The 210,223-nt window shown below is 40.1% G+C and overlaps 7 protein-coding genes and 1 long non-coding RNA gene across 16 annotated transcripts; 7 read left to right on the forward strand and 1 right to left on the reverse strand.

Moving 5' to 3' along the window:
- Positions 1-3,334: 3,334 nt before the first annotated feature.
- Positions 3,335-21,551, forward strand: ippk (inositol 1,3,4,5,6-pentakisphosphate 2-kinase). The gene is made up of 14 exons (XM_074638628.1): positions 3,335-3,599; positions 7,694-7,753; positions 9,306-9,401; positions 10,327-10,393; positions 10,547-10,665; positions 10,929-11,018; positions 11,676-11,734; positions 11,967-12,039; positions 12,433-12,585; positions 13,474-13,594; positions 14,515-14,650; positions 14,763-14,865; positions 15,760-15,848; positions 16,342-21,551. The coding sequence occupies exons 1-14, from the start codon at positions 3,519-3,521 to the stop codon at positions 16,592-16,594; spliced, it is 1,500 nt and encodes a 499-aa protein (XP_074494729.1). The 5' UTR covers positions 3,335-3,518; the 3' UTR covers positions 16,595-21,551.
- On the reverse strand, positions 21,444-127,066 carry cenpp (centromere protein P). Of its 2 annotated transcripts, none has more exons than XM_074638645.1 (9): positions 126,939-127,066; positions 125,008-125,166; positions 124,635-124,789; positions 124,281-124,369; positions 118,977-119,065; positions 111,447-111,543; positions 22,801-22,880; positions 22,614-22,705; positions 21,444-21,811 (listed from the first exon to the last, which is right to left on the reverse strand). In XM_074638645.1, exons 2-9 carry the CDS (start codon positions 125,160-125,162, stop codon positions 21,648-21,650), a joined length of 921 nt encoding a protein of 306 aa, XP_074494746.1. In that variant the 5' UTR covers positions 125,163-125,166; positions 126,939-127,066; the 3' UTR covers positions 21,444-21,647. The 2 variants fall into 2 exon arrangements, with proteins under 2 accessions (XP_074494746.1, XP_074494738.1); XM_074638637.1 differs by lacking the exon at positions 126,939-127,066 and adding an exon at positions 126,466-126,614.
- ecm2 (extracellular matrix protein 2, female organ and adipocyte specific) lies at positions 27,116-49,497 on the forward strand. Of its 3 annotated transcripts, none has more exons than XM_074638602.1 (12): positions 27,117-27,405; positions 31,183-31,317; positions 31,506-31,667; positions 35,540-35,728; positions 38,434-39,204; positions 40,155-40,270; positions 40,758-40,893; positions 42,240-42,397; positions 43,705-43,844; positions 44,106-44,218; positions 44,930-45,143; positions 47,583-49,497. In XM_074638602.1, the coding sequence occupies exons 2-12, from the start codon at positions 31,185-31,187 to the stop codon at positions 47,749-47,751; spliced, it is 2,301 nt and encodes a 766-aa protein (XP_074494703.1). In that variant the 5' UTR covers positions 27,117-27,405; positions 31,183-31,184; the 3' UTR covers positions 47,752-49,497. The 3 variants fall into 3 exon arrangements, with proteins under 3 accessions (XP_074494713.1, XP_074494703.1, XP_074494692.1); XM_074638591.1 differs by having other exon boundaries at positions 27,123-27,405; positions 38,395-39,204; XM_074638612.1 differs by lacking the exon at positions 35,540-35,728 and having other exon boundaries at positions 27,116-27,405; positions 38,395-39,204.
- Positions 55,850-68,700, forward strand: aspn (asporin (LRR class 1)). Its single transcript, XM_074638453.1, has 8 exons — positions 55,850-56,359; positions 60,067-60,330; positions 62,486-62,598; positions 64,580-64,793; positions 65,112-65,222; positions 65,471-65,564; positions 65,925-66,063; positions 67,220-68,700. The coding sequence occupies exons 2-8, from the start codon at positions 60,111-60,113 to the stop codon at positions 67,415-67,417; spliced, it is 1,089 nt and encodes a 362-aa protein (XP_074494554.1). The 5' UTR covers positions 55,850-56,359; positions 60,067-60,110; the 3' UTR covers positions 67,418-68,700.
- Positions 98,499-108,524, forward strand: ogna (osteoglycin, paralog a). 3 transcript variants are annotated; one of them, XR_012594311.1, is made up of 7 exons: positions 98,499-98,790; positions 101,913-101,976; positions 102,721-102,885; positions 104,957-105,159; positions 105,616-105,708; positions 105,970-107,854; positions 108,032-108,524. XR_012594311.1 is itself a non-coding variant. In XM_074638657.1 (6 exons), exons 1-6 carry the CDS (start codon positions 98,635-98,637, stop codon positions 106,138-106,140), a joined length of 852 nt encoding a protein of 283 aa, XP_074494758.1. In that variant the 5' UTR covers positions 98,499-98,634; the 3' UTR covers positions 106,141-108,524. The 3 variants fall into 3 exon arrangements, 1 of the variants encoding a protein (XP_074494758.1); XR_012594312.1 differs by having other exon boundaries at positions 108,041-108,524; XM_074638657.1 differs by having other exon boundaries at positions 105,970-108,524.
- nol8 (nucleolar protein 8) lies at positions 126,567-141,676 on the forward strand. 4 transcript variants are annotated; one of them, XM_074638562.1, is made up of 19 exons: positions 126,567-126,686; positions 126,993-127,098; positions 128,639-128,786; positions 129,129-129,191; positions 129,501-129,579; positions 130,342-130,498; positions 130,821-131,119; positions 132,127-132,398; positions 133,017-134,347; positions 135,498-135,686; positions 135,852-135,977; positions 136,126-136,219; positions 136,759-136,903; positions 137,015-137,098; positions 137,785-138,089; positions 138,163-138,304; positions 138,868-138,929; positions 140,406-140,488; positions 140,871-141,676. In XM_074638562.1, exons 3-19 carry the CDS (start codon positions 128,666-128,668, stop codon positions 140,928-140,930), a joined length of 3,612 nt encoding a protein of 1,203 aa, XP_074494663.1. In that variant the 5' UTR covers positions 126,567-126,686; positions 126,993-127,098; positions 128,639-128,665; the 3' UTR covers positions 140,931-141,676. The 4 variants fall into 4 exon arrangements, with proteins under 4 accessions (XP_074494663.1, XP_074494672.1, XP_074494654.1 ...); XM_074638571.1 differs by having other exon boundaries at positions 126,632-126,686; positions 127,014-127,098; XM_074638553.1 differs by lacking the exon at positions 126,567-126,686 and having other exon boundaries at positions 126,948-127,098.
- A 4,141-nt stretch (positions 141,677-145,817) lies between these two features.
- Positions 145,818-152,304, forward strand: gpr37l1a (G protein-coupled receptor 37 like 1a). The gene is made up of 2 exons (XM_074638707.1): positions 145,818-146,539; positions 151,135-152,304. Exons 1-2 carry the CDS (start codon positions 145,958-145,960, stop codon positions 152,158-152,160), a joined length of 1,608 nt encoding a protein of 535 aa, XP_074494808.1. The 5' UTR covers positions 145,818-145,957; the 3' UTR covers positions 152,161-152,304.
- A 43,863-nt stretch (positions 152,305-196,167) lies between these two features.
- Positions 196,168-197,152, forward strand: LOC141777339 (uncharacterized). Its single transcript, XR_012595889.1, has 3 exons — positions 196,168-196,261; positions 196,850-196,955; positions 197,026-197,152. It is a non-coding gene; the product is annotated as an uncharacterized LOC141777339 (long non-coding RNA).
- Positions 197,153-210,223: the final 13,071 nt, after the last annotated feature.

The following is a 210,223-nucleotide window of genomic DNA, read 5'->3' on the forward strand; positions in this document are numbered from 1 at the left end:
GGACAACGATAATTACATTTTATAAACATATTATGATGGTAGTATATTTACAGTTAAAACAGTCCAATAACACAAGTCTCCACTGCTGTGACTGAAATGACCACCAACTGCAATCAATATATAAGTTGCTGGATTACCAGGTGAAACTGGCATTGTATATAGAATTACTGCCTTCTTGTAATATGACTTTTTTACTCTAATAATATTACAATGTTCTTCTCATAAAATTACTTTTTTTTCTCACAAAATTAAAACTTTGTTCTTGTAATTCTGACTTCCTCATAAAATTCTGATTATTTTCTTGTAATGACTTTTTGTTCTCATAAATAACTTAATCTTATCTTTTTGTGAGATAGAACATTTTCTTGTAATATGACTTTGTCCTCATAAAACTACAACTTTATTAGCATGTTATGACTTGTAAGATTATGATTTTTTTTTGTTATGATATATTCTTTAAATTATTACCTTGTCATTACTTTTTTGTTTTAACTAATAATATTACAACTTTCTTCTGATAAAATGACTTTTTCACAAAATTATAACTTTGTTCTTGTTACTTTTTCTCATAATATGATTATTTTCTTGTGACTTTTTGTTCTCATAAAACTGACTTAAACTATTTTTTGTGAGATAAGACATTTTCTTGTAATATGACTGTCCTCATAAAACTACAACTTTATATGCATATGACTTGTAAAATTATGATTTTCTTTTTGTTATGACAAATTCTTTAAATTATTACCTTGTAATATTATTACTTTTTTTTTTACTCTAATAAGATTACAACTTTCGTCTCGTAAAATGACCATTTTTATCACAAAATTACAACTTTGTTGTTACTTTTTCTCATAAAATTAAGATTATTTTCTTGTTATGACTTTTTTCTCATAAAACTGACTAAAAATTATATGACTTTTGTGAGATAGAATATTTTCTTGTAATATGACTTTGTCCTCATAAAAGGACACGCATGTTATGACTTGTAAGATTATGATATTCTTTTTGTTATAATATATTCTTTAAATTATTACCTTCTTTTTGATTTTAACTCTAATAATATTACAACTTTTTTCTGATAAAATTACTTTTTTTCTCACAAAATTACAACTTTGTTCTTGTTACTTTTTTTCTCACAAAATTACAACTTTGTTCTTGTTACTTTTTCTCATAAAATTATGATTATTTCCCTGTCGTGACTTTTTGTTCTCATAAAACTGACAAACATTTTTTGCGAGATAAGACATTTTCTTGTAATATGACACAGCCCTCATAAAACTACAACTTTATATGCATATTATGACTTGTAAAATTATGATTTTCTTTTTGTTATGACATATTCTTCAAATTATTTATCACAAAATTACAACTTTCTTATTGTTACTTTTCTCGTTAAATTAAGATTATTTTCTTGTAATGACTTTTTTCTCATAAAACTGACTTAAACTTATATGGCTTTTGTGAAATAGAATATCTTCTTGCAATATGACTGTCCTCATAAAACTACAACTTTATATGCATATGACTTGTAAAATTATGATTTTCTTTTTATGACATATTCTTTAAATTATTACCTTGTAATATTATTACTTTTTTTTTTTTACTCTAACAAGATTACAACTTTCGTCTTGTAAAATGACCGTTTTTATCACAAAATTACAACTTTGTTATTGTTACTTTTTCTCGTTAAATTTCTTGTTATGACTTTTTTTCTCATAAAACTGACTTAAACTTATATGACTTTTGTGAGATAGAATATTTTCTTGAAATATGACATTGTCCTCATAAAACTACAACTTTATTCTCATATTATATTATTATATCTCGCCCTTTTCTCATTTAAATAAAGCATTAGTCATTAATCACATGATTTTTTGTACGTTTCCACTTCTGGATCCTCTGATGTCATTTGACACGCTGTCAGAAACACAGAAGTTCCACCTGTCCTTCCCTGTTGATTACCTGCTCCGACCAATCACAGCAGAGTGGGCGGGACATCAGTGGATAACGGCAACAGGGAGTGGTCCATCAACCTGTCAATCAAACGGCCGATCACGCTTAACAGAGTCAACCAGAATATTACCGGAAATTGATTGAAAATAAAAGCTCTGCTGAAGAAATACTAAGTTTACATGATGCCATACATTTAAAAATATTCAGTGGCGTCATACAAGATGCATGTGGTGATTGAGCTATTCTTAACTTGGTGCTCATCTGTCTTTCTTCTCACATTGAGGAAAAAAAGAAATCGGAGATTTCGAGAATAAAGTCATAGGTTTACGAGAAAAAAAGTCGTAGTATTACGAGAATAAAGTCATAAGTTTTACGTGTTATTTTAGAGGGGAAATATAGCAGCGTGCCACCTGTGTGAAAATGAGGAATGTGGAGGATCTTGTGAAGTTACACTTTAGTAAAGGTTTCACAAATAAGGAAACACTTAATCTTTTGGTACATCAGCACCACATTATCATCAGTATCAGGACCTTGACAAGATTGTGCAAGAAACTGCATTTATTCCAAAGAAATAAACCGAGACAAACAGCTGCTACCCGTCCAGAAGCAGGCTCAGGCTGCTATGTCCTCTCGCCGTTTTTATTGGTTGCTTATAATATGTTTTCCTAATATTATGACTTCTTTCTCGTAAAGTTATGACTTTATTCTCGTAATATTACGACTTTTTTTCTCCTAAATTTATGACTTATTCTCGTAATATTACGACTTTTTTTCTCCTAAATTTACGACTTTCTTACTCGTAAAGTTACGACTTTATTCTCGTAATATTACGACTTTTTTCTCGTAAAGTTATGACTTTATTCTCGTAATATTACGACTTTTTTCCCCCTAAAATTATGACTTTATTCTCGTAACATTACAACTTTTTTTCTAGTAAAATTCCGACTTTCTTTCTCGTAAAGTTACGACTTTATTCTCGTAATATTACGACTTTTTTCTCGTAAAGTTATGACTTTATTCTCGTAACAATACGACTTTTTTTCTCGTAAAATTACGATTTTTTTCTCGTAAAGTTATGAATTTATTCTCGTAATAAAAAATGTTTTCCCTCAATGTGGCCCTAATACTCCGTCGTAGATTACAACTTTCTTCTGGTAAAATTATTTTTTCCCCCCCTAAAAAAAGGTTTTCTCATAATATGATTTTTTTTCGCTGTTACATTAAGTCTTTAATCTAAACACATTATGAATTTTTTTTTACCCTCAAAATATTTCAACTTTATTCTCTAATGTCGTATTTTTCTTCCTTCTCAGGAACCATCACTGTCCACATGATGTGACTCTTATTGTGAAGTCTGAACCGGAAGTAGTGTGTTGCTAGGCAGCTTGCTGAGCCGGCCAGCAGCAGCAGTCAGAAGTCAGCCTCTCTCTCTCTCCGGTGGTGCTCTCTGAATTCCTGCTAGCAGCCAGCACAACCAGTCCACTAGTGCTCGTATGTTGCCGTGCCGTCGTCTGTTACTCTCTGGCCTCTCTAGCTCAGTTTAGTCGTCGTCGGTGGTCGGTGTGATGGAAGTGGACAAAATGGACGAGAACGAGTGGAAGTATCACGGAGAAGGAAACAAGAGCCTGGTGGTCTCTCACGTCCAGGTGAGCAAGGCTAACCATGGAGCTAACATGAAGCTAACACCAGAGTCCGGCCACAGCACAAGAAGGAGTTGTATAAATGTAGCTTTAAAGAGTACAACACTCCACCAACTCACACTTTTATAACCTTAAACATGCTTCAGTTTGGTGGAAACTTTATAATAATGATGTTGAAGTTTGTCAGGAAATGTCAGCTGTTTTATTCAGCTACCATTAGCCTGTGTTTGTTAGCTTAGCCGGCTTAGCTACTAGCCTAGAGTTCTACCAGTAAAATAAGACTGTTACCATGACAACACCGCTTAAAACCAGCAGTAGTCATTAGAGATAACATGTGTATGTATGTCTGTAACGTGTTGGACTGGCTGGGTCATGAACTGAAAGGTTAAGTTTGCTAAAGTTAGAAAAAGGAGTTGTGTAAATGTAGCTTTAAAGAGGACAAACCAACACCCTGATTCACACTTTTATAACCTTAAACATGCCTCATCTTTGGGGTAAACTTTATAATAATCATGTGTAACTTCTGTATATGACTGAAGGGTGAAATGTCAGCTACCATTAGCTTGTGTTTGTTAGCTTAGCCAACAACTAGCCAAGAGTTCAACCAGTAAAATAACATCGTTACCATGACAACAAGGCTTAAAACTACTATTAGTTATTAGAAAAGACATGTGTATTTATGTCTATAAAGTGAGGGACTGACTGGGGGATTGTGTGGGTCATTAAATGAAAGGTTAAGTTTGCTAAAGTTAGCTGTTAGCAGCTTCCCAGGCTTCTCCTCCAGATGCTGTTTGAAGCAGCTCTTTGCTGTCTAACGGGACCTGCCTGGTAGCTGATACTCTGAGGCACACTGATAAGACCTTTAAAGTTCACTTCTATGCAGGTTGATCAGATGCTGGACTGACCCGGGTTAGGGTGCTGCTGGATCCACAGTCATCATGTCCCTGATAACTGTGGGAAAGTGTCTCATTCACATGGGAGCGGTCTTGTCATGTTGTTATTGAGCAACCGGTGACATGTTAGGAGGCTGTGACATCACACAGTGTTGTAATCTGTAATCTCAGGAACTGTCAAACTTTCTTTGGGGGTTTGATTATTTAACATTTACTTAATTATTGATTATTTACTTAAAGCTGAAGTAGGCGAGATTGGAGCAAATATGATTTAAAAAAAAGAAGTTATTTTTATAAAACTACATACTGCTATATCCTGACAGTAGTGCATAAAACAGGTAACCTGAAAAAAAAAAATGATGTGCCTCTGTGTCCTCCGGTGCCCCCAACGGCATCTGCAAGATTTCACAGACCGGAGGAAAACAAGCAGTAAGAGCTGATCTGAGGTCTGCTGTTCAAGAGAGCAGGCTGTCAATCACTCGCAAACTCCGATCAAACGGTCAAACTAGGCAGCGCTGATCAAATATGAATCAATATTCTGTTACGTTAATGCCTATTTCTTGCCTCAAATGTTTTCAGAATCATCTTGTAGTGTGCTGTTTAGCTGTAAAATTAGAAAGTTTGCGATGCCGCCGCAGTTGTTAAATCTGGTAAAGGAACGCAAAGTTCCGGTCACATGACCGGAGCACAGCCAATAGTAACGCTCTCTCTCTGAAATGACCTGTGATTGGTCAAAGTCTTCCGTCATGGGCTAGATTTTTTAAAGCCTGAAAACAGAGCCATGAGGAGGTGCAGAAGTCTAGTTATCTCTCAGAACACTTGAATTTCAATATGCTTAAAGGTTATTATGGAATTTTTGCCCGATGATGCCAAAAATATTCTGCCTACTGCCACTTTAATATACATTTTCCTCTAGGGCTGAGCAATAATTCAATGTGGTTATTTACTGACTTTAAATGGAATAATCGTATTGTGTGATCACTTAACAAGATTCCGTGAAATTTACTGACTTTTAGTCCCGATACCAGATACTTTGATACCTTTAACAAATATTAACATATTGTTCTAGAAACCCCTTTTTTTCACTGAACAAATGAAGTGTTAAATGTTGTCTTAACACAAGCAGCCGTACAAGAACTTTGTCCAAATAAAATATTCTAAAACTGCGAAAATGATTTAAATCAGGAAAGATTTATTTTATCTGAAACTTAATTTCTTGATATTTGACGCAACAGATACATTGCAGTTAGTATCAAAACGTTTTGAGCCCTAGATACAAGTTAAGAGTTTTGTCAGATGTTCTGCCACACAGTTCATTATGATAAATATTTTGTGCGATTTTTCAGGTATTTGTCATATAACGTATATTGATATTCAAGTAAATATTCATATCAATAATACTACTACCCTAAACAGCATTAAAGCTGAAAGCTAAAGTTTTAGTGTTGGCATATTCTCAGATGTTCTCTTTGCTATTTACAATTTCTGTTTTTGCTAAAGATGTTGCTTGAAACAATTACATTTGAGGTTTGCACCCTAAGATAGATTACATACTTGACATATCAAATATTCATCAGTCTTCCTCATTCATTTGTAACCACAATGGACTAATACAACAAGAGATGACAACATAAGCTAACTAACCTTACTGGTATGTATCGTCATTATTGCGCCAAGCCTAATTCTTGCTTTGACTCACTGCCCTTCAACAGGTGTGATTATGTAACAGAGGGGAGTGTAGAACTAGCTGTGACAGAGGAATGATGGACGGACTACAAAAGGACTTGCATTTTCAAATAACCAGATTGCCATCTATGCAAGTCAGTGTACACAACTCATTTAAACTAGAAACCTGGTTTCTGAAATTTGAGTATGGGACAAGAAACCTGGTTTCCCCAGCTAGACTTGATCTGGAGGATGCTGATTTCTTGTCCTTGTGTACACATAATTGGGTTTGTAATACACTTTTTATGCCTTTGCGCTGGCGACACTCATGACTGGAGGCATTATGTTTTCGGGTTGTCCATCCGTTCGTACGTATGTACTTACGTACGTACGTATGTACTTACGTACGTACGTATGTACGTCTGTCCGGTACATTGTGAACGCGATATCTCTGGAACACCCAGAGGGAATTTCTTCAAATTTGGCATAAACATCCACTTGGACTCGAGGATGACCTGATTTGATTTTGGTTGTCAAAGGTCAAGGTCATTTTGACCTCACAAATCTCATTGGCCATAACTCAAGAATTCATATGCTAATTATGACAATTTCACACAAATGTCTAACTAGATAAAATGACGAAGTGATGACATATTGAACAAACATGGATGTAAACTGTAACTTGACTGGTTGGTGAAGGCATACAACCGCGAGGCAATAATTCTGTTTTTGTTTTATTTAATATGTAAGCAGGTGTAAGACCGACACCTATGACAGGGACAGTATAACTGTGACAGCATAGTGGCAGGATACAAAGACAGATAATTAAATGTATAGATACTGTACATCCTCTCATTCAAAATAGTTTAATTCAAAGTCTGACTAAAAATGAAACTAAGTTGACTAGAAGACTAAATTAAGTTGTTTTCCAGAATTGAACATTTGACTATATGTAAAATTTAGATAAATTCAAGCTGTAAGGAAAAACTCACTGCAGCATCCGTCCCACAAAAACGTGTGTCACCAATACAGATAAAATAATTGAGGCATTGGGAAATTTGATTACTGACCTACTGGGTAAATGTGGATTTTACAGTAACCAGGTTACTACACTGCAGTTTCCTGCATAACCTAATTTCTCTGAGCATTGTGGTTTCCTTTGCGCATGTAGATACTCACTGCTAAAGTATCCTGATATCTGTTCTGTCATCGTATTCCAAGATATATGGATGTTCTTGACTTAAACACACCCAAATGCTTACAGATGTAGTCACTGTTGTGTGTTATAACAGTTAATAATACAGTGTATTGTGAAAGTTCTTTGGACAATCAGAGACACTTATCCCAACTCACAGAGTGCTTACTGTTCCTGTTGCACGGTGGAAAAACTATATCAGTATTTTAACCCACCTCAGGAATGTCTTGGAGATGCTCTTTCCTGGGTTGACCCTGCTCAGTAGTTAGGGTGTGACTCCAGGTTTGTCCCGTGTTTAAATGAGGCTCCACTGATCCTAACTGAGCTTCTCATCTCTTCTTCTGCAGCTTTCCAGAGTTCTGCGCCTGCCCAAGTATCCAGCCGAGGACTCGGAAAACCCACCACAGGTAAATACGAGTCTGTGTGTGTCTCAGGTGTTTTCTGAAGCTAAAGCCTGGGCCAAACGACTGCACAGTAAAAACATCTTGAAGCAGATCACATGGAAATATTTTACTGAATGTGTGCTTGATGATTACATTTTATGTTTTGCAATGTGAACTTCTATTCTCTCTGATACTTTAGAGTTAACCCAATTTTAACCCCAAAGTGGTCACCCCCACTAATTTTACTATTGGGCCTAATTTACACCAGATTGTCTTTCATTTGATGTTCAGTTTGAGGTCCATCATAAACTGTAATAAGCATGTTTTAATATTATTGGAGTGGTATTTCAGATGTTGTGGTGGCTGAACCACAGACATAAGCGCTTACCTCCAGCTCTCACTTCAAAACAGACCAAACTGTCCTCATCTGCAGCTCCATTCTTCTTTTTCCTACAAAGTAAATACAACTTTGAATTAAACCTTATTGGAATTGTCAATGGACAAAATCAATCAGGGCTCAGTGTGAGCTCCCATTTCACGAGTGGTCGATTAATTGAAATGTGTAGTGTGAGTTAACACAATGTACAAGATTAATAAAATCATACAGCTTTAGGCTGGTGGACCAGAGATTCTCTGTTACAGCTGAGTAAACACTAGCTTCAAATACATTAATAGGAAAAACACAAACAAAAATGAACAAGTATATAAAAAAACTAGAAGTGCACTTGGAGAGCGCAGACCTCCGCCGTGGCAGGTTTCATGTACGCCGTAGCTGTGTGATGTAAGAGTTCATGTTGATGATGCATGAAGAAATGTCCGTAATCCTAATAATGTCTGATTGATCCGTGACTGAGAGGAAGAAATAGATGTTGGATTAAATTCAAGGTGCGGTTCATACCTGTTAGCATGCTTCCTATTAGGGTTGTAAGAAAATATTGAGTATTGCGATATTATGTTTTGTGATGTGTCAGTGTATGTGCCCTCTCTAAGTAGTGCTATGATGTTGGATGTTGCAGGGACTGAGATAAATGCAAATGCAGATCCCGCTGTTCTGCTTGCATAAAAAAGTAACTTTTTTAACTCCGATTTTATGCATATGGTGGTGTGTTCTTAAAAAGATGTGCCTTGCTTACAGTATTGCAATATATTGAATTGTAACCCCTGTATCATGATGCGTATCGTATCACCAGGTTCTTGCCAAAACACAGCAGCCCTAGTTACAGTAGAAACTTAAGTTAGTGTAATGGCTTAGCGCTGCAGTACAGGGCTCCATTTAGTCACTGCGTTGTTTATAGTCAGTGGAGCAGCATCAGATCTCACATCCTGGTCAGATTAAAGGCTGGAAGGCATAGTCCCTGATCCAAATGTAAACCAAAGTGGAGCCCCGCCCAACCCCAAAATTCAAATTTACTCTGAGCTGCTCATCAGCTGCCATCACTCTGAAGCCTTATTTACTTTTAACACATGGCCTCAGAGGACAAATAACCCAAATAACTGTGTCAACTTTAGTCAAATCTGTCAAGTATCAGAATAATTTGCTGTTTTACCTGTCTTGTCTTGTGTGTTTATTCTCCAGACGGTGGAGCAGGCCTTCAGGCAGATCCAGAACATTGTTGACTTCAGCTCCAACGTGATGAGCAGCCTGCTGGGTGAGAAGTTCATCCACAGCGGGGTAAGACACTGTTGTGTTCACACAGTTTGCTGTCATCCAGTGTATACATATATTTTTTTTACATCTTATCTTTGATCACTTTTGTCTTTGTTTTATCTTACAAAACATTAAAAACATGCACCGCAGATTTATCATCGCCCTCCTATAACATTGTCAGACTCATGATGGACTAAAAGGGTTTAAATCGATGCAGCAGAACCAGAGTCAAAAAACATAAACATAAACTGCAACACACAACAGCAGTATGAGACACACCAGTGTCATGTTGATGTGTGTCATCATCAGTTGACACAAGTCATCAGGACACACCACTGTCTTTTCCCCCCCCCGTGTCAACCCAGAAAAGCACCAGCTCATTCACTCTAGTTGATCCGAGGATTACATCTTCTGTCTGAAACAAATCCTTTCCATTTGAATGATAAAAAAAAAACAGGTACAAAACCAGCGTAAGAATTGTAATACATTTTTGGTGGACTAATTTTACTGTCAAAACTCTGGGGGTGTTTGTAAAAAATAGTAACGGTGAATAAATTAGTATTTTAAGCTTAATGTGAATCCCTACTGGAATATATGCTCCCATCAGATCTGGACCAGCTAAACCAGACAGCTTTCTAGCAGCTGAAATTCACAAAAACAATGAGTTACAGTGTTGGAGTCTGGAGGGTTTAGCACATGAACAACACTCCCCGGGTCACATGGTGTCTATATTTAGATGCAATTATTAGATGGAAGTTAGATTCAACAGCTCAATTTATTAGTCTGTCAAAATTTAGAGCACTATTAAAAAATTCACTATCAAAGCCGGCGTTGTACATTATCACCCCCATAATGAAGTGATGATTGATATACATACAGTATAGACAGAGTTATGGACATGTTTTGTTCACAAACTTGACTTAAGTGCGTGTTTTCATTTTGTCTACAGGAAGTGGTCAAACTGCCGTTAGAGTTTGTGCGACAGCTGTCAATCAAAGTTCAACATCAAAGACCAGGTAAAACTGTTGTAATCATTTCTGTGGGAAATATCTGATACTGAAATCTGTTAAAGGAGCAGTTTGACATTTTGGGAAAGCTGCTTATTCACTCTTTTGCATAGAGGTAGATGAGTACTGAACATGTTCTGTCTGTCTGTCTGTGTGTGTCAGCCTGGCGCTGTGATAAGGTGATGGACATCTACAGCGGCTGTGCTCTCTGTCTGCCCAACCTGACATCTCCAGCCCTCCACCAGCCAACACACACTCCTCCACTCTGCATTGAGATCAAGGTATGCACACACATAGTCATGGGTTTCTTTTTAAGGCATAAATTGAGTTTTGAGCCTGGTTTTAATTTCAACTTCATCTCGGTAATAAAACTGGAGATCTAGTTTAAGATGATGTTCTTCCTCCTGAGAAGCAGTCGCAGTTTCAGAAATCTTTTCCTGTGAATCACTCTCACCCAGAGTTAAAACAACAAATCACATGAGTGTGACTGAGTGAGAGCATGTGTTTTACTCAGCTGCTGTTTTTGTGTGTGTTTTGTTTTTAGCCTAAATGTGGGTTCTTGCCGTCCTCCAAACATGTCAGCAAAGATATCAAGACCAAAGTGTGCCGCTTCTGCATGCACCAACACTACAAGGTAACTACAACACCTACAACGACAGTACAACTACACCAAAAACGACGGTAAAATTACACCAAAAGCGACAGCACAACTACAACCAAAACAACGGTACAACTACACCAACAATTATAGTACAACTACACCAAAAACAACGGTACAACCTGACCAAAACCGACGGTACAATTACACCAGAAACAACGGTACAACTTCACCAAAAACGACGGTACAATTACACCAAAAACGATGGTCCAACCACGCCAGCGACAGTCCAACCACACGAACGGCAGTTCATATCATCAGCTGTCCTTCAGTAACTTGATGGCAGACCAAAACTAAACTTGTCTGTTGTCGGGTTTGTGTTCTCTGCAGCCAGTGAGTGTTTCTGTAGTTCCAACACACTCATACGTTTTCTCTCTTGTCATATTCTCCAGTTCAACTTTTCATTCATATCATATCAATAACTTAAGTTTATAAAGGTAATAGTTTTGAATCAGGATCATTCAGTATTTGGATCAAGTAATTCATGAAAAGTAAGGGGTGTCAGATTTAGTAGCTCCATCTGCTATTTTAATGTGTCAGCACAAACTCTTTTTGTTGTTTCTATTACTTCTGTCTCTCTTTCTTCCTTCATCACATTGCATTATCTCTCTCTCTCTCTCTCTCTCTCTCCAGGTGGCCAATGGGAAGTGGAAGAGACCCAGTCTGTACTGTCCTCTAGACTTGTTCTCGGGGTGAGTTTACTGCAGCTACTGCTGTTACCTTCAACACTACTGCATTCACTATGCGTGGAACTCATACGATCAGGTATACTGTAGTAATGTATATTACAACAATAGTGTATATATTAAGGTCAGTTCTGCAACTAATCCTACCACCACACTGCAGATACAGCTCCTAATATGAAGCTGCTTCACTGTTCTGCAGCTGAACTTGACGTTCTCTGGTTTCTCTCATGTTGTTCAGGAACAGACAGAGAATGCACTTTGCCATCAGACACCTGATAGAAGAACCTCAGAACAACTTCAAAATCTTCAAGGTGAGACACAACCACTCCTGTCTGTCTCTCTCTCTCCTGCACTGTACAATGTGGAACTGTTCAATCACAACGCCCAACTCCATCAGCAACACAACTACTGGTTTACAGAATAGAAAAAAAATGTGATGGGATTAACAGAATGATTTGAGCAGGAAGTGTAAACTGAAGGCGCTCCACTGCTCTCACATGTTACGATGGTGCAGATGTGATTTTTATGACACGTGGAAAAACTATAAAGAGTATTTATGACTGACTGGCTTTGTCTTGGGTCAGATTCTCCATCTGAAGTTCTGCATTTTGAGCCCAGACTCTCTAAACTGGATCTCAGCTTGAGATCAAGTTTCTGCAAATGTAACTAATCAATGTGTGTGTGTGTGTGTGTGTGTGTGCCAGGGTGGTCAGTGTATCTACAGCAGTAAGGAGGGCAGTGACGACTCAATGGACCTGAGCTCTCTGATGCATCATCTCAGACCGTACTTCCTGCATGGAAACAACCGCATCAACTGTCACATGACCAGCAAAGCTGTCCTGAACGACTTCATCCAGGTAAAGCCGACACATAAATATACGGTGGTTCATGCACAAGTGTCCTTTTAATTGAAAGTAAAATTATATTGGTGTTATACAGCTGAGCAATAAACAAAAAAATTACCAACATCAGGAATCCCCAATGGACCAAATTCTCCTCACGTCTCGGTGTCAGAGCAAAACAGAAAAACCTGAAGTATTTTCCAGATGTGAAACTGCTTAGTCAGTTGGAGATGTGAGAAGAGAAGTGTTACACAGTGTTAGTTGCATTATTATTAACTGGTCTCTTATTTAAAAAACACTGGATTAAAGTTAGGTATTGACATGCTGTGTTGACAAATGTTAGTGTACTTTCTCGTAACTTTTTCATGTTAAAAGTAGGGCTGTCAATCAAATGATTATACATGATTAATTGCAAATTAATCCCACATTTTTTATCTGTTCAAAACGTACCTTAACGGAAGATTTGTCAAGTATTTAATACTCTTATCAACATGGGAGTGGGCAAATATGCTGCTTTATGCAAATGTGTGTATATATTTATTACTGGAAATCAATTAACACAAAACTAAAACTGAGCCCGATACAACCTAAAAGTCGCAAGTTGCGTTAAAGCATTAAAGAAATTGGTGGCATTAAAACTAATTTGCGTTAACGCCTTATTAGCACGTTAACTTTGACAAAAATTTGTTCAAAAACATTTTCACTGCGGTCAAAAAAATCTTTGCTCTCCAGATTTGTTGAGAGTGATGACATCACAAAATATGATGACAGACATTCGAAAAGCTCGATAGAAGCTTTGAATGTAAAAAATGACATTCAGTAAAGCCCTACCGGCTGTGTAGAGGACATTAACCAGGTTTCATTGAATAGATCTGCCTTCAGACACACACTATCCCTCTGTAGGTCCTGGTGAACGCCCTGCTGGGTGGTGGAGGAGGAGATGGAGGGTCGCTGACGGACACACGAGGAGAAGGACGGAGCTTCTGTGAAGCGAGTCTGTTCAACAAGGAGAGGATTCGCCACGGTAAGAACCTGCCTGTCAATCAGTCTGTTTTTAGTGATTCCACTGAACTGGTCTTTTAATAGTGGTTTGAGCTCCACTCAGTTACAGCTGAAAGGATCTGGAAGCTAAAGTTGTTCAATTTACTAAACAAACAATATGAAGACTGTAAACCAAAATCAAGCACTAGTTATTTAAAACCGAATTTTCTCGTTCCAGCTTCTACAGTGTGATTATTTGCTGGTTTTCTTTGTTTTGTAAATTGAATATTTTTCGATTTTGGACAGTTGGTTTGACAAAACAAGACATTTTTAACTATTTTGTTTAAAGGCAAAACGATTAATTGAGAAAATAATCTCACTTTTCCTGCTTACTTTTCTCTCTCTTGACCTCTATACACACACACACACACACACACACACACACACACACACACATATCGACGTGTGCAAATAAACAAAACACCTCACTTTGACTTAAACCCAACTTTTCACGTAATTTACAAATCACAACTTTCATGATTTAGTCTAGTCTGTAGCGCTGTGACGCTGCTGGTTTTGCTGGTGTGAATTGTAACTGTGAACCAGTCTAACGGATCTGTGTGCAGCCTGTCTCTGTCATTCCTCTCTTACAAAGGTTCTTCTTGTGCAGCAGCCTCCCTCAGAAATGTTTGTGGTTTGAAAGAAGCACTTACGTCTTTTCAACACAAACATTTTGCTCGTAACATCTGAATCTGATTATGTAAATATGTGCAACTGAAAACCTGACACATCTTTTTCTGCATGTTTTTTAATGCTGAGCTAGACATTAAATACTGATTTAAACATTTAAAGTAAACGTTTTATAAACCAGATTTCTGATCTGAAATGGTTTGATGAGAACAGAAAAGATGACCTCTCTCTCTCTCTCTCTCTCTCTCTCTCTCTCTCTCTCTCTGTTTACAGGCTCTCAGGGTTTACCCAGCGACAGTGTTTTGTTCAGGATTCTTCAGACTCAGATGTTGGACTCGCTGGACATTGAAGGACTTCACCCTCTGTACCGCCGAGTGGAGCAACACCTGCAGGACTTCCCCAAGGAGAGGTAATACACGGTTAACAGGTATCAGAAGAAAACTGTAGTAACGGTGTTCATTTAGATAAATGTCACTTATGAAGGATCACTGTCTGGTCTCATCACTTATTGTCTGTGTCAGAACTCGTCTTCAGATGGACGGGCCGTACAACGAGGCCTTCCTGGAGAAGCTGCAGAAATGTCCGACTGAGGACGACGGCTCCGTGGAGTACGCCGTCGCCAAGGTGAGACTGAGAGCTGGAACCTGATGTAAGGTTCTCTGTGTGATGGTCCACGTTTTCGCCAATGTCAGCTGACAGTCGGTTGACAGCAACCCTGTAAAAAACATCCAGCTCAGTAGCGATAGTGCAGTTCCACATAACAGACTGAGGGAAAATACTGATTTGTCAAGAAGGAAAGTGAGACATTTCAAACTGATGGCCATAACAGTTGAGGTCATGCAGTGACAGTGGAAGCAATGTTACGTCTCATTAACAACAGCCGCTAATTCATCGTTTTTGTTGTTGTAAATCAGTTACTGAATGGGGCTGTTTTCCACCCTCTAAACACTCACAAGCCTAAGGGGCTGTACACATGCCGTGTCTTTTGCACGCTCAAATCCATTGTCAATGTAGACGCGCGTCATGCACGCGTCTTTGTCAACAAAGAACCAATTACAACTGGCAGATATCTTTTCTTTCTTCCATAAATATCAGTCCACGGTAAATATATGGAGGAGAAGTTAATCATTTTAGTGCAGTTTTACATCTGTCCCACGGACTATTTTACTTGCTTCACCCTTTCCGACCGAGGACGTCACAACATCTGGTTGAAAGGTCAGCCAAGTTGACACAGAGAAATTGAGTGTAAAGCTACTTTGAGGGATTTACAGTGCTGGAAATGCATTTATCTTTGTTTTGATTTTGTTTACTTTAGTCAGCGAGGCTTACTGCTAAATTACCGCTTCATAATCGTCATTGCAGCGTGCAGGTTTTGGTTGGTTAGTAACTGCGACAGTAGCACCTTGGAAAAACTGATGAAAGCGGTAGGGCTGGTGTTTTCCATGCATTTTCAGACGCGGCATGTGAACAGCCCCTCCAGATAGTTGCATGTCTAACTGCTGTGTGTTTTGACTTCAGGTCCATCAGTACCGCGTCGCCATGACAGCCAAGGACTGCTCCATCATGGTCGCCCTGGTGCCCAGCAGTGAAGAAGAGGATGATGAAGGGTAAGAGCTCTGAAAGGAGTGTTGATCACTTAGAAGAGTGTCATTAACTGACAAGTGAACCTTCAGTCTGCATGCAACTCAGTGAGACTTTAGGGGTACATTCTGTATTTTTCAACCTGGACCCATGTTTTTATGTCTCAGTGACTAATGGGGACAACAACGTTTGAGGCTGGTCCAGTATTGAGAGAGAACACTACAGCTGCCAGCCACTAAACAGGCTTTAATGTAATCGCTTGGGGCAACTGCTCACTGTCCGTTTACGTCCACTAAAAGTTGTTGTTTTTGCCACTGACAGGCTCAGATTGTTATTATAAGTGTCTGACAACATTATGGAAAAGACCCTACGGAGAAATAATGTTTTTCTTTACCTATTGATAGAATGGGAAACTGTTTTTGTGAATCAGTGTGTAGCAGCTGATGAAGTCCACCAGGTGGAACCAGACATCAGCTCAGCATATTTAAACTGACTCACTTCTTCTCTCTCCTCCTCCAGGCTCTCCAGTCAGAGGCGGCTCAGGGACTTCCTCTCCTCCAGACCTCCTGCTTTCTCGTACAAGGTCTCCATCTTGGATCTGGACCCGAAGCCGTTCGACAGCATCCCCTGCCAGCTGCGCCTGGACCAGAGGATCGTCTCCTGCTACCTGAGGACTGGCGGTGCCTTACCAAAGGGCTCTCTGCCGCATCACTCCGGCATCTTCACAGCTGCAGAGAGAGAGGACTGCACGCTGCACTTCCACCCCGTGTGACCTCCCCCAATAAGAGCCGGACGACCCTTAAGACGAAGACTACGGACGCCACGCTGATGCTTCAAACGGAGACGCCATGTTGATGGAGAGGTCTAGAATCACTACAGACCAGAGCTGTTAATCCGAGGCTTTACTGAAGTACTTTCTCTTCATCAGCTCATGTTAACGGTTAACAGCTCAGCAAATTCAAAATCTCCAGGAAGTCACCACTAACTCACCAGACCTTTCAGTGACTTCCAGATATTTCTGTTACTGATTCTAGAGATTTTCTTCGACTTCTCGCTCCCGTCAGGAGATGAATCCCAACATCACTGCTCTGTTCATATTTATTAGAAAACTTACAGGGAGCTTTGTTCTTTTCCTTTTTGTGACAAGAGTTTGGATTGACCTCCTGACGGGACTTTTATCATGGCAACAACATGAATGTTCTCGTTCTCCATAGCAACGCTGCTGACAGCGAAGCTCTGAGAAGAAGAAAGAGGATAATGCAGGTGGAGAGAAAAGCAGATCGTACGTATGATGTCATTTCCTGAATGTAGGCGGGGCCTCTGGTAGAGTGAGGCGGAGCCAATATGTATGTCCAGGTTGAACTGTAGCATCACTATGGTAACAGAAGCACTGGTTACCATAGCTACAGCCACAGAGGAGGGGCTGATGTGATCACCTGAGGGTCTGTGTGAGTCTCAGAAACTGGATGGAGATGATTCAGTTCTCTGCTGGACTCTACGGAGGTTTTCAGTCCAACTCGTCATCACACTGATCAACTCATACCTATTTCATTAATGAGATGACATGCGGCAGTGTTTGGATGTATCGAAAACCTCCATGAACCGCAACTGTGAGATCCAAAATGAAAGCGAGCGATGCTTCACCTCCGGGTGTCTTGTTTGTTTTGACCCTTGTTCATTTGTTAACACGTTCTCTCGTCAGGCTTTTGTGCCGAGATGTTGAAGGTCAATTGTTTGTGACTTTATTTTTCTTTATCAGGGAGGAGAGTTGAGGGTCGTTAAAGGGTCACTTCACCCAAATAATAATAATAATAAAAAGAAGCTTTTCCTCTTCCCCAAGTCAAATCTATCAAGTTTAGGTTTTATTTGTCCAGGTTTTGAGATTTCTGTGAGATTTCTGTTCAAGTTTTTTTATTCTCACAGCACTGAAAAATGACATTTTATGATTGATTAATTCTAATTAAACTATTAATTCGGAAGAAAATAGTTCCAATAAAAAACTAAAACACTGTTTCTGAAAATAATAATTAATTTGTGCCAACATAAACTAAAGGCAAGGCAGAAATCTCAAAACATGGACAAATAAAAAACAAACAGATTTCACTAGAGGGAAGAGAGAAATCTCACTCAGTGGCCGCTTTATTAGGTACACCTGTACAATATAATGCAATCCAGTACAACAGCCCTGTTGTAAATTCTACCTTTATGAAGCTTTAATTGGTAATTTTCTGGTGTCAGAGAGGTTATATTATACTGACAGGTGTTTCTAATGTTTCGTCCGCCCCACTTGCATACATGAGGGGATCAGAACTAAATATAATACAGTCCAGTACACCAACACCACCTATCAACACCTGACTATTATGAGACTTGTAAGGGTGGCATTAGTGACAGAGCTGTTGTATTAGCTCATGCAGTTGTAGTCTTCTTAGTACTGAGTGTATATATTCTAGTAATTTGGGTAAAGTGACCCTTTAAGGTCCAGCTGGGACCGCTGACTAAGCAGCTCTCGTTGGGTTCTTCAAGCTAAGACGCTTGTGTCCAGCTGCCTTTGTTCGTTCTGACATAAAACCTCCTTTTGTGTTAGAAAGAAAGCACATTATTTTAACTCTTATTGTTGTCACAGCCTGTTTTGTTGGAAGAAAAGCAGCATTTTAGTAATTGTCTAACACTCCTGTGTTTACTAACCTGGTGATGGGTGGCTTTGTAAAGGTACGGTTACATTACACTTTGGTGCTGCCAATATTTGCTCTGTCTCTTTTTCACAACTGAAGCCCAAACCACAAATTCAGCCACGAGTTGGGTCGTGTCTAGAAGGTAACCCACAATTTGGGAAACACTTGGCGAGGTGGTTGCGGTTAGGCGTTGACCTCGGAACAGTTAAGGTCGAGTCCCGTGAGAGTTTTCGCAATTTGCGGGTTACCTTTTTAGACACGACCCACGTGTTTGCTGTTTTGGTGCGAGCGCACAGGTCAGAGTTCACCTTTGACCTGGGATTTCACACAGTGGGCCGATAAGAACCACTGTGTCATCACACGACCAGACTTCACTGAACAGAAGACTAATGTGACCGTACATTCGCAGAGCAGGAAGCAGAGGATTTTAAAGCGAAGAGGTCAGCGTGTCCGGTCTACTGTAGATCAATCTGACCCAGCAGAGCAAAGGCTGCTGGATAACAGACAGCAGTCCTCTTCAGACAGGCCGAGCTTCATGCTGTTGCTCTGCTGGGTTTTTGTGCCATAAGTGGCTTGTTGTGTTTTTGTCCATGTGCCTAAATGTTCTGGTAGGACTGGAGGATGGCGGGTGGTGGTGGTGTGTGTGTTGAGAAAACTCTCTTTGTTACAGGCTGCGTTCACAGCTGAGCTCTGAGACACATCGTCTCTGTTCAGACTGACATCAGTTCAGTTTATGAGCTGCTTTGGACGCAGCCGTGAACTCTCAGTACCTCAAACTCCTGACGACCCGAACCGAAGCTCAACGGGGTCGTCTGATGTTTTCAAAACGATGCGTTCAGGAGCGCTGGCAGGTTTCTGAGGACGGGATGGTGATGTCACCAGGAGTTGAGACTAATATGCCGACTTCAGCTCAGCAGATGAGTGTTGACTTTAACTCGAGTCCAGATGTTGCTTGTGTTCGGATTATCTTGGGTCTTTTTGTCCAAACCTGTGATTTCCTCTCCTGGTGATCTCATCGTCCTCTCAAACCAGCAACGCTCACGGAGGCTTCAGATAAACTGGTAACACTTGACTTCAGTTCCTGTTTACAGTGTCCGCTCTCCAACCTCCACAACCTCCACCAGCCAATCAAACGTCTGAAAGGAATCACACTACAAGACTGAAACTTCAGACGACACAAAATCCTTCACACTCCACTCTGATCTCCCATCGTCGGGTAGCCGATGAACGTCTGCTGCCTTGCTCATCAGCAGCAAGTCAGTGTGACGTGAGCCAATCACATGTCCACCCAGTCATCAGCAGGGTGACGTGGTCCGTAGTTCTGTTAAATCCAAACTCTAAAAAGGTTTAAAGCAAGACAGACTTCAGTCCTCTAACACTTGTTACTCTGGACGGTTTGACCTTTAACCAATCACGTCACCCGCTTTCTGGCTGACGCCTTCGTTGCCTGGGAGACGGAGGAGTTAAAAGGATGGAGAGTGGACAGCAGTGAACTGAACCAACCACTGATCGTTCTAACTGTTGAACTGAAGACGCAACAGGCAGCATGATGGGAAAGCAGAGGCTCATGGGAGTTAAGAGGGAGGAGGGTGGGAAAATATCTGCGTTGTCTCAGAGCGAGACACTCGAAGATTTGATGTCACTATGACTTTGATTCTATTAATTTTGAAACTTCTGAAGAGTATAACAGATATATAAACTTTACGCCAAAGCATCCGATCGCTGCAACTACGTTTGAACGGATTATTTTCATAGTTTCACAAGAAAAAAGTAGCCTCAGTTTGTGTCATTCTAGGATTTAGGACGGCTGTATGACTGCAGCATTAGTTTAAAATATGATGCATTAACAATATAATACTATCACCATTAAATTAGCGTTCAGTTACCTTAAACAAATTATTTATTTGGATATGTCTGAGCTTTGAGAAAAATCTTATTTTCTAAGTTTGTAAACTGTAATCACAATAACCCATCCATAAACTCTGTCATTTTGAGCAGATTGTTGTATCCAGCACCTGCAAAGAATAACCTACACACAAATAGCTTGTTTCCAATTGTACTTTTATTCTACATGGACATGACAATGTTTAAACCACAAACGTTCCTCCTTAGATTGAAATTCTGTCATGCCAGTGTAGAACAAAAAGAAGAAATGGGAGCGAGATCGCACTGTGCAGGCATGTCTTCGTCTTTCTATCGTGGTAACTTAACTATCACTTAACAACACAGCAGTTCTGAAATTTTTTTCCAGAATAATCAAAGCCTTTTCTGTCGATCTGGATAAAAAAATATTCTGTTTCTTGCACGACGAAAAAATGATTTTTGTTATTGTTCTCCAAAGTTGCAATTTTATCTCCTAATCCAGACAAAGACACAAGAAAAACCATCCACTTACTTTGCTTGTTGTGGAGCTGGGGAGAACTGTATTACACATTCTTCATCAGTAGATTGAGTTTGTTAGTTGTCACATTTTAAAGTCAACATGGATGAGAAGTCCTCGAGGAGTAAATTCAGGCCTGTGTGATTATGGTCAAAAGCTCCAGCAAGAATCTTTATTGTGCAGAAGACACAATATTTGATCATCCAGATAAACGAGGAACCTTCAAGGATTCCTGAAATCTCTTCAAAGTTATTTAAGTGTTAAAATGTGTTGTTGGGTTCAGATTCTCAGATTTAATTTAATTTAATAATACTAACGGACACAAACTGGGGCTAAAAACCAGAGCTGATAAACAAACTTAGTCCTCACTGTGAGATGAAGCTCCAACAGGTGAGCTGCAGTCTGATTGGTCGTTGGTTGCCTCTGCCTCCGCCTGCTGCCTGAGCGTCGGCCTGCAGAAACATCACATCACTGTGATACCTACAGACTTCTAATAACTGCGTGTGTGTAAATAGCTGAGAGAAGAAAACTATTTGAAAATACAAAGGCGACACTGCTGTCTGGCATTTTGTATTTAAATTATTTATTTTTGTAGATTTTGACCAATGAGCTCTGCTGTTACAACCGTCACAGTCGTGCTCTTTCTATTGAATAAAGATTTCTAAGAGACTAAACCAACGCTGTATGTTTTACTTTATTTGTACATCATTTCAGACATGTTAAAAAGGTTCATGCTGGTTTTACAGTAGAAGAATGTTTTTTTTCATGTTTTATGTCGTTGTGCTCGGAGATGAAGATGTGAGTTCTGTGTCCTGTGAAAGGCTGACCGCCATGATGACCGACTCCAAGGCGGCTTCAGGTCCCAGAATCCTCAGCAGGCTCTGAAAGGCCTCAGCAGCGCCGCCTACAGCCGCAGAGGGAAACAACTGCAGCGCTGCAGAGACACAGAGGAACAAAAAACCCTCAACATCATCTCACCTGAGTGTTGCAGAGTGTTCCTGTGATGATGTCAGAAAAACTCAACCTTTTTATTTAACAATTAATCATTAAATTTTTTCAAGGAAATTCCTATTTTCTCTACAATTAGTACCAAACTACATAGTTCCACCAGGAAACAGTTTAGTTTGTACGGATGTACCAATTATTAGAAAATTGCAGACCTGTTAAATAAAGCATGTTGTTTTCAGTAGAAACATCAACATTTGACCTGCTGGTTTCTTTGTCCTGATCAATAATGTATCTGTTACAGGCTGAGGAAAGGCTGGTAGTCAGTATATTGGTGGAGCTTGTTTAAGCAGCCTGCAGACAGAACTCAGGGCTGAAAAAAATATCCTTCACATTTTTTTGGGGAGTATAATATTTTCCTCTAAAGACATAACTGAACATCAGTAAAAGATAAAGCATTAAAAGAAAATACAGTTTTTTTAAATACACAAATCCGATATTATCTTATCAATGATCCGGTCTCTATCAAATTAAATGTGATTTTAAGTAAAATTAATGCATTAATAATACAACAATTCCATCAGAATGTGTTTTTTTGCCAGATTACTATTGTTTTAGTTGAAGAACCTCTGACTTCACTGTGTGTCTCACTTCTAAAAAACAATCCTACATCACAGTAAATAGCCTGTGTGTCAGTCAGTATGGTTAGTGTTACTTAGCTTCCTGTCTGCAGATAGCTGAGAGAGTTCAGGTAAACTGCAGGAGTCTGACAGACGGAACGGACATCTCACCTCTCTCAGGGATCTTTGTCAGCAGCTGGATCTTGGGAGTGACTCTGTCGTCTCTGGAGACATCCACTGACCAATGAACGAACAAGACGCAGCTGTAAACAAAAACACGAGCAGTGAGAGGTCAGCAGAGAGGGGACAGCTCAGGGCTCTGTGTGTTACTGTGCTCCATCAGGATGAGCGCATTTACCCAGAAAGCTCAGGGTGATTCAGGGTCATGACCTCTGACCTGCTGCCTGCAGGAAGAGAGACGACAGATGGATACTTCTCCTGCAGAGAGATAAACACACAGAGAGAGAAAGAGGGACTGTTACAGCAACCGATAACCCTTTCAATGTCCATATAAACTTTCCCTTTTAGCGGTTTGATAAATACAGGTCTTGATCTACTAAAGGCTCCGTTCTCCTCAAAGACATTATAGAAATAACATTGTCTGAGGTTGGATAAAATCTACAAACTATTCCTATATAAAACAAACTGATGTTTTTTCAAACATGTGAATCAGATTCTTTAACGTCTCTGATCTGTATTAACCTGCTCTGCATGTCTGTCACACTCATGGTCTCAGTTCGATGAGAATTAAAGTTTTTTTCTTTCTTTGTTTCTGCCAACTAAACATCCCTTGTTTTAGAGCGTGCATGTGCAACAATATGTTCCCATATATCTGCAGGGAAATTAAACTACTGTTAAAACAAGCAGCTGTCGTCTCATTTAATTTAGTTTCTCTGACATATTCAATGTTGTCTTGAAGTATTTTTACACTTATAAGCAATTACAATGCAAATAATTTACACAAAATATTACCGCAGTAACGAGATAAAGAAATACCTTTAATATTCTTTAAACAAATAAAGACAAAATGAAAAAGAAATAATGAAAAATTGAGTGAATTACTGTGCCACTACTGGTTATTTCAGCATACATGAGTTGAAAGTTACTTGTCTTCTTAAAGAATCAGTTCAGTTCAGCTGTTACATGACAAACTTGAGTACAAAATTATCAGTTAATTTACCCATTTTTAAAATAAGATTTCTGACATTTATTTAAAAACAAATTGTTTGTAATTTCCCTTCAGTTCTGGCCACATTACCAGGTAAGCACTAGTTATTTCCTGGCCTGCAGAAACCTGGTGAAATGCTGCCGCTGTCCACCATTTTCAAAGTTGTCTCAGTCGGCCTGCGGGCGGCGCTACAACATCTGTTTAGTAACCTGAACTCTGGGCCTCATTCATCACACACAATACACAAGTTTGTACACGGAGACACAACATTAAACTGCACTAAGGAGTCGAGAGGAAACAGGAGCGAATACTTGGAGAGTGAGGTCACGTTGTTGTTTCATCGACTTTACAGATGAAATGACGAGAAATGAAAGCTGCTTCAGTTCTACTGAAAACATCTCGTCTTTGTTTTTCATGGAGAAACAGAAGCGAACATTTGTGAACTTTACGACTCATGAAAACATTTTGAAGGAAATGATTGATCTGAGTTCAGAGATGTCGAGTTCAATGACTTTACAAATGAGATTGTGGTGATTCTGAAGTGAAATCTGATCTGATAATAAATCTGATTTACTCTTTAGCCTCAACTCTCTCTCTCTCTCTCACAGCTGTTTTCAGTATACTTTCCAGTCATTAGGGGTGTGTCCAACAGGTGAGGGGTGTGTCCAGGTGACTCAGCTGAGAGGCATTTGCAGCTGTGTGTGTGTGTTGTCTGTAATCAGATGTTTCTACTCCCTGAACCAGCCCAGACCAGAACCAGGTCTTTATTGTCCTCTACTCTGAGCGGGTTGTCAGTTTGTTCCTCTCATGTTGCTCATCAGTATGTAATCTTGATCCAGCTTGATTCATTTTTGCAGACTTTCTATGCATTCGTTTTTGTCTTTATATAGCACATTTTAAACTGTCCTTATCCCACATGCATGGCATCTCTTTTTTCAGCACAAACACTGTGCTTAAACTGATTTCTCATTTTGTCAAATTTACAAAAGCATATAAGCTGCTAAGAACCCAAAATACAAGAAAAATGACACAGGCACCTATAAAAATGTACAAATCTTCAGTCAATATCACTCAAACTATTATTATAGTATGCTACTTCTACACACAAAAACAGAGGCAAACTATAAACTATAAATACAATATATATAAACTATAATACAGTCTGTTTACAAATAAAGTGATTTTTTTTCTCTTTTGCACTGAAAGTTCATGTTTGCCTGTAAATCACTGAAAATATGAATAATTCACAGTTTTAAAAATGTTTTAACTTCACTGTTGGCTGGTTTTCTCAGCTTGTCTCTACAGGATATACAGTATAAATAAAGTTATGTAACTGTAAATAAAATATGAATGGATTCCAGGACTCGGACTCAAGAGGGTTAAACTCATTTTAGCCATTCACATACTGAAGGAACTAGACACAATGTGACCAGCAAGCTTATCAAAAATATTTATTTTAAAGGAACAGTGTGTAACCATTAAGGGGATCTATTAGCAGAAATGGAATATAATATTAATAAGTATGTTTTCTTTAGTGTATAATCACCTGAAAATAAGAATGGTTGTGTTTTCGTTATCTTAGAATGAGCCGTTTATGTCTACATAGGGAGCAGGTCGTCTTCACGGAGCCGGCCGCTATGTTTCTACAGTAGCCCAGAAGGGACAAACCAAACGCTGGCTCTAGAGAGAGCCATGTGTCGGCCACAGTAGCTCTCCTACACGCTTGACACACGGGAGAGGCTTCAGTTGGTTGCAATCTGCAATCTCACCGCTAGATGTCGCCAAATCCTACATACTGCACCTTTAATGTTATGAGTATTAGTATTGCAGTTGCAAACTACTCCGACGGTTCTTTCTGGATGCCTGTTATACTTCTACAGTAAGAAAAGGAAAAGGACTGATGTCTGTGAGGTAACAGTGTTAATGCAGCTCTCCACAAACGCAGACAAGCTTAGACAGAATCAACAGTAACATCGCATCACTCAGTTTGATGAACTTGCAGGGTCTTGCTCTACTTGCAACTATTTTGATAATTCATTCATTGTTCCAGTCATTTTTCAAGCAAACGTAGTGAAACAATGGCAATCATTTGCTGCTTTTCTTTGTCATAAATTATTGTTAACAGAATGTTTGGGATCTTGGAGTGTTGGTTGGATAAATCAGGACATTTAAAAGACCTCACTTTGGGCTCTGGGAAGTTTTGATAAGTATTTTATCACATTTTTTTTTACATTTCCTGAGTTAAATGATGAATTGATCAACCTAAAATAATGGGCAGACTAATTGATAATGAAAATGATCTTTAGTTGCAGCCCTGGGTTTATCCTGATGTGTGCCACAGTGAGTTGACACGTGTTGTATTTGTTGCTCTTTATAATTTATTACCATCACTGACAGGTGCTGTGTTGATTTACACGTCTAATAAAAAGGGAAGGATTGCATTATGAATTTTTTGGTCAAAAGGTAGCACTATATAGTGCATATATTTTACACTTTCAGACACTCAAAACAATGATGGAAAGTAAATATAGAGTAGTGCACAAGGTGGAAAACAGAGTCGCTTCTGACACAACATTTTTCAAACAGGGATCATTCATTTCACCTTCATTTAAGGGGTTTCTGAGATTTAAAACCTTTTTAGAATGAGTTAAGCTGATGACTTTATTCTTGAAGTTAAAGGTATAATATGTAACCGTTATCGGTTGCTGATTGTAAACAAACTCCATTCAAAGTTGGCCACTCTTCGTCAGCTCAACGAGCGAGGGAGGGAGGGAGGGAGGGCAGCGATGGTAAATGGAGCTATAGACTGACTGAAGAGAGAGTCTTGTATATTATACCTTTAAACTTGAAATATTAGCAAGTTCCAACTCCAAATGTACTGTCATCCATGAAAAATATTGTGTTCATCTCTAGGACCAAGGTGATATAAAAACCAGCTGCCCACAGTCACACTTTCTGGAAATCATTTCTGAAATATTTGTACTTGTTCATTTGTTCAGACATCACAGACACGTTACTGTTGTGGTGATGTAATGTTAAAACATGCTTTTATGTCACAGTCAAGTGAACTACCTTTTTTGTATCTGGATAATAATATTATGTAGATTTTCCTCTTCTCATCACATTCACTCGTATTATAATCCAGCAGATTTTTACTGTCATTTAGTTTAGTGGGGTTTTAGTTCCTTTAGGACTTTTCCTCTATCTGTGTTCTGTGGTTTTATTCAGACGTGTTGCTGAGCAGAGAGTTTTTCCCATGAAGTCTATCTAGTCGACATTGAAGTGGGATGTTTGGTCTTGCGTGACCTCTGAACTCTGTCCTACTTCACCTCTTCTTCATCTCCTCCTGAGACTTTCCTGTTATTTGCACCTCAGAAGTGAACCAGTCCTCACGCTTCATACTCATCCTCCTGTTTTTGTCCTTTTCACTGTGCAACAAGTGAATATTTAACTTCAGTCGGTCCGCTTTTCTGTCATTCTCCGATATCCTGCAGCATGTTGGCAGTGTCCTCCCTCAGACAGGAAGACAGATGTCAGACCTGTCTCACTCTCTCGCTCTCACTCTCTCTCTCTTTTTGTCCTAGCTGCAGTACAAATCCTGGCTTTCCCTCACAGCTCTATTAGCCTGCTCTGCTCCACACAACTGATCCACGGTCAGAGACAGAGAAACAAACACACACACACTTACAGTCTCATCACACAGCGACACACACACACACACACCTCTCCTGGAGCTCCTGCAGAACCAGAGGAGGAGGAAAGAGGGTGGAAGAATTTGGCGCCATCAAACTGCTGGTAAAGTAGAGTTAATGTCTGTCTGTCTGTCTCCTCAGCTCCTCCCCTCTCCGTCTGTCTTTCTGTCTGTCTTGCGATGGTTTGTAAACAGTTGTTTCAGTTGCTGTAGTTAATCTTCTTCACAGGTCCAAAAGAAAAAACAAAACAAAGAGCTTGTACCCGTTACTTAGAGGATTCGTAACAAAACCTGATAAGGACTCGTCCATTAAACTGCAGCACAGACCTGAACCACAACGGATCTGAAGGAACCACATTCTTTAACTTTTAGGATACATGAACATGACTGTGCTCTTTCTGGTTTTGCTCACTGATGATGTTCTGTAGTTTTTAAAAACATCAACAATGAGCTAAGAGGACATTTGGAGATTTGGGGCGTGCTATAACTAAATGTGGTCGACCATTTTTACTCAGGTTTTACCTTATTTTTTATGGACCTCCGAATTGTTGTGCTTTTGTTACCTTAGATTGAGCTGTTTATATCTACACGGGGAGCGGGTCCTCTCCGTGGAGTCCGCAATGTTGCACTGCCATGTTTCTACAGTAGCCCAGAATGGACAAACCAAACTCTTGACTGTTAACTTTTCCTGCTTGGGCCGGAGTTACTCGCGGTGGCCGTCACTCTCTCTCTCTTGCTTCACCACTCACTACACTGTACGCACTGCTCCAAATGACCTACGTTACTCTAACAACAACTGGCTCTAGATAGGTCCACTCACGTTTTTGCGTCAGCCACCGTAGTTCATCTACACACTCAAGGTATACAAGGTAGAAGTTTCAGTTGGTTGCAATCTGCAACCTCACCGCTAGATACCGCCAGATCCTACACACTGCTCCTTTAAGTGATGATGAAAGGAACTGTCCCTTGTTTGCTTTGAACCAGCTCACAGTGAAGGTGAGGCTGCTGTCAACCTCAAATGTAATTTATTGAGTTTTGGAGCTTTTATTACTGAAAAGTAAAAACAAACACACGTCTAAAGGAAGTCGGTGGTGCTCAGGAGTAATTTTAACTATTTCCCAAGCCCAGTTAATAAGTGAAATTCTGAGGGAAGCAAACAGAACAAAACTACAGCTTAAGCAATGCCTGGGTTTCATTAAACTTCACACAAACAGCCTGCAGGTTATTTTTATCCTCTGCTGTTCCTGCTGGAAGTCTCTCCGTCTGAGCCTGCTCATCCAGAAACTGAACTGCTGAATATTTTCCATTTCTCTCTCCCCTCCCTCCTGTTTTATTTCCTCTGTCTACGTACAGTAGATCTCTCTCTCTCTCTTTGTCTCCCGGTCAGCACTGAATTCTGGTTTACTATTGGCCTATTGGAGTTGCGGTGGGAGGGTGTCAGAGCTCGCTGACTGTGTGTTCAGACTAGACAAAGTCGCTATGATTCAGAAGTGTCTGAATTCTCAACTTACTGCTGACTAAACGGTCTCTTTGAAGGGAGTAGTGAATGAGTGAACAAGGGGATGATTTCGGACACAACGTACGATACACACGTCTTAGTCGGCCAGATCACAAATGTGATTGCATTCCATATTGGTTTTCCCAGCTACATGCAACTCAGTGTCAACACTTCTCCACTCCAGAGGGTGGTGGTAATGCACCTGAAACAGTTTGGCGATTGCCAAACTGCCAAAATGCTAGAAGAAGAACAATGTTTGTACTTTGGCAGTGTAGTTACAACAATAACAGTTAAGTTAGATAACTAACAATTATCCATCAACTAACACAAACTCATGGATGGACAAAAGTTTGCTCGTCTTAACCATAGACTGAATATAAGAAGTGGACGTAGTCACTGTGACGTCATCCACTGGTCTGTGGACTACCATTTTGAAGCCGTCACCATTTTGGTTATTGACCATCGCCATGTTGTTTTTTTTAACTGAAAACACACTGTGAAAGGGTTAAAGTTGTAAGACGGAAAAAACGACAACTCCCAGGCCGGAGAGTGCCCTAAAGCATCCCCTGCTTTATGGTCTATTTGACTCTAAATGGGACCATAATTTACCAAATGAACATCATGCTGTATTGAAGAAGACTTGAAACTAGCGACTGAGACCATAAACTCATGTTTACAATGTTTACTGAGGGAATAAATCAAGTGAGAAGTAGGATCATTTTCTCACAGACTTCTATACATCAGACTTTTAGCAACCAGAGTAGTCGCCCCCTGCTGGCTGTTAGAGAGAATGCAAGTTTAAGGCACTTCAGCATTGGCTTCACTTTTCAGACCTGGAGGTAGCCCACTGGTCTTAACAGGCTCTTACTCCTTTACCCATATCAAATTTTGTAGTATTTTCATTCAGGGTTTTTATGTGCTAATCAAAAATGTAAACAGAAGTGGTAATTCAAAAAGTCAGTAAAAACAACACTATGACTAAGAGTCATAAACTGTAGATGTTTGGGTCAGTGTCAATGTTAGGAGGACTGGAGTTGGATTACAGCGAGTAATAATTAAAGGCTGATATCAGCACCATGAACTGATCTGATTACAGTTTGATGTGGATCATTTCTTGTGTTTTCATTTCATTTCATTTAGAGGTCTGAGCACATAATCAGATCCAACACTGAATTTCTGGAGTGCTGTTGTTATTCTGACTGTAACATGCGGAGACATGCTGCATACGATATGCTGGAACAATATAGAAACGTAACAAATAATATATGTTTTAGGAGTCTTAACTGTCCTACAACATTATAATAAAAAACATGCACGCATGCACACACGGTCTCTACCTAGACATTCAGGCTTATTTGGGCACCATCCCAACAATTCAGAAGCACTTGGGCACAGCTACAGCAGATTTATTACTGTTATTGAGGCTGATATAGAGAACAAGCTCAATCTGCTCCAACTATCAGGTGTGTGAAGGTGTGTGTTAGCGTCAGATCTCTGCTTTAATAATGACAGGACTGCTGTGTATAGACTAGTCATTACAAACACACAGGGAACCGGCCATTAGGACCCCAGCAGAGAGCTATATGAGGGCCAGCAACAGCACTGACAGCTCTTTTAGTCTGAGAAGCTGCAGCAGGTAAAAACATCTGTCTTAATTCTGTCTACTTTTCTGCGGGTGGAGGAAAAACATGGATCTGTCTGTTTGGTTCCAGTTATTTTAGCAGCCGGTTTCTGCAATAATTCAGGATTTAAATTCTTACATTTCATACGCGACAAATCAATCATGTTCCTTCTCAGGATTTTATGCCTTTCTTGAAAGTTGACAGTTGAGAGAAGACAGAAAATGAGTGAAGAGAGAGACGGGGGACGACAGGCAATAAAGGTCCCTGGTCGGACTCAAACCCTGGACGTAACGGTTTATTGTCAGTGCTTTAACCCCCAAGGGCATGGGGTACCCCAGCGTTTCTGAACGTTTGATTTTCAACCATGGCTATTGGGAGAATTAACAGATTTGTATTTTCCTTTTGTCTTTTGTGTATCTCTGGATTCCTGCTGAGGAAGCAGTGAAGTCTAGGGCTGGGTATCGAACCCATTTCTTTTTGGATGTAGACCAAAATGTTGTCGTAGCATTGAGTATTGATGAGCGCACGACTGCTTGTGTTTATACTACATTTCAAATTTGAGAAATTTGGCTTTTTTAAATGAAACAAAGAAAAGGGGTTTTGTAGAAAAAGATGTTGACATTCCTCAAAGTAAGCCTTTGAAAAAAGCATCGCTATGGTATCATTGGTAACTTTCTATTAATACCCAGCTATAGTGAAGCCCTCAATGGAGGTAAAGGTTTCTGTGAGGCAACTTGAACCTGGTCTGTGCTGCTCTGCAGGGATGAGGTGGTGGCTGGTGGCGGCCAGTTTGTGGCTGCTGGTTGTCCTGACCGTCTCGAACGCCCAGGCCAGGAACAGACCTCGCAACCAGGACGGTGAGATCCGCCGGGGGAAGAGGAAGAGGGACGGACAGGGTAAGACTGAACAACACTGATATCTGACTGCACAATGGCTAACAAGAGGAGATAGATAGAAAAGATAGATCTTGGGCGTAAGATCAAGAACTGGCTCGCAGACAATAAGTCGTCTCTTCATATGGCTAAAACAGAATTAATTATTCTGTCTGTCTTTCTGCTTAAATTGATATGACCATGTCTTGCAGGTCCTGGGCGGACCAGAACGGGGCGCTCTAGACCTCTAAAGATCCGACTGGTTCCTGGTCCAAGCATCCCAGTGGAGCCTGGAGAAAACCAAGGAAACGCTCCGTTCCTGGATTCCTACAAGAACCTACAAGAACATCACTCCAGCTACAACGTTATCCCAGGTCAGTGAGACCAGTAACACCAGTGAGACTAGAAACACACAGCCTGAACTCAGTTTAGGGAGACCAGTAACTACTACAGATGCTCTGATCAGGCTTTTTAGGGTTGATATCAAGATTTAATGTATCGTTTTTCGAGAGATATCCTTCACAATCCAAAGTGACATCTTCAAATCTTTTGTTTTGTGTAACTAACAATCCAAAACCCCAAAACTGTATTAGTTTTACAATTAGAAAATCAGCCAGTCCTTATACCGGGGAAGTTGATGAAGAAGTAAATGTAAAAAAGTAAATGATTTAATTGTTTATCAAAGTTGTTGCTGATATTTTTTCTCTCGTTAAAGTAATTGAATAAGCAACATCTGTTTCCGCTCCTCTACCAAATGTAATGACGCATTGTGCAATGCCACGCATCAAACAAGCTGACTGATCCAGCTTCGTGTTGGGAGGTGAATGTGAAATAGAACAAAAGAACTAATGCGGACATATTAACACCAGTTACACCCAAAGTATAAGAAAACAACCACGTGAAAGTCACTGAGCAACACCAGTGTGAGTTTATGTGGAAATGGAAAGACGTGTTCCAGCCTTTACTCTGTCTACATACGGAATCTCTGATTCATCCAAAAATGATTCTCCAAAAGCCAGATCTAATTCAGGAAATAAAGACGTGGTTTAAACTTTCAAGTAGATTCAAACGGTGCACAAGCAGGCACCAAACCAAACCATTTAACTAGTTAATTGGTCTCTGTTTGTCTGTTTATACGTAAACCAACACGGAAACAGGCCGAGTGTGTATTTGCATTTAAAACTTTTAAGTGGTATATGACACAACAGAGTTTTCTAGTTAATTGATTAAACAGGATGTTTTGATCAAACAGGATGTGAGAACAGCTCAGCTCCGCTCTGAGGCTCCGTCCTGTTCTCATAATGAAGCTGCTTGTTATTACAGCTCAGTAATTTAATGACAAATCATCACATTCCAACATGAACTGAAGAGAAAACCATCTGTGGGAAAATGTGTCCCACACAGAGATGAGGACAGAGACTTTAAAGACAGACCTCAAAGCCACGTAGAAGCCCCTCAGTTTCACACAATAAACTCAGCATTATGTAATTAGAAGGGAAGGTGGTGCTGGTCTGTTGTTGGGAGCTGGAAGGGGAATTTTTTGCTTCTGTTTTTCGCTGTTGTTTAGGAAGCATGAGGACATGCCTCTGTGTTCAGACGAGCCGACAGAACTGACTGTAATGTAACAACAACCATCAGATGGCAGTTTACAGAAACAGAAAGTAACAGATTTTGGACTGACAGGATAAACAACCGTCTTTGCAAATGTTAATACTTGATCTTGGGAACAGTAGTTTGATGAAATAAGCAGATGTCAAGGTCAACCTAACAGCCATTTTATGGCATTTTTCCTCTTTTTGTAGAGGGCCCTAAGAATGACATACTATAAAAAGTGACCCATACGTCTTCTGTGACTCTGGTGCATTGTGCCATCGCATTGGTGCCTCCACCTAAATCATCATTTACTGGAAATTAGGGCTATGAATCGATTAAAATATTTAGTCGCGATTAATTGCATGATTGTCCATAAATAATCATGTCATTAATCGCACATTTTTTATCTGTTCAAAATGTACCTTAAAGGGAGATTTGTCAAGTATTTAATACTCTTATCAATATGGGAGTGGGCAAAAATGCTGCTTTATGCAAATGTATGTATATATTTATTATTGGAAATAAATTAACAACATGAAACAATGACAGATATTGTCCAGAAACCCTCACAGGTACTGCATTTAGCATAAAAATATGCTCAAATCATAATATGTCAAACTGCAGCCCAACAGGCAACAACAGCTGTCAGTGTGTCAGTGTGCTGACTTGACTATGACTTGCCCCAAACTGCATGTGATAATCATAAAGTGGGCATGTCTGTAAAGGGGAGACTCGTGGGTACCCATAGAACCCATTTTCATTCACATATCTTGAGGTCAGAGGTCAAGAGACCACTTTGAGAATGGCCATGACAGTTTTCCTCACCAAAATATAGCATAAGTTTGGAGCGTTATTTAGCCTCCTTCGAGACAAGCTAGTATGACATGGTTGGTACCAATGGATTCATTATGATTTCTAGTTTCATATGATGCCAGTATCTGCACTCTAGCTTTAAAAAACACTACAACGTAAAAATCTCAAGTTGCGTAAAAGAAATTAGTGGTGTTAAAACAAATTTGCGTTAACTTTGACAGTCCTAATAAAAACGTAGACTTTGGGGGCTCCTTAGTCTCACAGAACCCAGGAAGACATCTTCAAATGTCTTTATGACATAAAAGTGAGACAAGCAGAACATCCTCACATTGGAGAAGCTGGAAACAAAGAATGACTGGTGTTTTGCCTTAAAAAATATAAAAAAAATGAATCGACAACAGTTGTGATAATCAATGAATCAACTGTTTGACTGCTATTAAAAACACATGAAAATATGCAGTGAACACCATAGTGTGGTGGAGCCACAGCAGAGTCTGATGGTTGCTGTATTATCTTTAAAAACCCTGCAATTTACTAGACAATAAATAAGATATTCAACAACAGCAAGACAATATTTTACAGGGAAAAGAAAAGCTCTAAAGTATGTGTGCCCCAGCAGAGATGACAGGGTGACCGTCTCACTGCTCTCAGTAAAAAGGACAGAGATAGGAGAGACAGTATTTAAGAGAAATAACCTGAGCCTCCTAACTACCTGTGTTTCTATGGACGTAACAAAGAGCATACCATTAGAACGGATAGATGACAGACGGGACAGACTTAAAATAGACACAAAGAGCCTCTTCCTGCTGTATCATAGTGGTTTACAGTCTTTTCTTTGACTCACTGACAGTCACAGCCTCGTCCTGTCCCAGGTCTGATGTTGAGTTAATGAAGAGGGAGGAGGGGAAACGCTACAAATCACTGCTTTGTCTGGTTCTGATGGTAAAGTACAGGCTTTAGATTTGACTAGACACACACAGCAATTACAGCAGCAGGGCCGGCTGTCGCTGCTGCCGAGGAGGATGACGAAGGTCAGCATGTTAGGTTAAAGCGGTGACCACACAGGTTTGAATTTGCCTTGTTCTACACCTCTGAATCACTCCCCACATTTCCTATTCGTTCAGTGATTCAAACATGTCTGCTTCTGTTGTGCTCATTGACAGCTGTTCCCCCGGTGGAAATAAGAACAGGGGCGTCATCTTCTGTCAAAATGGCCACAAAAACAAGGATAAGTGAGGATGAGATGTTTGCAGCTGTACAGGAGGTTGTAAATCATCAACATTTCTTTGATCAACACAACGTTAAGTTAACTGCTCTTGCTTCGGTCGAAGCTTCCGAGTTGACAAAGAATTATGTCGGCAGGATGGATATGTCATTTGCTACAGACGGGTCTAAGTAAAATTTATCTCAAGGAGCAAAATCAGTTTTCTTAACCCACAGAAAAGCGGTAGCCAAGTGGCGTCCTGGTAGGCAAATAGTGAAGACGCATACCACAGGACCACAACGTCCCCAGTTTGAGTATCACATGACTGGTTGCAGACTTTGTTTTTTTGTCCACTCATATATGGAAACTGCGTTTGCGTCCACTGTCTGTATGTGAAGGTCTTTAGGTTTTAGCTTATAAGATAGTTTTATTTATTAATTAAAAAAATAATTATTTTGCATTTCGAGCTTATAGACTGAAATAGAAGATTTATCTTGCAAAACGATAATGGTCATAATTTAACAATAACCAAATGACTTTTACTCCCTTGATATTCGGCCCACTGTGAGACCAGTTAATAAAGATTTTGAACTATAATGAACTGCTGAAGTGACTGTGATGTGTCTGTCGTTTCAGGTAAGCAGGGCCAGTGTGTGTACCAGGGTCTGACCATGTTCGACCAGGCCGTCTGGTCACCAAAGCCCTGTGTGACTTGTCTGTGTACCGGAGGGCGGGTGGTTTGTGACAAGATCACTTGTCCCATAACGCACTGCCATTTCCCCTTCGCCCCCGCTGGGGAGTGCTGCCCCGTCTGCATGGAGTCAGGTAGAAACACAACATGTGGCAATGCCATGGTGCAACATCAAGAGGCAACAGAGATGAGAGATGTTTCTGACAATCAGGACCAATATTTGAAGGGTTAAATCCTAAAAACTTTTTGTACAACATAGTGATACATAGTCATAATTAGTTCTACCTTCCAACAGGTTCATTTGATCAAAAAGTAGATGTCCCATTTCAGAATTAAACTCTTCATCATGCAAGTTCTATTACTCGTCACAATAAAAGATAAATGGAATTAATGAAATGAAACCGTCTCCATCTCTGAGGCCTCAGCATGTTGCTTTCTGTTTCCATCATGGCTTTAAAAAAAATGTGTTTAGCACATTTTGGGTCAGTTCAACACACATGTTGTGAGAGTTTTAACAGGTCTGGTTTATTGGGAGATACCACATGTTGTTTTCAACATGTCCAGGATTGGTTTAAGCTTACTGTCAATTCAATCTCATCAAAATGAAGATTAACATGTGAATCTACATGAAGGTCACCATAAGAAGTTGTTTTGTGCCAAGAGCTGCACAAATGACAAAAGTAACAGGTGTAAATTGATCAATATTGCAAGAAGGAAACTGCCCTGTTAGCTCATAACAGCTGTTAACATAGTGATCTGGTCAGAGCCCTGGAGTTTATAAGTTGGTGGATAGTTTTGCACAGAAGGTGAAGAGGAAGAAAAGCCTGTTTTAAGGTCAGACAGCTCACACTGTTACTGTGTATTTATGGCTGTGTGGTAACTGAGGAGTACAAATGTGTGTCAGGTTCTGGGATCAATGCTTTGCTGATCAGCTCCATATACGTTCAATGTGTCAGTGTGGGACTTGGTGACAGTTAGATAGAGGTGGCAGACTGCTAGCTTTGGATAGAAAATACATTATGTTTTCATAGAAAAACATCCCAAACCGGTGTCTATAATCTGATGACAAACAGCAGGAACTATATTTAACTTCTCACTATGTGTAAAAGATAACTTCGAGTAGTACTGGTTAGCGTTATCACTGCCATTAGCTGCCGTTTCTCCCTTCAGCTACAGTTCCGTGTGTAATGTCGGCTAGTGTAGTGAAAAGGTTTTAGAAATCGGAGAACGAGTTTCACATACAAATTTACCACTAAACAATATTTTTACTGGTTTCAAGCAAAACATTTTTATTTCTAAATATTGAAGTGTTCGTATACAGTATAAACGATCATGACATTAGGGCACTCTGCTGTGCATCCTTTATTGTAAACAGGAAACGGGTCTATTCAATTCAATTCAATTCAATTCAATTCAATTCAATTCAATTCCTTTTTTATATATCGCCAAATCATAACAAAAGTTATCTTGAGACACTTTTCAAATAGAGCAGGTCTAGAAGAGAGAGAGAGAGAGAGAGAGAGAGAGAGAGAGAGAGAGAGAGAGAGAGAGAGAGAGAGAGAGAGAGAGAGAGAGAGAGAGAGAGAGAGAGAGAGAGAGGAGAGAGAGGGAGAGAGAGAGAGAGAGAGAGAGAGATTCGACAATTTATGTAGAACAAATCTTCAGTAGTTGAATTGACAGTAACAAACTAATTGCTCACAGTCATACACTGCACAGCCACTGTGTGCATGTATGTATGTATGGAGGTGAAGCAGGACAAAAACCTCTCATAGTCATTTTGTCTATGACTTATCACTGTGTGTAGAAGTACAGTATGTAGAATACATCGTATTCATACATAGAAACATGTACGTATCTGTAGAAGTACACTGTATATAAACTATGTCTGTTGTATGTGTGGAGTCAACTGTAAAAGAAAAACACTAAAAGCTGTTTTATACTCAAAAGAAAAGTGTTGGTCCATCAAGTGACATTTAGGTATTCTCTTACACTTTCACCATGTCATCTCTATAGTAACCAGCATTACCATTAGCCAAGTTCCTGACCGCTGAATCACTGCTCACATCTGTAGTTTGTTCAGTTATTCAAATATATCTGGTGTTGTTCTCGCTGACGGCTGTTTCACCAGCTGGAAAAACAACCGAGCCCTCAGAGCTTTGCAGGTGGGATTAAAAATCACCAGGAAAGTAAGAAGTTCAGCAAACCAATGAAAATGTTTGACGACAATGATGCATGCTCAAGAGTTAACAAAATCGTACAGCTATATATAAGACACTGTCAGACATGTATTTTTGTCTTTTTCATTAAATATCTGCTGGATGTCCCTGTAGGCACACAGTTTTATGACTATAAAACAGCATTAAGTGTTGGACAAGTGAGCTAAGGTTGGTCTAAATTATTTACACTCACAAATTCAGTACCAGCTGGCATCAACATTGGCGAACACAAAAAGACCAACTTTACCTGACTGTGGTCAAATGGGATCTGGTCCAGACTGGTCTACAGCAGCCGTCTGCTCTGTAGCTACAACAAGCTGGTCTTGTACCTGTCTGTCTGTCTGTCTACAACACTAACACACAGCCGTCTCTGTCTGTCTGTCTGTCTGTCTATCTCCACCCTGTATCACTCTCTTTTAGTTTCTTTATTTTTTCCTCCACTTCTTCCTTTCTACTCTTCTATTTCTATCCCTTCCTTCCTTCTTTCTTTCTTTCTTTCTTTCTATACCGTCACCTTTTTCTTTCCTCTCGACCACCACCTGCCCTCTGATTGGCTGCCCCGCGCCACCCTACACCCACCCTAGACCCTGACCTCAGCCTTGACCTTTCTGGTGACTCCCCAGTTCCCAACGACCCCGGTGAGCCCGTGACTCCGCTGACCCAGGAGGAAATCCAGCGAATCCTCTGGCGGGAGGAAGAGGAGCACCGCGAGGAGGAGGAGCGCCTGAGGAAGAAGGATGAGGCTAGGAAGAAGAGGAGGAAGCAGAGGAAGGAGCAGGCGGACAAACAAAGGAAGATAGTGGAGGAGAAGAGGAGGAAGGAGGAGGAGGCGCTGAGGCTGCAGGTGGAGAGAGAGGAGGAGGAGTGGAGGAGGCATGTGGAAGAGGAGGAGAGGAGGAGGCAGGAAGAGAAGAGGAGGAGACAGGAGGAGGACGACAGGAGGCGAAAGGAGGCAGCAGACATAGAAGCAAGGGAGAAGGAAAGGAAGCTAGAGGAGGAAAGGTGGAGACAGGAGGAGATGCTGAGGGAGGAACTACTGGCTCTGGTGGAGGAGGAGGAGGAAGAGGAGATAGAGGAGGAGGTGTGGCTGAGAGGAGATGTGTTTGAGATGCCCCATAAAGAACTTGAAGAACCCGAGGAACCAGACCTCCTCCCTGCTCCAATACCAAGACCTCCAGCGGCGACAGAGGACGAGCTGAAGGAGATGGAAGCAGAGGAGGAGGAGGAGGAAGAAGAGGAGGAGGAGGAGGAGAGGGAGGTGGTGATTATAGAGAACAGAAGAGGCATCCCTCCAGGCTGCGACATCTCTGATGTCACTCTGACATGTGATAACGCAAAACTCACCTACTTCCCTCCTCTGTCCATCCCTGAGCTCAAGTCTCTCAGTCTGGAGGGTAAGTCAGCACCACGACAAGAGAAGGACAAAGTAGAGCCAGAGAGCTCCACGCACGGCAACATGCAGAAGAAGCATGTAACTATGCCATGCCAGTAACTAAACCATTTGGGTTCAACGTGCAAAATGTGTAACTTAAGTTAAAAATACAAAAACTCAAACATTCATTTAGTTGAGATTTCTTTATGAAATTCTGCACATCTTATTTTTTGTTAGCTACTTGCATCAGGTACTGGAGGTCCTAATTCAGAACTACTCAGTTGCTTAAAGGATTATTTTCCTCATTATCAGCTAGGGCTGTCAATCGACTAATAGCATAATTGTCCATAGTTAATTGCGATTAATCGCACATTTTTTATGTTCAAAATGTACTTTAAAGGGAGATTTGTCAAGTATTAAATACTCTTATCAACATGGGGGTGGACAAATATGCTGCTTTATGCAAATGTATGTATATATTTATTATTGGAAATCAATCTACAACACAAAACAATGACAGATATTGTCCAGAAACCCTCACAGGTACTGCATTTAGCATAAAAAATATGCTTAAATCATAAAATGGCAAACTGAAGCCCAACAGGCAACAACCGCTGTCAGTGTGTCAGTGTGCTGACTTGACTATGACTTGCCCCAAACTGCATGTGATTATCATAAAGTGGGCATGTCTGTAAAGAGGAGACTCGTGGGTACCCATAGAACCCATTTTCATTCACATATCTTGAGGTCAGAGGTCAAGGGACCCCTTTGAAAATGGCCATGATAGTTCGTCAGTTTTACAGCTTAACAAATTCTGGCATTTTATCAACCTGGAACCAGAATCAACAAAATACTATACATTGCATTTAGGAACAAATGATGCATATACTGTAAATAAGACACAAGCAGACTGAGAAACCTGCCAGTTTTCCTGCTCCACTGTTAACTGACTGAAACTCTTCTGACCTGCAGGCAACGACATCAGCAGCATCCCAGCAGAAGCCTTCAATGGCATCCCCAACCTGGAGTGGATCAACCTGAAGAAAAACAAATTCACCTCTGCCGGCATTGATGCTAAAGCCTTCAAAGTAAGATGCTAAACCACTGCAGCCCTTCAGAATAAATCTCAACTTTTTTTTGCAACCATCTGCCTGTCAATCAATTCTAGTGTTTCTCTAGAGGCAACCAGGCGTGTAAAACATATTCAACATCTAAAGCAATGCAATTAACCAGAAATAAAATAAATATGGTGATATAATGGCAACAATATTCTCAAAGACTTTTAGGTGTCACATAGACTAACTAGACCAGTAAGGAATAACAAATCAGTTAGTTATTTAAACACTTTAAAGCTTCAAAGTGAATTTCATGAAGAACTTAAATAAACAGGTAAAAATCAGCTTGTTTTTTTAAATGGGCATCAACTGAAAGCTGTGAAACTATAAACAGGCTGAAGAAAAAGATGGGCAGGCATTTCTGGAATTAACATTTGTGGTATGAAGTGGGGCAATCAACTTCCCAGCATCACCAGTACCTGTGTATGTGTGTGTGTGTGTGTGTGTGTGTGTGTGTCAGGGTCTGAAGATGCTAAGGCGTCTGTACTTGGACGGGAACCTTCTGGAGGCCGTGCCCGCTGGCCTTCCCCCCACCCTGCAGGAGCTGAAGATCAGCGAGAACAGACTGATAACGATCGATGAAAACAGCTTCCAAGGTAACTGCCACAGTATCCCATAATGCACCTCTATACTGACATCAGCTTTAATGTCTGTCAGTCAATGAGAATACAGTGGGGGCAGAGATGACTTATTTTTCTAGGCCAACCAGGAAGTTAGCATCGCCCTGGTTCCCTCGACAAAAAGCCAATGGGATTTTTCTGTTGGATTTTGGATTATGGCAGAAAATAAGCTCTGTGGCAAACAAGCGTTTATGATACTTACACGTTTTGTTCCGTGAAATAATCTCCACAAATGAACACCATTTTAAAAATATTTTAAAAGCATAAATGCAGTCGCCAGAGTTAAGCAAAAAGCTAACGTTAGGCTATAAACAAACTACATCACAGAAAAAAGTGAACCGTGAGGAGTAAATAAGAATGGTTGTGATTGTCAAAAAGAAATCCTACAAACTGACGACACAGTTGCCATCCAGGTGATAATTTAGGCTGTTTTGGCTGTAGGCATGAACGCCAGCATAAACAACGAGGCTGTTTTGTAGTCTCATTTAGCCACTTGTTAGCAACCGCCTTTTTTAAGAGATATAAAAAGCTTCAAAATTCACCAATGGGATATTTACTGACGTATTTTATATCGTAGAACAAAACGTTAAACCTTATTTCAGGCATCTAACTAAAAACCCATTCAAAAAACCCATCGACTTCCAGACGAGGGAACCAAAAGTGCTCAAATGCTTACTCATTTCTGGGTTTTAAGTTTAGGTTTTAATTCGTTTCAACTTTCAGGCTTTGGAAACAAAAAGTATTTTTTTTTTTTTTTTTTTTTGCTAAACTTTTGGTTTTAAGTTGAAAAATGAACCTTAAAGCTCAACTTAGATCTTGTCTGTCGGCCGTTCAATGTACAATCAATGTGATGACAGCCATCCGACCCGTGATGGATGGTCCAAACCCTACTCGATTGTTACGCTTTGACCTGTCTTCTTCTCCAATGAACAATAATCTTTACTGTTACAAAATTCACAAATGGTCTTTTTAATGTAGGTGCATTGTTTTGTTTATAAAATTTCCCGGCACACGTTGGTGACGTAAACCTTGCTACACTTTGTCCCTGTGACTTACACAGCTCATACACCACTGACCATATGTAGAGGGTCTTCATTGTTCAGCCCTACTCTGTGTTGTGTACTACCTTCTTATAACCTCTAATGTAATCCCAAACCTCAAATGTTAGAAATGTATGTCATACTCAGTGAAATGAGAATTTGCTGTTCTGTTTTGCAGAGTAACTGTTTGACTATTATAGTCTGACAAATGTTTCCCTGCTGCAATGATTCAGAGACAAATTTCCAGTATACAATGACGTTTACCTAATTTCTATCTTTAAGATCTGAGCAGTCTGGTGATTCTGGAGTTGGAGGGAAATCTGCTGAGTGAGGGGAATGTAGATCCTCTGGCCTTCGCTCCCCTCATCGAGCTCTCCTACCTCCGACTGGGCAAAAACCACTTCCGCACCATACCACAAGGGCTTCCCATTTCATTGCTGGTATGAACTAATATCTGTTTACATAACTACTGTATCTCTCCAGCTCCTACATGTTTATTACCCACACTGGGAAACCTCACATAGCCAGACTTTTGGCTTTCTTTATAAAAGTCCAGGACACAGTTCTCTCTGCTGGGATCAAAAACGAATGGCCAACTGCTGCTTTGGTGTGATGATGCCACTAGAAAACTGACCGCGGCGAAACTAGTCTTCATGGCTCAATCCTCAATAAGTTCAAAGGGCTCACTGTCAAAAAATCATAAAAAATATTCACAGACTTTGTACTGAAGTTTTGAGTGACAGCTGGCAGAAATAGGTACAATACTTGAGGAAAAGCTCAATAAATGTATCAGTAAACCCACCAGCAACCGTCACATTATCAGAGGCCTTCTGAGCAGCTGGTTTCAGTCAGTCAGTCAGGAATTTAGCAATGCTGATGCATCAGTAATTTCTTCTTGGCTCTGATGTTTAAGACTCCTCCACTGAGTAAACTCTGCTTCTACCTGTGGGAAACCAATCCACCCACTGTGTAATTACGGCCTCTGGTTAACCACAAACACTGCAAAACCCCAGCGACATGCTGCTGCTTTAAACCCACCTTAAAACCAAGCTCATGTTATGACTTTGGAGAGTTTCTACACACTCTCTGCAAATCCAACCCCATGCATTTTCTTAGGTAGGTCCTGATGATCGTGAGCTACCTTTAACATTTGTTCTTTGCTAAATAGCTCTGGGATTTCAGGATTTATCAGATACTTTCACTTTTGTGAAAAAAAACGTGTATACCTTTGTACACACAATTTAAGGATGATGGAGAGTAACTAAGCAGACACCCGTGTGTCTGGTGTTCATCCTATTAGGTTGTTAAACTTATAGGAACAGCGTGTAGCATTTAGGGGAATTTATTGGCAGAAATGGAGTATTATATTATTATGTTTTCATTAGTGTATAATCATCTGAAACTAAGAATCATTGCATTTTCGTTAGCTTAAAATGAGCCCTTCATATCTACATAGGCCACCGTAAGTTCTCCAACAGACTTGGAAAGGGAGGGGTGAGTGGAGGGGTATTCAGTTGGTTGCAATCTGCAACCTCACCGCTAGATGCCACTAAATCCTACACACTACTCCTTTAAGAATGTAGGTATTAAAATATAGTTTTAGGGGGATTATGCATTTATAACCTGAAACCACCCCAACAAACCACAGACTTGTCTGCCAAGATCTCTGAACCAAAGGCACTCAGCTAACACAACAGTTTAACGAAAACATATAACATTGTAATGTTTATTTTTTTCTGTTGTTCAGGAGCTGTACTTGGAGAACAACCTGATTGAGGAAATCTCAGAGGCAGTTTTCAATCAGACCCACAGTCTGAATGTGGTTTCTCTGAGACACAACAGGCTGGACGAGACCAGGATCGCCCCGCTGGCCTGGATCAACCACAGGTCCGACAGAGAGAGACCTATTACTATCACCCATGATTCCCCAGGGTCACAGGAATTTACTAGCTGTGTATTTCAATCCTCACCAAAACAGATATCATTCATTTCACTACCATACCTTCATGTGCCGTTTCAAAGACTGAAGGAACATTTGTTTTGGCACTATACTGATTGATCCATCCTGACAATCAGTCAATCACTTGTGTTCTCCGTTTCCGTTTGCTTACACATCCTTCCTCCCCTCATCTTCCTCCTTCTCTGCAGAAATCTGGAGTCCATCGACCTTTCACATAATGACCTTTACCTGGTTCCATCATACCTGCCCAGATCTCTGATCCACCTGGTGCTGGTGGGAAACAACATAGAGAGGATACCTGGTAGGTGGAAAGTGTTGATGGAACAGCTGGCTGACAAACATGATACCTAGCAGATGGGAGGGCTTTAACTGGTTAACTTTAACAGGAAGTGATACTAAACCCAAGTTGCAGGTACTTTCAGGGGTTTGTTCAGTGCTGTTGATTGTGATTGGTTGAGCCGAAGGATAATGACAACAAACACAAGAGTAACCACCGTTTTACTACTACACCTCTACGAGCAGAACAACCAATACTTTAAAAAAGAAGAATATAGAATGCTAATTGGGTAGCTAGCATCTCCTATTAGTTAGCTAGCTGGAGAGAAGGCCATTCAGAGGGAGTTGGAGTCTGAAGATTGAAGAAGAAGATGAGAGGATTTCTCATCATCTGGCAGAAATGGGGAAATATGACACAGCCACAGACACAGTATAGGATCATTTTAAATATCCAACAAGATTAAAGGAAAATAAAAGATTACAATGTGTGCAATGGAGCAAATCAAAAAAACTACAAAGTGGGTTAACGCACTGGACACTGTATGTACCAGCCCCAGGGGGAACCTAGATTCTCTGTCGGCCTTTGTATCTCATATTTATGAAAACGTGAAAGAAAATCAATAATATCAGTTCCACCGTCGTATGAATCCTTAATCAAAATAATCGTGATCAGACTGTTCAAACACAGGATCATGGTTTTCCATAGTTACATTGTTTCCTTCTAATACCTCCACAGGTTATGTCTTCGCCCACATGGACCCTGGTATAGAGTACCTCTACCTCTCCTACAACAGACTGGATGGGGAGGCAATCGAGCCCGAGTCGTTCTTTGGCTCGTATCAATCCATGGTGGAATTGTGTCTGGATAACAACCAGCTGGTCTCTGTCCCGTCTGGCATCAATGAGATGACGAACTTACACTTCCTCAGACTCAACAATAACAATATCAGGTATGAAGCCATCATTCACAAATCTATTATCATCATCATCTATTAGGGTTGAAGGTTTTCCTGAGCTTTTAAAATGATTGCTTCCAGGGAATATTCATAGCTACACTCTTCTCTCCAGGATTCCTAGGATTTTTTTGCCAAAGACGAAGTTTGATTTTAAAACACACTATGAATATTTAATCATAAAATTCCATTTATTCAAAATGTCTGGCATTATTCTTTCAAACCCATTCAATTATGTGGTAATATTTTGGAGTAGAACAATCATTCCAAATAAGTAAACTTTTTAGAGGTAGAAAAACCCCCAATTTGAACCTAACAGAGTTATTTGATCCTGTTTTTCATCAGATCCTTCTACTGGTACCAGTTTTAATCAGTGTGAGTGGTTATATGAGAGTGTATGTCTACCTTAGTGTTGACCTGAGGTCAAACTGTATGTATTTGAGGAACGGGAGAACTGTCACTGGATTAGTTGTAACATTTGGGTGATCATCTAGACATCGGGATAGAGGCCTACAGATTTGATTAAGACTACCTGCATACTTTTCATTGACAGATTTTATGCTCCACTTTGTTCACATTTAATGTAAACAATATTTTGCCACTGAACTGAAGGCTATGATTTTAGCATGAGTAACTGGAAGAAACAGCTGCAGATGAACAGTTGAACCAGTTAAATTTCTGTAATAACAGCATTTCATGGTTGTACTATCTGTACGACAGTTGGGTTGTAGTGCTAATAAGGTTTGGAGAAGGCATCTATGCTTTAATATATACAATATTTCTCAATACGTAAACATATAGCCAAAAACATGGGTTCCTGTCCATCATTTCTGCCAGCTATGATGATAACATTGTACTCAACAAGTGTCTATGGATAGAGAGTATCATGTACACATTGTGAAGACCTTTGAAAAGAAATTCTGATTTGTGATTTAGTGCTAAATCGGTGATGGTTTGACTTGACCAAATTTATTGCAGAGATCTAGAAACATAGCTTGTTCCTACATCTCGGCTAGTAACTTGATGAGAACATGAGAACAATGTTATTATGACTGATAGAAATGAAGGACAAAACCATAGAAATAAGACCCAAGTTGAAATAAACAGGTATTAGCAATTAGCAGTGTCAATTATTGGTATGTGTCATTCATTTACAGCATAATTAAATAGCAGAAACTGCCGACAGCAAACAATAAAACCAGGTGACTAAAGACAGAGGTCAATGGAAAAAACAACTAAATTCAATACAGTCCTCTAAGACCAACAACAAAGAGTCCCACAACAGACCAGAGTCTGACCAGACGACTGACTCATTCATCTCAGCCCGCCAGACAATATTAAAGCTGAAAGTTCACTGAACGGATCGTCGTCTTGACGACAAGAAACAAAACAAGCCGATTCATATTTCCACCTGAGAGTCACTCCGAATCACTTCATTACTCACTCACAGGTCCATGCACGGTACACACACTTAGTCCAGGCTGTAGCATGGTTTCATATAACAGTAACATTTTGAACACAACTCAAAATCCATACCATGCTCCACTTCACTGCCAAGATGGCTGACACACCAGGTGGGAAATAGTAACCAGCGTCCAAGCAAATACTGCAGATTATTTTAACTCTTTTAATTCTGAATGAACTGTTATTTTCTTTTTTAGGTATCTTGGTAAAAAGAGAATTGTTGTAATCTAGGCAACTTGTAATGTTATCAGCATTTCACCATCATCCTGACCTAAAGGTAGTAAAAAAGATGTTTTGTGACCTTTATAAAATGACAGAATTTAAATCTGAGTCTAAAATCTGTTTGAAATTATGATGACTGATAATGTTTTCTATAGGGAGTCTGTATAGAGAAAATAAAATAGGGCCCAGGATGCTTCCTTGGGGAACTCCACAATCAGTTTCGTCTGTAATACAAAATTGGACTGATAACAAATGTTGTTCCTGACATGTATGAACAAACCCAGTCAAACTCTACACCAGAGAGAGACTATGAAACATATTTGTATGATAAAATGAAAATTCATATTTAATTTTAGAATTTATTAGTTACTGCTGCAGTCTTGGATAGTGTAATAACATAAAATGAATTAATCATTTTTCAAGCAAAAAATACAAACATTACCCCATTCCAGCTTTTCAATTGATAAGTTTAGCTGCTTTTCTTTGTCTTAGGTGATAGTAGTACACTGAATATCTTTAGATTTTGGACTGTTGGCTGGACAAAACATGCAATCTAAAGACATCACAGTGTGCTTTAGGAAATTATGATGGCCATTTTCACAATTTTCTGACATTTTATAAACAAATGATTAATTAATTGTTTTGAGAAAATAATCGTCAGATTTATTGATAATGAAAATCAGCATTAGTTACACTTTTCATTATATCTAGTGAAGCTGCATCTAACTGCATCCTGATACTTCCTTCCAGGAGTATCCCTGACGAAGGCATCTGTGACCCAAACCACAGTGGAGACTCCACCCTGGTGGCCGTGAGGCTGGAAAGCAACTACATCGACCCCCAGAAGATCTCACCGTCAGCCTTCTCCTGCGTACGCTCCTCCTCCAGTGTGGTCTTAAAACCCCAGAAAACCAAGTGACCACATAAAACCAAAAAATAAAAGACACTTGTTTAAAGATTTTGGTTTTTAATGTGCCAACATTAGTCAAGTCAAAACAAAAAATACATTTCCCCTCCCTAGCTTCCTCTGATGTTGTATGCTATTAAAATTACACCCCAAATAATAATAAATTACTTAGAAAAACAGTTCTCATATGATTTACAGGTTGAACATGGAAAAAAGAAATGTAACTGTCAAAACACAGCTGATGAATTTGCCCTACTGGAATGTACTGTTCAGTTATATCCTTGGAATGAACCTCTACGAGCTGCATAAAAATAAGATTTTCTTCTTCTTTGGCCCTAATACAGTTTTAGGTCTGGTAAGGTGTTTTGCACTGTAACCTGGCCCACCTTAACCTGGTCTGAAGAGGACAGAACACCTTCAGACTTTAAATCAAACACATCTGTGTCTCCTTTAGTAAAATGTTAAACTCTGAAATGGAAAGTGCACCATACACAGTAAAATGAAAACGCTAATAAGAAATCATGGAAAGAATTCGATGAAATGAGACCGCAAGCCCAACACATTATTTTTAACAACCTCGCCACCTTCATGTTCCATTTCTCAGCTCTGTTTCTTTCCAATGCCTTCTTTCATAAAAACTCTGACATGGAAAGGAGTAGTGTGATCACATGTGGGACACATCCTTTGAGTTCTTTGCGAAGGATTAAGTTAAAGTGAGTGTTGTTGGAGAGTTAATCGCTCTGACAGATAAAGAGACAGAAGATGTAATGACATGTCTGCCCATTTCAGCTCCATCTTTTACATTCTTTATGTGCACTTAAGTGGACAGAAGCAGGACAGTAACTTCCTCTGCTGCAGTTAAGCCGGATTTATTCTTGATGTCTTGAGGAATGGTGTTGGTATTCGTTTATATAGTTCAGCTTAAGATTTCGCTTGTTGATGGACCCACAGCAATAGACGCATATATCGTACATCAGGAGGTATTGTGCTTTAACTATATTGCCCACAGTTCTACTTCACTTTGTGTTTGTGTGACGTTGGGCCACGCTCATACTCATAACTAGAGTTGCATCCAAGTAACTTGTATTTTGCCTTGTCTCATTAGTGAATAGGAGACTATTAAATGCAGTTGCAGTGTTTCCGCATTTTCAGCAGGTTTGCTATAAACTTTCATGGAGATGGGTATAGCTATGTGGACTATGTGGTCTGAGGAAACAACCCTCTAACAAATGCCCTTGGGATGTGGGAGGAACCATTTGCCCCAGAAGTATTTTACCCAACTGTAAATTCCCACTTCAAAGTTTTTTTTAATGACGTCCTCAGTGTACCTCAACACAGAAACGTTATTAAACCACACTATACAGTAGCTCTATGTTCATGCTTCAACTATCAACCTGTGTAACTGTAGTATAATGTATTAATAACTCAACATCAGCACTGGCAGTGAATAAAAAAAATGCTTCTGCAGGTTGGGAGAGTAATTCCTTTATGTTTGAGTGGGGAGGAGGTGGATCTTGTATTTACAGATTGTACCGTAGCTTTGAACAGTTTTGACTGGAGGTACAGTGTGCCCAACAATTTGAAATTTCAGTTACAGTTCAAAAACTGTAACACATCTGCCCCTTACAATGCTCTTGGCTGGCCAACATGCATAAATTATATGAGAAAATGTCTATTTGATGTGTCAACAATTATATACTACAGTTTAGCACAATGTTACGATGCAGAATTCAAATAAACTTCACAATGTTTACATTACTGTCTGATTGATGAAATCCCACCTACATTCACTAAGTCGTATGAAAAATAATAATTATGACAATAACAGCACTGGTCATGTTCATTGTGTTTCAAAGTGCAATAAGGCGTTCTTGTAGCCGTGAGGATCTGCAAGGGTCCTTGTGACATAAAATAAGATAAAGCCTAACCAATACTGGCTTTTTGAGGCTGAATACTGATATAGATATTCTGAGTTTTAAAAAAACTGATAATGATTTATTGGCTGATATGGTGGATAGGTATGATATGCAACAAAGGTCCCAAGGCTGGAATAAAACTCAGGATGTTGCGGTTATATAGCATGCATTGTAACCCCTCGGCTACCAACTCAACATAAACTCAAACGTAACTTTTTTTTTTTAGAACTGGTTGACTACTGTATATTCCTGATAAGGTAATGTCGGAAGATTTATCGGATGGACTGCGACATAAAGGTCCAGTGTGTAGGATCTGTCGGTATCTAGCAGTGAGATGAGAAGATGCAAGCAACTGAAACTTCTCCTGTGTGCAAAGCGTGTTGGAGAGCTACGGTGGCCGACGCGAAAAACGCGAATGGCCCTCTCTAGAGCCATTTGGAGCAGAGCCAGTGTGTAGAGTGTGTGTGTACATGGGAAATGAGTGGTGAAGCAAGAGAAAGAGTACGGAGGCGACGGGAGCGAGTAACGTTATCGACTCCGGCCCAAGCAGGAGAAGTTAACAGAGTTTGGTTTGTCCGTTCTGGGCGAAACATGGCGGTGCAGCATGGTGGACTCCGTGGAGAGGGGACCCGCTCCCTATGTAGATATAAACGGCTCATTCTAAGGTAACGAAAACACGATTCTTATTATCAGGTGACTACACACTAAAGAAAACATACATATTAATATTATATTCCATTTCTGCCAATAGATCCCCCTAAATGTTACACTGGTCCTTTAAATTTGCTGCTCATGTCTGCACCTAAAACTTATGACCATGGACTATGTGCACCAACATGCACAGCAACTGCACACACAGATCTTCTCGTTGTAGAGAACCACATCCACTGCTGTCTGCGTCCATTTTGGAATATATCAGTGCTCTTACTTTTAGCAGTCATAATGTTAATAATCTAGTTCATAAAACAAAGCTGAATCACTGTGGTCCTTACTAATATAACTTGAGGAACTGTTGATTGTGGGATCATTAGTGTTTACAACTGCTTTATGAATAGTAGTGAATTCTTTAGTAGTAGTGAATTTTATAAGCCATACAGCCTAATGATCTGAAACCAGACTTATTTGTGATGATGAGTGGTGATTCAGAGGTCTGGAATGAGGCTACATAAGCCCCATGTTTCCATCTGGATCACTGTACAACACCTTGAGGTTTTTGTTTTTAGGATTAGACGCATGTTGACACTGAATGCAAATACTCAACCTGTGAGGTGTATGAGTCACATATCCAAACAAGAAGTTTGATTATGTTCCACTGGATTCCTTGATCCCCTTTACCGTCAGCACATCCAGTACGTTGAGGAGAACATCACTTACTGTCATGTTATCAAATTAACACCTCAGGCCTCAGGGATGAGGTGGAGCCACGATGACTATTGAATGAGTAATGATGAAATGCGGTTATCTTTGCATCACATTTCCTCTACCCTCATGCAATACACATTCAGGGAAAGCTGTAATTATCAGAGCTGAAAGCCAATTTTATCATAATATTTTCCTCTGGAAGCCTGAGGTTTAGGATCATTTACTTCAGTAGCAGACAGATCAAAAGGACGATTGGAACGGAAAAGCTAAAATGTGAAGAGGACAAAAACCTCAGCTCCTGGAAATATTAGAAAATTATATGCAGACAAGAATAAATCTAAGAGCAGAAAAGCAATAAAAAAAACAATCCGTAATGTCTGGTCACTTTCTAGATGCTTGCATTCGTCATCTCATCGTACTTCAGCTGGAAAACTTTCTTCCGAAGAGCCGAAGCTCAAAGATCAAAAGTTTTCCTGTTGAAAAGAGAGAATTCTTCTCGTCTCGCCAACGTGAACAGCTGCTGCGTTCATCAGTCTCACAAATCACACGAAGGAACGATCTAATAGTCATTAGTCACATAACCCCTTCAGTGCTCCTCAGGTTGTAGGCTTATGGTGCATAATCAGGTTTTATGTACTCAGCAGACATTTCCTCAGGTACACATAATAAGGCTGGACCTTCATTCAGCTCCATAACAGGATGAAGTCTTTCAGGTATCTGGTATATTATAACTTGGGTCTTATTGTTGTAGTTTTGGCCCCGAGAAGATTTAAATGATATGAAAGCAGGAAAAAAGATTTGCATTTCTTTTTCCAGTTCATCTGATCTTTATTTCTTCATGTGAATTATTGGATAATCCTTCCTTTGCAGCCATGTCCATGTCAACTAAAGAGTAACTTTTTTTATAGTATTTTTATATTATATCTTAGATATTTTTTTAAGTAAGTTTACTGAAAAAGCTGCAACAATTAAAACTAAATAAATACAGTCATGAAAATGTATTCATATATGTTTTAATTGTCCGCTTGCGGGTAGACAAATGTCACGTTTTTTGCATGTTCAGCTGACCAGCTGTGCACTGACTAATAGACTTTCTTGGTTGCGAAAGGAAATTATTGTAATTTTATTCATCCGGAGTGTACCAATTAAACACCGTCTGCATTTCCTCTATACTTAATACCAAGTTACATAATCCTATAATACAGCTTTCATCATGCTGTCTGGCGTTGCTAGTGCCAAGTCTTTTTAGCTTCAACTGTGTCCTTTTACATTTATTTAAAACTTAATGGACAGAATGTGTTACATTGTTTAACTCACTGTGCTTGTTGAATGTACATTCCCAGAGCAAATTAGGTCAGACAGCAAGTACACAAAATGAAAAATGAGGCACTTTACTCTGCAGGAAACTATTGATCAAAACATAGAGGGCTTATCGAAATACACCAAGAAGGTTAGATATATAAATGGACACAGGTTTGGCTCATAGTCAAAACTCACTGCTATAACCCAATCTTCTATTTATACTTATATGACGTTACTATTCTACCAATATTGCAAGCTCACTTTAGGATTTCGCCGTGGGTGTCGAAGCTCGGAGCACACATGGAATCGGAGCTTATGCCCGATATTTATAATCACCATCAGGTGGACTCATGGTGAAGCCAAGTAGAAGGGTGGTGAACACTGCTCTGTTGTGCAGCCTTGCTGGGTAACACTCCCAGAAGCAGGTAACACGCTGAGTTGTGACCCTGTCACAGCGCTAACAAAACGTTTCCTGGCAAGAAGATGTTCCTGTGGCACTAAAGCAACAACAGCGCTGAGGCAACTCCTTGGCACCGTCGCTTTGCAAGTTGCCCCAGTGACTCCCGGCATTTGAAGGCTCAGATGGAGGAAATTCTTCTCAACATAAAAACAAGCTCCAGCCGGTCCAGAGCCGTCACAGACGTCTGCTGGGTTGGAAAGAATGAGATTCTGAGAGAGTAGAGACATCCTGACCGCCTCCCATCAGGAACGCACACCATCTTCCATCAGGAAATAATCTCCAACATTTAATTTGCAGTTTGAATACTGTAATTCCAACAATTACGCCATAGATTTTTTCACTACCACAAAACCAATATCCCTCTTTGGACTATTGAAGCTACTGAATTAAATCTCTCTGTGGCAGACCAGTCAGCTGAGAAGTATGAGGTTTTCATGCAAGATCCAAGAACAGAAGATGACGGCACGACAAACGTCTTGCTCAAAACTAAAGTTCAACATTTTAAAAGGTTGCGTTTGTACTTTTTGGAGAGACAGGCTATACAAGTATCCTGGGAAACATAACACAATAGGGTATACTGGTGGGCTAGTGGTCCTTACAGCGTAGGACAAAGCCTGCGTCCTCTCATAGTGCACAGAAAACAGGTTTGCATCAGGTTCTAATTAGATCCCTGCAACATTTGGGAAAATGGTTCCTTTCATCATAAAAACTGGTTCATCACACGGTATTGTTTCAGCAGAGCGATGAAGCTATGATAATGAGGAACTGTAAACTGAGCCTGAGGTTTTAAGAGGAGAATAATAAATATGAACATCAGATAACAGTAGCTTACAGTGACCTTTTGAAATGTTAAGTAGATGGACTAAAGCTGGTACCTTTAACCCTAAGAGACCCTCATAGACCCGTTTTTGTCTTTTTTATGGGGTGACAGGTCAGCAGTAGATGTCACATAGAAGTGGTGTACGTCATTTGAAAGCTGGGAACCTGAAGATTCATTTGAGATGCATCTCAGCTTTCAGATGATAAACCTATGTGAGGTTAAACAGTGAAGAAGAGTGAGAGCCTTAGTGTTTGTGATGTGTAATTCAGTTTTCTGGGGGAGTCGGAAACTACTGGTCAGATAAATTTGCTTAAAGATGTTTTTTTTGTTTATGAATTTCCTTAAAAGAGTATGTTGAACAAGGGAGAGCTCGACAGGCTTCTTTCTGATGACATGATGACTTAACCAGATCTCTGATGATTGGAAAATATGGTTTCCCCACCAAGAAGATGCACTGAAACCAGAACACAGACCCGCTCCCATTTCAGGTTGTCTGACTGCCAAACCAGGGCATATTTGCACGGTCTGGCTCTGCCGAAGTTGTGCTTCAGAGTGCCGTTCCAGCTCAGCTCAGCAGAAAATACCAACACTGAATGGAAAAAGGAATAGTATAACACGTGAACCCCTGAGGGAGCAAACTCCTGTTAGCTTTTCCATTCTTGGGAGGTATTTCTCATGTCTGCCTCAAACGTAAAGATTTCGGCTCTCCTGTTGTGCCTTGTTAACACACACCATGCAAAGCACAACACAGAACAAATCATGTCGATTGGATGTTGCAAAGCATCACCTCTGTTTCTCTTCTTCCTCTCCTGTCTCCAATTAAGGAGGAAATGTAGTTCTTACTGACTCCGATGGTAACTTGTACCACCTTAAGTCAGGAGAGTACACTGCTGAAGACTCATCTGTCTCAACAAGTCATTCAGTAATTGCCTCTGGGGTAATTACAGTAATTGTAATTGCCTGTGGAGTGAGATAATGCTAGCTGCTCCGAGTTTCGTTTTACGACTTTTTTTAGAAATGAAACGACAAAATAAGCCTTCGTTGGTTTCATCTATCGGTTAAAGTAAATTCACAGCTTTATCAGCATTACAGACAGATACACAATGCACGGTGAGACTGTTTTTGGCAACTGGTCAACAAAAGGAGAAGTGTCACTGCTGAAGAAGAGGAGAATTGGAAAACAATACCAAAGAAGAAGAAGAAGAGTGTTCTCAGTTGTCTCACAGGCTCCCTCAGTGATGGTTTTAAAAACATACTTTTATACTGGAGACTTAATTATTGATCATCATCCCCCTCTCACTGTGTGTGACGACTTGCGTGAGATAAAGTGAGTGATACATTTTTTGGGGGCTGCAACTAACAATTATTTTCATTATCATTTAAATTGTGGATTACTCAAATAAGAATTTTTAAAATGTCAGAAAATAGTGAAAACATCCATCAAAAGTTCCCAGAGCACAAGTTGAATCATTAAGTTGCTGGTTGTGTCTCATCAACAATACCAAACTCTCAGATATTATATTTGAAATGATATGAAGCAAAAAGCAAAAGCAAAAGAATAGATTCATTGACAAATTGTTTCAGCACTATATGTTAGAGTGCACTTAATAAAGGTGGGCATTTAATTGTTTTTTGTCTATTTCACATTGCTGTAGATTTTTGTTATTGTGACACAATTTGAGTTGTGATGAAAGTATAACAGAAATGTTACAGGTCAGACCTGCTTGTTACTCGGATCGCTTATTCATACATAAGACCAACATGCACTATCACCACAACATTTACAGTGATGAGATGCATTGGAAAATGGGCTTATGTCACTTTGTAAATAAATTGAGACACCGGATTGCAAATAAAGTCTTGAAAAGTCTATATTTCTATTCTCACTCCTTCAGGGCCGATAATTTTAAGAAAGTGTTGCAGCGTGTTTTTGTGTTGACATTTCAACTCTGAGCATATTTTTGCATAATGATGTTTAGGGAAAATTGTAAAAAGGAGCGAGTTCATCCTTTCCTGTTAACCATGAAGACAAGCATCAGTACATCTCAAACATTCTCACTTCACAGGTGCTTATCAAAATGCGCTGTAGGTCAACATGGCAGCCTTGGCTCTTTGTTTGGGGAAGTCAGTTAGTATGGGGACGCCAGATGAAGGAATTCAGACGGCATCATCCTGCAGGGCCGGCTCACCTCCGTCCTAACTGTTGATGTTTCACTGAGAAAACCCAAACAGCTACAGCAGCTGTACAGTCCCACTATCCTTGTTTAACCCAGTGCCAGCAGGCCTTAGTGTAGGAACCATTCATGTTGAGGTAAAATATTTAACATGGCAGTCGGCCGTGAAAGGGAGGGGAGGTGACAGACCTACCGGTATTTTCTATATAAAGACTTGAGCATTCAGGAGTCGGATGCTAACGATGCTGGCATCACTTCAAAGCTCCTAATGAAAAGCACATGACATAAAGTCCTAACAATGCCTTTTCACATGTAGACGTACAGATGGTGTGATCACTGAGGGAGTCAACAGCTCTTAACTGAAACTGAACCTCTCACCCTAACAGCAGTGGTTTTCCATCGGTGGGGGTGTTCTGGGGGCAGGTTTTTTTTTTTTTATTTCTGGTGAGAGAGGGTGATGCTGTTCTGCGTTCACTGGGAATGAATTGACTGAGGATCCAACTCTTAGCCTTCCAGCTGGACCGTGCTGCTGCTCTGCTCACTGAGTGGGGTTTAAACCAGGACACAAACACACCTGACGGCTGAGGTAGGACACACCCTGCATTTATTAACAAAAGAAACTAACTCATCTTTTTACGTTTTTATCTAGTCGATCTGGTATTTTAAATTTCCAGAGAATGCAGCATCTCTGATGTGTTTAGGTCAGTTTACAAGACCCTCTGCTGATGGAGACGTTTCAGAGGAGCCACAGGACTAGGCTGCAGATTTTAGTCTGAACATTTTCATTTCACCAGCTGATCTGGTGGGAAAAACTGATGCATTTTAAGAGAGAATATTTTAAATTAAGTTATTTCTGAGTTTGATTTGCATGCAAATTTAAGAGCACAACAAGATGAATTTACAGGAATGTTCTGTGGAAGCCTGTAGATTGTCTTTTAAGTGAACCACATAGTGTGGGAAGGGAAGATGATATTTAATGATTGGGTTTTATATTGAATGCTGCAGTCTTTCGTGTGTTACTTGCCTGGAGTCAATAAGATCTCATTTCACAAAAATGCAAAGTAATTTGGAGAATATGGAGAACGATTCATTATGAACCGTAAATACAAACACACGAGGGAAATCAGTCTGACTCACTTCAAATTTCATTCCAGCATTTTTTGACAAATATTCTCTGGTTCCAGTTTCCCCAATGGGAGGATTTACAGTTTCTCTGTGCTTTATATCATTGTGAACTAAATATATTTGGATTTTGGACTGTTGGTCAGACATAAACAAGACACGACTTGAGCTCTATCGAACTGGGATGGACATTTATTTAACTTGGGTGGAACTTTTTCACTATTTTCTGACATTTTATAGACTTACTATAAAAATAAGAGAGATGCACCCATAATTGGTAGGGACATATACAGTATGTGAGTCCTGATGGCGACAGCAGAGATAAGGGGGTTTGGATGTTTTATGATATGCAAACCTCTAGAGAATGAAGTATAATTCAGACTGTAAACAAAAGCACTTCATCATCCCCAGTCTGACTGGAGTGAGGTCAGATTTATTGGATTGGTTCTCAAGACTTGTTTGAGTAAGCGAAAGGAAAACACAATAAACAAGAGAATTATCTCAAACTTATGCCAAGTTATTCAAGCTAAAACTCATCAAGCTCAGTTGCAAAACACACATCAAGAAAACAGCCTCTATTGTGCTAAATGTGCACATGTGGAACAAAAGGCAGTCCGGGTGAAGAAGAAGGGTCGACGCTTAGCGGTATTTGCTGTCGCAGCAGGATGCTCGACCACCACCACATACTTGTGGGAGGACCCAAGGGCCTCAGAATCCATCAAGATTACCAGAAGCACGCAACCAGACGACGTCGACCTCTCTCTGCTGGCTGTGTGAATGTGTAATAGAGGAAGATGTATAAATCATTTTGTGAATCACCACAGATGCTGAATAGGTGAGCGCTGGAGAAACATTTATGTTGGCTGGAAGATCTCATTTCCAGTAGAGGTTTTCGGAGCTTCGTGGAAACACTGATAGAAAAAACAGCAGCGCTTATTGAAACCGATCACTGAATGAGTTTGTGTGTCCTTTCACCATGCACTGTTTTAGCAATACATTCCTCAATCAGGTTAATGTGAGGGCGGTAAAACTGAAACTCAACTGGAGCACTAAAAACTGTTTTGGTTTATCTGAGGTGACATTCGCACTGTGGAGAATAACCGTTACTGCAGTTTTACACAGTTTTGGCTCCAACAAATCTAATGCTACCAAATCCAATTAAGCACTCAAACTACTTAGCAGATATACACTCACCGGCCACTTTATTAGGTACACCTTGCTAGTACCAGGTTGGACCCCCTTTTGCATTAAGAACTGCTTTAAAGGACTAGTGTGTAACATTTAGGGGGATCTATTGGCAGAAATGGAATATAATATTAATAAGTATGTTTTCTTAAGTATATTATAACCTGATAATAAGAATCATTGTGTTTTCGTTACCATAGAATGTGCCGTTTATATCTAAATAGGGAGCTGGTCCTCTCTCCACAGAGTCCGCCATGTTGCACCGCCATGTTTCTACAGTAGTCCAGAACGGACAAACCAAACTCTGTTAACTTTCCCTGCTTTGGCCGAAGTCGATAACGTAACTCTCTCCTGTCGCCACCGCTCTCACTCTTGCTTCACAACTCACTTCCCACGTACACACACACGCGCACACACACACACACACACACACACACACACACACACACACACACACACACACACACTGGCTCTGCTCCAAATGGCTCTAGAGAGGGCCATTCGCTTTTATGCTCAACATGGTTCTGGTCACAACAACAAGAGAGAAATATATGTAATAAGTACTTTTTATTTCACTACATTGATTTGGCAGCTATAGTTACTGGTTACTTTTCAGATTACTTTTACTGATTACATGTTAGTCGTCAATAATAATCAATAATAACTAGAAAATGCGGTTTCAGAAGAAATTGTGGTGGGATTGCTGGCTGCTGTATTGCTTGATGAACAGTTGGGAGCTGAACAGCATTGCTGGCTTAACTTTATATGAAGGAGCAACTGAAGGAGTATGAGGAGGTGGAATAATAGGAAAGTGATAAAGGGTGCAAAATATAGTGTAAGCCATGAAAGGTGTAAAATGAGAATTTTAGCACAAGGACTTAAATGAGCTTAAGTGTATAGAGAAGGAGTTGATGAGTCTTAGTTGTAATAAGGGTAAAACAGCTGAGGTCTAATCTCTCTAACAATGAGCGGCCGTGTACTACAAGGAGGTGAGCTGTTTGTGTGTGTGGGTGTGTCTATGTGTGTCTGTATGTTATGTTTCCTAGCAACTGATTTATACATTAATAATTACATGGTTGAGACATTTCTTAACTTTTAATGGTGAAAGTAAATCACTAGTTTGAAAGTAGTTGGTAGTAATTAGGAACTTAGGAAGGAATTAACACACAAACCTAGTGATGGAATTTAAATCAAAAAAGCAAAAGTTGGGGAAAAGCCTTTTGTGTAGCACAACTTTGTAATCTTTCCAATCGTATTATTCCCTTGTGATTCCTTAGAGTTTATTTTGTGAGGACTCCTTGATGGGGTTGGGCACCTTTTCTCTAAAACATACAGTAGCAGATGTTCATGTGAAGCTGCATTTAAATGGCACTGTGAGTTTGTGTTTTGGACATGGGACAATGAGTATACAATAAAAAATGGAAAAAATAGTAAATCAGTTACTAGTAACTGAAATCGACCCGAGACTCAAGTCTGGCTGGGTCCAAAATGATATTCAGTCTAATCAGGTTGGGTCCTGTTGTGTTGCTGCTAAACGTTGTACCTATAAAGACCTCTTAAAACAATACCCTCATCATTGAAGTTGTTAAAATGAATAGAAAAATAGATGTTGTGAAGCTCCTCCTTATTCTCTTTTCAAACATTGTGTAGAATTAGTCGTTTGCTGTATGCATTTCAAAGCCATCCTGAGAAAGACGGCGAGATTACACACAGGTGACCAACTTCTAAAAATGTTCTAAAAAGGGCCAATGTATGTGACAGCTAGTGAAATTGGAACAATCACAGCATCTCCATTTGGTAATACCATTACAGTGGGTCATTCATCTGGACAATGTCAACTGAGGTAAACTACAGGGTTCTGCATCTCTGTTCTGTTGATGTTGGAATAAAACTGCTGGGACGAGTAGTTTCCTCAGAGCAATGACGTCACAGTCTAGTCCTTTCTGTTAGTTTTAGAGCTAACCTAAACTCTGTCTTCTCCCTCAGCTCTCCCTGGTTGCAATTTCACGGACCAGTCGTCTAATAAAACCATGAGGATCTTCCTCCTGCTTTGCCTGCTGGCGCTAGGCAATGCCAAACCCTACCAGCCAATCAATGTCATGGAGTTCATGAAAAACTATGACATCATGATGGCCGATTCAAGCGATGATGACGATGACGATGACAAGGATGATGACGATTATGATGCAAATGAGAACTGTCCGGCTGGTTGCCATTGCTCACCCAGAGTGGTGCAGTGCTCCGACATGGGTGAGAACACACACAGTATGGACACATCTGGATCCACATGTTACTGTAAACACAGTGTGTTGAAGACACCCTGAGCTACATTCATGTATACTGATATAATGGCTTGTTCTTTTATCTAATTATAAACAATGTTTGAAGTTCACCATTTAAGATTATCAGTTTAAGTTTGGTGTTGTAGATTTTTCTTTTTGTAAACAAATCCCATGAAGAGACTAATTTTAGACTTCCCCACCCTACCATACAAATGATCTCATACTCAACTACCCGACTACTAAACTGTTTTACGTCAGAAAGTGACGATAAGAATGTTAGAAACTGCCAGGTTTGAAAATGAGCATTGTTTGATACATCTTGCATCAAAGGAAATGTGAACTTTCTTGGCAATGCAGTCTACGAGGGTTTTCACACCTAACCTAACTTCCACTAGGGCTGTGTATTGGCAAGAATCTGGTGATACAATATGTATCATGATACAGGGACAATGATTCAATATATTGCCATATATTGCGATACTGTAAGCAAGGCGATATATTGCGGTTTTTTTCAAATCTAAATTTAGGAAACTGTCATAGTAAGACACACCACTGTATGTATAAAAGCTGAGTAAAAAAAAAAGTCACTATGTGCAATGGCTACTATGGTGACTAACATCATCACACACAAATACAATTGGACTCATTGGAGCCACAATATTCTCAACTTTCCAGTCATACCCAATTTATACAATTCTTAGACTGTTTAGGGACCCAATGCAGAAATATTAAAAGACACCATTTTAGAATAGGTGAAAATAACACATTTATACTGCATGCAAAAAAATGTGCATGGAATTAGCATAAAGTGGGCATGTCTGTTAAGGGGATACTCGTGGGTAGTACCTATATTGAACCCATTTTCATTCACATTTATTGAGATGAGAGGTCAAGGGACCCCTTTGAAAATGGCCATGCCAGTTTTTCCCTCGCCATTTTGCGGAAGGTTGGAGCGTTATTTAGCCTCCTTCCTGACATGCAAGTATGGCATGGTTGGTACCATTGGATTCCTTAGATTTTTTAGTTTCATATGATACCAGTATCTTCACTCTAGAGCCCGTTACAACCTCCGAAAAACAGAATAGTGTCTGGATCCGCCGGCGGGTCGTCAGATTTTTAAGAGGTTAATTAAAAATCAAAACAGTGTTTTGGAAAATCTATACAGTATGGCAAAACATAATATCACGATACTCATGTGTATCGATATTTTTTTACACCCCTAACTTCAAGTAAATTGAACTTTTAACTCAAATATGCTGACCTCTACAACACATGTCCAATGAGATTCTGCATTTGACAGGAAGTTATGGTGCCAACAATTTCACTGAGAAGAATGGAGGAGAAGTTAATTTGTGCATCTCTTAATGTACTGACTGATCCTTCCAAGACTTGGGTAACATTTTTCAAGAAAGCAGAAAATATCAGAGCGGAGAGAGGACGGGCATAACACGTCGGAAAATAAACAAAATTTCTGATTTAGTTTGCTGCATCCTATTTAGCTACTTTGTAGAATGATGCGCTTCATTCAACAAACTACCTAAAGCAAACTATTTGGTTTGGTGTGAAACCGTTGTAAAAAGTAAAACATACTGGGGTGTCACAGAATCACGTTACACCTCCTAATTCCTATTTTGTCCAATTTACCAGAAAAAAAAAACAGCAATTTGATCTCATTCCCTCTCTGGATTGGCACATCCTAGCTATTGCACTCTGACTATTTCCTCTATCAAATGATGATGAACGGTATGTGGTGCAGCCGATGTTTGTTTCACTTACAGTAAAGCAGGGCCCTCCCTCACTGACTGACTTCAATCTCATGACATTCTCTTTACTGCAACATTGCCAACCATACCTGAAAAACAAAGCCTGGGGCTCATTGCCACAGTTGTAGACTGAATACATCCGGCAAGTCACTACCAAATTCTCTTAACCAGACTTTCTTAAACTATGCTGCGCGGCCTTGTTTCTGATTTATCAGATGTCCTGAATCAGAGCATCACTGATACATCATTTGAGACCTGACTGGAGTTACACATCAGCCGTATTTTATATGCACACATGAGTTTTCATCCCTTTTGGTCCAACTCTGGTCTTGAATCAGGCGTTTGTGTTTCTGCCAACAGGTCAGATCGGTGTTCCTGAGAAGATTCCTGAAGACACTGTGATACTAGACCTCCAAAACAATGATATCACTGAGATCAAGGAGAACGACTTTAAAGGCCTCCACAGGCTTTATGTAAGAGAAACCTTCAGACCTGGTTTACCCTGCACACAGTAATGAATACCACAATCCCTTCCTGTTAACCTTAAACAGACATAAACAACAGGCATGTCTGAAGTTAAAGAAGTAAAGAATGAATCAATCCATCTGATTCTATTTCAGTCACATCTCCTGCACACACCTGAACCAGACATGTGCTGCAAGAAATGTTAAATTACTGTATCAGTGTGTACTGTAGAGTTCAGTTCAGTTCCATTTTGCTGCATCTGAACTCCAAATTAGGAAATCTTGACCACATACCATGTGACAACCTGAGAGACTGACTTCTTGAAGCTTAAACAAGATGGATATATTTCGATTTAGTTGTTAACAAGACCAACACCGCGTCTACACACAGCCCGTATGGCGAAAGCAACTTGTTAGAGCAGCAGCAGCAGTTTCAGTCCTCTGTCAGTGTCTACACAGGATGCATTCATAGAATTATGCCTAAGTGCTCACCCACGCTTTGGCAGCGCTCAGAGCCCAACACAGAATCACTGTAGTTACACACGTAAAACGGAAGGAAATAGACTTGAAGCATAACATTGCGCTTAGAGCGAGTGAAACACAAACCATTACGCAATCTGTGTACACATCTTTACGTTGACATACTGTTATCAACATGTATAAAAATCTATTTTTAGAATCTGTGAATCGATTCAGAATCATAGAAGATACATTTTTTTTTCGACACCCAACATTGGCGTCTCTAGAGCCAAAACCAACAACTAGATCAGCACTAGACATCTCAGAAACAGAAAACAGTGTGTTCACAAATACTTCCAGAGCAAGACATCAGATCCAGTGTTAAACCAATGACTTCCTACTACTTCCATCTATGAAATGCTTAGATTTGATCCTGAGCTTTAAATGAGCCACATTCAGACTCAAGATACAAGTGAATGGCAATACCATCTTGTAGCTTTTAAAGTTACCAGATAAGAAGAAACAGCTTACTAATATCAGTCCACATGCAGCCTGCAGCCTTACGAGATTATGGCCAATCTGTTAAGAAGTAGGGATGCTAACAGAGGGCCAGTCTTTGATCTAGCTGATGTTTTCCCAGCTGGGAATAAACCACATCAAGCCCTACTCTGGATAATACTGCACTGTATCAAAGCAAACAGTGAGAACAATCTGCAGCTCTGTGCTAATACAGTGACATGTCATCAAGTGTTGAATGGTGCAGCTGACCTGAACCTGAACAAGGTTGAGTTTCGTTGGACCAATTTTTTGATTCTGTTTATTGATGCTTGTTTTCATCAAATCTTAGTTTGGAGTCTCATTATTCAAATACAGTGCAATGTAAAGAAACCAAAGTATGCTCAAAGCAAAAAAAAAGCTTTATATTAAATGGCCAGTGTGTAGCATTGGGGGGGATCTTCAGGGGATGTTGTCGTTGGCTTAGAATGAGCCCTTCATATCTACATAGGGAGCGGGTCATATTCACAGAGTCTGCCATGTTGCTCCACCATGTTTCTACAAAAGCCCAGAATGGACAAACCAAACACTTTCACTTTTTACGTTACCTGAATGCCACCGTAGTTCTCCAACCTGTTTGTGAAATTGTGGTAATGTGAGCTGCAGAATGCAAAACCGTGGTACCGCCAGCCGCCATCTGACTTCCGTTGCTCCTACAGTAGTGTTATTATGGTAAGAATGGCCTCTGAGCGAGGCAAATGGCGTTACTGCGGTTTTGCATTCGGAAGCTCATGTTACAGTCTTGGAAAGGGAGGAGTGAGTGGATGGGTATTCAGTTAGTTGCAATCTGCAACCACACTGCTAGATGCCAAAAATCCCCCAAAAAGATGTTAAAGAAACCTTTAATATTCTCTATCTTACCATACACGGGTTGTATGTTGATCATGAAAGTCCATTCTTGACCTTGGAAACAGTAGTTTGATAAACCCAGTTTGAATCTACTATGTTTTATTCTGATTCCTTTCTCCTACATCAGGGCCTGTTTCTGATCAATAACAAGATCTCCAAGATTCACCCCAAGGCCTTCAGAAACATGGACCATCTCAGACTGCTGTACCTCTCCTACAACATGCTGACTGAGATCCCCGCAAACCTGCCTCCCAACGTCATCGAGCTCCGCTTCCATGAAAACGAGATCAACAGAATCCAGAAGGATGCATTTAAAGGCCTGAGGAAACTCCATGTGCTGGGTAAGACCTGGTTTGAACTTCCTGTATCAGATTAGCGATAATCAATGTTCTCATAGGCCAGGGGTGTCCAGCTTTTCCAAGGAGAAGTCTGCAGGTCTTTTATTCAACCCAAACACTGCAGCTGTTCATTCCATTGATTTAACAATGCTTTAACCAGAGAGAGGTAATGAATTAACAGTTACACTGTAGTATTTGGTTTGAATGGTAAACTGCATACTTAGCCCTGCCAGAAAGTCCTCAAAGTGATGTATGTTCTCTACGGTAGTCAGGTGATATAATGGATCATTAATAATTAAAGCAGATGTTTTGTCCCAACAGAGCTGGGCGCCAACCCTCTGGCCAACAGTGGGATTGGGCTGGGAGCTTTTAACGGCTTGTCGACCCTGTACATCGGTATAGCAGAGGCCAAACTAACTGCTGTACCAAAAGGTAGAATATCACTCACCTCATGCTATCCTTCTTTAAACAAATGAATGGTACACTCTTCTTTCTCCTCTAGTCAACCACCTACAGTATTACACTGGACCCCAAGTGCACAACTAAATGAGGCAAAAACACTGCTAATGTTTGTTAATATGATGCTTGGATTTAACATGTTTTTAAAGCAAGTAATGAAGTGAAGTATGCTTAATCTACCCATTACATTGGTTATGTTTGGTGTGATTTGTATCTCCCAGACCTCCCGTCCTCCATCACAGACCTGAATCTGGACTACAACAAGATCGCGAAGGTGGAAATAGAAGACTTCATCAGATATAAAAACCTGCAGAGGTGAAAACCAGCCACATTTCATCCTACAAACGGACTCTTGTTCAAATTAAGACTCTTCTTCAAAACTCCAATTTGAGTGCTTTGTACATTAACAAAGATTTCATATAACATTATGTGTATCCTTTAAGCTGCCAGGAACCTTTAAACAAAAGTCTACAATTCAGAAGCTCTTTTTTTTATCTCTAACACCATGCGGTGGCTAAATGTATGTGCAAGTTAGAATGTGAAGTTAAAGTATTGGTAAGTTTGTTATTTGATGTGTATTTGACTGTCTTCTGTTATTAATTTCTGCAGTGTTGATGATTTTTATTCACAAGTGGTGATACTGTACCTGTCAACTATCTTTTGCAATTTTTGCAGGCTAGGACTCGGTTTTAACCAGATCAAGTATGTAGAAAATGGCAGCTTTGCCAACATCCCGAGCATCCGTCAGATCAACCTGGACAACAACCGTCTGAAAAAGGTCCCACCGAGCCTCAGCTCTCTGCGCTACCTCCAGGTGAGATACAGACACTTTGATGAGTATCAGTAGACTAAAGTGCATGTCACAAAAAAAATGACAAAGTCAGCTGGCAATTAGGACAGGGCTCAAAGCTGGAAAGCACACTGTGTGGGCAAGACTACTGAGATGCTGCGTGGAGTCACTGCGCCTAGAAGTTGATGTTGTCAACAAACAGCTCCAACGCTAACCTCTGCTAACGCAAAAATGTCTCCTTTTTATATTTCTATGTCTACAAATCAGACAGCTTTGGAGGTAAACTTTTTCTCTTATGCAAAGCTATGCTAAACATGAAATGGACCCATCATCTGTAGGATTCCAAAAGTTGTAGTAGCAGGAGGTTAAATAAGGTACGTAGCCCAGACCTCCTTCTCACAGGCCATGTCCTCCACCTCATCCTAGAGTATCCTAGGTTCCCATGTACACCATCCTAATCACATGAATGAACCACCTCAAGCGGCTCCTATTAAGCAACCTCCCTCTCACTGCAAAGGAGCAGCTGTTTTACTCAAAGCTCCTTCCAGATGTCGGTGTTCCTCACCTCGTCTCTAAGACTGAGCCCAGGCTCCCTGCAAAGAAAGCTCATTTCAGCTGCTTGTATCCATCATCTCATTCATTTCTCATTCGTTTATCATCGTAGATTGTTGGAGCATAACTCGACTGCTAAATCGAGGAGGGTCAATTCCCTTTTTTACCACGATGGTCTGGTACAGCGCCTGCATTACTGCCAATGCTGCACCAATCCACCACCTGTTGATCTCATACTCCATCTTACCCTCAAAAGATACCCTTTCTGCTTTTTCCTGAATCTCAGAGTGTAGTGTAAGTACATGTTGAAGAAAGGGCAGCAAAAACTAAAATTTCCTTGCAATCATTGATGTGCAACTTATACTATGCTGACGTGAGGAATGAAGGGAAAGAGTAAAGTTGTTACTTGTTAGCCATCTCAAGCCATCAGTTTCCTTCAACTCAGCAACCTGGAGCTATAAAATGATACCTAACTTTCCAACTCAGTCTTTATTTCCTGGTCTAAAAGATTGTGATCTTGGTTTTCCGAGAATTAGAACAGGACTTCCAATCATGGATGTTTACTGACAAAGCAGAAAAAGAACTATATTAAATATGATAATAAAACCAATCCTCTCTGTCTGTTTAGGTGATTTACCTCCATGGCAACAAAATCAGCAACGTGGGAGTCAACGACTTCTGTCCCATCAGGCCCAGTGACAAGAAGAACCTGTACACAGGCATCAGTCTGTTTGCCAATCCTGTTAAATACTGGGACATCCAGCCGGCCACCTTTCGCTGTGTGACCGGACGGAGGGGCGTTCAGCTTGGAAACTTCCGAAAGTAGGGAGTGAAAACGATGCGTTCAAGACAGCTCAGAAATGGAGAACTGCCATTGTCCTTGCTACAGTATAAGGAAGGAGCTGAAAATAATTTTGATAGATAACACAAGATGAAACTGGATTCCTAAAGTGTTCAGGAAATGAGAGAAAATGTCATTATATTGATGTATATTAGAAAGTGTAGTACATGTTGTTGAATGTTGGTACAATTTACACATAAAAGTACTTGGCTAGGGAAAAAACAAACAAACAAAAAAATAAGATGTCGGTGCTGAAAAGACAGTATATAGGGGGAGGAGGACATAATAAGATTATAATGGAATTCAACACAAGCGCCCTGCCTGCCTTTGTGAGTTATTCTGTGAGGTGATCTGTAGTTTTAGTCCCTCAACTTTTGCAGTGTAAACTTTCCCAGAAATAAAGCGCCTCCCTCTGGTCACTTTTAGAACAAAACCACCCAATGACCTGATTTGAGTAGTTCTACATGCTGATGCATTAACAACAAAATATCCTTTTAGTTTCTTTCTTTTTAGTCTAAAAATAAGACATATTTTAATGAGATATGGAGTAGAAATATTTCCAAGTTTAAGTTGTCTTCTAAACAACAACGAACAAAATACTTTCCCCTCATTTGCTATTTCTTTATATATTATATTTATGCCCTTTTTAAGTTGAGACATGGTAATCATCATTGAAGAGTCACTATATGGTCAGAGCTGTAACATAACGAGAGCCTAAAAACCACTCAAACATATTTTCTGTCTGTACAGTCAATGAATGACCCTGGCATTATTTAGTGCAATAAGTAAATTTGAAGCCCCATGTCTGTCTTTATGTGGATGTTTTATATTATCTCACTGCATGTCTGTATTGTCTTTATTTAGAAGCTGGAAGCTACACGTCAGACTGGATTATACATTGTCCTTGATTTAAACCCAAAACGTCACTTTGTTTTAATGAACTATAGCAACCAAGTGAACCGTTATTATGAGATCATAAGAAGGTAATGTAATTCCCAAGCTGGAAACATGTTCCTGTTTCCTCCAGTGCTCTCTCCTCTGAAATGGTGCTATATTTATTTAGTATGTCTTTAAATAAACCTGAAACACCTCCCCATTTATGTTGTTAAGATTTGTCAAAATGAAAGTGGGTTTGAGTTGAAAAGTTAGCATTTGATTTTGTTGTTCAAGCTATTATTGTCATATCCTCTTGTCCTACAAGACAAACATGTGATTTAAAGCTATATGAATGAATCTGAATTAATAAATCAGACAAAGCTTGAATGAAAGACAGTATCTGCAAAAACCAATGGGCAAGGTACTGGTTGTGAAGATATAAGCAGATAAAAAAGGTTGATTACTGAAGATTGGGAATCGTCAACATAGCTTCCAGACATTGCATTAATTGAATTTTCCATCCCATTCCATTATCTGTAACCGCTTATCCTATTCAGGGTCGCAGGGGGGCTGAAGCCGATCCCAGCTGACATTGGGCGAAGGCGGGGATGAATTGATTTTAAAAAGAGAAAATTGTGTTCAATTACCTTTAGATCTCAAACCAAATGGAGAGAGTCATATGTGGATTACATTCTTCGAGGAGCTGCAACCAACAACTTTAATGATTAACGTTTTTAAATAACGTATACGTTATTTAAAAACGTTAATCATTAAACGTAGTCATCAATAGTCGTTTAAGTCTAGAAAATGTCAGAAAATAGTGAAAAATGTCCATCAAAAGTTCTCGAGCCCAAAGTTACATCCTCAAATGCCTTGTACTGTCCACCCAATAATTAATAGATTATCAAAATGATAGTCAATCAAAAGAAAATCAACTTACATTTTTCATTTACAGTTTTCCTAAAATTAGATTTAAAAAATGTCACTATACCGCCTTGCTTACAGTATCGCAATGTATTAATTAGTAACCATTTTATCTTGATAAGTATCACATTGCCAGATTCTTGCCAATACACAGCAGAATTACCTTGTTTAGTTTATTATTAAATATTATAGGCTCTGTCTGCCAGTGTCTTTCCTTTGAAAATACAAATCATGAGCATAGTGGTGGTAGTAGTTTATACCTAGAAAAAGTGAGTTCTCCACTCTCACTCCAGCTAAATGTTGTTACTGGGACCAATGCTGGTTTCCATGGTTGAGGCTGATAAATACCATTTGAGCAGTTCCTTTATCCACCAGCAGGCGTCACTGCACACTAAAGAGTTAAGGTAGTTCTCTTAGTGTCAGTGGAGGTCTGGAGATTTATCCAGAAGAATGAAGACAATTAAGGAGGGAGTGTCCCTCTATTCTGCAGTAAACCATTTCACTCAATTTTGCTATGTTTTTTTTATGCTTTGCTACAAATGCCAAGTCTGTCCACTCTACCACTACTTCAAAATAAGGAACTCACTTTCTCTCACTCTAGTTGCCAGACGTATTTAGAAAATGCTGAAAGCATGAGAGGTCTTGTAAATGCTATAACATTTTGTTAATACTGTACAATACAATATTTACAGTTAGTATTCATGCAAAAGACTTCATGTTTTTTGTTCTTTTTTTTATAGCTGCACCATTTCATCACATGGAAATATTGTGGATGTCTTCATTTTATTCACGTTTCCTCAAATTCACCATGACAGATTTGGTATCTCAGGAAATGTTGGGATCTCCGCTTGAACAAACAAAGATACATTTGTAAAGATGGAGCCACTGAGGTGCATGGCAGGGTTGAAGGTAGCCTTGATCCAGTACCGTTGTGTTGTGTATTACAGACCTGGATCGCCATGAAAAACTGTTACAGGAAGAACGTTTAAAATACAAACTCACTGAATGGAGGGAATATTTTTTGCAACTTATATGATGGGACAAAAATTATCTAAGGCGGGTGATAAAGTAACAAAAAACAACAAAAAGGAAGAGAACTTTCATTGTTGAGTAAATTGTTTATAACAAAACAATCCCAAATCAAGGGTCCAGTTATAAGCTTTTTCCAGAGCTTTCAACTGTATCACACTGTCTTCATCAGTGGATGGATTTTGCTTTATTGTATCTCAATCGCATTTTGTTGTTAGGTTGTTGTTGTTGGTTTAAAGTAGGGGTGTTATAACTGATAATTGATTAATCATTGTAAAGCATTTGGCCCTAGAAGCCATGATCGGAAAACCCATACTTTAGCATTACATGAAAGGTTTTCCATACGACTGGAAGGACACAGTAAGGTGTTGCCTATCTGATTTACCCAAACTGCAGAAAGCACCTGCAGCTCTTCATCTAACCAGCTCACTTCTTTTTAAACTTTTCCTTTATTGAAGAGAGATGGCAAACAGGACCCACCCCAACAACATACTGCATGTCTGTTCAGATTCATCAATAAAAAACAATAACATTTGAGTCTTGTCAGCAGATTGAGCTGACATGTTATTTTTCTACGTGATAAAAAGTATTTGTAGGCTGCTGTGATTTTACTGATACAAAAATGGATTTGGTTTTATGGATTTTAAGGATTATGTGTAATCTTTTGTTTTGTAGCTATTTGTTGAGTAATGTCGGGTGAGGCTAAAGCAGCAAATGGACAATATTATTTTCATCCATCCATTAGCTATAGACCCGCTTATCCTCAAGAGGGTCGTCAGCTGAAGCCGATCTCAGCTGATATTTTGCTTAGGTTGGGACATTGGAATAGCCTACATTAATTCTTTAAACCTGCATTCATTTACTTTTTTGGGAGCCACTAGGTGGCAGCACAACAAGCTGTCAACACAACATTGGCGTATTATCCTAATAGTGCTGACAGTGAACCAAAACAGTAATGCTGTGGGTCGTAATGCCTGCAAAAACACTGTGTAGCTGACTGGAACAGCAGAGTTGGTAACAATTCTCTGTGGGTTCATCACTACGGGCTGTATGAGGTATCACTGCTAGGCTTGTGTGGTATCAAGGTATTACAGAGTTTAGAAATCCCGAAGGTATGATTTTCAATACCGTCAAAAATACAGATGCTCCTCTCTCCATTAAACTGATATGTAGATGCTGAATTGAGGTGCAATAAAACTCGTAAAATAAGTGCCCCACGACCGTTTCCTAAACCTAACTAAGTGGTTGTGTTGCTTCAACTTCCTGTGAAAATGGAACATTATTTTGAAAGAACACTATGCATGTAACAAGCGTATATTGACACGCCATCACTGACCTGTCCAAAAGTAACGCAAGGGGAGTACTGGGGTAATGAGAAAGTTTGTGACCCGGCCGCCATGTTGAAAACAGTCAAGCCAAAACCAAGCACTGCCCACCGGACGGAGCAAACTTTCTCAGCTAAACAGTACACTACAAGATGTTTCTGAAAACATTTCAGGAGAGAAATAGGCATTACAGAAACATAATCTTGATTCATATTTGATCAGTGCTGCCTAGTTTGACTGGAGTTTGCGAGTTTCGCGAGCAGTGATTGACAGCTGCGTTAGAGACTGCTCGGCTTTGATCGGTTGTTTTCCTTCTGCGCTGTGAAATCTTGCAAATGCCATTAGAGGACTGATTGCTTGACCCCAAGGAAGTGCTGCTTGCAGCAGTATCGAACCGCTCATCACTCTTTGACTCCAGGAAAGTTAAGAAGAGTTTGGTTGTAACGTAGTATCCAGCATCCAGCAGCAAAATTTAACTGCATGAGCCGCCGCCATGGTCTGCCCGCTGCGGACGACATGCTCCCCAGCAGAGCCCTGAAGCTCCGCCCCCGCAAAGTTCACTAATACCGAATGTGTCACGAGTCCAAATTGCATCAAATTCTACAAAGCACTCCACGGCAATACACCCGCCAAGTGTGAACTCGATCGGATGAGCAGTTCTCGAGATATGCAAAGGACATACAAAAAGACAGACAGACAGACAGACAGACAGACAGACAGACAGACAGAGATTCCTTGCTTTGTAGTTAGATATAATATATTTTGGGAGGTGCTGATCAATCATTGGTGCTGGACACACAAAGTTCTTCATTCTTGCCTCGCTGACAAAAACAATTCAAACAGTGAAACGCACACTCACAGGAATGATGAATTTGATGAAAGCAATGTGAAAACGTGACGGGGTGTGTGTGTTTTCTTTGCCCTCTCAGTCTCTCTGGGAGGCCCCTGTCAAACAGCAGCCAGCTCCCTGCTGACTCCCAGAAACCCAACACCTGCCAGCTGCCTTTCTCGGATACATCTTTACCTGAAACTGATATTTACAGTCTGCAGAAAGCGAGACTGAGCTAGAGTACAGTACAACAACGGATGGTTTGCTTCTCGACTGTTTTTGACTTTTTAAATGTAGACTCGTGCTGCTGGTGGGGTGGAGGGGAGCTGCCTCTCTCTCTTTCTCCAGGAAACATATGGAACAGATCTGCCGGTTGGCCAGGCCTCGTTCTGCCACGTCTCACAGCCACACACACACACACACACACACACACACACACACAAATAAAATGGTCCTTACTTCAGGGCTTTTACCTCTTTTCACCCTCTGCTTTTAGTCCATCTTCTACTTTATTCATCTCCTCTCCTGTCTCCACCCTTTCTCTCTACCAGCTTCTTATTCTGCACAAACGAGTCTCTAAGCTAGAAGTTAGTCAGAAAAATAAACTGATCAACGATATGTGGATGCTCTACATGTTAATTATGTCCCAATTCAGTTGCCGCCAACGTCTGTCCCTTTCTAAAAGAAAGCCATCTCAGAAATGCAGCCTCCTTTTGCTTGAATTTGCATGACACAGCTTGTATATCCTAATTGCAACAATCAGAATCCAATAATCTACAGAGTGCCAGTCACTAATCTATGCATCCAGTCCTTGTCAATAGTCAGAAACTTGTCACATGACAAAGTTATACATGTATATAACTTTCCCAAAACATTTACGGCTCACAGACTCACCTGAAATAAAGAGTGCCTTTGCAGATAGAATAAATTATCCATTTTTGGACACATGATATTAGGCTTATAAAGCTTCAGGTTAATAAAGCATTGGTGCTAATGGTGCCTTCAAATGAAACTCGCAAGCTTGTGTTTACAACATGGAAAGTTGTATACACATATGCTTGGCGTTAAAGTGGTTAAGTCGTGAAAACACCGCTGCTAAGCAACGGCAATATTAACGTTAATGTCGGAGTCTAAAAACCACAGAGGCTAACAATTTAGTAAGCTAGCAAGCGGGTAACAATGCAGTAAACACAAAGGCAGAATGAAAATGAGGTTGTTGGGAATATCAACATTTTCCCAAGACATAAAATGACGAAGAATTACAATATACGACTAAAATTAAAATATATTCACTTATTATGTTTTCTTGAAAAAATGAACTTCCATGGCCTTCGCCATTTCTGACAACGTCAAACAAACACGTCACAACTCATGAACTCGGAGCTTTCAGAAACATCCCACTTACGAGGTCGTGAATACCACAAGAGGGGGGCGTTCATATGGACTCTTCTCGTGAACCAACTAACACATCTGCATAACGGCTAGTTTGGAACGCGAGACGTCGAGACAAACGGCTCAATCAGGTGGCGATGTGTGAAGAAAAACTTCTCCTGCACTGCAGGTCAGACACCAGGCCGAAGTTAGTTTGAGTATCACCAGCTGTCTGAGAGTCTGCATCGAGTTGTTCACACTGACCGGCTAGATTTGTATCATCAGTGGTTGCGATATGGTGTTTTTACTTGATAAATGACAAACTATAATTGGATTATGATCAATACATTTTCTGTGAATCGACTAACTGACGAATCATTTCAGCACTAAGACATCATGTCTGAAATACTTGAACAAACAAACAGGATATTAATCATATTTAGGATACTTGTGTCATCTGTCATTCCTCAGCCATGAGACATATTTCTCTACTTAATTCTGTGTTGTTGTGATAATGCAATATTCCCACAAAGACGACTAAAGTATCAGTCAATCTCCTAGTTTTACCACCTTTCCCTGTTTTACTCGGCTCCTCCTCATCAGGCCTCAGTAAGTTATTTCAGTTGAAAAGCTGTTGGACACCTTTTTTCTTTTCTTTCTTTTTTTGGGGTAAAAACTGTAAATCTGTGATGTGGATTTATTGTGGCTTCTCAGGAACGTGTCTACTTTAAAGGCTGTTTAACTGCCTTGGAAGATAAATCAGCTGTCCCTCTCTGCAGTTCAAATATTTTAGATCCAAAAATAACAAATTCAGATCACTTTTCCCAGTTTATATCCTTTCCTCCTTCTTCCCCCTCTTCAGCCTCCCTTACCTATCAAACTCTTGTCAAACTTTTTCTCATCTAGGACCCCTTCATCTAAAAGCCGTACAGCAAGGCACACCATAATAATAACAATAACTTTATACTGTACATTTTACAGCTATTATAGTTCCATTGCATTCCATTTAAACCGTTTTTAAAATCTTACCATAGTTTAGTGCTCTTTAAACCTAGATTAGTGTCAGAGCTGACGTTCGTAACGTTCATAATCCAATCTGACTTGTCATAATGCATCGACTTTACACCAACAGTTGAGGGGGTTTCATTTTCAAACTTGGCTTGGAGCGAAATGAGGCTCAATCTAGCTGAACTGGAGTTTGATGATAATTAGGTATTTGATGCCCAGAGTGTCAGAAATATTTTCCATCAAAGACACGTTGGGAGAAACATTTGGAATTTCCTGGTTTGCCATTTTTAGCATTATCTTGACATGTTTGTCTTCAGTGGATGAAGTGAGTGACCTTGATTATGCTGTGAGCCTGGAGGAAGCTGGTTAGAGGCCAACAAAAGAGGCAGAGGAGGCACGGAGGGAGCTCAGGTTTGCAGAGTATAAACTGAGGACAATGTGGGCAATGGTAGAGTCAGCAGGAGAGGGCCGCTGCTCTCACCCGCTACTCTGATTGATTGGAGACCCGAAAAACTTCATCAATCACTTCACAATTCACTGATGAATCCAAGGCTACTGAAATATCAATTTACTTCTAATTCTCATTAACTTTGAAGTAAGAAGTATGTGAGCAGTTTCTTTTCAATTCCATCTTTTAAAAGAGTTAATGCCCAAATCCATCCAAACAAGTTGAAAGGTCAGCTAACTCTCTAACTGGCTTCTCCCTGGGATCTCAAGCTTCCCGTCAAAAAGCTACAGATGAGTCCTTTCTTTGCAGAGCCCATACTGTAAAGCAGCATTGTTTCAGGAGAATTACCAGGCAAGGACCGCTACAATGTACAAGAACAGGGTCATTTGACCGGTATTAATCCCTCAACGCACAGGAAAAATGTGTGTGCACAACTACAGTAACTAAGTATGGCAGGTCAAAGTTGAAGCAGGAAGTGGGTCTGTAAACTACAATGGATGTTTGTGTAAACATTTTTACTGTTCACCTTTGTTTTCTCTTCCAAATAAGTTTGTCTAACCTTTAAGTTTGCAACCTTTCCGATCATGCTCATGTCTCTTGACCTGTCAGACTTTGTTTTAGTAATTCCACTGTGTACCAATGGCTATTTGATGTTATGTCCTGTAAGTTTGGTTTATTACTTATGTTTTCACTGGTGTTGGTTTGTTTGTTTGTTTGTTTGTCTGCCTGTCTGTTAGCAGGATTACTCCAAAGGTTTGCGATGGATTTGAATGAATTTTTTTGGAGGGGGTGGAGTGTAGCACATGAACAAGCCATTCGATTTTGGTGCTCAGCCTGAGCATTAAGACCACAGGGTATAACACATGTGCAGTGTAACTGATGACGTGTTGATGACGCGTTGATGACGCGTTGATGACGCGTTGATGACGCGTTGATGACGCGTTGATGACGCGTGACCCCGCCTTCCTCCTTTTGAGAGCAGAGAGATACGTGTGTGGATGTGTGGCGAGACTGCGAGCTGCTGGCCGTCCGTGGTGAGAAAGAAAAAAGCGGTAGATGATGGGATGACAGACAATGTAGTGTAACGTTATACAGACATAACAAGGCTGCTGAATGAGAGAGGCATCCGCCGACACGTTACATGGAAACACACCATGTTAATAATAAGCCGACAACCTCACGGTACCGCCAGCTCTGAGCTGTGATCTGTTTTTAAAGTCAGGCACTTTGGCGGAGGTCTGCACTCACCGAGTGCCATTATAGTTATCATTATTATCAATATTATTTTCAATGTAGACGATTGTTTGGGGTGGGTGGGTGTGCTGTGGATGTTGTAAATGAGTGAGGGAGAGGGAGGGAGGGAAAGGGAGATGGGGATTCTACTGAATACTGAATTCTACTGAATAGATTCTACAAAAAAAACAATAAAATAAAAATTGTATTGTATAAAGAAAGTAATGCCACCATGTTCCCAGATCTTGGCTACTAACTGATTACTGATAGAAATGAAATGGACAAAACTATGAAAATAAGACCCCAGTTGCTATTATGTTCTCACTCCCATGGCGACAAATACCGTCGCTTGATCAGTGGCCTTGTGCGTCTTGATACCGACGCACAAGGCACCCTTGAGCGTCACCGAGGAGACCGATGTTCATGTCCTGTGTGACATTTTTACTGACAACATTATATCATGTGACGGGACGCCACAGAGTCACATGATGTTACGTCCGTAGCTTAAGTTACATACTTATTATTACCCAAACCATGATCTTTTTTCTAACCCTAACCAAGTAGTTTTGTGGCTTAAACCTAACCGCGACTGTTTCACAATGTTAACCATGTACTACAACATTATCCACGTGCAAACCTTCTGCATCAAGGTACTATGTAAAAGGCTGCCCTCGAGGGCTTCTGCCCAGGTGGCAAATCCTGCACGGTCACAGCCAACAAACCCAAACAACAAATGAGGTACAAAGTTTTCCCAGACTGCTGCGGACGCTTTCAGAGAGAAATCACAGCAAAAAACTCTCAAAAGTTGAAGAAAATTGGACATTTAGTCTGTCAGTGCTCACTCAACATACACACACACACGCACACACACACACAAAACCGAAACATACACCACCAACTCATCCAGAGCAGAGCCAAGGCTAAATGAGGCCAATGAAATTAAAATGTTTAGAGGCAAAGACTGAAAGGCCTGTTTGTTCATGTGAGAGAATCCCAGCAGTGATGCTTTCTGCAGGGAAAAGACTGACATGAAAAATGAGCAAACGAGGACGACGAGCCAATTGCTGTCTGGCTCTGGAGTGGAAAAACCTGGCCTATGATGAAGTGCGTATGTGTGTGTGTGAGTGAGAAAGAGAGAGCGTAGATGTAACTGGGAGCATCAATAAAAGTATAAAAGTAAAGAAGTAAAAAACAATCTGTAAACTAATAAAGATCTGTTGCTTCACAAGTTGATTCAAAACTTGTTTCTTTACTGAAGCCAGCTGAATAATTTTTAAACTCTTTCAACCATTTAACAGTCATTACTGTTCTTTCATTCAGAGAAACAATGTGCTAGGTATGAAAAGTGGGAAGCGGTAAATGTTTCATGGACATAAACTCCAGCCGCCTGCCACAGCTGAATGTAGATTCAACTTTAACTGGTTAGTTCACACTGAACTCACCACTTTGTTCAGTTGCACCATCTGTACTTGCACTACAAATTAATTAAAAATTGTTTACTGATTGAAGCTGGCTGTATCACACAAATATATATAACAGTATCAACTAGAATTACCGCCTCGCTGTTGTATGCCTCCGCCAACCGGTCAAGTTGCAGTTCACATCCATGTCTGTCCAAAATGTCATCATTTTATCCTAGACATTATCCGTTAGACATTTGTGTGAAATTGTCATAATCAGCATATGAATTCTTGAGTTATGGCCAAAAATGTGTTTTGTGAGGTCACAATGGCCTTTGACCACCAAATCAAACCGAATCAGTTCATCCGTGAGTCCAAATGGACACTTGTGCAAAAGAAATTCCCTCCAGGTGTTCCTGAGATATCGCGTTCATGAGAACGGACGGACGTACATACGTACGTACGTGCAGAGGCATAATAACTTGAAAAACTTCCACCTTACTGTAAAAGACTGCAGAAATAAACACCTGAACAGTTAAAAAGCTTCTACTACAAGCAACTAAGTGGAGCAACCAAGCAAGCGACAATTACCATTTTAAGTAAATGTTCCAAGCAACAGTAACTGTACTGCATAAAATTGAGGTTTCTGGTATTCAATTTACGGACAAAACTGCATTAAAATTTAAGTGTATGCTGTAGCATTAATAAAGGCACAAAGACAGGCAGGAGAGCAGGAAAGAGAGAGACAGACAGACGGTTATTGCCAGAATCACAGACGCTGTTATTTTATCCAGTAGCGATCTTAAAGCTGGAGCTTTTGAAGAGCAGTCCAATAAAAAGAGATTTTATCCAGATGGAGTCTACTGTTGAGGAGACAGACGTGTTCTCCTCATCACAATTAGCACAGAGGGAAACATTCAAGACCACAATGTCCTATTAAACAGACATAATTACATTAACATGGGAACTTCCCAGAATTCCCCTGCCTCCACAAACACATGAAAAACGCATTGACTTTAACCACAAACAATAATATAGATGAACTGTAACTGTAGCAGGGAGAAGGCAGAGTAGGCTACTGTTCCGAGTATGATTCATCGACTGAAAAAAAAAAGACCTGGCTAATACTGTACTGCACCTCAAAACCTCAGAGCTGAGGCCAAATTAAAAAGTCTTGATGAAAGAAACCGGTGTTTCCAACAACTGAAGAATTTCAAGCTACTTTATTTTTGCAAGAACTATGTAGAACAGCGCTGAAGCAATTAGTTGAATAATCAATGGAAAATTAATCTGCAACTATTTTTATAATCGATTCATTCTTTCCATGATTTGTCAAGCAGATATGCCTAACGTTCTGTACCTTCAGTTTCCAATTGTGAGGTTTTACTTCTTTTCATTGTCTTGTGCTACTAGATCGAACCTTTTGGGGTTTTAAGATTGTTGGTCAGACAAAACAAGCCATTAAGATGTCACCTTAGGCTTCAGCAAATTGTGATGGTCATTTTTCACATTTTGTAAATCAAAAGATGAACCAAAAAATGATCTGCAGGTTAATCAGTTAATGAAAATAATCATTACTGGCAGCTCTAATGTAAAGTGTTGATATGAGCTGGTATCTGAAACCCTGTTTTAACCAGTCACAAGTTTGAGCAGACTGGGCAGTAAGAGTTAGTGCATTGTTACGCCGGAAAGTGGAACAGTGAAATTCCTTAATTTGTGATAGGTGGAGCTAAAAGCTTGTTGACAAGATGGTGTCCATTTGGTCAATGGTCAAACATCAGTGAAGTTGAAAGATGTACCTTGCCGCTGACAGCAAATCCACTGAAATGAATTTAGTGTGACTGAACCTGAATTCATTAAGCACGAGAGAAAATCAGCTACCAGTTGCATGATTCACCTTTACAAATTCTTAATATCTCTCTGAAGTGTAGATTATGTGCATTACATAATCTGTATCATAACACATTAACACTGAGGGAAACCATTGCCTTCAACAAACAGTTTGCATCTCCAGACGTTTGACAGAAATCAGCAAAAAATCTCCGAATGAGTAGGCTTAAAAGACTATAAGATTTCTAGAAACTTGCATAATAGTCAGGATACTACAGCCATGGCCATCTGACCTTAAAACTAGTAAAACATAACACAAGCAATGAAACTTTAGAAACTCAACAATGTGTGGTGATAGAATTAGCAATGTGCAATAACCCTGCCATCCTCTTTCAGACTTGTTATTTTTCTTGTCAGCTCTAGCTTAAAAATAGAATATCTTAGAATAGTCAAGACAAGAAGTTACCTTGAAACAAGTTGAATAATATATGTAATTCTAATATAAATGCTCGTTGAAGAGATCAGATTGAATCATCTTTAAATGAGATATTATGACATTCTTGAATGAAGGGCTGCGCAATCAAACAAAATACGATTGTGAATGTAGGGCTGCATGATCAATCAAAATATGACCCTGAATGTAGGGCTGCCTGATCAATCAAAATATGACCCTGAATGAAGGTTTGCTTGATCAATCAAAATATGACCCTGAATGTAGGGTTGCCTGATCAATCAAAGTATGACCCTGAATGAAGGTTTGCTTGATCAATCAAAATATGACCCTGAATGTAGGGTTGCCTGATCATTCAAAATATGACCCTGAATGAAGTTTTGCTTGATCAATCAAAATATGAACCTGAATGTAGGGTTGCCTGATCAATCAAAGTATGACCCTGAATGTAGGGCTACATGACCATCAAAATATGACCCTGAATGTAGGGTTGCCTGATCAATCAAAATATGACTAGGGCTACATGATCAATCAAAATAGGAACGGGAACGTAGGGCTGCACAATCAATCAAAACACAATCGTGAACGTAGGGCTGCACGATCAATCAAAGTACCATCAGGAACTCAGGGCTGGACGATCAACCATCAACCAAAATACAATCGTGAATGTAGGGCTGCATGATCAATCAAAATATGATCATGATCTCACGGGTTCAAAGACAAAGATTACAGTTCAAAGCACCAAAAGCAAAAGTAACATCAACACATTTTGTACAGCCATCTGAAACATCACTAAAAAGGCCAGGATAACTTCAGTGGAAAATCCCTGTCGCCCAACCACTCAAACATCCAGCAAAGCATTTAAGAGACTACGGAGGCTATGACTTATTGCCTAAGTGAGCTAAATATATGGCTCTGTTCAGGTCAACACTGAAAAAACGATAACATATGGAATCAGAAATGAGCCTGACAGTTTATCTTTAACCGTAATGACTTTATCATGAACAGTCTAGACTTTTAGGATCCTTGAGGACTGGAGCAAGTGCTGACCTGCTGGAGTTTAGAGGTGGAAAAAATAGTTTGCTAACAACAGATCTCACATTGTGAGAGGCCTTTTTGTTTTGGGGCACAGGTTACATCTGGCTAAAGGTGAGCGCTTATTAGTTGCAACTTTTTATCTGCTTTTTTTAAACACAATGGAAAACGTTTTTATTCTCAAGATTAGACAACAGATTTAGTGGATTATTCTTGAATTCATCATTTCAGCATGATTATATTCCGTGTACTATTTGTATGAAGACGATGTTGATTGCAATACATTTTTTTTTGTTAAAAAATGGTTTTCTCTTGGAATCATGGGAGAAAATCATGATCTTAATTCTGAGTGAAAAAAAAAAATGATTCTCATTTTTACCAGAACTGCGCAGCCATACTTGAATCAACCTGTTTGCAGTGTGGTGATACAGTAGTACCCAATAGCGAGTAACCGTTACCAGCACTTGCCAGTAAGATCAATTCTTTTCAATTACAAAAGTTTTATGCCACCATCTTTCTGGGTGTAATCAAACAGAAGGAATGTCTGGATACCAAATTCAGTAGTCATTAGAGAACAGAGAGCAACTATCCAAAACAACAGCGGAACCCACTCAACAAATAACACTCTCCATATGCCCCATTATGTTTTTGTTCACACACTTGTGAAGATCACAGGCCTTCGATAAGTCCCATCATACTGCACTTGTCCCTGATGACTGTCAGCCAGCCAACATTGGGACTCATTAGTTTTAATGAGGAACCAGACTGAATGTTAACAACATGAAGAGACGAGACTACCTTCATTCTTCAGTATTTCAGGTGATGGAGAATTCACTGAAGACAAATGGCACAGCTATGTATAGTGCTACTGTGGTGTAAAGATTCAATATCAAATCAAAAAAATTAAATGATATTCTTTTAAATTATAATATTTAAAGTGAAAAGCCCTGTTGATTGATTGTAGTTCACATGGTGTCAGGGCACCATGTTAAGTTTAGCTGTCGGAAAAACAACATTCATGTTTACTGAGATCTTATCAACATAAACCCTTTAACTCTGAATCCCTCCATTAACATACTGTAGTTTCATTTTCAGCAGCCTCAGGTCCAATAATGAAGTACGGGAACCTGGAAACTCATGTTGCCTCTGAGCTCCCACAAAGTCCCTTAGAGATGCAAGTAAGCCATAATCTTCTGACGGATAAAGATGATAGAGCTCAGCTGGGACCTGAAGACAAATGAATTGCTGAAACATTAAACACCGGGCGGTCGCTAAAACAAATAGAACTACTGATATTGTATTTCAACAGATTCAAATTCAGCATGAATCACTTTTGAGCCAATGCTAAACTGTCCCCCAGTTTCTGTCTGGGAGAAGGAAAACGCCAGGAATGCTGGGATAACAAAACCAGTAGTCATCAGAGAACAGAGAACAACTATTCAATACCGTTGCACACTGGAACCCAGTCAGTCAGTAATACTCTCCATATGTCTCATACTGGTTTAGTCCAAACTGTCATGTCTAAGTTGACAGTCTAATCAGAGCCGGTCTCTTGTCCAGTACCAACAGACAGAGACCATCATCAAGACACCAACACTGCTGACACAACTCAGCGCCAAGACAGTGGAAAAAGTAAAAGATTTGATCAGAAGGAACAAAAGCACTAATTTTGTTTGCCAAAATCTCAACACAGAGGCTGTAAAAATCAGTTGTTTCAGTTCTTTAACTTGTGCGAGTCTTTTCTGTCAAACAAGTCAGTGCCAGTTACCATCGTCAGTTAGTTGGGTTTGTCACTTAGTTATCAATCTGTTACTCAACAGTTCCAATTAGAGGGTGATAACACCAAATATTGGTAGAGCTTAGTGATGCATTAGTATTGACTTAGTAAACATAGTTGTATGAATACTTGGAACTACGGACTCTATGCTCTGTATTCATCAAGCGTCTTTGAATCCCTAGGGATCGTGCTGAAAGCTATACTAGGACTAAAACCAGTCATACCTCAGAGTAGGACTGGATGAAGCTTCCTACACTGACTTTAGACACATTAGACAATGTTTAAAATTCAAAATACATAAGTCATTTTTCATATATAGGTATAAAGTTAGGGCTGTCAAAGTTAACGCGATAATAGCTGGTTTTAACGCCACTAATTTCTTTAACAAATTAACGCAAGCGTGCGATTTTTAGGTTGTAGCGGGCTCATTTTTAAAGATAGGGTGAAGATCCTGAATCCATTGGTTCCAACAATGTCAAACTAGCCTGTTGCGAATGAGACTAAATAACACTCCAAACTTACACTAAATTGTGGCGAGGAAAGACTGGCATGGACATTTTCAAAGGGGTCCCTTGACCTCTGACCTCAAAATATGTGAATGTAAATGGGTTCTATGGGTACCCACGAGTCTCCCCTTTACAGACATGCCCACTTTATGATAATCACATGCAGTTTGGGCAAGTCATAGTCAAGTCAGCACACTGACACACTGACAGCTGTTGTTGCCTGTTGGGCTGCAGTTTGCCATGTTATGACCTGAGCATATTTTCTATGATAAATAAAGTACCTGTGAGGGTTTCCGGACAATATTTGTCATTGTTTGTGTTGTTAATTGATTTCCAATAATAAATATATGCATACTTTTGCATAAAGCAAGCATATTTAACGCAATTAATTGCAAATTACAAATTAACTACGGACAATCATGTGATTAATTGCGATTCAATATTTTAATCGATTGACAGCCCTATACAAAATAAATTTATAGGCAAATAACTTGTCTAAGTTATATGTGCAAAAATATGCAAATTTGAATACACAACTTTAATATTATGATGATATTTATCAATACGACATTTGCATAAAAGACTAAGTAAACACTGGCAAGCCACTCAAGTGTAGCTAAAAAAGAAACGTCTTAGTTTTAGTACAATAACAGCACTGCATCGTACTCATATTGTGCAGTACTGCAGTACTGCACAATACACAACAACGATATACCAACATCAGCTATTAACATGTCAGAACACCTCTTCTCCTTAATATCACAAGAGATAGCAGTCATTTATATTACTAGCCAAGAAACTTGTGAAAATATTTTCCTAAAAGTAGTACCAAGAATTTTTGGCCAGTTAGAACTGATTTGATTTCCAAAGAACCTGGAAGACATCTTTTACCCAACATGAAACAATATCGTTCTGGCTTTACATCAGAGCTGATAGATTTTTATGGTACTTTATTCAACTACCTCCGTCCTGTCTGTCTGACCCACCGAGGCACCAGTCAATGTTTTTGCTGCCTTCAGTGCAAAGGAGGGTTTGATTGTTGTTACCTCTGCCCAGCACCAGTGAGTGGTGGGGGAAAATGATTGGTCTTTGCTCACATGAACATACCACAATCCTGGAGAAGGATAATTTTAGCAATTTTGAAATTTACAAGAGAAGTGTGTGAGCCTATTAGCAAACTAATCTCTACATAAACACTCCATGGGATCTGCTTAAACTTGTTGAGAGGTAAATAAATGTTGTTTACATGAAGTTCAAAAAGTGCTTATGACCAATGAGAGTTTATTCTGACCCTGCAGGTATCTGGCCTCCCATACATCTTTCAATGCATGAGCCCTTGTTTTAAACAACAACAATAACAACACAGACTTGGCCACCCATCCCACTCGACCCCGGTGGAACCTACTGACAGACCCCCCTCCCTTGGTGTTTAGGTGTTTTGTTGGAGTAGAGAGCTGCCAGTAAAACTCAAGCTGGGATAACAGCTTCCAGCCTTACTGAACCATGAAGGGCTCGTTACAGTAAACAGTCAGCGGCTACACACAAACAGCAGACCCTGAGATGTCCACAACATGACATGAACCAAAGATCCTATCTATAATTCACTACAGCTGAATCCAATGGCTCTTGATGAAGTCTGAGGAGAATAAACCATGAATAAACTAGATGAGAACAGAACCAGATCTCTAGCCTCCAGGCCTCCTTTTGGTCTGGAAAAAATCAAAAAGAAACCTAGAATCACCGCTTTGCGGTTGTATGCCTCCAACAACCAGTCAAGTTGCAGTTTACATCCATGTCTGTCCAAAATGTCATCACTGCATCCTTTGATCCTGTTAGACATTTGTGTGAAATTGTCATAATTAGCTTATGAATTCTTGAGTGTTTGTGAGGTCACAGTGACCTTGAGCACCAAATTCTAATCATTTCATCCTTAAGTCCAAGTGGACGTTTAAGCCAAATTTGAAGAAACTTCCTCCAGGTGTTCTTGAGATATCGTGTTCACAAGGATGGGTCGGACAGACGGACGGATGGACAACCCTCCGGCCATGGATGTCGCCAGCACGGAGGCATAATGAAGAAGCCTAATATTCCTGAAGGCATAAATATCTTAAACTGAGCATGCAATTATAAAAACAAAAAACTGCTCCAGTCCAGGCCTGACATCAATCAATCCTGCACTGACACTAGTTTCAACAGCAATTCATCAGCTGTCTTACAGAGAACAACTTGTGTAGCATGACAGAACCGCATGTGAAACAGCAAACTTTAAAGCCTTCCTCTCTATGTATCCCCAACATCTGCTCTGCATCTGGCTCTGACACAAGGACCCATACAGCAGGCATAGTGCAGTTTCCAGCAGCAGCTCTACAATAGTCTTCAATACAGCTTCACAGTGATACAATAAACATCAAAACAAACAAGCCGTCAAATCAATGAGCCAATTTAATTTATCTGCATTCATAGTTAGAATTCCCCTGCTTTTGAAATGGTTATAGTACGGTTATGTTTGTATTTTAGATAGAAATGGGCCTTAAGTTACACCTACTAAACCAGAGTCATGGTTCATTCAAATGTGCAGAAAAACAGTACAGCCTCGTCTTTAACCCTTGAGCTCCTGAACGAAAAAATTTTTTGTAGAAATTAAACACTAACCTGTTGTTTCTAAAAACCAAAGCGGTGTTCTCCTTGTGGAGGCTACAGTTGTTCTGTTTTAATCATCAGGTTGTCCTCAGATCCTCTGTGACTGAATTCCAAGGCTGAATGCCAGTATTTGATTCAAGGCTCGGCATAAGGAAAAAGACTCACTTTTACAGTAAATGGGAAGACCGAATACTTCTCCTGCACAGAGGTTTACGTCCAGAAGATTAAGGGGAAAAACAGTAGACCTACAGAGCAAATTAATATTATAAGACAGAGAGCTCAAATGTTGGAACAACAAGTTGTGAAACTTCACTTGTGTAGCATTTGAGGGGACGACAGTGATATTTAGAAAGAGTAATGTCACTATGAAAACTACAGATAAAAGGTGGGTCAGACAAACACTGAGCTAGTGAGTTTAAATGGTTCTTACATTTTAAGTATTATTTTTAACACTGTCCCAGCAAATATTAAACATCACATGAACATACAGACTTTGTCCATTTCATGTGTTTCAGTCCAGGACAGGTTTCATATCTGGACGTACAGCAAGGATTACTTCTGATAAAGCAAAGCTAAATGGCAGATATTCGGAACTGGCACAAAGTTTAAGGACTGAGAACAGGGACACATGGTGCAGAGGTTCAGCTCTGTCATTATGGATGTGTTTCCCTTTAAATGACCCTTAAAGCTGAATTGATTGATTTGTTTAGCCACTGAGGTCGTACGACTTCCTTTTAAAGTTCTTTTCAGGCTAACATATTAGCAAAACAGCTGTGTACTTCCACATCAAGCAGCTACACAGTAATATCACAGCTTTATCATCCCAGTTATGTTTGTGTCCACATGATGAATGCAGCCATGTCTCCTAACAATAACATTTATATGCTAGCAAATGGTTTTGCTTACAATGGTTTGGTGGAAATGTAATTGCTGTGGGATTTTTGTTCACTGGCAAAATGTTTTTTGTCCAGGAAGTGCAACAAAGTAGGTGGTCCATAGACTGTACATAAGAATTGGACATAGTCACCCAGACGTCACCCATTGGTTTGTGAACTACGGTTTTGAAGCCTTGAGTTTGGCATTTTGGCCGTAGAAGTACAACTGCATGCTGAATAAGACATTCTTAGGCAACTAAAATGTTAGAATTAACTTTTATGAACTGAAAACACAGTGTGAAAAGCTCAAAGTTGTAAGACGAAAACACGGACAACACCCAGGCCGGACAATGCCGTGGTAGCAACCATCAATTACAAGGTAGCCACGCCCTAAAGCATACCCTACTTTATGGTCTATTTGACTCTAAATGGGACCATAATTTACTAAATGAACATCATGCCGTATTGAAGAAGAGTTGAAACTAGCGATTGACACCATAAACTCATGTTTACAATGTTTACTGAGGTAATAAATCAAGTGAGAAGTAGGGTCATTTTCTCATAGACTTCTATACAATCAGACTTTTTTTTGCAACCAGAGGAGTCGCCCCCTGCTGGCTATTAGAAAGAATACAAGTTTAAGGCACTTCCGCATTGGCTTCACTTTTCAGACCTGGAGATTTACGCTTGAGGTGGTCAGGGTGGATTTTGGGTTTATAAAGCTTTGAAACCTGAGACCAAGGTTCAAGACCTTCACACGTGGTTAAGTTTAGGCTACTAAAACATTCTAGTTAAGGTCAGGGAAAGTTTGTGGTGTTAAAGATTTCAAAAGTAAACATATCTGGTGTGTTGTGCTCTATGGTGTTTTAACATTAAACCGAAAAATATAATCTTTCCTTCACTGCAGCCAAGTACTGTAGTTAAGGAAAGAATATATTTCCATGCTTGAGCAGAACCATAAAAACATTCATCATCATCATCATCACGCTTTAGACGCCAGTAGCTGATATTGCAGGAAAATTAAATACATCATCAGTGAACATTCTGAAACTGTACAGATATGTTCATGTTCATATCTTCATGTTGTTTATTTCATGTCTTTATTAGATAGTAATTAGAGTTGACAGGAAAAGAGGACTGAGAAAGAGAAAAAAGGTCCCCGACAGGACTAAAACTCGGGACATTGTGATTACTGTACATGGTCAGCACCTTTAACAACCAGGCTCTCAGAGCACCTCTGTTTCCTCATTATGTTGATAGAAAAATGAAATCCAGGAGCCATTACGTTTTCTTGAAAATGGTTTTGCTGTTGCAAATTAGTATTAGGGGCGGCTGTGGTAGAATCAGAACAGTTCGATCCCCAGCTCCTCCAACCCACATGTCAAAGTGTCCATGAGCAAGATATGTAACCCCAAATTGCTCCCGAAGGCTGTGCCATCGCTGTGTGAATGAGTATTTCGGTTAGATCCTACCAAGCCTCTGCCATCGGTGTATGAATGTGTGTGTGAATGGGTGAATGCTGACATGTAGTGTAAAGCGCTTTGAGTAGTCAGAAGACTAGAAAGGCGCTGTATATTTTTACAAGAAAGGTTGAAGTCTAATATTCACTGTCCTTTTAGCTCCTGTTTGGTCACCACTAACTCCTGAGGGAAACATCTGGCTCTTCACCAGCTAAACTGTAACTTTGTCTCTCTATCATTTGGTGATGTGCAGGTACCGTACAGTGGTTTCATCAGAGCTTTTTTGCTAAAGTCAGCTGCTTGCTGCTGCTGGAAACAAGGTTCATATAAGCACAGAGACTGAACCAGTAAGCACATACAGTAAATGTTGCACAAAGACAAAACCATAAGCTACAAGACGGCTAAAAAGCTCTGTACAGGTGCAGAGCTGGTAGATCATTTTCTGCACGTCAGTTTGATCTGTCTCTGTTTAGTTTCATATGGAGGCTAATAAAGGCATTGAAGGTAGTTTTGTTTCAACCATTTAATTTGAAAAACATGTAACACTCATTACATAACAAGTCTGAGCTGAAATAAAAAACCTCATTGTCAGCCCAGAGCTAGCGGGTGGCTATGTCACGACCAAAACATACAGCTCTCAGCGGTGGGTCAATACATCATGTCAGTTGTCAGCCAGACCCACGCACACCAAGGCTGTTTAATGCCTAGCCAGGTGGTCCACCGTGTCGAAAGTTACTCTACAGTCAAATGGCTGTCTGTGTGTGGAGTAAATTAACTGACGTATGCTGTTTTGCCGAGGCTGGCTTCAGTCTGCCGTTATGTATAACTCGCTTACACCTGTCACCCACGTCGATTGCAGCTGTTAGAAGAAATAAGCCAGAAAAAAAGTTGACTATTTTGATGATTGTGTTTACATGAGAGAAAAGTGGAGGGTTTGGAGCAGGCAATGTCAGGGATTACAACAACACTCTGAAACAAGTTAACTGGTTTTATCAGGTTGCTGTAAATTATCATTTTAAGACTCAAACCTTCTGACAGCATAGTAGTAGTATTTTTATGGAAGTATTTTTTGTGTGGAGTTTTTTGTTATCTGGACCAAGAGAGGATAGAGGGTGTTATATGTTGTACAGACTGTAAAGCCCTCGGAGATAAACTTTAAGCTGTACTGTATGAATAAACCCGACTTAGAAAGTAGAATAATGTCCAAATGTAACAGAAACACCAAAAGGAGACCAGAAACACTAATGTGTTACAGTACTTAGATGTTACACAATGTACTGCATCTTTTGCTTCTTTCATCAAAGAGGACAATTCTTTAATTTCTTTATTTCCACTGAAATAATAAATAAACAGATATTATAAAGGGATCAAAAATAATAATGTTTGTAAGTTAATTACTGGACTTACAGATTGGACTGTGTGCTGAGTGGTTTGTTAGTTAGTTAGAACATTTCCTACTGCTGCTGCTGCTTCACATTCAAAGCATTCAACTGGCGAAATATGGGGTGGCTTTTATTGTGACGCAGTCGCATAAAAACGCAATGTATTCATCAGAGTTTAGCACTGCGATCGTTTATCATACATACATCTACAAGACTTGCTCATTTTTTTTTAAAGCGCATCAGTTTTAAAGATTGCAAAGAGTAAAGGAACAAGAAGGAGCAGCCACAATGAGCTGTTGGATGAAGAGTTGCAGGTGACAAGCTGCCCACTCGCAACGCCTCAGCAAGGTAACCAACTCCTGTAACTGTGTCCTGCTATTGTGTGGAAAGCTACTTGCGTAATGCGCAGCATGAAATCAGACTTTCATTTCTTATTAAAAACATCATGAATTTGTTTGATTGTACTATAAACAGTTACACCAGTGGCTCATCCGCTGTATTTCTGACTAAGTAGCTGCTCAAAGTGTGTTGACAGAACAAAGACAGATATCTTAAGAATTACAACTGTAAAGGAGTCATTCTGCTTCAAACAGACTATTTTTTACACCACGGCATGGGACCACATGTAAAGGGTAAAGTGTTTATACTAATTTGCGATTAATTGCAAATTAATCTCACAGTTTTTATCTGTTCAAAATGTACCTTAAAGGGAGATTTATCAAGTATTTAATACTCTTATCAACATGAGAGTAGGCAAATATGCTGCTTTATGCAAATGTATGTATATATTTATTATTGGAAAACAATTAACAACACAAAACAATGACAAATATTGTCCAGAAACCCTCACAGGTACTGCATTTAGCATAGAAAATATGCTCAAATCATAAGATGGCAAACTCAAGCCCAACAGCTGTCAGTGTGTCAGTGTGCTGACTTGACAATGATTTGCCCCAAACTGCATGTGATTATCATAAAGGGGGCATGTCTGTAAAGGGGAGACTCCTGGGTACCCATAGAACCCATTTTCATTCACATATCATGAGGTCAGAGGTCAAGGGACCCCTTTGATTATAGCCATGCCAGTTTTTCCTCACCAAAATTTAGCGTAAGCTTGGAGCATTAGTGATAGTCAGACTTTGTTTAAAACCTACCGATGCCTTAAAGGTGCCCTGTGGAGTTGTTGACCATTAGTAGCGCTATAGAGCGATGTTTTTAAGAGTGGGTCCAGATTTAGTTTGTATCGTGCACATGCATTCTTTGGAGGCAGAACATTAAATAAGCACAATAAAATATCAAACATCGCCCAAACAATCGCCAAAAACCCCCCCAAAAAACAGTGATGTACTCAGCTTATCGATAGCCAATATATCCGTCCAATCACCCAACTCTAACTCCTTCTGTCTAATGCCATTCGGCTGATCAACAGTTGCTGGTTGTAACCCACAAAGAAAAGTAGAAATGCAACAACAAAAGCAGTGAAGAAGACTGCAAGCTAGTAAATATAAATGTAAACTAGGGATGTTAATAATTAACCATTTAACCGTCAACCGACATTAAGCATTTTAACCGATTAACGCTATTGGTTAAACAGTTAAAAGAAATATTAATAATTAATTAAAAAGCTGAGCAAAACTCAGAGAAGCCGCTCGTCACTTTAAGGAGAAATGCTGTTCTACCTTAACAGCCCACCTTAAGTGAGTCTGAGCCGTTGTCAGTTGGCTCGGGTCTTCAGCTGAGGAGTTGTAGCATTTATTTACCGATAAATAAACTGTATACACACTGCTACGTCCGTAGCTATAACGCCACCGACAACCCCGGCGGCGAGCACGAAGCCACCAGCAGCGCTACAGCTGCTAACGTAGCACAAACACACACGGTCTGTCGGACATTGGCAAACATTACACCGGGCAGACAGAGTAAAGTTACGCTGGGCAGACACACAGCTGACAACCTGGTAGCTAAACTAAATGGTGAAGTGGAGATTTACTGGGAAAGTGGCTGCACGCAGCAATGTGGCTGCTATAGTAACGCTCCCGGACGAGTGAACTGGGGACTCAGATGTTTGTTGTGCTCATACACTGTAGCTGGTGCCCCGCTGCATGCAACGCACTAATCTGCTCGGTTAACGGTTAATAATTGGTTAACAAGGGTTGGTTATCGGTTAAAAAGAAATTCTAAATTAGCATCCCTAATGTAAACAATGCAAGACGCTGCATGCAGAGATTACAGTCCTTGTTGTCCCTATGAATCCATCCGCATCTCATCCAAATTTAGCACTTTTTATTCTTTGCGTTTGTTGAGTAAACTGCAGCATAAATCAGCAAAGCAAACGATTTTCAATATATGTCCATTTCTATTCTGGCACAAAAACACAAGGATTTTCAAATTCAAAGCAAGTCAACATGACAGGAATAATAATAATAATAATGTGTGTTTAGTTTGTTGTGGGTGGCTTTCCACATTGATTTGCTTTATTGTGCAGTAGAATACCAATGAAACCACCCTGACAGTCCACACTGGTATAGAAAATTAATGACAGTAAAAACATTCTCCAGTTGCTGGCCCTCTTCCCAGAGTCATAAAAGTTTAAAGGTGTTCATAATTGCTAACACACCTGTAACAGTCCGGGCTCGTGTTCCTTGGATGTTTATATCTGGGCCCCTTCTTTTTCCTCTCCTCTTGAAGGCTGAAATAGTCACATGTTTTCTATTTAACTGTTTTGTGGTTAAACTTCAGTCTTAGCTCTTTCGCTCTGCTTGTTTAGAGGGAAATACTGTCTCTTGTCATTTCACCATGTCTCGGGACAACACCAAAAAAAAAACCCAGCAAATTCTTAGGAACTGCTCTGGGGGAGACCAACATCTCTCTGATTTGACAACCAAGGTTGAAATCAACCCAAGAACAGCTGGACCTCAACAGCTGTTGAATAGACTGAGTGAACAGTCTCTTCACTTTTTATTACTGAGAATCTCTTGGCCTTTCTGCTTTGGAAACATCTCTCAAAGTTTTTTCTTTTTGTTGCCATTTTCCAGTAATTCTGTTTCTGATTCATTTCTGGCATGTTTTTTGTGTTTATCACATTTAGCTGTTATTTATTGTTATTGCCTCCACAGCAATTCATAACTCTTTCGAAACGTGAGGCTGTAGAGGTCTGATACATATTAAACCATAGAGATGCTTTGATTAAAAGAGGTTTACGGCTGACTTATCCAAAATGTTCTCAAAAATATCTTCCTGGGGATCATTGTTCTCTGAGTTCACTCAGACCACTGAGAACCTGTTCACCCTTTTCTATCCTCTTAAAGGAATACTCCACCCACAAAATTACCATTTGTTTATATATATGCTTATATAAAAATTGCCCTGTTGTGTTGCTTCAACTTTGCAACTGCTAAATGTTGTGTTGGTTATTTGCGGTCGGTCTCGGACAACAGCAACCAGCTAGTGATTTGGAGAAGAAGCCACTGGCTGGACACGACTCTAGCATGACGGCGGGTGCCGTACACACGTGTGGTTTACAAATAAAAGTGAAAGATAGAAGTCAGCCGTGTGGGAGTATTATGGTGGATATACACCAAATCTGTCCAACAAACGGAAAGACGTGACGGCACCCAAAACAGTACGGTTCGCTCCGGACGATGGGCAGGTTTGGTTTTGGCTCGACTGTTTTAAACTTTCTCATTTTACAGCTAAACATGACTTAAAATATGTTTCTGAAAACATTTCAGGAGTGAAATAGGCATTACAGTAACAGAATCTTGATTCACTTTGATCAGCGCTGCCTAGTTTGACTTTTTGATTGAAGTTTCACGAGCCTGCTGCCTTGCGATGGACGGACCTCATTTGCATAAAGTTGACGTAGAGTCATTATTGTGCAAATTCAGATATGTCAACTTGTCAGTCAACCTGCCGTGCCTGCTCCTTCATGCAACATGTGGCCGGATCTCCTGCCCTCCATAGACAATGAATAGGATCCATTGACTTCACGTACGTTAACAGATTCGGTCTATCTCCTGTATTATACTGTCTCAGACAAACATCAGTGATAAGAACGTTGTTATGTTCAATGACAAATGAAGCAGTAAAACAATGGCTTACAAGATTTGTTAAAAACAATCACTGAAGTCTGGATGGGAATGAACCTCGTGTGTACGTAATGTGTCACTAGAAGCCTGTAAGTTTAACAAGGGGTGATGCAGCACCTAATACGTTTCAGTGGGAATATCCTCCATGCCGTGCAGCCCATGCAGCAGGCCTCCCAGTCCTGGGTGAGCAGAGTGTACAAGCCCGAGGCTGCACCAGCAGAGCAGAGCTCTTCATCTGCTCCCTGGTGACGTTCTGTCGCTACTAGTCCACTATAGTTAATTGATCGCAAATGGCGTTGTTCTCTTGGATGGATAAAAAAATAAAAATGAAAAATGCTAAAATGGGTCGCCAAATATACTTGGGCAGCCGTTAATATATGGGCGGCCCACGCCCAAGTAAAGTTTATGTAGGGCTATGCAAGTACTGAAACATTCTTCTCATTGAGTAGGTAGTTGTATAACAGTTGGAAAGCAGTTATTTTAAAAAAGAATATTTTTCATGAGAAAGAAGGTCATATTAAAGGTCGTTTCATAAATTTGTATAATTGAATTTGTGCTCAGAGACAGTGTAATGAAATACTGAATGACTTTAAAACAGCTCAGTTATTTTTCGATAATGAAGAGGTTTTTGTTTCCCTGGCAGAAAAGGGGAATAAATAACAGCAAAAACAAAATAAACAAAAACATCGGTATCGGCCAAATTGTTATTTTAAACATTGGTATCGGACCATCCCTACTCCACGGTGAACGAAGAATCAAAAAACTGAGTAAATTCTTGATGAATTAAAAGTAAATTGGGGGTGCGTTTAACAACAGCAAAACTATATCAAATATCCGTTTACAAATTCACACATAACTCGTGCAGTATAATCTAAGTCTCATTTATCCAGTCGTATACTCACTACTTCCCAAAGACGTGCACCTTGGCTAAAACCATAATATTTAAAACACATGGGACTTGTAGCGTGCCTGCGCAAGCGTGAGACTGTTTATGCAGAAGTGTTTTACATAGTAAGATTAAGTGTTGGTCATTTGTGTTACGTTCATACGAAAATACAGCCAGTAGGCCTCAAGGACTGTAACGCTGAACTTAACTATTTACATGCATGAGCATTTTGACTTTTAATTCAGTCAATATCCAGTCTCCTGCCACGTCATGGAAAGATTTGTATCTGTTTTGCTTTAAGGTGCTTTGCTTTATGATGCACTTTTTTGCACACAGATGTTTGCCAGAACTGTAAAGACCCAAGACTATTAGACCTACATATGGCTAAAACGATACAGATGATAAATTTCAACACAGGTGATGTGTCTCTATACCTGGCATGGTAGGAGACTGTGTGGTAACTGCAGTGTGCATTATCTAATCCCCATTTATTAAGGATAATTGAAGAAGAAAAATCACATTTTCAATAAGAAAATGCCTGAGAAGGTAAAAATCATATGAATGAAGGAGTGCTGACAATGGTAAATTGTGTCTTGTCATTATGCCACTATTTCACAGCTAATAACCACTTCCACTAACTAAAATCAATACAAAGACTGGACAAACCGAGACACTGTTGTTCTACCTGTGAAGTTGTGGAAGACAACCAAATGAATTTTACTTATCAGAAAGCAGAACAGACAGTCAGAAATCTTCAAAGATGAGAAGTATCTTAACTTTTGAACAACATTCTCATTCAAGACACAACGTCCTTCCTGATCAACATCAGGAAGGATGCAATAAGGGCATCAGATGTGGCTGCTGGACTGTTCTGGCCCCAGTCTCACGAACAGAGTCCTCAGTTGGTTTAGATAAAGCACCTTATGTCAGAAACACAGATTTAGGCTGTTCCTCAGGACACTCATTTTAAACTAAGCTCCATGTACAGGGAAACATATGTTAGTCCATGCCCATAATCCTGAATGCTTCTATAGCCAATGATGGCAATAGAAAACATGTCAACTCATAGGACCATGCAAGGTGGATGAAGACATACTTTATCTGTGCATAGAAACCTGTTCACATTACGTCATACCCATAACCACAGTAATGAACTTCCTCCTGGATATTACTACTGGAATTTCACTTACAGATGGGTGACAAATGAAAGTAAAAACCATCATAAAGCATATTATTACACGGCTGTGTTGATAACTCGATTCTGAGTCGGTGTCCACCCCGTGGTGTGGCATCGCCCCATCAGGGTTTCTTTCACAACAATGACCGGCTCACTGTAAATTATCCCTTACTTAGTAAGGTGGTGTTCCACTATGAGCCTCCACAACACCTTAAGTGCTTCTCGTCATAGATTTGCCAAATATGTGGAGCTCATCACTAGAAAATGTATTTGAATCCTTTGTATTTGAATTTGTTTTGTTAAACTTGAATAATTGCATTGAAAAACTGAATCTGAATAGCATAATTTGGATTTGAATTTATGAGTTTGGAACCAAATTCCAGTAAACTTGAAATTAAATGGAATATTATGAAATTGAATTCAGTTGCTCTGAAACTGTATTTTTCATCCTCACTGAAAATTCAACTCTCTATACTTCCAACTTCAGTTCTCACAATTCAAATTCAGTCCTTGCATTCAGTTTCAGTTTACTGAGACACACAGCCTGTCGCTGAGGAAGAGCAATAAAGTGCAGATTTACAGAACTCCAGCCCGTGTACCTTTTAATTAGGGCTGTCAATTGATTAAAATATTTAATCGCAAGTTAATCTAGTCCGTTTTCATCTGTTCAAAATGTACCTTAAAAGGGAGATCTGTCAAGTATTTAATACTATTATCAACACATATGCTCAAATCATAATATGGCAACTGAAGCCCAACAGGCAACAACAGCTGTCAGTGTGTCAGTGTGCTGACTTGACTATGACTTGCCCCAAACCGCATGTGATTATCATGAAGTGGGCATGTCTTAAAAGGGGAGACTCGTGGGTACCCATAGAAGCCATTTTCATTCAGTGAGAGGTTAAGGGACCTCTTTGAAAATGGCTATGCCAGATTTTCCTTGCCAAAATTTAAGGAAAGTTTGGAGCGTTATTTAACCTCTTTTGACCAGCTAGTATGGCATGGTTGGTACGAATGAATTCCTTAGGTTTTTTAGTTTCATATGGTACCAGTATCTTTACTCTCGCTTAAAAACTGAGCCGGCTACAACCTAAAAATCGCAAGTTGCGTTAACGCTTTAAAGAAATTAGTGGTGTTAAAGCAAATTTGTGTTAATGAGTTATTATCGTGTTAACTTTGACAGCTTTAGTTTTAATAGTTTGTTTATTGGACTAAATCCAAAGTGGCAGGAACGAGAAAACGACTCATATTTTTGTTTCGTCCTCTCCACCGCCAGGAGACTACTTCAGCGGGAGGAGAGCGGGCAGCAGACGGACCTACAGTTAGCGGCTGTAGCGACTCGAATTAAGCCAGCGCAAATCCCAGCGGCGGGGGTCACAGTGGGCTGGTGGCCAACAGCAGTGCTGGGTCTAACCTGTGTAACAGCAGCCACAGAAAGTTTGCTGATTCGGCGGGGAGTCGGGGCGGTCCAGGATTAAAATACAGATGAGTCAAATTCAGTTTCTAGTGAAACATATTTCTGCCCATAGATATCCCGTCATTTGGTGTTTTGATGATGCCGGTAGAGAGTGCTATCTAACACGTCACTTCAAAACCTGTTCAACCACCTAAAGGTACCACAAGGACCCCTAAAACCCTAGAAACATCCTCAGTTACCACTAAGGACTCCAAGAGATTCCTCACTGACCACTAAAACATCTGTAAGGGAATCTACAATCTCCTTTAGATTCTCTTAATAATCTATAGATAGGTACTAAATGAAAGGGAGACCCAACAACAATAACATCCTTCAGAACAGCTTCAGTGCTCCTTATCATAGTTTCTCCAACGCTTTGTCCAAAATCGCATATAATGCACTACGTACCCAATATGTGTACTATTGTTCAACAAACTTTTTTGTGAATATAGAGTAGCATGTATCTTTTCGGACGCACTGAGCAGTAACTTACATCATCACCTCCTGAGAGCCTCCTTGCTGGTTGGAGATGTGTAACCATGGCATGCACTGAGTAACATCAACCCTAACCTGAAACCTCAGTCACTTTGAGGAGACACCGTCGTCCAGAAAGCGAAGCACACTCGACTATTGGTCAGTCCAAAGTAATCACATAAAATCTAGCCTATAATTAGTGTCTGTCTGACGGCTGCTAAATGTGTTTTTCTGACCAACGGCTGAGAGAAAAACAGAGCCACACTCATCCAGCCTAATGAAAGATAGGTTGGTTATTACGAGTCATTACTGAGTGGCCGGGCAGAGACCACAGACATTCCTCCTGACAAAACACACTCACACTGTGGTTGTCAACTTTACATTTTTCTGCTGCGTCTGCAGTTTTTTTCCTGTACACATTTAAGGGACACTTAACAGAAAAAAATGGACACTTTATTCTCTCTTTCAAGCTTTGTCTTTTTCCATATGTGCCTCATTTTGGTGTGTCTGCATCTTTCTGTACATCCTGTCTGTGTCTCTGTCTCTCTCTCTCTCTCACAGCAGATGGATGGTGGGTGGTCAGGGAAGGGTTAAGTGCTCTGCTCTATAAACTCTGCTTTAAGAGTCTGCTGGAAGCTACTGGTTCAGCCTTTAAATACAGTCACACCAAACTCAGGCTTTAAGACGAGCTGGTGCATCGGCGTCACACTGCATTGGAAAGGATGAAGGCTCTCTTATTCACCTGTTTGCTGGTGCCGTGGCTGGTGGCAGCCTCAGCCAAGCGGTTTGACCGGAACTCACAGCTGATACCGGGATCTCTACCTGGCAGGGAGCTGAACGGATACTTCATTGACCATTTGAAATCGAGGAGGGCTAGGGTAAGAAATCTATTATTTATGTCAGGCTTCTCTAATGTTCTCTTCAATAACTCTGATACAGACTCGCAAGAAGTCCAATGTCAGCAAATAAACTGTTTTGTTTTTGCCGTTCACTTGTTGCATGACTTCAGAAGACAATTGTTACACCTGTGATGTCACTTACGTATAATTCAAAGTGATTTATTGAGGTGATAATGATACATTTATAGAAACAAAAAAAAGCAATACTGTGTATAGAATTAAATTAAAAACATTCTGCACTTGTTACAGTAAATATGAGCACAGAGACACAATGCCAAGATTTTGGTTAGACTCAGCACAATTTCTCTTATAAGAGAAAATTTGTCAACAGAGTAAGAAAATATAAGAAAAGATGAGATAATTCAGACAGATAAAAAAGATAAAGGATAAGATATATAATGAGGCTTTATTAATCCCCAGGGACAATTAGCTCATGCTTAATAGTTGGCAGTATTTAAAATCAATGATCCAGCTACATTATTCTAAAAGCTAATAATACTTTTCATGGTTTAGTCAGTTCATTTGTCTTCTACTTGCTAACAACAGAAACTGTCAGCACTTGACTTCACCGTCCTCCTCTGAGCGATAATTCATTTAGCTCACTGCTCAACACACACACACACACACACAAGCACACACACCCTGCCGTGTCTGACTTGTTCTCCCACCACACTAACCGTAAACTAACCACACTAACCTCTTCAAGAAATATTTGGACAAACCAAAACCAAAGTCTGGTCTGGTTTATCCTTCGGGAATCACTTGCAGGAAGTGAAAAACCCACAAGCAATCCAGAGAATGAGAGGGAAAGAAAAAAAGTGTAAGAGAATGTGGCTATGAAAAGTATCCTCAGTTTTAATGAGTAGAAACTTCATTTGGGACCAGCTGTTTTTCATACAAGACTCTGTCAGCGCCAGACCCTTAAGAGACAGGCCCCACACCCTCTTCTACTAAAATTAACCACAAACTTTGTTCAGGTTAACTTTTTAATCCACAATGTGGAAAGTTCTGATTGGTTTGAGGGGCCAGTCAGTTACTTCAGAGACCCTGCAGCAGGGTTGGGGATGGCATTTCAATGGCATTGCTCAGGGATATTTGATTGGTTACAGCCACTGAAGGGGACTGAACCCAGGCCTTGATGATGGAGGATACACTAACCAACCGTTACACCAGTGGTGGTGTAGGATTCAGACTTTCATTAGCAGTTAGTTGACTGGTAGCAGATTAATCACCTTCTCTCTGGTTGCATGTTTGCAAAGATGCTTTGGTTGCAACCCTGCAGATAAGCCCTCATGAGCTTCGGTGATTGCTGATACAAGTTACCCAGCAGCCACCACAGTTAAAATATTTGGAGCTGCCCACAGGCCCAAAACTCCTCAGGTTGAAGGATGAAATTGATCACAACCTCCAAAGGTCAGGGGGAAGGAATGCACCAAACCTTGAAACCAACCTCATTCTATTGACAGCACTACAATATTACTCAACCTGGTCATGGGTCACTGTGAGTACAAAGGCACTTCTGAAAAGATGTATAGACCAGGTATGATTACTTATCCACAATAGATGAATATTAGGAAGAACAGTGCCAATGGAAATCAATAAGTCATCACCACAAAATAAAAAAGAAACAATTTCTTCCCAACTGCAGTTCACAAATAACTAGAATCACGCACACTGCAGCAGTTAAGGCTGTGGTCAGCCAGTAGCCAGCTAGGAAATATAATATGGACTGCTACAGAAAGCTCTGCCAGCCAATACAGCCTTGGAATTAAAGTGAGTTTGTTGATAATGAGGGCACTGAATGGAGACGGCGTTCAGACCAACAGCAGAGCTGTGTCACATATCGCAGCTTCCTTATTCATTTTGATCAGACCCTGTGTGGGCACAGCGAGGGGGGGGGGCAGATGTAGAGGCTCTGGCCAAAGCAATACAGCAAAGAAAGTTGAACCTGACTAAACTTTTGCAGAAACATCATCCAACAACGTACTGCATTGGCCAATCAAATACATCCAAGCACACATTCCTGGTAGATGACTTTGTAACATGAATAGTGTAATTCTCCTGATCATCTGGAGATTGTGTAAACAGAGGATAAAGTTATTATTGCCATGATAATTTGCCAGAGTTGAAGAGTTTGGCTCATAGTAGTAAACTGCAGTGGTGATAAACCTTTAAACTCATAAATCTGTTACTGACACTGGACTACTTGGATCGTATTTCATCTTCTCACTTGTACTTGTAGCAACAATCCCCCACCTACACAGACTCTTATGGTGGTGTTTATGGTCTGAATGCCCACTTAGCCTTAATTCATTAGACCCAACAGCGTCTCTAACCAACTAAAGCTCTTGTTGTCCAATGATTAACATCACCCGTTCAATTACTACCTCTACTGTTTTCCCCTTCCCCAGTTCCTACCCCCCTACTTCTGGCTCCCAATGCTCAATCTTCCCATCTTATTTTTGAACTCGACCTTTATTTTGATCTCAACTACACACCAGTAATGTTTCGTGACTGCATCTTGCATGGTTGCGACGCTACCGCGTTGATAAAATCCGTCCACAGACAGACAGACATATAAACACCTGGCAAAGTACTCTAAACCGCTTGTGTGGTAGTTGTCGCTACAGTAGGTGTCACATTTTGCCATTACACACACAGACTCGCGGCTGGTAAATATCGCCATAATCACCATCAGCGTGTAAATTGTATTTTCCAAACAAAACAGTGGGTTTATCCCGGTCTACATGCCTGCGGCTGTGAGAGTAAATAGTCATGTTAGAGTCTCTAATTTGATTTAGTTAAATTGTTACGTCAAACCTAACCCCAAACCTGACCACCTTGTTTAACTGCACTGGCGGTGGTATTTTACTTCTTACGTACTAGAGTTAGCAAACACACTCCAGACTGAAACCAAGCACAATGCAGTACAGATATTTGGGATTTTTTTTTTAATTAACTGGTTATTATTTGGTTTCTATCCAAAATTTGACACAGTTCAATGTTAGCATATTTCCAAAACTGACCTCCTAACCCTGGCAGTGTTAATGTTTTGCCCTTGAACTGGCTGCTATATGAACAGGCCATGTTTTCTCCTGCAGAGGGCGCTACCTCTTGCTGATGAACCTGATGACAGCCCAATCGATGAGGGAGGAGACACCTCTGGTAAGAGAAACACATGTTTACCTCGTGTACACGCAAGAACATCAAATTTAAATGACAGGCGAAGATTAAAACTGCTAGCAATTGTTTTGAGATGCTTTGAGTCAATCTGTTCATGGTTTGAAGGTCTGGGAAAGACTTTTCTCAGAACACGATAATTGTGGTCGTGTTAGGTTTGAACCCAGAAGCACATGTTGGCAACAGCAATTACAATAGCTTGGTGGGTTGCCTCTAAAGTGTGGTTAGTAATATCTATCTCAAAGACCACGTTTGTAGGGTTGGGGAAACTCATGCCCAACATGGGTACATGTTCCTTTAGGTTCTGAGGGTCAAATTATACCTTATGGAAAATCTGGAAAAGTAATATATCCTCCTAGTTATAATAATGTCAAGTCCAGTCAAATGTATCTATAAAGCACATTTACAAAACACGCGTTAGCCAAAATGTTCTACAGAGAGTTTTAAAATACAATTAAATAATTAAAACAAAAAATAATTTTGACTGGAAATGTGGAACTGAGGAGATTACAGATGTAAGAACTTTAAAAACTAAATAATCTTGAAATCAATAAATCTATATTTCACTGGTAACCAGTAAAGAGAAGGGGAGATGTATTATTTACTTATGTGATGAACTGAATATCTTTGGGTTTTTGTAGGTTCATCAGACAAAACAAGACATTTGAACACATCACCTTGGTCTTCACAAAATTGTATTTTCTGACATTTTGCACCTCTATGTTGCAGACCTGCCCACCTGCCTGCTGTGTGTGTGTCTGACTGGTTCAGTGTACTGTGAGGAGGTCAGTCCAGACATGACCACAGTTCCCACCTTGCCTAAAGAGACGGCCTATCTGTATGCCCGCTTCAACAAGATCAAAAAGATCAGCACCAAAGACTTTGCTGACATTGGTAAGTCTGGAAACTGTTTCCATCACAACCTGTTGACTGCTCAGCCAAGTTTGTCCAGCCATGCTTTCAAAGACTGAATGTTTGCAACAAATGCTTTGTTCATCTTTGTCTTGGATTAGATATTTCATTATTGAAATGTTATAAATTTCATATTGTACTATTTACAGAAAGCCCTTGGAGCATGTGCCATCAGGGTTGTCTCAGCTTGGTCTTGGGGACTACCAAATTATAAACAGAAAGCCTGCATTACAAACTTGAGGTGTGGAATTTGAAAGACGTGGATGTTTACCAGGCAGGAAGGGTCTAATGAACACCGACACCCATTAACTGGTAGTCTTGTGCTAAATTGACATAATGAGCTTTGGCGCTGCATTTCGAAGTGCTATCCATTTAGAGGTGCTGAAATCTTAAAGGCCTTGTAAAGGAAATTCAGAGATTTGTTTCTAAACACATTATAAATGTTGGAAAATAATTACTGAAAACATGTGAAAAGACTGTTTTGTGTTCAGGATTTTTTTGGGCGGGGCTGAAACCATGGCTCAATGACATAGTGAAGCCATCCTTAGCAGGACCCCAACCGTCTTCAGAAACCTGGTTTTTGAAAGGCAAAAGGAAAGCCCAGGAAAATGTCAGAGTATGGAGTACCAGGGCCACGAATGTCTTTGAGACTACCAGGACCACAACAGCAAGCACTTTGTTCACGGCCCCCGGGAATCGGCAAGGTCCGTGCGGGGGGCGCTGTGAAACTCGTGGCCGCGAAGCCGCAAGCCACTTTGCCCCGAGCCTTTCCAAACCGACCTAGAGCTGGTCGCAACACACCACCTCGAAGGAAATGCGCCCGGCGGGGGCCAGCCAGTGCCGGGGAGAGGTCCTGCAAGTGGATCCTCCCGCACCGAGCGGCCGTCCCTAACCCGCTGAGTTGAATCCTCCCGGCAGACTGCGCGGACCCCACCCGTTTACCTCTCAAAGGTTTCACGCCCTCTTGAACTCTCTCTTCAGAGTTCTTTTCAACTTTCCCTTCAGGTAATTGTCGACTATCGGTCTCGTGCTGGTATTTATCCTTAGATGGAGTTTACCACCTGCTTTGGGCTGCATTCCCAAACAACCCGACTCCGAGAAGACCGGACCCCGGCGCGATGGGGGCCGTTACCGGCCTCACACCGTCCACGGGCTGAGCTTAGGTCAGAAGGACTCAGTCCCCCAAGCGACACCGGGCAAGCGGTCTTCCGTACGCCACATTTCCCCAATCTGCCCGTCGAACGGGGATTTTACTGTGATGTGACAAACCCAGAATACATATTTATTATTGCTTTACAAGGCCTTTAATGTTTTGTGTTTCTGTTGGCTTTGCCGAAGTTTATTCTGATTAGGTCATCGTTGAGGATGCTCCCCTAAGGTTATTGGTCGATAGGGCTGTCCTCGACCAAAGAAATTCTTAGTCAACACCCATATGATTTTGTTGTATAATCGATTAGTTGATTTAATTGACATATCTGTAAAACTGAGTTTCTCCACAAAGAATCACACAAAAGCACCACTTTAAATCTTGTGTTTACCAGATATGTGCTCATAAGTTTCATGGAAATAAGTCATTCAGCATGAAAAAAACATAAAAATCAACTAAAGAAATCGTAGTCGACTAAGACCAAAACGACCGAATAGTCGACTAATCAACTAAGAGGGGACCGCCGTATTGGCTGATATTCGTTCTAAATAGTTTGCTCAGTGGTCTCTATAAATTCCGATCAGAAAAGCCGTCAATTCTGAATTGAAACATTTTCAAAACTCATTTGCCTGCATTCTTGTCTGTCTTGACACACACACACACACATGCACACACCGGGCCCGGCGCTGTGGAGTTCGCCACACAATGTCCTATCTGAACAGCCAACTTGGTTAATTAAACTATAGACCATAAATTAACCTATAGACAGACATGCGTAACCGGTCAAAAGTATTCTCATTGGTATTCTAGTTGATGTTCCTAATTAATATGGTGGTACAAAAACAAAAGAAAGTGAGATGTCCAAAAGTACAACTGTAATAACAGATATTTGACATCTATCAACAGTGACTCTGAAGAGGATTGACCTGACGGGGAACTTGATCTCAGAGATTGAAGACGGGGCGTTCTCTAAGCTAACCCTGCTGGAGGAATTGTCTCTGGCTGATAACAGACTGGTCAAACTTCCAATGCTCCCTGCCAAACTCACATCCTTCAGCGCCAACAATAACCTCCTCAAAACCAGGGGTGTCAAAGCTAACATTTTCAAGGTACACATTATAATCTCTCAACAACTTTTTCATTTAGGAATTTCCCAACCCGATCTAAAGGATGGGGACTGGGGCAAATCAAGTCATTTAAAAAAAGAAAATGAACACTACTAGCCACACTGACTGCGAGCCATGAGAGCTCTGATCAGCGATGTCATGCTGAAGATGAAGGCGGGCTTTCCAAATCCTGTACTGTGTTCTGTGAATCTTTTCTCTGTGCAAATATTACATAACATACAACACAGGATACTATGCAACTTAAGGTTGCTGTACAACATATTATAGAAAACCATTACAGGAAAGCTTGGATCGAGCCTATATTTTCTTCCTGCAGAGCTTTCAAACACTTGAATTAGTTACTTCAGTAGTTCAACATTTTTGGAAATACTAATACAATTAATATCGACTCAACCGAATCTACTGGGTCTCCATGGTTTCAATTTGTTTCCACAACAGAAAATGAATAAGCTGGCCACCCTGTACCTGGCCGACAACCAGATGGAAGCTGTTCCAATCATCCCAGATAATGTCCGGATCTTACATCTACAGGTTTGTATGTTTTACTGCTAAATATACACAAATAAATTGACTTCAGAAACTATTGACCCTGTAATTGCTGTACAAGTTGTTGTGTTCTAGATTGAATTTAAAACTGATTACATTCATGAAGTTTTTGCTAGAACATAGTGAGTGAGAATAATCAATATTACAGGAAAAATCTTTTTACCTGATCCTGAGGATTTTGACTCTATACCAGCTAAGATTGTATTCACTATGTTACATTCTTGACATTGTTTCTATTTCCTCCAGAACAACAACATCACTGAGGTCAACAAAAACACCTTCTGCAGGTCCAATGACACCTACTACCTACGGCCGAGCCTCAGTGAGGTCCGCATGGACGGCAACCCCGTGGTGCTGTCTAAGTACCCTGACAGCTTCACCTGTATGAAGGTACTGCCTAGCGGACGGTACCGCTGAGGAGGCAGAAACTTTACTGTAGCCCCTTTGTTGCTAATGGAGCAGTTTTCCCACAACAGAGTGCTGGGGGGATACCGTGACGTTCTGGATTTTGGGGTGCTGGTCCAATGGTGGGGATAAAGGTGTCAATGTTTTTACTTCAGCAAACCTACAAACAGTTTGTGACATTGTCAGGTCTAAATTAAACCATTCACTGGACTAAAGGTGTAGAATTGAACAAGTTTTTCAACTCTGCACATGAGTTGTTAAGAGCCACAGTCACATTAATTAGTGCAAAACCACCTAAGAAGGGCTGTGAAGGCCTCAATATGCTTCAAACTAACTTCTGTCTGACCATGTCTAAATTCAGTGTTTCTACTAGTTGTGAATATCCTGAAAGGCGGGGAGATTAGCAATCATAGCCTCCTCGTGACTGCCTCCGTGATCTCTCTCCAACAACTTTGTGTCTTCTGAATCACATTATAGTATTGACACGTTGAATCATACAAATGGGGATAATGGCACACACCTTCAGACAATCTCTCCTAACAGGCATTTATGATGTTACACTCGGATGTTCCTCAGAAAAGTAATGAAACAGCTTAAGAAAGAAGTTCAAACCCCGCCTACTTTCACCCCTCCGCCACACCTGGCCAATTACAGCATAAAGTAGGCGCGTTTGCCAGATTGTCTGTTTCGGACAACAAAATTTGTTCAACACAGCCTTCCATTCCGCCATTGGCAATGGGGCTTCAGAACACTTTGTTTGAAGCACACTGAAGCCTTGACAATGGGACTGAAAGTGACAAATAGCCTAAAAGATTGAGGCCACCTGTTCAGAAAACACCACAGGAGAAGTGCCTTCTGAATATCCTTCCCACGGGTGACGTAATGACAGTAGAACTGATGTAACTCCTTAAATGAGTGGGAAGCATCAACACCTCTACAACAGCAGTCCAATTTATTGTTTCATTTTGACCTGACGCTGTACTACCTATATGAATGAAACTGCACAAACTGCTTATGACTTTGAACCAACACACACACACACACACACAAACGCTGCCACAAGCCAACAGGCTTGCTTGTAACTGCCTGTATTTAAAAACACAACAGGCCAATGTTTTCACACTCTTTGTGAAACTAATTTTAAAATAGAAGTATTTTGTTACTATAAGTACTAAAGAAGATAAAAGATATTACTACATCCTTCTAGATATCTTTGCTGCTTTCACTGACCTAAACAAGTATCTTGTACTAGTATAAAACCTCTCATTTCAAGGTTTTACATTCAATTAAACAACAAAATGTTTTGGAATACTACAACAAGTAAAACGTCAAACGCGTGCGTTTAACGGGCCCCCATGTTTTTTTAGCGTTGCACAGCCAGATCACAGTTTTCACCTTGCTCATTGTCGGTCATCAGGAATTTAATTTGGACAGACGTCCATGAAATAATGAAAGAATAAATGAGTAAAGTGCAGTTTTTGATTAAGTGTATTAATGTTGCATGTTTCATTTTAAAATTTCCAGACTCAAATTGTAGGCTGGCTTTGAGGCTAACACATAATGTTAAAGAATAGTAAACATTTTCAATATAGAAGTTTTGCCTATACTTTCACCACAGAATGAAAATGTTAGTTTCAGAGACAAACCATTTTAGATGTTTTTTGATTAAACCACATTCCTATCTAAATATTTTTTGCAGTTAATATTTTATAGTGTCCTGATGAAAGTAAGAGGGGAGATGATACAATATATTCCAAACAATAATTAAGTCATTTCAGTCATACAAAAGGAATACTTGATACCTGTATGTTGCTCTTAAAGTAAAATAGTCTGTGAGCATTGTTAACATTTCTCATTCAACGTATGTTGCTTTGAGCTTTTCTTGTCAGACTATTGATCCCAGCTGACTTAGACAGCGATACAAATTACAGTAGATTGTCTTGGCATGCCAACAGGAAATACTTTTCTCTCAGAAAATGACTAGAAATGAACACAACACTCTGGGGTTTACTCTGCCATTGTGTGAATTAACTTCACTTTTAACTATTCCATTAAAAATGCCTCTCTATAAGGGCAATGGTCATGTAGACTTGTCCAACTGCAGGCTTTCTTAAAGCATTTGTGACTTAGTTTCACTTTGTTTTTTAATTTATAGCCTCCAGTTGAAGTGAACTGGGGAACAATGTATCTATGAACTATAGTAATGTGAAAGTTACTCTTTCTTTTGTCTGCTTTTAAATGATTTGCTTGTGTCCTTAACTCTTCCCTTCCAGTAATAAAGATTACTTTAGAGGTTATTACTGATGTGAATAAGACAGTGGTGTACAGGAAGATGTGTATGTGACATGGCTATGTTTTTAAGATATTTTAATAAAGTTAAACTTTTTAAATTAAAATGTGTTTGGAAATATTGTTGGAGTCTAATGAATAGTGTTTTTAATATTCGGGCCTAAAGTACAGGTACTGGCAGAAAAGAAAACTAGAATTATACTTCACACAGGAGGTTTTGGCGATAGTTATGAAGTCCTGTTGTGACTTAGCTTCAGATTTCACCTGTTGATAGCACCACAATAGTGGGTAGATGTTTCATACGTGATCAGGCTATATCGTGCTACGGTGATTGAAGTTAGCTGAAGGTTTGCAGTGGAGATGTCTTTCTGCTGTTCCCTGAAAAGCAGCAGATAATTGAGTCTTTCTTCAACTTCTTTAATGTTGTCTTCACTGTGAACGATCTCCACCAGCATTAGAAACTTGAAGGAGCAAACACAAGCAGCAGAAACTGAGCAATCCATGTGGTATCTCCGAAACCCTGATGTGTAGTTACATTTTTGAGGAGATGCACGTCAGCTAGTAGGTAGCAATGGAGCCTACAAATGTATCTGCCATAGCTACACCGTATCCCGTATACTATACATTCAACCTGTGTCAACCAGTGTCATCACCACAACCATATCATAACAGTTCCTGGTGGACATCCATTTTGGAATGAAAAAATCCTGTCTCACGCATGGTATCACGTCATTTCCTGTGTCACTTCTTACGTGTGTTTTCGTGACAAAACGTAGTTTGGAGACCTTATCAGGGATTCATCCCGGTGAAAAATCTTGTAGTGTGTGACCTTCTGTCGCCAGTCACTCATGTAGTGTGAAAACCACAACGAGTTAAAGACTCACGATTACAAGACAGCAAGTTGTGTATTGTGAGCAGTACTGTGATCTGGTGACTTTGAAAGTCGTGTAGTGTGAACTTGGCTTTAAACAACCACATGAAGAAGGGAATCCGCAAGTTGGATCTTGAATAGTTAAGGTTAGGCATTGGTCTCAAACAGTTAAGGTTAGGCATTGGTCTCAAATAGTTAAGGTTAGGCACTGATCTTGAATAGTTAAGGTTAGGATAGGTCGTCAGGCAGCGAGTCTGGTGCGAGTTTTTGCAGATCTCAAATCGGATTTCGCAATTTGTGGGTTATTTTCTAGACACAACCTTACATCCCAAGCTTTGCAAGTGGCCCTTGAAGGTTTAAATGTTCATTACACCGCACAGTAGGCCTACTAAAGATTTCAACTGAAAGTACAAAACAAGATACTAATAATGGCAGAGGCTCATAAAGACAGTTTGATGTCATTTGTTTTACTTTCAGTCCATTAATTGCAACTGCAATGAGGGCATAACGACGGAATCAGTGTATATACTGTGTGTGGGCCAATAAATACCAAGACATGTCAAAGACGTGTTAGAAAGAGTGCCTCCAATACATTGTTTGACCACCAGAGAGCACAAAGTTTAAATTCTTTAATGCATAAAGTTAAGGGGTCCTCATCAAAAATGTTTTTGATGTTAAATTAGGTGGCAAATATTGACAGATATTTTGTTATTGAATATTTTAAACTGTCAAATATAGATAAAAACCTTAAAAATATCATCAGAACGCTAGCTAACATTGTTAAGTTATGTTTGAAAACAATGATATTGTCATCTTTATGCCACACCGCTAGCACAGCAGAAACACTAACAGCATTACACCATTCCCCATGGCTGATTGTAGAGTCTGCATGTGTTTGTGCGTCTGTATGCAGAGACACGTAACACTATATGCACACAATGGAGAAATGCCATTCAGTGATTGGTCATATGCTTGTAAATATTTGTGGTTTGTAACCAGTACGTATCCACAATTCATCCGCAGTCCTGTAGTCCTACAGCGACTGGCTGGCTAATGTTGTGGTCTACCAGCAAGATTCCTGGATTGCATGTGAGTTCTTTGTGTTTTATATCTTTGTTTATTCCTCTAAATACATGTTCATGTCTGTGTATCATTAAAGCATGGAAATCAGCATACTGCTCACATTACAGCAGAATAGTTACAATGGGAATTACATTTTTCCATAATAACACTCAAGAAAATGCAACTCAACAAAATAAGAGTTTAGAGCACACGGGCCAAAATGGAAAATGTGGGTTAATCCTCCTTCAGCACAGCCAACTTGGCAAAACTTTACATTCTCAGAGTAAACAGGAGAATAGGTTCCATATTGCTCCTGCAGCTTGATTTACTATTTGACATTTTACGGCTACCTCTTCAACAAAGTCCCACGCTGATATAAACCATGCTCACACTAATTCACACCTACTGCATTAACCTTCATTTTCCTACTCTTTCCTCAGCCTGAATCTAAGCACGTTACAAACAATACTGACTTGTTTGGAGGGGTCATTGTATCTTCATGGTTGACATAAAGCTGACCTGAAGAAAGTGCCTTCTGGACCATAAAGAGTAACCCTGTCCCTCTGGATTGACCCTCTGACCACTACGCCGGACAAGACAATAAGGCTCCTCCACTGATGGATGAGGGTGAAACCCAGCAGGGGTTAAACAGGTTAAAGATGGAGGTTAAAGATTAAATCCAACCTAAAGTTCCCATTTTAGGTTTCTCTGCCCTCACACTGACTGATGGACCATCTGGTCTCCACACTGAAAGAATTCAGGATAGACTCATCTTGTCCCCCACAAATGATGCAGAGATGTCAGGGAGCAAAAAGTCAAAACAAGTCATTTTTCAAGACTCATACAGAAACAACAAAAGGAAAGCTGCAGCAATCTCATTGGGCCGAAATACTGCCATGTTTCGCAAAATTGTGATCAGTGGTGTTAAACACATTGCGTAGAAGGAATTGGACCAACCTGGCCAAATCCTCTGTATTCATTGTGAGGGGCGAATAGTTTGTCATGTGTCAACAACACACAAATAGTGGAGAGCCGGTGTGTGAGGGAGAGGCTGCCAGTTTAAAGCCCATTTCGGTGCAAGTGTGTCTTCACTTACCTGGAGGTGCTGGAAGGTTCTGCGCCGGTCGTCACATTTGTCAGAGAAAGTCCTGAGAGTCCTGAAGTACAGCAGAAGATCCCTGCTCTCCTCCACTCTGAAATGACATCGCACACATTATTTATTGGCTCTTCCCCCTCAAAGTTCAATCCGACCTGTGGCCCTTTGCTGCATGTCAACCCCTCTCTCTCTTCCCCTTTCATTACTACTACTACTACTCCTCCTCTCACTATCAATAAAGGCATTGAAAAAGCCCCAAAAAAAGTTGATTATTTGAATCGTCGATCAGTAAAGGTGTGACAAAATATCCATAACAAACATGTGACAATATGCATCATTGGACTGAAAAATGGATGGCAATATTAAGTCCATTAACACTGTGAACTGTCAGAGGTCTCAACCGCTGCCTTAAAATGTTGCAGAGCACCAGCAGCAGCTTCGATCCTCCATCTGTGTCTAAACAGGACGTGTTCAGGTACAGTATTGAGTGTAGGTCATCTGTTTTTTGGCAGCACTTACAGTAAAGCCAAACACATAATCAAACGTATATTGGAAGAAAACAGACTTGAAGCGTAAAAATACACTTATGGTCAAGTGATTGTGCTGCATTTGGCTCCATACCACACCCGTTGTGGTTACGTTTATGCATGCATAGTGCAAGGGAAACACGCAAATTTCAACCCACAGTTGGCCTAGGGTTAGGGAATAGGGGTGACTTAAATTAGCAGCAGAATAAAAGTTTCTTTAAAATGCATTTACAAGCAGAGTAAATCCAAAAATTGTAAAAGGCAAGTTACAAAAAGGTGCTTCCTTACATACAGTATAATGCATATCACAATACCAAAAAAAGAAAATCTTTGTTTTGGTCTGGTTTGCTCGGTCTGAGTGAGCCTGGGACATTCTGTTACAGGCTTTCCAGAGTTTTCCATGGGGGCCCAGGGCTAGACGGCAGCCGGGTGAAGTTTCCAGACGACTGTTATTCCACACAGAGCTGATGGAAACATGGCACCACGCTCACATATAATGGAGCATTACCAAAAGAGAGAGAGAGAGAGAGAGAGAGAGAGAGAGAGAGAGAGAGAGAGAGAGAGAGAGAGAGAGAGAGAGAGAGAGAGAGAGAGAGAGAGAGAGAGAGAGAGAGAGAGAGAGAGAGAGAGCGGTCCCTGTTTTGATATTGTTGTGTTGAACTGATTTGGTCTTACTGGTTCTGAATGATGCAGTGTAAAACAAATTAAACTATACTGGTTGCAAAAACCTTATCATCATACTTGCCAACCTTGAGACCTCAAAAAAAAGGGGAAGATTTTGAAACCATAGCGAGGGGTCTGGGGGTCCTAAAGAATTAAAAGAATGAAAATCGCAAAATAATTATAATCATAAAATACACTGCAACAGCAGTTTCATGTTAAATACTTTTAATTCTCAGGAACTGATACAGAGTAATTGGCCCCTCTAATGTGAACTCGTATGAATCTCTGGCATCATCAGTTTTCATCCATACACTCATTCATTATTCCCTGCTTGAGTGGGCCTATTTCTTTCTCCTACTCTCCATTTCTCTCTCCTCTCACTCACTGACGATCCTTTAAGACACAATGCGACAACAGCGCCATTGCGCCCTGAACCCATTATTTCCAATGGCTTGGGCCACGCCCCGCCCCCCCCAGCTCAATCCACGAGCAGCTCTCCTTCCCCAGGAAACGACATATGGTGTAGCTGTATTGTTGTGCAGGAGGAAACAGTAGGGCTTTTACACTCTGTACAGTGCCAGAAACAGGTTGAGATAACAAAAAGGAAAAAAAGGTGTGAACATTTGTCAAAAATCAGGAAAAATACGGGAGAATTGTGACCGCGGAAGGAAACCAGGAGAGGGCAAGGAAAAACCTGACTCTCCCAGGAAAATCGGGAGGGTTGGCAAGTCTGCCTATCATGCAGCGACTCTAATGAGGTGTATGGACTTGGAAAGTTTAGCTGGCTTCAGTTCATCATCCCAAAGAAGCAGTAAAATTTGTTTGCAGCAAACAGTAGGAAAAAAATTCAAATTAAACAAACAACACTTTAGAATCCGTTCTGGACGCTCTGTGCTACAGATATATTTTGGTTGGTACAAAAAAAAATACTGAGGTCAATACCTAGTCCTGTAGATATTAGGGCAGTCACTTAAAAAGTAATAATAATACTTTCGAATGAATGAAAACTAACAAATGATTTGTTTGAATAAACTCGAACACAACCCACGTAGCCTACTCCTAAACTAAGTTGTATAATTTACATTCAGATCACTTTAGGTGCCTCCACTACCTCACTGAATGATAAGCTAATAACTGACTCAGATCTGGTGTGTTTGGTGAATATCTGTTTGTCACAGCTTTGTGTAAATGAAGACAACAACAATAACCTAGTTTACTGACAGAGGAAAAAGGTACGCAAGAGAATCAGAGTAACAGTACATTTTTACTACACAGCAAAACTAGTTTAATTAGGCTGTCCAAAACACATACATGTATACTGAAAGTGTTGCCATGTATATAAAGCAATGGCTATCTTGAAAGTAAACTTCCCTTTTAGCTTCACAGCTGCTGCTGTCCTGACCTCAGCACAGTTTGGCTTCACACTATCAGCCTGGCTTAGAGCAGGAAACACAAACAGCCTGGATCAGTGTTTCTCCAACTGCAGGCTGGGGGTCAGAATGGTTGATGACTCAGTCGGCTTGGATCCCCACACGACAAGAGCAGTACTGTGTTTTAATGGCAGAGGTTCAGAAGGAAGTTTGACATAATCCAGTCAGCCTCGAGTCCGCTAAACACATCCCACAATGCACTGCATCAACAGTGTTTCCACATCGCAGTCACAAGAGTTTTCAACTGTACAGCTAATAAACAGTTGGATAAAAGTGAGACTACGTCGACACTTAGCTATTACATTTTTAAAGTTGCAGTGTGTATGATCTGGTGGAATCTAGTGGTGAGGTTGCAGATTGCAACCACCTGAAACTTCTCCTGTGTGCCGACGTGAAAATGCACATGGCCCTATCGTTCTGGGCTGCTGTAGAAACATGGCGTCCGGCTCCATGAAGAGGACCCGCTCCCTAGGTAGATACAAACGGCTCATTCTAAGATAACGGAAACACAACGACTCTTGTTTTCATGTGATTATACACTAAACAAAACATACATATTATTTCATTCCATTTCTGCCAATAGATCCCCCTAAATGCTAGAAACTGTTCCTTTAAAAGGGTGTTTTCATGTGAAAACAATGTGCGTCTACACCATCGTTTCCAGTCCTCACCTACTGTACTCTGTGATCACCTATACTGTGTGTTAATACAGACCAATTCTCTATTTAGTTGTTCTCATTCATAAATTTTTCTGTGACTGGTGTCAACTGAATATGCAATTGTAATTTAATTGCAGCTCATAAACCCATAAACCAGGCAGTGATTCCCAAGCTGCTGTGCTGCTATAATCATTATTTTAGGATCAAAACGTCATCTGACAAAATCAACCTAAACATAAATTTAGGCTGCAAGTCTGTTATCTTCAGTCTCACACGTAACTACAGTGATTCTGACTGCGAGGATGGCCAAGCAGCCAGCAGGTGCCCACACTAATGTGGCTGGATGCATCTTGTGTGATACTGACAGGACTGGAGATGAACTGCTGCTTTTACCACACAGCCTGTGTAGCCACAGTGTTACTTTGAATACTAACAAAGTTAAGGAACCACTTCGGGGAGACAAGAGGACAGATGTGGAAACACCAATAAAAATCAGTATTCATCTTTAAAAGTTCAGACAAGCTTGATCTAACAAAGATTATTAGTCGGATTTAGACTGTAAAACTATGACTCTCTCTCTCTCTCAGACTTGGAGAAGGCAGCGGTGTGTCATAATCATTATCTCCAGTATTTTTCCATCTGTTGTTTGCCAGATTCTGCAGACTGGTCCATACAATCCAGATGTGGTTTGGCCTCAGATATAGAGCAAATCAGACTTCTGCTCTGTGGTGCTGATCCACTGACAGAACAAACGCTTTCTGGCAGACTGTGGTTATCGGGACAGTAAATGCACATAAACACAACACCTACAACACATTTAGTTCATACAAACAGAACTTAGAGATCTTAACTTGGATCTAACAGGAGTCGGAACAAAGTAGGTGCTCCTGATGTTCAGGTGAATACTGTCAGCAAGACTGAGACTGGAGTTCACCACAGATTCAAGGAAAACTGCTTCACTGCATGCCGCATATAAAATATACAGTATATACGTTGTTTAATGTCAGCTGCTCTGGTTAGGAAAACAATAACCAGAGCAGCTGACATGGGCGAAGGCTCCTGGACGCAACCTCATGATGGGCAAAATTACTGATTCTCTCTTGAAAGATTCAGTATTGATGCTGACATTTCCTTAAATCTTTTAAGCTGCTTTACGACAAATACAACAAGTAACTTTAGGTTTGCTATTGATGAAGGCTGTTTAGTTAGTAAATCACTTGACAACTAGGTTATAAACGTCTATCATTTTTTTTCACTGCACACAATCCCACAGATTATTGTTGGCATATGATGTTAATGGAGATTTTTCCAGCAAAATTCATACTGTTTGTAAAAAAAAGAAAACAATCTAATTTTTCTGCTCAAAATCAGCTTGCATGTGTCTGCTTGGATTGTAAAATTTGGCTCAGCTAAACTTCCTGGCCACTCCCTTATTGTGACCTAACAGGCAATATTCTGAGGTCTATTACGTACTCAGATAATTTGCTTCATCAGGACTGTGTGGGTGAAGTTTGATCAGATCTGTATGACAGTGGCATCTCCCTGGAAACATGAGAAGACAACCCCTTCACTGTCAAAAGATTCAAATATTGCTAAATCCTAATTTTAGTAGAGAAATACATGACATCACATTTCTCCAACTGAAGCTCCACACACTTCAAATTAGTGAGAAGAGTGCAAAGAAAATACACAAATACACAAATCTGTCATGTGAAATACGTAACCTAAACTGAGAAAAAAGCCTGCGTTCATGTAAAGGTAAGACCCTATTATCATTGTAAAAGGCTGACTGAGATCATTGGTCCTCAGAGCCTTTAAACCAAGTAGAATTTGAGTCTATAAAACAAATAAAACAAATATGTGATGCTAAGCCAACTCAGGTGAAATCCTCGAGGGCAGCGGAGCTTGAACAAACCTCCACATGTGCTCAGCTCACCAGTTGGCACACTTATTTTTATTTTGTGTCATTAAATGATAATGAGGTAGGGCACATATTGTTCAATTTAATCTTACCATACATACATACTTACATACATACATACATACATAATGTATATACAGTATATATATTTATATATATATATATATATATATATATATATAAATATATACAGTATTTATATTTAACTTTTTAACAATTAAAATAAATAAAATAAGATATATTTGGTTTCACCAGACCGAGGTGAGAGGAAACTTGTTTTTCCAAGCTGGGCAGCTGATAGAGGGTCAACTAAAGGTCAAACATTACTCCACGCCTGTTTAAAAATTCAGATTAAAGGTGAAACAGAGATTATGTGTGAAAATGTTATTTGTAATCCACTGGCTTTGATCCCAACGAACATGTTTGTGTAAAAAGCACCTGGTAGGAAAAGGAATCCTGACTAAAGCTCCAGACATTACTGAGTCAACCTCAACAGACCAGATTCAGCCCAGATATTTCCAACAGTCACAGCAGGAGAGGAACAGGTGTAACTAATATTAACGATGGCTGTGTTCCATTTACAGGTAACAGTGCCGGTAAACCAGCACACCGAAAAGGAATGCAGGCATTCTGAATGTAATGAGTTACAGTGAATGTCTGCCGTGAGAAAGGCTCATTGTTTGTGAGTAAAGCAGACGGAGCAGGAACTAGTGGATGTGGGAGTGAGGAAGTTCAGCAGGACGACAGCCGTTTGACATCTTCTTCTACTTAATAAACACTTGAGTTAAACCAAACAGACCGCTTCATCCTGACAGGATTAATATCCAATATTAAATAAGTGGATTTGGACTGAGCAGAACAGACAGTGTAAATAAATGACAAACTCACTGGCCACCGAGTTTCAGTCCAAACACACCAGTCATAATGCATCAATTAGGATTAACCAATTAAGTCAACTCAAATCTGATACCTGATTCACATATGATGAACTTAAAGTTTAACAGACTAAATACACCACGTGGCCAAAAGTATATGGACACCTGAACATTACAGCCATACGAGATAGTTGAAGATGTGATTCCAAAACCATGGGCACTAATCTGCTGCTGTAACAGCCTCCACTCTTCTGGTTTCAGGCTGTTGGTGGAATTTGCAGGGATTTGCTCCCATTCAGCCACAAGAGCATTAGTGAGGTCCAGCAATCCAGTTCATCCTAAAGGTGCTGGATGGGGTTGAGGTCAGGGCTCTGTGCAGACCAGTCAAGTTCTTCCAAACCAAACTGGGAAAACCATTTCTTTATGGACCTGGTTTTGTACACAGGGCAAATTGTTGTGTTGAAACAGGAAAAGGTCTTCCCCAAACTGTTGACATACTATTGTCTAAAATATAATTGTATATTGGAGCATTAAGAACCAAACCAATTCAATTCAATTGATTTGTATATAGCGTCAAATCATAGCAGAGGTTATCTTGAGATGCTTTTCATATAGAGCATACTAGACCATACTCTAAACCAACAGACACGGACCAAAAAGCACTCTATAGTGTGTCCATATACTTTTGTCCATATAGTGTAGATCACTAGATCACCTGTTTTATCACACATACTGACTTTGGGTTAATGTTCCCAGTCTCTCATACACTTGTCATTCAAAACTGAAGCCCATTCAACTGACTATGTCCAGATTGCATTTCCTGTTTTGGTGTGATCTCCAGCTCGCAGGTCAAAGTTCAACTGTGATCAACTTTGATTTATTAAAGGTCAGGTCGGTAATGCTGAGAAACTAGCAAGAGTATACTAGATTTAAAAAATGGTCCAGCCACCCAAAAAAAGTTCCCAGTGTTGCCAACTCTTTTCCAATGAATGTAGAAAGCAGCACTAGCTCCTAAATTCGCTAAATCTAGAATCTGTTCAGGCCGAATTAAATGATTGAATGAGCTTATTACAGTCCTGCGACAGCCACAGATACCAGATGTGTTTCTTTTTTTCTCCGTCAGAGCATTTGATTTATTGATTGCTATCGGGATGGAATGAGAATTTCAACTAATATAACAAAAAATATTTGAACAACACTAATGACCTTACTTTTAATGTTGAATATAACAAGTCAATCAATCATCATTAAGGTAAATTCTAAGCCTGAGAAATCTGAAAATCCAGTTGATCACTCTGAAAAGGTTTGCTGTTGCAGAAACGGTTCATTCCAGATAAATGCGACAACTCAAGATAGATGGATAATTGGAGATGATGTGGCAGAACTTCACAGGGAGGAAGAGTGGATAAGATGTTCTTTTCAGATCAGCTTAACATCAATCTGCAGTGTTCTTACCCTGACAGGAAACTGCTGAAGTGCTGCAGGTCGCTGGCGTCCATCACCACGTTCAGTTCACTGATCGTCCTCTTGGAACCTTGACCCTCCTGCAGGACAAACACACCATCAATTACTCAGTTAAAACAATAAAACACTGAGTCACTTAGTCAGTGCAGTGATGATTGATAATGTGTTATCAAACAAAGCCTGTTCTTTTCTGGAAACCAGTCTGTTTTCAGAGTCTAAGAGTTCATTTGCATATTCTGGGAATAAGAAGAGAAAACAGCAGAGAGGGCAGGAAGAGACAAGAACTCCAGCGCTGCTGATTCATGCTGCATGTAGGTAGATCTCTCTGTTTACTCAACAGTCTCAACAAAAAACTGAACATCAGAACCCTCACAAAGGCAGGATTTATTGTAGACTGTTGTATTAGACTGCATTTGTTTTAGCTTGATGTACTTAATAAACTGAGTGTAATTCCAGCATGTTGGTGCACATTTTATGTCCGTATACTGATGCAACAAACAAGATACAACATGTTCATTAGTGATGACGATGTTGTATGTGTACATGTGGTGTGATTTTTAACTTTGGACAGAGAGCCAGACTAGCTATTATGCTAAGCTAGCTAACCATATCCAGCTCTGTACTTAACACACAGAGATCGATATCCACCTGAACATCTCATTCTCAGGCTGCATCCACACAAATATGTTTTCGTTTTAAAAAGGCATTTTAAAACGAAAACTTTTTTGGCCGTTTCAGAATTCATCTCTGTCAATACTACCTGAAAACGCCTATCACATGACCATTCACTGGGCATGCGTGTGGCGGTGTAAACAGGAAGCAGCGCTGGACATGGGAATTGATGCAAAAGCGCTCGAATAATAGCTTGCCTCCTGCGCATGTAGGCAGTAGCAGCATTACAAAATGCAGAATTTAACTGCACAACAGCTGCTAGCATAGACAGGATCAGCAATGCAAAACAAAAACGTACTTGTGTGGATGTAGCCTCAGGATGAAAGAGAAAAAACAAGTTTCCCAAAAATGTTGAACTATTCCTTTAAACATCCATCTCCACATTTGGGGAGCCATAAATCATATAAGCACAACATCTGTTTAACACTAACAAACTGGATGTTGTACTAGCTCACATTATGATGCAATATAAAAAGCAAGTATTAATCCAACTATAATAAAGAGTAAGAAGAGAGTGTGTGTGTGTGTGTGTTTACAAAATGATTTCCAAATTACACGGCCAAATAATTAATGTCTTTATGAAAACAAGTCAAGTCTTCAGAAGAGAAACTATAATTTTAATGACACTTCATGAGCCAGGCAGGAGGAGTGATTCAATGAAACCAGCTGTTCTGCTGGTTGATCCAGTTAGAATGAAAACCAGAAGACCTGTTGGACCTACATGAAGCAGGTTTACAGATCACAATAATACAATAAAATCACTAAAATAAAAATAAAATTACTCTTGACTTTACATACACAGTGTATGTAGGGTCAACCATCATTTTTGTTAAAAGTTATGGTGTGCTTCCAACAAGCCTGGAGGTAGAGCTGCGTATTAAGTTTCAAATTTTTTTTGGTAAAGACCGAAATGTGTCTGAATATCAAAAACGGTCAAGTATTTAAGAGTTGGCATCAATGTCTGTTCAGATTCATAATCCTAAAAAATGTATTCTTTAATTAGTTAGTTCCTGATTTAAATCATGATTTTTCCAGTTGTTGTAGACAGTATTTTATTTAGAGATCATGTACGGCCGCTTATGTTTAAACATTTAACGAAAAAGTCTTTTGTAGAAAAACATGTTTAGGATACCCAGCTCTACCTGGAGGAAAAGTTTTGACATATTTCTTATGCACGAACAATAAGAGGGGACGCGTAAAAATGCTGAATTATGACAGTTCTCTAATCTGAGTTTTCACTTAGTGCGAGTAGCCAAAACACTTTTAAAAGAGTGCTTTTATTTTGAAGAGATGACATCTAAAACGTAATTGTTATCGTTGTCAGCGACATGTCTTTACCTAATACCACTTGACACAGTATTTTCCTCTGAGGCAGTTTGGTCTGATGTCTGATTGAATGACATTTAAGACCTGACTGTGATGTTTCTGTTTTATATGTCTGACAGATGCTGCTGAGGTCCAAGGAGCTGCTGCACTTAAAGCCTCATCAGTGAACCACTGAACACAGCCCTGTGTCGCCCTCTGCTGGCTAAACACACCATCAGCACCCATTCTGTGAAGCCCTTCAGTGTGTTACCTGAACCATTTTCAACACAGCTTTTGTCTCTCTGAGAAACATTAGTTGTGTGTAAATCCACAGACCTTTAGACCTACCACACTAAAACACAAAATGTGCTGGATGCAAAAATGAGTGTAAATAAAAAGAAACAGCACCATCGATCTTTGCTTGACCAAAAGCTTAGAATGTAAATTGTGCGTAGGCAAAGGACACAATTGTGTGTGAATGCTTTAATGTCTTTTCATTTACACGGTTGGTCTAAAAGTAACAGTACCCTCTGAAATCATGTACAGAGCTCTTCTATACGGCTGTTGAGTTTAATCTACATTATTTATTAACGACGTGGGACATTTTAATGTTTTGAGGTTTTATGGTTTTAGGTTCTGGAATAATGTTTGATGACCATCTACATCAGATGCATCTGGTTAAGGGACATCATGAGTAAAGTTTGACCGATGGATTTTTGAGGCTGTTACTGAGATCTGTGATAAGCTGATGTCCAATAATATTTGACTCCAACCATGAATATACTGGCAGCAGACAAAGAGCATAATAATGTTAGATGATTTGCTTAGTTGATAATGGATGGGTACTAGGAGATGGACACAGATAAAGTTAGTTGAAAAGGACATACAGAAATCAAAGGAAAAGCTGGAAGAACTATTTATGGAAATCAAACTGAAAAAGAGACTTGATGTTTGATGCTGATAATGTATTCTATAATATAACATCATATACTGTATCTATGTTTGACACGTATGTATCTAACATGTATCAAGCTTGTTTGAGTTGATTTAATTTGAAATTGAGCTCTGAGAGAGAATTCCTGCTTGTAATGTGCATCATGATGGAAGTGGCTCACAAGAATTGTGGTGAGCCGTACAAATTGAGACATTGAGGAGCATTTGCAATTATTACTCTGAAACTTCATTGATGGAACCTTTACAGGACCCACCTTTTTTGGTGGTTAGTAGTACCGTATTAGCCTAAATGTACGAGAGAGTGTTTTTTTTTTTTTACAGAAACTCTATATCTCTGAGAGATGCAGTTGTTGTGAAGAAAAACAGCAGTCACATAAATGTAAATGAACTGCATGCTTTCAGGAGGGTTAAAGTGGGTTGGTTAAAACACTTTTCACTGAGATGGTAAAATGAAATAAATAAATAATAATGCTCTGGCAACAACAACAGCAACTATGTGTCTGGAAAGGAAGGTCTTCAAGATAGAAAATAGAGAGATGGCCATGACGAGAAAGGCCTACATTAAGGAAAAGACAGACATCCAGAGAATGAGAGATGGTTTCCAGTTAGAGAAGGAGAGCATAGCAAAAGAAAAAAGAGCCTTCAATAGATTCAATAAAGAACTTAAGGCAAAATATAGGAGGAGAAAGGCTTTTTAACGCAAAAAAGAAAAAAGACGGCATTTTTGAGATGAGGTAGGCCTTTGAGATGGAAAAGGAGGAGATGGAAAACACGAGAAATGCCTACACTTAAGAAAAGACAGACATGACAAGAAGACAGACATGTTGATGCAGAAGAAAAATGCATCAATGAGAGAACAAACAACACCGATCTAAAAGGCCGTTACAACCAGTGCTGTCAACATGTCAGACAATTCATCTTCCTGCTTCATCTCTGCAAGGATGAACACGGCAACTGCAGCTCCACCAAGAAAAGTAAACATCAAAGATGCACAAAGAAACAGACTCAGAAATCTCTCCAATGAGTGAGACTTCACAAGCCATCACTGCATGTTGACATGTATTTTTACTGTATCTGTTTTCCCACTGATGTAAGTCCAACACAATATTTTGAGTCTTAAAAGAAATCGTTTTCAGGAAGTTAGAGGGAAATCGCAGCAAAAAACAATTACACATTCTTAAAAATACATGAATCACTGATACTTAGGACTGAACAGTACAGCATGAGACCAAATGACTGTCTAAAATTATTAAAATTACCTGTCAATAAATGGAAGAATTGTGAGCAAGACTAATAAGTCAGTTCAGTCAAGTTAAGATCAATGAATCAATGTGGTGTGATGCAATTCAACTAGAAACATCCATTTACGTCTACTGTAGCTCACCTATTGTTAGTCAACAGAGTAATGCTGTCACCACACCTTTTACATACAGTAGTGCAATTAGTCAAAATCAAAATGGGGCTACACGAGTGATTTTAGGCATTTGCACATTTCCTTCATATTTTTTGACAAAACAACAGTTACATTGGGTAGCAGTGGAAGGACATGGTTTTGTCCCTAGTACCAAAAATAAAAGTACTCATTATGCAGAATGTCCCATTTCAGAATGATATACATTATATTATAGTATTATATTTATTGATGCATTAATGTGTTCATCACTTTAATGTTGCAGCTGGTAAAAGGTTCATTTTCATTTTAACTACTTTATATACTTAATAATACACCATAGTTTAATAGCTGATTTACATTTTGATTATTTTTGAATCTGCAAATTAGCTAGTAACTAATATTGCCAAATAAATGTATTGAAGTAAAAAGTACAATATTTCCCTCTGAGATAAAGTGGAGTAGAGGTATAATGCTATATAAAATGGGAATACTCAAGTAAAGTACAAGTACCTCAAAAATGTACCTAAGTACAGTACTTGAGTAGCTTAAATACACATTCCACCACTTTTAGAAAACGAAAATAGTTTACAAGAGCACAAAGTTCCTCATAAAGCCTCTTAATGTTGCTCACTAAGTGCATGTTGTTGAACATTTTCTTCCAGGGAAGCATGCCCCCAGATCCCTCTAGAGGGTCAGAGGTCCACCCACCCAGATATGGATTGAATCCAAAAACCGCTTATGTGCAACTTGGGACTACATTACATAAATATGGAAGCTAGAAATGGCAACATTTTCTGAAGACATTTGACTGATCTCACTTTAGCTGCAACGTGGCGCTTCAATACATTCAGAGAGGCTAAAAGCTCCAACCAACCATCTTTATCAACCAACAGGAATGGTTGCTGCAGTGGGGTTTGGACCAGAGACCCGCTGTCTCTTCAACAGATTATTTGAACAATTAAATGACTCACCTTGACCTCAGAAAGCTGGAACTCCACCTGGAAGATCAGTTCAGAGCAGTGACCTGATACACAGAGCTGCTGGACCAGCTTTCTGCCGCCTAGTAGACACACACATCACACCAGTGTAAGTGTATTATGACATCACAAGGGACCCATTTAAAAAGGTGCGCTGTGGAGTTTTCTTGTAAACTAACAAAAGTTAGGTTTATATCCAGGTTTACATCCCGTGTTTCTCACCAACTGTGGGCTGATTTTGATCGAATAATCTGCTGGTTATTTTCCCAGATTCATTGATCAATCATTTGATCTATAAATATCAGAAAACAGTGAAGGCTGTGGATTCAGACAGTGCTGTGCTCTTACTGCTTTGCAGAGTCTTTGTGGTGCAGCTGTTCAGATTGATGCCATTCATTTGTGTCTGCCGCTTCAGATCCTCCTCCAGCTCCTCCACCTCCTCCTTCAGCCTGGACAGCACATTCTCTTTCCCTCCTCCTTGTCTCTGTCCACACATGTACAACCTGTGGAGACAGACAACAGACTGTTAATTGACTGTCACGACAGTTCAGCTCCTCTGTTACCATTTTCTACTTACCTGCAGGCCTCTGTACCACCCGGGTGTACTTAAGTAAGTTTAACAGGAAATTCGATTTTAAGATGTATGTTGGGAAAATGCTACAGGTTGAAAAGTGAAAGAGGGTATAAGAGAGATTTAAACATGAATTAAAACGAAACTCACATGGCATCCTGCATTTGTCCTCTGAAGTGAAACGTTATGTCCTTGTGGTGGTCCTGCTGTTGGCGCTGCAACGCTTTAACTTCAGCCTGAAGATGCTCAATCTGAGCCTCCAGTATCTTCACCTCCTCAATGTTCTCCTCGCTCATCTTCTCCATCAACCTGAAGGACAAACACCGACTCAATTCAACAAAACATTTGGAAGCTTCAATGGGTGAAGAGGGCAGCATAAAAACACAGTTACACCACTGAATACAATACAAACAACATAAACAGGCTTATAAAACAGCTGTCTCAAAATAGTGTAAAATATATACTATATGTAGGAGGTGAGAGGATGCTATGTGAGACTTGATTGTGTACTGACAAGCTCCTGATGAGCTGTGCTGTCAGAACAGCAAATACTGAAAAACCCTGAGGACACATAAAGAAAAAATAATGACAGAGTGAAAATAGATAAAGTGAATATGGGATCATCCAGCATTAAAAAGTGCTGTACAGTACAGAAGTGGAGTATTCAGATCTTTTACTTAAGTAAAATTATTAATACCACACGTAAAATTAAATTGATTGTAATGTACGATGTTGTATTATGTGATTTCATGTATGATGTGCTATTCTGTATTTTTTTATTTATTTTCTTTTTTTTAAAAGCCTAACCAGGGACGAGGTCTGCAAATTAGATATGGCTAGAAGTCCTATATACGTTGCATCGGTTGCACTTTAATTAAGTGTAACAATGCCTGTGTATTGTCTGTCCCTATCAAATAAACTAATAAATAAATAAAAAAATACTCAGGTTACAAGTATACAAATAAATAGATAAAAAATAGTATATTATAAAATAATATATAAAAAAATTGTATATATAAAAATGGTATATATAAACTTAAAAATAATAATATAAACTTAAAAATAGTATATATAAAAATATATAAAAATAGTAGGAATTAAAAAAAAATAGTATATATAAAAATAATATATACAAAAACAGTATATATAAAAATATTATATATAAAAAATAGTATTTATAAAAATAATATATAAAAAATAGTATATATAAAAATAGTATATATAACCTTAAAAAACAGTATAGAAAAAATAGTATACATAAAAAATAGTATATATAAAAATAGTATATATAACCTTAAAAAATAGTATATAAAAAATAGTATACATAAAAATAATAAATAAAGAAATATATACAAAATAGTATATATAAAAACTTAAAAATAGAGGCAGTTTTTTCAGTGTGTTTAACGTTGAATATGAATGCATTTCTCCTCCCTTCAAGGAGTCTATTATAAAATAAACAGGCTGTCATAACTTTACATTAACTAGCTATGTTAACTAGTTAGCTTTATATTCACTGCAGTAACGTTAGTAAAGTCTAGCCAGCTAAAATAACAATGACTTCAGTGCACAGAAGATACACAGCCGTCCTGTCTAAAGCTAACTTACCGTGTTCGTCTCCGTTATAATGTCTAATTATTAAATTAAAGTAGCTTTACAGTAACGTTGCTGTGGTAACGCTCTCTTCCTCTCTTCACTCTGTCTGGACAGTTTGGATCATCCCGCCTAGATGGACTCTACCACTTTTCACGTGTCGGAGGGGCGGGGGGAGAAACTATTTCTGTGATGAAGGATCTAACAGTGTGCCTTTCTTTTGATACAAATACCGCGTATGTTTATATATATATATTTTAAAAGTACATATTACTGCTTTATTATTGCTAATAAGCACTTTAAAAAAAACTGTTAAAACTGAAAATTGTGAGAGACCCCTCTAGAGTGAAATATGTAAGGTCTGTTGTACCAACAGCTGTTGGTAATGCAGAATGATTACAAAGGTTTTGAACTGATCAAGAAACAAAATAATTATTTATTCATTGATTAACCGTGATAGTAAAACATTTTCATAAATATATACGTACCAGCCGGCATCCCTTTCTGTGTTTTTTATAGCTGTTGTGTTGAATCTCACACAGCGGAACGTTTCGCTTGTGCAGGAAACAAGCACGGAAGGGATAGGCAGCAGGACTGCATTGCAGCCCCGGACAGAGTTAACAGTAACACCAGCTGGATACATGTGAGGTAAACACATTGGTTGGTTTCTTTCTGTCGATATAAGTTAAACCGTTAATTCTATCGTGATAACTGTCAGCTCAGCTATAATGACTTTATTTCGAGGTAGTAAGGTGAATTTATTTAGACTGTGTGTGTTAGTTCCTCCATAGGTTCAGTGAAGATGTTACACTAGGACTTTCTCTAAGTTATACTGTATATACTGACCTATAGAGTAGTCATAGTATACTACTGTCTATTCTGTACATGTGGGGTGTATATTTTATGCACTGTATCATACCTCCAGCTGTTTATTCTGTATACTATTATTGTCTTACTATTAGCATTACTTGTACTTATATACTTGCACTATATATACTTTTTATTGTATACTTATACCTGCACTGCATACTATAACTGCTGCATATGTTCATACTGCTCATCCTGTATATATATCCATCATATTCATATCTACCACTTACTCTCTCATTATATTTATTATTTATATTACCACTGGACATATGTAGACTACATTACTCTGTACATTACTGCTTTTCACACTTCTGGATAGAGGCTAAACTGTATTTTGTTGTCTCAGCACCTGTGATCATGTGAATCTTATCACATTGAATTTTCTCATTTAATTATTGTCACTTACAAGTTACATAGTTACAACTAATGCAGTCTAACAACAGCTCTGCAATAAATCCTACCTCCATGAAGGTTATAATGTTCAGTTTTTGTTGAAACTGTTTTAGAGAGGTGTTCATTCAACTTTATGGTCATTTAGGAGGATGTAGTTTGTAGTTTAATAATCACTTACAAGGGTTTTTATAATTCTAAAGATTGCAGATGCCTTCTAGCTAACATAGAGCCAACCTACACTCCTGTATAAATCTTAGTGATGATTATGAATCTCAGAGCACTGCGATATATATATATATATATATATATATATATATATATATATATATATATATATATATATATGAATGACTCCTGGACCTTTGTTGGACTTTTTTGTCCCAAATCCTAAAATCAGAATCAGAAACAGGTTTATTGTCAAGTAGATTTTCACATAAAAGGAATTAGCCTTGTTGTTTTGGTGCATAACTGTCACAATAGACATAGTAAGAGAAAAGAAAAATGAAAAACAAGTACTGCAAAAGTCAAGAATCATAAAAATAATAATAAAAACAATCATTTAAAATGTAAAGAGCTGATGATTACAATGAAGAGGATGGGATGTGCAAAATGTTGACCAAGTAATGTAAACTATTCAGTTTTCACTGTTATGAAACAAAGAAGCTGCAAATCCCCAGAGTGAAGAACCTAAAGAAAACTGAAATGCCAAAGTTAGAAATGCCAATTAATCCGTTATTAAAACTGTCTGGAGTAAATTTCTGGTTGATCAACTACTCATTGATTAATCAAACTGCTGCTCAGGTGCAAATCACACTGAAACCCGGTAGTTCATCAAAGTCAGCAGCACCCATGCATGGTCTATTGATGAGCAAATGACTGGATAGGCGGTTAGATGGCTGACTCCTGGTGTTTGTTATCCGTGCAGTGACAGTGTTGTCATAGATACGGAGCGATGAAGCGGCTGTACATCGGCGGGTTGAGCCACTCGGTCACCCAGAAGGATCTGAAGGATCGATTCGGAAAGTTTGGAGATGTGGAGGACGTGGAGGTCCGGACTAGGAAGGACGACGAAGGTGAAGAGTCTAATACACACTCTGACACTCAATATTGTGTTTAACGTATAAACTCTATTGAATACTGTTTATTTTCATGCTTTACACATTTTAGTATCTTGAACATGCTTAAGATACATAGTCTACCGAGGTCAACATAGTCATTATTATGTGAGTCTGTTCAATAAAATCCCTTTGTTGTAAGGAAGCTCTCATAGCTGATACTTCTATGTTTTGTAGTTAATGGGATAATCAAAATCACCATTGTCATCCTATAAATGTTTTGAGGCTTCTTTTCTTGTATTGTTTGTTGTGGTTCCATCAGGTCTAAATCATATTTATGAGTTCTGACTCCTGTTGCAGGTGTCCCTTACAAAACCTTCAGCTACATTAACATCAACATTTCAGACGCCGACCTGAAGAAATGTAAGTGAAGTGAGCCGTCCATCTGAACATGTCATTTATTGTCATTCAGCCTTCAAGTCTCTTTTTACTTAAAACAGGAGAACATACTGTCAGTGTGGGGAGATAACACACTTAGAGCATGATAGATCATGTTTCAGTATCTTGAAACAAAACATAATCAGGAAAATCCCTGCGCATTAATTCTAGTTCTGGAAAAGTGATGGATGGATGGATGGAAGGATGATTTGTTTTGGTTAGTGTCCTTTATCATAACTGCCATCACAGCTTGTGTTGTATCATCAGTCTGAGATCAGTGTGTTTCCTCTGCAGGTTTGACGGTGCTGAACAAATCCAAATGGAAAGGAGGAACTCTGCAGATTGAAACAGCCAAGGAGAGTTTCCTGCACAGGTACAGTCTAATATTTACACAAAAAATTACTATGGGGCACAATTTGATTTTAAGTAGAGCTGCAAATAACAATTACTCTCAATATCGACTAATTTGTGATTAACTGATAAATCGTTTTGTCTGTAGAGTGCATGGTGATGTCTTCAAATGTCTTATTTTATCCGACCACTCGTCCAAAACCCAAAGATATTCAGTTTACAATGATATAACGCAGTAAAAAAGCAGTAAATCCTCACAATGGAGAAGATGAGACCAGAGAACAGTTGATATTTTTGCTTGGCAAACAACTCAAATGATTGCTGATTAATTTTTCTGTGATTTTGCACACTGGTGTAAAAAACGGAGGAGCTGGTATGTCAGAAAAATCAAACACATTAAGGAGGAACCCACCCACTGTTTGATTTGAAAATTTAAGAATTTAAGTTTCTGATCAACAGCAAACCTTAAACAGCAGATGTGTGATTCTGTATGATGAATTAATTTGCCATGGTCAATGGCAAATAAACCGAAACTGTTATAAAACTTAATTGGCAAAAGGAAAAGGCTTTTGTCTCCAGAATGGGTCTGTAGGATGAAGGTGTCCCGGACTCTAAACATTCAAACAGATTCCAGTGATTCTTGAGGGAAAAGTGGCTCCTTACAGCAGCAGAGAGTATATTAAGTCAACATATTCTACCTCCCTGAACCACACACTGCTAATCTATGATGCTAGATTCTTCCTGATACCAGTGGGTGGTGCGTTTGTGGTCTTTGTGTCTTAAGACTGGCTGAGGAGCGGCAAGATGCAGCGGAGCAGCTCCTCCAGAAACCTGCAGCTGAGGACAAGAGACAGAAGATGCTGGACTCCCTGAGCAAAGCTGGCGTGGACAACTTCACCATGAAGGCTGCGGTGCCGGGGACTGAAATACCAGGACACGAGGTCGAGTCAGCTACTGCTTCCTGTTTCTGTGTTGACATTAGATACTATAGAGCCAAAGAAATACTTAATACCAGTACACTTCATATCAGTATCTGGAAGTTACATTTTTTTTTAATATAATATAGACTCTTTTTTTTAACATGAACACATAACACAAACAACCATTTTTTACATTGTAAAAATAGATGTAATGTAATGAAGACACCGTTTCTACAGGCCCTGGCCACTATTGGAGAATTAACAGTAATCGTCTTTATGGGATGCACAGCATCCTACGTGAGGATGGAGGTGTTGACTGTCTTTATGGGTGCTCTGGTTTCAGGACTGGGTGGTCAGTAAATTTGGACGAGTCCTCCCCGTCCTGCAGCTCCAGAGTCAGAAAGGCAGCAGAGCTCGCACCCTGAAGTACGACCCGTCCAAATACAGCCACAACATCCGCAAGCTGGACCGCAACGCCGAAGACCAGCACACACCGGTCACCCAGCTCACCTGGGAGGTTCAGGGAGGGGATGATGACATCAGCAAGAAGAGGCGGGGAGAGTTTCCTCCGTACGAGCCACCGAGACGCAAGAAGAGTAAGACAGACGTGGTCAACTCCCAGAATGCAGAGGGTCGAAGCAGGTAACGATGTCATGTTTTCTGCTCCTAACAGTCTGACCTAAAGGATTCACTCATTCCTGGGATTCACAAAATGTTTCTACTGGTTTCTGTAATTCCCATATTTTTCCAAGTGATATCCAGAATTCCTGCTGGTTTCCTGGGATTCACAGAAATTAGTACTCCAGCATTCCCAAAGGTTTTAACTGGTTTCCTGGATTTTTTTTTTAAGCATCCTGCTGGTTTCCGAAGTTCCCAAATCCATCTACTGGTTTCTGAGCTTCTCAGAAGTCCCAGCTACTTTCTAGCATTCCATATTTTTTCCAGGATTCTCAAGGGGATCGACTTGTTTATTGAATTCCCAAATGTTCCTAAAGGTTTCTCTAATTTCTGCTGGCTTCTCCGTAATCCTGGCTGGTTTCAGGTTTTACAAATGTCCAAGTCCTTCCCAGGATTCTCAAAGATTTCTACTAGTTTCTGGGATTCCCAAATCTTCCCTAATGGTTTTTGGAATTCTTAATAGTTCTTACTCAATTCCCAAAATATATATATATATATATACTGTATAGCTGGTTGTAGATTGCCGAAAGGTCAGTTGTCATTTTCTGATGGTTTGTTGAATTCCCAAATGCTCACACTGTTTACATTAATTGAAGTTTGAAGTGGTTTCTATGATTCTCATTATCGAAAATGTTACATTTAATATAGAAACTGATGGATTTTTTTGAATGAAAACCTTTTCTTTGGTTTTTGATTGATCAGCCTCATAGGGTTTGTGTCCATTGTCACAGCCTGATTCCCAGAGGTGTGGACTCTAGTCTAGAATGGTGACTTTTACAGCAATTAGTTTACTTAATTCACGATTACTGCGTTTGTATTTATATTTTGAAGAAACAATGATGATTTCTTTAAGTTTCAAAAATCAAACTTAAGGACTTGAGATTTCATTTTTACAGTAACTTGATCCTTTAATTCTGGGATCTACACAATGTGTTATATCATCTGTCTCCTCCTCGTTGTTGTCCTCTTAGATTTAAGCCGACTGTTGCCTCCGTCGATCGCACCGACACTCGTCAGTTCACCAACGGAAATGAACAACCAACCAACCAAAGACCGGCTCAGAGGAGGGGGCCACGACAGACCGGCAGTGACATTGACTCAGACGAGGAAATCCGCAGAATGGTGACGGCCCAGAACACCTCCCATGCTGCACTGCTGCAGGAAGAGGAGGAAGAGTATAAGCTGGAAGTAGTCGGACTCGACTACTTGGTGAAGTCCGGGCGTGCTCGTCAGCAGCAGAAAGGTAACATGTTTTAAACACTAATTCCTTTTTTTTATGAGAATTAGAATTTATTCTCATCACGTTTCTCCTGTAGATGAGCTTCTTAAAAATGTGATTAAAATAAATACTGTATATTGGCAAATTTAAAAAAAAAATGTTTGATAAAGATATCTTATATCTGGTTATTAATAAATAGTGACCAAATATATATAGGGCTGGACATTATAAAGTGTGAATATAAACGTATCCGTGCTCACACTATGTGATGGAGACACTGCTGACATCTACAACGACACCAGACCAGTATATCTGTGATAAACTATTGAAATATTGGCTGATATATCATCTAAGTCGATTTATGGATCCAGCTGCAATGATAACCAATAGAAATTCTGTGTAAAAGAATGAAAATAAGAAAATATATTGATTAAAATAAGATAATGGAATAAGGGGAATTAAAGGAAATGTAATAGTAGTTACTTAAGATAATAAATAAGGACCAACTCGTAGTTCAAGGAAGGTTTGTGAGTTTAGTGTCTGAAGCTCAGGATGTATCCAATGACCAGGAAAACACTCTTTTTAATATGTTGTAAAAATGTGACGAACTGTTTAAGAACGATCTTTTCTTTGGGATTCCAGGAGGTCCAGATGATGATGAAGAGAATGACTACGACTCTGCAGACACAGATGAACTCTTCGCCTCCAGGAAACCTCCTCCTCCTCCTCCTCCTCCACCGCAGGAGAGACTGACTCTGCCCACTGCAGAACACGTTTCAGGAAACGACACGGAGAGGAAGAGAAAGACGAAGAAGAAAAGTAAAGCTGGAGAGGAAGAGGACGGTTCATCAGATGATGAAGAACACGTCGCCTCAAAGAAACAGCAGAGAGGAAATTCTGGGAAACAAAGTTCTCAGAACCAAAGTAAGAAGATGAAAGCTCTCCCTGTTGTAAAACCTCCTTCCTCAGAATCAGATAGTGATGAGGAGGATGATGATGATGATGATGATGATGAAGATGAGGAGGAGTTAGAATCAGCTGATTCCAGTTCAGATTCTGATTATGAAGCCATGTTTTCTAACGTCACCCGTCTGGAGATCTCCCTGGCTGACCTACAGAAGCTAGCTGAAGAAGCTACAGCTGACAGCATCCAAGAAAGTAACCTAACGCCCGGTCCCGCTGAACGACCTGCTCCCAAGAAGGGCACCACGCCGGAAGAGATCCTTGCTGCCCTCATGGCGGATGACAGCAGCGAGGACGAGCAGAAAAAGAAGAAAAAGAAAAGAAAAGCCGCTGTGTCAATGCCGCTGCCCGCCTTCAAGGGGATGAGGGCGCTGAGCAAGGGATCAGAATCAGATGAGGAGAAGGAGGGAGGAAGAGGAGGTCAGGTTAAAAAACAGAAGCTGGACTCTGAAGCTCCTCAGCTGAACCACAGAGCAACAGAGAGCAAAATCAGCAGACAGAAGCACACAGAAACAGAGGAGTCTTCAGAGAGCAGTGAGGAGGAGGAAGAAGAAGAGGGGGAAGAGGAGGTGGAGGTGGTGAAGAACATGGCTGAGAAAGCTAAGGCAGGTTCCTCCTCGAGCAGTGATGATGAGGAGGAGAAGAAGGAAGAGAGGATGAAGGCCAACCAGACTGTTCTTACAGCTAAAGCTGCAGAAGCAGCTTCACCTTTGTCCTCGAGCTCTTCCGCTGAGGAGGACGAGGACGAGATCATTTCGGCTGAAGATGCTGTGGAAGCAGCACCTCCCCCTGCTCCTCACAGTGAGTCCTCCTCCAGCGAGGATCAGGAGGAGGAGGAGGAGGAAGAGGAGGAAGAGGAAAAGCAGGCTCCTCCCCGGGTGCCGTTAGGAGCTAAGGAGGAAGAGGCGAGGCAGAGGAAGGCCAACATGAGGAGGCTGGCTGCCGTCCAGAAGAGACAGAAAGAGACTGAAGAACACAAGAAGCTCATCCAGGGAGCTCTGGCCAACCTGGTGGGTTACAGATTAAACCTCTGAGTGTTTGGAACGTCAGAGAGAGGACATTTAGTTCAGTCCTCTCTCCTCTTTAAAGGGCTGTTTGAGGGTTCAGATCTGGCCTTAAAGCTGCAGTAGTAACTTTGAGCAAATATGATCAAAAGTTATTTTTATAAAACTCATTATATCCTGACAGTAGTGCATGAGCGAGATAATCTGTGAAAAAAAATCCTGTTCCTCTGCCTCCTCCTAGTGTTCCTAATGGCATTTGCAAGCTTTCAGCGCACCCGAAGGAAAATAACCAATCAGAGCTGAGCATTTGGATTTCACTAGTTAAATGGTCAAACTAGGCAGCGCTGAACAAATATGAATCAATTTTCTGTTACTGTAATGCCTATTTCTCTCCTCAATGTTTGATCAGTTCTGCCTAGTTTGACCGTTTGATTGGAGTTTGCAAATGATTGACAGCTGCATCAGAGACTGCTCGGCTCTGATTGGTTGTTTTTCTTCGGGCACGCTGAAATCTTGCAAATGCCATTAGGAGCACTAGGAGGAGGCAGAGGCATATTTTCACAGATTATCTGTCTCATGCACTACTGTCAGGATATAGTGACAGTTTTATTAAAATAACCATTTATCATATTTGCTCAAAGGTACTGACTGCAGCTTTAAGATGTTCAGGTTAGAATTATGTTTAGTTTTAGTTTTGGGTTGAGGCTGTGGGTCTGGACTGTGCCCACGTAAACCTATTACACTTTACATTGTTTAATTATGTTATAAATGGACAAATTTAAAAAGATATTATATAAACTAATTAATTAAGCTCAGGAGTCTTGACCTTGAAAACAGATAATACAGTTTAGGAAACATTTATTAAGTTATTAAGTTTGCATTGATACTATACATTATAATCCTGATTCAGATCTCTGTGGCTTAGACTTCTTTTAACTCTTTGGTGGTACACTGCTTACATGTCTTAAACCTGCAATAACTGATTTTTTAGCCCACTTAGGAAACAAACATTGACATATTTTCACCTTTTATGTTGATATGGTATGGTTGATATGCTTATTAGTGATCAGTTGTGTATTGACATATCCAGCAGATACGGAGCAACATAAGCATTCATTTTGAGCCATGTTTAACACACAATGTTAATCTCCATTAGGATGCTCCAACAGCAGGAGCAGGGAAACACATCGTCTTCGGCTCTGATGATGATGATGAAGATGGTGGCGATGATGCAGATCAGCAGCAGGCGACCTCAGAGGTCACGGCGTCAAAGAAGACGCTGTTCCAGGACAGCCAATCGGAGGACGAGGCAGCAGCCAATCCGAACGACTCAACAAAAGAAAAGGTGAGTGAAGAGCTGTTGATGGTATTTAGTTTCGAATCTACCTGTGAATATATGTAAATATGCCTTATTTATTAATTTATTTATTTATTGTTATTGACCCAAAATATATCATGAATTGACGTGACAGCTAACTTTAAATCATGTGTATGTGTGTGTTTGGGTCAGGTGCGTCTGAAGCATTCGGGCCCTAAGCTCTTCGGCGGCAGTGAGGATGAGGAGGATGCTGATGAAGAGGAGGATGGCAGCAGGTTTGACATCAGGCCTGAGTTCGAAGGTCGAGCAGGACACAAGGTGAGAAAAGGAGCTCACACAGTGCTGCTCAATATGCTTACATAGCTGTTTTCTATATATTTAACATATATATATATATATATATATATATATTTATAAATGTCTTTTAAATGCAAATCTATAATAGTTTGTTTGTGTGTTTTTCCAGCTGATGGAGCTTCAGTCTCGCTTTGGGAGAGACGAGCGCTTCCGGATGGACTCTCGCTTCCTGGAGGAGGACGAGGACAAAGAGGAGGATTCAGGTGAGGCTGTGGGTGGGGGTGTGGGTGAGGCTGTGGGTGAGGGTGGGGCTGTGGGTGAGGCTGTGGGTGAGGCTGTGGGTGAGGCTGTGGGTGAGGCTGTGGGTGTGGGTGGGGGTGTGCTCTGGTCGTAGTCTGTAGAAAAGCAGGTAAAGACAGTGTTGAAGAAAGGATGCGTTTCCATGACAATGACACGTCTGGTATGTTTATTATGCAAATTGTAGATGAATTTAGTCCATCAATGTCTTGCTTTTTTCTTTATATATTTATATATAAATAGTAACGTATAGTATCGGTATTTTAGCTAACATTACTAACAGACATAATGTTAGTGAAATGTTGAGATGATACAGAAAAGTGCAACAGGTCAAACGGCTACATCAGCTCCTGAGGTGGTGGAGGATACAGTGTGTGACTCCACAGATGTATGCAAGTCGTTTAATCAGACTTTACATTCAAACAGTCATTAGCTTATTGGTCCATTCGTCCATCTTTCACATCGATTAGTTTTATCTTCTCTTCTCTTCCTTTTTGTGATTCAGAGAAAAAGAGCAGCGTGACTGTGGAAGAGGAGGCTCTGGACGAGGAGAGGAAGAAGAGCCTGTCCATCCTGCAGAGCGTCCTCGGCGGCAGCCAACAAACCTGCAGCAGCAGCAGCAAGACGGCCGGAAAAGCCAAGACCTTCAGGTCAGCCACACCAACTCACACACACTCACAGAGTCTGGACAACTTCTGCACTGGAACATTTGATATTCAATAGGAAATAAATACAAATAAATCAAATTTGTGTGTTTGCAGAGATGTGTCGGCGCTGCATTACGACCCCAGCAGAGAGGAACATGCTGCGTTTGAGACCAAAACAGATGAAACCAAGAAGGAGAGGTAAGGACACGGAAACTATCTCAACACTCTGTTGAATCTGCATCAGCACCGATACTGACCTTATTAACCAGATATGATAGTGGTCAGACTTGACCGATCCACATTAAAAGTTAAGGCAATATTACGTTTTTGTTCGTTTTGTTTCCAATGGATTCCTTAGGTTTTCTAGTTTCATATGATGTCAGTATCTTCACTCTTGCTTTAAAATTGAGCCCAATACAAACTAAAAACCGCATGTTGCGTTAATGCATTAAAGAAATTAGTGACGTTAAAACAAATTTGCATTAACACGTTAATTTTGACAGCCCTAGTGCAGAATTAATTGCCAACAACATAATTTTTATAATAATTTGCATGCGAGAGAACAGGATGGGACCGAGGACTGAGCCTTGTGGTACACCACGTATTTACAGGCCTGATGACAAAACTGGTACATTAGACACTGATCAATAGTGACAAATGCAGCAATGATGTGACGCATGAGCAGCGAAGAACACTCATCAAAATGTAATAATCAAGAGAACAGTTATACATAATATACTGATGTATAGTTGCATCTGTAATCTTGCATCATTTCAAGTCTTCACATAGAGAAAACAGTAAAGATCTCATCCAATCAAAATGTACATCATGTCCACGTTATCAGCTCTCCAGTAAAACTTTCATGTGATCTGTTGTCTCTGCAGCAAGTCGGCCAGGAGGAAGAAGAGGGAGGAGGCTCAGAAGCTTCCAGAGGTTTCTAAGGAGATCTACTATGACGTGTCCGGCGACCTGAAGGCCGTGTTTGGTCAGAAGAAAGAGGATGACGTCGCCGTAGAAGACGAGAAGACAAACTGGGACCAAGAGGAAGAAGAAGTAGTAGGGAAGGATGAGCAGTCGACCCTGCAGTCATCTCTCCTCTCAGCTGATCCCAGCGCAGAGAAAGAGGAAGAGTCTGGATTTAAATTCTCTTTCTTTGGAGACGACGAGGAAACAGGAAGTGGAGAGACAGGTTGGTCATATGTCAGTTATTTATCTCAGACTGTCTGAGGGAAGATTTCTTAATGTTTAAATCTCTCTGCCAGCAGAGTACAAGGTAGAGAGCATCCAGGCGCCAAAGGTGTCATGGCAACAAGACCTACGTTTCCATGACAGCAGCTCTCATGAGGATGAGGAAGAGCAGAAGGAAGAGGAGGAGCAAAGCAGCGTTGCCGCTAAAACCACAGAGTGAGATAAATGAAGATTAATTCCTGTTTTTAAAGTCTCAGTTTGCTTCAAACGAGGTAGATCGTACGACATGTTGTCTGACATCTAAAGTCAACGTTTTCTACTAGAGCTGCAACTAACGACCGATCGACCATCATCGATTAGTCTGCTCTCAATTAATCGATCAATTGTTTTGTCTATAAAATTTCAGAAAATCATGTAAATGGCTATTATAATTTGTTGTGCATATGATAAATAAATAAGTTGAACGTGAAGCGATGAGATGTAATGAATCATCAAGCTTTGAAAAGGGACAAACGTAGTTTTGTGAAGAATGGAAGAAACCCCGCCGACTTCCCACCTCCATGCACCTGGAAAATCACTGCGTAAAGTGAGCCCGATTGTCTATTTCAGAACGTTACTAAACATGTCGGATGCAGCATGTTTGAAGTATACTGAAGCCCTGACATTTACCTGTAGACCTGTGATTTCATTACTACAGAGCAGGACAGTTATTCTAAAATCCATTTCAATTGAAACCAAATGTCATCTGAATGTGTTTATGTTTGTGTTACTGTTCACAGAGAGGAGACTCCTTCAAAGACCGATCGTTTCTTCTTCTTCCCTGAAGACAGCAGACTGTCAGGTAGGAGGAAGATTGCCCCATTAGTGACCTCAGCACTCTACGTTACCGTGGGATTTAGTCACAAACGTTAAAGGAGCAGTGTGTAGGATCTGGTGACATCTAGTGGTGAGGTTGCAGATTGCAACCAAAAGAAAACCTCTCCCATGTACCTAGCGTGTAGGGGAACTATGGGGGCCGATGCCAAAATGTGAAAATGCTAATTGCCCTCTCTAGAGCCAGTATTTGGTTTGTCTGTTCTGGGCTACTGTAGAAACATTGCGGGCTCCGTGTAGAGGACCCGCTCCCTATGTAGATATGAATGACTCATTCTAAGGAAACGAAAACACAACCATTCTTATTATCAGGTGATTATACACTAAAGAAAACATACTTATTAATATTATATTCCATTTCTGCCAGTAGATCCCCCTAAATGCTACACACTGGTCCTTTTAAGGGAAAAGTCAAAATGTTAACATGATGTTTTTTGTTTTTTTTTAGTTAAAGTGTGAAACCAGGTTAGAAGGCTTACAATATAAATTGTATATAGTACTCCCCTCCCTAGGCTCTAAATGGTCCCAGACAAAAGTTTTCTATCGAATGGTGTTTAGGAGAGTGGAGCGCCAGAAAAATGGAAGCATATCAGTGCAAACAGACTACGACTGAGGCCAACAAAAAAAATGTTAGCAATAGTTTAGCAAAAATAGTTCTGTTTGAATTTCTATGAGCCTACGAATGGATAGAAGACACTTGGATAATGCTCCACACTTCCATTGAAGTCTGTTAACACTGATATGCTTTCATTTTTCGGGCAGTCTGCTCTCGTAAACGCCATTTGATAGAAAACTTTTTCTGGGACCATAGAGAGTCTAAGGAGGAGGTGAGTACTATATATTAGGGCTGGGCGATATGGCCAAAATCTTCTATCACGATATAGGTCATTTCATATCTCTATAACGATATCGCAATATAGCATGTTTTCTGGTTATTCAATAAATAAATAGTCAATATGAAATAACGACATAGTAAAGTCTATATTTGTATACTCCTGTGTGAATTAAATACTTGACAAATGAAAAGTAGATTATTTTCTCATTTTTAAGAACTTGAGTGCAAAATTTTTATATTTTTTTCAACAAGTGACAACATTTAGAGAAAAAGGCCTAGCCTATATCACAATAGAAACGATATAGAAAAATAAATAGCATAAACACTTTTATATCGTTTTGACGATATACATCGTTTTATTGCCCAGCCCTACTATATACAATTTTATATTGTTTTGGGTTGAGCTATTCCTTTTAATAAGGAGCAATTTTGGGCAGTCTGGCTTGCAAACAGCAGTCAGCAGTAATCAACATTAAATACAACAATCCATACAATATATACATCCTACACAAATAAACACACGGACACGGGTTGCAGAGAACAAGAGGATTCGTTGAAAGGTTTCTTTAAGGTTGATGTGGCTTTTTTTGTGTGTCTTTCGTCCTTCAGAGGGTCCCAAGTTGTTCTGTCGTCCCTCTCACCTGGAGGAGCAGAGGGAACAGTGGGAGGAAAGGCGGAGCGAGCTCAGACAGGTACACGGCTCAACTTTTCACTGGAACATTATCAGAAACAGCCTCACTGTTTGTACCTGATGAAAATCTTCATTCTGAATAAAATTTCACTTCATTTTGATTTAACTCAAAACTAAATCTAATTCTTGAGAATTATATATACAGTCATTTTATTACACTATCTACTATAACTACTGTTCATTGTTACAGCAGTTCTTCCTCTAATTCTGGAGAAAAAAATAATAAATTGTTTTGGTCTTGAGGACGAAATTACTGATGTTTCCTTCTCAATGACCTACGAATAGGGCAATGTCACATTCATCCCCAATAACTACTACTACCTACAATCTGAAATGGGGGCGATATAATAAAGATATTTCTACTGTCCTGTCTGTTTCCACAGGAGTACCGCAAGAAACACAAGGATGCCCGGAGGAAGCTGAAGTCCTCCCAGAAGAGCTGAGGATTATGGGAGGTGAAGTCTCTGTGTGTTAGTTCACTGGTCTGGACTTGAGAATCAGGAGCTGACAGATTATTTTTTCTCCTCTTGGTGCCGTTTTGTGCCCCAGACTGATTTCAACAGTTAGCAGGACGGACACCAAATGTCCACCGAAGACACAGACGTTGAGTGAAAGATCATCAGAGTATCAGATTTATTTTTTATTTTAGTAAATACGGAGATATTTTGTGTTCAGGACTTCCTGTTGGTCCATCTGGTTTGGTTTTCTTGTCAGTTGCCATGGAAACAATTCTGCAAATGAACTTCTGGACAAATGGCAACAGCCAATCACAGCTTCAGAGGACCAAACCGTTTATTAAAAAAAAATCTATAAAAATACAAACAAAATAGTCAAATTGATAAGGAAATAACAATAAAATAAAAACAAAAATAAATATGAAAAAACTTTATTCCTCATTATTTTCTTTTACCGTTGCCTCAGGCTGCAATTTCTTGATCTGTTATTATTTTTTATTTTTTTGTATTGGTCAGTTTTGGTCTTCCATACCTCTACAGCTGTCAATCTGCAGGCTGATATCAGCATCTGGAGTCAAACTAATGAGACTAAAGTTTATGATTTGATCAACATCACACTGTTATGATCTGACTCCTCGTCTCATTGTGGACTTCAGATTTTTTTTGATTGGATGAGAAGCCTCACTGTCACTTTGTGCTGTGAAATAAAGTGAAATGATATTTTGTGAAGTTTGAATGTGGAGAATTTTTCACTTTGTGGGACAACACAAAGTTTGTGTCCAGTTTATCAGGTCCAGCTAGCTAAATCTAATGCAGTCTAAATACAGCAAATCCTGCCTTCACAAACTTTAGAATCATTTTGGAGGCAGAACTTTGTGTTGCTGTTGATTTCACTTCAATTAACAGTTGTAATGTATGTATATGAATTGATTCAAGATTCAAGATGTTTATTGTCACACCGGTTATACAAGTACAATCGTGTGAAATACTTTTTGCTGGGAAGCTCCATTAAGAAAAACAGTAAGTTAAGTAGAAAAAAATAATAAAATAAAAATAATAGTGTATTTACAAGTAATATAAAGTATAATAATAAAGGAAGTACTTTGTATATGGTAACTATATATATTACTATATATATTACCATATATATATATTGAATATATATATATATGTATATATTGAATATATATATATATATATATATATGTATGTATATATATATATATATATTTATATATATATATATATGTATATATATGTATATGTATATATATATATATATATATATATATGTATATATATGTATGTATATACATACATATATATATATATGTATGTATATATATATATATATATATATATATATATATATGTATATATATATTGCACATATTGCAATATGTGCAATATTTAAATGTTTTTATTTTTTATTAAAAGCAAGTGTCTCCCAGATCCCAGAAAACACTGAATTTCACTGTAATTCATTATTTCAAATCTAATGACATGCAGTCAAAAAAACAATGATATATCAGCCTTATAAAAGACCATAATGTGCAATATTAATGTGTAAATATAAAGTGTCCTTCGTGTCACTAAAATTTCTGTAAAAAAACAAAAAACGCCCACCACCAACTTTGGGGGTCTGGGGAAGTTACTTTGTTGGTAATTCAGCCTTAACTTATGCAAAACATTAAAAATTAGATGGTTTCTTTCACTGCATATGAGATATTTGTTATTTGACTGAAATTTTAGTCCACACATGACCTACATCCGTTTACAAACAAAAGACAAATTAAAGCTGCAAGCAGCGATGAAAGGGCCCTCGCCCCTCCTCGCGGGTCGGGGTTGCTGGCGGGACGCCGACCGACGCGGCCGGGCACCGCGAAACCGAAACTCTGACGAGCGCCACGACGCCTGCCGCAAGGCTCTACGACAAGCGGTTCACGAGTTATGAAGGGGGGCGTGGCTAATGTGTAGGGGGCGGGCATAACATTCACCAATGAAACAGGAACTCTCTGCTGAGTTATATGACACTTCTCACAAGACTCTACGACAAACGGATCATGAGTTATGAAAGGGGGCGGGGCTAATGTGTAGGGGAAGGGCATAACCTTCACCAATGAAACAGGCACTCTCTACTGAGTGATATGACACATCCCACAAGACTCTACTACAAACGGTTCATGAGATATGAAAGGGGGCGGGGCTAATGTGTAGGGGGCGGGCATAACATTTACCAATGAAACAGGAACTCTCTGCCGAGTGATATGACACTTCCCACAAGACTCTACTACAAACGGATCATGAGTTATGAAAGGGGGCGGGGCTAATGTGTAGGGGGCGGGCATAACATTTACCAATGAAACAGGCACTCTCTGCTGAGTGATATGACACCTCCCGCAAGACTCTACGACAAACGGTTCATGAGTTATGAAAGGGGGCGGGGCTAATGTGTAGGGGGCGGGGCTACCCTTAACCAATAAAACAGGAACTCTCTGCTGAGTGATATAACACCTCCCACAAGCCTGTACGACAAACGGTTCATGAGTTATGAAAGGGGGGCGTGGCTATGACTATATTTTTGCATTTACATATAATCAGGACTGGACCCTTATCATACCTGAGAAATTTGGGGCAGATCGAACTATGTACAGTTGAGTTAGGGTTAACCCACTCTCTGCTGAGTGATATGACACTTCCCACAAGACTCTACTACAAACGGTTCATGAGATATGAAAGGGGGCGGGGCTAATGTGTAGGGGGCGGGCATAACATTTACCAATGAAACATGAACTCTCTGCTGAGTGATATGACACCTCCCGCAAGACTCTACGACAAACGGTTCATGAGTTATGAAAGGGGGCGGGGCTAATGTGTAGGGGGCGGGGCTACCCTTAACGAATAAAACAGGAACTCTCTGCTGAGTGATATGACACCTCCCATAAGCCTGTACGACAAACGGTTCATGAGATATGAAAGGGGGCGGGGCTAACGTCTTGGGGCGGGGCTATGAGTATATTTTTTCATATACATGTCATCAGTACTGGAGCAACATCATACCTGAGAGATTTGGGGCAGATCGGACTATGTACAGTTGAGTTACAATAACTGGCGAATGGCTCAAAATGGCCGCCACGCCACGGTCCGCTCGTTAAGTGAACACTCACCATTTTAATAACTTTTCATCCTCAAGGTCTTGAGATGGTCCTGACCAAATATCAACTCGATATGATCAAATCTGTAGGAGGAGTTCGTTAGAGTACGCGGCCAATAAAACGCAAAAATTGGGAAAATCGTACATAAAATCCAAATGGCCGACTTCTGGGTGGGCGGAGCTAATGAAACCCAATGAGGAATATGTTTCAAATGATAATTTGGGGCAGATCGAACTATGTACAGTTGAGTTAGGGTTTACCCACTCTCTGCTGAGTGATATGACACATCCCACAAGACTCTACTATAAACGGTTCATGAGATATGAAAGGGGGCGGGGCTAACGTCTTAGGGCGGGGCTATGAGTATAATTTTTCATATACATGTCCTCAAGACTGTACCACCATCATACCTGAGAAATCTGGGGCAGATCGGACTATGTACAGTTGAGTTACAATAACTCCCTGTTTCATGGCGAATGGCTCAAAATGGCCGCCACGCCACGGTCCGCTCGTTAAGTGAACACTCACCATTTTAATAACTTTTCATCCTCAAGGTCTTAAGATGGTCCTGACCAAATTTCAAATCGATATGATCAAATCTGTAGGAGGAGTTCGTTAAAGTACGCGTTCAATAAAACGCAAAAATTGGGAAAATCGTACATAAAATCCAATATGGCCGACTTCTGGGTGGGCGGGGCTAATGAAACCCAATGAGGAATATGTTTCAAATGATGAGTGGGATATGCATACCAAATTTCATGAATATCGGATCAACTTTGACAAAGTTAAAATTTCAACGCGTTAGGGGGCGCTATAGAGCCGGCTAAACACACTGAGCCTAATGGCTATGCAGTTACATAAAGTTCACAGGTGTCTATCATGTTGCCAAATTTCATGCGTCTATGAGTATGCCAAGGTATACGAATGGATGTTCAAAGGCAAAAAGGACATAAGGGGGCGCTAGAGAGCCAACATGCCACGCCCAAGCAAATTTCACCACTGAATCAAAGGGATTACCTGTTTGGATGTGCGTGTAAAGTTTCATGAGATTTGGTGCATCATAAAGTCCTCAAAAATGTGTTCGTAAATTTTAAAATCACGCAGGAAGTCCAACGTGGCTGACTTCCTGTTGGCCGAAAAAATCTCAAAAATATTTAATGTGCCATTGAAGATGTGAGCAATGACATACTTAAATTTCGTGAAGATCGAAGTAACTTTTTCTGGAAACCTGCTTTCTATAGGGGGCGCTATCGAGCCCGCTGGTGCACCCGAGCCCAATCACTACAGAATATTGCAATTTTCGCCACTTCTGACGCATATTCCAATTTTCATGAGTTTTTGGGGATGGAAAAGGTCCCAAAAACGCGATCTCGCAGCAGAAAAAGAATAATAATACTGACAAAAACAATAGGTTCCTTGCACTTCGTGCCAGGACACCGTTGGGTCCTGGCACTTTCGTGCTCGGGCCCTAATGATACTATTTATATAATGTTTTATTTGCCAAGGTAGTTAAATAAAAGTTAAATGGTTAACTTCTGTATCATGTCTATGCTGAAAGGTTTCAATTTATCTCATGTTCATGTTTTTTCTTTATTTTGAAACGTATAACCGGAAGCGCAGTGTGTCTTGATGAATCTGATGAATAACAAAGTGAAGCTGAAGTGAGCAACAGACTCTAAACTTCTGCATCAGGACCGGACTGGAGGAGACGGACTGTTGTGTGGACTTTTTATTTGTTTATTCCAGGAGTCTAATCATATTAGTTGCAGCACATGTCTGTGAAAGACTCAGGTAACACGGACTATTTATATTTATATTTAGTTCAACGATAAAAAAAAAAAAAAAAAGAAAGAAGAAGAGATGAGCCCGGTGTTAGTGTTAGTGTTGCTGCTCTGTGTGCGGAGCGCAGAGCTCCGTCACCTCAACAGAGCAGAGGATGCTGCACCTCTGGCTGCTGCTGCGGGGACTCAGGACTGCACCAGTTGGATTCTGAAACTTTCAACCAGTTCCAGAATTCCCAGAGTTCCCGAGCTGAGGCGCGTCCCCAGGGGAACCAAAGACGACGGGAGTTCCAGGACACGCGACGACCCGAGCGGGTACTTCACCACCCCGCGGCTACCGGCCTCCACCGCCCGGCCGGGTAACCTCTCCTCCGGGCTTCTCAACCCGCTGTTCCCGGTCACCGACGGCTCCTACTGGGCCTACGCGGTCATGCTGCTGGCGCTCGTGCTGTTCGCGGCGGGCATCGTGGGTAACCTCGCGCTCATGTGCATCGTGTGGCACAGCTTCTACCTGAAGAGCGCGTGGAACTGCATCCTCGCAGGGCTCGCCTTCTGGGACTTCCTCGTGCTCTTCTTCTGCCTGCCCGTGGTCGTCTTCCACGAGCTCACACTGAAGAGGTTGCTAGGAGACCTGTCCTGTCGGCTCGTGCCATACCTGGAGGTGAGGAGGAGAAATTTGAATGTTTAAAACATTTAACTCAAGTAAAGTTAATTTAATTAAATTATATAATTATAATAAGTCACGAGAAGAGTAAAACATTTTTTATATATATATATATTTTTTAAAATATATATATATATATATATATATATGTATATATCATAAATGCCAGATTTATATATATAGTTAATGCCAGATTTATATGATGGAACCTGCCAAAATCAAAAATAAATATATAATTAAATAAATTACACGATAAATAAATTAATATGCAATTAAATGTACCAAAAATAATATTTAAAATAAATGTAGAATAGAATTCGCATTAGTTAATTGAGCAAATGTAAAATAAATTGATATTTCTGTTTTAATTTGCTTCTTTATTTATTTATTTCATTTAATTTCAAAATTTCTTTTCAAAATTAATTTCGAACATGTAGAATTTTAAAAAATATATAAAAAAATAAAGAAAAAGAGAATGATCATACCAAAAAGTAGACAGCCAGAAAGAATTAGTATTTACATACAATGAAAAGCATAAGAAAAATAAATTGTCAAACACTTGATGCCTTGATTTACATATTCGAAAAGGAGTGAGAAGAAGTACAAACTTATTTAATCCCACCCCTTCTCCATAAATCTTTCATTAATAATTAACCAGCTTCCTTATTTAGCTTTGTATTAAATCCCCTTTTCATCTACTCTTCTATTTAATTTCCCCCATTATTTATTTATTAATTTTTATTAACTTTTAAACTTATTTATTTATTTTTGCATTTATTTTAATTTATGTTAAATGTATTTATTCATTATTAAATTTATGTATTTATTTTATTATTTCTGCATGATTTTCCTCCCTATTTATTTCCACAAATGTATTTATTTCTGTATCAAGGGGTCAACCTTTAGCCTATTGGTTGATTGACATCAGAGCGCATATATATATATATATATATATATATATATATATATATATATATATATTAACATAAAGTGTGGAAAAAAAAGCTTAAAATATCCATCATAGTTTCCCAAAAATCTATGACTTCCCAATATCTGTGACTTCTTTAAATGTCTTGTTTTGTCCGACCAACAGTCCAAACCCCAAATATGTTCAGTTTTCAATGATATAAAAGAGAGAAAAGCAGCAAATACTGACATTGGAGAAGCTGCAACCAGAGAATGGATGGTGTTTTTGATTGAAAAATGATGTAAGCAACAAATCGCTTTGACTAATCGTTTCATCAAGTATTTATTTTAGCTCTGGTTACCGTCTTTAAGTGTTCTATATATGTACAAAACTCAGGTACGATGCAGCCAAAGTGAAGCAAAGAGATGTCAAACAGGTTAAACTATTAAAACAAAAAACTGAATGTGATGATTATTAATCAGTCCCCCAAGTCTGCCTTCACACTGTCTTTGCTGTTTTAACATCCCCATGTTAGACTCATTGTGAATGTTTCCCAGTTTAATAAAGAGACACGCAGGGCTGTGATGAATGGCCTGTTTGTGTCTTTGTTGCTCGTCAGTTTCAGACTCAGAGCAGTCTTTGCTTTCAACAGACGTGCTGTTATGGGCTGTTTGGCCTCTTCAGTTGTCTGTTATGAACCATCAGTGGAGGCCGGCGGGTCCCTGCATGAAGCGACTCTTCTTCCCTCACAGCTCACAGAGTCCAGCGATGAAACACAGAGACGTAGTTATCAGGGACTGGGAGGTCTATTTACTCATAAACCCAAAGATATTTTAATGTACAATATCAGAAAAGCTGCACAATTTAAAAGCTAGAACAAGGTGCTTACTATTTATTTATATTACCATTAGACATAAGTACATCCCCTACACTTTACTTCTTTTTGCACATCTGGTTAGAGGCTAAACTGCATTTCGTTGTCTCTAAAATGACACATATATAAATATAATATAATATAAATAATAATATCACGAGACAATCAAATGTTTTTAGTTTTTTTTCTGACCAACATTTAAAAAAACACACATTTTCAGTTTACAATATTTTAAACTGAGAAAAGCAGGAAATCTTAATGTTTTATTTTTTTGGGGCTTTTTTGCTTGAAAAATTACTTAATTGATTATCAAAATAGTTGCTAGTGATCGACTAATCGATTAATTGGTCAATCGTTGCAACTCTAAACATAACATTGACTTAGCTCCTGTCCCTACAGTCCAGAGGCTTTTTAAAAAGCTAAACAAGTGAAAAGCTCGGCCAGTCAGCAGCTTTGGTTTAGAGGGTGAGTTCCCCTCACAGAGAATTAATGTAGAGCCCTCCCAGCCTCTTGGTTACCATTGTTGGGTTTTCAGTGGCTTCATCAGTCTTCTGTTTCAATGTGGACAACGTGGCCGGCCCGTGGACGTCTTGTTTTTGGCTCTAAACCAGCTCCAAACGCCTACGGAGCTTTAAATCACTGAAGTGGAGTTTTTCTAATTTGTAATAACAGCTTGTATGAAGCAGTCTTTAACAAGGTCAGTCTGCTGGCCTCCTCCATTCTTTGTCGCTTCACCTATTTTTATGCTAATGAGTTTCTCGCTAACTAATTAAGGTTGTTAAAGTGGTCTTTAGCAGTTCGTACTGGTTGTTTAAAGCAGGTCAGGCTGCCAGCTGCCACTGGGCTCTGTTAGTTAAACTATTCTCATGCTAATTAGAGCTCTGTGTTAATTATCTTCAGTTGTGTCTTAACTGTTTGAGGTCATTAAGCACTCACAGAGGGAGGACAAGTCTCTGTAATGATAGTCTGGGTTTTTGGCCAAAACCACCGACTTTAATGTGCACGAGGCACCAATAAGTGTCCCCAGTCTGCAGGCTGTCACAACATAATGGCTCCCTATTCCCTCTGTGACTCCTTTTATTTCCCTCTTTCTGTACTCTAAAGCTGTTTCTTACAACCCAGCTCGTATTACTGTAGTTTTGGCTAATTTGCATGAAGGCTGGTATAGCAAGGCAGAAGAAAGCCTTCAATCTGTTGTCTAAGCAACAAAACACCTTCCTGTGCTAGGAAGTTTAGACCGAGAGTCAGCAGGAAGTCTTGTTTTGTTCTCAGTTCTCAGTTTAACAGGTCACGTCTGACTGGGATCACAGCAGCAGCATGAATTAATACAGTGGGAGTTAACCTCGAAGTAGCTCTGCAATGCTAAAAAAAACAACTCACATTGAATTAGAAACAAATTATTTTAATTATATTATACTGCTTAAATGCAGAGTTGGCTATCATTTGGATTTGTTTAGGCCAATACAGTACCAGAGTTTCAATGCTGATACCAAACATTTACCCTTTTCAGAACCACTTTTTAACAAGGCAGCCTTTTTAAAGGTCTTATAAGTTGAAACTAATGGTTTTATCAATGGTATTAAATAATGTTTTTCAGGTATTAGCCATGAATAAGAACAGCATTTGGGCCAAATCAGCCATTGGACCACTTGGACCGTGACGCTCAGCACGACTTTCACCAACGTATTTTTCGTACGTTTTCCTACGCATGTCCAACAACAAGTGTCAATTTCCGCTTCAGTCTTTTCAAAATAAAACTACTTAGTTTGGTTTAGGAATAGATTGACTTGTTTAGGCTTAGGCAACAAAACTACTTAGTTAGGTTTAGGAAAAGATCATGGTTTGGGTTAAAATAACACCGGAAGTGGCGTAACTTATGTACGGAAGTTACGTGACTAATGAATCAACGTTGACTTCTGGTTTCACACGGGACACAAACGTCAGTCTCCTGGGTGAAAGTCCTGTGTTTTTTGACCCATCCATCCATCCCGACCTCCTCCCTACACGGCATTCTCAGCTCCCTATACTTCCCGGTTCACAATTATGTGGATTACATATAAATGGCTTTCGTACTGACCATCACGAAAAAAAAATAAAATTCTATGTACACGAATCAATACATTACATTTTGTGACTAATTCACGAACTGCTGTATGACTCGGCTGGCTCACCATGCCAAACTGAAATGATTAAAATTGGTGGCATAGGATCCTAAATAGCATCGCTAAATTATCCAGGAGAGTCCTGTGTTTACATGTTGAGGAACAACTTTAGGAGGTGGAAAGCAATACTTTAAACGTTGTGGAGAATACACTTAATCTCTTTCTTTCTGAGAGTGAGGTGTTTAGATGGATTTCTCTTCTAAGGAGCTGAATGAACTCAGGACGTGGTTAGTTTAGATGTAAAAACCACAAGTTTAGCTTTAGGAGCAGTTATGTGCTGGAACTAATTAACATTTACTGCAGAGTTTCCTCCCACAGTGCAGAGACATGCAGGTTAGGTTAAATGGAGACTGTGGTTGTCTGTCTGGACTCTATCTCTCTCCCAATCTAAGCTGGGATCAGCTCACCTACAAAGGGTAATCGGGCATTGAAAGAACCCTTTACTAATGACTTATTAACATGTCTAACATGGAAGCATTGAAACATTTATTTTCTGATGAATTAAAGAACTAGATAAAAAGGTTTTTTTCTCAACCTGGCAACCCCAAAGTTGTTCTAATTAATAGCTTATGCCTGATCTATAAAAGTCTTTTGTTCCCCAGGAATCATTAAGCTTCATCTCCACGCCTCTCTGTCATTTCTGTATCAGGTGACCTCTCTGGGCGTGGCCACATTCAGCCTCTGTGCTCTGAGTATCGATCGCTTCCATGCGGCCACCGGCCCCGGGCCCGCTCAGACGCCGAGGGTTGAGCCCTGCCAGTCCATCCTGTCCAAACTGTCCGTCATCTGGGTGGGCTCCATGGTGCTGGCCGCCCCTGAGCTGCTGCTGTGGCAGCTCGTCCAGGAAACTGTCAGCCTGCCGATGCTCCCCAGCGACCAGCAGCAGAGCCTGCCGGGAGGCTCGCTGATGGCTGCCTTTAGAGCCCGAACAGACGCGTTCAAGGTGGATATCTGTGTCCGTGAGCCGTCTGTGGAGCTCCCAGAGAGCATCTACTCTCTGGTGCTGACATACCACGAGGCCCGCATGTGGTGGGTCTTTGGGTGCTACATCTGTTTGCCACTGCTCTTCACTCTGGCCTGCGACCTGGTGACGAGACAAGTGTTAGCCCAGCGTCTACCGCAGAAACCCGCCGGTGACAAGGTGGCTGGCAGATGCTCCTCCTCCTCTTCGTCTTCCTCCTCGTCCAAGAAAAAGCAGCACACGAGAGAGCACAGGCTGCGCTCCACTGTGATGGCGCTCACCATCTTGTACGTCATATGCAACCTGCCGGAGAGCATTTGTAACATCACCCTGGCGTACGTCTCCGACCACGTGTCCGCCGCACTCCCGGCTCTGGCTCTGCCAGCGCTGAGTCTGATTGGACAGTTCCTGCTGTTTGTGCGTTGCTCGGCGACGCCGGTGTTGCTGCTGTGCCTGTGTCGCTCGCTGGGCCAGGCCTTCATGGACTGCTGCTGCTGCTGCTGTGAAGAGTGCCTTCCCGACGGCAACTCCTCTTCATCCTCATCTGCCTCAACCGCCGCCACCTCCAACCTGTCCTCGCCCACATCGCCCTCTCCGTCCTCCCTGTTTCCTTCCAGCAAAGATGAGACGATGAAGAGCCTGTTGGCTACAGAACCAGCAGTCTGCTACGACAGGGCAAAAGACGCTTCAATAGCTATCGGGACGCCCTGCTGAGGTCCAGAACTGCATTTAACCACATATAACTTTAAAGGATCATTCAGGTTTATTACAACTTGGGTCTTATTTTGGTAGTTTTGTCCATCATTTCCATCAGTTTTTCACCAAGTTCTGGTGATTTCACTCAGAAGAAGTCTGACGGGTCAAGAAACAGGAGCAGTCAGACGATCAGACAGTTGGAGACAAAAGTATGCAGACACCTTTGTCTCAGTCTGTTTTCCCTGGTTTAGTCTAGGTTTCATGGTCCCTATGAAGGGATATTGTTATGCTGCAGCATGCAATGATATTTTGGTGCTTCCAACTTTGTGGCCACAGCTTGTGTTTGTCCTTTTTCCTGTTTCAACATGACAATGCCCCCCGTGCACAAAGCCAGGTCCATAAAGAAATACTTTTACCCAGTTTGATGTGGAAGAACTTGACTGGTCTGCAGAGAGCCCTGACCTCAACCCCCATCCAACACATCTGGGATGAACTGGAACACCGACTGTGAGCCAGACCTGATCACCCAACATCAGTGGTCGACCTCACTGATGCTATTGTAGCCGAATGGGAGCAAATCCCTGCAGCCAGGTTCCAAAATCTAGTGGACGGCCTGAAACCAAACGAGCGGAGGCTGTTCTAGCAGCACATTAATGGCCATGGTTTTCTAATGACATGTTCAACTTACTGTACAGGGGTTTGTTGGGTTGTTCACACACTTTTGGTCATGTTGTGTATCTTTGGCACTGTTCAGGCCTGGTATTAACATGCGTCCTCTGTGATCGGATCACAAGTTTCTCCACATGCGTCTTGAGTGACCAGCAGGTGGTCGGGCGAGCGAGTGTCAGCTCTGCACAAAGCAGCAGAACAAAAACACACACATCTCCGACAGTATGATAATAATGCACTTCCTGTTCCCAGTCTGATAGTCTGTAAACTATGTAGCCTATATAGATGAGGTATACTTTAATAAAATACAGATGTACCGACAGGATACAGTAGAGCACAGTGGCCGTTTCCATGCTGCGAGGCAGACGAGCGCTCACCTGTCTGTTCAACTGAGGAGCGCATTGATCCCGCGGATCCCAGCGAGACGTCAGTAGAGTACGCGGTCCTTAATGTGGCCCAGGACACATTCACTACACACTGCTAAAAGAATGTGGTCACATGTGGCCCAGACCACCTCTGAATGTGGTCTGAAAGATCCGCTTTCAATGTGTCCTCAATGCGTCTTGAGTGCGTTCACATCTGAACTTAGAGCTGTCCACTTGTGATCACATCACTCAGGACGCATGTTGATACCAGGTCCGAACAGGGCATAAACCACATTAATTGGAAACAAAATTGCAGTAGTTTTATTGAAGGTAAAACTGCAATTATGGGTCAGTGAAGTAAGGTCTGTAAACTGTGATGGATGTTGAGTTTTTGACTTGTTTTTCTCTTCCAAATGAAGTTTGTTTAACCGACAGATTTGTTTCCAACCTGACTAATCGTCTTATGTTTCTCGACCTGTCACACTTTGTTTTCGTGAAATCAGTATGTTCTCAGACCTCAGCTATTGACTTGGTGAGTACAATGTTATTAATACTGATAGAAACTAAAATTACCGCCTCGCCAAAATGTCAATCCTGTTAGACATTTGTGTGAAATTTTCATAAATAGCATATGAATTCTTGAGTTATGGCCAAAAACGTATTTTGTGAGGTCACAATGACCTTGACCTTTGACCACCAAAACCTAAACCCTTGAGTCAAAGTGGATGTTTTAGCCAAGTTTGAGGAAATTCCTTCAAGGCGTTCCTGAGATACCGCGTTCATGAGAACATATGTACAGACGTACGGACAACCTGAAAACAGGATGGACAAAACTACCAAAATAAAAGCCAAGTTGTAATAGATTGTAATAATCCTTTAGTCTGTATGAACTGGTGGTGTGGAGCCACTGTAGGAGCAGAACGTGTCTGATAGAGTTAGATGATGATTATATACAATATAGAGGATGTTTTGTTTTTTTAGTGTTGTCCACATGTGATGGATTTAATCCTGTTATTGTAGGACTCATCATTGTTTTACAGTTTTTTATGAAACGTGTTATTAATACTTCTCCAATGCTCATTCAGGATATTAGTATTATCTGCTCCAAGTACTGTATGAGACACTGGATCATTTGGGCGATTTTAAGAAGGCTAAACTGAAAATAGACATACTGAGACTTTTTTGTCAGCAGACTGACAGACTGCTGTGAACTTTTGGAACTGTTTCTTTTTTTACATGATTTTGCTGTTGCTGTGTAGACAGCAGGTTAAAATAGGATGAGATCATATTAGACATCAGTCAAAAACAATTCAGTGTGAAGTTTGACTTGTTTTTATTACTTTTGGTTTAGTAAAGTTTGGATTTTCTTCTTTTGCATCACCTGTGAGTGATTCCCTCTCAGTGTGTTTTTGAATGTCTGGTATACACGTTATTAACTGATACAGACAGTAGAGACTGTGAATGAATGATCCATCTGTGTTTACAGAGCCTTTTATTCCACTCATAGTTGGAATAACGTAATGGGCGTAATAGAGTTGAACTTACGTTCAGCAGAAACTCTGAAAGTGCTTTTTTTCAATTTTCATTATAAATATGAATTTTATGAATTTTCAGTTTATACATTTTATGGTTTGTTTTCATTTTGTTAATAAAAAAAAATTGAATTTCTAGCAGCAGAGTCACATCTTAAAGTCTGCTGATATTCTATATTTGTATTATTGTCAACAAACTCCTGGAAAGACCAAACCAACAATGAATTGATCTACTAACAAGTATTATCTGTGTATCAAAGCCTGATATATGTTCTTCCTCTGTGCCATAGAGCTCCATTGTTATCCAAAAACGATTAAAAACACATTGATGAGCCACACTGTTGCACTGAATGACTATGAACACACACTGTAGTTTATTTTGACTGTCCTGCTGCTGGAAATACTCACGAGAACACCAAATGTGTAATAATCCACCGCTGAAAATAGTCCCCAACAAATGCACTATTTCCTCCTGTTTGAGTAGTGTTTTTTAGAAACTACATTTACCAGCTTTTTTGCACATTACTGAGCCTTTTTAAAAAATAAAACTATATATTTGTGAGGTGTTTTTAAAGATTTACATCTACAGCAGGAACCAATGAGCTTGAGGCTTACTGCCACAGACAGAAAAGTGTTGAGAGACGGACTAACACATTGTTGGTTTTGGTCTGCATGTGGGATTTGTTGACAGTAAAACAATTCTAATATAACATCAGCCATATCATGTAAGTCTCTGGGGCTCCCATAAAAAGGAAGAATCTCCTCAAAGTGTGACACCTGGTAAACTAAAGTTTAATTTGTGTTCATACGGTGTCAAAATATATTTTTTTATAAAGTATTACATTTATATCTACAGACATCCAGGACCAGTTAGTTAAGTCAAATGTTAAGCTGCCAAGCTTGACACAAACAAAGAGAGTCAGAGAGAAAAGTCACAAAGAGAAAGAAACCAGAAAAAGAGGAAAAACAATACAGAAACTAAACAATGGGGAAACGAGAAATATTCTTCTTTCCAAACAAAGAAAGAAAAACAGAGAGAGGAGACAGAGGGGGAAAAAGAAGAGTCTTCTGTCAGTGGAGAGTTGCATTTGTTCCTAAAGCATCATGTTTTCTCAGTGAACATCGGGACACTTTGGGAGAATCCTTGTGTGGATTAATGTTTGGGAAAAAAAGAGAAATGGTGGATGTTTGCTCTGATCTGCAGTGGAAGGAATGCCACGCAGCAGCGCTCTCGACACCCACTGAAGGAGAAAGCTGTTCACGCCTGACTGAGACGCTCCTTTTAGTCATTATTCAATTATCGAAGGTCACAGCTTCACAATAACAGCTGGCCTTTGAGTTTCTGCAGACATAATAAACACAGTCACTCTGTGACAAGTTGCTGGGCGAGCAGACAAGAATGCCTCGCTCACCCAAGGATTTAGAGGCCTTTCTCAGCTTTTTCTTTTTAATAAGTAGATCTAAAAAAAATCTCATTCATTTCTACTAGCAAACCATTCATACAGATTTTAATAATAACTTGTAATATATAGCCAGAAATTCATCTGGGAAATTTGACAACAAGTTTCTCCCACAAGATACCTTTTCTATAATAATATTTTAACATCTTCTGGGCACAATATCCATTTCTTAATCCATGTATTGTATTATTTTATTACCATATTCAGATACTATCTTGTCTTTGCAAGATAATATATGGATCAGATCCAGATCTTTATTTTGTGTGATGATGTTATTTTGATATATGAAGTTGTGTATGGACAATAATATCTTGCACACAAATGATATGGATCTTATGCAGAAGATACTGTCTTGTGCATACAAGATAATATCCTGTGCAAAATATATGGATAAAGATATGGATCTGTGTCCACAATAACTCTAGATATTAAAAGAAAGTAGACATTTAACTGCTGTTAAAAGTCTCCTTTTTACATTTACATTTCTACACCTGTTCAATAAACTGGATACAACATGTGAATTTCATCTCTTTCGATGGCGCTAAGCAGGTTCCCCTTGCTTTCAGGCTAACTGCTAAGCAAAAGGCGTAACATGTCCTGTCACTGAATTCATACTTGTAACTCAAAACTCATACTTATAACTTAAACAAAACATCAGATAGATGTCTAACTTAATTGGCTGCACAAAACTGTCTAGTTCTTTGTTATCTTAAAGGAATACTTCACCCTCAAAAGGACCATTTTATATCAATTACTCACCGTGTTACCTTGATTTCTTGCAGAAAACTTTGTTTTTCTCGCATGCCTCCACGGTGAACAGTTTTTTATTCTCTGTTCACCATGGAGGCATGTGAGAAAAGAAAAAGTTTTCTTAAAGAATTCAAGGTAACATGGGGTGAGTCATTGATATGCAAATGGTCATTTTGTGGGTGAAGTATTCCTTTAAGTAGGAGTAATTTTGATTAAAATCTGTGTAAATTAAGTAACTCAAAACGAAGAAATGTTTGTCTTGACGCTGCCTATAGTCCAACAGAAAACCTGCGTTTTGTGTTGAAGAAGTTTAACAGATGAGGACATCTGAAAAAATTCAACAATGAGCGAATCTGAAGGAGAAGATAAATCAGTGATCTCTAGAAACTGTTTTCAACAGGTAGCTTATTTCTATTTTTACAAATAAAGGTGCCGTTAGAGACAACAGACAACAACAATACATGTTACCTTTTATTCCTGTTTTTAAAAAAGTGGAATTATTTAGATTTTTTTGCATTTCAACATCAGTTTAGGAACAAGTAACAAAAAAGGTATAAAAACATAAAATAAAGTAAGGGCTTCTACATTAAAAAAACACAACACCACCCAAAGGCACCTTAACATGACTGGTTGCAAGAATCAATCCAGTTGAGTTTACCTGGTCTGATTCTGGTTGCTGGTAACAGGAGCTGATTGTCAGCCCAAAGCTGACCGAGTCCACACCCGTAAACCTGAGCCGGAGCTGGCAGTCATGGTTGGGCCAGAGCTGGCTCATATTTGGTCCTCTGGGACCAGAAAACAGGCTACAGGTGTCCCGACTCTCAGACTCTACTGGCCTTAGTCAGAGGGAAATCTGGGACAGGTGGTTACCACTTAGGTGGTTATTTTTTTAGGCTTAATATTAGATTGTTTTCTTTTTTTTTTTTTTTTTTCTGCAATATTATGTTCAATTTGTGCTCTTAAACTAATCCAAGACTGACCGAGCTCAAGTCCAACATATATTCATGAAAGCAACCCCTATCACCGTACTGGACACACAAAGATTACACTGATATCTATCTTCTCATCTTGACAATACGGAAGACAAAGGAAAAAAAGTATTTCACAAAATATTTCTTTAAAAAAAAGGCTCACAAGAATGGGAGTTTCCCTTGTGTGTAGATTTGGTTTGATATTGATTGTACATTGGATTTTGTGCTTTTTACCCAATAAAGAGTTGAAGTTCAGTCTCAATTTCTGATTTCCACAACAGGCAACTCTAAGTAAGTCAAACAAGAAGCACCAGATATACCAACACAACACAACACACAGGAACATGGATGGGGAGGTGGAGGTAATCTGATATTTTAATATCACAGACCTCAAATGCTAAAATTAAAGACACATTTAATCAGATAAATTAGATTTTACCTGATGATTTCAGTGGGTTGATTAGTTAATTAAGAAAAAGTTTGTATACAAATAGACAACTTGGGCTTGGATACCATGATGGCATAGAGCAGTCATTTTGCTGTGGACACCTGGAGGCCCTCCACAGATGTCGGCGGGCCCCTGAGTTGCACTCTCAGGACCTGCTGTTGTAAGTTTGTAAGCCTCGGTTCCTTTGAGCAGAAAAATTTGTCCTCCCACGTCGCTGTGCCTGGGCAAAGAGAAGGAGGAGGGGAAGCTTCAATAAGGCCCGCTTTGTTCAGGCGTCCCCCTCTCTGGCTCAGAGAGAGAGACACTTGAACAAAGCTGCATATCAATCGCCATCCACCAAGGGAGTTGCTAAGCTACACAACACCCACCGCCTCCCACCAGCTGCCCCAGCCACTGAAGAGAGAGAGAAGAAAGAGGGCAGAGATGCAGGGGAGGAAACACTGCTGCCGTCCGCCCAGATCAGCCAAAACTCCTCGCTTCTTGGTTGCCTTGACAACCAGCTGAGACACAGCGGCATGGTGGCCTCAAGTTAGCAATATGGCCTAAAACCAACAACAAGGTCCTGGGTTTTAACCCGTCTAGTGAGGCCTGTGTGTGGACCTCCTGCTGTGTTCATGTGGGCTCCCTCAGGTGCTCCACCAGCTTCCTCACACCTCAAAGACAGACAGTTAGTTGTTGAGTTCTGCCTCTGTCTGAGGAATATATTAGTTTAACTGTAAAGATTAACCCATAACTATCATAAAACCAACACGTGCAAAATCACTCCTTATTTATTAAATAGTGCACTATATTTACTGTCTACCTTTTTTTTTAGTGTATATGTTTATCTGTCTGGTTTTATTTAGCTTAACAAGTAGAATTTAAACACTGAATGCTTGAGTTTATATAAAAAAATTACATGATATATGGTTTCGACTGGACAGCAATAATATGTCTTATACAGTATTAAAGGGACTGTTTGTAAGAATCAGAAATTGGTTGTAACAGCGACACCTGTGGCCATTAAGTCAACGAAAGTCAGTGTTCAGATTACAGCAGAGACTCCGGCCCTGGAGACCAAAGCTACGGTCTCCTCCGCGTCCTCCGACCGCGGCCAATACTGTTTTGCAAGACGGGCTTCACTAGATATAACTTTGCAGATTTGGTGCTTCCGTGTAGTTTGTGTTGGAGTCTTGTCTGAACAGCGTAGCCACACGCGAGCGCGCATGGGACACCGACCCGGATTGATTTATACGTGTAAGGAGTTATAAACAGTCCCTTTATTGCACATTTTCTAAAAAAGTTTTGAAACCACTGTTTTCCATCGATTTCTTTTTATGTATGAACGCCAACTTGCAGAGACTTTTAGGTAACACTTTATAATGAGGTTAAAAACACAAAAATTAAGATTTTTATTTTCATAAATAACTGCATTTATCATAATACAAATAATCAATTGGTCCCTGATATTGTTGGCTTAAAAGTGTTCAGTCACTACAATGAGAGTTACAGGAGTGAAAAGTGTATTTCTTTCTTTCTTTGTTAATTTGTTACCTCAATGCAGAAAATGAGGAAGGGCACCCACCGACATTTTCCCCAGAAGGTGGCACCCTAGGTGACCCCCTATCCGGCCTATGCCTTAAGCTGGTCCTGGCAGGATGTATTATGAAATGCACCGAGAGCGCAAGTCTGAAATTTCCCTTTTCTTTGTGATTTGTGATGTAATTTGATTCCAGATCATTTTGCGGCATGTAAATGAATGTAAACCTATGAAGTAACTAAATTACAGAAACAATCATAAATTGATGATCCATTTAGCACTAACTAACGTAAGCGTGTGTTTTGTAACCTTAAAGTGTTAAAGTCTGTTTGTGACTCCCGAACAGTCAACGCATCAGTCTACTTTTACTGTTGTCAAAGTTACGTTAGCTTAGCATGCTAATGCACAGATTCTGTTGAAAAGTCTTACATGCATTATCACAGAGGACTGTAACGTGTGTAATAAATGGGCTAAAGCATGCATAATACTGGCACTGTTCTCTAACAAGATAAAATACAGTTTTAGAGCTATTAGCATTGGATATGTCATGTAACATTTCAAAATAAAAGTGCTGGCCCTCATGTATTCGGGCCTCATTGTATTGATGTCCAGGCTCTCCTCTGTGCACTCTGACAGTTGTTTTTTTATACATGTCTTCAGCCTCAACAGGATCAGGAAATACACAGCACAATATCTGTTAGCATTACGACCATTACCAAGACGACAGCTCAGTGCTAATCAGCAATGCTAACAGAGTCCGCTCCACATGTGGAGCTCTCTGTTGGCTTGATGCAGAGCCAGCACGAGGCATCAGCAGACTGAGCGGTTGCTTAGGACCCCGACGACAACACGGGGCCTTCTGTTCAGTTTCAGTCAATATTAAAGGTTTACTCGTTGATTTTGTCATCATGCCTTTTTTAGTGCTTTTAGACATTTAGGGATTTGGGGACACTAGAGTTTTATTCCAGTACCTGCTTCCAGGCTGGTTAAATGTCCGGATTTGTTAAAATAACAAATGTCCTATCGATTATTTGATGTTTTCTGTTACGGATGTTTATTGCATGCATTTTAATTAGTGAGGTGTTGGTGGTGTTATGAAATAGTCAAGCAGCTGTTTCCACCTGCTTCCAATCTTTATGCTAAGCTAGGCTAACTCATAGACCGTATAGTGGACGTAGTCACCGTGACGTCGCCCATTGGTTTGTGGACTGCCGTTTTGAAGCCTCGAGTTCGTCATTTTGGCCTTCGCCATGATGATTTTTTGCAACCAGAAGTGACACGAGAGGGTGGAGCAAAATATAACTGAATGCTGAATAAAACGTTTTTAGGTGAACAAAAAGGTTATAATAACTTTCATGAACTGAAAACGCACTGTGAAAGGGTTAAAGCTCTAAGACTTAAACACGGACAGTTACTCCCAGACCGGACAACGCCGTGGTAGCGACCTATCAATCACAAGGTAGACACGCCCTGAAGCATCCCCTGCTTTATGGTCTATTTGACTCTAAATGGGACCATAATTTACTAAATGAACATCATGCTGTAGAAGAAGACTTGAAACTAGCGATCGAGACCGTAAACTCATGTTTACAATGTTTACTGAGGTAATAAATCAAGTGAGTAGTAGGCTCATTTTCTCATAGACTTCTATACAATCAGACTTCTTTTTGCAACCAGAGGAGTCGCCCCCTGCTGGCTATTAGAAAGAATGCAAGTTTAAGACACTTCAGCATTGGCTTCACTTTTCAAAACTGGAGGTAGCCCACTGGACTAACTATGTCCTGACTCCAGCTCCCACAGAGAGGAGATTCATTTCAGTTATCTCATCTCAAAGAATGAAAATAAGCAGATTTCCAAAAATGTTAAAGCACTTCTTTTCATAAAGTTTTAGTTCAAATGCTGCTTGTGCGTCGCATCAATACTAATCCAATGATATCATAAATAACACTCTCAAAGGGGCTATTCTGCATAATGACTACTTTTACATTTCATAGTTTGAATACATCTTGCTGAAAATACTTATACACTTTGTTTAAGTAAAACCCAGGACTTTTACTTGTAATACATTATACTTATGATTAGTTATTGCTAATTCTACTTGAGTTCTTCCTCCATCACTGCACCGTAGGTCCTACAAAAGGCTCGGCCCGTCCCTGCTTGATGCTGGAGTCCCACAGAGACTTTTGGGCTCTAAGCTTCCCATCAGGAGCAGCGGGTCCGGATGCCTCCATGTCCCCCGTCACCAGGACACAGAAGAGGGTCACGTCAGTGTGAGACGGCAGCCAGTGAAAGCCGACTGAAGCCCCACCAGCAGGCTGGAGGGGTGGGCTGCCCGGACCACTTCCTCATTGAGCTCTTTAAGAGGACATGAGAAACATCAGTGAACTCTGGGGTCCCTTTCAATCCTGAGCAAACAGTGCTTTCATTAAGTTGGCATCGCTCAGGCAGGAAACAGCCAAAATCTGAAGGTGGTCTTTCAAGAAAAACATCAAACAAACGGTTTAACCCATATTAAATGATTGTTTTGTATGTTCAAATAGACGGGGGAAATACCACGAACTATCATGAACGTACTACAGCGGAGAGCAAAGTGTCATGAGTTTTGTTGTGAGTGCATCTTTAATAGGTTATTTGTAAATACATTTATATTACCACCGCATTTTTCGAACATCAAGCATTTCTCTTTACTATTCTCATTAAATTACGTAATGTTTAATCACAGGGATGTTACGTAAAACACGAAACAGAAGTTTCTAATGGTCAGCTGTGGTGGAAGTATTAAGTTCTCAAATAAAAGTAGTAATAGTAGCCTAGTAGTAGTAAAATAATCCATTTCAAGTAAAAGTCCTGCATTCAAAATGTTTACTTTAAGTATTCCTTATGCAAAATGACCCCACTCAAGAATGTTATATTCTATATTTATTAAGGAAATATTATTATTGATGCATTTATGTAAGCATAAGAGCTGTCAAGGAGCTCATTTGAACTACTTACTGCTATGTAGTTTAATTTATAAGAATACCTTTTTTTTTTTTTTTAAACTGATTATATGTTTTACATGTAAAATCTTGATTTGAAAAGTAACTAGTATCTAAAGCTGTCAGATAGATGTAGTGGAGTAAAAAGTACAATGTTTCCCTCTGACATGTAGTGACGTAGAAGTATAAAGTAGCATAAAATGGAAATACTCAAGTAAAGTACAAGTACCTCGAAACAGTACTTGAGTAAACGTATCAATCCTATTGATGCTGGTATTAATACTCAAGACAAGACTTAGTATTGCAGTATTGATACTTTAGGTATTAATCTGCCAACCTCAGTTCAAAACAAGAACTAAATGACAACACCCGGTTGGTCCAATGAGGCACATTGATATCACTTCGTTACTGTAAATGCTTGTTGTGAAACCAAATAAACAAAAAAAGTTGGAAAAAAAAACATTTGTAAAGATGAAATAGTTGAAATATCAGTGAAATGATGATAAATCCTGACATATATTGATATGAAGAGAATAAGTTCATGGTCAACATGAGTATCAGTGAGTATTTACAGTGTTGTACGTCTTTCTTTGGCCACATGGGAGCAGTGTTGCTTCATGTCAGAAGACCTGATGTCTCTCAGACACACACAGTGAGAGTGGACACCAGGCAGGGACTCTGGCATTAATGATATCACATATGGATCATGTGGGCCGCTGTGTTGAAAAAGTACATGAATAATACAAAATGACAAAGTTTTACAATGTTTCCAATAAAGATCAGTCTGTTTCAAGAGTTGTTTTTCTTGAAATCGTGATCCGCCGCAGTGATCTACTTTATTCTGTCTTGTTTCAAGATGCTGTTGAAGTTCCTTTATAAAAAAGAAAAATCTGATTTGTGTTCAAACATCTGGAAATGATCTCACAAGAGGTTTTGATTCTTTTTGTTTTTCATTTGTTTTAAGAAAACTAGATTTTTTAGACAGTTTGTAGTGAAATATCATCTACTGTATATACACACTCAGTTGGCAGTTTATGTGGTGCAACTAGCTCAAATTAATCCAGTCTAATAAAACAGTCCTGCACTGAATCCTCCTCATTTATATCAATGAGATAACAGAAACACCTCTCTGGATAATGTAATTCAGTACAGCACCACTAACAGCTCTTCTTCCTGATACAAGCGTGACATTATTATCTCTCAGCTATTAATTCAGACCTTTGGGAAGATGTTATATTATGACTTACTCTACTCTGTCATAGCAACACAATGTTATGTGCAGTTGACTGTCTGTCTGATACATTTCCACAACTGAACGTTAACAGCAGTAACAGTGTTCCTCAGTGTTCCTCATTGTTCTTCAGTGTGTGTGTGTGTGTGTGTGTGTGTTGGGCCTGAAGGCTGGATGTTTATACAGGAGGCCTGCAGCTTCCTCACAGAGACCAGCTCACAACGTCCTTATTTAGACAATTAGCAGGCCCAACAGCTCTGCATGTTTATGACAGCGAGACACAAGACACAACCCGGCATTTTATACCCGCATATGGGATGTGTGTGTGTGTGTGTGTGTGTGCGTGTGTGTGTGTGTGTGTGTGTGTGTGTGTGTGTGTGTGTGTGTGCGTGTGTGCGTGTGTTTGTGCGCACACTGAAACAGTCACATAGTGGGGACTAAGCAGGTCTTCACAAGGTGAACTGTCCCTTTTAGGATTCAGATCAGAGTTAGAGTTAGGCTCTTTTACTTCCATCTTTGTGAGGACCAGTTGGAGATTTAGAAAGGGAGGACAATCTTGGTGAACAGTGGACCAGCTCCTCAGGGTTACTGGAGGGGTCATGGGAGTTTACCAAGCCTCCAGGAAGGGCTTTGAAACTAATTTTCGTAGTGGCCGAATGGTGGAATTACAACCTCCGTGCCCGTCACGTGATGCCAATGGCCCCAAAAATACTTTTCCCATAGACTTACATTGAGAAAGAGACGTCTGTAACTCAATGGTTAATTTTTTTTTTAGGTAAATCAACGTATGAACACTTTTTCGTATTTGTCTAATATTATAGATTACTCTTCCTTTGTAAAATGTGCCGCTCTGCTGACAGTAGACGTGTCCATGTCTGTGATTGGTCAGATGCTGCAAGCACTGCCCAGTTCATGTGAACGCGCTCACAGCCAGACTGAGAAACCCTGGGTTGATTTACCGAGTTGATAACCAGCATCGTAGGACCGCTTAGCGTGATCTCAGTTGTTAGGGTTAGTGAAGCCAGATAACGAGAAGATACCCTGGGTATGTTGAACTCGCTTCGTAGTACAGGCCTCTGATCTCATTCTTTCCTCTCGTGTCTTGTCTGGTTTTACTTCCTGCCTTTGTTTGTTTCCCACCGTGTGTGATTGTCTGCCCCGCCCTGATTTATTCCACCTGTGTTCAATTCCCCTGTTTCTTTGTCAGTTCGTTGTCGTTCCACCCTTCAGAGTCTGTGTTCCCATGCTTTGTATTCCTAGATTGCTTTTTGTACCTGCCTGGATCCAACGTCAATAAACACATCACAAGTCGTGAACTCTGAGCTTTCAGAAACTTTCCACTTACGAGATTGTGAATACCACTAGAGGGGGGCTTTCATATGGACTCTTCTCGTGAACACGGTAAACACGACCCCATTTGAAGGCACCATGAGACCCAGACTGAGGCTGGACTGAGGGCTGGAAAGCGGGGTTAAAGGAAACGCTACTGCGCCTGCTCTATGGGTCCAGATTGCTGGAAGATCCAGGTAATTGTATACTCGGAAGTCAAGCTATTTTTACCTCCACCAAGTCCGAAGGCCTAGGAAGGAGGTTATGTTTTCACCAACGTTGGTTTGTTTGTTGGTTTGTTGGTTTGTCCGTTTGGAGGATTACTCCAAAAGTCCGCGATGGATTTGAATTCAATTTTTTGGAGGGGAGGGGTGTAGCACAATCGTACTCGGGCAGCTTGGCAAAGTCTGCGCTGTCCGAGTGCTATTCTAGTTTTTTCATGCGCCACTGAGCAACTTTCATAGGAATGAATGGGGCCCCATTCATGGAGTTTACCCGTCCAGTCTACAAGGTGCAGCGGGAGGAGAGTGTCCGGTTTGAGGACCTCAGAATTGTTTCTCTGCTCTGTGCAGATGATGTGGTTCTGTTGGCTTCATCATGTTTGCAGCTGAGTGTGACGTGGTCAGGATGAGAATCAGCACCTCCAGATCTGAGGACATACTTTAAATCTCCCTCTTTCTCTCTGGATTACAGTTCATTACAACTCTCTGATTTCTAGACATTATCGGAAATTACATGCAATATCATGGACATAATCACTGAACAGATGCAGATGTCAGAGCCAGAATCGGCAAGGCAAGGGCTTCATTCATACAACTAAAGAACATCTGGAGCTCCAAAGAAATCAGCCGGCGGACAAAGCTCAGACTCTTCAACTCCAACATTAAACCAATACTCCTCTATGGTTCAGAGACGTGGAGGACAACAAAGACCACAACAACAAAAGTACAAACATTCATAAACAACTGCCTGAGGCGCATCTTAAACATCCACTGGCCGGATACCATCAGTAACAATGATCTTTGGCAAAGAACAGGTCAAAAACCTGTTGAAGAAGAGATCAGGAGAAGGAGATGGGGATGGATTGGCCATACACTCCGGAAACCCGGTACCAGCATCACTAGGCAGGCCCTTAGATGGAACCCACAAGGCAAAAGAAGGAGAGGCCGGCCCAAGAACACCTGGCGCAGGGACCTTGACACGGACATCACACAGAGCGGGCTGACATGGAAACAACTGGAGAGGAAAGCCCAGGACAAAAGACTCTGGCGGACTGTGGTCAACGGCCTATGCTCCACAAAGGAGCGAAAGGCTTTGAATTGAATTGAATCACTGAACATTTGGAATCAACCATTTACACTTAACCTGTCTGATATTGTGCACACAGCTTCTTCTCATCCACATGCATGATCCTCATATTTTGGACATTGTGCATATTTTGGATTTGCACCTCACTGTTGATATTTTCATGATTGGTAGCATGGCATTATTTGGTTTATTTGGCACCTCATTGATAATCTTTTTATTTTCGTATTGTATTGTATTTTATATTTGCACTCTTCCTACATTTGTATATTCCTACTGCAGCACAACAATTTCCCTCGGGATAAAGAAAGTTCTATCTTATCTTTATTTATCGGCTGGAAAACAGTGGATTGTGAGCTGCTGCCTCGAGTGAAGGAGTCTTGTTCATGAGTGAGGGTAATGTGACGAGGCCGTCCTGGCCAACCTTAGCAGACAGTGGTTTGACAGTGGAGGGTCGTCAGCTGATTAACCTCACCTGGGCTCGAGGGCTATACAAGCTGGACCATGTGCTTCCTCCTGCCTCTCTCTTCCAACAGCTGACATCCACCCTGTATCACCTCCAAAGCACACATTAACCACACATCCACACTCTGCTTTCTTTGCTGATCTACAGTCCACACTCCTTTGTTCATTTGAGTTCACTTTAGTTTTAATAAACTGTTTGTTTTATATAACTATCTCACGTGGACTCCCTCCTCCTTGTCACACATCCTGAGCCAGTTTGTGACAGTAATATGGAACGTAATGTCGACTGATGCACCGTCGGCAGTAATGTGGGTGTGGTACCGGACATTAGACTTTTTTCGTGGCAGACATTTTGACATGTCATTGTAGAAAAAACACATTCGTTAGGGGAGGTCCTGGTATTGTGCATACTGGCTCACTGGAATAGCTTACTGGGACACTTAAAGTTAGGTTGGGTAATGTATTTTAGAACCTTTTTTTTATATATTTGTTGAAAGTCTCATTACATACTGACAGCAATCAATGTATAAAATGCTCTGACAAATCATATCTGTGGCTGTAGCAGGACTGTAAACCCATTCAACTTGAATTAAATGATTGGATAGGCTAACTGCATGCCTGTGCGCACTCTTCAACAAGCTGCTATCTTGACAGCTGTGAGTACTAACAATCGCCATGTTCGTTGTTTACGTTCAATATGATAATTTTGGGCGAATGGCTTTGGAGGGAGACAGACTGTTAATGTTGCCGACCCCAGCTTTAATGGAACTGAGCTATCGTTAATGTTATCAATTTCATCTGTGCTTTTCCTACTATGACGAGTCAAAAAACGTGTGGTGTTAACGAGTTGATCTACGTTCCAAAAGTCAGCTGTGGTTAATGTGCTAATGACCGCAAGAATGAGAAGTGATTGAAATGAGTCTCCTGTATAAGATGGCTGAGCTCACCATTAGATATAAAGAACTCAGATATCAGAGGGAGACCTGAGCTGCTCCTTCACGTCAAAAGGAGCCCGTTGAGGTGGTTCGGTAGTCTGATAAGGATGCCTCCTGGGGGACTCCCTTTGGAGGATTTATTGACACATCCAACCAGTAACTTCTCCCAATCTCCCAAAACACAAAGGATGCACAAGATTGACCCCACCCCCCGCCACCATACCCCCTCTAAACCAGTGACGTAGTGTGTCCGTCGGACTGCTTGGTGGAAATGTGCTTTGTGTCAGTGACCTTAGAACTGTATCCAAATGCAGCATGTATCTTACTGGACCAACGACTATAATGTAGCACCAAATAGAACCAAACCAACACAAACACTACTTGTAGCAAAAGTAGATTACAAAGCTTCATACTCTTTTGTACAAAACAGACTAAAAGAATAAGCCCTAAATGTGCGTTAACGCAAATTAGTTTTAATGCCACTAATTTCTTTAACACAAAGGAGGTTGTAGTTTTAACGAGCAAAGATACTGGCATCATATGAAACTAGAAAAACCTGAGGAATCCATTGGTACCAACCGTGTCATACTAGCTTGTTGTGAAGGAGGTTAAATAACGCTCCAAACATACGGAGGAAAAACTGTCAAGGCCATTTTCAAAGGAGTCCCTTGACCTCTGACCTCAAGATCTGTGAATGAAAATGGGTTCTATGGGTTCCCACGAGTCTCCCCTTTACAGACATGCCCACTTTATGATAATCACATGCAGTTTGGGGCAAGTCATAGTCAAGTCAGCACACTGACACACTGACAGCTGTTGTTGCCTGTTGGACTTGAGTTTGCCATGTTATGATTTGAGCAGATTTTATGCTAAATGCAGTACCTGTGAGGGTTTCTGGACAATATTTGTAATTGTTTTGTGTTGTTAATTGATTTCCAATAATAAATATATACATACATTTGCATAAAGCAGCATATTTTCCCACTTCCATGTTGATAAGAGCATTAAATACTTGACAAATCTCCCTTTAAGGTACATTTTTAACAAATAAAGAATGTGTGATTAATGTGATTGTCCTAATTTCTTTTCATTTATTCAGTTCAATTCTTTAAAATCAGACAAATACAAAGTCAGATGAATACTCCCTGAATCAACTCATCCCAACTTCTGCCTCTGACCCCTGACTAATACTTCTGTCTGTACAACGTGTCTGCTGCACTACTTATTACTGAAAACAGTAATCTCATTACTGTAATGCATTACTGCCCACTGCTAAGGTTATAGTACATGCGTGTCTCTGTGGGTGTGTGTATGTGGAGGATAATGGTTCATGTTCTTGTTTTTGATTTACAGGAATCAAACTGAGCAGCTGCTGTAAATCAGTGTCCAAACCTCCACACAGCAGAGACACCATCTCTCTCTCTCTCTCTCTCTGTCTGTCTTTCATTCATTCTGTCCGTCTCTCTACCTTTCTGTTTGAAGCCGAGCTGCATTTAATTCCCAGTTTCCCTCCCCCTCAGAGACTCCACACTCCATCCCATCCTGTCCTCCCTTTGTTTCTCTCTCTTCCTCCTACACCTTCTCCCCCTCTTTCATTCCATCTCTCATCATCCGCCGCCTTCAGCGATAACCAGCCTCCCAGCAGAGAATTATGAATAGAATTCAAATCAGTTGAGCGTTACTGTCTCCCACCCCCTCTCTACCTGCCCCCTCCGTGTCTGCCTCTACTTTCTAACTTTCTCCAACTGTTTCGTATTGATTATAGCTGTGACCTCACACCCACCACCGCTCAGCCTCCTATACATTAACCCTTCCATTTCTGCGGTTAGCTTCTCGCTGAGCCTCGGCACTCAGCCAATGATTCAGAAAACATAAAAAAACACCACCGTCTCCACCGCCACGACTGAATGTGGTGATAAAGTGTTGCTTTCTGAATATCAGTGAAAATATATGAGTGAATCAGGTCTGCACCTCTCTCTCCCTCCACCTACAGTATAATGGACCATAAAGGAATAGTCCAACATTTTGGGTATTCACTTTCTTTCTGCGAGTGAGATGAGAAGATGGATATTAATCTCTTGTCTGTGTGTTAAGTACGGAGCTGGAGTCACGACGTGGTTAGCCTAGCTTAGCATTAAGACTTGACACAAGGGAAAACAGCCAGCCTGGCTTTGTTCAAAGTTTAAAAAAGTGCCCCTTTAAATTTTCGTTAACCTTTTCCACTCCACTCCTTTTTCATAGACCCATTTTTGTCTGTTTTAGAGGGGTACAGGGGGTCTTTAGGGGGAGATAGCAGGTCAACAGTAGACGTCACATAGAAGTGGTGTACATCATCTGAAAGCTGAGAACCTGAAGATTAATTTGAGATGAAGCTCAGCTCTGTGTGTTAAATTGCTCTAGTCATAAATCAGAAATTTTTTTTTGTTGATTAATTCATTAATTAATTAAAATAAATTGTGACAGTGTATAAGGTGAAGTTGTTGCAGCAATTTTGGGGTTGATACCATTTGTTACACAGATTTGGTGCTAAATTTAAGCATTTTATACCACTCAAGAATTGATAAAATGATCAATAATCCCTTCAAAACACCACATTAAAACACCAAGTCCTTGAGGAACACCATAGAAAAAGCCATGCTGTGATTTGGTATCAAAAATCTTTGACATTTTGAGATTTTTACTACAATGAAATGGTTACTATGGGGATTGACATCATTCCAAGACTGTTTAGGGACCCCAGGATGCAGAAATATTCAAATAGACCATTTTTAGAATATAGGTGAAAATAACACATTTGTAATGCATTCAAAAAACTGCATGTGATTATCATAAAGTGGGCATGTCTGTAAAGGGGAGACTTGTGAGTACCCATAGAACCCATTTTCATTCACATATCTCAAGGTCAGAGGTCAAGGGACCCATTTGAAAATCGCCATGCCAGTTTTTCCCTTGCCAAAATTTAGTCTAACTTTGTAGCGTTATTTAGCCTCCTTTCCAACATGTTAGCATGGTTAGTACCACAACGTTCAGTTTCAGTTTCACTGTACAAACGTAGTAGTTTGAAGACCAACCATGTAGTTCTTTCCTTAACCTAACTACAGTGGTTTTGATGCCAAAAACAAAGTGACACCAAGGCCCGTGACACCGTAGGATGAGAACGTGTTGTTAAGGTAACAAAAACACAACGATTCTTTGTTTCAGGTGATTATACACTAATGAAAACATATTTATTATTATGTTATATTCCATTTCTGTTAATAGATCCCATGAAATACACGGGTCTTAGTTCGGCTCATTTGGTTTGGACAAAGACAAAATTGTAGCTTTTAGTTCTGGTTTCAGGTTCATACTGACTTTACAACCGAACCAGTGGGTGTTGATATTTGTTGATGTTCAGTCTCACAAACAGTTAAGGCCTCTGACATTATCAGCCTAATCAATGCAATCGAGCAATCAGCTGGAACACCTGCTATTGATTAGCTGTTGTTTCCTGACACCTCTATCGCCTCCTGATGATGCTTCGAAAGTAAAACCTTTTAAAACGAGGCCTCTGTCCTGTTTTGGAGTAACTCTACTCATATATGTTATAAATACCAGTGAATCTGCAGCCTTTATTATGTTTTTATGACTGTAACTAGTGCTGTGCAGAGGTAGAGTGTATTTTAATCATCAAACACATCCAGTCAATCAACCACAGAAAGTTCTCTAACTCGTTCAGCATTATCCACTTCTCCATTGGTGATACATGTGATCAGCACAACAGGAATGAATATATATAATGAATATGAATATGTATAAAATGAATATGTATAAAATGAAAATGCTGTTTTTCAGTAGAGACGTAATTTCATACAATAGACACAAATTTCAGTTTCAGAGTTTTGCTGTCAGAAATGAATGCTTGACCAATTAAATCTGTCTGTTCAGCCCAGTCCCACGGCAAAGCTTGTAGTAGACCCGCCTGTCCACAGGAAGAAAGCGTGTCATTGTCACGTATTGTGTCGCCGAAACGTGAATATTACACGCCTGCATGAAGATGCAGTGTTTTGTAGTGACAGCTGCCATTTGATGTGTTGTGTAGTGACGGAAGTCGAAACTTCAGAGCTAGTTACGTAGTATGTAGAGTGAGAAATGGTGGGTGAATGCAGAGGAGAGGCCTGTGGAAGTTACGTTAGTGACGTTTGCCATGTGTTTTGTATTGATGGTTGTCACGTGTTTTCCGTACTGACATTCTTTCCATATCAAATGATGTTAACGCTCTGTGTCAGGTGAGTTCTGTTTCTGTCTGACAACAGAAACAGAAAACCATGTAAATGAGAACAACTATCTTGTGAATATTCGACTGCATTACAACTCAGTAAAAGTGATCACAGAGAACAGGAGGTCTAATGGGCCTCCTGTTCTCCCCTCCTCCCTCGTTGCTCTCTCTCTCTTACTGACTACACGGAAAAACTAGTTTTGCTGTGTATGTGTATAGATGAATGAAATTAATCATTAACAAATAATTTTAAGTCTACTGCTAGTAAATACAGGCATTGATATATACTGTTAGTGAATTTCATGCTTGAGAGATGCCAGCTGCTCCGCGGTGGGCGGGGCATGGTATTTTTTAGTCTTCAAAGGAGAGCATAACAGAAAAAGTTTGAAGACCACTGACCGAGTTCACCTCAGGGATGTAGCAGTCTGCTTCAAACAAACTAGTTGATATGCGATCATGTCTGAAGTCAAAGTATTTCTACCTGCTCTGGATGTCCACAGTGAATGGGGAAATCGTACATCAACCCAGTCGCCAGGAAAAATGTTGGCACTGTACGTTTCTGCAAACCATGGGATATGTTGAATGTTGACATTTCTGAACCAAAAATATGTTTCATACCAGCCTTGTATCTTGCAGTAACGCACAATGCCACGTGGTTAAACGTTGGGAAACGATTGGTTAGGTTTAGGGAACAAAACTACTTGGTTATGGTTAAAAAAAACATCATGATTTGTGTTCAAATAACAACGTACCAATATAACGTAACAACCGTAACAACGTACCTACCATAAATAGACAACAACCGCCCTTAGCTAATTTCCCTTTTTTTTTGTTACACTCATCACGACTTTCAACAACATATTTTTCGGGTGTTTTCCTACGAATCTCCAGCAACACGAGACACACGTGTCAATTTCCGCTCCATTTTTTTCAAAATTAAACTACCTAGTTTGGTTTAGAAATAGATCGACTTGGTTAGGCTTAGGCAACAAACTACCTAGTTAGGTTTAGGAAAAGATCGTGGTTTGGGTTAAAATAACACAGAAACTGCCGTAACTTCAGTACGCAAGTTACGTGACAAATAAATCAACTTTGACTTCTGGTTTCACACGGGATATGAACACCGGTCTCCTGGGTAAACGTCCTGTGCTTTTTGACCCACCCATCCACCCTGACCTTCTCCCTACACTGCGTTTGCCACTCTTTATACTTCCCGGTTAGAATTACGTTGATTGCATACGAATTGATTTTGTGCTGACCATCGTGTTTTTGTACACAAATCAATACATTTCATTTCGTGACTATTTCATGAACTGCTGTTCGACTGGGCTGTTACTACACCACGTAACTTCCAGTAACGGTTGCTCGATATACTACGTCACTTGCTCTGACTGAATGCAAAAACGTCCACATTCAACGGATTCGTGGTTTGCAGAAATGTACAATGGCAACATTTTTTCCTGGTGACTGGGCCATCGTACATTGATGGACAAGATGCAATGAATTGTACAACTGGGGATAAAGGTGTACACTTTCAGTCGGTTGTAAACAAACACCTGGTCAAGCAGCGCGTTAAGTAGCCTGAATGTCTCAACACTGATCTGACGGGACATTTTGGCTAATTTCGGTGCTATAACTAAATCAGAGAGTGTATCTTTAAGTAGATGGAAAAATGATCATTTCTTTCCATGTGGAGGTTGATCTGCTAGATTTAGAAGAAGAAGAAGCACCAGTTAATCAGTGTCACAGCTTGAGCACCATGACTGCAGCACAGAGCTGGTTATATAATGTATGACTGTGGGATTCCCAGCAGCTCTGCCTCCTCCACTCAGCAGTCTGAGGAGAGGAGGGGGGCTGCAGGATGGATGGCAGCAGAGGGAGGAGGGTATTGATGTTTCAGATTGTGATCATGAGTGTGAGGGGCTCAGGTTGCAGCTCCTCCACTCTTCAATAATCCGATAATTACAGGTAGCATCTTAGCAGGGGATCCCTCTGCTGCTGCAGCCAGGCCTAATGCAGGTTACATCCATACCGGTCTGCCTGTTTGTATTGAATATGAGCGCACCGCAGTGAAATATTACATTGAAGAAATTGAATTGCAACATCGCTCTCCAGGAAGAGTGTCAATGTTACTCTGGATAACCCCCAGAGGACACTGACAGTTTCCATTGGGGTTATATTTTCAGTGACAGTGAGGTCTGTGTACAGAGTAACTGTCAGGTGCTGCCTCAAGACTCAAGTCCACTGCCACGGCTACATGTTCCCATCCAGTGCTCATGTCTGTAAGGCACATCCACACAAGCTTAGGGCTGAATGCACCAGCAAAAAGCAGAAAAGAGGAAGAAGACTGCTCCCAAGTTAATATTGATGCAGGTTTCAAAATGATTAAAAAACTGTTTTTCAAATGTTCTATGAGGAAGGAAATGCATTCAGCCTGTATATTGGACCTCAAGGATACAATAAAAAAAAAGACATAACTTTGTTGTTTACAAAAACAAAGGGCATCTTTATGTCTGTCATTCTGTATACAGTATTTCTTATTGTTAACAAATCCCACAAAAAGACCAAAACTGTCTTAAGGCCAAGTCCGTATTGTTCGTCTAACATTGTGGCACATTTAAAAAACGAATCACGTTTACACACCAACTCAGCAGGTTTGATTTTCTGCATTTTTTCGCATCCGTCAAAAGCCAACAGAGGGTTGTTTGACCACTCAGAGCCACCGTACATGCAAACGTCATCATTAAAAATGGCATCAGATAAGCATTCACTTCGTCTCCCAGCACAAAGCAGTTTATGATAAAGAAATAAAAGACTACAGAGATGCAAGATTTAAAGATAGATTGTGGCAGGTGGTTGCAGAACAGCTTGACATCGGGGATGATTGCAAAACAAAGGATGTAGGAAAGATTAGACAGTAGTGATTGTGCTCTCGGCATCTAAACGATAGCTTCTTGCTAATGTCATTCATTCATTAGCCCCTTTTGGGACTAGCGCTGTCCATTGCATCGACGTAATTGATTCAGTTTTGTCTTGGAGTGCAACAAAGAGAATAATAAAACGCATTGGACTCTGCACAAGATTTCTGTGACCGATAAAAAAAAAAACGATACAAAAAATAAAGACTTTCTGCAAAGACCTTTAGTCTGTTTCTCAATACTTTCTAACTTCATTACTCTCTGTGGATCTCAGGCGCAAACCCATTGATTCCTACTGAAGACATAAATCTTTAAAAACTGCTGCTCACACATATAAAGTTTCAGTTTAAAAAAAAAGGCTCAGTAATTTCCTATAACAGCTGGCCAATGTAGTTTATAAGAAATGTCACTCAAACAGGAGGAAATGGTAAATTTGTTGGGGACTATTTTCAGCGGCGGATTAATCCACATTTGGTGCTCTAGTGAGTATTTGTGGCAGCAGGACGGTGTCAAAATAAACTACAGTGTGTGTGTTCATACAAATGAAGGAACATGCCACCCAGTGCAACAGTGTGGCTCATTGATGTGTTTTTAATAGTTTTTGGACAACAGAAGTTCTCTATGACAGTGGTTCCCAACCTATTTTCCTGGAAGCCCCCTGTGCTTGTATCTAAGAAAAGCCAAGCCCCTCCACCCCCCAATTTTCTGACATCATCACCCTTATAACATGAGTTAGTCCTTTTTTTTCTCTTTAGTGAATATAACATCAGTTTTGTCAACATAAGTAAACTTACTTAATTTACTTTAATAGTGTTAGAGCCGATATTTTTTGTTAAGACAGATGTGTGCCTCCCTTTATGTGCAGCAAGTAGGAGAACTAACAGGTTTTTGACTGCAGTGAAAATGTTGTTTTTGAACGCCAACAAATATGGACTGAAGCAGAATATTTTGTTAAATAAAAACATGTTGTGAATTTTGGAAATGATTACATCTATCTTTTTTCAATACATTTTGACTTCATGACTTAACAACGCTCTGGAGTTATTGGAAATGTTTGGACCACACAAGTCGGAAACAATCCTACGCACCCGCGACTGGAATCTAATCCTACAAATAGTATAACACTGATAATATTGGTGTAGTCTGATCTTTATCTGCAACTGTGCAAAGTACCGGGTTTAAACAGAATGTGGTCTATTAAGTAGCAAAATAAAATATATTTTTGAATAGTTTTATATACATTTGTATAAATTATCCATTAAGGGTGTTATTATAATTTCCGTTATACATGTGGAAATCTAATTTATACAACCTCAGAGCAGACCAATCCTGTCGCCCCCCTGTGATCATTAGCGCCCCGTGAGCAGGACCCGGATCCGAGGTTGGGAACCACTGCCCTATGGCATAGAGGAAGAAGATGGTGCATCAGTTCATTGCTGGTTTTCGTCTTTTAATGGGATTTGTTGACAATAACTAAACATAGAATATAACCAGTCTTGTATTTTTCAGTTAGAATTTGGTTAGCGTGAGGGTTGCGGATGTAGTTGTAATGGTTAAAAGGAAGTACAAACATGAATGTGTGCATTTAAACATACATACTGCATGTTGAGTGCTGCACGTTCTCTTTGCCTCTCATAAACAGCATATTTGGTCAAATATGTATGTCTATAAGAGCAAAACCTTATAGAACTTATACATTATTCACACAGTGACATAGGTTTCTCACAGAAGCCACGCAGAGTTTCAAGATGTCCATCCTCCTTCCTTCACATACTGCAGTTCACTGTGAGGTTGAAGAGCAGCAGAACAGAAACACAACATCTGACTCTGTAAAGCTGTGCAATGCAGCTTTTCGCTTTAGTTTTTTTCCCTCTACCTTTTTCTTTTCCCCTCCAGAAGTTAACACCGATTCAGGCTGACAGCTCCAGTGGACCCAAACTACAGCGAAACTTAAAAACTCAAAAAGAGTCCAAATGTAAGAACTTAGCTTAAATGATAACTTGTATTTTAAAGGTCCAGTGTGTAGCATTTCGTAGAATCTGTTGACAGATATGGAATATAATATTAATAAGTATGTTTCTTTAGTGTATCATCACCTGAAAACAAATCATGTTTTCGTTAGCTTAGAATGAGCTGTATAGGGAGCAGGTCCTCTCTTTGCGGAGCTGGACGTCATGTTTCCAGGGAGCAACAGTGTCCCGCTCAAGGACATGCAGACAGTAGGAGACGGGGATCAAGCCACCAAACTTGTGGTTAAAGGACGACCCGCTCAACCCACTGAGCCACAGCCGCCCACGTTTCAGCACAAACTGTAACTTCCACTGTACATTCACTTGATATTCTTTGAGCTAAACTAACTCTGTCTTCTGCTTCCCTAACACACTTGTCTGCTCACACATATTCACCTCCGCTCTCTCTCTTGCTTCACCACTCACTTCCCACGTAAATACACACTGCTTCTGCTATTCTTCAAATGACCTACGTCTGGCTCTAGAGAGGGCCAATCGTTTTCACGTTGGCCACTGTAGTTCTCCTACACGCTTGGTTGCAATCTGCAACCTCCCCGCTACATACCGACAGATGTTAAACACTGCACCTTTAAGAACACGGCATGTCACTCTCCATCTGAGGAATTCTGCCTTCAAATGGGGTCGTGTTTACCATGTTCACAAGAAGTGTCCTTATGAACTCTCCCCTCTTGTGATGTTGGTATTGTCGTACAATCTCATAAATGGAAATTTTCTGAAAGCTCAGAGTTCACGAGTTGTGACGTGTTTGCTGACGTTGTCAGGAATGACGGAGGCCATGGAAGTTTATAATAAGTGAATGTATTGTAATTTTAGTCTTAATGAGTTTTTCTTCATAATTGTATATGTCTGAAGAAAATGTTGATATTCCAAACGGCCTCATCTTTTTCTTCTGTCATTATGCATTTCCTTGCTAGCTTGCTAAATTGTTAGCCTCTGTGGCTTCTTGACACCAATAATAACGTTGATATTGCTGTTGCCTGGCAGCAGCGTTCTCACGACGTCCTATGTCATAGTCACAAGCTAACAAGTTCCATCTGAAGGCGGCAGAAGATCATGTGAACGATGGAAAGCTCCAGAACAGCTACTGAATGGACCTTGTGGTGAGGCTGTTTTAGCAAATGCTATTTTCAAGGTCAAGAACGAACTTTCAATTTCAAATTCTTACGAAGCCCACAAAGTCCAGAATGATGATATTTTATTATTTTGTGCCCAAAATCTCCTCACTCAAAAACTCAAGTTGGTCCTCACAAAGATAGATATACAAGAGCACTCACACACGCAGGAAGAGCTGTAAGAAACACAATAAAACAGGGATATCACCACAAAGCTCCTCCTCCCCCTCTCTTCTATCAGTTTGACCTCCTTTCCCCTCTTTCATCTCCATCTCCTTCTCGTCCTCCCTCTCTCCCTGATGACCTGTTTCCCTCTCCCCCCCTCTCCCTCTGACCTGCTGACTGATATTGCAGCTCGGTGTGTTTTACTGGTCTTACTGGACAGACCATAAACTCTGGATTTACAGCCTGCTCCCCCTTCCTCCCGTCTCGCTGTTGGTCTCTGTGTGGATGAGCGTCAGGACCTGATTGAATATTTACAGCAGCCTTTAGAGTCTCAGCTCACAGAACGACAAACCAACTGAACAACCTGTTTAGGAAAAGGAAGAAGATATATATTTTAATCAGATTTTATCTTTTCTTTTACTCTTGGCTCGACAGGGCTGCTGTCAAACACATCCATCTATTTATTCACTTATCCATCCAGCTAACCTTCTATCTGTTCATCCACCCACTTATTCATCCAACCAGCAATCCACCCATCTATCTAACCATCCATCCACATATATACATACATCCATTCACTCAACCATCTATTCAGCTTTCCGTCCGTATCTATCCATCCACCCACCCATTTATATATCTGTCCTGTCATACAACCATTTATTCATCCAACCAACCAGAAATCCACCCATCTATCTGCACATCAATCCATCCATCCATCCAACTACCCATCCACCCAGCCTTCTGTCCCTTTATCTACGTCTAAGTCAGATGTATAGAAGTCTATGAGAAAATTAGCCTACTTCTCACTTGATTTATTACCTCAGTAAACATCGTAAACATGAGTTTATGGTCTCAATCGCTAGTTTCAAGTCTTCTTCAATACAGTATGATGCTAATTTAGTAAATTATGGTCCCATTTATAGTCAAATAGACCATAAAGCAGGGTATGCTTTAGGGCGTGGCTACCTTGTGATTGACAGGTCGCTACCACGTTGTTGTTCGGTCTGGGAGTTGTCCGTGTTTTCATCTTAGATCTTTAACTCTTTCACATTGTGTTTTCACTTCATGAAAATTAATTATAATCTTTTGGGCTAGAAATGTCTTACTCAGCGTTCGGTTGTACTTAGCTCCACCCTATTGTGTCACTGCTGGTTGCAAAAAAACAAGAAGAACAAGAAATAACCCTAGCCCAGCTGTCCGTCTGCTTATCTATCCATCCACCCATTTATGTATCCATATACATCTATCAATTTACTTAACCATCCATCCATCATTCCCTCCATCCATTTATGCATCCATTTATCCCTCCAACAGTCCATTTATTCATCTGTTCATCCAACTATCCATCAAAGTATCCATCCATACATCGCCCATTCACTTAACCGACCATTGATTATAAATTCCATCTCCACTGATGTTCAGCCCAACTAAACTCCTCCCAGCACAAACCCTGATGCTTTTCTTTTAAAGAAACACTCCCTGATTTGCAGCACTTCCAAACCTCCAAACCTCCAACGCTCCGAACCTCCCTACCCAGCTCTCTGCTGATATGTTGAGACTGCTCACACACTTTTAGAAACAAATAAGCTGTCAGAAAGACACTAAATCCAAACTCAGACACACAAACAGCAGCTGATGGACACAGCGGCCCTGAGTGTTTCTCTCCAGGGAGCTCTTTCCTCTCTACACCATGAATCAATGTGGATTATAGGAGCTGAGCCCTGACACATACAGCCGCATGCAGCGCTCCATCGCATGACCGTGTGCTCTAACAAGGGACTGTGGGTGTGTGTGGGTGTGTGTGTGTTTGGGGGAGGGTGGTGGTAAAAAAGTGACTGCAGCACTTTGCCAAAGCCAGATGCCGCAATGGACACATAAATAAGTACTGCACCATTCACACACACACACACACACACACACACACACCGAGGCAGGAATCCCCCCTGTGCAACACGTCCACACTCTGTAGCACAATCGACTGAAGCCGTGATAGGATGTGGGCTTATCTCAGTGTTACATGGTGGGGTTGAATGCTGCTCTACTGTCTGTTAACATTAAACCTGCTGTCAGTACAATAACAATGGCAAATGTGCCTTCTCTGGCTGTAACTTCTTACATTTCATTGAATTTGAACGCAGCACGTTGTCGTATCCTAAAGTACGTTGTATAAGTATACACTATATACTAGAGCGACAAGCTAACAAGTGTCTTCAGATTTGTTGTCAATGTCACTGTAAGACAGATGCATTTTACAGAGTCAGCAAAAAGCCTCAAATTTTGCATCTATATGGTGTTGAATCCAAATTGTTTCCTCACATTACTTCTCAGATGGCTTGGTGTTTAGCTCTACTGGCAACAAAGAGAGCAACGCATTGCCGAGGTTACTGATAGGAACAACCCGTCTCCTAAAAATTACGTTTCCATACAACTACATTGCATTCTCAATTACGTTTGGAAGGAACCGTATTTTGTCACGGGGTTCGCTTCTCTTTTCCGTATCACAAATACCTTTATAAGCCTGCGGACGGCCGCAGCGAGTGACATAGTATAACGAGCGACGTGCAGAGCAGGTGAGGTACTGTATAGTGAGCGACCGTGACTGAAAAAATGTTGAATCAAATTGTTATTGAAAATAACGGGTATAACAAGTGAGAAAGTCCATTACTGATGGGTGGGAGGGGAGGTGGATAGGTGTATGGGTCCAAAAACACCGGACTTTCCCCCTGCAGACCGGTGTGTTTGTTCATTTTTGTTTAATTTTTAAGTAATTTTAAGCCAAACCATGATGTGTTTTTTTTTACTAAATCTAACCTAGTAGTTTTGTTACCTAAACCTAACTAAGTATTTTGCATTTTGGTTTTATTTTGTTTCAATGTCGTAGTCATTTTAAGCCAAACCATGATGTTTCTTGACTTAACAAAACCAAGTAGTTTTGTGGCGTTTTTATTTTGTTTTGTTTCCATTTACAACGTTAATCACGTGCTTAAAACTGTTTAAAACTGTTTAAAACTGTTACCCCCCAGGAGAAAATATGTTTCCCTCAAAAAGTGGTTATGCAATTTAGTTGTATGAGAACATCATTTTGTGGGAGACAGGGTTGGATAGGACAACAGGGCCCTTATCTAATATTTCCACTCCTAAGCCTGACCAGCAGCACGGTTAAAAAGTTAAAAAGAAAACTCGACAACACAATCCTCCTCACTTGTATTGTTTCAGGTTGATTTTCTTACTAAAGTTTCTCTGAACATTGTCATGTTTTTGTCCTGCCACCCAAATCCTAATGAGAGAAGAGCTGATAAAAATGTTGATATTTTCATCAGAGTTATTCAGCCTTCAGTTATTACTGTGTGCTCAGAGCAATAAGCTTATCAAGCAGGAGCGAGTGGTGCAGGGAGGGCTTTATGAACTTGTTCTTGCTCTGGGTTTCATACATACAGACTGCCCTACCTCACTGGTAAGCAGCCGGAAAGGGGGACCTGCAGATGACACTTGTTTTTATTTACAGTTAATGTTAAAAAAGAAATGCTAGAATTAAACATTAGTCAAAGACAAGACAGTAAAGCTCAGTGCTCTTGTGTATCTCGTGTATCAGAAAGTGCATGAAACCAAGTTATTATGTGTGAAACTGACTTATTTTAACTTACGTAACGTTCTTATCTTATGATGTACTTAACTTACGCAGGTAACTACAGTTAGGTAACAAACGTGCGTAATTTAACCCAGTCGACGATCTTTTCCTTAATCTAACCAAGTTGTTTTGTTGCATAAACCTAATCAAGTAGTAACGTAACATACATAAACCTGCAGTAGGCAGAATGTTTTTTAGCATCATTGGGCAAAAATTCCCCAATATCTTTCAGCATATTGTAATTCAAGTGTTCTGAGAGAAAACTAGACTTCTGCACCTCCTCATGGCTCTGTTTTCAGGTTTTAAAAAATCTAGCCTGTGACGGGATACTTTGACCAATCACAGGTCATTTCAGAGAGAGAGCGTTCCCATTGGCTGTGCTCTGGCTGGTGGGTGGTGCTTGGTATTTCCTCAACTGATCTCAACATGGCTGCCGGGTCACAAACTTTCTCATTTTACAGCTAAACAGTACACTATGAGATGTTTCTGAAAATACTTGAGGGGAGAAATAGGCATTACACTAACAGAATATTAATTCATATTTGATCAGCGCTGCCTAGTTTAACCGTTTGATCAGAGTTTGCGAGTGACTGACAGCTGCTCAGAGACGGCAGGCTCCAGCTCGGCTCTGATTGGTTGGTTTCTCCGGTCTGTGAAATCTTGCAGATGCCATTAGGAGCACCGAGGGACACAGAGGCACATGATTTTTTTTCACATTACCTGTCTCATGCACTATTGTCAGAATATAGAGACGTTTTATTAAAATAACTTTTTTTAATCATATTTGCTCCATTTCTACCCACTGCAGCTTTAACTTACTTCACGTGCGTCTGGTAATGTTAACGATGTTGAAGTCTAGCGGACTACCCTGCATGTTGAAAAATGACGCTGAAGGGTCCTGACCAAACATCCGAATATGACGTGTTGGGAGTGAGAACATGTTGAACCAAACATACATCCACGCACAGCTGATTGCAAAAGTCTACACAAAGTGATGTCCATCAGGTCTTTTCTTACTTAAATCACCCACTGTACCCAGTACAAGGCTGGCACTGGAATTTTACATTCAGAGATTATTATTAAGAGACTCAACATTTAATTTTTTTCCATGTTCAAACAGTAGTTCAAATTTTAAATAAAAAGTGAGAGCCTTGTTCTTAAGATTATTCTATTTTATATTTTCTGCAAAATGTCAGGCTCACCTCCTGCTAATTCAAGGAATAGCTCCACATTTTAGAAACTACTGTACAATCATTCTTTTTCTTTCAGTGTGAGACATTCAGATGGATATCAATCAGTTAGTTTAGCTCAGCATAAAGACTGGAAGCAGGGGGAAACAACCAGCCTGGCTCTGATAATCATCTCTAAAGCTCAGTAATGAACATGTTATATCTGGTTTTGCGCACTACCCTCCACCATTAATGTGTACATACCCGTTGAGCCGTTAAAAGAAGAGGGGAGGAGAATAGTCATGGCGGTGTGTTTCTTATGAGGAAATGAAAGTATTTCATGTGCTTGAGCTTTTAATTAATCTTCATGACAGAAAGCAGTTCAGGTGATGAAGACAAGGAGGGAAGGAGCAGGAGGAGAAGAAAATGAGTGATGTGGTGCAGAAGTGGTGCAGAGTCAACACACACATACACACACACACCAGACTCCATTGAAAAACTAGCATTTTTCAATACCTTTTGTTGTTGCCAGCATGTATAGCAATTTACAAGATACCTCTCTTATCCCTGGGGGCTACAGACGATTTTGGAATATAGATGATGTACCAGGTTTACCAGATTTCCCTAAACATGTTTTCTCAGGGACCTGCAGGATAAGATCCTGCTGCTCGCTGCAGGTGTGATGGATTACAGAGGAAACCAATCTCACTCATGATCTTTACGGCAATTGTGTGTAAACATGCATATGCACACACTTACTGAGTACACTCACACAGTGGAAACCCTGGGAAAGGCCCGTCCTGATCTATCTGAGCGAAGTCAGCAGGTTTCAATTCCACTCTTTGACTCTGACCTGAAAACAGCTTAGGGGGGCGTTCTCACTAACTGACATTACATAGGATTTAATATCGACGGTTTCATGTCTGATGGACAGTTAATGAGTTGAATGTGGGACTTAACAGTGATGAGGCTGACTCCAGTACTGCCAACAGTTCATGGTGTTGAGAACAACTTGGTGTAACAGCCAATGATTGTCATTTATTACTCGTGTCAGAGAGGCAAATCCGTCCTCTCTGGGTCACAGTTCTCAGAGTGACACGTATTTAGTTGTACTTGCAGACGTTAACGTTATGGTTCCCTTATAGCGTTGGGTTTAAATCTGAAATATTGCCAAATAGGTCCTTTTGCTTTTTGCTTTGTATCATCTTGTTTGTCAACTCTCTCTCTCGTCCCATGTGTGTGAAATATGACACTTGCTACTCTGGGCTGAGTCTCCGCTCCATATGGAGCTGACACATTCACTGTCAGTTTTAAGTGTTCGTCGTCCGACTATGTATCGATAACACGGCGCTGATACGCCAAAATGAACTAAATGGGTTCTATTTCTGTAAAAAAAAGCTAAACGACGATGGGGACAGTGGGTACGTAATGTAATCGGTGTGTGCCCGACCACTGTGTAACACCGGTAACGCCAACTACTGTGACAAGTCTAGGTGGGAGCAGTTGAGGATGGGTCCAACAAACACAGGGCTTTCATCAGGAGACCACTCTTCATGTCCTGTGCGTTGAGTTTCACTTTCACGTTACAATCAGCTGTTTGTTCATGTCCCATGTTCACAACGTCAAGTCACATTTTCACTGTACAAACATAGCAATTTTAAGCCCAACCATGTTGTTTTTTCCTAAACCTATCTAAGTGGTTTTGTTGCCTAAACCTAGGCAAGTGTTTTTACATAATTCACAACATTAAGCACGTGTTTACTGCAACCGAAAAAGTGACACCAAGGGGAGCTTTCACTGGTGGCGAGAAGCCTAATCAGCATTGTGTGAACTCGGTTGACATAGGCTTGAATATAACGGACGTTCATTTACATCCAGTCTGCGATTTTTTAAATTTGAACAGGGGGATGGTTCAGGGCAGGACTCATAGAAAAAGAGTCTGCAACACGGACAGCGCCATGGATTTATCCATACACAGCACAGAGAGAGCTTATGAAATGTGCTGCATCGCATCTGCATCTGGTGGACTCACAAGCATTGACCGCTCCAGCTGTCGCGTCGTCGGTACGCTACTAACTTGCACAAACCTCAGTCAGATAAAGGATTGACGAGTCAGGCAGACTAGAATAACATATTCAACTAAACAACCCCTCTGCCTCTGCACTCTCTCTGCTACTAGAGGATGGAGAGGGGGGATGGCAGGTTAACAAGCATTTGGTCATTTAGCTAACAAGGGGGATATCACCAACTGTTTATATGTAAAATCACACACTCCAGCTTTAAGGTGTGTTATGATGTATGACGCTGATGTTAGTTGTTGGACAGTATTCCAGGTAGAGGTATATAGGCCAACTGTGTCAGGCAAGACAGTCGCCTCCGACCTCTGCTATAAAATGCTGTGCAACTAACAGGAGCACAAGAGAGCCGTGTCAATACATGATTTAAAAAGCAATGTTTATCAGCCACACAGGAACATGAACAGAGACTCTGCCGCACACTGTGCAGCAACATGCTGCAATTTCCATTCAAAGTCAATTTGCGCAGCTGTCACCAAGTCGCACACTGAAACTCTAAATGCTGTCAGTCAATCCAGTTTGTTTACTAGCCCCCGTGTGCGTCTCGCTGATGAAATTCCTCAGAAACCTGTCTATAAAATGTCACAAAAAAGTGACAATCATAATCTCCCAGAGTCCTAGGTGACATCTTCAGATTCCTTGTTTCATTTGACCATCAGTCAGTATCTAGTATACAAATAACCAGCGGTGGAACCTAACTAAGAATATTTACTTAAAGTGGTAGTTGGCAAGGTTGGAGCAAATCTGATTAAATAAAAAGGTCACTATATCCTGACAGTAGTGCATGAGACAGGTAATCTGACAAAAATCATGTGCCTCTGTGTCCTATGGTGTCCTCCGGTGCTCCTAATGACATCTGCAAAATTTCACAGACCGGAGGAAAACAACCAATCAGAGCTGATCTGGAGCCTGCCGTCTCTGAGCAGCTGTCAATCACTCGCGAACTCCGATGAGAAATGAGAAAGTATGTGACCCGGCCGCCATGTTGAGATCAGTTGAGGAAATACCAAGCACCGCCCACCGGCCGGAGTAAACTTTCTCATTTTACAGCTAAACAGTACACTACTAGATGTTTCTGAAAACATTTGAGGTGAGAAATAGGCATTACAGTAACAGAATATTGATAAATATTTGATCAGCGCTGCCTAGTTTGACCGTTTGATCGGAGTTCACGAGTGATTGACAGCTGCTCAGAGACGGCAAGGCTCCAGCTTGGCTCAGATTGGTGGTTTTCCTCTGGTCTGTGAAATCTTGCAGATGCCATTTCACACACATACATGTGTGTGAAAGGAGCAACAAAATTCTCTCATCTGTCGATATGAATTTGTCATGAGAGAGAGAGAGAGAGAGAGAGAGAGAGAGAGAGAGAGAGAGAGAGAGAGAGAGAGAGAGAGAGAGGGGAGGGTGGGAGAGAAGAGCGAGGCGAGAGGCTGATGGAAAGAGAGAAATGGAACCAGAGAGAGGTGACATGAGGGGGAGGGACGGATGAAATGTGTCCTGCTGCTGGAAGAGTTATGGCTGCCAGTCAGCATTTCATTGCAGGCTGCAGTCAATAAGCACTGAGGGGAAAACATATTAACACACACACATACTGTACGTAAGCATACATTTCCAAGAAATGAATAATAAGGCTTTTCTCTGTGTTGAATTCCTCCCCCAGACTGTGTTCTGAGATCAGTCTCCTCGTCTTTTAGACCACGTTTTCATCAGCGTGCGTCAGTCTGTGGAAATGTTTCTGCAGAATTATGCTTTGTTTGCATTATAGCTCCCCTGCGGTTCCTGACCAATATCATCACGGCTACCGAAGCGTTACCAATTTAGCCGGTGACCTTGCATCTGTTCCGTAATACTCCTCCCCTGGTGGCTGTAAAGAAGAAGCTCATTCGTCTCACTGTGGTCAAATTAGACATGAAGATAATGGCTTCTTCTTCAGTTAATGTCCTCAAATATGCAGCTCTCTCTCATGTCTGCGTCATCTGTGAAGTACCTGATTTTTTAATCTACACGTTTAGGCTTGCAGGGAATTCACACTCTAAACTGAGTAAATCACTTCAAAATGAATAAAACAGTTACTCTTACATATTAATGATAAAGTGTCAATACACAACATTTTTTGCTTTAACTTATCATTATGAAGTAAATGTTGATTGCACAATGTAATGGCTATTGAATAATGACATCATTGGCATTTAGATTGGTTCACTGTAAGCCTCGCTTTCACTATGCAATTCTGTTTGCCACTGAGTTGCGATCTCCCGGGAAAATGAAGACTCCATTTACGGCACAAAGGAAGAGGATAGCGCTTGGGTTGTGCCTATACTTACGGAGGTGATAAAATAATAACACAGAGGCTCTGTAGTCTGAACCAAGATGGCAAACTGTTTGTTGCTCCGACATTGTCAACGGCCCTCGACAAATAGAGAAGCGAAGTCCCTCCCCTTTTGGGACCCCCGAAAGACAAATCATTTTTTGATCCCGTTTGAATTGCGTCATGAATCACATATATGATGTTTGTCAATTTAAAACAACATTTTGAATGTCAAAAAAGTCTCAGTTAGTCATCGGTTTGCTCCATAAATTTGTTTTTCACGTTTTTCTCAGGTTAAAAGCTTTTTATAAGCAGTCTTAAAAAATAAAAAGGGAAAAAATCATGTCTGTGATCTTCTGACAGCTCATCTAATCAGCTCGAACACACCTTGGAAATCATCAAGAGTCATAAAATCATTTTTCTGCAACACTTTGGAATATTAAGCGCCTATGTGGTCGCCATTTTAAAAAATTGGCCAAATTAGTAGTGCTCCGATATCTATATCTTTTCATAACATATAAACCTACATCTGTGCCAAATGTGTTGCTTTTATTGCAAAAAAACAACAGTTGTTCTGCTTAATTGCCCCACTATAATGTTCAGTTGGTTTCTGTTTGTAGTTATTTTAACCTAAAACAACTTAACTGTTTTATTTTTTTCAGTTTTACAACATGTTAGAACGTGTTAGTTTTAAGTTTCGCTTTCACTTTTACAATGTGGTAGGTGTAGTAGGCCTCTAATGACCCACATCTATGGTGCTTATAGCGACTGATAACGGCGTTAATGGCCTGATAACAGTCGAATCGGGTGATTTGATGGAAACTTGACTATAGAGAAGGATGAAATCGGGATAACTGTGCACATGGAAGATTACAAAAGTTGTTGGACGCAGCTGCTCATACTCGGACATCAGACACCGGGTTTCAGATGATGATCAACCATCTGACCAGCCTTTCAGATAAAGCATAATGACACCTTTAGACATGTAGTTGTGATGTTTAAGGTTAGGTGAGCAGCAAGGCAAGGCAAGTTCCTTTAAATTAATTATCATTTTAGGAACAGTGAGGACAATCTATTACTGCAAGATATGAAGTTGATGAAGAGATGAAGTTGTGATCCTGTGTTACAGGTTGAAATAACAGCTGCTAACTTGATTCTTCAGAGATAAAATTATATTTTTCATGATTCAGCCATCTTGAAGGTGGCACGCTTCATGTATCCTCTTTCCTCTGCTTCTCACGTTCTCTCTACATTTTGTCTCGAGCTCTGTCACAGGAACACATTCATTGCTGGTCATCTATTATAGAGCAGCCTCAGCATTTAATTATAAATGACTGTGTCCCTTTGAGAGTGCTAATGAATCTCCTCTCACACAGCATATTCCCACCGGCTTACTTCATTTTCCTGTCAGTCAAACCGTGTGCCCGCCCATCCAGAGAGAGACAGTGAGTTAAATACAGAATGTGAAGTTAAAATGTAGTAGGGTGTGTTAGGGTGATGAGTTCAGGGTCCAAACTGCTGTAAAGAAACTGCTTTAAATATAAGGAAAACACCTTTTAGAGATTCAAATCTGCATTTTCAACTTTGCATTCTGGGACTTACTGACGCTGTTTTAACAGTGGAAAGATGTGAAACTTCCAAAAAAAATGCTGTTGTAAATGTTTTTCTACCTGGCCTAATTAAGACATTTTGAAATAAAATAAACAGTGGTAGAAGAAGTACTCAGATTTCTACCTAAGTAAAAGTAGCAATACAACAGAATAGCAATACTCTGTTACAAGTTAAAGTCCTGCATCCAAAATCTACTTGATTAAAAGTACATAATATATAAAAAATATACTTAAAGGTGCTCTATATGATATCAAGAGCCTTAGCAGCAAACAACTATTAGCTATGTAAAGATGTAGAGGAGTAATGTCTACCTGAGCAGAGAATGAAGTCACTCTCCCTCTGTGTGTGTTGTAATAAGAGCTTCTCTGTGCTTTGTTGACATGGCCGCGCATGCTTTTAATGCATGTTCTGTATTGAAGAAGACTTGAAACTAGCGATTGAGATCATAAACTCATGTTCACAATGTTTACTGAGGTAATAAATCAAGTGAGAAGTAGGATAATTTTCTCATAGACTTCTATATATCAGACATTTAGCAACCAGACGAGTCGCCCCCTGCTGGCTATTAGAATGAATGCAAGTTTAAGACACTTCAGCATTAGCTTCACTTTTCAGAACCGGAGGTAGCCCACTGGTACCAGCGTAGTCATTTTAAACTCAACCATGTTGTTTGTTCCTAAACCCAAAGCACCAGTATGTGACGAGTTGGGATGGGAATGCGTTGGAGCTGCCGGCTCGCCGTCGCCACGTTGAGAGCCTTTGAGAGGCAATAGAAATGCTGTAATCCCGTATTTAGCACCTTCAAAGTACAAAAAGTAACAGTACTCATTATGCAGACAGGCCAATTTCATAATAATAAATATTATATTATTGGATTATAATTATTGATGCAGTAATGTGTTCATCACTTTAATGTTGCAGCTGCTAAAGGTGGAGCTGATTTTTTACCAGGGCGGTGTGAAGAGTTTTACATAAAAGATTAAACTTTAATACATTCGCAGCCACAAGAGAAACGATGGCATGCAGAATAAGTATGTCTGGAAGGGCACTTCTGTCTTTTATGTGCTGTTTCACTGCTTTTTCTTCACTCCTCCACTCCCCCCCTCCTCACCCCCTCAGCTCCCTTGATCTCTCTTTAGTCTCTCCTTCCTTCATCCAGAGAGAATCATTAAAGCTCAGATATGATAGTTGGGATACATCAGAGGGAAGCTGTCCTGCTGCTTCACCTCCTCTTTTCAGCTCTTCCTCTGCCTTTTCTAATCTCATTAACATTTGACATTTACATTCCCACTTCATCCTCCATCACTGAACAGCTCGCTCTGTCTCTGCACCGTCCTGTCTCGCTTCCTGCAGAAAGGGTGTATAGGTCGACGAGTCCAACTAAAAGCCTGGACAAACTTTTAAATCCAACATGAATAACTGCATTAATTTTCACTCAGCTTTGATACTGATGTTTTGTTCTCTTTACTGGTCGTGTGGAGAATAAAATATATCAGTTTGGAAAGTTTTGAAAATATTTTGCACTGTGTCTAGCTCATTATGTATTAGAAGACATCTATTGAGTGATACAATAATAATCACTAAGGGAATCTGAGCTCAGTTATGGTGTTAGACTACAGACTGTTTTTGTGCACAGATAAAACTTTCTAAACTCCCATTCACACGTATAGTTCTTACAGAAACGTGTTAATGTTGAAACTGTCAGTCCATCCACCCAGTTCAGATGTTCTTCATCTCCTCCAGGGCGATCTTAAGGTGCTCTCTCTCTCTCTCTTAATAAAGGAATATTATATTTTATTATTACACGGCTTTGTTGAATACTTGATTGTGATTGGTCAATCACGGCGTTCTACGGTCTGTTATTTCTTTATAGCAGACCGTTGCTATGTATAGCAGACCGTTGCTATGGGCGCAGTTCTGATGTCGGACTCTGGTGGTCAAATTATTGATTTCTAAAGTAAGTAGCCGTGTAATAAGCAGGATAGTGTAGAGCTAGTGGGTCATTTTTGTAATATAAACCACTTAAGCACGACGCAAGACCCTTGATCTCAAAAATGCGAATGGCCCTTTCTAGAGCCAGTTGTTGTAAGAGTAAGTAGGCCATTTGGAGCAGAGCCGCCGCGCAGAGTGTGAGTGTGTTTGAGGGAAGTGAGTGGTGAAACGAGAGAGAGAGTGGCGGCGACTTATTAATATTATATTCCATTTCTGCCAATAGATCCCCCTAAATGCTACACACTGGTCCTTTAAAGTGGCAGTAGGCAGTATATTTTTGGCATCATTGGGCAAAAATTCTATAATTACCTTTCAGCATATTGTAATTCAAGTATTCTGAGAGAAAACTAGACTTCTGCACCTCCCCATGGCTCTGTTTTCAGGCTTTAAAATATCTAGCCCGTGACGGGAGACTTTGACCAATCACAGGTCATTTTATTGAGAGAGCGTTCTCATTGGCTGTGCTCCGGTCATGTGAGCATCAGCGTTTTGTTGACTCATCCATCCACACTGACCTCTTCCTAGCTTGGAATTGGTCACGCTATAATCATAATTACTGAACGTAATGTTGTTTTTGGGGCACTTGCTGAAACAACCAATGCTACCGTTCTTCTTTGGGAGGATTAACTTTTAGTAACTGGGCAGTTTAACTGGACAATTGTGACGCACCAGTATTAAAGTTTAGGTAAGGGCAGCAAGAATGTGACCAATAAATCAAAACAGATAGAAAAAGCTGCTCAGTGAGAAACATGTTGGATGCAATCAAAACTGACAATAAAAGAAGACAGGGAAAGAGACAGAGAGCTCTCTCATCCTCTCCTCCATCCTCCACTTCCTTTTGTCATTCACGGCGTCTCCCAGTTTCAATCTCAGTCGGTGCAGAACTCTTCCTCTTCCTCCTCATTCTCATTCTGCTTCCTGCTCCGTCCCGTCAGCTCTCTCTCTCTCTGTAATTGTTTCACTCTGTCTCTTGCCCGGGCCTGCTCTCTCTATGCCTGCTCTCCCTCTCTGACAGGTAATCAATGAGCAGGCAGCCGTGGGGGGAAGAGGCTTCGGCTACATAGATTTCCAATGGGACTGTCGACCCAGTATTGAGGGTGGGGGTACCAATGGAGCGTGCCACAGAATACTAAATGTACCACTCTGTGTGTTAACAGACGCACTCTCATACACATGCACAGTGTGTCCCAGTGTGATGCTTACTGTGTAATATGTACAGTTATTTCATTATAAAAACAGATATATTGTACTTTGTTATAGTATTCTTTTTTTTTTTTTACCTTTTTATCGTTCATTTTTCTATTTTATATTCTGAATTTCTTGACTTTTGCAGTACTTGCTTTTCATTTTTTATTTTCTCTACTATGTTTATTGTAGCCTGGTCTCCTGAAAATGACATTCCTGTACAAGGAAACGGCATTGTCGCTTACATTTTGAGGGAAACATATTTTCTCCCGGATTATGTTTTTGTTTTTGATGTATCACAAATACGTTTCAAATTATAGTCCATGTTCGGAGGAGGGCAGGGTGGATGGATGGGTCTGGGCTGTTCGTGTCCCGTGTGAAATGAAAAGTCAACGTTGAATTATATCTTATTAAGTTACGTAATAAACATACTTATTTTAAGCCAAACTATAATTCTTTGGCTTTCCCTCAAAAGGTAATTGAGAATGCAGTTTAGTTGTTTGGAAAGGTAATTTTTAGGAGACAGAGTTGATTTATTGTTATGCACCAAAACACCAAGATGAATTCCTTGTATGTGAACACCTACTTGGCAATAAACCTGATTCTGATAATAAATATGCGTACTAATGTTAGATTCAGTGTGTTCACCTGCACTTCAGTAACAGTCGTCTTTCTGCGGTAATCTGACGTCTTAAACGCCATTCAATCTAGAAACCTGTTGTCTGTAATCAGGGTAGGGGATGACAGAAACCCAGGTCTGTATATATATAAGAATTCATATAAGATTAAACATTACAGAGCCCATTTAGGAGTAAAAAACTGGTCACACGGTGCACAAGTGGGAGAGTCATTCAAATGAAGCAGTGCAAAGTGAGAAGCTATATTTCTTGTCCATGTATGTGTGCAAACCAGGTTTTTAATCTGCTGTTTATGCAGGACAAAGACATCAAATCATTACACAATAATTTCTATTTTTTAATATATGTTCATAGAAGCAGCTCCCTCGAGTGGCGTAGCAACCAGAAACAGTAAGAAAAAAAGCGGTACATATAGGTATTTTTTTTTCACAGCTCACATTTTTGCTTGTCAAAGCAGGAAACACAGCTGGAATTATGACATTAATGGTGAGCTGGTATTTTACATGCAGGTTCACTGCCTACTGGGACACTTAATGTAATGCAACCACAGTTAATGTTATTGATATTTACACGTGCGCTTTTCCTGCTTTGACAAGTCAAAAGTCTGCTATGAAAAAAGGGTCTGTAAGATGGTGGAAGTGATTTGTTCTTTGAAAATAGTTTGACACATACAGTACAGGCACATATACAGCACAGTATGTGTGCAACGACACATATAGAGATGTGTCCCCGTAATTAAAATGACTAAATTCAAAGTCTGACTAAAACTGACACAAAGTAGACCCTTAAAGAAGTCAGTTTCCACAGCTGAACATTTGACTGTTTGCAAAATTCAAAGACCTCAGGAGAAACAGCGCTCTCACTGCGCTGTCGACTGCATCTAAAAACAACAGGAAGTAGCTTTGTGTCATATCAATAATACAGTTGAAAATCAGTGAGCCATGGTTCCAAAATAAGGTCAAGGGAGTAACCAGGTTACAGTGCCTGAGAATGGGTTGTCTGATTTCCGATGTAACCTGATTTCTCTGAGTAACCTGGTTTTTATGTGTTTTTATGTTTACGTACAGTATGAACCCATTTCTGTTAGACAAACCCAGATGTCACTGGATCTCCCGTTCCCCCGACTCAACTATGATTTCTGTGTTTATTATAAGCTCAAGGAATAAAACTGACAAATAATTTCTTAATTAATTATTTAATTAATATTTTGTTCAAATATGATACATCCTGCACCCTAATAGCGTATCTCACATCAGGTAGAAGAGGAACATAGGCTAACATTATAGAGAGGTGTTTAGAGCCTTAACATGTATTAATGTGATTTTAATTGATATTCTATGGTAAGTAACAGCCATAAATTATACATCAATGATAAAGAATACTAACTCTGTTAATATCTTGGTTGTATTTTATAAAATGGGTTGCTACTTCATGGGCAACATCAAATTTACATTCTGATATGAAACCGGTAGCAGATGGTAAATCAAGTGTCACAGTGGTTGTGGATGTTTTTGAACTACTAAAATGAACCAAGTAGCAACAATTGTTTCCAGCCCCTATACGTTCTTACTACACAGATTGTGAATCCGAAAGTACGGATTATAAATCTCTAATTTCAAGTCTTCTTCAATACAGCATGATGTTCATTTAGTAAATTATGGTCCCATTTAGAGTCAGATAGACCATAAAGCAGGGGATACGTGGCTACCTTGTGATTGACAGGTTGCTACCACAGCGTTGTCTGGTCATTTTACAACTTTAAACCTTTCACAGTGTGTTTCCTCTGACATTATGCCTGTGCATTTACTGTATTACGTTACCCACTTGCTAGCTTGCTAAATTGTTAGCCTCCGTGGCTTCTAGACGCCGACAGTAACGTTAATATTGCCGTTGCTCAGCAGCGATGTTCTTCACCACTTAACCACTTGAACATCAAGGCTTCCCATGTTGTAAACACAAGCTCAAGAGTTTCACTTGAAGGCACCAACAGTTTATGGCCAATACAGACCTTTCACGTACAACAGGCTTAACCCTTGATTCTCAAAGTTTGGTCGCCAGGGGGCATCAGCAAGTTGTAGGTAGGATAAGGGAGAATGCTTAAAAACGTTAATGATAAAAAAAAGCTAATTATTAATATTATGTGTATTATTATAAAATGTAATTTATGATATTATATAACATATCGAAACCTTATTTGGCATGTCCATCTTTCTAACTAGCTGCCAGTCAAAACATCATTTATTAAGTCTGTAGACCGGAAATTCACTTTCACCTGCTGGACATTGAAACAGACAGAGCTGCAGCAGCTGCAGTCAATTTACACTAATTAGTGAGTAGAGTGAACAGCTGCAGGTTTCCTCCTTTCTTCATGTTTCAATGGTCAAAGTGCTTTCCTCTGCAGCTACTGTGAGAAGGCTACATGACATTTAATGATAGAATTACCAGCTTTCATTTGTTGTCACATTGTGCTCCTGACTAGCATCATGTGGCCTAATGCTGACCCCGTCACTGTGATGTGGTTGTACAGGTCAACAAACATTTAGCTATGAAACTGTAACTAGGCACAGCAGCCTGTCAGTTATATTTCAGACACTGTTTCAATTTCAGCGTCCTTAGTTTGTGAATTTTGTTATGTGATTACAAAAGATTATGAATTTAATCTCCCCTTTATTCAATTCTTTAGAAGTTTAATTGGATTTTTTAAATCTAATTTGCGCTGGCTATGACAGTTCAGTTGGTTTCTTACACATGTGGCTTAATTTAGTACGTGTTATTTGGATATAGTCTGCTTGGTTCCTAACCTGGGGGTCCTGACCCCTCTAGGGGTCGCCAAAGCTTCACGGGTGTCGTGTGTAAAACAACTTTTTATTTAATATACAGTTGGCCTATATCTCAGGATTTCATTAAATTATGTTAAGAGAAGTTATTAAGTTTTGAATTATTATTCCCTCTCTGCTAAACAACCTCGTCCCACATTAGGAAAGTACGCAGTGAAAACAAGCAAAGAGCCAATAGAACAATGGCCAAGCGTCAGGGAGATGCAAACACTGAATCAAAAAAAGAAGCCAAGTATGTATGATTATAAAAAAAGAAATAATCTGCTCAAAATTAATCCAAATTGCTCGTTTTACACAAAACATCTGCAGTTATTGCGTTAACTATTTGGGTTAATTGTACAATGTATCAGTTGTTCTGTACTGTTGTTATTGTTATGCATTGAATATAATATGAAATATACATAACATATTTCACTGGGGGTTCAACTCAATAATAGAAAAGTGGTCCAATAAGGAAAAAGGTTGGGAACCACTGATATAGTAGACAGTCTTAACTGTTTATATTTGATTTCTAACTCAATATACAACAACATAATAACAATCTCTCTCTTTCTTGGAAGGCTTTTAATGCGAAACAACTGCCTCAAGTGTTGAGTTGATAAAAATAGCAATGTAGAAGAAGAAGTTTTATTTGTGTGAGTTTTATATCAATAGTATTGTTATTGTGCAGTCTGTTAAACACATCCGACAGCATGGATGTAAGGAGTCAATGGGAAAAAGATCAATTCCAACATTTAGTGATTATGCTTCATGTAGACGGTGTGGAGCGGGAACACACAGTTCTGTGTTCAGTGACGATATGATTCTGATTTGTTGTGGCACAGAGGTTTAACAGCCGTGTTACCAGACAGATGTGGCAGGATGTGGATCAGCTGACCCCTGTGAGACCTGAGCAGGAGGAGGTGGACACGAGGTCATCCTTCACTGCATGTAAGTCATCCGCGTGACGAGTTGCTGTTTTCAGTTCCTGAATCGAAGATGCTGAGTCAGCTCTTGTTAGTGTTTCAGGGTCGTGCCGCCCGGGCCCGCGGATCCTGATAGAGGTCGAAAGGCTGTCTGATGTACGACATGTCAACACCTTCGTCATATTTATGTAAGTGTGATGAATCGACTCACAGCTCCGTCACACAGCTGACGGTGTTCTTTCAAATATCTACATAAAAGAGAGTCCAAGGCAAAAGCAAAAGGATTTGCTGTTGTAAAAGCAGAAAGTGGTCAAAAGAATCATGACTGCAGTTTGTAGGATTCCTCTTCATCTCCAAGATGACGAAGACAGAGCTGAAGTGCTGCTTCACCAAATGTCTCGCGGCACTTGACGAAAGTGTTGAGGTGCTGATTAACACCATGTCTGCTAACAGGGCTGCAGCTACCAGCGAGGACACTGAGGTCATGTCCTCGGTAGTTTGGGTGATGTGGAGGTTTTTGCAACCTGTTACGAAATGTAACTTTTAAATTGGGTGGAAATCTGGTGTGGAAAAGCCGGGATATGGATCAGTACCTACTTTCAGTTTATAAAACAAAAAGATAAAAGCTTTACACATGTGTACTTCAGAACTTTAAGATGAAGGTTTTATAGTTTACATTTTTAGTGTTTGGTTCTGGAGATCCTCTTCGATCTTTTTATCCGTTTTCTCTGAAGACATCGTCTACTTGCTTGTGCTCCTTTTGCTGCCTCTGAATTTTTGTTTTAGTTTGCTCATTGATCAATAACATGAACCTGCTTTCAGATTTCATCTCTGTCAAACAGGAGTTTTGTTCAGCTGTCGTCGCCTTGTTATCTGTGTATTTCCCCAATGTCCTCGAAGTTTAATTCGGAGAGTGTCACTCTCTCGAATTTCATTCTTGTTGACATTAATGTTGCCTCTTAAGTTTGCCTGAAAAATCATGTGTGGTTTGTTCAGTGTCAAAAAGTGACTGCTAGGAGGTGATGTTGTGTGCTTGGTCATCACTGATTGACGGCCTCTGGGCTAGATTGTAGACGTAGTGATGATGTCACTCGAAAGCCACAATTTTGTGCTACCAGACTGTTGCAAAACAACCACAGAAACGTCTGTGCTTATGTGCACATCAAACTTGGCAGTTATGATGAATTATTTGACATTTATTTTCTATTGTAGTGTAAATCAACAGGACAAAAATGTGCACTCAAACACACCGCAAAGACTACAGCCAACGACCAACTACCACTTATGTCCTGCGCCTGTGTGAGAAGATATAACTCTCCCTACCAGCAGGCAGCGGTAGTTTGTATTCGTCATTCATAATTGGTAACCGGAAGATTGAGGAATGTAGATAAACAGATCGTTATGACACGTACATGAAACAAAGCGGCGTTTTCACACCACTCTCATTCACCACTTAGCTTCATTCCAGATGGCCATGTCGTGAAAATATCCGTGTGTTAGAACGATCAGATGATATGAAGATGAAAAATGAGAAGAGCCTTCTGTGTGTGTCCTCTTGACTTTACTTGTTGACTTGCTTTCCTCACTTCTGTTTCTCTTCTCGTGCACTGATTCGTTTAAACTGAACAGCCAATCAGAGTGATTTCTTTCACCGACGGGCTCCGCCGCTGATTCAACATGCTAAATCGGCCAAAAAGCCTCCGATACGGGCAGACTAGTGCCAACAATGTGGGACACACCACAAAAACTAAGGTGACGGATGCTCGCCGACGGCCCGAAATTGGCCGACGGCAGACCATCATTGTAGTTGGTGCTACCAGGTGAGACTTTGACAATGGAGGAAAGGTTGTTTTTTCTTTCTTTTTTTAGGCTTTTCCGAACACAAGACAGCCAGTATCATACACGCTGCTTCGGACGCCGTTGTTTGTTTACATTCTTGTGTCGATCTCTGGCAACTCCTTCCCGATGACATCACGCAGGTCGTGAAAAACGACAAGCTATGATTGGTCGGGGACCAACATTGTAGTTTGGTGTGGCTGTGGCTCAGAGGGTAGAGCAGGTTGTCCACCAATCGGAAGGTCGTTGGTTTCGTCCCCGGCTGCTCCGGGTCACATGTCGATGTGTCCTTGAGCAAGACACTTAACCACAAATTGCTCCCGAAGGCATAGCCATCGGTGTGTGAGTGAGTATTTAGATTAGATCCTGATCGACAAAGTTGGCACCTTAGTAGCCTCTGCCATCAGTGTATGAATGTGTGTGTGAATGGGTGAATACTGACATGTAGTGTAAAGCACTTTGAGTGGTCGGAAGACTAGAAAAACCCTGTATAAATGCAAGTCCATTTACCATTTAACAGTCAAAAATATTGTGTAGTCTGAACACGGCATAAGAGCCTTGGTTGGTGTTGAACCATGGGAATATAAATTTGTGCCATCAATAGAAAATTGACCAATTACAAAATGTTATTTATGTACCTTATAATACAAATAGTAATGGACCAAGTATTGACCCCTGTGGCACCCCGTTACTCATGGCAGTGATGATTCAGTGCAATTCGTCACAACAGTCTGAATTCTCCCTGTAACAGATAGATACTGAAAGTATTGAGGTTCAATACTAATACAGTACTAATCATCAGTATGTTCTGTTCAATAGTCATAATGTGGCTGTAATGAGCTGTGCCTCCTGTAGGGGGCACTAGCAGGACTTTAGACTGATAGTGTTGTTGCTTCACCTGACTTGCAGCCTGGAGGAGATGTTTGTGTGAATGAGAACCTGTAAAGTGGAAACTGAATAGTATTCAGTCCAGAGAGCTTATACACCCGCACGCACGAACGCACGCACGCGCACACACACACACACACACACACACACACACACACACACACACACACACACACACACACAGAGATACTCTTGACAAACTTCCTCGCTGCTGCAGAGTGCAGATATGATTTGTCTCAGCTTCACTCCTCTGTCAGCTCCTCAGGCTGGAGATGGGTCTGGTGGGCGTTATTGATCGGAGGAGCATCATCACCCACACTCGGCAACATGTTCAGCAAAGGTCAACAAAGGTCGCAGAGTCAGCTGTGAACCCTGAATACTTTCTCTTTTTTATTGACAGCATCTCTTCTCTCTCACTGTTTCCACCGGTCAGTTAAGATAATGAAATGAAATGTTCTGCAGCGCTCGGCAGCATCGGAGTCACGTCAGAGAGGAAGTGCTTCTGGCAATCTGGCACATAGTATAGATGGTCCAAAGTCATTTAGCTACAACGATATACAAACTCTTTTGGCTTTATAACCGGGCTGCAATTCTTGAGTTCAGTCTGGAGACGTCATTCTTCATCATCTTGGACTTGTATTTTGTGGGTGTTTTGACTTGGACTCGTTTACTCTGACTTTTCAGCCTTTATGGGAGTTTAAGCTTGTCTCTTTTGGTATTTTGACTTTGGCGGGTCTCGGTCTCATAGTTGTTCAAGACTTGTTCCAGTCTTATGGACGTTTTCACTCTGTATTGTCTCCGACATCTCTCCGATTATAATGTCCAGTGAAAATAATTCTCTCCAAGCCCAATTTGAATTGTGGTAAAAATTGGCTAAATAAATGATCTATTATTTATTTTTTATTTAAAAAATGAATGATATATGTGTTATGAATGTCTATAGGCTAGCCTATGTGAGGAAGGAAACAACCGAAACAGCCATTTCTTCATTGTTGCTTCACTCTGATGAAGAGCGTGCTCGGATTAAAAGCCGTAGCCTGCTTCACCACCATAACGGCAAACAGCGACGAGCGTGAGAGATCAGACATGGCCAAACAAGCATGTTGCTGACACTGATAAGACAGGTGTATACATGTTGCCATGACAACGCCGGAAGTTAATATGCACGATTTCTACGATTGCCAAGTAGTTTTTATCTTATGCAATTATAGTCCATCTTGTTTACTGTAATTTGTTTTTTTTTGTGAGTACGGGTGACACGATTCTCCAAATCCACAATTCGATTTGACTTTTGAGATTTTGGGATTTAATCATGCCATTGTTAGAATGTGGAGTCTTGATTCGTAAAGATCAACAGATTATTGATTTTATGCCCTGACAACTATCATTCACACCTTAAAGAAAAAGAAGATTCATTGGCAGAAGTGTACTTTACAACAACAGATAGAGTTTCTCAGAGTTTATGAGGCACACCTGAATGCACCATGAAGGCCCTCTTGGTACCTATGTGCTTTACACCACGGCGAGCATAAACCCCGCTTTACCGCGCAAAGCCATGTAGACACACAATCGAGTGGAGATCGTGACCGCTGCTGAAATCGGCAAACAGTTCAATGAGCGCTGTTTTTCTTTCTGGTTGCTGCAGTCTCTAAATCGTCTGCAGCTTACAAACTGTAGTTTTTCAGTCAATGATGCGTTCATTGTTTACATAAGGCACGGGTGAGGCAAAATGTTGCCACACCGGTGACTTCAGGGAAGCAAGAGGATTTTCCAGTTCTTTTGTTTCTCCGTCATCTCCGACTCGGCCGTGTCCATGTGTCTCAAAGTGCAGCTGCAGGCTACGGTATGATGCGGCGTGTCGTCTTTAACTACAGGCTACGGTATGATGCGGAGGGTCGTCTTTAGCTGCAGGCTACGGTATGATGCGGAGGGTCGTCTTTAACTACAGGCTACGGTATGATGCGGAGGGTCGTCTTTAGCTGCAGGCTACGGTATGATGCGGAGGGTCGTCTTTAACTACAGGCTACGGTATGATGCGGAGGGTCGTCTTTAACTACAGGCTACGGTATGATGCGGAGGGTCGTCTTTAACTACAGGCTACGGTATGATGCGGCGTGTCGTCTTTAACTACAGGCTACGGTATGATGCGGCGTGTCGTCTTTAACTACAGGCTACGGTATGATGCGGCGTGTCGTCTTTACCTGCAGGCTACGGTATGATGCGGCGTGTCGTCTTTAACTACAGGCTACGGTATGATGCGGAGGGTCGTCTTTAACTACAGGCTACGGTATGATGCGGCGTGTCGTCTTTAACTACAGGCTACGGTATGATGCGGCGTGTCGTCTTTACCTGCAGGCTACGGTATGATGCGGAGGGTCGTCTTTAGCTGCAGGCTACCAGTAAGATACGCTGTGTTGTCTTTGAAGTGTTGTGTTTTTTTCCTTCGGATGCACGCAAGGGGGTGGAGAGAGAAAAAAATACTGCCATAATCGCCGATCCTGATTTTGATTTTGATGGTTGAAATCGGAAGCTAATTTTGATCGATTTCCGATATAGAATCTAAATAGTGACACCCCTATTTGTGAGTTAAACTCTTTGCTATTTAGCTTCGTTTTATTCATGATGAATGAGTTATTTTGTTTTTTTTAATTTTTTTTTTCCATTTATTGTTATCACATGACCATATGACCCTGAATTTTGAGCCAAGCTCAGAAAGACGACAGAAATGGGGGGCGAAAGCAGCAAACTTTTATGCTCTCGTCTGTTATTCTACTGGTGGTCTACCAGGTGAACATGTTTTTACACTGTTCCTTGATACTTCAGAGAAGAATAAATGTGAATGTGGACTTCAGTAAGAAGCGTGGACTCTTTTTTGACCAGTGTAGTTACAAAGAAAATATTTTCTGAAACCAAGCAGGTCTAATGACGATGATGACGATGAGTCTGAGATGCAGTCTGAAGTCACAGAGACCGCTTTCTTTATATAGCCTGCCTATCAATTGTTTTTAAGCTCAATAAACACAGATAATATTTGACCGGAGTTTGTCCCATTTGTGCGGGACATTGAAATCTTCCAGGACTTGCGGACTGTTGCCAATTTTTTCTTCTTCGTTTCCCCTGGTCTTGAGGGTGTTTTGACTCTGAATTTTCTCTGCCTTTTGGGGTTTTTGGGTCCAATCTATCATGGATCTTTCTTGACTCAGACGTCTCTCTGTAACATTGGTATGTTAAGTCTGACTTGGTCTTTTAGTTGTCTTGACTCAGACTTGATGCAGTCTCGTGGGTGTTTTACCTATAGCTAGTCTCGGCCTCGCAAGTGTTTTGATTCTGACTTGTTGACTCGAATGTACCTCGGTCACGCTGGTATTTTGACTCTGACTTGTCTCGGTCTTAAGAGTGTTTTGACCCAGACCTGTCTTGGTCTGGAATGTCTCTGCCATGGATTTGGATATATGAAATGATGAAACAACTGTCAACTGGTGGGTGTTTTGACTCTGAGTCTTATGTTTTTTTTGGTCAGATTCGTCTCAGGCTCAGGTATGTTTTGACTGACTTGTTGACTTGGACGTGCCTTTGTAACATAGGTGTTTTACCACTGACTGGTCTCAGCCTTGCAAGTGTTTTGACTTGGATTTGTCTTGGTCTGGCCTTGTCTCTGTCCTCCCAAAAACACCCACTTTTCCATTAATGTAAATATATGAATATATGAAACAACTGTAAACTCGTGGGTGTTTTAGCTCGGACTCTGACTTGATTCTGAATTGACATAAGTCGTCTTGACTCAATCTCTGCTTTATAAAATCATCCTGAATAGTTTAAATACTCTTTCCTCCTCTCTGCTGTTACCATATCAAAGTTAAAAAGGACGAATTAGAAAGAAAAAAACATACAACACATGTTAAGATTGGAGGAAAGACTTATTCATATGCATATGCTATTATACAGCTGGACCTAAATCCCAGAGGCAAAACTCTGAATATATTTTTTTTATTTATTTTCATTTTGGAGCAGAGCTTTGATAAATTCAGCAGCAGTGAACTCTAGTTGGAGAATAGGAGATGTCTGTTTTAGCTCCGGGGATGAAGAAGCAGCATCATCCGGACGGCTGCGGACTCCTGAGACGGTAAAAAGCGAGCGGCTGCACAGACTGCTGGGCAAAATGTTGTTCGTAAACAAGCAAACAGCATAATCAGGCCAGCTCCCAGGGTCTGTACACAGCAAAAGTGTTGGAGTGTTTGGAAAGTGTAAAATAATTATTCATGAGTTCTTCCCTGGAAGCAGGTGAGTGTGTTTGGATGCTTGCCCTGAAAAACAGGATTCACATACAATGTTCCAGTAGAAACGCAGAAGTGGAACGCACTGATACCTGGTAAAATACTAAAATCTTAATAAATCATGAATTTCTTTCTTGTCATATAAGAGGAAATGTAGCAGGGCAGCTTCAGGGTGCAAATCTTCAACTTGGCACACTCTGTACTAAGAGAGGCCTATAGTCTCTGTTGTCCTTTATTATATATTGCCTCAGTTAACGGGGAATGATAATGGCCTCCAGCTGACTACCTGTTAGGTTGATACAAGTGAAGTCAAGTAACTAACTGTTTTTAAACCCCACACACATAGATATCAAATTACAGTACCAATATCATCGGTAGGTACTAAAGATTGTTTGTGTCCACCTGATGAATGCAGGTCCAATATTCTCTGTTTTTTGGTCTCCACCAACCCCTGAGGGAAATATCTGTCTTTTTAACTGCTAAATGCTCCACTATCTTCACCAGCTAGCCTCTAAAGCCCCTTTCCCATTTGACAAAAAACCCATTAACTCCCACTAACATTTGGCTTTTGTCTTTAGTGGGAAAGGTTACAATCAGCATTCATTCCCCGGACAAATGACCTTGCAGTATTGACGGGTATTTATCGGCTTCAGCTGCGATCGGCAGTGATGGAAACATGACACCTGGGTGGTAATTTTTGCCCCTTTTCTGGTGCAATGTTATGTGATGCACGTTGAAGTGAATATATAATAAATGAAATCAATAGGGATATGGACAATTTTTATAATTTATTAACGTACAAAACTCAAAGCCACCAGACTCCAGTCAGGCAACAATAATTTTACCCTCGCTGATCATCAAAATAGTTTCATTCAAATTCAACAGAAACAAAATAAAACTCATCAAAACTCTCTTGGTTAGTCTTTCCAATGTTCCAACAATCACCAACTCTGGTTTTGTCAAAATAAACCCTTAATTCCCAGAGTTAGATGTGAAAAGAAACAGCTGTTATATGCGCTCCTCAAAGCTACCAGACTCCATTGACAGAAACAGTAACTTTACCTTGCCTATCATTGTAAAACAAGGAACAAAATAAAACTCAACATAAACCTGTTGGTTCGTCTTTCCACTATTCCAACAATCACCAACTCTGGTTTGAGAGTTTGGAAGAGAGACTGAATAAGAAACAGATAAAAAAATATATAAGAAACCACGTAACATTTTCATTGTTTACTATCACTGTTTTCTGTTGCATTTGTGACGTCTACCATGACACACCAAAAAAAAACAGAAAGGCTACTTGTCTACTGGCAATGGGGAAGGAGTCTATCGGCTATTTGTAGCGTTTTTTCCCCATGTTTAAATAAAAAAACCATATACACGCTAATTTTCGTGGAAAAGGGGTATTTCAATCAGGAGAAACTTCATTTTGAGTGAAAAAAACTATTTTTATTGACACGTGAACAACAGGATGATGAATGTGAATAGTCTTTGGTGATAGACCCCATTGAAACATCTTATATTTTTAAGGGGGTGATGAAGCCGTAAGTAGAATAGGAAATCCTCTGAGGTCTAGACACTGGTGGTGGTGATGATGAGATGGAGAGAAGGCTGAAGATCTGGATGTGATGAGGATATGATGACTGGAGGTGAATGGGGTGGAGGAAGGTGCGACGACTTCACCAATGACAGCTGAAGGAGAGAGGAGAACGGATTTAAGGTTCGACAGCAGCGACATGATTTGCTGATTGAGATCGTGGCAGGATCTGGTTGGTTTAAGTTAAAGAGTGAACGCCAATAATCAGCTGAGAAGAAGCGGGAGGAGTGAGAGAGAGAGAGAGAGAGAGAGAGAGAGAGAGAGAGAGAGAGAGAGAGAGAGAGAGAGAGAATTGTGAATGAATGCAGTATAATGATAGTCTTCCTGATTTACCTCCGCTGAGCTTCATAACTGTCTGTCTATTGTTTGGTACGGAGCAGGTAGTGTACAGGTGGTTTTTAGAGCTTTTTCATTGAAAACGACACCATGAGAACTGTGAGAGTGAACCAAAACAGTAAAGTTGCTTGCCAGAGAACTTAAGATGGACATTTGGTGTTACTTTGGACATTTTGTGACTTAACTCATGAATTGAAGAGGCAGATATCTACAGGGGAAATCTCCATCATTTGGGGTTGTGACTCGAGTTGTGTGTGTTTGGGTCACTGCCCAGAAACTCTGCAACACATTACTGGGACAGATTTTTGGCTGTTTCCTAACATTTAATTAAATTTTCAGCAGTTATTAAGTCCCGTCACTATTTATGTGTACGGCTCATTACACTGAAGTGGCACATTTAATCTGTGAATGAGAGAAAGACAAACTGTCCTGTTCTAAAGATAGAGAGGAATTTGGGTGATTGACGGACGTTTGGACCAAAAAACGAAACCAGTTGATAGTGTCGGAGCAGTCATCAGTCACACAGTTTTAACAGATTTAATTTTCATTTGTCACAGGGCCTTTTCCATTTTTATAAAATTCTTACTCAAGTGTTTCTGCATAATATTTTCATTATGCTCTGGTCATTTAAAAATGTAAGTGACAGCATCCATCCTTCTGCAGGCAGAGCAGTTTTACTGTCATGCACCTTCAGGCACTCATATCCTTTCTTTTTTAATATCAAGCGCATATTATTGAATAAATTCCACATATCAGAAGTGGAAAATGGTACTTTGAAGCACCTTTTTCTGCTGAACATTTTACCAAAAATATGACTACTTTAATGTTTTGTCAAGGGGAAGCTAAGGCACAGCATGAAGCAAAAACACGTCCCAAAACCGGCCTGAGAGACTTTCAAATGTGACTGACAGCAGGTCTCTGGCAACAGTTCAAAAACAAGGTCATTACAAGTCATTACCTTCTATGCCATGAGCAACTACAATTAGATTTCTTGGTAAAAGTTCACCTTAATGATGTGTTAAGGCTGGTCCACACTAAAAGATTTTAGAAATCTTAACAGATTTCGAAAATAAGACCCCACACATAACGACATGTTATGTTAAATGTAACAGTTTTGTTTCTATAGTGTGTGGAGAGCAACGATTTAACAAAATCAGCTCATCGCACACTAACAGATTCCATTCATGAACAACAAGAGTCCGACCAAAAAAAACATAAATCTCACAAAATCTTGCACGATCAAACATGACTTTAGTGTAAACAAACATGGCGGACGACGGGCAGGAAGAATTAGCGCTGTTAGTCTTTGAACTACTTTGTACTGAAAATTCACAAAGGATGAATGTCTGAAGTCATGTTGAATAAACACTTCTGTTGTTGCCACAAATTAACAAGTTGGTCCTCCATTTCTGAGTCCATCCTACTATTACTTTATGCTTTGTGTTTTTCATTAGGTCATGCATTGGTTGTCCTTCCGTCAGCTTGGTTTTCAATTGACTATTGTTCTTTCTTACGTGACTGTTTCATGGGCTGTCCTCGGGTTCCCCACACACAACAGGATATCCGATCGTAAATATTGAACATGTTTAATATTTACGATTTGAAATCGGTGCAGACAGGATGGACTTCCGAGTAGATCGGGGGATGTAAAAAACACTTTTAACACACCTCATACCGCAGGAATATCTGGAAAGATAATCTTTAAAGCTATCAAAAAATCGGGGCTTTGCTGACAATTGTCGGGAGGGGTATCAGGCCAAAATCAGATGATTCTCATGTAGTGTGTACCCGGCATTAGCGGGCGTTCAGACCTAAAACACTCCTGTATTCAAACTACACCAGGAAGTCCAGTTTGAGTAACAGATTCAACTTTTTTTTGGCACTACTGTTGCATTAAAATGAATGTGAAAGCTGTGTTTTTTCATGCAGTTTCATGTAGTAAGATTCGGCAATGTCTAACCAGCATTAGAACTAGTTAAAATTAACGGATTTCCTTTTCAACTGAAATGCTTTGCCATCGATTTACAGATCGGTTAGTGACTCCTGATGTGGAAGCTATACGTTCACAGACTTACTGACATAGTTGCACTTTGTCTTTGCGTCTTACAAAGGCTTTAAACATCTGACTGGGATGCGTCTCAAATATTTGGATTTCATTTGGACTCTAACACTTCTTGAATGCATTTACACTTGACTTCCTTAATATCTGATGAGACGCATCATGAGGGGCTAAATGGGGTCTGAGATCAGATCAGTTCAGATCGGCGGATCCCCAGGTGAGACTATGTTTGTCTTTTCACTCTGAAACTCTGATCGTCTTTATGTAACCACACAGCTTTGTGTTGTTGCCATGGCGTCAATATCTGACACTCTGCTGCAGCGCCTACATGATTTAGGTGGCACAGTCACATCTGAATCAAACACACACTGTATAACAGAAGTGTGTGTGTCACAGTGAGAGAGGAAAGACAGAAACTGTATTTAGTATCTGCTGCCTTTGTGAGCTGCTGCATGTTAAATGGTAACACTTCTGTATATGTATATAGAAAACACACACACACACACACACACACACACACACACACACACACACACACACACACACACATGTACAGTATATGATATGAATAAATATACGTATAAAAAAAGTTTGCAACATTTATACAATATAATTTTTTCTGTTTCAGATGGTTCTGCTCTTGTTTTCATTAAAGGGGACATATCATGGAAAAATCCCCTTTTCAGTGCTTGTAAACATCCATCGTGGTATATCTGGAGTATTTCCATAGAAAAATGTAAATGAGTCAGTTGAACAACTTAAAGGTCGCATATCGTGCTCATTTTCAGGTTCATACTTATATTTTGTGTTTCTACTAGAACATGTTTACATGCTATAATGTTAAAAAAAAACTTTATTTTCCTCATACTGTCTGCTTAAATATATCTGTATTTACCATCTGTCTGAAACGCTCCGTTTTAATGCATTTCAACGGAATTGCGTTGCTAGGCAACAGTTTGGGTCCATGTGTACTTCCTGTCAGCTGATGTTATTTACTTACACTGCAACAGGAAATAAACTGGGACACATTTAGAATGTTTACGTTTAAAACCGTGTAATGGTCTAAATATTGTATATTTGTGACATCACAAATGGACAGAAATCCTAACGGCTTGTTTCCATCGCACAATTTCTGAATACGGGATGTGTGTATTTCTCCGTATATTGAGCGTTTTTATAGCTTAACAGTATTTATACAGCACTTAAACCTGCTTTATAATATAAAAGACATGAAAATCTCACTTTTTACAATATGGGACCTTTAATGCTTCATTCACACACTCTTGTCACAGTGGAGGAAAACACATTGCTATCGCCAGATGAGTGACAACTTTGTTCGGCTTGTTTTCTGTAAGCAGTGTAGAATTAAAGCATGATGGAATTAGCAAGATAGCTAGCGGACAGCTGGCTGATTATCTCTTGGGCTGGTTCTGCAAGGCTTTGGTGCTGCATTGATTACGGAAAATGAGCCGAACAGCGGGCTGGTGGTCAGCGGCAGCGCCGGGTCCAAACGGTCCCTTCGCCTGGGGACAAGCTACCTAGCTAACTAGCCACAACAACTAACAACAATCTCCATTTTCTTTTGTACTAGCCAAACAGCAAACAGTTCAATGACCCTTCTACTCCTATTTTATTTCTACGATTCAGACAGACAGTATGAGACAAATAATGTGTTTTTTGAACATTAAAGCATGTAAAAAAAAATTTCAAGTATGAACCTGAAAATGAGCATGATATGTCCCCTTTAAAGGGACTGTTTGTAACTTCTTACACGTGTAGATCATTCCGGGTCAGTGTCCCATGCGCGCTCACGTGTGGCTACGCTGTTCAGACTCAGACTCCAACACAAACTACACGGAAGCACCAAAACCGCAAAGTTATATCTAGTGAAGCCCGTCTTGCAAAACAGTGTTGGCCGCGGTCGGAGGACGCGGGGGAGACCGTAGCTTTGGTCTCCAGGGCCGGAGTCTCTGCTGTACTCTGCTCCTCTGCCTGCTTGCCTTCACTCACACCACGCTCGTTCTCACTCTTTCGCTCCACTCTCACGTGCATGCGCGCACACTACACACTGCAGAAGAGTTAGTTTAGCTCTGAGAATATCTAGTGAATGTACAGTGGACATTTGTGCAGAAATAAATGCTGCAGCTCCTCCAGACCAACAGAGGTTTCCCGTGTCTCGTGAAGTGACGGGGCTCCGCAGTGAGAAACGTTATCGTCTCCGACCGGGTGCCGGTGTCTTCCCTGTTCCTTCTGACCGCGGTCGGGAGGCTGAAGCAGGAAAAGCCAACACTAGGATCAGCATT

Source organism: Sebastes fasciatus, chromosome 1, assembly GCF_043250625.1.
Source record: "Sebastes fasciatus isolate fSebFas1 chromosome 1, fSebFas1.pri, whole genome shotgun sequence".
Classification (NCBI taxonomy): Eukaryota; Metazoa; Chordata; class Actinopteri; order Perciformes; family Sebastidae; genus Sebastes; species Sebastes fasciatus.

Bases quoted from the DNA above. Each gene is read 5' to 3' on its own strand.
- ecm2 (XM_074638591.1), top strand. From the start codon at position 31,185: ATGAGGTGGTGGCTGGTGGCGGCCAGTTTGTGGCTGCTGGTTGTCCTG. The intron at 39,205-40,154 runs GTAAGTCAGCAC...TCTGACCTGCAG, and splicing joins CAAGTCTCTCAGTCTGGAGG to GCAACGACATCAGCAGCATC. The intron at 43,845-44,105 runs GTCCGACAGAGA...CCTTCTCTGCAG, and splicing joins CTGGCCTGGATCAACCACAG to AAATCTGGAGTCCATCGACC.
- gpr37l1a (XM_074638707.1), top strand. From the start codon at position 145,958: ATGAGCCCGGTGTTAGTGTTAGTGTTGCTGCTCTGTGTGCGGAGCGCA. The intron at 146,540-151,134 runs GTGAGGAGGAGA...TTTCTGTATCAG, and splicing joins GGCTCGTGCCATACCTGGAG to GTGACCTCTCTGGGCGTGGC.
- cenpp (XM_074638645.1), bottom strand. From the start codon at position 125,162: ATGGAGAAGATGAGCGAGGAGAACATTGAGGAGGTGAAGATACTGGAG. The intron at 124,370-124,634 runs GTAAGAGCACAG...TGTGTCTACTAG, and splicing joins CACAAAGACTCTGCAAAGCA to GCGGCAGAAAGCTGGTCCAG. The intron at 111,544-118,976 runs GTAAGAACACTG...ATGTCATTTCAG, and splicing joins TTCAGCAGTTTCCTGTCAGG to AGTGGAGGAGAGCAGGGATC.
- nol8 (XM_074638562.1), top strand. From the start codon at position 128,666: ATGAAGCGGCTGTACATCGGCGGGTTGAGCCACTCGGTCACCCAGAAG. The intron at 128,787-129,128 runs GTGAAGAGTCTA...CTCCTGTTGCAG, and splicing joins GACTAGGAAGGACGACGAAG to GTGTCCCTTACAAAACCTTC. The intron at 136,220-136,758 runs GTGAGGCTGTGG...TTTGTGATTCAG, and splicing joins GGACAAAGAGGAGGATTCAG to AGAAAAAGAGCAGCGTGACT.
- aspn (XM_074638453.1), top strand. From the start codon at position 60,111: ATGAGGATCTTCCTCCTGCTTTGCCTGCTGGCGCTAGGCAATGCCAAA. The intron at 65,223-65,470 runs GTAGAATATCAC...TGTATCTCCCAG, and splicing joins ACTAACTGCTGTACCAAAAG to ACCTCCCGTCCTCCATCACA. The intron at 65,565-65,924 runs GTGAAAACCAGC...CAATTTTTGCAG, and splicing joins AGATATAAAAACCTGCAGAG to GCTAGGACTCGGTTTTAACC.
- ogna (XM_074638657.1), top strand. From the start codon at position 98,635: ATGAAGGCTCTCTTATTCACCTGTTTGCTGGTGCCGTGGCTGGTGGCA. The intron at 98,791-101,912 runs GTAAGAAATCTA...TTTCTCCTGCAG, and splicing joins TGAAATCGAGGAGGGCTAGG to AGGGCGCTACCTCTTGCTGA. The intron at 102,886-104,956 runs GTAAGTCTGGAA...ATCTATCAACAG, and splicing joins CAAAGACTTTGCTGACATTG to TGACTCTGAAGAGGATTGAC.
- ippk (XM_074638628.1), top strand. From the start codon at position 3,519: ATGGAAGTGGACAAAATGGACGAGAACGAGTGGAAGTATCACGGAGAA. The intron at 10,394-10,546 runs GTAAAACTGTTG...TGTGTGTGTCAG, and splicing joins AGTTCAACATCAAAGACCAG to CCTGGCGCTGTGATAAGGTG. The intron at 14,866-15,759 runs GTGAGACTGAGA...TTTTGACTTCAG, and splicing joins TGGAGTACGCCGTCGCCAAG to GTCCATCAGTACCGCGTCGC.